Source organism: Pelodiscus sinensis, chromosome 3, assembly GCF_049634645.1.
Source record: "Pelodiscus sinensis isolate JC-2024 chromosome 3, ASM4963464v1, whole genome shotgun sequence".
Taxonomy (NCBI): domain Eukaryota; kingdom Metazoa; phylum Chordata; order Testudines; family Trionychidae; genus Pelodiscus; species Pelodiscus sinensis.
In genome coordinates, this window is record NC_134713.1 from 98,999,771 (window position 1) to 99,226,574 (window position 226,804).

The window sequence follows — 226,804 nt, forward strand, 5'->3', positions numbered from 1 at the left end:
GCAGCATTATGCTTTTATACAAAACACCTAGTTTTATTTATATATCCAATATACTATCCGTTCTACCATTTACTTAGCACTTTTCATCAACAGATCTCAGAGCTTTACAAGAAGTCAGCATCATCCCCATTTAGCCAACAGGGAAGCTAAGGCACAAAGAGGCAACATGACTTGCCAAAGATCTTCCAGTAGGTCAGTGACACACCCAGGAATAGAACCCAATCAGAGTCCCAGTCAGTGCTTTAGGCACTGCAATGCACTGCATCCTAAATGCATGCACTCTAGAAACGAGGGACAATATATGTGGCTATATTAAACATAAATTAGGGTGTCTCACTTCAAGAAAATCCCAAATGGCTAATTGCTGAAAACTAGAAGAATGAAGAGATCTATTCCTCCTTGTGACTGCCATCAGAAAGACTTAAAAATATTCCTGCAGACCTGTAAGAAATCCTGATTGGTGAGTGTTACAAATTCCAGTTAAAGATGAATCAACAAAATTAAAATATTGTGCTGTTTTATTGGTGTAAAAATCACACAATTGCTAGTTCTGATTCTGCTGAGATACATCCATGCAGTTTAACATCTATGATCCCACAGCCAGAAGAAGCCATTAAATAGAATATCTGCTGTTAGTCAGCAATTAATGCAAATTTACATATGAGATCAAAAGGTGTGTATCATACAATATACAACAAGTCCTAATACAGTACATCAACCCGAACAACAGATACACTCAGGGGATTTTTTGTTAATAGTGATGTCTGTCTATATGCCAGAAGAATAAGGCTTGGAGACAGGATGACAGAAGGTGTCCCGGAAGTCCTAAGAAATAAACCATTTATTTTTTGACTGGGAATTAGAAGTTCAGCAAGGTATTGACACATTACTTGACAGTACAATCTGTTACAGTAAGACGGGTGGATATGATCTGTTAATAAAAGGTAATGTGTGAAGCATGCATTTACAGGTAGTGCTCAGGAAATGTGCAATCAATACATTGGGAATTAACACCCAATTCTTTTCACAGAAGGGATGACCGAGGAAGGTCTGTTACAATTAGTATCAGTTGTACCATAGGTCATTTATATGCATGCGACTGAATCAAGATCATGAGTGGAAAAGTGTGAACATCTGGCAGTCTAGCCACATACTGCACAAAGTATGAAACAAACATGATAGAATCAATTTTAGATGATATGGCAAGGTAGCCTGCAAGAAACTGTCGCAGCTGGAGGGAGCTACCTTATTGCAAAAAATGCAGGCTTTCTGGAATTGTGAATTCCTTGCTAAATTGTGAAAGGTGGTTTGGGAGATCAGTTTTGGTTCACATACCAGATTAGTTTTGTTTTACACAATAAAACAAATAAGAGGCATTTATGTTATATCTGAGTGCTTGAATGTTAAAAATTAACTGACTAGCTGTCCTTGGCTTTGACATGAAATATAAAAACCTATATGTAACTAATTCCAGTTTGAAGTTTTGGCCACTGAAACTGTGCAAACTCAACTCCAGCAGAAAGACCATGCACCCAAGGAATTGGCAGGAGAGGCAGCGCCAAGATATATAACATTTAAGGAGAAAAGTTTTCCTAATTTTTTTTGGATTGAAGGTAAAATACTTAAATGCAAAGATGGACAAACTTGACAGAACAGAACCACTAAATGTAATGCTGAATAGAGTGCACTGAGCTGAATGAATGGGTCTTTCAATAGGCTTTGAACCAATCCCCCTTTCAAAATTAATAAATTCACAGTTAACAGCAATTGGCTTATAGGTGAGAGAAAGGTCGAAGCTGTTCCAGTTGGACTTCCAGGGAGATTCTCTCTTCAAGAACATCCTGGAAAGGAAAGATTTTTAAATTTACAGTCCACAGTGAACATTGTGAAAACTTCTTACTGTCATCAAAATTAGGTAAATGTTGGAATGCCCAAACCTGAAGCTAAGTTGTTCTCTAAAGAATATGAGAACCTCTGCCCATCAGCTGAATCAGAGCTTCTGCCATTGAATTCTGCACACTATGAATGAGACCTTTGTTCAATAATAAAGCTATTTAAACAAGCTGAATTCCTTTTTGTCCTACCCAAACACTAAGCAAGGATTAGCTGACAATTTATAAATGACACAAAAAAAACCTGGGAGAGGAGAATTTCACTTAAAGTTTTATGAACATTTAAAGTTTGTTTTCAGTGAATTTCACCTATCCCAATTGCCTTTAAAGATCTGTAATACAAATTTGAATTCATACTTGTCAGTTTTTTAAAAAAAGATCCACCCATTTTAGCATATTTGGATTCAGTATGAACTTCATAACTAAGACGAGGTGATTTTTGAATAACATGCTTATGAAATGAATCAGTGTTTAGTACTTTACTTTTCATTAATATCTTTCAGGATTTGAATCTCTCCCCAGGCTGAGGAACACACACCATAAATGCACTTTCAATTGCTTTTTCTAGTTTTCCTAATACCTTCATCTCAGAATAGTGATATTAAAAGTAAAAGGTGTTGGTTATAATTTTTGCTATATTTAACTGCAAGTTAATCAGAAATATGAAGGTAATTAGAAATCAGATGGCATCTTGTAGAAACACTTCGACAAACTAATTTTATTGTCCTTTCTATTTTCAGAGTTCCACAGTGCACATTGTAAATAGCTATCTCCTGTAATCACAGACTCATAAAAATGTTGGTCTGAAAGGGATCCTGAGAGGTCAAACACTCTAGCCTCCTACACTGAAGCAGGACTATGTATACCCAGACGACCTGTCATATGTTTGTCCATCTTAAAAACTTCCAATGACAGGGATTCCATAATCTTCTTGGGAAGCCTATTCCACTATTTAACTATCTTTACTGTTTTTGCTAATTTTGAACCCAAATTGCCCCGCTGCAGATTAAGATGATTACCACTTATCCTTTCAGTGGACATGGAGCAGAAGCAATCATCTTCCTCTTTATAACATCCCTTAACATATTTGAAGACTTAGAAGGTCTCCCATCCCAATCTTCCTTTTCCAAGATTTCACACACACACACACACACACACACACACACACACACACACACACACACACACACACACACCCACCCCCACCCCTACGCATGTTTAAAGTTTCATCGTATGTTAGGCCTTCTCCTCAGGACTCACCCCAATTTCACCACATCTTTCTTTAAATGTGGTACCAAAAAGGACACAGTATTCCAGCTGAGGCCTCATCAACGTAGAGCAGAATGAGACAATTAATTACCATGTTTATGTTAAAACACTCCTGTTTTAACACCTCAGAATATTAGCCTTTTTTTGCAACTGCACCACATTGCTGGTTTATATTTAATTTGTGATCCACTGTGTTATCCACAGAGCCTTTTCAGCAGTACTAGTGCCTAGCCAGTTATTCACCTGGCCCCATTACTATACTCTCTCCAGTTACACATGTGCACACACTTTTTTCCACAAACCAATATACAAAAAGAGAATGATGGTATTACCTTTAACTGTTGCTGTAATTCACTATTCAATCTGGCCAATACAGTGTTGGTTTCCTTATTGCGTCTAATTGATGCTTGAATTGCCTTCTTGTCTTTCCCCACGGACCTGAGGTATATTAAGTATTTTTTTTTATAAGTCTTAACTGCCATACACTCCAAGAAATAACTTTGATAACCATTCCTGAGATCCTGTGTCAATTGCCCAGCAAGAGCCACACAAAGGACATTTTTACATGATTTAGTGACTCTTCCCACTTACTTTCCTTTCTACAGACTAGAACACATAGTATACTAGCCTTATTTGCACAGAAGCTTCGCATATCTGTTTCCTACAGAACAAAGACAATGCATTACACTCTTAAAGTACTATAATCTCTTTCAGTCTACCAATACCAGATAGATTTTAATTTAATTTGATTGTGTTTAGTGTAGACTTGAGGGTAAAGGAGGGTATGAAAAAAATCACACATTTACATTCAAGACCATCCATACCCACCAACTTTATTTAAAATTAATAATACCACGCTAAGATATTTAACCATTTTGTATTTTGTAAAATGCTAGTAAGTTTTTCATCCAAATAACTGGAATACCTTATTAGGTATATTTCAACATCACCAGGAATTTTTTTGGAAAATCTAATTAAAAATCTGTTAACATTTATGTTGACTCACTTAGTAGTTTGTACATGATTTATAGCCACTAATAAATCAACACTATAAAAATTGCTTGTATTTCTTCTGTAAGCTAACAGTTTTATTTGCCGTTTAAGTGTGAATTTCCCAATATTAGACATTCATACTCATCTTGGGTTACCTAGGGATAGATGGCTGTGAAGCAAGAACAGCAGCTATGACACCTGTTTTCTGTGTATGCTCCTCAACTTCAGGTCTCAGCTCATCTTCTGATTTTAACCTTCTGCGAATAGGCTTTGGTGGTGGAGCAAGAGGTGTAGTGCCTTTTCCCTGGGAAGTAAAAGACAGCCCATAAGCAAACATCACAATACATTTTATTTTTATTCAAACCAACTGGCTATGCAGAACTTTCTGTGAAACTAGTTCACATATTTAAGAGTTCTGAGAACACTGACTTATAACAGGTCTACTTTAGTTCTCTCAAGTGGCATCAGAACCACTGTGTAAGATTAACTCTTTTCAAGGAAGTTGACCTGCATATGTAATAGCCATCTGCTTCCTATGAACTAAAATCCTAAAAATAATCCCAATATGAATCCTATTTTGCAACTATTACAGATAAGCAATCTACCTTCATTAACGTGAGCTACTACTGTGATAATTTTAGATGGAACCAGTCCTGCAAACGTAGTATTTTAACCAAAAAGGTAAATATTCCAAAAAGTTCGAAGCCCTTGGAAACTGGATTCAAATGGAAGCTTCTGGAAACACAGGTATAGGCATCACTAACTGGCAACTGTTCTAATACACATTCTTCTCTGGGTTAAAACCTACACTTCTACCTTCAAGTTAATTGTACATACCGAATTAACAGGGACATTAACAGCTGCCTTGTCTTCAATCCTGCTCTCTGCTTTGGCAACTCTAAGGGAGCCTGAAGAATCAGAGGGTTTTTCAACCTGCAGAGAATTAGATAGTTTAGACACAATGTATCATTCAAATATTTAATTCTGCAATAATTAGCCTGATGGCCAGTTCATCATGCTGTTCTTTGGTTATACAAACAGAATTTTACATTCTCAAGACTCTTATAGTAATAGAGAAGACTCTTATGTGAGCCTAAGTCCTCTTTAAAGGCCCAAGATGAAGAGAGGGGACTGAAGCCAATTACCAACTTCATCTAGTAAATCCCGTAGCCATTCTACTATCACTATTTCTGATCAGCAACAAGATCATATCACCAGAGACATGTTGGAAAGTTATGTTTCATGAGAGGCAGCAACAAGACAGGATTGTTCAATCTTAAATTAGAACCTCTCTCTACTGGTCCTAACCTTAGTATAAAGAGATGCCCTAATAATAGAAACTCATTTGAACGTCTTCTGATCCAAATCAGATGTTAAATATAATTTATACTATAGCAGCTACACATGATACGTCACACACACACACACACACACACACAAAAAATAAGACTGTATATGTCCAAACAAACCGACTAGCAAAGTGGTCAGGGCAGGCTTAAAGTGATTTATGCAAGGTCTACTGGGAGTAACTAATAGGGTACACCAATGTGCTCTACAATATATCTATTTTCATTGACCTGCAAGACTTCTGAGTGGGTTTCAATTTCCTCCTCCTCCTCTTCATTTACACCTGATGCAACGAGTGCCTCAAACTGGCTAAAATCTGCAAAATTTGGCTGTTCCGGTATTTGTTGAGGTGAGGTACTGGTATGAGCTATTAGGCCTTCAGCATCAACTGGGCGATGCACATGAGGACCTGCACCCTATAGCAAAAAAAAAGATAACAATAACCAATACTGTGTTCTTGAAATAACTGACCTAATATATATGAGCAAAATCTTGTCCAAACAAGAGTTTATGAAAGAATGCTGCTAACCAAGGACAATTATTTAATTAATGCATTACTGCAGACATTACTGCCTTTGTTTAGACTTGTACTAACACACAGAAGTTTCTATCCTGCCATTAGAACAAATATGCTTTTCGCCATACAAGTACAAAATGACTATATTTATAACAAAGGGCAGAACATTCTGGTAACCCATGATCAAAAGTACCAACATTGGTAAAGTTAAATTTCTTTACTTTCATCTAAACTATTTTGTTTTCCATTTTTCCAAGTGTACATCTCTTTGAGAATGGATACAACGTAACCTCCCTGCAAGCTGTCTTTTGGGACAACTCAAATACCAGGAAAGTAAAAGACAAAGGGGCAGATGGAATAATGGATCCTAAAGGTTCCACAACAATCCAGATTTGAAAAGTGTAAGGAAGAACCATCCAGCAATAGCAGGGTGCACCTGAGCAAAATGCTGATTCATTGCTTGTGGTGACTGATATAAATGGAAGAATGCCTTCAAGCACAAAAATAGCACACCAATCATTTTTTAAAAAGACTCATGGATATATCTTGTGGCTTTTTTAAAACTGCATAGCTTGTTAATTTTAAATGGTTTGAGAACAATATGACATCTGAGAAATATAAATATGAAAGATATAAAAAATAATTAAAAGTATAACATTTATATTTCCCATGATTTTGAACATACATTTATATGAATAACTTGTCTTAGTGCAAAACCTTTTTGACCCCTTTCCTCCATCATCTTTAAGTTAAACATTCTTTTAGAATTACAGGCAGTCCCCGAGTTACGCGGATCCGACTTATGTCGGATCCACAGTTACGAACAGGATTTGCTGCCCGTCTCCCTGGTCTGCTGGAGACCAGGGAGACGGGGAGCAAAGCCGCGGAGCACGCGGGCAGCGGACAGCCCAGACACGCCGCGGCTGTCCCGCTACCGGCGTCCTCAGAGGCTTTGGGAGACGGGGAGCAAAGCCGCGGAGCACGCGGGCAGCAGGACAGCCGCCGCGCGTCTGGGCTGTCCCGCTGTCCCCGTGCTCCGCGGCTTTGCTCCGGACGCCTGTGGTACAGCAGCTGGGGCGCTGCTGGTTGGTCCCGTAGCGCCGCTCTGGGCGCTACTGGACCAACCCGGCAGCACCCCAGCTGCTCTGCCCCAGGCGTCCTGATTCAGCCGCTGCTGGTCAGTTTCAGCAGCGGCTGAATCAGGACACCTGGGGCAGAGCAGCTTGGGTGCTGCTGGGTTGGTCCAGTAGCGTCAAGGAGCGGCGCTACTGGAGCAACCCAGCAGCACCCAAGCTGCTCTGCCCCAGGCGTCCCCAAGTCAGCCGCTGCTGAAACTGACCAGCGCTGACTACAGGAAGCCCGAGGCAGAGTTTCAGCAGCAGCTGACTTGGGGATGCCTGGGGTTCTTAAGCTGAATCTGTATTTAAGAACTGGCGTCCAGATTCAGCCTGTTGAAACTGATCAGCAGCTGATTCCAAGAAGCCCGGGGCAGAGCAACTCTGCCTCGGGCTTTCTGTAATCAGCCGCTGGTCAGTTTCAGCAGCAGCTGAATCTGGATGCCAGTTCCGACTTACATACAGATTCAACTTAAGAACAAACCTACAGTCCCTATCTTGTACGTAACCCGGGGATTGCCTGTAGTTTGCAACAGCCACTGTCAAATCACTTCCTATCAGAAAACCAAAAACTATGGATAATAAATGATTCCCAGTTTATAATTACTGCTAGAATAAGTTACTGGAGGCTCACAAATTGCTATTTTTAGAAGAGTAACTTAGCACTTTGGGTAAAGGCAAACTGAGAAGTCCGTTTTTCTTCCATTATCTGTCTCACAATTCACAGTTAATGTACTTTAAATATGAAAGTAAAGTGGCTCTTAGTACAGCAGATAAAACCCTTTTCTGCTGTCACATGCTAATTAACATCATGACAAAGTGCACAAAGTTTGTAAACTGTGTTTTTAAAACTAAAGCTATGCATGAAGGCAGGGTTTTTTTGGGATAAAAATTCCAATGTGAGCTTTCATGAATTTGACAGAACCCATTTTGAATATTTAAGTTATATATGATGGTCATGCTAGCTATAATTATGGGGAAAGCTCTGGAGCTAACAACGTAAGAGGACTTTGTACTGTGTCACCAGGAAACTTCATGGGGAGCTGCTCACCTCCATATATTAGGTAGAACTCCAGGAAGAAAAATAGGCAGTATCTTAAATTTGTTAGCAAACATCTTAATTCATTTTAGACACCACTTGCACTTAGTGTAGACAAGGGTTTACTACTTTCAAAAAATGCTGTAGCTCTTCAGGGTCAACCCACAGTTTTTGGCTTTAGGCAACAATTTAGGCTTGGAAATGGTGACAGCGCAGGTCCACAGGTGATGCACTGTTTTCTGAATGGATTTCATTACTATTTAGGATAAAATATGAAGCTACACAATCTTATAAATGAAGTAAACAAATACAGAACACAGTCAAACCTGAATTAAAAATGAAAGAGGACTTCATATTACGTTCAATTTCCTTTTAGCTAAGTTATACATGATAAATCAAGGACTAACAATTTTAGAGGTTTTCAAAGACTTAAAGGTTTTGTTTCCAATTAAGAGGAGTGTTTCCAATAATATATATTCCTTTAATCTAACTTGAATTGCTCAGTATTACAAGTTCACTGAGAAGACTTGAAATATTAAAGGGACATCTTCACTTGAAATTTAATCAGTTAAAGGAAAGGAGTTAAAAGTTTTAGCTATTGCACCTTCCTCATCTCTTCCACTTGCCAATTTTGGTGGTTTTGCAGACGTTCTTTTTTCTCTCCACTGATCTGTGAAATACCCACAAAACTGAATCAGGGAGAATAACTATAAATAGTTAGAAAGCTTCAGGGGGTAGCCAAGTTAGTCTGTACAGGATAAACTTAAAAAACAACAAATGGTCTGGTACTGAAAGTGACTTTCTACAATGCTATGAAATGCACAAAATAAACCAAAAAAAGATTGATAGATTGAGAGTACTGGGCAACGTACCCTCACATGCGCCATTATCTGGCTCATGCATTGATCCAGAATAGGTATGTTAAATTTTGATTAACTAATCAAATAAATAGTCGATTGGATAGTAATTTCCCCAAAGCAAGGTACAAGTTGAAACTCTAAAATCAGGTACTCTCTGGTCTGGCAACATTTGTGGTCTTGCAGGACCAGAGAGCCTGGCTGGGAGTGGGTCGGTGAGGATCAGAAGCATCAGCCTGGACTAGCAGCAGAGGAGTGTGGCCTCAACCAGGGCTGGGGATTAAGGCAATGGGGCTGGCATGGCTGGGAGAGCAGCCCTGATTAGGGCTGAAAGAGAAGACCAGTGGCTGGGGCTGGCACCCAGAAACGGGGCTGATGGCTGGGGAGGAGAGTCTTGACCTCACCTGGTCTGGAAAACTCCCTGTTCAGGAACACACAGGTCCTCAGAGTTCCAGACCAGGGAGTTCCAACCTATACTGGTGACATGAATGTGAGGAAAAATTTCATAGAACTTAAAACTGCATGTGCTACCTATGACTGTTCTTATGGTACCCAGAGCTATGAGCCACCTTGTTAACCTTGCCTCCAATGAGGAGTCTTTTCTTGTAGCAACTGGGTGACAGCTCCGACATTCCCAGCCCTTGCTTCACCAGGCAGGTTATCAATATGTGCATCACAATCCCTGAGTCCTTTTGAACCATTCCCCTGTGATACAGCCCAATAACGGCTAATCAGAAATTCCAGATCCTCTGCAATCAATGGTGCAGTGTACCACAATTTGCCAGTTTTATCTTAAACCACTATTATTGTAAACCAGCAGTTGTGAGCACTTACTTTTAAGTTTATTTAAGAAAGAATAAAGATTTAATCAGTGAGAAAGTGATGGTGGTAACTGTTTACACACAAAATAGAATCATTAAATGCAAACCTGAGCCTACACATACCATTTTACCTTTCCTATATAATAAAGTAGGCTCCCCCTGATCCCCAAAGTTCAGCCCATGGCAGAGATAGCTACTTTCACTAGACCCAGGATAAAAGCTCTCATGGAAGCTCCCCGCTCCTTAAGAGATTTCCTCACTGATAGATCCACAATGCCCTTCTCTACACTATGGCACTTACAGCAGTGCAGCTGCACCAATTCAGTGCTTTGTGGTGTAGATGCTGTAAGCCAGGAATGGACAGCCTACAGCCCCCCACGGGCTGGGTTTGGTCTGTAGCTTGTCTTTGCCCTGAGCCTCATGGGCTGGATCTTTCCCCTACTCTACCCTACAGTGGGCCAAGACAGTGCTGGCACTCCAGCCACATGGCAAGTCTCCAAACCCGGGCTCCCCAATGTGAGGAGGGGGAACCCCAAACCTTGCAGGCTAGATCAAAGCAAGCCTAGGAGAGGGGAGGAAGTAGCCTGAAATGGAAGCGCAGGGAAGCTCTGTTCTTGCACTTGCCTGCAGGCTTCATCCACCACTACTCTCACTGGCCAGGAATCCTGTCCAATGGGAGCAGTGTATGGTACCAGCAAGTGGGTAGGGCTTCACAGAGCCATCTGTCACCTACTAGGAACTGCACCAGTTAGGTGCCCCAATCTCCTGCCCTCCCACCCCCGAGACCTAGACCAAGCACTCCTACCCCCTAGCCTTCTCCTGAAATCCTCCCTCCCACCCTGACCCCACACTATCAGCCCACTCCCCAGCAGCTACCTCCCACACGCTGAACCCCTCATTTTTGGTCCTACCCCGGAATCTACAGGGGTCCTACAAAATCTACTAGCTCTGGGCCCCCAGAAGAGTTAATCTGGCCCGGGGGAGAGAGGGAGCCCTGATTCTTGGTGCTCCTACCCACCTTTTTGAGGCTGGAGCACGAATGTGTGATGAGAACGTCTCTTGTTTTTTTCCCTGCATTTTCATTGGGGGCCTCACCTATTAGGATTTTTTCTCCTCACTTGGGAGTCAGGTTAGCAAGGCTTCCCCCCCTTCTCACTTGTGCATGGCCCCTGGCTGTGTTTTTTTCTGTGAGTCAGTGGCCCCAAACCCAAAAAAAGTTCCTCAGCCCTGTTCTAAGGTGATGGGGGAACTTAAGTTCTGCCGCCACAAGAGGTGGTAGCTATACTAGTGGGAGAAGCTTTCCTGGCAATATAGTAACACCTAAACCGGTGCTTAGGTTAATATAACATATACAGATTATTCACACCCTTGATTTATGTAAATTATATCGAATTAACCTGTACTGTAGACAAGGTCTATCATACTGAAAACTGGCATGTTGAATTCCTGCCTTGTTGCAGAGTTTGTCTTTAAATGGTTTTGTTTATCATGGTCTCTGATAGTTTTCAATTAACTGGCTTGGGATGTGGTAAGGTCAGACAACAAAACCTTGAATAACCTTGAACTGTCTTGCTAGCTAACCAGGACTGACTAGCAGCTCCCTCTTGCTTGAATGGATCATCATTGAGTGACTAATTGCTACTCTGAGTGCATACAGCATACTTTAGATAAATACATCATTCCATAAATATTACCTGTGCATAAACCTCTGTGTTTGAGTCTTGACAAGTTACATGCTTTCTGTAGATAGGATATTTATCCATGAATATGTAAGCTATCAGATGTATGCTTGATGCAGTGAATGTGTCAGATCTCAGGTGAGAAGTGTTTACAAAACAGAGGATCATTTGCCATGGGGTACGTCATACCACCTCCAACTTGTGCCACATCATTTGTGTATATTTCTGTACTGCTATCCATCAATTATTTTGGGGACAGTGCCCAATTAAGTTATGGTCTCTGCTCCCCTCCCATGTGGCTCCTGTACCAGATACTCTTCCCTTTGACCTCAGAGGGAAAAGTACATCAGAACAATGTCTCCTTTTAGTCCACTGCTTCCCCAAGAGCAGGTCCTCATCTTTCTGGGGAAGCCTTCCATGGTGACAGAAGTCTAGGCTTGAAAGCACTGGTACAAGTTCATGCCCCCAGTGTTTCCAAAAGCCAGCCCCATGTGCTAACCTGCCACCACATTTTGGAGCAGACTTAAAAATTCAGCTGACAAAGCTGGCACACATGCAAATAATTCTATACTCTTCTTAAATGTCAACTGACAGTGTAACAGAATAAGACAACTTCACCTGTGTAGGCTGTGGTCTTGGAGGCACTGCAGGGGGGTAGGCAACTCCAGCTTGTTGCTGTCCTGTGAAAAGACAACGGCTCTAAATGACAGTTTGATGACCAGGCTTTTTCCATCTGTTAGGACATGCTCATTGCGAATATGATGAACATGTGTTTAGTTTTCCACACTGCCAACATGAAAATAAGCTGCATTAGCTGTGCACAAGTTAAAAGAGCCAGGACTATCCTTCAGTGACATGGCGCAATTGTACTGTAGCCAAGGATAAAAGGTGACAGTTATAGTTAAGATATAGGGAAAATATAAGAATTTACGCTGTAAAACAGGTCCTACAGATCACACGTATAGCCAAATCAGGCCTTAGGATAAGTTAGCTATATTGTGAAGATTAGCTAGTGTAAGTAAGTTGATGAAAAGCCTGCCAAGCTTGTGTCTGTTTGAGATACTTTGATGCCCTAAATAACTGCTAGAGATTAGTTGACACTACAAGAGAACCACTGATAGCAGGGTGAAATGTTAAAAACTTCCTTAACATTACTGTTACTATGGGGTAAGGTAACAAATGTTGTTAAGTATGGGAACCAATGACTTAGGCCTGTGTAGAAGAAACACACCAAAAGCAGTGGGGAGTAGGAATGTGAACAACTAGTCAACTATCCTATAAGTAAATGCTTATTGAATAGTCACTACACTAGTCGCTTTCCCCCACTTGCTGCCTCCATCAGAAAGAGGCAGCAATGGGGGAGGAAAGGGGGGAGGAAGAGGGTGCTTCAAAGTGGCAGCACCACATGGAGCCTGGGGCCAGACCCTGGGATCCATGCAGTGCTGCCACTTTGAAATGTTGCAGGGAGCATGGAGCTACCAGGAGACTGATGCAAACTGCATAGACTATTCAATTAGCCGATTAATGTAAATTTATCATCCCTAGTGGGGAGTGGAAGTTAGAACGAAGAGGGGTAAAAAGCCTTCCTAAATAGGTAAGAATCTCAGTAACACATTGTAAAAGCTGTGTCTTGGGCTGTGTCCCTATGGGAGGGAGGTGGACAGATGATACCATGACCATCACTGGTAGTGTTGATGAAGATGACTAACACTTAGGATTTTTCACCAAGGCATTGTGAAAGTAATACAAATATTACGCATTTGAATTGGTCTCTCTTTACTAGACTGCTACTAAGAAATTATTATAGAAAGAGCACTGGATAGTCTTTGTTATATACCACAGGGTCCACCTTTTGTTGATATCTCTCTGCTGTAGTCAATTTTGTGGACTGGACTCAGATTAAAGTAGGAGTAAGCCACAACCTCAGGGTGGGTAAGAAGTTAAAGCAACCCTTATCTACAAATAAGGCTAAATTGACCACTTTGGTCAAACAAAATGGTCAAAAGGACAGTGCGAGAGACTGATAATTGGACCTGGGTTCTACTCCTTGTATCTTTAGTTTGTGTAAACTTCTCTACATTTCAGTTTTTTCCAATCAGAAAATCCTTTGTATAGTCAGTGCTTTAAGATCAGAACCTGAAATAAAGGCAGTCTGTGTCAACACACAGTAAATTACCTGTAATAATTATCTGAAGCTATACATCTATTACCACCATTTTCTTGAATCTACATTTGTCAAGAACTCCTACTGCTTTAATTCGGAGATACTGGAATGTGTAGTCTGCCTGTGGCTCCCATTATCATGTTTTTCACTTGATTACACTAGCACTCATTTCTATAGCAACTTACTTTAGGGGTTTCAAATGGCTGCCATATGAGGAGAGATTAGAAAGAGTAGGACTTTTCACCTAAGGCACATCTACACAGCAGGGTTGAAGCCAAAATAAACTATGCAATTTGAGCTGTGTCAAGTGTAACTTAACTCGAAATAGCTTATTTTGGCTTCTAGTGCTGTCTACACAGCAAAAAGTCCAAATTAGAGGACTCTTCCTCTGACTTCCCTTACTCCTTGTAAAATGATTACAGGAGTTGCAGTAAGAAGTCCTCCAGCTTGACATTATTTGGACATTATATTGAAATAAATGCTTGCTGTGTAGACACGGACTATGTTATTTCAGAATCAGTTATTCCGAAACATCAGTCATTCTGAAATAATGCTGCTATGTAGACATAGCCTTTGAAAAGAGGAGAATAGGCGGGGATATGATAGAGATCTATTAAAATCATGACTAGTGTGGAGAAAGTAGATAAGGAAAAGTTATTTACTTGTTCCCATAACACAAGAACCAGGGGTCCCAAATGAAATTAATAGGTAGCAGGTTTAAGACACAAAAAAGCAGCATTTCTTCAGCAATGCACATTAAACCTAGAATCACAGAATCACAGAGCTGAAAGATCTCAGGAGGGCAACTCCAGCCCCCTGCCCAAAGCAGGACCAATCCCAACCTGTGGAACTCCTTGCCAGATGATGAAGGCCATGACTAACAGGGTTAAAAAAAAACCTAGATAAATTCATGGAGGTTAGGTCCATCAATCAATATTAGTCAAGAAGGGTAAGAATGGTGTTCCTTGCCTTTGTACATCAGAAACTGGGAAGGGGTGACAGGGAGGGATCACCTGCTCTGTTCATTCTCTCTGGGGCACCTGGCATTGGCCACTGTCAGGAGACAGAATACTGGCTGAATAGATACATAAATATTTGGTCTGACCCAGTATGGTCATTCTTATGTACTGTTTTAAAAACACTGTTGATTAAGCCACTATTGTTCTTTAAAAAAGAGTCTACATTTTAACAAAAGCAATTTGTGTATTTAACACTTTCAGCAGTTCACTTCAAACCTAATGCTGTATTTTAAAAAATAAAGTCAACACTTTCTCCAGAAATGTTTTTTTTGTTTAAGATAAATATGTACTAAACAAATTAGCAAACACATGAATGTATTATGTACCTACCTGGGGTAACTGTAAAGGACCTGTTCATATCTAAAGATGATGAACGAGAGTGTGAAGGATGAGGCCTAGGAGGGGGTGGTGGTGGTGCAGTGTTGTCTGGAGATGTTCCTGAATGTGATCTGCAAAACAAGTAAACTTCTGTAGAGGTTCAGATAGACAGAACAGTAGACATTCAATTGCGAAGTGCAACCCAAAATGTCTCTATGAAGAAATCTTGTTTCAAGATTATAGCTACCATGAGCCTCTTTTTCCACAGCCAAATTAACTTTTTAAAGCAAGACTCCAGTGTTTCCCAATTCTGATATGACCACATTATCTTAATGCCTTTATTTCTTTGTCAAAATCCATATTATCCCTCCTTATTGCACTCTTATAACCTTCTGTAATATTTGTGGAAGCCTATAGCATCTCACAGTAGACATCGCAAGAGTTAATTTAGGAGAAGGTATGTAATATCAAACCTAGACTGGTAGTTACTACGATCAGGACTTCTGTAAAAGTAACAACTTTCTGTCAATAGCCTGAATATGAATTGTTTTCTACTGTTGAGTGGCATGGTATTAAAGAAAACTAAATTTTTGGTTGCTCTGACTCACTCACATAAAAGCCCACCTTGAGCATGATGAAGCTGAGAGTCTCAATGTATGTTTGCAGAGGTGAATACTAGCTTTGCCGTCTGAAATTTCTATTAACTAGTCCATATATTTATGGTCTTGATAAATACTATTCTTATTATTGGATGTTTTTGTTATTTGGTATAAATGTTAAGCTCTTACAAATGCAAAACATATTAGCAATGTCAAGATCCAACAACAGATGCAGATCCTGAAAAGATTTTCATCATGATGGGGAAACTGATGTAAATGCAAAATAAGCCCAAACTCAGAATGAGGTTAAAGAGAGATGGAGCTATTAGTAGTATCTGAATGGGTTTTTTTTGTCTAGAAGAGTTCTGGTGCACCCATTTAATTAAAAAAAGAAACCTGTAGGTACATCTATACTAAAGAGGCTATGCTAGTATATCCTCATACCATAGATTTTCTGTGTAGCAACATCACCCCCTCGTCAAGTGACTATGGCTATATCAACAAAAACCATCACCTCAATAATGTAGATTTATGTAAGAGGACAAAATCAGCTTTGCAATTAAACAACACAGGAAAACAATTTCTAAGCTATTGCACTACAAGTTACAGTTTTCATGTTTACTATATGAAGCCACCCTAATTATTTTAGTTTTAAGATGTAACTTAAAAACCGATCCTATGATGTTTAATGGCAAAGCAGATTTCCAGTCCTCCTCTGAGTGCCCACTCACTGGAGATTTTAGTGCTTTAAAACCCACATTTAATAAGAAATTATGTATTAAAAGGATCACAGAATTGTAGGACTTGAAGGGATCTTGGGAGGTCACCTAGTCCTGTCCCTTGAACTCAAGGCAGAACTAAGTATTACCTATAGTGAACTAGCTATACTCAACTGGCCAAATAGCCACATGTGGCTGGTGGATAGCATGTTGGGCACCATGGATCTAGACCACCTTGATAGATTTGTCTAGCCTGCTCTTAAAAAAAACCTACAGTCATGGAGATTCCACAATTTCCCTAGGTAATTTACTCTTGTGCTTACCTATCCTGATAATTAGCAAGTTTTTCCCAATGTTCAACCTAAACTGCCCTTATTGCAGTTTCAGCCCATTGCTGTTAGTCCTGTCCTCAGAGGTTAACAAGAACAATTTTTCTTCCTCCTCCTTGTAACCACTTTTTATGTACTTGAAAATTATTACCTGCCTCCCCCAAGTCTTCTCTTCTCCAGACTAAACAAATCCAATTCTTTCAATCTTTACTTGTAGCTCATATTTTCTAGACCTTCAATCATTGTTGTTTTTCTCTGGACTTTCTGCAGTTTGTCCACATCTTTCCTGAAATGTGACATCCAGAACTGGACACAATACCCCAGCTGAGGCTAGTCAGTACAGAGCAGAATTACTACTCGTGTCTTGCTGACAACACAACCCAGAATACCTCCCAAAGTGATGTTTACTTTGTTTGCAACAGTATTGACTCATATTTAGCTTGTGGTGCACCATGACTCCAGACCGCCTTCTGCAATATTCTTTCCTAAGCAGCCATTTTTCATTTTTTAATGCATGCAACTTGATTGCTCCTTAAGTGGAACATCTTGTATTATCCGTATTACATTTTACCCTGCTTACAACGTATCATTTCTCGTTTGTCCAGACCATTTTGAATTTTAATCCTGGCCTCCAAAGCACTTCAAGATGCAACCAGAGAACTATATTTAGTACTTATCTATAAATCACTGCAGACTTCAAAACCAAAGAAACTAGCTGTATCTTAGGTGACAACCAACTGACATACCTATGGTTATGCTTTCTTGTATTTTCGAAGGAATCCTATACATCAAGTAGAAGGTTCTCACGACTAAACATGGAGTAATAGCTAGCAGTCAATTCCAGCTTGCTACTTTATTAAAACAGCCACCATAAATCATTACCTGGCCTTTTACATGCTAGTTATTAAATAACCAAAGAGATGATTGGGGAAAGGAGGGAAATGTGCTACTTTACAACTTTTGACAATCCTTCTGTTACTACTCTACTGACCGTTGCCGAGTTACAGTACTTCCAATCTGCTCTGGATCTGAAGTATAGGAGTCTGAACTGCTGTAACCATCTGCTGATAGAATGAAAGTATAAAAATTAACACTGCAAAAATGAAAATGAAATTATCACAATTCAATTATGCTATAACAGCAACCGATTAAAAAAATCTTTTACACTGTATATTTAACTCCAATGTATTCTAGAGCCCTTAAAATGTTTGGTACTCACTGAAAGGAAAGTTAAAACCTTTTATGTTGCTGCTGTTACGGAGGCAGTGACCTGAGCATCCTAGATGTCAGCTGCTGACATGAAAGCTTGCTTTTAAGTGAGGCATCTCTTCCCACCCTTCTAAGATGGACCTGAAGGACAAGACAGACTAAAAACAATTAAGGGTGGCCTTTGACTTCATTGCCTTCTGTAGAAAAACATCCACTTATTCCACAGAGGTGTTGTGGTGCATCCAACAAGCTGTACTTGTGCAGTGTTGACTTAAACACTGAGACCAAACAATACTGGGAACAGTACTGGAATCCCTGGAGGAAAGATATTGACAGACACTTCAGTGATGAAGCTACCTATCTGGGACTAGAGAGGCTTGGTGGTACAGAGGCCCAGTGCTCATCCATTAAAGCTAACTCAAGCTTTTGATTTCATGATTTCTTTTGAAAGCATTCTGGGCTGGCATCAAGAGGAGCTTTAAGGAAATCCCTAGGATGCTAAAATATGCTTGGTCACATCTGTAGACTGACTACCACCCCTGCATAGCATACCTGACTCACATGCAAAGCATGCTGGGAGTGCAGCTGTCCATATTACTGCTGCACAGACATTGCTCTGAAGCCATTAAGCAACGTTCCTTTTCCAACTATCAAGCTGTGGATGACTTCCCATGAGAGAACAAAGATACATACAACTGAAATATTTTCAGAGTTGAAAACTACAAAAAGAACCACCTCCCACAGCTACACTATGCAGCAGAAGCAAGGTGGGACAAACAGTTGAAGCCAGTTGACGCTGCAGAGGTGCAACTCCTTTTGTAAGGGTGCATCTACACAGCAATTCCATTATTTTCAAATAATTCTGAAATAACGGATGGCTTATTTCGAAATCTGTAAGCCTCATTCCACGAGAATGAATGCCTATTTCGAAATGGCTGTAGTGTGGGCACTCTACTGCTGCTATTTTGAAATAGCTCCTCCCCAGGACCATTCATACAAATGACACCCCAATACCTCCTGAGGCTCTAAAATTGAGGTAGCACGTCCACATTAGGGAAGTCTACCTCAGACTAACTTTGAGGCTTCCCAGTAGTGTAGATGTGGTATTTCGAAATAAGCCATTTTGGAGTATTTCTTCCAGAACAGCTTATTTCAAAATAAGTGTGCAGTGTAGATGTACCCTGAGGTCAACTAGAAACCCAAGGGTTGACCCAAGGTTGGCAAACTTCATGTTGGTGCACAAGCAGTGGATGGGGTACGAGGTCTGTACTCAGGTACTCCTTTATGCTCTTAGAGGCCCAAAAAATTGAGCTTACATTTCCATGCATCTCACTAGTGCACTGAGACCCAAAGGTGAGAACTCACAGAGATGGCATCATCACATTAAGAAATGTTCTCACTGCTAGTTTGTTTTAAAAGATTATGGGTCCCTGTAGCCTGTGCAGTTGGACTGAGTCACTTAAAAGAGTAAGGAGGCAGCCATAATCACCACTATTTAATTTCAGTTCCAAAACCAGAAAATCTGTGCATGGCAGATTGATATCAGATATGCATAGGTGTGAAAGAAGATAGTGGAAATTATATAACGAATGAAAATGTTGATATTCAAATACATACATCCATTAAAAAACTGGGAAGGCCCCAATCAGAGGGAATTCAAGTTTCTAAGAAACAGTGACAATCTTCAGTAGCACTCCCCCTCATTCAAACAGGATGGTAACAGACCTCTAAAATACTGTTTATGGAACAGTTCAGAGTCCAACTATTTCTTGTGGAAACTTGGAGATAAGGCATTAAATAATGGTCAAATTTTCTGGACAAGAAACATGTATCACTTCAGTGAGTTACTGGAATTTTTTTAGTAATGGGATGTCTACTTGGAAATATGACTGGATAAGAATTTGGGCACTATGCAATTAACTGCAAGAGTACTTCCCTACTTTGATGTCACTGGAGGAGCATGACAAACTCCTACAAGAATGGATATGCAAAAGTCCATTCTTACACAACATACAGAACTTAAGATTCCCCTCCCCCTATAATTCTGCCTATAATGCAACATTTTTACTGGTCTGAGTAAAACCTTCTAAAAGGAAAGTACTGCAAGAGTATACCCACAGAAAGAACACCAATGTATTTTAAGGTAGGCAATAGTCAGTTGAGAGGAGTGGGAGGAGGGGGGAAAGCAGCATTCTAAAAGGTCTGTTTACTAGATCACTAGCTTATTCATAACCAACCACCCCATTCCCAGAGTATTCCAGTATATCCTGGGCTGGCCATCTGGTCTGCAAATCTTCTATGTAAGGATATTAAATTATGGTTAATTTATGAGTCAAGTAGTCAGTGGAATTTCCATCAATTACTCAACTAGTCAATAGGCACTTCCGCATTCCTCTTTGAAATGTACATGGAGCCCCTGGCTGGGGCTTTTGTACATTTCGAAGGAGGAATGTGGAACTCCGCATGCAGTCAGGGGCTACATGCAGATGCCAGCTTTGAAATGTACAAGAGTTCCCAGCAGGGGCTCTTGTGCATTTCAAAGCAGCAGCGTAACATGGAGCCCAGGGTCAGTGGGGTACTCTGAGTCCCCCAATGACACCAGCCTCCAAGCTGTGCTGCAGATTTGAAATGCCACAGGGAGCCTGGGTCAACTGAGGACTCCCCAGCTGACCCCGGGCTCCACGTTGGCATTTCAGCAATCATCTGGTGACTCCCCAGCTGACTGCAGGTTCTGCTTGGCATTTCTCCAGAACCTGGGGTCAGCTGGGGACTCCCAGGTTCCAGGGAAATGCCACACTGGAGCCTGGGATCAGTCCCTAGCTGACCCCGGGCTCCATGGGTGGCAGCACCCGCACTGCTGAGTCGCTGCCGCTTTAAAATGCTGAGGCGGCCGTTCAAAGGGGCGCGCCTCACAGCTGAGCAGGGGATCAGCTGTGTGGCTCTGCCCTTTGAAGTACCGCTTCTTCCCCCCTTTTGCTGCCTCTATCTTATAGAGGCAGCAAGGGGGAAAATCAATTAGTCAAGTAGTCAACTGACTATCCAATAAGCATTTGCTTATCAAATAGTCGACTAGTCTTTAACATCCTTACTTCTATGCCCCCTACATTTAATGGCAATATTCAACAAGACAGTTGCTGTAGAATTTTTTCCAAGGAAGATGCAAAAGTTCACAATGTAATTTAAATAAGTAATGGATTCAAAACAATTTCTTATTGAAAGGATTTTTTAGGCAATACTGCTTAACTCTTGTTTTTCCTTCTAAAAGCTGGAAAACAATGGCAATTTTCTTCATGCTCCAAATACTACTTGTGTTCACTCTCTCATGTAGTGACTGTGAAATACCAGAATTAGAAGTGGTCAAGAGGCTAGGACAACTTCAAGCCACCCTATTCTCCAGCTACCCCTTTCTAAAGTAAGGCTTTATCCTCTCTCCCAACTAAAATCGAGTAAGAGACACAGAGATTCATGCACTTATCTTTTAGGCTAGATTACTGACATTTACTGTATATGAAGCTGAATGTGAAAATGCACTGCTTTTAAGAAATGCACCAAAAAAAACCAAAAATGAGAAGGAAGCACCTGAGAGCTAAGAACAAAGCAGTCAAAGAAATCTGGCAATGAAACAAGCTTTAAGACGACAAATTCCATCTGATTGTCCATAAGAAACTGCAGGATTTTCCTCTTCGAGTAAGCCTACCAACCACAGCAAGAACACTCTTCCACCAAAATTACTCCCCCTCAACCCAAAGTCACCACACAAAGCAATGAAAAATTAAAAATAAAGTATCCCAGTAGAATTTTTCACTGAAGAGGGAGATTTGATTTCTCCTGTTTAGTGGCTTCAAGCTGCTGCCTTCTCTTTTCTATATTGTTGCTTTCATCTCACTTGTGTCTATAGTGCCAGACTGCTCTCACAAGGAGTTTGAGTCAGAAAGGGCCCTTTCTGAATTCAAGTCCTAAGTACAGCAGCAGCCTCCCACTACAAACCAATGTATCTCTGTACATTTTCTCCACCATACTGAAAGCCTTGTAAGAAAGAACTGAGCACTATGCACCAGGAAAAGGGAGGGGGGGGGAAGGCCGCCCCCCAAAAATGACCTTGGAAGAAAACAGTATCACTGGAATTAATTTAAGATAAGGGAAAGGCTGTTGCCAAAAAGGGAACCATTTACTGCCTCAGACTACTGTTGCAGAATGTTCTGCCAACTGATGCCGCATGGGGAACTGAGACAATCTTAGCTGCCTCCATACTTCGTGACAAAGAATTCAAGACTACTCATGTCAGGTATTGCCTTCTAATGAACGGAACTATACAATGTAAGAACATGATGATTGGAAAACATTTTTAGGATTAAAACCACACAGATTAGATATTCACACCGACATCTACTTGTGACATGTCTGCATGAAGGAAACACACAAGGAAATAGGCCAATTAAATCTATATGGTAATATTTTATATATAAAAAATGTGGTGTAGAGAACATTAAAAACCGAATTAATGAAGCCAGGGTAAACAGAGGGTTGACAAATTAGCTGCACCTAGAAAAATATCAAAAGTCAATCACAAGAAATTGCATTAATTTGGCTTTCACAATTTTTCAAAGGAACTGAAACAATGACAGCAGATGCCTCCCTTTGGTATAAAATTTTTTTTCTAGTCTTCAAAAAATATTGCTATTTGATTGAGATACAAGAGTGGGGTCAGTTATTATTTAAAGCGATTTGTGCTTTAATGGTGCAGCCATTTTAAATTTTTGGGATTATGTCTGAACAAGAAAATAGTCTTATTGGTTAAAATAAGTTAATTTCTTACCAGATACAGGATTTGATGCTCAAATAGCTTAACTGTCTTAGTGCCAATGAAGAAGCCAGAGAAACTACCTATTTTCATCTGCTATTATCTATCTCTTAATCTAGTGAAGGGCAACCCTAGGCTAGTGAGTGGACCTCATTTGGACCCTCCATCTCAGTGGATTGTCATAACCAAGACTGTCTCCTGGGACAGGGTAGTTTTGTAGCTTCATTTGTGTGGTGTACCAACTGAACCATAGCAGCATTTTGACTGGATGCACACAATTTTGTGTGCAATCAGTATACATCTCACTTCATGTGCCCTTGCTTTAAGTGTGTGTCACGTTTGAAATATCGATAGGAAAAAACTACATGAACCCGTGCATGGACAATGGTAAATAAAATGTCTTGTGGGCCACGCGCACAGAACCCTTGGGCCACAGGTTGCTCACCACTGCCTTAATTTTTTTTTTTTTAATGTCAAAATACTATGTTGAACACTTTGTTCTAAGAAGTTTTTTGCTTTTCAGGAGCAGTTTGTGCTCTTATTATTTGGAGACTTCAAAAGAAATAATTCAGGCTGACATTCCTTCAAAGTGTGATGAAGTTAAAACAGAGGTGCCAAACTTAGACAAGAGAAACTAAAGCACAACCTTGTGTGGGTCATACAGATTGTACATACATACCCGTGTAAATGAAAATTATGTACACACGATAACAAACACTAATGAATCAGTCATTAGTATACAGTGTTAGAGCAGGTCATGGGTCTTCTGAAATGCTCTGGTGGGCCTTGGGTCAAAAAATGCTTTGATACTTACCAACTGTGTTTCCAGCTACAAATTTTGATGTACTCATTTTATTGTCTTCTGAGAGGTCAGGTGGTTTCACAAGTAGAGGACTAGTAGGATTAGCATGATCTAGATGGAAAAAAGATTATTGCTATTCTCTTATTTAAGATTAATGTGATATACAAAACGCACTGAAAATATTCTTCTCCTTAGAGGCCAAGTTTCATTAATAAAGGCTCAGCACTAAACCACAATTTTGCACTTGATTGGAATTTTAGATGGGTAAACTACAATAATACTATTTGCAGCATCATAATTGTAACAAAAATATTGAACTTGTATATAAAATTAACTTTGAAACTTTACATGTTAATATTGGTGTATAACTGGATTAGTTAATATGCATATAGCTAATCCAAATATACACTTTTATATAACATTAAGTTCTTGTCAATGATAAAATGCCTGAAGTGTAAGCATCTTTGTATGCTTTAAGACATTTGTTTTGGACTTTTATGTAATATGGTAAAATTTAGGGATGTAACAGTAGTAAGGGTTTATAAGTTAAAGCTAAAGACTCTACTCCATGCATTTCACCCCCTCGCCCCTGCCAGTAAATATTGCAGTTTTAGGATTTATTAAATTAACAATGTAGGTCCCCTTGTGCTAAGAAGTATACAAACATGACAAACAAGTCCATGTAACAGAGCGCCTGCCTTGATTGTAAACTGTTCAGCGCAGGGGCTATTTGTTATATATCTGTGCACTGCCTAGCAAAATGGGGCCATGTTCTCTCTGAACTATCATAATAATGCACATGTGTATAAGACATGATATCGGACACGTATGCCTTTAATAAAAACAATTTTCATTTTTTATAATGCATTTATCTAAAGCTCTAAACTAATTTATAAAAAGGTCAGGCTAAAAGGATCTTCCCTTATCAGGGCTGGCCCACAACATTTTGGCACCTGAGGCGGGGAGCTCAAATGACCCCTCGCTTGGGCAAAACTTTGAAAGGTCTCAATTCTGCCTTCTTCCTGTTCTACTCCTCTCATGGTACTGCTCTGCTACTTACATGCACCAGCAGCAGACAATTTTCTACATTCTGGGTCCTACTGGTGCCCCCCCACAGTCTGGCACCCGAGGCTGCCGCTTCAGTTCATCTCATGGTAAGGCCAGCCCTGTCCCTTATAGACTATTAAGTCAAACACCTCATATGATCACAAACCCCAGACTGCAGCAAAAAGCGGTGATCTCAGATACACAAGTTCAAAACCACAATGGGTTTTTACAATTAAAATCTAATAACCTGAACTGCATTGGAAAACAAATAAGATGTCAGTTTGATTCATCAGTGAAATGCACTCCATATAAAGAATACTGGTAACACTGGTACTAAATGAAGTTTCCAAATGACGTGCAAGTGAAGCCCTATGTAGAGTGCTTCTAGATTAATTTACTGCAGTATGAATAGGCATGAGTAAGTGTACCAAAACCTGCATCCTAGAGCCGTGATGTCCAACCAGTTCTGAAGCAGTAGCCACTATATTGCCTATAGCGAACTAGCCACACTCAAGCAGCCAAATAGCCACATGTGGCTAGTATGTTGGACACCAAAGTCATAGAGACATACTTTAGCTCCCCTGATACAAATGGAGCATGCTCTTGGCTACTGCAGCTATCTGAAAATCTCAAGAATTTACAATGTTGGCACGTTATAGCAGACCACTCCTCCCCAGCCAAAAAAAAAGCTTAGAAACTGGGTAATAATATGCAAGATTGAGAATCAAGAGATGTTAGGATTTAAAACAGGGTGGGCAGTAATTTGACCGGGGGGGGGAGGGGGCAATTCAAAGAATTTGGAAAGTGGTCGAGGGCCACACTCTTCCATGACATTAATGGAGGAGGCGTGGGATCTAGGATGGAGGTTGAATGCCCAAGACAGCTTGGGGTAAGGGAGGGAGTTTGGGTGAAGGAGGCAGTTGTGACCTAGGACACTGGACTGGGTGCAGGGGGTTGGAGTGTGACCTAGGGCAGGGAGTTGCAGGGGTTTTGGTTGTGAGCTAGGACAGGAGTGGACTGATCTGGGGCAGGGATCTGGGAGGGGATATGGGGGCAGAGAATTTGGGTATGTGAAGTAGGGGTAGAGGATTGGGGAAGGGAAGAGCTGGGGTGCTAGAGGCAGAGTCTGGCCAGGAGAATTACCAGCCAGCAGCTGTCCTTAAATCCTCCCTGCCAGGCAATGTTCCCTTTGAGCTGTGTGACAACACAGCTTCACAGGTTATTAATCAGCCCCACCCAGTCAGTCAGCTCCATGCAGGGAGACATGATCCTCTGACTGGATGGGGCTGATTAACCACCTGTGAAGCTGTGCTACCACACGACTTAGAGGGAACACTGATGCCTGCTCCGCCCCCACACAGATAGCTTCCATTGGCCAGAAACCTGCTCTGAAAGCTCTTTCCTTTCCCCTCCAGACTCAGTTTTTAAAGAAAAACTGATTGGCAACCACATTTGAGCAGTGTGCAGGTGGGCAAGGCAAACAAGTAGCCCGCTGACCATATTTTGCCTAGGCCTGGTCTAGAAATTGTTTGAGGAAGGCTAGCAGGTTTCAAATGGATGAGATGAACTCTCCAGCAGTAGCAGACTAAATTTTACCCATCAGATTTTTCTAAATAGAACTGGGCAGACTTAATCACAGGTCAGAGCTCAAAGCTTCCTTAAGCACCTCAAGAACTTGTATATAAATCTGGGAAAGTTCTCATTCCAGAACCAGATCTGCAGCTTGATGCTTCCAAGACAATCTACTCCAGACAATCTTATCTTAGAAGCATATAGAGAAATCCTCAAAGCAACAGTCAACCCTCTAAATTATTGTAGAATGCTCCTCTAATTCTCCATCACTTGATGTAGTTACACTGGTTACTACTGTCTAAATGCAAGGACACAAGGCAGAATTGTTATGCAAGAAAAACAAGCCCTAAAGGTCATCACTATGTAAGAAAGTATTCAATAAGATGGTACAGCCTCTCCCCGAGTTACGGACCAAACACTTGACCATAACTTGGACCCCACTGAGTTACACACAACCGCGCTGTTTGTAAGCGCGGGTCGCATTCGTAACTCGGGGACCACCTTTACTACCGCTCCATGGGAGCTTTGGTCATAAGTGCGAACGGTCATAACTTGACTGTTCGCAACTCGGGGAGCGGCTGTATTTGAACACAGCAGCTGCTTTTATCATTAGTACAAGAAAATAGCTTACCACTTCCAGATCTTTTAAGTTCCATTTCCTGCATGTGGATTTTGCTTGGAGTCATCCGAATTGGAACCGGGTGAACAATAGCAGTATCCTGCAGAGGAGGAAGAAAAGTTTTTATTTTAGTTTTAAAATATTCTATTCCGAGCTGCTTTTGACTACATTCAACGGCAGTTCCCAAGCTTATATTCATAAGCAAATACTTTTACTGCGTTCCTATGAACTTGATCCTATGATGAATGGCAGCAGTATAAAACCCTGAGATAGAACACTGTCCATAAATATCCTTAAACCCAGTACAAACAAAGGTATTTAGACTTCTCTACAGTGGTCTCTATACTTTGGTCCCTGGTTTGTAAAAGTCTGCTGACTACATTGTGCTAACTGTCTTTGTAGCAGTTAAGTTACATCAAAAGGCAGCTCAATACCTTGCATATTGTCTATTACAGGTTGAATCTCTGTGGTCCAGGACATTGCAGTCTGGCAACATCTGTGGTCCAGCAGGATGTTGCTGGACTAGAGAGAGCCCCAGCACAGAGGTTGCCAGCGGCTGGGAGCAGAGCTAGTCAGAGCGCCAGAGCCCATGGGGTGGGGAAGCAGCAGAGCTCACAGTTTGATGGACCAGTGGATGGACCAGTGGGGTTGTGAGCTCCTGCAGGGCGAAGCCAATGGAATTCCCGGGGCTGGCAGGGCTTTTGGGGTTGCTGGAGCTTGCAGGGTGACGGAGGCAACAGGGCTGCCGCAGCTAGGTAGCTGGGGCAGCAGTGGAAGGTAGCTGGGGAAGAGAAACCCAGCAGAGATGCTGGTGCCCCTAGCTCTCCCTTCCCTAAAAATCTCCCTTATCTGGGACCAGTCAGGTCCCAAAGGAACTGAACCACAGAGGTCCAATCTGTATTGCCTTTTACTGTAACCAAATGATACCATTGCCACAGATATATTGTGTGCCCATGAAACACGAGATGTTGTCCACACTATGAAATACTCAATTTATTTTTAGTCTTAAGAGTACCCCATGCCTTTCTGATGTTCCAAAAATTTAGAATTAGAATATTTGTGGGAACTTTTTATGGGCTTGATCTAAAAATTGTACTATACAGTAAAATCCATACTATTTCAAGGAAGCCATTAACATCTTATAAGAACACGATAGAAGCTTTAAGATACCCTTCAAGAGATATCGAACATATCACCTAAAGACATCTGACAAAACAGTGTCTTTAGATGTTATCTATATAAAGTACTTCTGTGGCCATTTTCAGATGAAATGGGCTAAGCCATGCTCTATAAATGGCAACCAGATTTTTCACGTCTTTCCCCATAAAGCCAAGCATTCTGCTCATAAGCATGCTCAATTGCTACTGAAGGCACTGGGGGGAAAAGCCAGTCAAATTTAAAACTGCTCTTGAAAGCCAACATGCTTTAAACTTCAGAGGGGTAGCTATGTTAGTCTGTTTCAGCAAGAACAACGGGAAGTCCCGTGGCACCTTAGACTACCAATTTATTTGGAGAGAAGCTATCCTAAGCTGGAGCCCACTTTGTCGAATGCATGAATAATTTCTTCACTGTTTAAAAAAAGACCTGTACTGGGAAGATAAAGTTAAACGTATACTGAAAGTGTGCATAAAACAATTCCTTTATTAAATACTACTATGAACATTAGAAAATCTTTAAGCATGAACATGGTTTAAAAGGACGTTTTCAACTTATATTTTTATAAACAGATCAATCTTCTATTGTATCTAGCAACTGTCCTTTGCTTCTGAATGCTCCATATGTATTCTGAAGTGTAGGTATTGAAAAAAAAGTCTTATGTGATTTAAAGAATAGGTCAGTATAATGATGCCCAACTTAGATAAGGGAGAGAGGGAAGTCAGTAACAAAACAAAGTTTTGTTTTGTACTGATATTTTTGAAAATGCAATTTCAGCTTTCCCAAAACATAACTATAAATTTAGTATTACTCCTCTCTTCATTATTCTTCACATACAAGCTCCCTAGCTTTCTTTCTCTTCCTCCCTCAGCCCTAGGGTTGCCAGATGGTTGAAACAAAAATACCGAACGTCCTCCCTCCCCCCCCCCAAAAAAAACAACACACACTGGGAAAAAATTCTGTTGAAGTTAAAAAAAAGGAAAAAAAGGGGGGGGGCAAAGTTGAAATAAAATAAAATAGCATGTCCCCTTTAAGACTGAGTGCAGGGATAGGAGCAGGAGAGAGGTTGAGCACTAAGACCCAATGCTTCCCCTTGGTCGGCAGCCAATTTGTGCCAGTAGCCTTGTGGAACGAGGTAAGCATGGGGGCTAGGGTGTTGGGAGCCGGGGAGGGGGGCAGCCGGGTGCTGAGTGTAAGGTTGTCAGGTGCCCAGCATTTTCGCCTCATGGCCAGGAGGATTGGGGGGGGGGGGGGGGGGGGGGGGGGGGAGAGGAGGGAAAAAAATCAGAAAATACCAGACATTTTAAGTGTCTTATTCTCTGAATTTTTTTTTTTTACCTGACAGGAGGAGAAAATACCGGACTGTCTGGGCGAATACTAGACACCTGGCAACCCTACTCAGCCCTAGTAAGCGGTTTCCTCCTAAACAAAAAGGGCCTTGAAGAAAGTTAATGTTGTAATTGTTCTTCAGTCAATCACTAAGGGATGTTCTAGATAATTGACTTGCTAATTCTAAAAGGCAGGAGCAAGCCTCATGAAGTTATATATTTTTAAATGCTGTGCTAGGTTTCTCTGCCCGAGATCACAAACATGGCAAAAAAACCCAACTATGTGGATTTACTGGTATTCAGCTTTCTAGTAGAAGAATATATAAATAAAACTCAATTGGTTTAATCTTGTCTCAAGATTCAAGTAGTTTGTTAGCAATAAAACTAAGCATACTAGCTGCCTAATATTCTATAACAATCTCATTTTGTAAGCATGTCAAAACTAAGACATTCAGCCAATAGTTAATATACACAATATAGGGGGAAAAATCTGTAAAGTCATCCACAGGACAGAAAAAATAAATCTCATCTTAGCTGATTTCGTGTAACTTCTGCTAATTACTGCTAAAAATAAAGTAACTGATCACAATGCAAGTTGAACAAAGCAATGCAATAGCGACAGTTCTTGATTAGTCAAGCATTTTCTATTAATAGCTATAAAGTGATTTCACATTATTTTATGAAAGAGTAATTAGATTTACATAAGTTATATTTACACTGAAGAATAGGGATAAGAATGGCCATAGTGAATCAGACCAATGGTCTATCTAGTCCAGTAATCTGTCTTCTGTAAGTGGCCAATGCCAGGAGGGAATGAAGAGAACAGGTAATCAAATGATCTGTCCCCATCACCCATGTCAGAAGCTGGGAAAACAGAGGCTAGGAACATTTCAGAGCATGCGTTTGATTCCCTGCCCATCCTGGGTAATAGCCACTGAGAGAACTATCCTTCATGAACCCTGTACCTTCACTACATCCACTATCAAAGGATTTCACACATTAACTGTATGTTATATGAAGGAATACATAGAGAAAAGGTATGAGTGTGTGTGTGTTAAAACATCTGCCTCAACTTTTATTTAAAAAAAAAAATCACACATCTAAAGGAAGCTTTTGGACTAATTTTTTTGGAACAGGGACTATTTATACAATGCCTACCACAATAGGACTGATTATGGCTGAGATCTCTAGATATTACTACAATACTAATATAGCTGCAACAATGGTGTTAACTTGGACTTCACAAAGTTATTAATTTTTTAAAATCACCTGTATAATATATTGAAGATTAAATATGACTATGAAGTACCATAATTATGGAATTAACAAAAATATGAAGTTTGATATTGATGCTCAGATTAACTAGATAAGTCAGTTATGAGTCTTTATGCTTTATTGGTTTTGTGCACATAAACAGAAGAGAGTTATACTGAAGTCAAAGTTTGGGTGATATAGCTGAAGATTTAATAAGACTACTGGTTCACTGAGGCTCTATGGATTATATTTTGTATACGATCAAAAAGTTTTAAATGAAGTGTAATAAAATGTAAATATCCATCAGTAAGTTGTCACAAATAGTTTCCTTTCACAGATTTGACAGTACTTATATCACATCAAAAATAAAGGAAAATGTTTCTGGTACTCAGCTATTAAGAGTGAATGGGGGGGGGAGGGGAGGAGGAAATTCCTCTTCCCACAATAAGCAGACAAAATTAATAAGCCTGCCACCGGTCCCAACCAAGCAAGAATCATGCATAATAGCTAAAAACCACAATGTATGGAAATTCAGTGTTAATAAAATTAATTTCAAACAAGCAAGCTAAGTGATTGACTTACAGGATCAGCTGGTGCAATGTTAGAATCAAATTGGGTCAGAGTTTGTGAGCTTGAAGAGCGTTCACTAAATGTCTCCCACTGCTGAACAGACAGAGGAGAGACAAGTCAGCATGATGAGAAAGATGAGAAAGATCACTGGAGAAGAAATTTAGCACAGTAGTTCAGAGGTTGCACTGGAAGATGTTTGTGTATCATATTGGCTTGACTTGGAACAAAACATACATTAAGGGAATATTTCACAGTTTCAAAAGGACATTGTTATGCAACCAAAAGCATTACTTTTCTCTAAAGTTCTGATCAAAACTATGTGCACCACACTGAAAATGTAGATAAACTTCTAAATCATATGTATATGTGAAAGAAATATGCAAACTGTTGCTATACGTACAAGATCAAGAAATGGTTAAAATCAGATCTGTAAGAACAGAAGTGGTGCCACATCCTTGTACATATTTATAGCTATAAACCCTGTGCTGAGGCATCTTCTATTTTTATAGTGGCAAAATCAAGAAAATTTTTATAACTTAGTATGTATGGTTCTCACAAAAGTCAGATAAAACTCTACATTGAGCATAGACTATTCTAATTAAAAACAATCCAGTTTGACTTGCCAGTGAAACCCCTGAGAAATTACTCTATTCTGAATGAGCACTTATTTTTACATAACTGTGTAAGTTTCAAAATGATAATAATGTAAGGCATTTTTGAGTTCACACACATTTGAGTTTATCAACCAACATCAAGTCAACCTCTGATCACCTCTACAAGATATGAGCCATGCTAAATTATAGTACATAATTGCCAAACAAAGTCCTCATGCTTGGAAAAAAATATATAGCCACAATCAGAGCAAATGAGAATCAAAGATCAAACTACTCGTTGCAAGAATACTGAATGTGTTACATGTCTTGTAATTAGTAGAATGATGAATAAATATTAGTCAAACTTCATTTCAAAGTTGGATCAGAAGCTTTTGAGGATAAAAGTACAATAAATATTTCTTACAAAATGGTGTTAGCATCAGTATTGAAATCATATTCCATTGTCCCATTCCTACAAAAATGGAACATTTCCAGAATATACAGAAAACATTTGAAGAGCTGAGCCAAATCACACTCATGCATTACCCAACACCAAACCATTTTCTAGGAATTTGTCCACACAGCTACCCAGGAACAACTCTCAAGTGTAGACAAAATTTACTGTGGAATAACCACCCTGTATAAGTTAACCCACTTTAAAAGAGCATCAAACAAAAAAGGAACAAGGCACCCTTATTCTGAAATAATGTCTAAACAGAGATATTCAGAAATGCCTGATTTTGAACAGTTATTCCTGAATAATTCCATGAGTAGACATGACCGTAGACTCCAAGCTTCAATTTAGATGAATAATCCACTTGAAATAACATTAAACCATCATTTTATGAGCAATTATGACTCAAAATGTGAGAGAAAACCTAAAGCAATGCTAGTTCTTCCATCTCTTATATGGTACAAATCAAATACTGGTATTAATACTGATAGTTGCATGGTGAACCACAAAAAAATCTATGTTAAATGCTTTCTTGAAAGACATACTGCACAACACTCATTCTTGGAACTCAGGGCCAGATAGGCAGAACTCCTTAAGGTATAATGTTTTATTTTTCTCTAAGTTGAGACAAACAAGCCATTCCCACTCCACATTGGAATAATGCTCATGTAACAACTTGTTTAAAGCACAAATTCAATGGATAATCCATCAATATAGGACATTTATAAAGAGCTTTTGGATCATATTTGAAATTGCATGCACTCCAACTAAACCTCTAAGAACCTTTTAACATCAAGAGTATGGGAAAAAAACCTCAAGGGAATAACAATGCAGCAGGAATAGGAACAATGTTGGCAGTACAATAGACTCAAAAAAGGGAGAAAGACATCTCCAAGTTTGGGTAATGGAAAAGCCCACAACCTTATGAAACATGCAGAAGACAGGCCTTTAGTGTCTGAAGTTCCTTCTACAATATGAAGTCACTATCACCAAAAAAATGCCCCTTTTAATAAGAAACCTGAGTTCATGTGTACTAATTGGTTCAAAAAGGTACTTGTATCGTTTTATCAAGAATACATGAAAATCCTGACACCAGCAGCTTCTTAATAAAGCATTGTAAAAGGGACTACCTAAGACTTGTTTATGAATGGGTAGTAAAATGAATAATAGCTGGAGCATGAAGGCCTTGTCTACATTGGGACACTCAGAAAAATGAATCCAAATAGACTAACAGTATGAACCTAAAGTAGATTAAGCTTCATTAAACTTGTGTCAAAACTCCCAGTCAGATTTAAAATGGCCTTAATTTGAGCTATTTAAACTTTTGAATAAAGACAAATCACATTAAGACCACTAATTCTGAATGCAATTTCTAACTTAGTTTTTATGAAGTTTAACTAATCAACTTTAAATTCACACCTTTAGTTAATTTGGATTAACTCCTTGGAGTGTGTTTCTGTACAGACAAATCCTTAACTACATTTTAGCCACTGAAGTATTTTGCATAGATCAATGAAGTTGTTCGTATGGACCCATATGTATATCACTGCAAGTGTTTTCCCACTTATAACTATAGTTCCTTTTTTATAGATGGCTTCTGAAACCATGAGAGGCCTTTAGTTGTTACTTTTAAGACATACCTATGGAACTCTAAACTAGGTAGGGACCAGCCTGTCCAGGAAATAGCTCCTATATTGGCATAGAATGAAGTGTCCTGACACAGAGCAGTAATCAGTCTGACAGAATTGGCTTTGGCCATATGCAATTTAGTTAAGTATCATACTGTCGAAGCAAACGCCTCACTCAGTTTACGCGGCTAAACAGACAGTTTTATTGGCCAATAAAAGCAAAGTGAGCCAAATGTGGTCACAGCAAGGCTGCTTAATACAATCAATCCTAGTATCTTTATACCCTTAACCAAACAGTCTGATGTCAGGGCATCCAATTACAGAAATAATCAATTAGACTAGGAAAAACAAAGCCTTATCAACAAGATGGCGGACAGGTACGAGGGAGTACCTCTCCTCTCTGAACCAGCCCAATTAACACATTTTAATAGCACATCTGTCTTGGCCTGGCGCATGGGGTGATAGAAAGTTCACTCTGGCCTACGTGCAAAGACAAAAAGCTGAAATGGTTTCTGTTATACAAGATGGCTTCTAGCTAAACATAAACTAGCTTCATCAATACTTGTCTGGTCAGCCTGGGACTATACAGATACAAATTTTGTACCGCCTGGATTTTGCCACGACACTTGCTTTCACAGACATTAACTTAAAGAGTATATAGGGACCTTCTTTTTCCCATGGACAGAAAAATATGCGACCTGACAACCTGGTCTCTTCTCCATACCACAAGCAGAAGAGAATTATCAATTTCTAATTCTCATAAGTGGAAGAACTTTATCTCCTGTATTTACCAATAAAGAGAGTCTGATGCACCGCTTCCTGATTCAGAAATCACTCAGGATTTACCTCACTGAGGATTTACCAGGATTGTCATCAGTCTATAAGAGCGTTCCTTTGTTACAGGATACATGGCAATGAGGAATGTCTTATGGGAGAGAACTCATGCATACCCACATCTCAGTGGTCCAGGAAATGTGACCCAATATTTTACCCACACATTTTGAGGAAAAAACGGGACTAGATGACAGGGCATGTAACACTTGATAAAATACTCAAGTATCTAGCATCAGTCACTATCAGAAGAAAGGATACTGATTTAGACAAGTCCCCGGTCTGATACAGTATGGCCATTCTTAAGCTGCATGTTCAATTGTTTAAAATAAAATAATCTTTTGATTAACAGGTTCCCAAACATCTTTGATCTCATCTCTAGAAAATATCACCTGTTTGTGGAGAGAAAAAAGTTACTGGGGCATGGAGCCACTCTATGGTCTACGAGAGCAAACACAAGGTACGTTATTTGGACACATTCTCTTAACTCTCTTCTGTTGTCATTTTAGAATTCACTAAGCTGTCTTTAGACGAAAAATATTATGGATATTATAAAGACCTAAGTGGCCAGGAGATCCAATATTCATAACATGTCTAAGTAATTGCCTACTAGCATCAAGCCATACTTAAGTGTTTGGCTCTGAGGTGTTATTTCTAAAAAAGCCAGTGTTGTTTCTCATTGTACTTTGAGCACTAAAGTTCACAAATACAGCCAGATGTGACACCACTGAACAGCATTCCCATCACACAAAAGATGCAATAATGTGCTCATCCACTAATAACTGCATCAGAATTCTTAAAGGACTGAGTTATGCAATCAAAAACCTTTAAGGAAGTCACATAAAAAAACCCTTCTGAATGAATAAGGGCTCAGTCTGGAAGGAAAATGTGGAACTTTCCAGAACACCAAATTAGATGATAAAGACCTTTAAAAGCACCAACTGAAAGAGAACCAAATAATGTGTTGAGGTAAAGAGGGAAGAAACGAAAGGGCTCAACATTCAAAGTAAAGGTCAGACCATGGAACTGAAATTCATGAGATGTGCTGGGGTCAATATCTTCCATGTATTTTCTAGAGAGCAATGGCGATTTCAGAAGAAAAAAAATAGTATAAAAACAAGGATCCAACCATAAAGCCAGAAAGAGTAGCATATAAAGAACACCCAAGTATTGTTGAAGCTGAATGCACTGAAGGCCTGGAGCAGAAGCTGAAAAGGGATAGCTTCTACAGAGAGCCACCCTCTGCATGGTCAAAAAAAAGCTGATTAGAAAGATTCAAAAAGCAAGTGAAGAGTGTCTGGGCACCAGAGAAGTCCTTACAATCCTAAACACTTTTAAAAACTTGGGAGTTCAGCACAAATTCCTAAGAGAAAAAAAATGTAGGAGTGAAAATCCCAGATAATATAATGGAACTTTATTTTTAACATCAAGGTACCGGTAATTATACTTCTTGAAAAATACTCATTTATTTTAACTATGCTGTCTAAGAAATAACTAACTGGAAGAGTAGAACAATTATTCTTTGCTACGACTCCTTTAACCTGAGTATTTTCTCAAATCTATGCAGCATGGTAAATTGATATTTTTGTTGCTGCAGACTCCCACATCAGTAGAAAGAAACTAAAGGCCACTTCCAGTGAACAAAATTATTAAGACAAGTGATTTGGATAGTGGAGCAAGTGTACTAGTGTAGTGAGGCGGTCTCCCAAAAAGCTTTACAAGTTATTTCTTAGTTATTTTCAGACCAGCAACAGTTCAAGAAATAGGTATGTTATGGAGTGACAAATTACTGTGACATGTATTTAATCACATCTTTATTGTTGTTATAGATGCTTATCTTGGGAACACAATGTTGCAACACATCATGTTATGATCATATTGCCTTCCAACTCCTAACAGAAGAATTTACCTTAGGAGGTTTATATTTTCAAAATCCAACTTACACTGAATAGAAATAACTTAACTTCAATTGGACACAGAATAGGAAAGCCAGAGAGTATTTAAGTATGAATTCTTTCTTCTGGATGCTTTATATTTAAATGCAGATAGCATTTCACTGTCAGGTGATTTCCTGGAGCAATTTTCATAAGTGTTAAAAAAGTAGGAATTGATTTTTCCTTTTTTCAGCTGGAAATAATGATCCCCTGGATCTCCAAAGGTAACATTTCAGAAGAATACAAAACATTTTTACTTGTTTTCTTCAGCCAAAATTTCACAGATGTGGAACACTGAGTTCAGACATTATTGGGTCAAAAATAGGAAAATGTTATATTTAAATTAAGATATTTTTGTTCATGGGAGAAAGTGATGCTCTTGAAGTTTTTCTTTAGTGTGATATAGAAAATAACTTAAATTTTTTAATAAAATCTTGTCCTGTATCATTTTATTCTATGTTCTATAAAGTGCTACTCTTCAAGTTGATGAAATGCTTACAACCTTTAAAGATAACTTGGGTTGCCAAAGTTTTTAGAACAAATGTTCTGTTAAACCCCGATACATGTTAATGTTTCACAAAGGTATCGTTAGTTTAGGGAGCTGATTTCAGTCAACTAATTTGTTACTGCTCTGAATTGTGTCTCAAAGCTTTTCAGGCAATGCTTTCCACTGATGCCACCATACATTTTTGTGGGATAGACATTTTTGTGGGATCGACACCATTTTGCTGGGTCGATTACTCATTTCAGAAGTATTAAAGCGTCTGCACTAAAAATGGCTTTCCATTTAAGATTTCTCAAGTGTCAGGTGCAGCAATTCTATTGTATAATGCAGGGGTCTCCAAACTACGGCCCATGGGCCGGATGTGGCCTGCGAGGCCCTCTCATCCGGCCCGTGGAGACTGTGACGGGGAAGAAACTCCCCGCACTAACAGCCCCTCCCCTGGAGAAGCGCCGAGCGGCGCAGCGCCGCGGAGCTGGGGCGGGGAAGAAACTCCCCACACTGACAGCCCCTCCCCCGGAGAAGCGCCGAGCGGCGCAGCGCAGCGGAGCCCAGGGGAAAGCCCACGGGGAAGGGAGCGAGGGCGCACAGCCGCAGGCGCGGCAGGCGAGGAAGGCGGCAGGACCCAGGAGGAGAAGGGGCAGGGACGCCAGGGTGAGTGGCACGCCCCGTGCGTGCCGGCTCAAAAGGGGGAGGGGCCGGAAGGACAGGGGCGGCCGGCACTCACTTTCTTTTGGGCAGGCAGCCAGGAGAGGGAAGCCGGAGGAGCCAGCGGGACGGAGGAGAGACTCTGGACCCGCGCAGCCCTTGCCCTGGGCAGCAAGACTCCCCGGCCGGGGGTGCGGGGGATCGGAGCCGCCAACGGACGGCCACACGCCCTGCGGACCGACGGCCGAGCCCGGGCTCTGCGCGTCCCTCACAGCAAGAGGGGTTGGGACTTGGCGTGGACAATTGCTCCCTATTGGCCAGTGCGTTCTTATCCTATTGGCTAGCTCTCTCATGAGGTCACTAGTGGGCTGGGCTCTATTTTGGCATCCAGGAAACAATTTCACCATTCACACTTATACAGGTGTTCATGTGTAGTGTATCAATGTGTTATTAAATAATAACTGAATAAAATAATATTAAATAAATAATTAAAAACAACATCCATGTTTTGATTGTTTTTTATTTGGACCTCAAGTGTGTAGTCGGCCCCCGAACTGCTGTTTGATAGTTAATGCGGCCCTCGGGCAGAAAAGTTTGGAGACCCCTGGTATAATGGATTGCAAGCCACTGTACAACTAATTTACTAAAGGAACCTCTCTCCAAGTCTGTGATACTGAACCCTAACTTCACGTTTTTAAAATGAAGGTAATAAGCAAACACTACATTCTGGTCTCAGAACAGACTACTCAAGCAGAGCTCTCCCACTCTTCCTCCTATTCAGTTTGTAAAACTATTCCCTACTGAAATCAGATTTCCTGCAGTTAAAAGTTCATGGACACTGAATAAAGAAGGTATCATGGGCAAACAGTGCTAGAGAATTAGGTAATTAAATACCCCAGAGCCTTGGACATATGAAGCAGCAATCTTGGACAACTTCATGACTATTCCATTGCAAATAGCCTACATTCAATGAAACATGTGGCCAGCTGAAAGAGCTTCACTTGCATATTGGACCATTTCTCTGAGCGAGGGATATTAAATTTCGATTAATTAACTAATCAAATGGTCAATGGGATTTCCATCAACTAATTGATTAGTCAACAAGGACTAGCATGGTGTTCCGCCTTGGAAATGTACAATAGCTCCAATAGGGGCTTGTACATTTCAAAGAAACTCCATGGGGCGCCCAGGGCCAGCTCAGAGCCAGTAGGGGCTCTTGTACATTTGAAAGGTGGAATGCCGCCACTCATGGAGCTGGAGGGAACCAGCTTTTAAGCCAGTCCCCCCAGCTGGTACTCCTTTTTCTCCCCCCTCTTGCTGCCTCTTTCTGTGTTTCTTAAACTGTGTTCTGTGGCACACTGATATGCCGCAAGGCAGTCGGAGGTGTGCTCCAGAGGACAGAGTTCAAAATGGCCTTAAAGGGGCAGGCGACCTTTTTTTTGGGCTCAACAAAAAAATCCCCCCGACCTTTCCCTCCGCCCCTTTCCCTCAACAAAAAAAATCCTTGGTGTTCCTCCCCTCCTTCCCCCCAAAAAAAGTTTGGTGTTCCTCAGTCTTAAAAAGTTTAAGAAACACTGATAGAGGCAGCAAGGTGGGGGAAGCAACTAGTTGACTAGTGTGTCAACTATCCGATAAGCTTTTGCTTATCGGATAGTCAACTAGTCGATTAGTTGCTTACATCCCTACCCTGAGCTTCCTTTATAGTATCTCTAGCACCTACTTTTCCCCCTTTCAGAACAGGCATTTAAACACTGCCCCTCATTCCCAACATCTCAACCTTTAACTAGAGACCCTCTAGCTGCTAAAAATCAACCCCAAAATCCCAGCTTCTTATTGTTTGTCTGCTGCTTTCACACCCGACATGCCTTTATAAACTCAACTTCCCCTGAATGATGCAACTTTTCTTCTTTATGTTATCACCCCTACTCCTAGAAGACAAAAGGATAAGGAAGTTCCAGTAGACCTTTTTCTTTTTTGATCCAAAGTTCATGAAGAGTGAAAGAAGCATCAACGAAAAGCTTACTCTACAAGAGCCACATGCAGCGCTTTGTGGCTGTACTGCAGTGAGCTATTCGTCTGCATCAGTATCTCTTTAAAGGCTAGACTACAGCTCCCTCTTTTAACCCTTTTGGAATAACCTGTATTTCCAATACTCTTCTTGAAAGGTAGCTCTGTTTCAGCAAAAAACAACAAGGAGTCCAGTGACACTTTAAATTCTAATATTCTCTTATACCCTAATAAATTTTTTATATTGCTATAGCACCTAGGAACACCAGTTTCAGAGCATATGGACCCGCACTGTGTGAGGCACTGCACAATACATATATTTCCCTGACCCAAAGAGTTTAAAATGTAATAGAGTATAATATAGCTCCACAAATTAGTTGTTTTACATGCTGCATCTTAGGTCATATTATGAGATCTGTAGAAGAAGGATGACTTCAACTCAGAGATATGATGATAATGAAGTATGCAGTCTTTTGGAGTAAATTGCTACCACTGCTGACATGTCAAAAATTGAAATCTAAATAGTTGCATAAGACATGGCTTAACCAGAAGTTCTTTAAATTCTGTTTTGTTGTCCTGCTAAGTACAATAGATATACAATATAAAAATGGCTTTTAGAAAAAACAAAACATTAGCAGCATGATTCAAAGGTAATATATGATTCTGAATGACTCCCCCACCCCAAAAAAAGAAACAATATGAATTGTTTATTCTGCTGTTCAAGTTTGTTGCCAGACCAAATATCCTGGTTTTAAGGAGGTCTAACCTTTACTCAACTACAGTTTGTTAAATCATCATGTAAAATACCTAATGATCTTTAAGAGAAATTATAGAAAGCATCACACACTTGCAGTCTCATGTTCATAAAGTAACATTCTGTATATAATGCAACATGGATTTACCCACAGACGGTGGCCACTAAATACCTCTCAAATGAAAGGAAATTTACAAACCTCACTACTTTGATTCAGTTCTGGCCAGGTTTGGTTTAGCGATGGCATTGATGGAGACTTGCTTGGAGGTGCTTCTGCTGGGGAGCTAGAGTAACCTACCTCACCAGACTGATCTCCAACTTCTGAAATGACAGGAACCACTATAAATCAAAATAAAACATTTAATCAATCTCTATTTGTTGAAAAGCTGCTGGTAACTCATGAAATACATAGGCTATGTCTACACTACAGACTGCATAACAGTACAGTTGTACTGCTGCAGCTGTGCCACTGTAATGTCTCCTGTGTATTGCTCTATGCCAATAGAAAAAAGCTCTCTCGCTATCACAATTAAACCTTACTCAAATGGTGGCTATGTTGGCTAGAGTGCATCTCTCACAGACATAGTGCTGTCCACACTGGTACTTCTGATTGTGGAACAGTTGCTCAGAAGTGTGTTTTTTCACATTTCTGACAGAACTTGAGACAACGAAAGTACTAGTGTAGTCAAAGCCAGTTATCTTTCACTTTGCAACCTAGCACTCCATTTTTGCCTTTTAGACACCAACAGGAAACCATCTCCAATCTGCTCATTCAATTGGTTCTTGTAGAAATAAATAGTTGTCACAGAGGACAAGCAGCTAAAAATGCTTAACACATCTGAACCTCAAACTTTATGCCACTTGGAGGGTAGAGACAACGGCAGATTACTGGAGGGCCCCCAAACTGGCTGGAGAAATCTCTTTACACCATGGTGCCGGAGGACCTTTCGCTCCTCACCATAGTCTCAGGGCCACAGTGGGATGGGGAAAAGGAGCAAGAAGAGGATAAGTTCATAGGGGGAAGAGGTAGAGTGGGGGTGTAGCTGCAAGAAAAAGGGCTACATTGGGTGGGGCCATGGACAAGGCCATAGGTGGAATGTGGGAAGGACTTCCAACTCAGTTCTGGCCAATGCCGAGAGTTCTCAGCACCCCTCTGTAGCACCAACTGCGCTCAGCCCCGCTTCATTCATCCCAGCTGATCCCATGGGAGGTGGGTCTTGAGAGCAGTAAAGACAGGCATGACTTTGGCAGAAAGAGGCAGACCCCCAGCAAGAAGAGGTGGGGGAAGCTTCATCTGCTGCCCTTGTTAATATCCCAAACAGGAAGGGCAATTCTGATAAGTTGGGTAAAATAAAAATTATGCCATTTTCCAGTCTTTGATGAGGCATAAGCTGCTTTAACTTCATATAATCTCAGAAGTCAGGATTTATGGATATTATGTTAACACAGTGATTGCAGAGGCTGGCCACTAGGGATTTGGGTTTCCTGGTGGTATAACTTTATGGGCAATCTAGTTGCTAGTTTAGTTAATGTGCAGTACAATATTATGAAACATTTTAAATGAAAAGTGTTATAGCATTTCACCTAAAATCAAGACCTTACTAAATATCAACCTTACAATATGAACAGAAATAACTTCTTTACTTGAAAGATTCAAAGCAACAGTCATCAATATTGAGAGATTAATATACATCAATACAAAGTGTAACCTGAATATCAAGACAAGACAATACAAACCAGACACGGAAAAGATCTATTAAACCACCTTTGATCAAAGAATTGTTCGCTACAATACGTTCTTCGGCATTTGGCTTAGCCTTCTTTTAAACAACTCAAGCACTTGGGCTTCCCTTCACTACTTTTTGGAGATTATTCCACTAACAAGTGTCACATTTATATTTATTCTGTTTTCCCCCTTAATTTCACCAAGTACGACTAAATAATCCATCTCCTTTATGGCATTAGCGTATCCAACAAGTTTTTGAAGCATTTTCTCCCCTCCATTTTCTTCTGAGCATACTATACTACAGAGTAGTTGGACTGTATGCTCTTCCCACACCCCACCCCTAAAAATCATGCAACATCAACATTTTGAAGTTCCAACTTTTGTGCACATTTGGACTTCAAACTGAGTAGAACTATGCTGCAGCTGAGAATGAGTCTCCCAGAATAAGCAGACAGACTCATGCTATTTTAGCTTTAGTTACATAGTTAAAACAGTACTGTGAATGCTGCAGTTCAGGTGGCTAAGCCAAGTCTCAGTTGGAGCTGCAAACTCTACACTGCTATTTTATTGTGGTAGCAGAAGCGAAGCTAGAGAGTCCGTTATCCAGGTTGAGAAGCTCGCACCCAGAACAGTATAGACATATCCTTAAACTCAGACTCGCCATAAACTGATAATTTGATCAGAATGGACTTCAATTCGTGTCTGGAACCATTCCCTCTTTGGGAAACCAACATTTAAAGTATTACTTAGGGTAAAAATTAGACCTACAGTGGCCAAATTCATGGGGCTAATGACGTCCTTCACATATATATGAAGGGAGTGAAGTTTTTCTTTAGATGACAGTGTTTACAGGTAACATGTAAAGCAAGTGTTTCAGGTGATATATTATGGTTATTGAACTGCAGAGTACCCTGAAAGTTTATATCCTGCCTCAGAAGCTTTCTAAGAACATGTGCACTTCAGTTGCCTCATCTGAATTTTGCAATGGTTCTTTCTGGAATTTTACCCTTATAGCAATATTTTGGTTCAAGTGCCAATACTTCACAGTGCACTAAAATCTGCACACACATCCAGATCTTATTTCAGAAGTACTACCAACAAAATTAGCATTTAAGAGGAAAGAATGTAAGCGTCCAGTAAAAAGCAAAGATAGGTAATATAATCTTAGGGAACCATCTACACTACAAAATTATGTTGAATTAAACTAGGTTAACTTAGAGACTGTTCAATTACTGCAGTAGCTGTGAGTCTACACTATGCTTCTTCTGTTGCCTGTGCATGTCCTCTCTAGGAGTGCTTGCATTGACTTAAATAGGGCCCTAGGGTGGCAGAACACCAGGTGTCAAAGGTGGCAACAAGCAATGGAAGCAATGCAGTGTCTATACAGAAACGGTGTTGACCTAACTACATTAAACCTAAGCACTATGCCTTTCACACAGGTAGATTTATTAGTGATAGAAATGTAGCCGTGTTAGTCTGGGGTAGCTGAAGCTGACAAATGAATTAAGATGCTTAGACTTTATCTGTGCTATGCAGATTTTAGCTACACTGTTGTAGCAACACATCTGTGTGTGTGTAAAAGTCTGGCAACGTAGCCACTGTTTGTTGGCTCTTTTGCTGACAAAAATACTTCCACCCCCCAATGAGTGGTGTTAGCTTTGTTGGCAGGAGATTGCTCCTGCCAACAAAGTGCTATTTACACCAGCACTTGTCAGCAAAACTTGCATTTTAGGGAATGTCATTAACACCTCTGAAGAAAAAAAAGTTGTCATTTAGTTTCCAATGTAGACACAGTCAGGTGGATGTAAGCTGCCTTACGCTGACCTATTTTTGTAGTGTAGATCAGGCCTTACTGCATGCTTATTTCCTGAATATAACTGAGTGATCAAAGAAAAGCAATTAGCTATGACTAAATGTCAGCATGTTCAATGGGTTTGCTGAGCATCAAGGAACAAACCTACAGCAGCGAAGTCTATTTTAAAATACCAGGTAAGGTCCACAATGGCCAATGCAGCATCAGAATACTGACAAACAGTAACATTTATAATGAAAAATATAAAGAATTGAACTATTTTCTGTTTAAGAATTCTTTTAATCAACATATCAGTTATATTTCTCCTACAAACTGCTATGGGAAGCACCAAGCAGTGAACTATTATATGCATTTTAAAATGATACTCTATCACCAACTATTGTCACAGAAAACTTTCATTTTTGTTAAAATGAAGATTCCTGTGCAACTTTAATTGTGGCAATACTACTGCCCCTCTATAATATTGCTGGGCCAGAGTAATGTGAACAGTGTAAGCTGTCAACTATTTTTTTTGATGGTCTCAGTGTGGCTACTAATTTTGCTGATTGCCATTCTTACAAGTTTTCCTAAAATACTTAATTAACTTTAGGAAAAACAAATAAATATGCACATTTACATACATCCAAATAATTGCTTTATTTATGTAGGGATTTTTTTTAAGACTCAACAAAAAAATAAATGTACAGTTTTATTCTTGTTCTCTCTGCTCCTGCTGCCTCTTCTGGCTGTTCACATATCACCTCTGCCCCCATCCCCACAGTCTCCTTTCACCCTCCATAGACTTTACTGGCCTCCACCATCCCCATGGATTCCCCTGGCCTCCATGCCACTCCACCGAAGGCTTCCCTGCCTTTTGACCAGTGACCCTTAAAGGCTGGCCCTGCTGAAACCCTGCCATCCTGGACTGGAACCCCATAGCTGGACCAGGTAACAGATCTCTCAAGCTGAGTGTCTCTCATAGCGCACATATGCACAATCCTATTCATACTGCTCTTGCACAACTGGTTGAAAGAATAAAGAGTCATTATCAATAGCTCTCTATCATACTGAGAGGTACATTGGGGTGGGGAGGTTGACAGTCCTGGGTCTGGCATGATTCAACATTTGAATTAATGACAGACAATGGAGTGAAGTGTATGCTTAGAAAAATCTGCGGAGGACACCAAGCTTTTAGGGAGGTTTGGAGATGAGGGGGGGAGGAGGGAGATTGCAAACAGTTTGGAAGATAGGATTAGAATTCAATGCAACACTGAAACTGCGGACACTGTCTAAATACTACGGATGTAAAATTTTGATTAATTGGCTGATCGAAAAATCATTGCAATTTGCATTGATAGTTAATAAGGGGTGCCTCCACCTTTGAAGTGTACAGCCTCAGGGCTGTTGCTACACTTCAAAGGAGAAAGAGCTGCAAGGAGCATGGGGCCAGCAGGAGACTCAAGCCGTCCCCCTGCTGGTCCCATGCTCCCCGTGGCATTTCAAAGCAGCAGCGCCACAGGGAGCCCAGGGAGAGTCCCAAACTGGCCCTGGGCTGCACGCAGCGTTTCAAAGCAGCAGACCCCAAGCTCCATGCAGCATTGCTGCTTTGAAGCACCCCGTTTTTCCCCCACCCTTTGCTACCTCTCTTATAGTCGTTCACATATCTACTAAATATCAAGTTGAGAATGAGTAAATGTGATGCAGTTATGAAAAAAGTTAACATTCTAGGGTGCATTAACAGGAGTGTTATATTTAAACCACTGGAGGTAATTGTCCAGTTCTACTTGGAAGTGGGGAGGTCTCAGCCACAGTGATGTGTCCAATTCTGGATGCAACACTTTTGGAAAGGCATGGACAAATTTTAGACAGTCCAGCAAAGATCAAAACGATAAAAGGGTTAGAAAACCTGACCTATGTGCAAGTATAAAAAACTGGACATGTTTAATCTTGAAGACAAGACAACTGGAAGGTGGGGAGACAGTCCTGATAACTGCTTTCAAATATATGATGGGCTTTTATAAAGATGACCAAATTCAATTGTCCTCCATGTCCACTGAAGGAAGCACAAGCCTTAACAGATTAGTCTACAGAAAGGAAGATTTAGGTTAGCTATTTGGAAGTCTTTTAGTTCTACCTTTAGTTTCTACCTGTTGCATGAGACTGCCCATTCATTATAAGCCTCTTTTCAAATGGAGCTGGACAACAGAGAGTATGTCTACATTACACACACTCACCCAGTGCTGGACTATGACAGCTGATATGGGCTCATGTGGCTGTTCAATTACAGTGTAGATACTGGAGATGTGGGGTCCTAGAGCATGGGCTCCAGCCTGAGCCCAAATATATATATAATGCAACTGAACAGGCCTCTTAATTGCAGTGTAGACACACCATCAGTAGCTGAAGCAGCAAGAAACTAAGATTGTTTAAGAGTAAAATGTGTGACAAAGCAAGAGCAGAAAAAAATTAGAATAAAATTATAGTACATTCTGATGCTGAATACACAAGCTTTCAGAGCTTCAGATGGATGCTGGTCTGCTGAAAAATCTCTTTATTTAAATAAACCTAGTAAACCTAACTAGGTTACTTGGGCCACAAGGAGCCTTCCAGCTTACTAATGTCACCATGTGTCAAAATATAAATGTAGAGTTTCAACACAGATGGCATGCTACATATTAACTCTTCCACACTGGGGTGCTCAAGTATGTAAAGTATTTGGCTGCTATTTATGAACAGCATGAGGTACAGGCAAGGCACACAGAAAAATAATTTTGTGCAAAAAGTGAAAGAAAAATAAGCCTATTGATTAGCCCCGTTTTACCAAATCTGTGTGTTGGGATTAGAGGTATGCATCATGCACTGGGATCAGAGGTATGTGTAACAGTCCCAAACACCATTTACTTCCTCCTTTTTGAGACCAGCATCCACTTTTGTTGAGGCAGCACCTATTTTTAAGAAACATTAAAGTACAGATCGAACCTCTCTACTCCAGAATTCTCTGGCCCAGAAACATCCATTATCCGGCATGATTTCAGATAGCTGGATGTCCACTTTTCATAGGTGTGGTCAAGGTTCCTGCAGTCCCATCAAGTTTGTTTACAGCCACCAGTCATAGCTCTGAGTGTTCCGTACTGTTATTTAGCTCTAAATGTCCTCTAACAGTCCAGTAAGCAGTGGAAGTGTTGGTAATGCTGCTAGACAATATTGACCTCCCGTGGTCTGGAAAATTCTCTGATTCAGTGCCAGACAATTCACTCTGACACCTTGTAAATTATATAAGACTTTCCCCTGAAAAACTGCACAGCCCCCAGAATAGTGAGGTCCTAATCCTGATTGAAGCTTCTCAGAGCTACTGTAATGCAAACAGTAATCCTCCAGCTTTTGTTGTGTATATGAAAACAAAACAAACAAAAAACCTGTTGACATGATCCCATTTAAGTATTCAACATATCAAAGGAGAGTAATACAGAATAATGTTATAGAATTGTTACACACCTCGAGGCTTTTAGATGACCTGGTTATCCTTTCAGGCCTTAAATTCGAGGACTATAATGTGTGAAATTCTAAGTGGCATCAAGATGTTGTAGATCGTATTTTTCTCCAAATGTAGCAGTTCACGAAAAGCTTACTTTTACTTGACAATTGATCACCTTCTTCCTCTAGCTTTTGCAATTCATCATGCTTGATGCAGTACCAAATACAGGAAAGTCCTCTTTTCCCCAAAGACTATATAATCTCGTCTAAGGTAGAAGCACAGTTTATACACTTCGTGATCAGGCAATAGTTTAATCAAATTGTTGAAGGTATCAGTTTTAATATGATTTGTTATAAAATATTCTTTGTGATTAGACCAGGCTGGGCAAGAGGTGGCTACTGGGGTGGATCCAGCATGCCAAGCTACGGGATCTGACCCATGGCTACCTCACCAGCACCCTCACTACACAGCAGCTCACATTGTTTTAAACAGCTAGCTGCTGATTGCTCTGCAAGCTGGGGAGGGATGGGAAAATTCACATGCTGACCTTGCCCCCAGCAAAATCCCTCAGCTCCTATTGGCCAGTTTCTGGCCAGTAGGAGCTTAGAAATGTTGCTGGAGGCAGGAGCAGAGCAAAGCCTCCTTCCTTCTTCCCAACTCAATCAGCGCTGGAGCAGAGCCACAGAGTAGCCCACCCAGCAGACAGGCATGGAGCTCTTTTTCAAGTTCCTGCTAGGCTGCTGGATGGGAGCCACTTAGGTAAGAGTACCCTAGCTACAGCCTGCCTCTGGCACCTACCCTCTCCTCCTCTCTCCCTCTGCCCCTCCCAACCCCAGCTAATCACCCAAACCATATGTATCCACTCTTCCCACCTCCTCCAGGTCACAACTCCTTCCTAGATCCTGCACCCACTCTCAGAGCAGAATACTCTCCTGCACCCATACCCCTCCTGGACCCTGCACTCCCAAGCCCCTGCTTCAGATCATTACCCCTTCCTTCACCCAAATTCCTTCTCAGACCCCACACCACCTCCTGCACCCCAGTCATCTATCCCAAGCTCCCTTCCGCACCCCACCTGCCATCTCAGACCTGGCGCCTTCTCCATAAATGTGTGGCCCTTGACAACTTACCAAAAATCTTGGAGTTCCCTCCCATTAAAATTGACCACCCCTGAATTAACCAGTATGTGGTTAGACGATGTTTAGAGGAAGAATTTGTCCAAAATATTTAACAGTAGACAGCACAGCAATATGGGATATAAGGAGAAGGTAAAAGGAAGTAATTAAGAACCTTGAAACAGGATGAAAAACTTGAATTTGATACAAGAAAGAAAAGCCAGCAATGTTACCCAAACAGTTCTGCTCTTCACTTTTCATAGTCCATTGTTATTTATATTTTGGCAGCAACTAGAGGTATCAGTCAAATCAGGTTTCACTTTGTTTGATACTCTGTATGGAGTATAAAACTCTCCCTAGCCTAGAAAGCATATCTGAGAAAAAATGCATCTCATTTTGACCAGCCCAAAGTACACATGGCAAGGTATGCTCAAATACTATAAACTGAAAAAAAAAATCTTACATTTTTGTGAAGGCTGTTGGAAGCAAGTTTTAATGGAGTGTGGCTTTTATAGAATCTCAATTTATTTGTCTCTAAGCTGGTATGCAGTAGAAAAGTTGAATCCATATAATTTGATCTGTCAACTGAACTAAATTTACTCTTAATCTAAATCAATATAAACAAAGACTAACAGATTTTAATGCACCTATAACTAGGGGTTTGCATGATGTAGCTATAACTCCCCTAGTAATCTCTGCTAAAGTAATCCTAATAAAAAAATCTTTAGAGAATTAACTGAGCATTTTACTATGAATGCACTTGTGGCTCCATTTAGAATATTCTCAAAGCAAAACACAGGGACATCACAAGTACTGTAAGGACTAGTGAACTGGGTCAGAGAATCCCTCTCATCTAGAACACACGTTCCTACAGCCTTGTCACAAGAGCTATCACTTTTCATAACAGAGATAAGTGCCATTGTGATTTTTATTTTAGAAAAGCCTTCCCCCAATTTGGAAGGCTACTTCAAACCTTGTTTGTGGAGTGAGTTCATTATAGTATTTTTTACTAGGAAATTTTCACATTTTAGATAAAGCTGCAGCTAGCTACAAAATTTTCTGATTTAAGGCCTGGTCTAAACTTCAAAGAAAGAGTTGATTACTACTAAAACAGTAATACAGGAAGAAGCCTCAGTGCAAATGAAATTATACAGATATAAAGATGACAGACTAACATGGCTATCCCTCTGAGACTTCATACCAGTGTATCTGCAAAAACAATGAGGAGTCCCTTAGAGACCAACAATGTGGTCCCTTAGAGACCAACAGGTTTATTAGGGCATAAGCTTTTGCCCTAATAAACCTGTTAGTCTCTAAGAGGCCATAGGATGACTCATTTTTACACTGGTATGGTTATTCTTCCTATTTGAGAATAGTTATACCAGTAAAAAGCACCTTTATATTGAGTCCACACTTGGGTAGTTGCTCCACTTAAAACAGTACAACTGTGTAGGCAACCCAAATAAACATTCAATGCTCTTAAACTGCTACATGTGTGAAAAGGAGTAAACAAAAGTTTCAAATTAAAACTGGAATCTCAAATACAGCTTTTATCTTTAAAAATGGGCATTAGTAAACTAACGTGTCAGAGAGATAGCCGTGTTACTCTAACTTTAAAAACAAGTAATCCTGTAGCACCTTTAGAGACTAACAAAAATGGTGTGTGGGGGCATGGTGGTGGTGGTATATATATACACACATATATACATCCCATGTGCTTTCATGGGCAAAATCCACTTCCACTAAAACACTTTCAAAGTGTTATTGTGCTTAGGCAGAAATTTAGCACAAATGAAAGCCAAAAGTGAAATTCTTAACTTGGAAGCAGAGGGAAGAAGGCTGTCTGAATGACTTTTAGAGCTATCATAAATATCTAAATAATTTAACAAAGATTTAAATATTTCAGCTATTGAGGGGAAAACACTAAAGAATGACCACTAAAAATAAACAATATATACCTGTACAGTGGCCACAGTACCATGTATGCCCATAGAAGGAAAAAGTTGTGCTCCCCGATTTAAAATGTAAAAACCACTGATTTTGTGTGTGCGCGCACCCAAAATACTATGTAAATCTAATTGTTAAAGCTGAGGTTAATCTAAGCATCCATTGTATATGTTGCTATATATTTGTCATTTTAAAAAAATCAAAAATTGACATAACTGCTTTAGAAAGAGCAGATTCTCTTTGGTAAACTGCTGAAAATATGCAGTAAGAAGATTTTAATGGCTTTATAAGACTGTTAAACTAATACCAAAGTAAAGGTGGTCAAAATGTAATTTGCTACTGTCCTTCAAAGTGAAATAAAAGGAAATAATTAAGTTTGTATCCTTTTTGCCTCTTTATGACTTGTCATGGGCCAACAGATTTTTCTTGATTGCTAAATCATGTCTAATTTTTTCCTCTCTAGAAGACTATCAATAACTGGTAAACTAGGCTGATAAGTCACCAGTAACAAGGAAGTAATACTTAAAAACACTTCCTAAGAATTTAATTCATTTTCTCGTCATAGTTACAATAGCTGTAAGGTAATCACTGTTAAGGCTTCAGTTACTCAGTATCTTTACATAGGGTACCAAAAAAGTTAATTCTTTAATTTCTGTGGCCTTTTTATGGTAGGAAACATCATGATCCAATGGAGATGGCATATTGTGTGGGACGGGAGCCTGGTTTCTATTTTCTTCTATTCCAAAGGCTGTGCACACTTTAGTTTCCTCATCAGTAAAAAGAGACTAATATTTTCCCACCTTAATATGCATTTTGAGAGAGAACATGTGATTTTTGTATTAAACAGGTATTCAATGTAGGGAGTGTTACAATAACTGGCATAAAAATTTAAGTCTTCCATGGATAGTAGACTGACACGGTTGTTGAAGGGTATCAATGATAATACAGAGGCAGCGGTGAGAACATGAGGAGAGGTGAGAAGTTGGTTTAGAATGAGTAGAGCTACAAGACAAGGAGATCCGATCTCTCTAGGGGTGTGATGAAGATACTTGGAGATAGCGATGGACAAGATCAAGGAGGAGGTAGAAGGGATATCGATGCACAGGATAAGAATAAACAACTTGAGGTTTGTGGATGATCGTTATTGAGGAAGATGAAGAGAAGTTAGTGAGAATGGTACAGGTGCTAAATGAGGAAGGGAAGTGGTACGGACTGATTATGAATATTGATAAAACGAAGACAATGGTATTTGGAGATAAGGAAATAGGAAGGAAGATCAGTGTAGATGGGATCAAAATAGAGAACACAGAGAAGTTCACATATTTGGGGAGCAACATGACGTATGATCTAGACCAGGGGTCTCCAAACTACGGTCCGCGGGCCGAATGCGGCCCGCGAGGCCCTCTCATCCGGCCCGTGGAGACCTTTTTGTCTACGGAAAAAAATTACGGAAATTTACGTGAAGAACAATTTGAGAACAAACTTGTCCGATGATAATCTCAGGTCACTGTTGATGTTAGGGACAACAAATCTAAAGCCAGAAATGTCTGCTATTTTGGCATCCAGGAAACAATTTCACCATTCACACTAATACAGGTGTTCATGTGTAGTGTATCAATGTGTTATTAAATAATAACGGAATAAAATAATATTAAATAAATAATTAAAAACAACATCCATGTTTTGATTGTTTTTTATTTGGACCTCAAGTGTGTAGTTGGCCCCCGAACTGCTGTTTGATAGTTAATGCGGCCCTCGAGCTGAAAAGTTTGGAGACCCCTGATCTAGACTAAGAAGGAAATAGCAACTAGAATAGCAAAAGCAAGAGCGAGTTTGAAGACGATGCTTAAGATCCGGAAAAGCAAAGTGATTAGCTTAGGAACGAAGCTAAGTGTCTTGAAAACGTGTGTATTCAGCAGCATATTGTATGGATGAGACACATGGATGATAACGAAAGATTCGAAGAGAAGGATATTGGCATTTGAGAAGAGTTGTTATACAAAGATCCTGAGAATATGATGGATGCAGAAGGTCATCAATGAGGAATTATATAGGAAGATACAGCCAAGAGAACCTACTGCAGAAGGTTATACAGCGGAAGCTACAGCTATTCGGGCATATCTGCAGAATGAATAATGGGCAAAAAGTCAAGACTGTGATCTTTGGCATAATGGATGGTTTGAATAGAAGAGGCAGGCACCACACAGAATGGGTAGATAATATAGCTCCACACCAATCTACTAGTCTACAGAAACTAAGCCACTCTGCACTGGGCAGGGAAAGATGGAAGGAAATAGTGAGAGGCATCGGACACCAACAGGCCCATCGTTGTTGATGATGATGATCAAAAGAGAAAAGATTCAAATTTCAAAGCAAGTTTGGTATTTATGAAGTAAAATTTGAAAATAAAATTCAGGCCTTCTTTATCTACTATGTATTTCAGAGTGTGTGTGTCCATCCATCTATTTGTACCAGAACTACTCAAATGGAAAGTTTGTGATTGGTCCTGCCAGGGTTGGACTCAATGGCCTTCTAAGGTCTCTTCCAGCTCTATGGTTCTATGAAAGAGATAGGATCACCAAATTTGGTACGCAGCTTCCTCTTAGCATAACTTAAAGCAATGTCAGGGTTTGGCTGTCAGGACAATGGGATCTACATGGAATGTGATTGTTTCTTATCGAATAGATAGCAGGGACAGTTATACCCCAGAATAACCACCACTCCTGTGGAGAAGTTGGCCGTCACCTCCACCCACTGCCCCACCCTCCCTACTCCCTGCTCTGACTCCTGCTCTTAGTCCATCCTCACCTCCAACCTGGACTTCTGCACCCCCCACACCTCCAACCCCCTGTCCTGACACACCTGAGCAACACCCGGTAAATCTTCTAGTGCACTACAAAGAAGCAAAAGATGAGCACAAAACAATTTACTTTATATATACACACCTTTACATTTTCCATTCAAGAAAATCAAAGTAGTTTACAAATATTAATGAACAGGACTGATTATATCCTTGTCTGGTAGGAAGTCTACTCTACAGGTCAGAAAACAGGCACAAAAAGATTAAATGGCTTATGCAAAGGCACAGAAGTCTGGGGCAGAGCCAGACACAGTATTCAGATTTACTGCACTTTGACTACAAAGCCATCTTGCAGGCAATGAATAAAATTTTCAACAACACTGATGACTTAGGAGCTTATGTCCCATTTTCAAAAGTGATTTTGGCGTTTAAGCACTAAGTATTAAAACTTTCAAGTCAAGCAGGCACTTTTGAAAGTTTTACCCTCAAGTAATACATGACTCAGGAGAGTTGACCATTTCATGTGCTATCACAAAATAAGTTTAAACTTCTAAAGTTATTTGCAATTCTGCAAATACCAACTATTTGATAGTAACCTTAACTGGATTTTCACCTGGACGTACAATAAAGGTTCTTTACAATACACATCTTACCTGTTGTGTCTTCCAAATCAATCAATTTGGGCATTAAACTTTCAGGCAGTTTTTCAGGTAAGTCATAGCCATTCTTCCTAGCAACTACCAGATGAAAAGCAGCACAGAACTCATCCAGTGTCAAAGCGCCATCTTTATCAAAATCAGAAAGCTCCCTAAAAGGAAAACTTACTATAAATAAAATTAAATTCCTCTCTAAACCATTTTATTTTCAAAGTATATACTTTTGTTGCCCAATCTGGAAGATTGTTGGATGTGTATTATATGTAATTCCATTTCCCATGTTAGTATTTAGGACCCATAGTGCTATACATTTTGAGTTCTTTAATAGAGAAGAGTCCTCATTAATGACAGGTTCTAAAATAAATTATGGAATCATACAATTGGGAGGGCCATCATGAAGCCATCTAGTTGAGTCCCCAGCACTCATAGCAGGACTAAATATTATCTAGACCCGTGGTTACCAACCAGTAGATCTCAGGGGCTCCAAGAGTAGCTCTTGTGCCCTCTCTGAACTGCGCACCTGCACAGTGCATTTACATTAGATTTCCTCATGTAATGTAGGCGGGGCTTCAAGGAAGGGGCGGGGCAGTAGATCTTTGCCTGTTCTGAGACTTAAAAAGTGATCTTGGGTGTAAAAAGGTTGGAGACCACTGATTTAGACCATTCCTGACAGGTGTTTGTCTAATGTGCCAATGATGGAGATTCCACAATCTTCCTAGAAGACAATTTATTCCCGTGCCTAACTTTCCTGACAGTTAGGAAGTTTTTTCTAATGTCCAACCAAAACTTCCCTTGCTGCAATTTAAGCCAGCTGAGTATTAACTGATTTAATAACACATTGCTAAGTCTTCAGTTTACTATCCTTATTTCCTGCATTTTTAAGCACTGCCTGCATCAAGTAATCTAGCGACAGATTTTTATAAAGCAGGTTTTCAGCATGTACATATTATAGTTATCTTATTTAACTTAAATGTTTGAATTCTAATTTATTTGAATAGCTATGAAGGAGACCAAATCTGTTGTTGGGCAAGTTATTCTATGAGCATGTCTGACATTGCAGCACTCATTCTACAATGAAATGACAAGTGAGTTTTGTGTTTAAGTCATAGAAGGACTTAAATTTATCCAGAAGCATATGCGATTAAATGAAACTTGCATACCAAAAATGCATCTTATTCCATACAATTTCAACACATTTTGGTTGTGTGAAGTACCTGACATTGTTGTTTGGACTCTAGCTCCCTGGAAAGTAGGGGCCCAGTCCTGATCCCACTGAAGTCCGTGAAAAATGTAATATTTGGCTTAAATGGGAACAGGATTAATATTAGAATAGCACTGACATTTTGTGCAGGTGACATTTTCTAGGAAGGAAGGTGAAAAAAGTGCTGACTGATTGTCAGACAGCTCTAATATGAAATAGCTATCCCAAACTTTGACACTTCACACTTACCAAATGTGAGAAAGCTCAAGAATAGGTAGTTTTGATTTGGTAAAAAATTCTTTAGCTGCAGACCCTGAAATATTAAAACAATAATGCTTAATATTTATTGCAAGCTTATGAATCTAAGGCTTTTAAAGTTTATGGTAAAAACAAACAATTTAGCAATGGGTCTAAGGGAATGATGCCAATTAGAAGCTTAAGAGTGACAAAGCTGATTATAGAGACAAATTTGCTTCAAAGCTTCACTATGTTTTTATCACAGAGAAGATGTACTGTACCGTACTGTAATTTACTAAATATATACAAAACCAAGTTCACCAGCACGCTGCCTTTGAAAATGAAAAATTGCTGTTCCTACAGTATCTTGTGTTTAAAGAACTCACCTGGAATAAATCCGTTTAGATCAGGTTGAATGGTTTTAAACTGATTTACATAATACTGTCTTTGTTCATCAGTTATTTTCCAAGGATCATCATAACTACTCGATTGCCTACGAATTTCATTTGCAGTTGTAGCTGATGCTACAGTTCGTACTGTTGTCTGGTCCTGCAATGAAACATTTTTCCTCAGTATTATCTATCTAAAACAATCACATGGACTGCCATTGCATCACATGGACTACTTGCCTTCAATGCTTAATTATTTCTTGTAGAAGTTTAAGTGTTGCAGGAAGCGGTCAGCAGATTTGCATATTTTGGGCTATCAAGCTACAGGAAATATTTCTGCACATTAAAATAAATGATGTAGAAGTGACTGCAATTATGTAAGCAACAAAAAGGCATGGATTGTATGCAGAAAAAGCCATGTACAAATATTCAATTACTTTTAAATTTGGCTCTTCAAATGTTTTCAAAATTGAAAATTTGCTAAGCCTTCCTACATAAAAAGGTAACAGCATTTAACAACTCAATGATACAGAAGTATCTATCAAGTAAGCAAGCACAGAACAGATTTCTGACCTCCACAGCATAATAAATTTGGACCTACATCATGAGTCTGCAGTGAAAATATGAAAAAGATGATTGCAACATTAATTTGAATGAAGCAAATCAAATGTATACCAATAAAATGTCACACCTGGACAGAAGCAGGATGCATGGCTAAAAGAGCACTGGTTGGTGGTGTATCTGCAAAACTGACCCAGTTTTCTTGATGTGGTGGAGGGGAATGGCCAGACCATATGGGATCACCAGTAGTAGATGCGCCTGAAAACAGAAGAAAGAGTTCCCTTTCAAAATAGAACCACTTGAGAAAAAGTTAAAAACTTTTGTTGGATACAGTCCATGGAAAACTATTAAACAAATGTGCTACATAGAGAAACATACTAAAATTGTGAAAAGAATCAAACCAGACCATAGTAGGATGAAAAAATATCAAAGCTATTCTCTAATACTTAACTGTAATATTAGTATTCTATTCTGACTAGTACTCCTTTAAATGTTAACTGTAGAGAAAAGGGACTGCTTACTGTCACTAGTATTTATAAATATTAAGAGATCTGGGTTATGAACATGTGCTCAGTCAAGAATAATTAAAATTCATCTTCATATTTTTCTCTTCAAAGAACTGATAAAAGAAACCAAATATTGCGTGGAGAAGCCAAGAAACTGATTCAGTAATTTAAAGTTGTCATATGCTGTTCCTGCAATTTATATTGTGCTATTTCTATTTTTTCCTTTAATGTTTTGATTTGTAATTCTAGCAACAACTCCATTGGAGAGCAACAGTTTTCTTGGCATCTATAATTTTTCTCTGTTGCTAAGGCAGTGACACACTTATTCAACACTTAAATCTCAAGTCCACAAAATGACGTAACAATAGCTGGGAGTCTTACCAAGAACCTTACAGACTTGTTTTTCATAAATGTCTTCTGCTCAGTGAACTTACTTTGATTATGCAGTGTTGACTGTTCAGTGCTTTAATAACTTAATTTTACTGATGTTCAAATGTCTATGGCAAGTCTCCCTCCCCTGCATATGAGTCACCCAGTGCTTGGGTTACAAAAGTCTCAAGCATCTCCAAAGCTGCGATTTGATGAAAAAAATTTGAGAAAATCTTGGGACAGAACAGGACAATCAGGAAACCTTTAAAAATTCAGAATCACCACAAGACTCAGACCTATTTCCTACTGCAAGTAGAAAATATTACACCGCTAGAAGATCAGAGAGCAGTTGTGAAATTGGTTCTTTTGAAGATTTTTAACAGAAAGTTGTACTGTACGTTTGTACAATTAAATGCAATACTGAGGTTATGTTAAATTCTCACAAGCATATTTCTATTTCAAGCATTCAATGCTGTATAACGCAAAAAGTGGACACTACACATTCAAAAAAAAGACAGAACATTCAGCTATCAACTCTTCAACTTGTATCCAAGTTCATGCATCAAGAACAATTAAGCTGTTCCTATGAGGAGGGTCCCTAAATAAATTACCAAGACAGAACTTTGTATATACAAGTAGTTCTTTTACATAAGTGGAGTATTATCAATAAATCAAGGTTAATGGAAGTTATGGATAAGAGAGCATGAGATCAATAGTAAACAGAATGGGCAAGACATCAAAAAATCAGGGTAATAGGACAATTAAAATGTTAAGAAAAAGTTGTTACTGGGACAATTCCAGAACTACCCTATGTTTATATGTATTAAGATTAAGTGTAATGAAATTAGCCTTTAGTCTAGGGACATGATTAAAGAAGAGATTACTCACCTCAATAGTAACTGACCTTCGAGATGAATGTCCCCATGGGTGCTCCATATTATGTCAGTGCGCCGCCACTGAGCTTCAGATCGGAGATTTCATAGCAGCGTCCCTGGGGCTGCACAGACATGCACCAGCAGTCGGGCGCTGTTAAGCTGCAGGCATCACGCATGCACGATTCCCTTTTCCCCACTCCTCAGCTCCTTCTCTACCCTGAAACCATGGCTTAGGAAGGCCAGGATCCTGAAGTAGAGAGGAAGAAGGGAGAGTTGTGGCACATCCACGGGGACACTCATCTCGAAGAACATCAGTTACTGTTGAGGGAAATAACCTCCTCTTCGAGAAAGAGAGAGGGGGGGGGTGTCCCTGTGGGTGCTCCACGTTAGGTAACTACAAAGCAATTCCCCTTTAGGGAGATAGGGATTTCGGATCTGGAAAAAAAGCAGTGGAAAGAACCGTCTTAGATAGTTTCAAGTTGGAAACAGGTCCCTGCGTAAGTGCATAGTGCTTTGCAAAAGTGATCAGAGGAACATGTGGCAGGTGTGCAGATGTCTCTTACGGGTACTTTAAAAGGAAAGCTATCCAGGTAGCCATGGCCTCTCTGGAGGCAGCACATGTGACTGTGCATAGCAGAGCTTGATGTAATCCGAGATCCAGTGGGAGAGTCTCTGTGGTGAGACAGCCTGGCCCCTACTGTGGTTTGCTACTGAGTGGTTTGCTATTGAAACAAATTGTCAGGGAGATGCTCGGAACGGTCTCGGTCGCTGCAGGTCAAAGGAGAGAGCTCTGTGCAGGTCAAGAATGCATTTTCATCTCAAAAGAGTTGCTGTGTGGTTTGGGGGAAGAAGGTGGGAAGATGTATTGTCTGGTTGATATGGAAGGATGAATGTACTTTGAAGAAAACAACTGGTGATGAGCACACCATATCGAGAAGTTTCCATTTCTGAAAGTAAGTCTTACAGATGCTCTGCGCCCTACTTTGTAGAAGGACCGTTTATACTTGCTGTGAGCAGGTCAACTCTAGGTCAGAGAACCATCCAGGAGCCATGCCTTCAGGTGTAGTGAGTGGCAGTTCAGGTGGGTGTTTTGGGAGCCCGGGTGAAAGAGGAGATCCCTGATGCAAGGTAAGTGGATCAGTGGGGGTGGGACATCACTGCTAGGAAGGAAAACCATGGCTGGCGTGGCCATGCTAGTGCTGTAAGTGTGAGACAGGCCCTGTCCCTCATCTTGGGAACTACCTGTTCAATAAGGGAATCTGAGGAAACACATAGAATAGGTGGGACGTCCGTGTGATGAGCAAGGCATTCCCCATTGATCCCTTGCCTACTCCTGCCCTGGAACAGAACAGGGGGCATTGACTGTAGGAGTGCGTGGCAAACAGATCTATGGTAGGATGACCCCATCGGTGGAAGATGTTCACCAATATGTGCGGGTTCATCTGCCACTCGTGTGTGAAGGGGAGGGCTCTACTGAGTGCATCTGCCATTGTATTCAGGGCACCTGGAGGATGCACTGCAGTGATAACACTGTTGTATTTCAGAAACTAGTTCCAAAGTGCTATGGCCTCTGTGCAGAGTGCTTGAAATTGGGCTCTGCCCTGACAATTTATGTAAAACATTGCTACAACGTTGTCTATGTAGAGTCTGACATGTCTGTTGATGAAGAATGGGATGACTTTGGCACATGAATTCCTGACTGCCCGCAGTTCTAAGATGTTTATGTGCAGAGTCTTGTCAGTGCTGGACCACAGGCCCTGGGAGGTATGATGGCGCACATGGGCACCTCATCCTGTACGAGATGCATCTGTCGTCATGGAGACGGATGGTTCTAGTGGGTGAAAGGAGACTCCAGACCACAGGTTCCTTGGGCTCAGCCACCAGCCTAAGGATTCCTTTACTACCCCTGGAAAAGCAAGGGATTTGGATAGCGGATGGACACTGGGTTTTACACCTGTTCCAGCTAGCTCTGTAAGCATCTCATGTGCAGACAGGAATTGCCAACTATGAAGTTTCATGCTGCCATGTGCCCCAACAGCTGAAGGTATTCAAGTACTGCTGTGCGGGGAATGGATCATGAGGTATTTACCGAGGTAACTATTTTTGGAAAACGGTCTGTAGGTAGGGATGCAGTGGCCATTGTTGAATCAAGGCATGCTCCTATGAACTGTATCTTTTGTGTAGGATAGTGTGTTGATTTGGCTGCATTCACCTGAAGGCCCAGATGTCAGAATAGGTGTCTTGTGACCGACAGAGCGGCAGGAATCGTAGTGCAAGTGTGACTTGAGGAGGCAGTCGTCTAGGTAAGGAAATATGATAACACTGTTTCCTCAGGTACGCTGTGACAACCGACCATCTGCACTTTTGAGAAAACCTTTGGGGCTGTAGAGAGTCTAAAAGGAAGCACTTTGTATTGCTAGTGTTGAGAATCTACCACAAAACTAAGAAAATACCCATGGGCAGTGTGGATGGCAAATGTGAAAGTATGCATTCTGTAAGTCGATGGACGAGAATCAATCATCCTTTTCCAATGCCAGTAGTATGGTAGTAAGCGTTACCATCTTGAATTTTTGTTTTTGTACGAATTTATTGAATGCTCGAAGGTCCAGTATGGGACTCAAACCCCCCGATCTCTTTTCTGTCAAGCAGTGGTAGGAGTAGAATCCCTTGTCTCTAAATTGTGTGGGGACTGGTTCAATCGGCCCAGTGTGTAAGAGGTGCTCTACTTCTTGTTTAAGGAGAGTCTCGTGAAAGTGGTCCCTGAAGAGGGATAGGGAAGGGGGGTGGACAGGGTGTATGGACACAAAGGGGATAAGGTGGCCTCTCTCAATTATCTGCAGGACCCATCTATCAGAGTTTATACGTTGCCGATTGTTGAGGAAAAGCAACAAATCACTGATGGAAAAGATTTGCTTGTGTCGACAACACTGGAATAGGTGAGAGGCTCTCCAACCTCAACCTGATGATCAAATTTTCTTGTTGGACTGCTGTGACTGTTGAGAATTAGTAGAGGAAGGGCGACATCTTTGGTTTCTGCCTCTGTTCTGCTGCTGGTGGTCTAATCTATTGTAGTGTTGTGTATATTGGGGGGAGGGGTAATTGAGGAGTCAGACAAAGCTGATACCTATATTTTCTTCTAGGTGCTTGGTTGTGGATCCCAAGAGATCGCAATGTTACTCTGGAATCCTTCATGGAGTGGAGAGTTTCGTTGGTGTTAGCTGCAAACAGTTTCTGAGCCTGTCTAAGGGCAGATCTTCTACTGTAGCTTGAATCTCCTTGGGGAATGGAATGGAATGGAGTGAAACCACAATGTCCTTCTTATTACTACCAATGTTGCTGTAGAATGTGCAGCCATGTCAGCGGCATCTAAGACAGCCTGTAATGCTGTTCTTGAAATTGTGTGACCGTAGGATATCAATGCCATGTACTGTTGCCTCAGACTCAGGAATGTCTGCAATAAAGTCATTCAGTTTGGTGTAATATCTAAAATCACATTTGCTCAATGAAGCCGCGTAATTTGAAATGCGAAATTGTAAAGTAGAAGACGTATATATTTTGTGCCCAAATGCCTTGAGTCTCTTGTTATCACAGTCTGACAGAGTACACTGGTATTGTTGCTTGGATTTTTGTTGCGCAGCCTCCACCACAAAGAGAATTAGGTTTGTGGGACATAATATTTCTTATCAGTTCTCTTTGCAGTAGAAGAGATTGGCGCCGGAGTTTGCCACAGCATCTTTGCTGGTTTCATTATTGCCGTATTGATTGGCAATGCTACCTGATGGTGTTACTGAGTGAAGTATGTCTGTTAGGTTGTGCTGATTTTCCACAATCTCCTGGAGAGGAATGTTCAATTCCACAGCTACACACTTAAAACGGTCTTGGAAATGTGTAGTGTTGTCTGAACTCGTTATAGCTGGAGCCATAGACCGCTCACCCGCTGGAGGGGGGTCCTTTGGGTCAGGAGGAATCACAACCTCCTGTGAGACCGGTTCTCCCAGTATTTGTTTGGAGGGGGAATATAACACTCCATCTCTTCCAGCCCAGCTAGTGTTTCTGGTAATATTGCCTTTTGTCCCAGTATTGCCAATATAAGAAAGGCTGAGGTGAAGATGCCCAGGGACTGCCATAATACCAAGGCATATTCCCAAATCTGGGGAGTAGATACTCTGGACTGTGTAAGAATTCTCTGGTGAAAGACCCCTAAAAATGTCATCGTCAGAGTCAGATGAAAATTTTTCCTGAGAGAGCAATTCCTGTGATGTTAACATGGGAGGAGAACTCTCAGGTTGTAAAAATGGTGAGTTAAATGTGGATGAGATTAATAAGTCTGTGCTAAGTGTAGTGCCCAATAGGTGTTGCCAGTGCTGTAGTGGGAGGCACAGAGGCTGAGGCAGTAGTGGCGCATCGGATGCCTCTGTGGTGGAAGCTGAGGTGCCTGTAACATAATCAGTGCCGCGCTCTCATCCTGCGTGGCCAAGCATGTATCATTGCTGGATGATGCAGCAGGCAACTTGAAGCCTGTCGCCTCAGAGCACGATTTAGCGCATGTGCACTGTCTGCCTCCGCTGGGGGCTCCAGAGATGCAGCGGCATCATAGGTGCTGTGCCACCGCTGCTCTTGGCACCAGCCATGAGGGGGATGGTCATTTCGGTGCCATAGCCTCTTGAAGCAAAATGCAGGACAATGTAGCACTTTAAAGACTAACAAGATGGTTTATTAGATGATGAGCTTTCGTGGGCCAGACCCACTTCCTCAGATCAAATAGTGGAAGAAAGTAGTCACAACCATATATACCAAAGGATACAATTAAAAAAAAAAAGAACAAATATGAAAAGGACATATCACATTGCAGAACAGGAGGGGGATGCGGAGGGGGGGGGAAGGAACGAAGGTAAGTGTCTGTGAATTGATGATATTAGAGGTAGGGAGAGTGGGATGTTTGTGAGTTAATGGTATTAGAGGTGATAATTGGGGAAACTGTCTTGGTAATGGGTGAGATAGTTCAAATGTTTGTTAAGTCCTTGTTGGAAAGTGTTGAATTTTAACATGAATGACAGTTCAGAGGATTCCCTTTCAAGTGCAGATGTAAAAGGTCTTTGTAGCAGAATGCAGGTGGTTAAGTCATTGAGAGAGTGTCCTTTAGTGTGGTATGTCCTGTGGTGGTTGTCCTACATGCATCCAGCTCCCATCCAGAACACACCACGCGATCCATCGTCTATAGCCAAGCCCTTCGATACAACCGCATCTGCTCTAATCCCACTGACAGAGACCAGAAGCTTCAGGATCTCTACCAAGCATTTATAAATCTCAACTACCCACCCAGAGAAATAAAAAAGCAAATTGAAAGAGCCAGACGAATAACTAGAAACCATCTACTTCAAGACAGACCCAAGAAAACCAACAATAGAACACCACTTGTCATCACCTACAACCCCCAACTTAAACCTGTCCAACACATTATCAATAAACTACAGCCTATACTGGAACAGGATACCATACTCCAAGAGGCTCTGGGAGACAGACCCATAGTCTCCTATAGACAACCACCTAACCTCAAGATGATTCTTACCAACCACCACAGGACATACCACACTAATACCAACCCTGGTACCTTCCCTTGCAACAAACCCCGTTGCCAGCTTTGTCCACATATTCATTCTGCTGATACCATTATTGGACCTAACCAAGTGAGTTATAAGATCAAGAACACATATTCCTGCGCATCCAGAAATATAATTTATGCTATCATGTGCCGAAAGTGTCCGTCTGCTATGTACATTGGACAAACATCTCAGACACTTCGCCAAAGGATTAATGCCCACAAAACAGATATCAGACAAGATCACAAAGAGAAAACAGTTTCTTGCCATTTTCACCAGAAAGGACACTCTCTCAATGACTTAACCACCTGCATTCTGCTACAAAGACCTTTTACATCTGCACTTGAAAGGGAATCCTCTGAACTGTCATTCATGTTAAAATTCGACACTTGCCAACAAGGACTTAAACATTTGAACTATCTCACCCATTACCAAGACAGTTTCCCCATTTATCACCTCTAATACCATTAACTCACAAACATCCCACTCTCCCTACCTCTAATATCAATTCACAGACACTTACCTTCCTTCCTTCCCCCCCCCCCCCCCCCGCATCCCCCTCCTGTTCTGCAATGTGATTTGTCCTTTTCATATTTGTTCATTTTTTTTTAATTGTATCCTTTGGTATATATGGTTGTGACTACTTTCTTCCACTATTTGATCTGAGGAAGTGGGTCTGGCCCACGAAAGCTCATCATCTAATAAACCATCTTGTTAGTCTTTAAAGTGCTACATTGTCCTGCATTTTGCTTCAACTACCCCAGACTAACACGGCTACATTTCTATCACTATAGCCTCTTGAGGCACTAAGGACGCTCACTTTTTCGCAGGCCTTTTGGATCCCCGCTATTTGGGTTCCTCGGGCTGGTGGCCCAGATCAGAAGTTGGTAGAAGCAAGTTTTCTAATAAAAATAATTTGAGTCAGATCTCGGTCTTTCCATGCCCATGATTTTAGCTTTGCTCAGTAAGGACATTTCTGAGAGATATGCTGCTCTCCAAAGCAACGGACGCATTGAGAGAGACCATCCAAGTGTGGAATATGGTCTTTACATGAAGTGCAGCTTTTAAAGCCCGTGATCCAGGCATGTCCGTGTAAGCAGTCAGACTGCAAGGAAGGATTAGCTGGGAGAAAAGAAAAATAAAGTCCCTTGTACTAATTAATATCTCTTTCCTTCTTTTCTTCTCTCCCTATATAAATATAACTCACAAAGTAACTAACTATTTAAAACTAATTAAAAATTATAATGAATATATATTAACTGGTTTTAAAAAGTATAATCATGTAGACACGAAGAGGCAAAGGAGCACTGCTGAATCCATCTGTAGCTAGAGGTGGTAGAGAAGGAACTAAAGGGGGTGCCTGCAGCCGAACAGTGCACAAGTGCTGGTGCACGCCTGTGCAGCCCCAGGGACACTTCTATGAAATCTCCAATCTGAGGCTCGGTGGTAGCGCACTGACCTAATGTGGAGCATTCATGGGGGCACCTCTTGAAGAATTTTAAGTTGTTTTAAAAATTATGATCAGAAAAAACAAAACCTGTTCACTCAATTACTGGTAGGTGCACTGAAGATTGTTAGAGCTTACTATATTTTACACACTATATAAGAAAAATAGAGGTCAAGCTGTGTTAATGGAGAGCTCTGCACCCCTGGTAAATGGAGTAAGTCCAATGTAACAGGAGATGTTAGATTTCTGAGTTTCTTCTGGCTTTCACTGTAATTAATAGTTTTAACTATATTAATAGGCAAAAGGTGACTACCATCCACAACCTAAACATTAAACTACATTTGAAATTCCTATCCAGGACTATTATTTTAGCTTTCTAAGGTGCACACTGTTTCACACCCATTCCTTCTGTGCCATGAGCAATAGCAGCTTTTACTCAACAGTGCTCAGGGGAAAATGGGTAGGGATTTGTCAAATTGTTCTCTGCCTTCACACTCTTACCCAACAGCTAGCCTAATTAGTCAAATAGTTAAGTAGGAGCCGCTCAGCTAACCCAGCTCAACAGGATTTCTCTTCAAGTTTCTGCACCTGTGATAGTTCCACAGATAGTGAGCTAAATCTTCATTCAGTTCTTCATCTCACCTCTGAGATGCTCTGAGCAGTCACCTCAGAAATACTGGGGGAACAGGTATGATTTGAAATTGTGCTCATTCCCAGAAGTTGTGTTAAAGGCTGCAGTTGGGCAAAGCTCAGGACAGAGCAAAGCTTAGTCCCCATCCTGAACATGAAGCTCAGCTGCAGGGCAGGATTCACCTGCCTAAATAGAAGCAGAACTGCGAGAGCACCTTTAAAGTAGTACAAAACCTGAAAATGCAAAACAAATTCAAAAACATGTATTGCAAATACTATAGTACAGGTAGTTTTTACATAGCTTTCCCAAACAAGTTTTAATTTAGTTTGCTTGCCAGGGATGTCTAGTTTGACTATGGAGATGAGGGGTAGTTGTACTTCAAGTCAGTCTTATTGGGTTTGGATGTTTGGGAGAAACTGACACCTCCCCCTCACCTACCAGCTCATCTCTTGGATCCTGCAAGCCTGAAACAAAAAGTCACTAAACTCAGCAGAAGGTTTATGAGAGATACAGTTCCTTGATATCTTAAATTGTCTTTCTACTTCCAATGCTCCTGCATTATGGTTTAATAAATCTTACCTGTTTGCTTTGCTTTTGCTGTGCATGGTCAGCCAGGTGCTAATGAGAAGACAGCTTCCTTCATGAGGAGTTTTTACAAGTTTCAGTTTTACACAATAAAACTAGAACTGATTCTGTGGTGATCATACTATTGCATGTAGTATTTCTACTCATTTGAGAATAATGGTTCAGCATTTTTATACCATCTGTGCTGGACTATAACATCAAAGATCTAACAGCAATTATTGCTTTTTCATGAGTAGGCTTGGAAGGATTCTATTTTTATTTTTTAAAATTTGAACAGATAGTTGGTTTTTAAAGAAGTACAGGGTTTTTGTATTCTTTTTATAAAACACTAAACAGGAAATACAAATCCTCAGTGATACTGACTTACTAAATTTACACTGAAATAAGAGTAACTTATTATGGATGAGTTTTTATGTGAACAGATGGATTAAAGTGATACATATTACAGTGAGCCAGAGGCTTCACACTAATGCATTAAATCATAAGATTTTTTTGCTGATAACTAATAAAGAAATAAAACATGTAAAACATATTATACATGCAAACATATCTGGTTATTAAAAGTTACTGACTGCCAAAGAGGATAAATTGAGAAATTAAGACTTACATTTTATTGACTATCAGACGAAGTTAATAGCACAAAAAAAGTAGAAGTTATCTGAAAATTGTACATATAGAAGTGTGTAACTGACAAAGTCCCATTACTTTCAAGTGGACTCAATTTCTGAAAATGGGATTCTGGATGCCTAATTTCAATTAAGATTGTTTTAGTAGTTACCCAGTTAAACATGATGTTTAACTGGTTAAAAGATTAAACCAAGTGAGAGGCAGGCAGGAAGCCACTCCAGCCCAGTTCTAACTCCTGCTGGTTAACCATAACTAGTAAGCATCACTCATGATGCTTACCGGTTAGCCAGTCACATCCCTACTTGAGACTGAATTCTTCCACAAAGTTTTTAGGTGAAGAGAAAAAACCCAACAGTTACTCACATTTATCAGATTTTAACTGACATCTATCCTTCCAAGCCTAATCATGGTATACTTGCCATATACTTCCAAAACTCTGGCTTCACCTGAAACAGTAAATAGTTACAATTAATCAATTTGAATTGTGGCACTAGAATTCCTGAGGGGAAACCTGGTAGCACTAAATCAGTAACTACATCTCTTATATAATTGTAAGGTTATCAGCAGAATTGTCTTTTTTGCTGCAGTAACCTTTCCAAACTAGGGATACAAGTTTAACCGGTTAACTGATAAGCATCAGCTTATTGGTTTCTCTTACTGTTAAATTCTTCTGCTCTACAGGTGCGCACCACCTCCAGATGCTGATCCCATTTCCAGGGAGCTGGCTGCTGTCCTATGCTGCATGCTCTATAGTACAGTAGACTTCCGATAATCCGGAACCTATGGGACTTAGGTGGTGCCGGATTATCAGATATGCCAGTATGCCAGACTATCAGGAGGTACTATAAGCAGGTTTTTTTTATATATATATATATATATATATATATATATATATATATATATATATATATATATATATATATATATATATACACACACACACACACACACACACAGTATACATTATATACTGTATATAAAGTGTTCTTAACCCTTTTTATTGTACATATTGTATACAGTATACTGTAATGTTTTAGTTTTTTTAAGCCTTTTTTACCCTTTTTGCTCAGTTCAGCTGCTGCCGCTGTTACCTTGTGACTCTTTTGCCGAAGCTCACTCTTGCAATTTTGATGCCAGACTATGAGGAGTGCCGGACTATTGGATGCCGGACTATTGGAGTTTTACTGTATATAGCTTATAGTATAAGTTGGTCCCCAGTGCCCACTGTCTCTGGCTCCTGGGGAGCCAGCTGCATTGCAGGATCTGAGGTATAAGTATTACACTGCGGAGCCCACAGCGTGAGGTGGCAGCCAGCTCCCCGAGAGCCACGGAGCACCATTCTTCCCATTCTAGTCTCACCAAGCCAAAAATGGTTAACCATGTATCTGCTAGATTTTTAATGGTTACATGGTTCCTGTTTTTAAACCTTTTTTACATCTCTATTCCAAACAGTCTCTCAGTTCTTCTCTTTGCTTTTCATTCACTATTGTTGGTGTGTGGATTTTTGGGGAGCTATGAACAAGCGTTACTTAACTTTTGGAGAATCACTTCTGTATCTACACAAGTAGGTTGATGAACTCTATGCCAGGGAGCAAGAAACTATCAAAGCCATGTCTATATGAAATGCACAAATGTCTTGTATGATGGTTGAGCGCAGCTTCTAACCACATCAACTTCTTCTCCTAAACTGCTGAGAACACTCTTAAAGAAAGGGATCAGTAAAGTACTCTCTCTTTACTAGCCTCTAGACCAGGGGTCTCCAAACTTTTCAGCCCGAGGGCCGCATTAACTATCAAACAGCAGTTCGGGGGCCGACTACACACTTGAGGTCCAAATAAAAAACAATCAAAACATGGATGTTGTTTTTAATTATTTATTTAATATTATTTTATTCAGTTATTATTTAATAACACATTCATACACTACACATGAACACCTGTATTAGTGTGAATGGTGAAATTGTTTCCTGGATGCCAAAATAGCAGACATTTCTGGCTTTAGATTTGTTGTCCCTAACATCAACAGTGACCTGAGATTATCATCGGACAAGTTTGTTCTCAAATTGTTCTTCACGTATTTCATTCTTGAAAATGTTTGTTCACACAGGTATGTTGTTCCAAAGATTGAAAGGTACCTTGATGCAAAAGTTTTGACATTAGGAAAGTTCCTTGGGCAAAAACTGGTAAAAACCCACCAGTCCTATTTTGAACTTGTCCCTAAGGAGGTCATTTGCTTGCAACTCAATGACTTCCAGCTGCAGTTCATCTGGGCAACTGGCCACATCTGCTTCAAATGGGTTTTGAAACAATCTCACTTCTTCTGCCTTTGAATCCAAAAAGGTCTCCACGGGCCGGATGAGAGGGCCTCGCGGGCCGCATCCGGCCCCCGGGCCGTAGTTTGGAGACCCCTGCTCTAGACCATTGAAAAAGAAACCCTTCAAGGTCCTCCGTGCATGCATGCTTGTGGGAGAATAAAGAGCAACACACCTCTTAGAACCGATGGAAGGCTGAGGAGCTCAAGTTTTGCATCTGACTCAGAGGATAACTTTAACGCACCGTAAAAGAGTGAATTGAATACATGTCACTGTGCTATATATTTCTCCTATGGGTATTTGTCTTTCAAAGCACCACTGAAATAGCAGTAGTTTACATGGAACAGCCCTTAATTCAACTTTGGAAGAGCACCTTAACTTTGCTATTTTTAAACAGAGTAGATAGCCTCTGACTAAAATTATATTGTCCTCAGCATCTCAGCCCATATGCCACAAATAATCTGTTACAACTAAAACCTTCAATAATTTTCTGAAGTCAAGAGAGCTTTCTTCACCATCCAATTAGTGAAAGTAGGCTCACTGGGGATGGGAGGCAAAGTTTGGGATTCAAAAGTCTGTCACCACTTCATGAGGTGGCTAGGCATGAACAGGGGCTCTGGAACAATTTGAACAGTAGGAGTGCTGAGCGTCAATAAACCAAACTGTAAATCCTGGATACAATAGAAACCACTTTAAACTAGAGCAGGGGGAAGGCAATAATTTTTGATGGGGAGCCACTCCAAGATTTTGGAAAGTGGTCAAGGACCACACTTTTCCACAGAGGAGATGTGGGGTCTAGCATGGAGGTTGAATGCAGAAGGGCGCACAGGGTAAGTACTGGGGTGCAGGAGACAGTGCAGGTCTGAGAGGGAATTTGGGTGAAGGAGAGGGGTTGTGACTTGGGTCAGGAGATTGGGGGGTAAGGTCAGGGAGGAAGTATGGGTGCAGGAGAGACTGTCCTCAGGAAGGGGCTCTAGGAGAAGATGAAAAGTCGGGGAGGGAACTGTGACCTGCGAAAAGGGGAAAGCCCTCTGTGACTGCACAGGGTTTGGGTGGTGACCTGGGGCAGAGGATTAGGGTGAGGGTCTGTAAGAGTGTTTCAGTGCGGGAGAGGATTCTGGCCCCAGGGAGAAGTGTAGGACAGGGTACAGGGTCTGTGACCTGGGGTAGGAGGTGCAGAGGATGGTGTCCTGGGGGCAGGGGAGGTGGAGCTGGGATGTAGGAGGGGCATGGGTGCCAGAGGCGCTTACTCTGACTGGGAGACGCTTACCTAAGATGCTTACCTAAGCCAGGCTGGGGTCCCTGCCTGCTGCAGTCCCAGATCACTTTAAACTGCAGGCTTGTTACCTCCACATGGCTCTCAGCTCTGGGAAAGGAAAGAGGCTTGTGCTTCCCCCCCAGCTCCCAAGCCAATCTCTCAGCTCCTATTGGCTGGTTTCTTCCTACCAATAGGAGCTGAGGATTGGGCTGGGGGCCAGGAGATCACAGGAAGCCTCCCCCTCCCTTCAGAGCAGAAAAAGACACAGGACTGAGCTTTAAACTGTGACAGCTGAATGCCTGAAGGTCCCAGCAGGGTGGTCTGCGGGCCGGATCTGAACCCCGTGCCGTATTTTGCCGAGCCTGGAAATAGAGGGAGCTGGAGCATCCCAAGTTCCAGAACTCCTAATTGCTGTGTAACAATATAGGAATTGTAACTCAATTCTTTCTAGCTATTGAAGTAACTATGAGAATACAACTGCCAGGCTTATGCAAATATAGCAAGTAGTTTAAGACCACAGAAATATGGATGGATTTTAGGATAAGCCCTTTACCAAGGAGGCAAAATGCTTCTAAATTTGCCCATATTTTCAGGACAAGAAAGTCCTCCTCTTCACCATGGAGGTGAAGAGGAGGTGGTTTGGGGTTTCATTCCCAAATACTTACACGCCAGTGATTCAATTCCAAACTATTTTGGAAACCATTCTGTTTCTAGCTCTATTATATTATGAAGTAACAGACCTTATTTGATTACCATCTTATTCTGCCATGCCACTTCAGCCATCATTTCATTTATAAAAATATTTTTAGCAGCCAAACTTTCTAAATGCTAGATCTGGAGTTTAAACTGCCATGCTAAAGAAAAAAGTTTGTGCTGTTTCCCCCCTCCTTGATAAAGGCATTTTTTTTTGGAGAGAGGAGTAGAGAATCTGTTTCATTTTGTTAGTATCTATTTAATTCAAGTACCTGAGAAATACTCAAGGGAACTTAATATAAACTCTCCACAATTCTTTTGCAGGGTGTGCATGGGGGGGGGGGGGGGGAGAGAATCCACATGGGCCTCCAAAAACTATTCCAGCAAAACCAAGACAAGATTTTACATTCTGTGACTTTAAAGAAAAAGTTTGCATTCAGCTTTCAGGTCTTTTTATAACAAACAAAAAAAGCACAAATACAAGATCCTCTAAGACTATACAAAAATCTAAGCTTCTAACAAACTATGAGATCTCACTAAAATGGTGTCTCAACTGAAGTACCAGGCAACACGATGATAATTATGATTGTAAGAGCCAATCTCACCCTGCAGAGGAAACAGTTATCAGTTGTGTCTTCAGAAAGTTATGAACCACAACTTTCAAATAACTATAGGTATGCAATTCAAACCCTGACAGAAAAAGGAATATTGGACTCTAAAATTATCACTGGCTCCTTGATCGAGTCATCTAATTCTGGCACAGTTTCAAAAAATAATATAGAAAAATATCCAATTCCTTAAAGGGGGACAAGCAGTGTTCCCTCTAATCTGCGTGGCAACACAGGTTCACAGGTGATTAATCAGCCATGCCCAGTCAGACAGCTCCATGCATGAGCCCTGAGCCACTGGACAGGGCTGATTAATTCTTTCCTGGTGCTACAAACCTTGCAGTAGTTGGACACCAGTAACCAAAGTACATTGGGGGGGGGGGGGGGAGAGAGAAGATTCAGACACTGCTCCCACACCCCCAACACAATCCCATTGGCCAGTTTCTGGACAGACAATGGTCAATGGGAGCTGCCTGTTTGAACAACAGGCAGCCACAAAGCACAACCCTCCTGCTCACTCAAGCGCATGGCTGATCAAGCAGAAACATTTTAAGCTCTGTAAGTAGGCAGGCAAGTCTCCTGGCAAGAACCTGCCTCTGTGACCTCAGCCCATCTCTTCCCCAACCCTTTGCTCCACACTTCTACCCTGATACTCCACATACATCCATATCCCCTCCCAAATCTGGCACCCCAATCACCTGCTTGAGATCACTATCCTACCCTAGGTCACATCTCCTGCTTGAGATCACTAACCCATCCTACCCTAGGTCACATTGCAAAAAACCTGCACCCCAGTTCCCTGCCTAGGTCACAACTACCTCCTTTACCCAAATTCCCTCCTGGACTCCATTCTTCCTCCTGCACCCCAATCCTTTACCCCAAGCTCCACTCTGCACCCAACCTCCATCCAAGACCCTGTACCTTCTTCATTAATACCATGGAAAAGTGCAGCCCTAAACCACTTTCCAAAATCTTGTGAGTGTCCCCCCCCACCCCCCCAAAAAAAATTATTGCCCACCCCTAAGAGAGAGAGACCTGTGATGGTCTTATCTGAATCACAAGCGAAAGGACGTTGTGGTCTCATCTGTAAACCCTCTTGAAACACAACAGAAGAGTGACTCAATATGATAAGTTATTGATTATTCAAGAAAGGCTCAAGAACTGAACTCAGCAGGAAGGCAATATCCAAGATCAGGACTGAAATGTACTGGCAGAGTACTATTTTAAGCTATGTTATTGAACTCCCACTTGAATAAGAATACTACTACTACCACCACTTCTCTCTTGCTCTTCCCCACACATACACAACTTGTGTGTGGGTAAAAGGCAGCTAGGATTCATCCCAAAGCATGGTTAAGAATTTGAAAGTGGAAGACAGATTGGGTGAAAGCGATTGTGAAATCACAGCATTAATGATTCTAAGGCAGGGATGGGGAACCTAAAGCCCAGGGGGCCAGAACCAGCTTCCATGGATCCAGCCACTGAGGCTCAGGGCTTCCTCCTGTATTGGGGAGCCCAGGCTGGTGAGGGGAGTTTGTTTTTTCTTGTTTCTCACGTGTGTGCAACCCCCAACAGATTTTTCTATGGATTAGTAGCCCTGACCTAAAAAAGGTTCCGCACCCCAGTGCTAAGCAATGAAGCAGAGAGAACAGCAAAATAAAGACAACAGATTTCAAGAAGGCAGACTTCAGTAAACTAAGGGAGCTGGTAGTTAGGGTTCCATGAGAAGCAAGAGTAAAAAGGACAAAAACTGAAGACAGCTGGCAGTTTTTCAAAAGGGCATTATTAAGGACGCAAAATCGCACTATTCCAGTGTGTAGAAAAGATAAGTGTGGCAAGAGACCACCCTGACTTACCAAAGAGATCTTGAATTTAAAAATAAAAAAGGATTCATAAAAAGTGGGAACTAGGACAAAGTACAAAGGATGAATATAACAAACACCACAAGTATGTAGGGGCAAAATTAGAAAGGCGAAGGCACAAAACGAGCTCAATCTAGCTAGAAACATAAAAGGGTAACAAGAAAACATACTACAAATATATTAGAAGCAAGAGGAAGACCAAGGACAGGGTATGCCCACTGCTCAATGAAGAGGAAGGAAAAAAAAGTAACAGAAAACATGCAAAATGGTAGAGGTGCTTAATGACTTCTTTGCTTTGGTTTTCACCAACGTGGTTGGTGGGGACTGAATACCTAACAGTGAATGATAGTGAAAATGGGGTAGGTTCAGAAGTTAAACTAGGAAAAGAACAATATAAGCATTATTAAAGTCACCAGGACATGATGAAATTCATCCTAGAATACTCAAGGAGCTAATTGGGAAGGTATCTGAGCCATTAGCTATTATCTTTGAAAACTCATGAAAGATGGAAGAGATTCCAGAAGAATATAAAAGGGCAAACATATAGTGACCATCTATAAAAAGGGAAGTAAGGACAACTCAGGAAAATAGACCAGTCACCTTAACTTCAGTGGCAGGAAAGATAATGGAGCAAATCATAGGATCAGAGATTACTAGGACTGGAAGGGGACCTCAAGATGTCATTGAGTCCAGTCCCCTGCCCTCATGGCAGGACCAAATACTGTCTAGACCATCCCTGATAGACATTTATCTAACCTACTCTTAAATATCTCCAGAGATGGGGATTCGACAACCTCCCTGGGCAATTTATTCCAGTGTTTGACCACCCTGACAGGAACTTTTTCCTAATGACCAACCAAAACCTCCCTTGATGCAGTTTAAGCCCATTGTTTCTTGTTCTATCCCCAGAGGCCAAGATGAACAAGTTTTCTCCCTCCTCCTTATGACACCCTTTTAGATACCTGAAAACTGCTATCATCCCCCCTCAATCTTCTCTTTTCTAAACTAAACAAACCCAGTTCCTTCAGCCTTCCCTCATAGATCATGTTCTCTAGACCTTTAATTGTTCTCGTTGGTCTTCTCTGGACCCTCTCCAATTTCTCCACATCTTTCTTGAAATGTGGTGCCTAGAACTGGACACAATACTCCAACTGAGGCCTAACCAGCACAGAGTAGAGCGGAAGAATGACTTCTCGTGTCTTGCTCACAACACACCTGTTAATGCATCCCAGAATCCTGTTTGCTTTCTTTGCAACAGCATCACACTGCTGACTCATATTGAGCTTGTGGTCCACTATAACCCATAGATCCCTTTCTGCCGTATTCCTTCCCAGACCGTCACTTCCCATTCTGTATGTGTGAAACTGATTGTTCCTTCTTAAGTGGAGCACTTTGCATTTGTCTTTATTAAACCTCATCCTGTTTCCTCAGACCATTTCTCCAATTTGTCCAGATCATTTTGAATTATGACGCTATTCTCCAGAGCAGTTGCAACCCCTCCCAGGTTGGTGGTATCTGCAAACTTAATAAGCGTACTTTCTATGCCAAGATCTAAATCATTGATGAAGATATTTTACAGAGCCAGTCCCAAAACAGACCCTTGCGGAACCCCACTTTTTATACCTTTCCAGCAGGATTGTGAACCATTAATAACTACTCTGAGTACGGTTATCCAGCCAGTTATGCATCCACCTTATAGTAGCCCTGTCTAAGTTGTATTGCCTAGTTTATTGATAAGTATCATGCGAGACAGTATCAAACACCTTACTAAAGTCTAGCTATACCACATCCACCGCTTCTCCCTTATCCACAAGGCTCGTTATCCTATCAAAGAAAGCTATCAGATTGGTTTGACATGATTTGTTCTTTACAAATCCATGCTGGCTGTTCCCTATCACCTTGCCACCTTCCAAGTGTTTACAGATGATTTCCTTAATTACTTGCTCCATTATCATTAAGGAATCCATCTGCAAAAATAAGGAAGATAAGGTCATAAGTGAAAATCAGCATGGATTTGTAAAGAACAAATCATGCCAAACCACTGATAGCTTTCTTTGACAAGGTAACAAGCCTTAGGGATAAGGCAGAAGTGATAGATGTAGTAAACCTAGAGTTTAGTAAAGCATTTGATACAGTCTTACATGACCTTATCAATAAACTAGGGAAATGCAACCTGGCTGGGGCTACAATAAGGTGGGTGCATAATAGGTTAGATAACTACTCTCTGAGAACACTTATCAGTGGTTCACAGTCACACAGGAAGGGCATAACAAGGGGGGTTCCACAGGGGATCAGTTTTGGGACCGGTTCTGTTCAATATTTTCATCCAACAATTTAGAAGATGTATAGAGAGTATTCTTATTAAGTTGTGAGTGCGCTGGAGGACAGAGTCATAATTCAAAATCCTCTGTCCGAACTGAAAAAAGGGTCTGAGGTAAACAGGACAAAGTTCAATAAAGAAAAATGCAAAGGTCTTCACTTAGGAAGAAACAATCAGTTTCACATATACTGAATGGGAAGTGACTGTCTAGGAAGGAGTACTGCAGAAAGGCATCTAGGGGTCACAGTGGATCACAAGCTAAATGTGAGTCAGTGTGACACTGTTAAAAAAAGCAAACATTCTGGGGTGCATTACCAGGAGTGTTAGGAGCAAGACACAATTAGTAATTCTTCCATTCTATTCTGATTAGGCCTCAATTGGAGTCGTGTCCAGTTCTGGGCACAACATTTCAAGAAAGACATGGACAAATTGGATCGAGTCCAGAGAAGAGCAACAAAAGTGATTCAAGGTCTAGAAAACATGACCTATGATGGAAGACCGAAAGAACTGGGTTTGTTTAATTTGGAAAAGAGAAGACTGAGAGGAGACATGATAGCAGCTTTTAAGTACCTAAAAGGGTATTACAAGGAGAGAGAAAAATTGTTGTTCTTAACATATGATAAGACAAGAAGCAATGAACTTAAATTGCAGCAAGGGAGATATGAGGAAAAACTTCCTGTCAGGTTGGTTAAGCATTGGAAGAAATTGCTTAGGGAAGTTGTGGAATCTTCATCATTGGAGACATTTAAAAGCAGGTTAGATAAACTTCTATCAGATGGTGCTTAGTCTTGCCGTGAGGGGAGGGGACTGGACTTGATGACTTCGAGGTCCCTGCCAATTCTAGTATTCCATGATTACTCTGGCCAGGAAAAGTCTTTCTTCTGAATCAGAATGCACATGTTTTTCCTGAGCTAACACAGAATATTAAAACCTATTCTAAAGAAGAGCTAGAGATGGGCAGATAGCATTTGCAATGCATATAATCTAACTGAAATGAACTATTTTGAATACAGTAAACAGTGTGTTCAGTATAGGAAATATCTGGAGGAAATGAAAAAAAGAATTTAAGAGGGTTGAGTTGCTCTAATTCTGAGAGCTTTTTAGAATCAGTAAGTTAATGACTAAATAGGCATCACCTGAATATTTTTTGCCAGAACTAAACAATATGGAATTCTGCAGCAAACTACTGTAGTTATGAAAAACTGATGAAGAGTAAGTGCTGACAAATGCCTGGAGTCCACTGGCAGACAGCAGAAATAGCTCATCTGTATTTGAGCCTATAAGATTTGGGTCCTCAAGCTGTTTACTATATGCAGGGCAAAGAGAGAAGTCAATTTATCCATTAAAAATTGAAGATTTCAACTCTGGCTGTTAAATCTATTTGGACTAAACATTCTGAGGCAGCCAATAAATGTGTGGCATCTGCACAGTGAAGAAATGGGACGATCTTTATTTTAGATAATTTATACGCCTATCCTCAACCAATTTTCACAGTAAGAAGCTCCCTGGTCCGAAAGTATGGTCAAAATAAAGGAAGTACCGGGGGAAAAAAAAAGAATGGGCCAATTATTAGAGACAACTAATCATGAGTATTCCAATTAAATATAAAAATAAGTCAAATGCTAATCTGAAATATACTGTAACAAGAAACAAAACTAAAAAGCACAACTGTAACCTGAATTACGATTCACTTGGAAGTAGAAAACCTGGGAAATTTGAGAGGCGAAAAGAAAATGGAACTTGCAGAAACACTGGGAGAATTCTGCACCATAGCCAACACAGAATTCACATCTCCCCACCTCTCCCAGATTTTTTTTCTTCTGCAGAAAACAGTACTGCTGGAGAGGTACTACAATTACACCTTTTGCCCCAGAGGGGCTGCTTTGGAACCAGAAAAGAGGGCAATCAGCTGAGAGGGAGAACTGTGTTTCTCATAATGGGACCAGGTAAGGAGGCATGGGGCAGAGAGCAGGACATATGGGACTGCTGGGAGGAAAAGTAAAAAAGGCAATGGGGGGGGGGGCAGACAGGCGTGGGCTCAGAAACTGCATTAATTAGGGGCTGAATGCAAGAGAGGCTACGGAGCCACACCAGGACAGGAGTGGGATGCAGGGCCACAAGGTGATTGGATGTGTCAAGGTCTGACAGTAGTAAGGCTCCTGAACTTCCTAGGTAACTATAATCCCTGTTTCATATTTATCTGACCTCCATGCAACAGCCCTCCAGGTTCACTTTCACGGTCTTTCCCTCTCCTGCCACTCCTCTGTTATCCCTGACTGCCCCCAAGCCTTTGCACTGCTTCTGAGAAGTGCAGAAAATAAGAATTCCTCCAGGAGTAGAGCGGGTCAGTTTTATATTGCCATAAATTTCTTTTAGGGACACATGCAACCATTCCATCCTCTCATACTTACCATTTTTGGCATGTTCCATATTACACGTGTGTGATAAGTCTACCACAATCATGTTGTAGATTATGCAATTTTGGCAGGCACCAGTTTAACAGCATAAAGTTCAACTGAACCATGCAGAAAAATACTGAGCTTCCTTGCCTTTTTTGGCAACTTATTCTGTCCATAGTGAAAATGTAAATCTACGATGACCTAAACTTAAAGCTTTTTTTTTTTTAATTTCCACTACATCAGGCAACATTTGAAAGCTAACGTAAGACATTTATACCTGGTTGTGCTTCACTAAATGGAGTCCACAAAGGCCCAGGTCCAGCTATAGGTCGTTCATTATTTCCTCCACTGGAATGGCGGTGATGCTTCCTCCATATGTGTGGAGAGGTTGGTGGGGATTGCTGTGGTGAAACTACTGGTGATGTGGATTCCTAATAAAACAAAGGAACTTTAAAAAAATTCTAATAGTATATCACTTAAAAAAAACCCTACCTAAAACCATTATTTCTAAAAAAAACCACCCAATTTATTCCTCTTTGGAACAGGAAAGATTTTAATATTTATAACAAAAGTGAACAGCAGGAATTAGGCATTTTTCCCAATGTGCAGAAGTGCTAATTGATCATGAGCTGAACCCATAGCATTTGAGGGACATTGATGGGTCCAAATTACACTAAGACTCAGTGACAGAAGCTTTATTTGAACCCAAATCTCAAAAAGGTAAAAGATTACTAATTGCATAACCCACTATCCCACGTAGCCCAGACCAAATGCGTTATATTCATGCAATTATCTCCATTGATATCATACCATATAGTATAGTGCAGTGGTCTCCAACCTTTTTACACCCAAGATGACTTTTTAAATGTCAGAAGCAGCCAAAATTTACCACCCCAGCCTTTGCCCAAGACCCCACGCCTTCCCTGAAGCCCCGCACTCTCTGTTCTCCTCTCCATCACTTGCTATTCCCAGCCCTTATACACTCTCAGGGTACGGCTACACTGACCCATTTTTTTCGATTCTTCTGTAGGAAGAGGTTTTTCCAACATTTGGCCTGTCTAGACTGGCCAAGACTTTTGGAAGTCTCCTTATTTCTCATGGAACGAGAAATACGGGGGTTGCTGAAAGAGCATGTTTGCTCTTCTGATTAAAAAAACGGAAGCACACACATGTCCCTGGACGTGGAAGAGTTTTTCCAGGATACCTCTGGAATCTTGGAAAAACTCCTGCAGTCTAGCCATACACTTACTGGGTTGAGTCAGCATGTATGGACTCTGGGGTGGGAATGAGGGATTTGGGTGAGAGAGGTGCTAGCTCTGGGAGGGAATTTGGATGCAGGAAGAGGTGAAGAAAAGGATGCTGGCTCAGAGAGAGCGCTCCAGGCTGGGGAGTGTTGGGGTCAGGTGGGAGGGTTGGGGTGCTGAGCAAGCCACTGGCTTGTGGATATCAGGGTGCAGGAGTTTGGGTTGGGGTACATGAAGGCCTCAGAGCAGGGAGTATGATGGGCTCAGAACACAGATTTGCGGTGCGTGGATGGTGCAGAAATGTTGTAGCAGAAGACTGAGGATTTGGGGGTGCAGGAGTTTGGGGATGTGAGAGGCTCAGGACAGGGGGTTTCAGTGTATGATAGGCTCAGATCTAGGGTCTGGGTGTCTGTACAGGAGTGTTATGATGCTGCGGTCAGATGGGGGGGTTTGTTGACCAGCCTTCATTTTTAAACAAAAAGTTTCAGCACTGTCTTTATTTATGAGAAGGGCAGGGAACCTGTTTTGAGTCAGGGGTCACTGATCCCCAGAGAAGTCAGTTGGGGCCACACAAGTGAGATGCAAAAAAGTAACTCCTCCAAAACCCCCTCAAGCCTCACTAATGTGGCCCCAACTGTGCTGGTGGCAGCAGGGGAACATGATACTGAGGAAGGGTGCTATTGAGTACTGGGGCAGAGGACAGGGTATCCCAGAGCACGCCTCCTCCCCCAACAAGGAGGGAAGCCCTGGCGCACGCCTCCCCCCAGGGACTCCTGCACATTCCCCACAGAGGAGGGAAGCCCTGGCATGTGCCTGCTCCCGGGACTCCTCCACCCTCTCTTCCCTCCCCCCCCCCCCCCCCACAGAGGAGGGAAGTCCGTGTACACCTCCTCTGGGGATTCCTATCCACCCCCCGTCCCATATGCAGCAAGTCCCCAGCACGCCACAGACCTTAGTTGTGGTACTGCGCCGGCTGTTTGGAGGAGGGAGAGCAGCCGGCACACTTCCTGAAACCCCAGAAGTGGTGCGCAGTTGCCAGACTTCCTTCCACCCCGCAGGAAGCCAGCACTACCTCCATTGTCACTGGAGGTAGGTAGTAGGGCTTCTTGGGAGTGGGGAAAAACGGGGGGGGGGGGAGGGGGGCCGCAAATGCCTCGCGATTGACTGGTCGAGCCCTCCCAATCAACGAGTTGGTGACCACAGGTATAGTGGTTCCCAACAGCTGGTCTGTAAACAGCAGCCTGCCATGGCCCAGCAGCCAGCGAAGCTATGCCAATACTGGCTGTTCTGAGACCAGGGCTGGGATAGACCCTGGGCGCATGACCAGTGGTTGCCAGAGCTGAAGTAGGCAGTTTGCGATGGCTCTGAGGCCGGGGTTCATCCCAGTCCCGAGCTACCGCACAGCAGCCGCCTTCAGTTCCGGCAGCCACCATGTGACAGGCAGCTGCCACAGCTGAAGCCAACTGTTCACGAAGGCAATGGAGGCCAGGTCTAGGGTACACATTTTGGTGGACAGGTAACACTTTATTTGTATATTCATTGTTTGCATAATGAATATGTAAATAAATTGTTACTGGTCCACCAAAAGTTTGTGGATTGGTTTTCCAGTGTGTGGTATAAAAAGATGGGAAACTAGGGATGTTAAGGACTAGTTGACTGATAAACAAATGCTTATCGAATAGTCAACTAGCCACTACCGACCCCTCTCTTGGTGCCTCTACCAAATAGCGGAAGCAAGGAGAGGGAAAAAGGAGGGTGGAACTTCAAAGCAGCAGTGCCGCAAGGAGCCCGGGATCAGCTGGGGAGTCCCAGCAATGGCATTTCAAAGGGGCGGCGCCACTCTATTGACTAATCAAATAGTCGATGCAAAAAATGCATCAACTATTCAATTAGTCAATTACACAATATTTAACACCCTTATTAGGAACCACTAATATACAGGCGACCCTCGACTTATGTCCCTCTGCATTTACAACCTTTTTTCCCCCATTCAAGATAGCTCCTAAAACCTCCCAATTTACATCTGCAGCTCGCATTTATGACAGTAACACGCAGCCTCCACGCATCGTCCCAAAAACAGAAAACGTAGAAGGTCAGACTCGCCAGTCTGCAGTTGCTGCTTGAACTGCACATCTTCGCCACATTGATCTTCACTTTATTTTTGTGCATTTGAACTATTTAGTTTTCCTCAATTTCTGTGTCAATTTTGGCATTTTTAGGGTATGAAATAGGTTTCTAGGAACGGAACCGCCACTTATAACATTGTGCCTACGGAAAATAAGGTTTTGACTTACGATGGCTTGCCTTACGATGGTTCTCCAGGAACCAATTAGGTCACAAGTGCAGGGGGGTCACCTGTAGTGGTTCTAGCATCAGAATGTTTGTAAAAGAGTTTTATCCTGCTCAGAACACAAGTGTGTTCATAGCTCAGTTATAGAGGATCATGTGTAATCCCTATGTGAAGTCTTCTAAACAGATACCTTTTGCACCTCTCTAGTTCAGCACCTTTGGGACCAGACGAGTGCTAAAACCAGAGAATTTGCCAATCCATGGGAGGTCAATATTGTCTAGCAGCATTATCTACTCTTCCACTGCTGTCTGGGATCTTCGAAGACATTTAGGGGTAAATCAGAACTAAAAACAGCACAGAATACTACAGCCATGAGTCCTGGCTCTCAAACAAACTTTAGGGGACCACTGGGAACTTGGCCACCCCTGTGATAAGTTGACATCCAGCAAACCATGGATGCTGCCAGACTAGAGTGCACTGGATTAGAGAGGTTCAACTCGTAATTCATCAGTTGTCACTGGTAATATTTCCTAACTTAGATTGAAGTAAACCTGCCTCAGACACCATACATTTACAACACCGCATAAATGAAATAATTACGTTTTCATACATTTAATAACATTTGCATGAATTGGTTTTAAAGAAGCTAAACCAAAACAACAGTTAAGAGTTTAGTAACACTAGTGGCCACTCCGATGACACGTTACCTCAAATTTAAAAAAAACAAACTTAAATTTTAGTTACCTGTTGATCTGTTGATGTACGTTGTTGAACTGCATCATGGCTCACAGAGCCTTTTTTTACTTGAACCCGGCCAGGAGGGGGAGGAATTACACCTGAATATGAAGTGGAGTTATCAGCATCTGAAGAATACAAGGCTGTGTGTCTCAATTCCTGTTCATTCTTTGGACCAACAAATCTTGGTAGAGGAAGGTCCTTTACTGTCAAAACAATAATAAATATTTATAGTCTTAAAATGACTCTTAAAATTAGTTCTTTTCTGAGACACACTATGGCATTTCATCTCTATTCTCTCTCCATATTGGTGCAATTTACAAGCAAATACGTCCTGAGATATTTTTTTTCCTCTCTTGCAACACCACTGTAAAATTCTATACTGTTTATAGAAAATTGTGGTGTTGTATAGGTACAATAGAGTTCCATGTTAGATGCCTTATACAAATGCAAGAAGTATGGGGAACAAGCAAGAAAAACTTGAAGGGCTAGTAAATAAACACAACTATGACCAAGTTGGTATCACAGAGACTTAGTGAGATAATACACACAACTGGAATATTGGTATAGAAGAGTACAGCTTGCTCAGGAAGGATAGGCAAGGAAAAAAGGGAGGAGGTGTTGCCTTGTATATTAAAAATGAATACACTTGGACTGAGGTGGAAATGGACATAGAAGACAGACTCTGTGAGAGTCTCTGGGATAAATTAAAAGAGATAAAAAATAAGGTTGATGTCATGCTAGGGGTCTACTACAGACCATTTACCCAGGCAGAAGAGGTAGATGAGGCTTTTTTAAAACAACAAAATCATCCAAAGCGTAGGATCTGGTGGTGATGGGGGACTTCATCTATCCAGACATATGTCGGGAAACTAACAGTGGGCACCGACTATCCAACAAGTTCATGGACTGAATTGGAGACAATTTTTTTATTTCAGAAGATTGAGAAAGCTAGTAGGGAGGAAGCTGTTCTACATTTGATTTTAACAAAGGAACTGGTTAAAAATTTGGAAGTGGAAGGCATCTTGGAAGAAAGTGATCATGAAATCAGAGTTAATGATTCTAAGGAATGGTAGAAGGAAGAACAGCAAAACAGAGAATCAATTTCAGGATGGCAGATTTTAGTAAACAGAGAACTGGTAGGTAAGGTCCCATGGGAAGCAAGATTAGGAGAAAAAACAACTGAAGAGAGTTGACAGTTTTTTAAAGGGACATTGTTAAGGTCCCAAAAGCAAACTATTCCACTGCATAGGAAAGTTAAAAAGAATGGCAGAAGACCACCTTGGATCAACCGGGTGATCTTGCATTATCTAAAAATCAAAAAGGAGTCTCATAAAAAGTGGAAACTAGTTCAAATCACAAAGGATGAATATAAGCAAACACCATAGGTGTGCAGGGAAAAGATTAGGTAGGCAAAGGCACAGAGTTAAATCTAGCTAGAGGCATAAAGGGTAACAAGATGATGTTCTGCAAGTATATTAGGAGCAAGAGGAAGACCAAGGGGTCTTCCAAGGATAGGCCTACTGCTCAGTGAAGAGGGAGAAACAACAACAGGAAACTTGGAAATGTCAGAGGTGCTTAATGACTTCTTTGTTTTGGTTTTTCCATCAAGAAGATGGATGGTGACGGAATGCCGAACACAATTAATGCTTGTGGAAATGGGGTAAGTTTAGAAGTTAAAATAAAAGAACAAGTTAAAAATTACTTAGAAAAGTTAGATGTCTGCAAGTCACCAGGGCCTGATGAAATGCACCCTAGAATACTCAAGGAGGAGGTATCTGAGCCTTTACCTATCATCTTTGAAAAATCATGGAAGATAGGAGAGATTCCAGAGGACTGGAAAAGGGCAAATATAGTGCCCATCTATAAAAATGGAAATAAGAACAAACAAGAAAACTACAGGTCAGTCAGTTTAACTTTTGTGCCAAGGAAGATAATGGAGCAAGTAATTAAGGAATTCATCTGCAAACATCTGGAAGAAAATAAGGTGAAAGATAACAGTCAGCATGGATTTGTAAAGAATAAATCAAGTCAGACTAATCTGATAGCTTTCTTTGATAAAACAACAAATCTTGTGGATAAGGAAGAAGCAGTGGACATGGTATACTTAGACTTTAGTAAGGCATTTGACACTGTCTCGCATGATCTTATCAATCAACTAGGGAAATATAACCTAGATGGGGCTATTATAAGGTGGGTGCATAACTGGCTGGATAATAACTACTCTGTGAGAAGTTAACGGTTCACAATCATGTTGTAAGAGCATAATAAGTGGGGTTTCGCAGGGGTCTGTTTTGAGGCCAGTTCTGTTCAATATCTTCATCAATAATTTAGATGGTATAGAGAGTATGATTATTAAGTTTGCAGGGGATACCAAGCTAGGAGGGATTGCAAGTGCTTTTGGAGGATAGGGTCAAAATTATCTGTACGAACTAGAGAAATGGTCTGAGGTAAACAGGATGAAGTTTAATAAGGACAAATATAAAGTACAGTAGACTTCCGATAATCTGGAACCTAGGGGACCTAGGTGGTGCCGGATTATCAGATATGCCGGAGTATCAGGAGGTACTATAAGCTGGTTATGTATATACTGTATATAAAGTGTTCTTACCCCTTTTTATTGTACATACTGTATACAGTATACTATAATGTTTTAGTTTTTTTAACCCTTTTTTACCCTTTTCATTCAGTTCAGCTGCTGCTGCTGCTACCTTGCGACTCATTTTTTGCTGGACTATTGGAGTTTTACTGTACTCCACTTAGGAAGGCACAATCAGTTTCATACATACAGAATGGGAGGTGATGGTCTAGGAAGGAGTACTGCTGAAAGGGATTTGGAGGTTATAGTGGACAACAAGTTAAACATGAGTCAACAGTATGACACTGCTACAAAAAAAAGCAAACATGATTCTCGGATGCATTAACCGGAGTGTTGTGAGCAAGACACAAGAAGTCATTCTTCCACTCCCCTCTATGCTGAATAGGCCTCAATTGGAGTAGTGTGTCCAGTTCTGGGCACCATGTTTCAAGATGTGGAGAAATTGGAGAAGGTCTAGAGCAGAACAATAAAAACGATTAAAGGTCTAGAAAACATGAACTATGAAGGAAGACTGAAAGAACGGGGCTTGTTTAGTTAAGGAAAGAAAAAACAGAGAGAACGATAGCAGTTTTCAGGTATCTAAAAGGGTGTTGAGGAGGAGGGAGAAAAATTATTCTCCTTGGCCTCTGAGGACAGGACAAGAAGCAACGGGCCTAAATTGCAGCAAGGGAGGTTTAGGTTGGACATTAGGAAAAACTTCCCACTTGTCAGGGTGGTTAAACACTGGAATAAATTGCCTAGAGGGGTTGTGGAATCTCTGTCACTTGAGATATTTAAGAGCAGGTTAGACAGATACCTAGTCAGGGAGGATCTAGACAGTACCTGATCCTGCTTTGAAGGCAGGGGACTGTATTCAATGACTTCTGAAGGTCCCTTCCAGTTATAGTGTTCTATGATTCTATCTTTACAAGATGACAGTTTGGTTTTTCAGTTCTGACTTAATTTATTGTGCTGGTATGCAAGAAAGAAATCAACTCGTTCTTGTATACTTACATATACTTGTTAATGATACTGTATTACAGTTTTCTTTACTGTATAAGTTCAATGCTTCACAAGTGGCAAGCAACTTACAGTTCTTAAAAGTCTTTGCACTTAAGGTGCTTCATCTAGATATCTAGGAGTTAAAAACATTTAGCTATAATAATGTATACAGGAAGTAAAGTGGTGCCATTTTTATGTTCACAATAAAAGATAATTCAAACTTTGTTTCTGAAGACTTAAGTATTACTTAAACATTTATTACTCAGCCACTTTAACCTTGTTTAATCTTTTCTACAGAAGTAGCTAATAAACTATTGTACTAGGATACTGTCAAGGGATGTTCAGTGACAGTCAGACTTCACAGTAATTTCATTACAGGCAGTCCCCGGGGTTATGTCAATCCGACTTAAGTTGGAACCCTAGTTATGAACGGGGGGTGGGGGGGAGAGGCGCAGCTAGTGCAGGGTGCCTCCCCCACTGTCGCCGCCTCCAGCGGCGCAGGGGGCACTTCCCCCCAGCAGACCAGGGAGATGCAGAGCTAGCGCCCCCCACCCTCCAGCAGACCAGGGAGAGGCGGAGCGGCTTTTCTCGCCGCGGAGGACGTGGGCAGCGGGACCGCTGAGACATGACGCGGTCCCGCTGCCCACATCCTCCGCAGCGAGAAAAGCCGCTCCGCATCTCCCTGGTCTGCTGGGGGGGGGGGGGGCGCGCAGCTAGCGCCCCCCCCGCCCCACAGCAGACCAGGCTTTTCTCACCGCTGGTCAGTTTCAGCAGCGGCTTAATCAGGACTCCTGGGGTAGAGCAGCTGGGGGGGCTGCCGCCGGGTTGGTCCCATAGCACGGAAGTGCGGCGCTACTGGACCAACCCAGCAGCACCCCAGCTGCTCTGCCCCAGGTGTCCCCAAGTCAGCCGCTGCTGAAACTGACCAGCGACTGACTACAGGAAGCCCAAGGCAGAGCTGCTCTGCTCTGGGCTTCCTGTAGTCAGCCGCTGGTCAGTTTCAGCAGCGGCTGAATCGGGGACACCTGGGGTACAATATGTACCAGTTCCGACTTACGTACAAATTCAACTTAAGAACAAACCTACAGTCCCTATCTTGTACGTAACCCAGGGACTGCCTGTATTAACCCATTTTTTAAGTCTACACATGCTGACTTACCAAAGAGGTGCACAGTTTTACTGTGTTTTCCCCTGAACAAAATTTGTTACAAGTCAGACATCTTTTTCTCAAATACATCTGCCATCCTTCTGAACGACCTTCTTCGTCCACTGACAGTGAAGTCAAATCATTCTATTTACTGTATAGCAGGAGTGGCCAACCCGTTAGAGACAGAGCAAAAATAGTGGTGGATAGAGTGCAAAGAGCCATGTACGAAGGGGAGGGAGAAGGGAGTTGAGGAAAAAAATAGCCACACCACACCAGAGAAAAATAGGTGCTGGTACACTGTCCCAGGGCATGCCATGACAAAAAAAGCACCAGGAAGGGGTGAGGTGCAAGCTCTGGGAGGGAATTTGGGTGGAGGAGGAAGTCGAGAAAAGAATGCTGGCTCAGGGAAGGGGTTCCAGGCTGGACAGGGTTGGTGCTGAGCAAGCTGCAGACTTGTAGCTCTGAGTGTAGGAGTTTGGGCTAAGGTGTATGAGGGGCTCAGGGCAGGGAGGCTGGGAGTATGATGGGCTCAGGACACAGATTTGCAGTGTGTGGATGATGCAGGAGTGTTGTGGCACTGGGGATGTGGGAGTGCAGGAGGAGTTTGGGTATGTGAGCAGCTCAGGACAGGAGGTTCTAGTGTATGATAAGCTCAGGTTTGGAGTCTGGGGGGGAGGGTACAGGACTGTTATGATGATGCAGCCAGATCGGGGCTTGGCCCCAATTGGGGGCTTGTGGGCCAGGCTTCATTTTTAAATAAAATATTATCTCAAACACAAAATCATAGAATCAGAGAGAGGTCATCGAGTCCAGTCCCCTGCCCTCAAGGCAGGACCCAGTACTGTCTAGACCATCCCTGATAGACATTCATCTAACCTACTCTTAAATATCTCCAGAGATGGAGATTCCATAACCTTTCTAGGCAATTTATTTCAGTGTTTAACCACCCTGACAGTTAGGAACTTTTTCCTAATGTCCAACCTAAACCTCCCCTTTGCTGCAGTTTAAGCCCATTGCTTCTAAGTTCTATCCTCAGAGGCCAGGAAGCATGATACCCTCCTCCTCGTGACACACTTTTAGATACCTGAAAACTGCTATCATGTCACCTCTCAATCTTCTCTTTTCCAAATTGAACAAGCCCAATTCTTTCAGTCTTCCTTCATAGGTCATGTTCTCTCGACCTTTAATCATTCTTGTTGCTCTTCTCTGGATCTTCTCCAATTTCTCCACATCTTTCTTGAAATGTGATACCCAGAACTGGACACAATACTCCAACTGAGGCCTAATCAGCACAGAGTAGAGCAGAACCCAACCCAATCCCCCTCCCCTTCCCCGAAGCCAGGCACACACACCCCAACCCAATCCCCCTCCTCAGAGCCAGGCACACACCCCAACCCAATCCCCTCCTCAACCTAATTCTCGGGTTGCAGAGTCTCAACCCATCCTAATTCTTGGTTCACGGAGCTGCCGCTACAGCCACGCGTGTCTCCCTCCAGGTGCTAGGGCATGTACGCTGAGCAGCCGGCCTTGAAACGTGCTGCTTAAGACACTGTGCGCAAACCTTCCCCCACCTTGAACTCAATACCCCTCCCTTCCCCCAGACTAGAGCCAGGGCACACACCCCACTCCGCCCCCTGCCCTACCCCATTCTAACCTAATTCTCGGGTCCAGGAGCCGCGGCTACAGACATGCGACTCCCTCGAGGTGACACGCCTGCGCTGAGCAGCCGGCACTCCATGGCACCCTCCCCACCAACTTTATGCTTGGGTCCCGGGAGCCAGAGCCATGCCACCACTGCTACCACCACGCGCATCCGGGACACCATGCGCACCACCCACCTGATCCTCCTCCCTTTTCCTCCCCTTCTCCAGAGCCAGGCATTTCCCCACATTCTAACCCAATTCTCCTCCACCACTAATCTTATGTCCAGGTCCCAGAGCCACTGGCGCCGCCCCTGGAGCCCTTGCCCCTGCCTGCGGTCAGCAGCCGGCTGCTAGCACGTGCAGGCGGGGACGCTGTGTGTGACCCAGCCTGCATGTGCAGGATAGGACACAGCCCGCTGAGGGCCATGAGCACGCATACAGCTTACAGCGGCCCAGCCATGAGAGCGGCTGACCTGAGCAGTTCTGGGTTCTGTCCAAGTTCTGTCAGGAGCCGCAATTTTTTTCTTGGCCACCCCTGCTGTATAGCTTACTTTTAAAATATTTAAGAGTGCACATACATCAATCAACCAACTTCTTTATGAGGTAATTATTGGTTTTATCGGTTCTTGTTTTTAATTACATAAAATTAAAAATACAGCTGTTGTATATTTAATTCTACTATTGTCAGGTAAAGTTCTTCATATAATTTGTTAATTACTGTGTAGAATCATTTGTTTTACTAAATTCTGATAATTAAACATTCAAACAATCTATTCTGGAATATTCCCCTTTGAGTACATAATTATTTAATAATTTTTAAATATAACCTAGGACCAGACAGTTAAGTCACATAAGGTAACAGGGACACCAGAGTTCAAGCAAGACCTTTCACATTTTCACCTAAGCATGGACAACGTTCTCAAACCAGCAGATTTATCTCAGAACTAAGGTGGGGAGTAACCCAAACTGAAATATACCCTTAAGTGTCACATCCTTCTCTTCACATTTCCACCTACCTGACTTCGTCTTCAAAGAGTTAGTGTAAGATGACTATCCTTTTATGTTGGAATACTTAGGATTTGCATGCTCATTCAGAAGCTCCATCATTACATGCCTAATTAATTTTTATTTTTGCAGGAGACCGTTTCCCACAAGGTAACAGAACAAACAAGTGTCAAATTCACAGTGAATATCTGCTCATTTTATAATCCCCAATTAGGCTGTTATCCATGAAAAGGTTTACATCTTGTTCTTGGTCCCCACTGCTTGATTTTGGTCTGCAGATTAAATTATAACACTCTCACCAACTTGATTCAAACTGCAGTCTCAGTGAGTCAGTCACATCTAATTTTATTTAGACACAGCACCAGGGACATGGAAGTGACTATCAATTCAGAGTCTTGATCTCTATCTTTTATATCAGTTTTTGTAGCAAGAAGGGAGATCTTCTCTTTGCTTTCAAGGAATCTGTTTTCGTCTGGAAGCTAAGATGAATCCTCCTGAAGTATCAGATTGTGATTTTAATTTATGAAATATGTAACAAAATACAGGACTATGTAGCACTTTAAAGACTAACAAGATGGTTTATTAGATGATGAGCTTTCGTGGGCCAGACCCACTTCCTCAGATCAAATAGTGGAAGAAAATAGTCACAACCATATATACCAAAGGATACAATTTAAAAAAAATGAACACACATGAAAAGGACAAATCACATTACAGAACAGAGGAGGGATGCGGGGGGGGGGGGGCGGGGAAGGAAGATAAATGCCTGTGAGTTAATGATATTAGAGGCGGGGAAGGGGAGATGTCTGTGAGTTAATGGTATTAGAGGTGATAATTGGGGAAACTTCAGGATCTCTACCAAGCATTTATAAACCTCAACTACCCACCCGGAGAAATAAAAAAGCAAATTGAAAGAGCCAAACGAATACCTAGAAACCATCTACTACAAGACAGACCCAAGAAAACCAACAACAGAACACCACTTATCACCTACAGCTCCCAACTTAAACCTGTCCAACACATTATCAATAAATTACAGCCTATACTGGAACAGAACACTAAACTCCAAGAAGCTCTGGGAGACAGACCCATAGTCTCCTATAGACAACCACCTAATCTCAAGATGATTCTTACCAACAACCACAGGACATACCACACTAATACCAACCTTGGTACTTTCCCTTGTAACAAACCCCGTTGCCAGCTTTGTCCACATATTCATTCTGCTGACACCATTATTGGTCCTAACCAAGTGAGTTATAAGATCAAGAATACATATTCCTGCACATCCAGAAATATAATCTATGCTATCATGTGCCGAAAGTGTCCGTCTGCTATGTACATTGGACAAACGTCTCAGACACTTCGCCAAAGAATCAATGCCCACAAAACAGACATCAGACAGGATCACAAAGAAAAAACAGTTTCTTGCCATTTCAACCAGAAAGGACACTGTCTCAATGACCTAATCACATGCATCCTACTTCAGAAGACATTCAAATCTGCGCTTGAAAGGGAATCCTCTGAACAGGCATTCATGCTAAAATTCGACACTCTCCGCAGGGGGCTGAACAAAGACCCCAACTACCTTACCCATTACGAAGATAGCTTCCCCAATTATCACCTCTAATACCATTAACTCACAGACATCTCCCCTTCCCCACCTCTAATATAATTAACTCAGGCATTTACCTTCCTTCCCCCCTCCCCCCCCCCCGCATCCCCCTTCTGTTCTGTAATGTGATTTGTCCTTTTCATATGTGTTTATTTTTTTAAATTGGTATATATGGTTGTGACTGTTTTCTTCCACTATTTGATCTGAGGAAGTGGGTCTGGCCCACGAAAGCTCATCATCTAATAAAACCATCTTGTTAGTCTTTAAAGTGCGACATAGGCCTGTATTTTGTTTCAGTTACACCAGACTAACACGGCTACATTTCTATCACTGAAATATGTAAGACTGACTTCTTCTGGGACAGTAGCTGAATTTTTGCTGGATGATTTGTAAATTCAGGTGAAGAGTCCAGAGACCTGATAGAAATGAATTATGTAGCTACCTACTTGGAGTTGGAAGTTGAAGGTGTCATCCCCACTCTGTGACCCTACAAATAATTGTGACTACAGTATTAGCATTGATGCAGCCAGCTAATGGAATTGAAATGAAGTTCATCTGCTACTTTTACAACTCAACCTTCAAAAACAGAAGATAGATCACCTAGACCAGGAGTTTTCAAAATTGGGATGCCAGGGTAAGCCACTGCTCCCTTTGACTGGAAATGGTGAACTACAGCCAATGAGAGCTGCAAAGCTCTGTGCTTATGGAGGCTTAAACATAGTGCATCATGGTCCACCAGTGGCCCACAACCCAACTTTGAAAACCCCTGACCTAGACCACTGTGGGAACTGGCATATATAAAAAGCCTTTCTTTCACTCTGCATGCCTTGCAGTAACACTAAGTTATTTTAATATTTTTCATAGTTGAATGGTTTTGAGGACTTCATGTCCCTAGATTAACTTAATCCCTTTTAGTAGTTAAGGTACTGTAGTATTTTATAAAGATACTTTAAATTTTGGTTTGGCCCAAACTCCCCTTCACTTTTTTCAGTATGTATAATTTAGCAATACACTAGAGAAACTGAGACCATACCACAATAGTCCACCAGATTCATCTATTAGAATCTGAGATACAACTGCAATACATGTCACTAACCTGCTCAGTACTATTTAAGAATTAATTTCCAGATTTACCTGTATTTAAACTTTCCACTCTTAGAGGGAGACCTGACTGGGCCACAGCAACAAGTTTCAAAGCAATATAGAACTGACTTCTTCCAAAATATCCAAGTCTCGTTGCACCACAAAGTTCCATAATCTGCAAGAGAACAGATATAAGTATTTATAAATTGAATAAAATAATGCCAGACACTCTGCCAGAACCACTAGTCACTTTGTTAAATACAGACATAACAGCACTCTTAAGTTGGTACATGTGTAAATGGCAATGCTTTGCATTAACTAGTCTTGTCTTAATTTTTTTGTATAAATGTTTTTGGAAATTAGCGAGTCATGAGCGGGGCCCTACCAAATTCATGGCCATGAAAAATGCATCAAAAACTATGAAATCTGGTGTGTGTGTGATTTTACATTATACTACAAGATTTCATAGAGACACCAGCATTTCTCTAATTGGGATCCTGACCCTAAAGGGAATTGCAGGGAGGAGGGAGGTGCAAGGTTATTTCAGGGGGGTTTATGGTATTGCCATCCTCATTTTTTGCACAGCCTTCAGAGCTGGTAAGCCAGAGAATGGTGACTGCTAATCAAGGGCCCAGCTCTGCAAGCAGCAACGTAGATGTAAACGTGACACTGCTAATATTGGCGGTGGCTCTGCCTTCATATCTGGGCTTCTGGTCAGCAGCCACCAATCTCCAGCTGCCCAGTTCTGAAGGCAGTGCTGCCAAGAACAGCACAGAAGTAAGGATAGCTGTGCTGCAACCCCCCTACAATTACCTTGTGAGCCGCCCTTCCCAGTTCTTTTTTTGGGTCAGGACCCCTACATTTACAACATCTACATCTGAGATTTAAATAGCTGAAATCATAAAATGTATCTTTTAAAAAATCCTGTGACAGTGACATTGACCACAATGGACCATGAATTTGGTAGGGCCTTAGACATCATCAGCATGGTAGCAGTTTTCTGGAAATTGCTGCTATCACCACATTTTTTTCATCCAAAATGACTTTTTATTTGCAAAAAAACACCACTCACGGGGGAGGATGACTACATGGGCAGAAAACTGTCACATTCCCAGATTTCTGCCAGGGGACACTAAGATCCCTTCCAAGGATACAGGACAGAAACCGGGGGTGGCTGCTGTTGAGACTCACAGTACTGACAATCTATCCAAAACAGAAATAGCTCTGAAATGGCTGGAAAAAAAAAAGAAAAATACTAGGAATGTGTCAAGGACACTTTGGTCTCAAATGTACCTACATTCCAAATAAATGTGGCATCCCCTCACTTTATTTCTGATGTAAACCATTCTAAACATTTAAAGACTTTTAAGATTACAGTAAAACCTGTGTTATCCGGCACACTTGGGGATTAGGGCATTCCGGTTATCTAAAAACTCCAATTATGTGAGGGTCCCATCAACCTAGGAAAAACCAATGGACAATAATAATAAAACTTAAGTTTTTAATATTGGTAGCTTTGTAGCATGAGGCAGTTTGTCTCATTTCTATTTTGAATTAAAGAGGATCAGTACTACTTAAATAAAAAATTGTTAAGCCTATCTTGGTAAACCAAGCCAGGCCTGTGCTCCTGAAGATGTGACAGTATTGTGGCTGGGGAAAACACCAGTTAGTTTTCTGGTTAACAGAGTGCCAGATAACAAAGGTTTCACTAATTCCTTTTAGCATAAATAATTCTAATCACAGCATTTTAAGTCTCTTTCAGCAATGATATTTCTGATTCCCTCATTTTGCGCACACAGCATGCCCAATGCTAAGACACTGACAGAATGAAGCATGCTCCCACCCAAAGATCTTATGATATAAAGACAGAAAACACATAGGAAACACCATGCAGCTTTTCAATCTGAAAGTTAGCGGGCTCTTGCTACATTTCAAAGCAGAAGCACCCTTATCGACTAATCAAATAGTTGATGGAAGTTCCACTGACTATTCAATTAGTTGATTAATCTAATTTTAACATCCCTATGCTCCACAAATACAGCCACTCCCTGCGTTGCGAACGGTCAAGTTACGACCGTTCGCACTTACGACCAAAGCTCCCATGGAGCAGTCATAAAGGCGGTCCCCGAGTTACCAACGCGACCTGCGCTTACGAACAGTGTGGTTGCGTGTAACTCAATGGGGTCTGAGTTACAAACAGTTCAAGTTACGGGCCAAGTGTTGGTCTATAACTTGTTTGTAACTTGGAGAGTGGCTGTAGGCAATCATGCTAATGAATAGCCATGAACCATTACACTACAGCTGAGCCATTTCATTATGACAGCAGGAAGCTAGCTCAAGCTCAGACAGCTACCTTCCTAGAAGAGGTTAAACACCTGATCTTTGCATTCAATCAGGAATGGAAATGTTTATAAAACCAAGCAGGGATGGGAAGAATTGACAGCTACAGAGTTCTGGAACCTTTAAAGAGGCTCAGCTAGATATCAGGAAGACTAGTAAGGATAGTTTGCTTTTAGCACAAAACAAGTTAAGAGACTACTTCAGGAGCAGAGAATCACTGCCTTGTTTTGGTAATGGGAAGCTTCTCAAGAACTTCCTTGGTTTCTCTTCGGGCACTAAGTAATTAAACAGGGGCACATTGTTTAGTCTCTCTTCTTTGCCCAGCTTTGAGTCAAGTCAATTGTCAAAGACTAGTTTAATTCTGAAAAGCCCAGCAATAGTTTTCCATAAAGACAATAAAACCTTTAAAAGCCAGGTTTTCTTAGTACCAACTGCTGCAGCAATATTATGAAGATACAGTAGTGGCTCATTTTTGCGCTTGATAAACTTAAGCCTTATTGCAACTTAGCCTGGTTGTCATTTCCAAGAATCACAGAAGTGGGAAACCAAGGTACATTTTACATCGGGAGTATTGACATCACTAATAAATGCTCCCAAATTATTAACACTCAAAAACTCACTATCCAGAAGTTGAAGTCAGGGTGCCATCTTTTTCAAATTCTTGTATTTAGCATATCACAGTTTCTATAAACCTTATACTGGCTGCACAGAAAGAACTCTCCTGCGCTCTACAATGCAAAGGGCATATTTAAAAGTTACATATTTTATACAGACAGCTCTAAGGACCAGCCCTGTTCCTTGGATAGCTTCCTAAGCCAGCAAAACACTGGTGGAATACTAGCATAAATGCTGTTCCAGCAGATCTATAGTGCAATTAGATACCCAAGCTGGACCATGCAAGCTGACTTGGGCATACGGTGCCTGGACTAAAGATCTGCTTAACTGATGTACAGATGTTTAAGCAATGGCTGGGACTCTTCTACCTTACAGGGTCCAATAGCCTGGTGTGCAGTCCAAGTAAAACGTCTTCAGGTTGGACATCCTGGTCCAGCACCGTCAGTCCTGCACTCCAGATCCAGCACCTGATCGGTCTTGGATGAGGGATTTGCCAGACAACGGGAGGTCCCGACACCACCCCCTCACCCTGATGTCTCTCCCTGCTGCTGGCTCCTTTAGCCTGGCTAAGCTGCCTGCTGGCCAGCCTCAGTCCCAGTTCTACTGCTGGCTGGGTGGCATGTGGTCCCAGCCCTGTTGCCAGGTGGCAAGCTGTCCAATTGGGCTGCCACAGCCCTATCCCTGTTGCTGCACAGCACATGGCCCCAGCTGTGCTGCTTCTGCTGAGCTGCTGCTGGCTTCCCCTCCCAGGCTACGGCAGCCACAGCCCTGGCTTTGCTGCCACAGCCCTTGCCAGGCTTCCTCTTCTGGGCTGCTGTGATCTTGGCCCCACTGCCAGGCAGCCCTGATCACACTCCGCTGCTACCACACTTGCCAGGCTCCCAACTGCTGGCCCTCTTGCTCTGGGGCACTCTTATCCAGGAACATTCATGATTATGCCAGACCATGGATGTTGCTGGATCAGAGAATTTCAGATTTGGGAGGTGCAACCTGTATATCACAATTAAAGAGCCCCTGAGTTCAAGCTGGTTTGGGCTTTTAATTGCAGTGTAGATGTATCCCCAGTGGAGCAGAATCAGACAAGCACTGCTTATTTCAAAAGTAAGGATACCCCTTTAATCCTCAGAGACAGTGAAGGGAACAGAATGAGTGGGAAATTTGTCTGGATGCAATTCCCATTAAAGGAAACATGCCTGTTGTTTACAGTGAATCTGTATAGAGAGAGGGGTTCCTTGTGTTTTGACTCAATTGTGAATTTAAGCAAAGGAAGAGGAGCACAAGACTTTGTGAGATCGACTAAGGATCCCTACACTTCAGGTTGAAGATGTGCTTTTAAGTTGGTAACTTTATGGTGGAGTGCTCTAAATATCTGATACAAAAAGGAATTTTCTTGCAGGCTTAGAGAAAATAAAAAACAAAGGGGAGACAACGCTTTTGAAAATTAAAAAAGACAAGATACACTTATTTTATTATGTTGTGTGTTTTCTTGTGTGATAAAGTACTTCAAAAACTAATGAACTGTCCACAGTAGGATATTTCCGACGTTCACACAAGTAGAATTGAGCTTGTTTGCCATAGTTCTAAAGATCAGAATCAGAACTCTGCTTTCAGGTTATAAAGCATAAGATCCAGCTATGGTACTAGTCAAAATGAGACTGCGTCCATATTGTTTCAGATATAAGAAACAAGTCTGTCAGTCAACTGAAGGAGAGAAGTTAAAAGAAACAAGAAAAATTTCCTCATAATGTCTTTTATACAAATTCATGACTTTATATATCTTCTGCAAGTTGGGAGTTGCTAACTGTATATCTTATGACAACATTTTCTGTACTTATAAACAAGCTTGTGACACATTTACCTCTTGCCACTTCCTATTAAGGAATGTGGTAGAGCACAAAGCGCAAACAATCACATGCCTCATGCAGGCCTATGACAAATATAAAATAGCCAAAGTTAAGGATTTGTGGGTTTGGGTTGCCTACCTTATATTACATTTCTAAAGGTTAAATGAAAAGAAAAACCAAACTACAGATTTTTATACTGAATGAATGCCCTCACTTATCACACCATTGTGAATCTTTAGAAGTACAGCTGGACCTCTCTGGTCCAGTACTGCTGGGACCTGACCAGTCCAGAAAGAGAGAATTTGCCACCGGCCTTCAAATGCACTGAATGCTGCAGCAGGCACCCTGCCTTGCCCCCACATCCTCCAACCTAACTGGCTGCTGTTGGCTCCCTGGGCAGACCAGCCTCTGGCTCCTACCGCAGGCTCCAGCCTTGCACTCCCAGGGGTTGCTGCAGGGCCTTGGCCCCAGCCTTGTGCTCCAGGGGACTTCTGCGGGGCCTTGGCCCTGCACTCTTAAAGGCTGCTAGGAGAGTCTGGCCCTGTGCTGCTAGGGGATTCTGGCCATGCAGGGCTGTCACAGGACTTCTGCTTTGCTTGCCATGGGGCTCTAGCCCCATACTTTTGGGACTCTGGCCTTGGCCCTACACTCTTGGGCTCTGCCAGGATACTCCAGCCCCACGCTTCTGCTGGGCTCTAATCCCAGCTCCACGCTCCCGGGGACTGCCCCTTTCCTGGGGCTCCAGCCCTGAGCTGCTGGGAAACTCCGGACCTGGCCGAGTGCTACTGAGGGCTGCCACAGGGCTCCAGCTCCATGATGCCAGGCTACCCCCAACTGTGCTGCAGACCCTGTTGCCCCTACCCCCGGCTGGCCATCCTACTCTAGGTGCTCTGGACCAGAAGCATCTATTGTACGGAGTGTGCCAGTTTTTGGAAGTGCAACCTGTAGTACAACTTAAACAACTTCATCTGAAGTTGGGCTACAAAGAAAAATAATGGGTTTATCTTTTATAAACTAGGGGATGCATAAAGGAAGCCTAAAAAGCTAAGATTCTAATTTTAAAAAATCCAGTCTTATTTTATAGAAATAGTAGAGGTGTAAAAATACATATGAGAGAATCCTGTTTAAATTCAGGGGGTACATTCTCTGATTTTTCAGACTATGTAAGTAACTGTGTTAAAAAGACAGACAAACAAGAACCTGACAAATAGCTGGAAAATCCTGGACTTTGGAGGAGAGGAGTGCAGAGAAAAGGGAAAAAGGATTCTACGTGCCTCTCAGAAAGAAAGCTATGAAAGGCGACTTCTAGCATAACAAGGGGAAAAAAACAGAGAAAGTGCCCAGATAGTATAATGATGGAACCTATTAGCCTGATTCTGCTCTTACTGACAGCTCCCAATAGCTTTAATGGAAGTAGGATCACGCTCTGATAGATGTGCATTCCCAATATTTTCAAGATTTTTTTTTAAAATGTTCAGACATTTTACTGTAAATCAATCACTAAAATGAGACAGCCACTTGTCTCCCATCTCCAGGTTACCCTTTTAAAAGTTACTTAAAACTAGCGATGTTAAAATGTGTTTATTTCTGTAAATGTGTACCCATTGAAATTTTCAGGATGTACATGTTTACATATGAGGGGGAAGGGGCAGGAATAGTGAGACCTGGTGCTTGCAGTGAGCTAGCTCCCACTCTATTCCCACACGCTGCTTTGTGGAAGGCAGCAGCCCAGAGAAAGGGGGGAGGACAGGTGGCTCCACAGAAGCTGGCAGGTGCCAGGGGGAGGGGAAGGCAGTACCACAGGAGCCGGCACATGTAGGAAGCTGGCTGAAAGGCTGGCACCCCATGTGCACCAGCTCCTGCCTCCCTCTCCTCCCTCTCCCATATAGGGTACTTCACCTAGTAAAGGGTACTTTTCCTAGTATAGATGAAACTTTTAAAAAAAAAAAAAAAAAAGGACAGATCTGGGAACTCAACTTTGACAGTGTCAGATTTTGAAGATTTTACTCATAGTTAATGCCAATGTTTAAACCTACAACAAATTTTCACTATCAGCTTAAATTGAAATCTAAATCAGAACTGTAATAACTGAAACGAAGGTTACCACAACAATAGATGCTTTGGTTTTCTCAATTTGTTCCCCACATGCATGCCCAATCTATAATCTACTGGGAAAACTACTCTGCATTTTTAAATTGGTTTATGACTGTGTTTTAATGGAAAAGTTTCACAACCAGAGCACACTAATTCCTCGATTAATTAATTTCAAGATAATTTAACCATGAAAAATATTCTATAACTATAATAGATAATAGCAAATAAGAAAAGAAAACAAAGGGGCAGACAAAGCTTTTGAAAATTAAAAGACTAGAGACACTAAGTTTAGACTGGCAACACTATTTATAATCATTTAGCTGAATAAGAGACTAACAATACAGTACTGTCACATATCAAGTTAAAACATTAAAATGAGACTCAATGGAAAATGAAAAAAGGTTCTCCATTCTAGCTACCAAGAGACAGCCTTTAGCAAAATATCAGTTATTTTGATCACTTGTTTAAAGGTTTTCCAGTACTGCTATTTATAAATGGAACCTCAAGTATTTGTAGAATTTTCTCATTTTTTAGATAGTCTCCACTGTCAAAGTTATTTACTTCAGTCTGATTTTTATTAAATGACAAGTCTCCTGAGGAGGGAAGTAGGCAAGCAAAATGTTTACTTCATTCTTCCCCTCCTACCACCATAAGATTATTTTGCAACATGGGACCCTGCACTGGTAACACATTAATTTCAGAAGAATGTCCAGCAAAGTAACGATTTCACAGATCATTTAAGTAAATTGTTACAAGAACGTTCTAGGGCTCATACAAGATAAGAGCAAAATAGAGCACAAGTGCATAAAATGTTCTGTGATTATGCAAGTTTAGCATAAGTCAGAAATCCAGTACTAAAGTCTTCGAAAACATTTACTTCCATGTCCTTGGGATATTTTGTATGAAAAATATATTTGCTGTCAAATATAAACCCTAAACCAATGCAACAGTAACAGATAAGCCAATCAAAAAACATTAAAAATGGAGAAAAAAAAATCAGAGACCTAATTTACTGAATAATTTCAATACTAATAAGAGTCACCAAGAACTGATTTTAAATTACTCTTGGAGGGAAAAAAAAAATCTCTTATTTCATGTTTTAATGTATTACACAAGCTAAAACTTACATATGCTTCAGTACTTTTCCAATTTAATCAGTGTTCTTTTATTCCAAAAATTAGAATGTCATGTTCTGTCAACAGGGCTTCACTTGAGACTTCAATGCCAATGTACTACCATAACTATTCTAAAGGCATTTAAAAATATAGCCTGTTTTACATACATTAAGTGAAAGTACAAATTTTTATTCCGTTGAATAGGTTTTCCTTCTACACTTGATTTTTTTTTATGTTTAGACTGAAACCTTTAATTCGAAGAAAAATATTGTGTGTTTTAAAAGGCAATTGTGATTGAGAAACAAAGTACTCTGAGTACTAATGAAAGTAGATATCCATAACATTTCTGCACAGTCAATAGATCTGGGAAGTCTCCATTAATTTTTGGCATCTAACGTATTCAGAGTTTAATTTGTCATCAATTGAGAAACCTATTTCTAGTTTTTAGAGTTTCAAACCTAGGATTGCAAATGCAAGTAAATATAGCATTGTTTAAAACTGCAGATTGATTTTAAAGAGTGGCAAAATCCCCATCTACACAAAATCAAGAAGTTCATTTCCAAAAAAGCCATACCATGCAGAGAAAGAAAGGGTATCAAGGTCTCCAACCGGTAAAGTCACTACAAGTGCACAGTATACTGTGTACAGGGCAGCTGTAGCTTTCTTGCGTAAATCTCATGCAAATGAAACACGGCATGGAATACTGTTGCCACGCTTCATTTTCATAATTAGCAGCCGCTTTGGCACAAGAGGCTTTTGCGCAAAAAGGAGTGTGTAGACTGCTCCTTTTTGCTCAAAAGCTGTTCTTCCTGAAAAAAATTAGGAAGAAAGGTTCTTGCACAAGAGGGGGGTTTTGCGCAAAAAGGAGCCGTCTACACAGCTCTTTTTTGCACAAAAGCCTCTTGCGCAAAAACAGCTGCTCACTTATTATGCAAATGAAGCGCGGCAACATTCCACACCATGCTTCATTTGCATAAGCTTTTCTTCAAGAAGACTACAGTGTAGCCATAGCCTGATAGTGCAGAGGAAAAGTATGTGAATCTTCTCCCCCCATGTGCCCCAGACAATGAGCTGCTACATTTTGAACACTATTTACATGCATGTGGCCTGGAAAGGCATCAACTACTCAATTCAACTGTTTGATTTTGAATCCTAATTTAAAAATACACACAAGAGTTCATTATGAAAGAGCTGAGGCTATCACACCTTTTCCCCTTTTGCACTTCTATATGAACACCCTTTAATCAGATTCTTTTTGTATCAATGCACAACAGCAGTTAAGCAGAGTAATGAATGGCTGACACTGGCAGAATTAAGGTTTCGATGCATGAACTGTCAGTTGTGGTAATAGTAAGATGTGTGTTTTTGTGGGTGGAGGAGCAAAAGGTTAACACCTTACGTGGCTCATCTTTTCATTGCCTTGCTTTTATGGGTCTATCAAGCATGTGTGTACAGCAACTGTAACTGCTTCACTACATTTTTTGTATATTGGTTTCCTTGGTTTATGTAATACTTCATTGGAAGTAAGACTGAGAAGCAGACATGAAGTTTTTGTTTGGTACATGGACAGCTGTGCAAACTCTTCTCGGTTGTAGAACAAAATTCAACAGACATGACTAGCTCCTCAGAGACAATATTGTGTGACCCTTGCTTTCAACCATACAGCTTATGGCACAATGCAAAACTTGTAGGTCTGAGGAAGGACACAGACAACACAAAAATTCAAACAGAGTCAGAGATTGATTTTTGATCAAACCTGTGCTGATTTCAACAGAAGATGCCTTAAGATTTCTACTGCCTCTGATTAGGAACCTGTGCAGCGAAAAGGTTAGCTTGGAAATCCACATTTCCATACATATACATATGCCCCAGAATTCGGGACAATCTGACAAGGCTAAATAAACTGAAAATCTATAAAATGTACTCACATTTTGGTTGTCAAGTACTAAATATTATATTCTACAGGAAGAATGGAAATGCCCTGGGTCTGACCTCAGAGGATCCACCTACTCTATTATACTGTTTACTTCCTCAGTAAGGACCATCAGGTGTCTCAGAGGAAAGTAGAAGAATCCCAGCAGTAGGCAGATGTGGGACAACATCCCATGCATATTAGGCCTCATCCTGATTTCCAATAGTTACAGACTGATTTATAACCTGAAGAATGAGGTTTAATAACCTTTAAACAAATTTGTGTAGTTAACTCTGGTTATTTTTGATACCATATAAATGTACATTTCTGTCAATCTCATTAAGTTCATTGCCTCAATGGTTTCCTGTGGTATGAATTCCACAGCTGAGTTATACCGTGTTAACAAATTTACATTTGGTTTTGAATGTTCTCTTCTTGGATTATAAAGTAATAGACATTCCCACTCTTTATTTTGTATACTTTCCTAAACTACACCTTAGACTTTCCAATCTTCATTGAGAGTCCCCCCTCTTCCCAAGCATTGATCATTCATTGCTCTCTTCTGAACTTCCTCTAGTTTAGTATTTGAGAGAGAGGATACCAGCACCACACACAGCATTCTAGATGAAGCCACATTAGTGATTTATAAGTGCATTTTATATCCTTTGTATTATTCATCATCTCTTTCCTTACACACCCAAACATCTTTTGGTTTTTAACTGCAGCTGCCCATTGACAAGATATCTTCATTGAGCTGTCAACAATGAAACCCAGGTTTATCCAGTTCATTTACAATCATGTAATTTACATTTTCCCCACCAAACATTCATTACTCTGCAAGAGAATATCAATCTGCAAGAGAATATTTACCTCCCTTGAGACAGGCTAAGTAGGACTGGAATCCGTTAGGGATGTAAAAATCCTGTTTAACCAATTAAATGTTGTGATTGAACACTTAACCAAGGTCATGTGGGCAGGTGACCTGGAAAGGGGTCTCCAGCCAGGCCACAATACAGGCAGTCCCCAGATTACATCAATCCGACTTATGTCGGATCCCTAGTTACAAACGGGGGGGAGGGGCGCAGCTAGTGCGTGGTGCCTCCCCCACTGTCGCCACCTCCGGCGGCACAGGGGGCACTTCTCCTCAGCAGACCAGGTAGACGCAGAGCTAGCGCCCCTCCCCCTCCCCCAGCAGACCAGGGAGACACGGAGCGGCTTTTCTCACCGCAGAGGATGCAGGTCTGCTGGGGGGGAACAAGACACCAGCCAAAAGGGGGCACCCCAGAGCGGAAAAATTAATTTCCTAGGGAACAGCAGGAGCAGCAGGCAGTGAGACCCATTGTGTTACAGTCCCCACCTTGGGAGCAACAGCTCTTTCCCTCTTCAGCACTAGAGCTGCAAGTATCTTATTAGCGTCACGTGAAATTAACAAGTCCCTTCCAGCCTGGCAGAGGTGAAGCTGAAAAATTACCTAGTGGTGTGGGTGGGCAAGAATGGGGAGGTGCAGGACAGAAGGGAAGAGGGGATAAGCCCCAACCCCACACCCTGGCTGGAGCGGAGCAGGGTAAGCCCCGAGGGGATGGGTCTGGTTGCAAAGTGGGTGAGTGGACAATGAGGACCCACCTGTGGCTAAACTCCTGTTCCCAACACAGAATTTTTCTTTAAAATTAATCCTGTGGATAAATTCACACACACACACACACACACACACACACACACACACTTACTTCACAGGAAGGGATTTCCATTTTCTGCTCAGCAGAATACAACAGCTTTGATTGTATCAATATTTCACTGTGCTCTCCAATGACTATTGATTACACTTAATACCCATTTCACTGAACCATCTGTAGCAAATTCTATTTGAAACAGTAATATGCATTGAATAAACTTTTTTTAGATATAAAAAACAAAGATTCTGACTATTAAATGAATAACTGGGATCTTTCAGGTACCCCAAAAGGAAGATTTGGATATAGCATGAAACACTGAAACTTATGATCAATTTTTAATTAAAATATCAACCAAAAAAACCTTCATATCAAAACAGTATGTGTTTTTCTTAGAATAAGGAAGTTGTATGAGAATCAGGGTCTTTTCCACCTAACTCCAGCTCCCCGTCCCCCCCCAAAATATGTACCAGTTCCAACTTACATACAAATTCAACTTAAGAACAAGCCTACAGTCCCTATCTTGTACGTAACCCGGGGACTGCCTGTACCATGCCATGCTGCGCTCACTGGTAAGCATCAGCCAGTAATGGTGATGCTTACCAGTTAACTGGTTACATTCCTAGAACCTGGGACTAGTGATATACAAAGCACAAGATTACACTATTCCACTAAGCTACTGCATCAAGTAAAGCATGCCAACACTGTACTAGTTTATATACACACAACATTTCAAGATTTATGTAGAAGAGACACTAAACAATACACATCCAGCTGTGTTCATATGATGAGCGTAAAGACTGTGGGTATTGTGTAATTCAGAACACAAATACTAATATTTGGGTGGCCCTTGAGATCTCATTAATAAAATATTGAAAAACAAGTTTTCATTTAGAGATTTAAACAGTGTAGATCATGAACACAATAAGGACAAATAAATTACTAGGAAACATGATTATTTAAGTTAATTTTAGTGCTTGCCATATTTTTATACTACCCACAACTTATCAACTGATTCAGCTAAATAGAATAAAGAGATCTGGTTCATTTTAAACTCCTCTCACCTAATCAAATCTCTTGCTTTTAAGTGACTAAAAAGCAACACCAATGCTCCCTGATAAAGTGTGTACACACTCCTGAAATTAAACCCTCTTCTGAGTTGAAAGAAGCTGATGGATACATGTTTGTTGGTCTTGGATAACAGTAAGCAACTCTGACTCTTCACTGAGGCAACAGTGTACCTATGAGATGGTATGGCTTTCTAGAAATAACACTTTATTCTGCTTATAGCCTCTTTCAGGGAACTACACTTCACAAACATATCACAGCCATGAACATATTATGGTGGATGCACACACAAGCTATTGCCTCTATAGTTCCCCTGTGGATACTTTTCTAGGAACTATATTAGACAAACGATGCTAAATTATCCCTTAGCTACACTGGTAGCACAATTTGTAACTCAGTAATGTAGCTTTCACATAAGTCCCAGTTCCCACTGGTTACAGTAGTAGTGCTGGAACTTTGCTTCCACACATTACTAGTGGGAGTCTACTGCTTTAGCACAACCTGCCTGTATTATCCAATTTTAAAACTGCATTTTTCACTGATGTCAAGGCACTTTATAAGATCTGCAGGTACTCTACTTTTTCAAATTAGAAAAAAAGTAGAGAGTTATTTATCTGAACAAGGTCACTGAGCCAGAAACACAAACAGGAATAAAAGTACAGATTTCCCGTATCCTGCTATCAGTACTTCCCAGCAGTGCTCAAATTCCTATGCTTCGGATGGACTTTCCCATAGTTTTTGCAAGTGACATACTTCTCAGCCTAAGATTAATAGGACCACAGGAACTCATTCAGGTAGCCTCTGCAACCCAGCAAGTTAAGACTTCAATATTAGTAAGATCTGAAGGACAACATGCTCTGAGCCTCCACTTTGCTCCAACTCGGATAAACACAAAAATTACCCCATTCCCAGTACAGCTGGGGCAACAGCCCAAGCACAGCAAGAGTCACAGCACTGAAGTTGTCATACCTCAGCACAGCGTTTCTCGGGAGAGGAACACCTGACTGTCCCTCAGGCAGGTCACATACACCAACCCCTAACCTGTAGTTAACCCCAGTGCCTGCCCTCAGCACAGAGCCCCCACTGCAGAGGCAGAACAGGGATAGACTTTGAGAGACGCCCCCTCCCCCGCCTCTGGTTCAGCAGCAATGGCCGGGGTGCGGGAAACGTGGGCGCTGACAGCCACTAAAGCCAGCTGTAACCCCTGCGCAGAACGGAGACCGCTGCAAGCCATAACCCCCCCTTCGCCCCAGCACCTGTGGCAGCCACCGGGCCGGGCCAGGCTCCCCCGGGAGGGATGACAAGGCCGTAGGGGGGCGCGACTCCCGCTGCACCCAGGGGGGCTGAGGGGCGGCTCAGCGCCGGGAAGCGGGCGGGGCCCACGAGGGGGCGGGGGGAAGGCGAGAAGCGGCCGGTACCTGCAGGACCACCTCGCTGGGCAGCTGCGCGGCGCGGAACAGCTCCAGCACCCGCCCGTTGGGCGCCACCTTCTTGGTGCTCTCGGTGTCGCAGTAGGCGAAGAGGTCGCAGTAATAGCGCTGCTCCGCCTCGCTCAGCGTCAGGCCTTCCATCGCGCCCGGCCGCGAGACGAGCTGGGGGGGGGCGGGCCAGGGGCGAATCCCGCGCGCGCCGCTTCCCTCTCGGGCCCCGCCCGCGCCGCGGTCCCTCGCGAGGCCCGGCCGCTGCGCTCGCGCTGTGAGGGCGCCGCACCGGAAGCGCGGGGGGTGGGCGGGGCTATAAAAGTTTCGGCCCCGCCCCCTTCTCTTTGCCCAGCGAAGCCGCCGCCGTTTACGAAGCCCCAGAGAGGGGGCGGGGAGGCTGCGGAGCAAAACAGGCCCCTCCCTCCCGGCCCGGATGTGAGGCCTTCGCTGGGCCGGAGTCGGCGGGGAGGGGCGCCCGGCAGCGCCCCCTGCTGGCGTGGCGGGCGGGCGGCAGCCTGGTGCCGGCTCCCCCGCCCTTGCGGCTGCTCCCCGCCGTGGTGCCTCCCGCGCTGGGTGGTGCGGCTTTAGGCACCTGAGTTACAGGTGCCCGCCCGGCCGCCCCGGCTTGTATGGAGCGATCCCTGGACGGAGCCGCCTCCCGTATTGGTGTCAGAGACGTGCCCCAGGAGTCAGGGCGGGCGGGGCTAGATCTCACCGCTGCAGCCCTAGGCGCGGGGACGAGGGATCACCGTGGGTGCTGGAACAGGGGGTGCCCGGCCATCTAGTGGTCTCCCTTCTCTGGGGCTGGCAGGTTGAATGGCTCTCAGCCCCCGCCCTGCACACCTTGTTCCAGCTTCCTGTTACTGATTAAACCCCATGGTCCCATTGCAACCAGGGTGCCTGCCAGCTCTTTAAATAGCTCCCTGCTGGCTTTTGGTGTAGCAATCCAGCTCTTGCCGGAGCTGCACATCAAAGTGCACCGGATTTCACCTCTGATTAAACCTTATGTTGGGTGAATTCAGCCTGAAGAGCGCTTGCCTGTTAATCAAAGCTAACCACAAAACTTTAACAAAAAAAAGATCAAAGTCAGAAAATCATCATGGGATGAACAAATCTAGGGACCATTGACAGAAGGAAGGAGGTGCAGCATTCTTTTCCTGTCCCACCTCCTTAGCAGCCTACAGACAAAATATTCATCTATAAAACACAATTTTCTTAGAAAAGGAGTACAGTATTGGACAACTTAATGGGAAACTAGAAATGCATTTGTCCACTGATGCCAAATATAGCAAGTATGTTATAATGTTTTATTCGTTTAAAGGAGTTGTCAGTTAAAATCTTGCATGCTCTCAAGTACCTTCCCATAGCTCTGAAGAGGTAAATGAATGTGGGTTTTAAAAAGCTGATTGTACATGCTGAGGCTTACTTCTGAAAATATAATTGACATATACTAAAAAGGTTATTTATAATTAACTTGCTAAATTCCTTTTGCATACATAAAGCATGGAACAGATTTTGTCAAATGCACCTGTCTGCTATAACTCCTCAGGGCTATAGAAACTTTCATTGTCCTTACAGACCAAGTGAGCTAAGACTAGAGATGAGCAGGAAAGATTTGGAAAAATTCCAGTAACTCTGAATGAAGAGCTGGACTTTTGCTACTACTGATCCTTCCAAAAAGAAGAAACAGTAAGTGGCGGAAATTTTTCACTCCCAGATGCAAAAGCATTGTGATCATGCTATCAAGTTTTCTGGATCAAAGGAGCCCTTTTCTTAATTTTCAAAAAATCCTGGACTCTTGTCAGAAGCATTTGTGTAAAATAAAAGTGTTTAAAATCCAGTCACTTTTCAGATATTTGCAGTCCTTACATGTGTAAAATTCTTCATATATCCTTTATGTATTATCCTACATAATTTCTTTCCATCTTTACTATTTACATCCTTCAGATCTTTGTAAATCCCATCTTTTTCATCCTCCTGTCTTCATGATCACTTTACTAAATTATATCCACTTACCACTTAATTTTTCCTCATATGTAACTGTTTATCAAAGGGAAAATCAATAGAGCTGTATGCATAGACTTATTGGGGAAGATCTTGCATTCCTGACATACAAACATCAAGATACTCAATGGCTGTTTATAAATGGCCACTGTATTTTAAAATATTCTAGCATCCAAAACCCTAAGTAATTAAAGCCCTAATCTTACAACTCTGAAGCACATGTACATCAATATGATCAATTTTAAGTACATCACTATGATCACTGAAGTTAATGAGAATACTGACAAACTTAGGCAGATATAAGAAGTAGTCCCATGGCACCAGATGGTGCATCTACACAGCATTATTTTGGAATAACTGACATTTTTCCAAAATAACATAGTCCACGTCGACACAAGTAGTTATTTCAACATAATGTCGAAATAACGTCAAGCTGAAGGACTTCTTACGCCAACTCCTGTTACCCTCCTTTTATGAGACATAAGGGAAGTTGGAGGAAGAGTTCTCTACCTCGGACTCCCCGCTGCGTAGACAGTGCCAAAAGCCGAAATAAGCTATTTCAACTTAAGTTACACAATTGATGTAGCTCAAATTGCATAGCTTATTCTGGCTTTAGCTCTGCTCTGTAGACATGTCCTTAGAGACTTAGAGAGAGAGAGAATCATGAGCTTTCATAGGCAAAACCCAATTCTTCAGAGGAGATGATCTTGAGTGGAGGCATGATAAGAAAGGGAACATATTATATAAACCTCTATTTTCCTCTCACAACACAGAAAGAAAGATCTGCTGGTGGGTCTACATAGAGGGGGCCTTGGAAGTGACTGTAGCTAAAGGTATCCTACAGAGAACTGAGAGATGAGAAAGGGGAAGCCCTGGGTAAGGGTATTTCAGTTACATTGGAGGAACTTTGTGTGGATGGGCAAGAAAGCAGAGCTTGCTGAAAGACTGGGTGACCATCTGTTTCCTTTTCAAACCCAAGGGCTGGAGATTCTGGCAGAGAAAAGACAGAGCTCCCTGTAGTTTGTGGTAAGACTGGCAAAAAGTCTAAAACCAGAGTAGCCAAAGAACAGGCCAGATACTCTTTGTAGCTCAGAAACTTTTGTTGCTTAAGTTTGGTCCTTGGACCACTATCAGGATAGGTTGGTTTTCTTGGAATACAACTAGAAAGAAGATCCACAAGAAGTTTGTTTATTTTGTTGAATTTTTGTGGACAGAATTACCCTGGAAATGGTGGAGCTCATTTTAGGCTGAGAGCCATCTTTATTTGAATGGGATACTGAGGCAACAGCTACCTTGACACATGACCAGATAAGAGGTCTACAATATTACAGTATTGTATAGTTTTCAATCAACTGTAGGTTTGTTGTGATGTGCAGCCTTTGTACTGTTAGTGCTACAGATTTCTACAGATAGATATCCAAATACATTAACCTAATTAGATACATTTGTCATGTAATCAAATTTATTCAGAGTGGCAAGGCCATGCTTTTCCAAATGAGACATTGTAAAAAGGAGCCAGGATGCCCTAAAAACAAAAGGTCTAGAATTTAGACTTTATTTTCCTTTCTGTTTTATAACAGGGTTTTGATGGAAGTGGAATTGTTTTGTTTCCTCATATCCAACCTGCTGGAAGAACAGTCAGTGCTAGTTATTGTATGAATTTCAGCTCCCAGGAATGAAGCATATATGTTTCTTCAGCCAAGGCCAGCCTTAAGGAAAATGGCATCCTCAGCAAAATTGTTTTTTGTAGCCTGTGGATTTAAGTATGTAGTAGCATTAGTGAAAGTTTCAGAAATAAATCAGTAATCTCAATACCTGTAGTTTTCATAAATGTACTAAAAAAATTGACACAAATTTGATTCAGTTTTATTAAAATAATAAAGTGTCAAACTAAAACTAAACACTAAACTAATGAATAAGAACAAATAACAAGTGTTATTCATTAAGATTCAGAAAGCAGCCCTACATGCCTTTGCTGCTGCAAACTGTGACAATCCTTGCGACTGGAGAGATTGTGAGCCACAGCATTTTCCACATACGGGGTGGAACTGGATTCTCAGCAGATTAAGGGACAAGGCACATCCTTGGGGCACAGGAAGGAAGCTACTCAGTCCTTTGCTCCCTTGGATGCAGGGCCTGCTAGTCTCTCTTGCCCCTTGCAAAGAGAATTGTCATTATCAGTGCTTCTTGGCCAAGCTCTTCTTTTAAGAGCTATATGGGAATGGATTATTTTAGATTAAAATATGAGGCACAGAAGGAAGGCTGCTATTTTTGAATGGCATCAGATTGTGAAATGAAAAAGTGGGTGAAAAATCGGAATGTGTCACACTCATTTGCCCTTCAGTGTGTACTTCCTCCACAGTTTGAGCTGCTCTGCAGAAGCCCTGGCAGCTCCCTTGCTGCAGCTGCACTTGTCCCTTTTGCCTGGCCTGCAGCTCAAGGTGAGTTCCATGCTAACAGATGGGGGCTGCATTTTGCCTAAGCCCATGGCCCTTCTGAAGCCCTCAGGCCACTCTGGACTCATCAGGGGTGCCATTATAGATTTTTTTTGGGGGGGGGGGAGAAGGAAGAGGAGGAGGCAGCTTTAACTGTGATTCCAGAGGATACTTAGGCACCTGAAATCAATAGGATATTTTTTTTGCAAATAACTTAGAAATTAGCTCTTAGATTTCACAAATCCTGACATTTCTATCAGTAATAATTAAATTATTTACAAAAAAAGCAAGAAAAATGCTTCTTGAGAACTTGTTAGAGTTAAAAATTAAGTGATACAAACTTCTGAACTGGGTGTGTTACAAATTGATGATTGACTGAAAAGTCAACAAATTATGTCTGGTGTTAGGATATTTATTGTGTATACCGTGACATGAGATATTGACAGTTAGTGTTTTTTTCTGCTTTGTTGTAATCACATTGGTACAAGGATGAGAGTCACAAGGTGAATGAAGTAATATTTTCAATTGGACCAAATATGGTTGGTTAAAGAGACAATCTTTGGAACTCCAGAGAGCTCTTCTCCAGCTCTGTGGAGTTCAAAAGGGCTAATGTCTCACCAACTAAAGCTGTTCCAAAACTTTTTTAACAAAAAGGTATTACCTCACCTACCTTGTCTCTCGGTTTGTATTTTAACAGCTGTAAATCTTGAACTCTTTGAATCTTAACTTCTGTTATCATTAAAATATTATTAGCCCCCCCATCATTTCCCACAACTGTGAAAATTATAAAAAGACAAAAAGCTTAAAACATATATTACACAAAGTTATAAAAAATAAGTGTATTCTACCAAGCCTATTTATAAGCTAGAGCAGTAGGGATGAAGCATTGTAGAAGGGGTGCGGGAAAATGAGACAAAGCCTATATTCCTACTGAGTTCCCTCTCAGTTTAAGGGCCTTATTGAAACTGCAAGTCACAACGATCACACATTATCCTCTGATTCTCACACTAGGAAGCCCAGTGACTTCCAGAGCACAAAAAGGGTTTGCAGGTGGGGCAAAGAAAATTTCCTTATTCTTAATCTTGATGTAAGAACAACATTGTACCCAACAATAGCTTTGACAAGGTCCTCTGCCTTGAGAAATTTCAGCATACCGATAAGTACAACTTGTAGTAAAAACATGAAGAAAACCTAAGGGTGTGGATAGCCAGGCAGACACCTTCCACTGTGACCCATTTCCCTTTCCTGTAAGTAGGGGACACATGGCAGAGCTGATTTCAGTAACACTCACTTATCTCTTCTGCACTCACCCCACCTGCATCACATTGGGGAAGTACAGCAGCATTTCCCTCCCCACCCTTCCTCTGGCCACACACACACACACACCCCTCCCCAGCTGGTAGCCCAGCACTCCCAGTCAGTTCCCCAATGGGAAAGCAACTGTTCCTTCCTCCCTTACCTAACCTCTCCCTGCACAGCTAAAACAGCAGTCTTCCCTCCTCCCTACTATTCCAGTCTCAGCTATTTGGTGCACATGCTACTTGTTTCTCTCTCTCCTCTCCTGAGCCCAGGGTGCCTCCAGCAAGCAGGAGAGGGAGGGGGAGAGAGCTGGGCAGGCAGACCCTAACAGAAAATTGGGTGGAGGTAATGTGAGCCAGTGTAGTGCATGCCCCCCATGTGTCACCTCTCTGCAGGGAAGGGATGGGATGGGAACACAAATGTGTGCATAGTGCACTAGTCCTGCCGGCAGAGCCAGGGGAAAGCCCTTTCCTGGACAAGTGGGGCTCTTAGAGGGGAAGGGGAAAAAAGGGCTGTGTGTGGACCCAGACCTACTCCACACTAACACACACCCAGATAGCAGGGCAGCTCTAAACCCCAGCCTGTGCGTGCGCATGCACCCACCCACTCCCACACACTCACTCACTCCTTCAGTCCCCACCAAACTCAGCCACCCAGAGCCTCTTTCAGCACAGCCTGCCCTGCCCACTCCTCACATGGCTTCTACATAGGGTTGCCAGATAGTTTCAACAAAAATGCCAGATACACTTGGCATTACATCACAATCTACATTACATCTTATTTAGAAAATATCGGACAGTTATATTTTCTCAATTTGTTTCCCAAACAGAAAGCTCAAATACTGGACTGTCCAGTTCAAAATGGGACACCTGGCAACTCTACTTCTACAGGGAGCCCTCCATCCCAGGGAGAATGGGGAGGGCCCCCCGAGGTACCCACCTTGCTGCTGCTCCCGCAAGACCAGAGGAGTTACCTGAGACAAGTAAGTGCCTCTATCTTTCCTGACCTTGGCTGAGCTGGCTGCTGTGTTCCTCTCCTGCTCAGCTGACTGGCCCTGGGTAAGGTCACATGGGACTATTATATGTGCTCCCATCAGCACACCATCCTAGGAAGCAGCCCTTGTCAGCCATGTCTAAGGCGGCCAGTACCTTCAGTAACAAACGAGTGGAATGGAATCTGTATTTGTCGTGGTGAGGTAGTCTGCTTGCAATTGTGATGGAAAAGATGAACAGCAGTCATTATGGAGAGAGAGAACATCTTCCCCACAAAAGATTTGTAAACGTACCAGTTAGAAATCCAGTGGAAGGATCCATTACTATTGAAGCTTACTAATTTACTTGCCTAAAGAATCATTGGTTAACCAGTGGAATGGGTGGAAAGTGTAGACAGTTCAACCTAAGTATTAACACCTCCATTTCCTCTTTTACCATTGGATGAGAAAAGGAGGAGGAGTTTGTCATCAGGACAGGCTCACTGATGGGGTGGAGGCAAAGTGAACAGTGACGGCAACAGCGGTGGCCACCAGAGCCCTATGCCCTTTAAACTGCAACCCGAGCACAGGGTGGCGCAGTCTGGGCAGCGCTGTGGGCTAGGGGGATGCAGTGCTGAAGGCTGGCTGCCTGGCCCTGCCCCTTCCACTTGAGGCCCCGCACCTTCTGGCGCATGGTGCAGGCCTCGTCTGCCCACGTTGCCCTGGAGCCCAGCGAGGCTGTTAGCCCTGCTTCATCACGATAAAACACAGAGGCTCAGAGAGATATGTTTGAATTGGATGATGCAGTAGTGTGACTGTTATGACAGCAATTATAACACAGTTGTGGAATCAAAGCTCAATTCTGGAGCGGGTCAGCATCGTAACTTCAGTGGGAGTCATGGGTATCTGGCATTTCTCCGTGCGCTGAACAGTAACCAACTTCAATAAATGCAGTGACAGAAATCGTCCTATGTCTCCTTCCACTGATAGGTCTGCTGGATGGCTATGAAGCATGGTCCCATGGACAGTAGCTGGGCTTGACATTTTGTGACAAAAAATGAAATGTAATGATTTTTCCCATAACAAGGTTTCACATGTTAAACAAACCAATCTTGATGATCATCCAGCCATAGTTCTGTTGTACTTCAATAACATTTCCTTCAGACAAAGATTTGAGGCACTTCTGTCATGAGTCATAATTAATGCTTGAACACTAAAAAGGCAATTTATGCAAAAACAATAAATACCAATATTAAATTCAGAGCAGAGTTTGAAGTTAAATAGCAACATTAATGTAAGTGTCTTCATTATTACCAGTACTTGACAACTGTATGCAGAGCCAGCCTGTCAATTTTCTGAAAAACATACAAGTGATATATAGGTGGAGGAGGCACTTTTCTAACCATCCTCTTCCTTAAAACACCCTTGTGCAACACTTATTACAATTACTTATTACAATTGGCACCCTGAACACTAGCATTTCCTGAACAACATATAGAATCTTAGAAACCTAGGGTTAGAAGAGACCTCAGGAGATCTTTAGTCTTGGTCCAGAACTCTAAAAATGTCTTTAGCTTGGGTCCAGTTTTGTCTTTGTTCCCTAGGTGTTTCCACAGTCTTCTTAGGTAGGAAGTCAGTGAAGAACCAAGATTATGTGACACCTCTGACTTTTATAGCTTTTGCAAAAGGCAGGAACCCTTTGTTTCAAAGCTTGGTTTCCATGCCAGTCAATAGAAAAATATTGACATCCAAAATGGAATCCAGCACCAGATGAAGTGTATCCACAGCAATTACATCAGGGGCGGGCAATACTTTTTGGTGGGGGGCCACTCCAAGACTTTGGAAAGTGGTCAAGGGCCGCACTTTTCTGTGGAGGGGGCGCAGGGTCAAGGATGGAGGCTGGGTACAAAAGGGCACATGGGGTAAGAGGCTGGGTGCAAGAGATGGTGTGAGGTCTGAGTGGGAGTTTGGGTGAAGGACATAGGTCAGGGGAATTCGGGTGCATGGTCTGGGAGGGTGTTTGGGTGCAGGAGAGGATTCTGGCCTGGAGAAGGGGTGTGGGAGGAGATCCAGGGTCTGGGATGGAATTTTGACCAGAGGCCACAAACAGAGGTTTGGATGGTGACCTGGGGGAAGGAGTTGAGGGGCAGGAGTGCCAGAGGCAGGCTCTGGCTGGAAGGCGCTTACCTAAGTGTCACCTAGCCAGCAACCCCAATGCAGGCTGAGCTCCCTGCCTGCCACAGCCCCAGATCACTTAGAGCTGCAGGCTTATTCCCTCTATATGGCTCTCAGCTCCAGGAGGGGGAAGAGGCTTGTGTTGCTCCCATTCTCCAGGCCAATCTCTCAGCTCCTATTTGCTGGTTGTTTCCTGTCATGGCTCCTTCCCCACTCTGGCATGATAAATGCAGAAGTGGGGGCCAGCAAGTGTACCCCAAAGCCTTATCTACCAGGCTTTGGTATCAAACTCCCCCCAAAATCTTAAAAACCTAGATCTTGGGAATAAAACTTCCGCTGCCACCACCCAAATGTTGATAAAGAAACCAGGGGAAAGATCATTTGGGAAATCTTACCCCTAAAATAAAAATCAGGGCACACAATTAACCACTGCCAGGTTAATAAAAGAAAAGAAAGAACTTTTATTATTACAACAATATTCCTGTTGCAAACATAATGACTAGATAGGGAGGTAACAAAATATACTCATGGAGAAACTCCATGGGCCTAGAACTTAGTTACAAAGAAAAGCCAAAACATCTTTTAAACAGTGCCAGATCTCAGATCCCATACCCAATCCATAAAACAATAGAACCTAACGAAACTACCTAAACTTTACCCTACTTACAGAAAATGAAGAATGGTGTCTTGGAGAGAGAGAGACATGCTTGTCCCTCTCTGTAGCTGCAGAGAGCTCTCTCAGAGACAAAAGGGAGAAAAAAAAACCCAAATTCCTTTGTCCCAGTTTGAAAAGTCCCACCTACATTCCTATTGGTCACTCCACCTGGCTAGGTGTAGTTAACCCCTTAATCCCCAGGCTGCTGGCTAACCCTCATAATCATGACATTTCCAATCAACAGATGCTGAGAGACTGGTTGGGATTAATTCCTATTGGCTGATTGTTTCTGGCCAATAGGAGCTGAGGATTGGGTTGAGGATCGGAGAGATTACACAAAGCCTCCCTTTCCCTTCAGAGCAGAGTGCTGCCAGAAACCCATGGCAGCTGTGTGTCTGAGGGTGCTGGCAGGGTGGTTTGCGGGCCTGGTGGCTTTGCAGGCTGGATCCGTCCCCCAAACCGCATTTTGCCCAGCCCTGCATTACATAGAGGCTGTCTGTTGCATCCTCAAAAAGGCTCCCCAGGTAGGAGATTAACTTCTTCTAAGACCTATTGTTTTCCTAATGATCCATTTCCCACCCACTGTCTAGAATAAAAACATATTATTTAGTAGACACTACCCAGGTGTAAACACATATGAAATACCGATACAAAGTTAATATTCCTAACTTCAGATACAAAAATGATACATGCATACAAAGAAAATAATCATATTCAGCAAGTGACCTTTCCAATGACATTTTACATGATTTATCTTGCATAAAATACTTCAGAACTATGTTATAATCTCACTGTGAAGCATATGGGGTGCAGTGCCACACATATAATGAGATGTGGATATGGGCAAGGGTAGGGCTGCACTGAAACAACTTTCTAAAGAGAAAACAACTGTATAAAATAATCCTGCAAACATACAAGTAACTGTGTATATGGGTAATCCCATGCAACTCAGCGGGATTACCCATGTAAATGTCTGAAGAAGACAGGGTCCAAGATGGTGGACAGTAGCTAGTAGCTAGCTTTTCTATTTCTGCTTTTTCTGTTTTCCTGAGGTTGGTCAGCCATAATAGCCAAGACATCCAGTAAATGCCTGTGAAAGATCTTCAGAATTAGTTGGAAAGAGTTTCTTTCAACATCAGAAATTGTAAGGAGAGGAAATCTTAAAGCATCAGTAAGAAGTCAATGGACCTATTTAGGACACATTTTAAGAATGCCATAGCAAGTGATAATAGGTTGCCAGTGCTCTCGCTAATTATTTCCATCCATGAGTGAAATAAATTTTATATGCACTGAGGCATGTGTGGATATGCATCACCAACAGAAACACATGCTGGCAACTATGAGTGCTCTGGGTAGCACCTGAATTAGGGATGTAAAGGACTAGTCAACTAGTCACTCCCCTCCTCCCCCGCTGTCTCTATCAAATAGAGGCACGGGGAGGGGGGAATGAGGGTACTTCAAAGTGACAGCATCATGCAGAACCTGGGGTCAGCTGAGGAGTCCCCAGCTGATCCCAGACTCCATGCAGCACTGCCACTTTGAAATGCCATATGGAGGCTGGGATCCCATTTGACCCTGGGCTCCTTGTGGCATTTCAAAGTGCAGAAATGCTCCAATGGGGCTCTTCTACATTTCAAAGTAGGAATGCAGAAGTGCCTATCGACTAGTAAATTAATCAATATTTAAGATCTTTAACCTGAATCTCTCCTGGGTGGCTGCCCAAGCATACAGCTTACAGAAAACGCTGGTCACCACCTGAAAAAAGACAAAGTAGGTGACCTACAGTAACATTATGCAGCACAACACAGAAAGAAGCCAAATCCATCAATAAGACAATCAGAAGCCTTACAGATACTATAGGACTAAAATAAATGGTGGAAATTGTTGGTTGTCCTATGAACCAGCAGGTGCAGGAGCATAAAGAAAGAAGAAGATGACCTTCTGGAACTAGTATAAAGCCAGAGTAATTGGCTTTTGTGCCAATTTCCTGCACAGTATAAGAGTGGGAGAAAATCCAACCCTCAACCTATGGTCAGGCTATTGGGTTGCAGTCCAGGCTAAGTAGCAGTGACAGAGAAGCAATCATATGACATTTTAAAAGCTCATATGACATTTCTATTTCAAGGTGCTGCTGCATCTTCAGAATATTCTTGATCTGATTTTTCTGATGAAAAATCTTGTATAAATCCTATTTTACTGACAGATTGGCATGGCTCAACAAACAAATTTATTCCTCTATTTCCAACTGCAGTAGTGTCTAGATTTTTGCTTGCCTTATCACATCCCTGAGACATCACTGATTTGCTGCCAGTCTGTTTCCCAGATCTGCCACAAGTAATGCTTTTGTTCTCGGTGGAAATGATGCTCTACTGTCCCATTAAGTTAGAGACCTAGGTTAGGGATGTGGAAGGTTCTCTGTTACTTGAAACCTTGAAAGCAAGTCTGGTCATCTGTTTAAAAGATGTTACAGCTCTAACAGAATTATGAGCTTTCTGCAGAAATTGTTAGGTGAGATTTTTAGATGATGACATTGGTGCCTACTGGCCCTAAAATCTATGAATTACACCCATTTTTCATATCTAGTGGAACTGAGAGGTAAGCAGAGGCACTGATGACCACCTGTGACATTTGGTCAAAATGCAATATTTTTTATGTTGTAGGACTACACACAAAACAAATCTTTATTTTTCCAAGTACTGTATATGAAGGCAAAGGAAAAAGTTATGTTTTCTATAGCACCCTATAGTAAAGAGAGGAAATCTTGCATTGTATCCTTTTTCCTTTTCCTGCAGATTGCTTAAGTTAACTGTACATTCTTTGGGGGTATTGCCTTGGGTTCTTATGTCTGTAAAGCACAGCACAGTTTGGTGTGGTATATAAATGATAATATTATGTTTTGTTCAGGCTTATCTATCAGCTGATATTATTTTCCTGATTGGTTCTAGTAAATATTTGCCTCTCCTGTTACAAAAATACTAGATGGTGACTTAATAAAAATATCAACATAAAAATCCCTACAGAATTGGAGATCTTAGAGGCTCTAGTTATATTATCCTGGAGTAGATGTTTCTGATATCCTTTTCAATAGCTGAGTTAATTCACCTAGCAGCCTCAAGTGTTCTGTGGGTCCCTAAGATGATGCAAGTGTAGTGGTGAGGTAAAGGAAATCTTGCACCAAAGCAACATAGAAAAATATATTATAGAATGAATGCAGCTCAAGAAAGGGGAAAAAGATTTAAGTCATCCTATCTCTTTTGTGCCACATTGTAAGGGCTGCAAGAAGGGTGGGGCAAGTGGGTTGCTAGTCCTGGGCATATCATAATTAAGAGCGCAAAGATGCAATAAGAAAAAATAATAAGCTGCAAAAGTGAAGAGTGAGACACGTGCTAACCTAAGGAAAGGGGGCACATAATTACAGGCAACCCCCGACTGATGACCACCTGACTTACGACCCCTCTGCATTTACAACCTTTTTTTCATGCAGGATAGCTCCTAAAACCCCGCAATTTACGTCCGCAGCTTGCATTTATGACAGTGTACAATACATACTCTGCGCATCATCCCAAAAACAGGAATTGCATAAGGTCAGTCAGACTCTCCAGTTAGCAGCCGCTGCTTGAACTGCGTGTGCATCTCCATCACATCGGTCTTCGCTTTTTCGTTATTTTCGTGCATTATTTGAACTATTTAGTGTCATTTTCATCCATTTCTGTCATCAGTTTTGGCATTTGTAGGGTATGAAATGGGTTTCCAGGAACGGAAACACCATTTATAACATTGTGCCTATGGGAAATAAGGGTTTGACTTATGATGGTTTTCCAGGAACCAATTAGGTCGTAAATGTGGGGGTCACCCATAATATTTTGCCCTGGGTGCAAAAATACCTAGTTATGGCACTGCAGGTTGTTTTCTGGCCCTCACCTCCACTTGCTTTTGTATCTGCTGCAGGTCTTGAAAGTCTGATGTTATTAAATAGGCATGGGGATGAATGATTTAATTTGTCCTGCAAGTGCCTCACCTGGCCTCCTGGCAGCACTGTGCTTAAACCTCCCAGAAGTCACGTTCAGAGAGATTGTGTGTGTGTTGGGGGGGAATTTGCAACAGGCAACACAAAGATCGGGGGGAGAGGCTGGTGGGGGAAGGGAAGCTTTAGCCCCTGCATGAACTCTTGCGCTGGGGCTGCACAAAGGCAGACGCTAAGTTGAATTCACCCACGCCCCTCCCGCGCCACCACTCTCCCCGCACCATCCTCATAGGCGTCTCTCCATTCGTGTGGGCGGCACTTTCTCCCGGCACTTGAAATATACTTGTTGCAGCGCCTTGTCTCTGCCGCCCTCCCCCCCCAGCCACCACTTCCTCCTGCATTCGGCATTTCGGGCTGCTCTAAGGGGGCTGTCTTCTGATTCCGGCAAGAAAGCCGCCGGGCGGGCAGTTAGCGGGGTGAGTACCTGCCGGGCTCCCGGCGCCGCGGGGGGCAGCAAGCCGGGGAGGAGGGGAAGGGACTGACTGCACGCGGTCGTTGACTGGCCGCAAAGCAGCAGCAGCAGCAAGGGAACTGGGCGCCCGCCCGCGGGGCAGGGGCTGAGAGAGGCGGGCTGGGGTCTTTGCTCCCCCGGGGTTGGGCGGGAGGAGCCCGCGCGGCAGTAAAAGGCGCCGGGGCTGGACCCTGCGGGATCCATGCGACACGCCACTGCACAAGGTGGGTGCGGGGTGGCCCCACCCTAGGGAAGTGCCTGGCTCCCGCTCAGTCGAAGCGCCAGGGAGGCCAAATGCCTCTGCCCTCCCGCCCCGGCCAGTGGCAGGCCCCGGGAGGGCTGGAGGAGAGGGACTGCGGGGCAGATCCAGTCCACAGCGTTGGCTCTTTCCAGAAGAGAGCAAAGGAGTGTCTCCCGCGCGCTGGGCGCTCCGGGGCTCTACCTTAGGCTCCGCTGTGCATTGGGTTCTCAAACCATCCCCCCTCCCCCCGCCCCAGGGCCTGGCACAAGCTCCTTTGTTGCATGTTATTGCGTGTCTGGGACATGCTGCTTTGCTGGGCAGGAGACAAGCGCGGTTTGTTGTTAATTATGCATAGAGGGACTATGGAGTAGAGAGATGGAGGCAACAGGAAGGAAAAGCGCACGGGATGAAGCGCGGCTAGAGGCTATCAAAACTTGATGTACCGTGACCCTGTGCTACTCCAGGAGAGGCCCCATGACCAAATAGGGTGTGTAAGATCAGGAAGGAAGTTAGTCATGCCCCACATACAGATCTTTTATTTACTGTGCACTAAGTTACTACAAAGGAATGTGCTTAAACACACACAGGGTCCAAATGCAGGGGTTTGTTTAAAACTAAATTGACAAATTTGCAAAACGATCAGAGTTCTCTTCCTCTGACCTCCCAAGTCTCACTCAGTTGAAGTGAAGCAAAATGCAGGACAATGTAGCACTTTAAAGACTAACAAGATGGTTTATTAGATGATGAGCTTTCGTGGGCCAGACCCACTTATTTGATCTGAGGAAGTGGGTCTGGCCCACGAAAGCTCATCATCTAATAAACCATCTTGTTAGTCTTTAAAGTGCTACATTGTCCTGCATTTTGCTTCAACTACCCCAGACTAACACGGCTACATTTCTATCACTATTCAGTTGAAGTGAGTTTGTAGCAATTGTTTGAAGCGTCTCTTTTGAGGAAGAGCTTTTTCTTCTTGTGTTTCAATAAGCCATTAACAACATTACCTGAAATCTCTCCCTATGCAAGTTGTCAGATCTGAACAGCATTGGGTGCAAAGGTCAGCAGACAGGCTGGTCAGCAAAAAAGAAATAGTTGTATTGCATTCTCATGCATTACGCCTTCTTTGAAAAGTTTGCTCAAAAGGATAGCCTCTTGAAATGGACATCTTATACTCTAACCCTGTAACAGACTCTTCTAGCAGAGTCCCTTGCTCTGATGTAGAGTCATGGGCTGTCAGTAATGTGGGCAAGGGAAGGCAGAGCCTTCCCAAAATTGCCTGCACAACTGACCACCTAAGGCGGGAGCTGCTACCAGGAAAGGCTGAGGCTGCGGTTCAGCAGCCTGGCTTCAGCCGCCAAGGAAGGCAGCCTGGTTTTTTCCACCTGCCGCTGCCTAGAAGCCCACTTGGAGGCATCGGGCCACTGTGCAGCAGCCTGGCTTTCCCCACCCAGTACAGCATGGGAGCCCAGCTTTCCCTGACTGCTGGCAAGGCATTGGGCTGCTGTGCAGCAGCTTGACTTTCCCCGGCCACCAAAGGGAACCAGGCTGGGGCCACAGCATGGCAGCTGCAGCTCTATACAGGCCTGGAAAGATCAGGCTGGGAGTAGGCATGTCCTAGGCAGAAGGGGCGGGGTTGGGGCATGCCTTCCCCATCTGGCCTTTCACCTGATGCCTGTGTGTAGAGTTCTGTTGACTTCACCAGTATACAGTGAGGAAATGTGGGTCATGCTAGCAAATCTTCATGTGTCATTGGGACTCTGGAATTATGGTAGGGCTGTGCCACTATAGTTAAGGTTGCATCATTATTTCTGTTTAAAGACAGAGTTTTCTAAGTCCTTTGTAACTGAATGTATTGTTTGATTCCTTTGAAATTTAGTATGCCTCAAGAAGGTTAATGAGCCAAATTTGTAGAGCCCTGCAAGGATACAAAGTTTTACATCCACATCTGTATCCCCAAAAATGAGCTATCTGTGGATGCGGATACTAGGGATGTAAGCGAGTAGTCAAGTTGAGTACTTGACTACTCGCTTACTCTCCTCCCCCCCCCCCCACTGTTTCCTGACCCTCCCCCCTACTGCCTCATACAGAACCAATGTTGGGGGGAGCTGACATAAAAGCCAGTTCTCCCCAGCACTGTCTCCATGGTGTTACCTCTATTAGAGGTGGGGTGGAGGGGAAGAGGGAGGAGGCTGGAAGCAGCCCCTGCCTGTGGCCAGCCCTGGCTGCCACAAATGGGCTGCTGAACTGAGCAGTCCCAGCGTGTGCTGGCTCTGGACCACTGTGGCTCTGCATTTTAAATGTAGTAAGAGCTACCATGCTCTAACTACATTTAAAATGCAGAGCCACAGTGGTCCCAGACTGGCACAAGCTGGGACTGCTTGGTCTCAGCTTGCGCCGGGTCCAGCAGGCCCTGTTTGTGGTGGCTAGCCTGGGCTGGTGTGGACAGGCTCTGGGAGCTGCCCCCGCTGCAGCTCTGCAGAGCGGCTTCTCTTATTGACTAAGCATGTAGTCAATACAAGTTGTATCAACTACACAAGTAGCCAAGTAACTGCTTCTTAATATCCTTAGTGGATACCTGAAGATAAAAAGCCAATAACAGCAAATTTGCAGGGTTCTAGATACAAAATTTGTATCTGCATCCACATCCATGTCTGCAAAAACGAGCTGTGGATATCTGCATCTACATTTGCGGATGCAGATAATAACCATGGATATGAAGCAGGTGTCCATGGACTTTCAGAGTTCTACAAATTTGGGATCATTTGAGCCATGGGTCCCAAAGATATAGACCTTGAAATAAATAGCAATGTTTCGTGTGTGTGTGTGTGTGTGTGTGTGTGTGTGGATTGCTTTCACAGTGCTAGGAAACAAATTGTTGATACAATGTGGGTCAAGGTGGTCTCAGTAAATGTTTGGGGACCTACACTGAGAATGTTCATTTAATTTTTTTACAGTAGAACTGCACCAATAAGAAAAATAATTGGACTGTTTTCCTTACCTGCTATTGTTTATGCTTTAAAGCTTGAGGGGCTCAAAAAGCTGATTAACCAATCAGATTTTATGGAAATTTGGTGCCCCTCAGGTTGCACTAATGGGTATCATTAGTGATGCAAATGTAGGGTCATTTGACTGAGGTTTCTTAGTTACAAGTCCTCTACACCTCCTCAAAAACCCAGTTTCCTTCTGCTGCCTTGTACTGCTAACCTGAGAGCTATTAATGACTGGATGAATCACACACCTCATTGAGATTGATGGTGGTGAACTCACCATTTAATTAATATAACTAGTATTAATTAATGATAAGCCCCACCTAAGACAAAAGGAGTCTTGCACTGAATGGCTACTGCATTTATCAGTCATGGGTAACAATTTTATTTGGTGTGGGGAAAATATAATGAGTATTTTTTGGGGGGGAGGAAATGAGAAGAAAGGAGTGGTATAGAGGGGAGAATTGGGCTGTGTCTAGACTGGCCAGTTTTTCAGGAAAATCAGCCGCTTTTCCGGAAAAACTTGCCAGCAGTCTACACTGGCCACTTGAATTTCCGCAAAAGCACTGACGATCTCATGTAAGATTTTCAGTGTTCTTGCAGAAATACTATGCTGCTCCCGTTTGGGAAAAAGTCCTTTTGCGCAAAACTTTTGCGCGAAAGGGCCAGTGTAGACAGCTCAGATTTGTTTTCCGCAAAAATGGCGATCGGGGCTTTTCTGCGGAAAAGCACATCTAGATTGGCACGGGCGCTTTTCCGCAAAAAGTGCTTTTGTGGAAAAGCGTCCGTGACAATCTAGACACTCTGTTCCGAAAATGATTTTAATGGAAAACTTTTCCATTAAAAGCATTTCCGGAAAATCATGCCAGTCTAGACGTAGCCTTGGAGAAATATTGGGAGAATGGGTTGGGGCTGCAGCAAAAGGAGTGGGCTTAGAGGAATGTGTGGTAAGAGAGGTAAGGGAGTCCTGGCCAATGTTTCCTCTAATCTTTTCCATCCATGTGCGAATTTTTTTCCATCTGTGTGTGGAATAGATTTTTGTGTGCACGAAGGCATGTGTGAATGTGAAACGCAAATAGAAACACAGCCTGGCTGTGTGCGCTCTGGTAATCAGCTGGATGGGATCTGTATTTTTCCTGAATGGCCGCACAAGCCCACAGCTTACAGGGAACACTCCAGTTCTGGCTGTGCGCCCCATCCCTGCAGCTCTGCCAATGCATCCCAATTCCCCTGTACCCTACAGCTTGCCACTGTACCCAACCTTCCTGTACCCCACAGCTCTGCCAGTGCACCCCAAAGTTTCTGCTTCCCCTAGCTCTGCCAGTGCATCCCAATTCACTATACCCCATAGTTTGACCAGTGCACCTCAACCCTTCACCCCTCCACCAATTTAGTTGACTATAAGTTCCTTGGGACAGGGACTTCACTGTTGTTTTAGTGCTGTGGTAGTGCCACTATAATTGAGGTTGCATCATGATTTTTGTTTAACAGGTGACCTTTCTAAGTCCTCTTAAAAACTGACCCAATCATTTGTGATTCTTTGAAATTTGGTGCCTGAACAGGGTGCAAGGTAGATTAGTGACTCAAATTTGGAGTCATTTAAGCTATTGGTTGCAAAGATATAAGCCCTGAAAAAATAGCTATTTTTCAGAAAAGTTTCCAGATGAGGTTTCTTTGCTCAGAACTAGAGGTCAAATTATTGGTGTGATGCAGGTCAAAAATATTTCAGTATGTTGAGTTTTACCCAAGGCAAGTCTGGGTAAAATTTTACCCAACGCAGTGTCTGATCCTTCAGATATGTGTGCTCTTCATAATGTAATGCAGGTATGGGGAACTTTTTTTGGGTCACTGGCCACTGACGTACAGAAAAATCAGTCAGGGGCTTTAGATCTGCAATTGTGTGTCCAGGGAGATTGAAGTGTTCCCCTGCAGGTTTTTGTATGTTGCCATTCCTAATATCTGATTTGTGTCCATTGATTCTTTTACGCAGGGACTGTCCAGTTTGGCCGATGTATTCAGCAGTGGGGCATTGTTGGCACATCGGCCAAACTGGACAGTCCCTGCATAAAAGAATCAATGGACACAAATCAGATATTAGGAATGGAAACATACAAAAACCTGCAGGGGAACACTTCAATCTCCCTGGACACACAATTGCAGATCTAAAGGTAGCCATCCTGCAGCAAAAAAACTTCAGGACCAGACTTCAAAGAGAAACTGCTGAACTACAGTTCATCTTCCAGTTTGACACAATCAACTCAGGATTAAACAAAGACTGTGAATGGCTAGCTAACTACAAAAGCAGCTTCTCCTCTCTTGGAATTCACACCTCCAGATCAGCTACTAGAAGTGGGCCTCATCCTCCCTGATTGGATCCAACCCTTCCTGATTGGATCCACCTGGTCATCTCTAGCCTGATTCTGGCCTGCATATTTATACCTGCCTCTGGAAATTTCCACTACATGCATCTGATGAAGTGGGTCTTTGCCCATGAAAGCTTATGCTACAACATTTCGGTTAGTATAAGGTGCCACAGGACTCTTTGCCGCTTCTGTTGGAAAAGGTTCTCTCAAACCTATAACTATCAGTATTTTGGAACAGAAACCCCACCAGTGATTTCTCTCACATTCCACTGTTCATCCATTCAACCAGGAACACCATTCCATTGTAACTTAGTTGTCCTTCACTTGGTAGCAGGTTGTCCTCTTGCAGAATACTGAGTTGTGCAAATCACATACATTTATGGGGCTAGCAGAATAAAGGCATGGATATTAACAGGCATACTAGGGCAATGCATAGAGGTTAACTTTGCATTGGCAATCTTTACTGTGCATTTCCTTGTTTACAGAAGTTTCAGTTTGCCAATTGAGCCTTGTGCCAGAGGAGGACCTGTTACTAAGCAACCTTAACTCTGAATTAACATACATTTATGCCAGTAATAAAGCCTGACCATGTAAGTCCAATCCTGATTCTACTAAAGTTAATGGAAAGTTTAGTGGGTTCAGGCTTTTAACCTAACGTATCATTATACTGAAGTATCTGTACCATCAGACACTTTAGACATATTTTAGGTCATAAGAAGTACATTAATAAAACCTTATCCTTCTATGCTATGGCATTTTTCATTAGTAGATCTCAAAGCCTTATATTAAGTATGTGTCGTTATCCCATTTTACAAATGGGGACACTAAGGCACAGAGTGGCAATGATAACATATTTCTAGGTATACCAGCAAAATAATACAACACTCTTCTGCTAGGCAAATTTCCAGGATGCAAACTGAAGGTTTGTTTTCCTGATAACTGGTGAAAATCATGTAGGAGGTCACAAACAGTACTAGTATAACTAATGTTAGAGTTAACATTTGTTTTGATATTTGGCATGGAAGATTTGTTCCGAAGTAAAGTGATATCTAATATCTAAGTACTGCTTCAAATAATAATTTTGTATCCATTCTTCCAATCATGCATACCTTAACAATCTCTTTTGACTTTTAGTGGAAATTTTGAAAAAAGGACTAGTTCATGCTCAGACTCCAAGATGTTCTTTCCTAAACTGATGGTGGGGGGGGGGGGGGACTTAAATTAATTTTATTTTCAAATATAAGTCAATGATGCTACTCCTATATATTAGACTGTAAGCTACTTGGGACATGTTGTCTTCTATGTATCATATAATGCAAAGGTCTTTGCCATCCCTTTAAATTTAAACAAAAAAGGAACACCAAATTTGAAGGATTAATTTGCTACACTAGCTAATATAATTAGAATTTCAATATCGTGTTGCCATTTAATTTTAAACACGTTTTGAAGAGGTGGCAGCACTGCAGCATCTGCTGTTAGGATATTGTTCAGTACTTGACAACATCCACTTGCATGTTCATGATCAATCATATTATCATGCTTTAGGGAAGAAATGTAGATTGGATGAGGTTGTGTGTGCCAAATCCCCTTAACCCATGCACATGTGAGGTCTTCCTGTAAAGCCACATAGGTGGTGGAGCTGGCTTTTTAAATAAACTTTAACACAGTAAGAAGGAGGTGTATAACACTGGAAAAACTAGCCTCCCATGTTTATTATTTCAATGCCTCCATGACAAACTTGCTCACTTTAGATAAACAGCGATTATTCTTTTTTTTTTTTAGATCCCAAGTTTGCAAACTGAATCTTGTATCTGAAAGTCAAATTTTGTCCTTTGCTCTGTCATGTGTAGTAAAGGATCTGAAAGTGGGACCAAGCTAAAGATTCTTTTGATGAATGAGTGCAGGAGAGAAGAACCCAGCCCACACTTCCATAGTCAAATTTGTTTTGCTGGGCTAACAGGCAATTAAAAGTAGCAAACTTATTGTTGTCATGTCAAAAGAGATCAGTCCTCACTTTTAGTACACACAAGGAACAAATATGTTAAATAATAACAATAAAAAAATTATTCTGACCATTACTGCCCTCTCGCTGTTCTATAAGACCCAGTCAAAAGTGCTAAGTATTAGGGATGTTAAAATGTGTTTATTTGTGTAAATGTGTAACTGCTAAAAATTTCAGCAGTTCCACGTTTACACGTTGGGGAAAATGGGGGAGGTAGGAGCCAGTGTTTGCGGGGAGCCAGCTTTGAAGCCAGCTCCCCACAGCACTGGCTCCCGTTCCCCATTCCCCTTCCCCACACTGTTGCCTCTGTATCAGAGGCAGCAGCACGGGGGGCAGGAGCAGATGGCTCCATGGGAGGCAGGGCTCACGGGGAGCTTAAAAGCCAGCTCCCCACGTGCATCTTCTTGCATCTCCCCACGATTCAGAGGCTGCAGTGCGGGCTGAGTGGGCATGTGTAATCATGAGGGTTAACTGATGAGCCCAGGCTCATGGGTTAATTGTCTAGTCAAATACACGTTCACATCCCTACTAAGTATTTCACATAAAAGTTCTGGGATTTTAGAATATAAAGTACTTCTGTGCCATTATTGGCAGAGAGGCAGTGATCCCTATCCATCTTTCAAGAATTGATGATGGGGACTAATTTAACTACTCAAGAGAGAACTCTTGGAGTCATTGTGGATAGTTCTTTTGAAAACATCAACTCAATGTACAGCGGCACTCAAAAAAGCAAATAGAATGTTAAGAATCATTATAAAAAAGGGATAGAGAATAAAACAGAAAATATGTTATTGCCTCTATATAAAACCATGGTGCACCCACATCTTGAATACAGATGTGGTCGCCTCATCTAAAAAAAAATATATTGGCGTTAGAAAAGGTTCAGAAAAGGGCAACAAAAATGATTAGGGGTTTGGAATGGGTTCCATATGAAAAGAGGTTAAAAAGACAGGGACTTTTCAGCTTAGAAAAGAGGAGAATAAGGGGGGATAGGACAGAAGTCTATAAAATCATGACTGGTATGGAAAAAGTGAATCAGGAAAAGTTATTTACTTATTCTCACAGTATAAGAACTAGGGGTCACCAAATTAAATTAATAGGCAGCAGGTTTAAAACAAACACAAGGAAGTTTTTCTTCACTCAGCGCATAGTCAACCTGTGCAACTCCTTGCCAGAAGATGTGGTAAAGTCTAGGACTTTAGCAGGGTTCGAGGAAGAGTTAGATAGATTCATGGAGGTTAGCCAATCAATGGCTATTAGCCAGAATGGGTAGGAATGGTGTTCCTAGCCTCTCTTTCTCTGGAGGTGGGTAACAGAGGAGGATTGCGTGAGGATTACCTGTTGTGTTCCTTTCCTCTGGGGCATTGGGTATTGGCTACTGTCAGCAGTCAGGATACTGGGCTGGATGTATTGTTGGTCTGACTCAGTATGGCGTTCTTATGTTCTTAATTGGTTATGTCCATTGGACCCATTCAAGGAGTCAGATTCTAATGAGAGGTGCAGTTTTGCATCTCAAAATAACTCTCGTTGAACTTGACCACTCAGGTTTCCTTGTACTTGCTTGTTGATGTACAGCACACTGCACTGCATTAATTTCTCATGGTGACTGGCTAGAAAATACTAGGTCCCTGAAGAAATGATGTTATTTTAGTAGGTGGTTAGCATCAAGTAATGTATCAGCATGGTAAAAATTCGTACTGCCACTGCCTTTAAATGAGGTGCAAGAGACCCTGAAAACTTGTACATATTGTAAATCCCATGACATTTTTCAAAAACACAAGATTATTAACCCTAGTATTTTGCCCAAATAATCATTTGGGTAATTATGGTCTTTTTACCAATAAATTATTCTTCACTTCCCGCCCTCGACTATTGTACTTGTATAGCATTGATTATTGCCATATTTCACAGCACAGGAAGTTGCATTTGTGGGCCAAGATTTTTATAATACATACACAAGGGGCAAATTCTGTGTTTTAATAGTTCTTTGGGATCACTGTGAATGAAAGTAAATATTGGTATAATTGTGTACAATAGGGCATTTTTCTAAAATTTCCTAGCACTACTAAAACCAATTCATTTTCCTGGCTATAGTGCTGGTGGGAGTCCATGGGTAGATAAAATACCAGTGATTATTGGCCTTTTAGCCCCTCAATGTTGAATAAACCTTCTCGGAAAAGGATAGGTGAGTTTGGACCAGATCTTCAATTCAAGTAAATTGGTTTAACTCTACTGACTTCCGTGGAACAAGACTAATTTATACCACTTGAGGATCTAGTGCTTGAAACACAAATGGCTGCCTGCAACCTTTTCTAGACTGCTCTGAAGGTTGCTCCTGCCAGTGAAGTTGCACTAGATATAGTAATCGTGGGGTATTTTAGGGGAAGATTCTCTTCTATGGCAGACACAGCAGTTAAGTTTTTGCCATGCATTTCACATTTAAAATGTCATGCTAATAATGTAGTTGAGGTTACAAATGCATGACTATGGGCCCAAAATCAGATGCTGAGACAAACTATGGCCACTGATGCTATACGGCAAGCAGAAAAAAGAGAGGTTGGCAAGAAGCAGAGAAGACTGACACGGTACAACAACCAGGAAAGTTTTAAGGGCTACATGCCTGGCACATTATCTAATGGGATTTAAGGAAAGGATGTGTCCTCTTCCAAGGGTAATTGGCTGAGAGGGGCAAGGGGAAAGCTTCTGGGGACTGAAGTTGGTCGGATGAATTGCTTTATGTGGTTGATGTCTGAATAATGAATTGTGCTGGAGGCAAGGGCCTAAAAAAGGACTCAGGTGTGACATTCGCTCTTTCCTGGACTGGTAAAATAGTTACCAGCTTACAAAGACTTACTGTATTGTCAAGCCCAAAAATTCCAAAATCACGAGGCATTCCCTAAAAATCCTGAGATTTAAAAAAAATTAATAGTTTGGGTTCTTTTTATCGGCGTCTAGGTTTTGAGCCTAAAGAGTGCTTTTGTGTCACATTTTCAAGCTTTCCTCTGAAACCATGAGGGCTAGAAACCTACTCTTTTTCATACTGAAACCTCTTCTTGCTTCCAAGATATGGGACTTTGAGTGAAAAATCAAATATTGTGAGACTCATAGCAAAAGTATGAGAGTTGACAACACTGGAGTAATATAAACAAGGATCAGATCAGATGAGTTAAAAGAAATTGCAGGTATTAGTCTTAAGACCTTATATCTATCTAAATGTACATTTATTTGTAGAACGTGGAACAATGAATGTGGAACATGAAATTAACCTCTTAGTTGAGGAGATTCGCCGTCTGGGGACTAAAAGTAAGTATTGTAATTTCACTGATGACACAATTCTAGCCTTTAATGAAAGTAAATACTGGTACCATTGTCAACTTGTGAACCAACTCATCAACCAAGCAGGCTTACACCCCAGTTCTGCAAAAACATAATATATATGTTTAATTTTGACGTCAGTGGCACTGCCCACATTGCATAATGGGGACTACTCTGAGAGCATGAAGATAAATACATGTATAAATCAATACAGGTTGAGGGCCTTGGAATGAAGTTCTGGCTCCATTAAAATCGATGGCAAAATTCCCACTGACTTCAGGATTTTACTCTTGGTCATTAGCTGGACGGGAGTCCTCCAGTGTCAACCCAGATTTTATACAAAGTAGCACTCATTCCTTTTAAAGTCTATACTAAAATAATGATCCAGCATGATACTGTAATAGCATACAGAGTACACTTAAAGTTTGCAGAAATTACCAAGATGGGAGAAGTTGCAATTGCTTTGGTGAATAGGATTACAATTCAAATTGTGTCTGGTCAAACTGGGGAAATGGTCTGTTGGAGTGATATATGTGACTAGTCGAGTATCAGAGGCAGCAAGGCAGCAGGAACTGATGCTGGAGGAGCTGGCTTAAAAGCTGGTTCCCCCCAGCACTTTCTCCATGGTGATGCCTGCCTACCTCTCATGGGCCCAGGCTCACCATGGGCAGAGGCTGATCTGCATCCCGCAGAGCAGCCTCTGTTTGCGGCGGCTAGGGCTGGCTGCAAACAGAAGTTGATCTGGCAGCAGTCCCAGTTCGTAGCCAGCCCTGGCTGCCGTGGACCGAGGCTGCTCCAGCAGCCTGGGTTCGTGGCTAGCCCTGGCTACTGTGAACAGAGGATGCTCCAGTAGCAGTCTCTGTTCACGGCCAGCTCCAACTGCTGCAAACAGAGGCTTCTCCAGTAACAGCCCATGAACAGGGGCTGCTGCTGGAGCAGCCTCTGTCCACGGAGGGTCCCAGCTCCCCGCTGGGACCTCCCATGGACAATGGCTGCTGAAGCTGGCACGAGCCATGACTGAGCAAGCATGGCTCAGACCCAGCTTGCGCCGGGTCCAGGAGCTACCCCTGCTGCCGCTCTGCAGTTTTAATGTAGTAAGAGCTGGATGGGCAGGCAGCCTCCCCACTCAGCTCTCATTACATTTAAACTGCAGAGCCGCAGTGGGATGTAACTCCCGGAGGCTTCGTCCTTTATTGACTAAACTTGTAGTCGAGTACTTCATTTAGGAAGGAACAATCAGTTTCACACACACAAAATGAGAAAACTGCCAAGGAAGAAGTACTATGGAAAGGGTTCTTGAGGTCGTAGTGTGGATCCCAAGCTACATGCGAGTTAACACTGTAGGAAAAAAAAGAAAACTTTATTCTGTGATATTTTAGCAAAAGTGTTGTAAGTCAGATGAGAAGTAGTTCTTCCTTCTACTCTGCACTGGTTAGACTTCAACTGGAGTGGTGCATCCAGTTATGAGCACCACATTTTAGGAAAGATGTGGACAAATTGGAGAAAGTCTAGAGAAGAGCAACAGCAATGATTAAAGGTCTAGAAAATCTTATGAGAGAAGACTGAAAAAATTGGGTTTATTCAGTCTAGAGAAGAGAAGACTGAGAGGGGGATATTATAATAGTTTTCAAGTACAGGCAGTCCCCGACTTACATGGATCCGACTTACGTCGGATCCCTAGATACGAACGGGGTGAGGCAACTCCCGCACATGCGCAGCAGCATTCCCGGGGCTCGCTCACCTGGGTCCTAGGATCCTCCTCCTCCTCGGGCCGGCTCCGACTGGGGTCCCGCAGAGCTGCCGGGCAGAGGAAAAGTGCCTCCCCACGCCCGCTGCCCCCCCCACCTCCCTGCCAGCAACAGGCTGCCCCCTCCCCTGAGCAACAGGCTGCCGAACAGACAAAAGCAGCCTCTCTGCCCCTCCTCCCCTCTATACATGCCGGGCTCCCGGAGCGCAGCAGCGTCCCCGGGGCTCGCTCACCTGGGTCCTAGAATCCACCTCCTCCTCCTCTTCGGCCGGCTCCAACTGGCCTCTGCCTGCAGCAGCTGGCCACAGGGACAGGGATCCCACAGAGCTGCCGGGCAGAGGAAAAGTGCCTCCCCACGCCCGCTGCCCCCCCCCCCCGCGGCCTCGCACCCTGCACGCCTCCCCCCCCCCCCCCCTGCCAGCAACAGGCTGCCCCCTCCCCTGAGCAACAGGCTGCCGAACAGCAGACAAAAGCAGCCTCTCCGCCCCTCCTCCCCCTATACATGCTGGGCTCCCTGGGCAAACAAAGACTCCACCAAAACAAACAAAGTGCTGGCCTCATTGTGTTAGCAAAAAAGGGACCCTCTTCCTAGAACCCTGGGTGGTGTGTGGAAATAAAGCTATTAGCTCAAAGCATGGTGCAGAGTTGTTTGGTATTTGATGAGTTACTCCTTTAGTCCTGAGTTTGTCACAGGGACAGAAATAGATGTGAAATCTTCTGAACAGGGGAACAGACAGCAAAACAAACATTAGAGGGGAGTTAACCTTTCCCTATGCTATCCAAAACTAAAAAAAATGTTTGGCTAGAGTTTCCCCTACAATATGTACCAGTTCCGACTTACATACAAATTCAACTTAAGAACAAACCTACAGTCCCTATCTTGTACGTAACCCGGGGACTGCCTGTATAGAAAAGGTTGTCACAAGGAGGAAGAAGAAAAATTGAACTTGTTAATCTCTGAGACTAGGACAAGAAGCAATGGACTTAAATTGCAGCCAGGACAGTTTAGGTTGAACATTAGGGAAAACTTCCTAATGGTCGGGGTGGGCAAGCACTGGAATAAATTGCCTAAGGAGGTTGTGGAATCTTTGTCATTGGAGATTTTTAAGAGCAACTTAGACAAACACCTGTCAGGAATGGTCTAGATAATGCTACCATGAGAACTGGGGACTGGACTAGATAACCTCTCAGTCTCTTGCAGTCTTATGATTCTATGGTGCTATTGTAGGTGGTTGCTCAACATCTTTGAAAATCAGTTCCAAATTCTACTGCAACATATCACGTCCAACATTCTTAGAACTCTACATTTTTTTTGAAAAGTGTCTATAATGATAAAATAAGAAATGTATGCAAATGGGAACTGGTTCACTAATTTGTTATTCCAGCTTGATTAAATGTAACTCTGTTTATTTCTATTTATTTTAATAAAAATCCTCTTAATTAAATTTTATTCATTACATAACGTTATCTGCTTGTTAGAGAGAATATAGATTAAGTGATTGTTTTTAAATTAATTTACTCAGCACAACCCTAAGGGAGCAATTTTTGTGAGGCAAGGAGGGACACGTTAGCTTTCCAATTTGGACTTGAAATATTAACCAGCATAAGAAATGTTTTTAAAACAAATCAATTTCTACAGCTCCTTTAATAATTTCTTATAGTGCTTTTCATCCAGAGATCTCCATTTTTAACAAAGAACTGCAAGTATAGGTTGAACCTGCCTGGTCCAGCACTCTTGGCATTTCTGGCCCCCCTGTTGCCAGCCCCACCCTGCTCTGCTGTTCCTGGCTCCAGCTGGGTTGCACTAGCTTCCTGCTCCACCTCTAATCTCCCACAGCTGGGTAGCACTCCAGGCTCCTGCCCCCCTCTCTCTCGCATCATGCTGGGCTCCGGACCCCTCTACTTCCTGCAGAAAGCTGGGACTGTCTGATCCTAGAACTTCTGAGGCCCTTCCAGACCTCGGATGTTGCTGGACCAGAGAGTTCTGGTTTATAGAAGTGCAACCTGTATTAGAGTTGTGAAGGGTCACACAAAAGATCATTGATTGAACTGGAAAAACAACCCAGGTCTCCTGTAGTGTGTTGATTGTATTTTGTATTGACCTCTCTAAATACTCTTCCAGCTGAAGGACAATCTACATGCGTTGTAACACTCTGTCTCTGATTTAGATGCTGATGGAAAGTTGAGTGTGAAGTTTGGTGTGCTCTTTGCTGATGAAAAATGTGCCAACCTCTTTGAAGCTCTGGTGGGCACTCTTAAGGCTGCAAAACGAAGGAAGATTGTTACTTACTCAGGGGAGTTACTTTTACAAGGTGTTCATGACAATGTTGATATTTTGTTACTGCAGGACTAATGCAGTTTGCACTTCTCCTATACATTAATTAATTTGTTTCAGGTGAACAATATGCAGACACTTCAGATCAAGGCAAATCATTCTAGTGTATTTTGATGTATTTTTCTATAACTTTATAGTAAAAACAAGACTTATTTTGGAAAATATTTCTTTGTGTATTCCTTCTGTAAACATTATTGTGAATGTGTGTCTTTTACCTTACAATCAATCTATCTTTTTAACTCAGGTAAAGCATTTAAAATGTATTTCTCACTTATTGTCACCATGACAGAAGAGATAGGACTGCTAACTTACTTGTATTTACCAACCAAAATCTGCTGTGAAAGTATAAAATAAGTCATACATAAATTTATATAATTGTTGTTGTTGTTTTCTTTCATTTGTAGAAAGCAAATATAGTTTCTCTAAGTAACAAGGCTACATGCTTTCACTGAAAGTGAATGGAAATAGTTTTGCAATGTAATGCCATCTTTTCATTCCAAATTCCATGGGGAGGAGGTGAGAGCAGGAGAAGCAAATGGCAGAATTTTTTTAAATCAGGAAAGGGGCTTGACTTCCTTGGTCAGAAAGATTAACAGTTCAGCCTTTTCTCCTGATCTCCTCTGTGTAACTAAAACAAGAAGCGATTGTGTCGTCATGGATCACCATGAATTTAACCGGAAATGTTGGCAGGTATGAAAAGTAAAAATAACTTGAACTGGAAAAAATAAAGGAAAGAAACTTGTGGGTTTTTTTAGTGGGTAAAATGTTCTAAATTGTCAGATGTGTATACAGGATGGCCTCAGAGTGTGTTTGTGTGAATGGACTGGGTCCTTACTCCAACAGCAAAGCACACAATAAGAATATTTACCCTGCTATTTCAGCCACACTATTTCACCATCCCCATCACACTGAATTTTAATAGCTCAGATATACCCTTCCCCAAACTCTGCCACTTTTGCACAACCTGTGTAGCCTACCACCCTCTTCTGGAGAGGAGGAGGATTGACTGAAATGGACCTACAGACCAGCAATTCCCCGTTGATTCTAACTCCATAAGAGTTCTGACAGTGGGAAGCACAATTTAAGATAGCCCCTCTACCTTTCTTAGCCTGCATTGTTGTCCCCTGCAGTAGAACAGGGGAATGATAAGCATCCTCCCCTATGTCCCTGGGCAAGAATTAGTGCTAGTAATGGTAAGAATTTGGCCCACAGAGTTACTATCCAAATGCCCTTCCTTGGTTTTGTCTTTAGTGGTAACTTGCACTTTTGTCTTGATATCTCTGATGGAGTTCAATTTATATATCTGTTCTTAAGTACGTTTAAAAAATGTTAAGAATTACGGTTTGTTCAATTAATGTGTTGCTTACAGAAAGCCAACAGTTCCATTAAGTTCACTTCATCCGTGGAGTATACTTTTAACTTTTGATCTAAGAGGGAGTAGCTACTTAAGACCCCTAAACATTTTCATTTCAAGTTAGAGGATGTGTCTAGACTACAGGGATTTTTTGAAAAAAGTGGCCTTTTTCTGAAAAATCTTTACCTGTGTCTAGACTGCAGCCGCACTCTTTTGAAAGTAAATCGAAAGAACTCAGCAGTTTTTTTTTGACCATGGAAAATCTTGTTTTACGAGGAATAACACTGTTTTTCTAAAGTACTCTTTCGAAAAAAAGATGCTATGAAATGCAAACTGCTTTTTCGAAAGTACTGGTTGTAGTCTAGACCAGTGGTTCTCAGCCGTGGGCCATATGGCTCTCCAGGGGCCATGCCCTACCTCTAGGGGGCCATATGGAAAAAACGGAACATTAGGTAAATGATGTACCTTTTTTCCCAACTAACAGCAGCTATGAGGGGGGGCCACACAGGTAAATGAGGCTCAGAAGGGGGCCATGAGCAAAAAAAGGTTGAGAAACACTGGTCTAGACGCTCTTTTTTTTTTTTTTTTTTTTTTTTTTAAAGAGGCTTGCAGTCTAGACGTAGCCAGAGTATTCAAAAAAGAAAGGACTCCAAGTCTGAGATTGTAACTAACACTTTTTCATAGTGGTCACTAGGTTCTTCTATTCGTTTGTCCTATCCCAAATCAGTAACTGCAACTATAATTTAGACCAAGAAGAAAAGGAAAGCCGTAGACAATTCTTACAAAAATTCTCCATTAATTAATACAGCTAGGAGTGATGGTGTGAGGGGGACAGGCAACAAGCAGTCCAGAAAACTATCTACTGTACTACTTTTATCCCTTGTCAGCAGATAGATGAGGCTTGTAAAAGATTGGTAAGTAACTCAGATACAAGGAAAACTGATCCAGGTTACATGTGCAAAGTGTCTGAAGAGTAGGAGGCTACTTTTATTTTAGGCACAGAAAATTCACAAGTCATTAGGGGATCTATATAAAGCTTCAAATGAGCATCATTTCCCTTGCTGACACCTTAGTATATGCAAATGTCAGTGGCTCTGCTCCTCACGACACCAGTACAATTTAGAGTGTTAAAAACACGTTCCAGTGACTCTCGAGGATGCTCCAGGAAACTCAAGTGATATTATTCAGGGATGCCTAATTTCAGGATAGGGAAGACAGTGCTGTGGAATGGCAGAGAAAGACCCTTGAAATGTCCAGTTAACCACTAGGACATTGAGAAATATCACAATAGAAATCAAGAGCATTATCTATAACAATCAGTAGAGACAGTTCTAGATGCATGTAGTGTATCTACTGATGGGGGAAGTGAGGATTTGTTTTACCACTCTGTTCCTGAAAACAGACTATATGGTATGACATTGCTGTATAACCAAAATATTGCTTTAAGTGCAAAACACATTGGCTACGTCTACACTGGCATGATTTTCCGAAAATGCTTTTAATGGAAAAATTTTCCGTTAAAAGCATTTTCGGAAAAGCACGTCTAGATTGGCAGGATGCTTTTCCACAAAAGCACTTTTTGCGGAAAAGCGTCCATGGCCAATTTAGACGTGGTTTTCCGCAAAAAAGCCCTGATCGCTATTTTTGCGATCGGGGCTTTTTTGCAGAGAACATTACTGTGCTGTCTACAGTAGCCCTTTTGCGCAAAAGTCTTTCGGAAAAAGACTTTTGCCCGAATGGGAGCAGCATAGTATTTATGGAAAAGCACTGACGATCTTACATGAGATCGTCAGTGCTTTTCTGGAAATTCAAGTGGCCAGTGTAGACAGCTGGCAAGTTTTTCTGCAAAAGCAGATGATTTTGCAGAAAAACTTGCCAGTCTAGACACAGCCATGGAGATCTCAGCAGTCAATGTTTGAATCCATTGTAGGTGTCTTTCGTCCACATCCATGAAATGAAGGTTCAAATATTGGCAGAATATTCTGCCAAATAGGACAGGAGTGGCCAACCTGTAGGAGACAAAGAGCCAAAATAGTGGTGGATAGAGTGCGAAGAACCATGTACTGGAGGGGAGGGGTTGTTCAGGGGAAAAAAAAAAGCAATGCCAGGGGAAAACAAGTGCCAGTATGCCGTCCCAGGGCATACCGTCAGGAAAAAAAGGAAGGAGTGAGAGGGGCAAGCTCTGGGAGGAAATTTGGGTGCAGGAGGAAGTAGAGAAGAGGATGCTGGCTCAGAGAGGGGGCTCCAGGCTGGAGAGTGTTGGGATCAGGTGGAGGGTTGGGGTGCTGAGCAAGCCACAGGCTTGTGGCTGTGAGGGTGCAGGGGTTTGGGCTGAGGTGCATGAGGGGCTCAGGGCTGGGAGGCTGGTAGTATGACGAGCTCAGGACACAGATTTGTGGTGTGTGGTTGGTGCAGAAATGTTGTGGCAGAAGACTGGGGATGTGGGGGTGCAGGAGTTTGGGGATGTGAAAGGCTCAGGACAGAGGGTTCCAGTGTATGATAGGCTCAGGTTTGGGGTCTGGCGGGGGTAGGGGCTGCAGGAGTGTTATGATGCTGTGGCCAGATGGGGGCTTGGCCCCAATTGGGGGCTTGTTGGCCAGGCTTCATTTTTAAATAAGATATTATGTTAAACACAACATGTTTCAGCATTGTCTTTAATTATGAGAGGGGCAGGGAACCTGTTTTGAGTCACAGGTCACTGACCCACAGAAAAATCAGTCGGGGCCACATAGGTGAGATTCAAAAAATATCCCAAGCCTAATTAATGTGGCTCCAACTGTGCTGGTGGGGGCAGGGGACAGAGTGCTGAGGCAAGGTGCTGGGGCAGGGGACAGGATGCTAGGAGGGTGGGTTGGCCAGGGGAAGGGGACAGGGACAGCTTGGCCAGTACCTGGGGATCCTGGATCTAAGGAAGTGGCGGGCTGCTCTTTCCCTCCCCCTCCTCCCTTCCCCTCCCATAAACAGCTGGAGCACTTCCTGAAACACCAGGTATGTCACTGGGCCTGAGACGTCCTCCCCCCTGCTGCCTGCCTGTGCAGGGTGTGTGTGTGTGTGTGTGTGTGTGTAGGAGTCCTGGGACTGTATGCCAGCTCCAACTTCTCAGGAAGCGCGTGCTCTTCCTCTGCTCCCCACGACAGCCACGTGCTTCCTGAGAAGTTGGAGCTGTCATGCAGTACCAGGATTCCTACTCTTTCCCCCCCTTTAACCCAATCCCCATCCTCTCCCCTCCCCCAGAGCCAGTCCCACCGCTCTAACCCAATCCCCCTCCCCTTCCCTTCCCCAAAGCCAGGCGCGCGCACACACACCCTCTAACCCAAACCCCCTCCTCTCCCAATCTAATGCCCGGATCCCAGAGCCACTGCTGCTACCGCCATGCGAGTCTCCCTTCAGGTCCTGGGGCGTGTACACTGAGTGGCTGGCTTTGAGGAGCATGTGCTGGCTGGGATACCATGCGCACCTCCTCCCAACCCAATCCTCCTCCCCCACTCCGAGCCAGGCACCCCCCTGCTCTAACCCAGGTCCCGGAGCTGGAGCCGCCGCCACTGCTACCACCACGCATCTCTCCCTGCAGGTGCGGGGCACGTGTGCTGAGTGGCTGGCCTTTATCACGCGCTGGCTGGGATGCTGAGTGCAGAGGGCTGACCATGAGCACACTCTAGCTGGGACGCCAAGAGTGAGGGATGGGAGAAGGAGGGACGTGAGTGTGAGTGTGAGCATGAGCAGAGTGGTGTCCGCGAGCATGCACTGGAATGTGACTCAGTGTGGCCCGGCTGTGAGCAACCTCGTGCGGAGTGGCCAGTCTGATGATAATTTTTTAATAAAAAAAATTAATCACGAGACAATTTTTTCATCAAAGAGTCGCATGTGGCTCACGAGCCACAGGTTGGCCACCACTCAAATAGAAGACTGATTCTGTGGATAATCTCGCCACAAGAAAATATCATCAGATCTGTGAATTAATACCCTGGGGAGTGAATCTGGCTTCAGCAGTGTCAGATGTAGTGATGGAAAACAAACCAGAGAAATGGCTATTGTGGGTAATGTTAGAATAGGTATGTTTACCTGTGTTGCAGTCTCACCTTAAATTGCTGCATAGGCATACTCTAAATGAAAACTCCATGGCTGACAATGGTACTGTAAGAAGCCTGGTGTCAAGACATTACAAATAAGCTGTACATTTCCTTGTCTAGAATAGAGTGTCATGTCCTTTCTTGAAAGTCAAGTATCTAACATGTTGGTTCTGCAATAGGTCTTTATTATAATGGTCATGTTGCACTCAGTCACAGTAAGCAACAACAGGGAAATGAAGTTGAAACAGGACAATCCGGAAATGGAAAATGTGTTGTCAGTGCTCTGACAGCCATTTGCAACACGCTTGTATGTGGTTGGCCTGGGGCAGAAATTAAGAATTCGATGATCCTGACAAAATGCTTCTAAGGCCTGCATATCTTTCGAATACAGTAATCAAGAAGGCATTTTTATTCCAGGGAAGTCTCTTGCAGAAGTAGTGTTCCACAAGGCGGTGACACTAAACGCCAAATGGTGAGGCTGAGCTGAGGCCAAGAACATTCTTAAGTTCCCTGCTGCCTAACATTGCCAGTCCAGCTTTAGTTAGAAATGTGTCCATTAAGCCTATGTTAGGCTGTCCCTTTTGAGCATTTGGTCAGAGACATCACATCTAGCATAAAGGAGGAAGACAAAACAATTAGAAGTGCCACTACTACAGAAGTCAAACCTGCTGCTAACACAGATAATATTGAAAACACTACATTTCTGATTCTGTCAAGACCTAACCATTCCTCAGCCCTCAACTTTTTAAAGGTTGTTTTTCATATGTAAGAGGTTTTCAGAAAATGTATTTAAGGATGGCCTTAAAATCAAAACAAAGGCATCATTACAACAGCAATTGAGAAAGATCTTTAGTGAATATTTCTAAGATTAGTTGTAAAAACTAGCAATGCTTTGGCTTCGAATAATTGCATAGACAGCATTTGTAGTAAGCCAATGAACTTTAAAGTCTAGTTATTTAAAGCTACCGTTAGAAAATTATTCTAATGAATTAGTCCCAAGGGTGGGAATTCTGTTTAGTTTCCCTACTTTGAGTATAATTTTAGTCACATAACAGTATAAATGCATATTTAAGCTGCTGAAACTTGTTTTCTGTCAGGTACTTGCAGTATATTTCCTGCGGGAGTGTTCTCTCACAGTGTAGCCTGCATGTCACCACAGATTATACTTATCTCCGCCAAAGCACCTGAGATAGTCTGCAAGGTTAAATATCAGGTTTATACCTGGGGAGAGGGGAGAGCTTGATTTACAAGCACACACTTAAAATCTTGTCAGATTAAATCTGTATCAAACATCCTTTCAGGGAAAGGCTTAAAATCAGACCTAAATGCTTCCCAGTACAGCATCTTCACAACACCATCATCTCATGTTCATGACCTCACTCCATCTAGTGCTGTGCTCGTGTGCTCAAGGGGGTGCACAGGCCCCCCAAGCCACACAGATTCTAGGTGGCACAAAGGAGTCTTAAAGCCAGGTTTGCCCTTCCATGCCTAGTTTATACCTCTGTGCTTTTACCTCCTGAGAGGCACAGCATGGGCTCTTACCTTGTATTTTTATTTTAGACCCCATTATAACATTTTCTTGGAAGGCTGGTTTGGCCTGAAAAGACAATGTTTTGAAGGGAATGGGAGATGAGGGCACGCAGTATATCTTAGGCGTTCACTACCAATGGCTGGGCTCCACAAGGGGACTTAGTTGTTGCAATGCAGTGTGTCATAGCACCTAATTTTTAGGCACCTAGAAACTCACAGGCACACCCCAGCAATCTTCAAAGACTGAATTCGGTGCTTCGAGACCCTATAAAATGAATGGAGAATGATAGATGTCTCAGGATGTGATCCACAAAACCCAGCGTGATAGGCAGGAAGCTGCCTGGGTTAATCAATGGGTGATAATGGCAAGAGGGATATACTAGGTACTATCCCTTTCATGGAGGTAGGCGCTTAAGTCCAGGCAGTATGGAGGTGTCTATCTCTGCTTGCAATCCATGAATGGGAACATGCCAACTGAAACCTTAGGTTCTTCAGTTCCTTCCTGAATCTCACCCAAAGTGCCTCGCTACTATGGGACTTGATGTTCTTAAGATAAATAATTAGATTGACAGAACACACAATACAAACAACTATGTCTCTAGAGTCTAGACCTCTGTGTGGTAGGTAAGTATTCCTGTATTAGAGATGGGAAAATTGAGACTCAAATGTTAAATGGCTTGCACAACCTGAATATGGTAGAACTGTGAATGGAACCTGAGAGTCCCACTAGCCCCCATCAATACAGAGCAAGGTACTGGCTATCTCCCATTTCAACCATCCTAACCAGCACTTGTTTCTAATTGCACAGTAATAACTAGATAAACAAACAGAAACCACAGTAATTGGATTTCCCAGAAATGTTTTGTTACAGATACAAAACAGTTTTAACAGCAGACGTTCGGTTTCTGATCAAATGCTGTGGTATTACAATTGCATCAACATGAAAAAGTTTTTAAACACCGTTATGATCCCCATTAACAGACATGTGCTCTAATGAAGTCATTTTACCTTTGTTTAGCCAATACTTAGTAAACATCTGTTTATGATTTTATTGAGACCACAGCTAAAATTTAGTTTTAAAGTTATGGGTGTATGCAAGTTAGGAAAGAGAATGATTAAAAAGGATTTCAATACCATAGTCCCACTGACTTCTGTGAGGCCAAGATTTCACTCAATATGCTTTCATTCCATTTTTTCAAAAATCAGTAAAAGCACATTTTAAATTTGGATTTAAATATTCCCTGTAAGCTAGCATTGCCTAATGCATGAAATCCAGAGAGCGAAATGGACCTCACAATTCTCTAGAAATTAAAGTAAAACTGATCTATTTTAAGCACAGTGAAGAAGGGCAGAAAGTAAATAGTATAAATAGTACAAAATAGATTAGACTATTTGTTTTTGTTGTTTTATTCTAATCTAAGGTATTACTTCAAATGTAGACAGCGAAGTTAGTCTTCTAAAATATTTGTACCCTGACCATGTCCCTTTTAAATGAAGAAATAAATTTAATTTAGACTCAGAGTTTAAGGCCAGAAGGACCACTTGATCATCTGGACTGACCTGCATAGCACAGGCCATCAACACCACCCCTGGCACTTGAATATTAATGCAGAAAAAAAGAGACCAAAATATTACAACTCAAAGGACCAGACTATTATGTGCCACAGGCAGAGAACAGGAAGAACTAAGATACACCAACACTCAAGACCTCCCAGAATGAGAGGGAAATGATTAAGTGAGATATATGCAGATAACCCCAGCAAGTGACCCTGCACCTACCTATTGCAGAGGAAGGCAGCCTCCTTGTCCTTCACCACCCCCAGCTGCAAGGTCCCTACCAAGCTGGTGTTGGGAAAATTCCTACTGAACTCCATATTTAGTGATCAGTTAGACCCTGAGCATATGTGCAAGAACCAGCCAGCCAAGCACCTGATAACAGAATAGTCTTTGCCACCTCAGAGCCCTGGCCTACCCCCACCAGTGTGGCTATCCCTGATGCTTCAGAGGACGGAGATTAAAAAAAAACCCCTCCAAGAATACATTGGGGGAGAAGGAGAAATCCTGAAGCATGAGTCCAAATTTAGGAACATAAGAAATAAACTGGAAATGAGTCCCAGGGTTGTTGAGCTCTGGCCCCTACATCATGAACAAGCCCGTTACACAATTGTACTCACAAATATGTCCAGCTCTCTTTTAAAATTAACAAAATTGTTTGTCCTCACAATTGACAAAAATGGTAGAACGTAGGAATAAGGGATCCTCCGGAAAAGGGCTTATTTTCCAGAGAATCGCGTCTACACTGGCGCTTTTCTCCGGCAAAAACCCTGAGCCGGAAAAAAGCGGCAGCCATGTAAATGCAAATGCCGCGGGGGATATTTAAATCCCCCGTGGATTTGCAATTCCGAAGTGTCTCGTTAGCATCCCTTTTCCGGAAAGGGATGCCAATGTAGACACAGCCCAAGAGAATGCAGGGTCATATGACCTCTCCCCAGATTTCTGCCATGGTTCTCAACAGAATGTGACCAGTAGCAGCCTTTTCCGGACTGTGCAGGAGGAAGGAATGGGTGATGCTTTGAGCTCCAGGAAAGGAGGGGGTGGGGGAGAGGGGCAGACTTTTAAGGCCAGGCAAAGCTCATCTCTTCCCTCCACCTCTGCCACTGCTCTAATGTGGCTGCATGCAACTTGTCCCTTTCTGCGTGCACATTGTTAAAAGGCAGCTAACTCTCCAGGCTGCTGCTGACTACCAAGATAACCCATCTGCCTCCTGTTCCCTGGCTACAGTGTGTGCAGGAAGGGGTTGAGTTCTAAGAATGCCTTGTGAACTAGTGCCCAAGGAACATACTAAAAGGGCTTCAGTGACTTCAGCAGAGGTGACTCAGCAGAGAAAAAATACCCTAAAGGACAGAGGAAGGCATCCTTGGGGACACAGCAGGACCTAGGGCTGGGGGTAGGGGTAGGTGAAGAGAGTGCTAAGCCTCTGCTGTGGAGGTTGCTGTGGAGACCGCTGATTCAGGGAGTGAAGCCAGATGTGCCTACTGAGGGGGGATATAGAGGAGAAGCAGGGCTGGGGGGTGGGGTGTTAAAGGAGCAACACAGGGAGAGGACAGTGAGAAAGAGAGCACACAAAGGGTGGACAGCAGAGGTGGCATGTAACTGGCTGCCACCAAGTACCTGCCTGCACTCACCAATTACTGCAGTCAGTGACAGCTAGAAATGGGTGAGGGGCAGGGTTCTGCTGGCTGAGAGTTGACATGCAGCAGGGGGAGCAGCTGGCCTCATGCACTGCATTTTCACCCCGTCCTTGAACACCTAACCCCATCAATTGGTCATTGGAGCTCCCCCTACACACCGCTAGTGGGTGGGCAGCTGGCAAGCAGGGATTCAGCAGGATGTGCCAGTACTGATGGGGAGAAGGCAGAAAATACAGGACAAACTGCCAAATTTTAAGAAAAAATTGGGACACTTGCAGGAGACCTTAAATATAGGACTGTTTAAAAATGGGGCATCTGGTCACCCTTGCTCTGATCCCAAGGTGGACACTGGAACCAACTACTGAATCTGGGAGGCTTATGCTGGAATCGTGGTCTCTTGTTCTCCCTTCCCCCCCCCCTCCACCCTAGGAGTTGGTAGGAACTTCTTTCCCTGTAGTGCCCCCAGAAGAGGGGGAATGGGTCACTAGGGTTTTTTACTGGATCCAAGGTGAGTTGTCAGCCAACTTTCTCTTTCTTCCTTACAGTCTGCCTGATCCTGAGATTCCCTGTACAGTGCCTGCTGCTGCTGACTTAGGAGTGACTTGGGTCCGGCTTGTTAGAATGTTTGATGTTCATTTATTTTGGCAGGCTGCCAAAATGTTGCTGCCAATGCAAACAGCAGGGAAATGGCATTTTTCAAAAGTTTATATTTCATCCAAACCTGAATAGAATTTCTTGGGACAGAGAAAGGGATTTCTCTTTTGCCAGGGCTTTTTCTTCTGCCAAGTTTCAAAGGCCTGCTGCAAATAATGGAGGAGTTGGAATTTCTAAAAAACAAATAAGTAAAATCTAAATACAGGAGGCCCCCACTTTACACCTGCCCAATTTACGACCGCCCACACTTACAACCTTTTCCGTAAGCACAGAAGGGGCCGAAATCCCCTGACTTACGTCCTTGGCCCTGGATTTACAATGGCCTATGATGCCTGTCGTAAATGCGGGCTCAAGTTGCGATGCCTCCAACTTGTGACGCTATTCCCAGAACCGATTGCGTCACAAGTTGGGGGCAGCCTGTACAAAACCTTGCAATAATTGTTTATGATAGCAAATGTTAGGCAACTTAAATAGAGGCATCATCACCAGCTCCCCTTATTATTTTTTTTCCAGTTTACTCTTTTAACTAAGCATTAGTCTTTACCCAGATCATGGGAAAGGCTCAGGAAAATTTTTCAGAAATGAACCAATTTTGGTGTATCCGGTAGAGCTAATGCATGTTTTTCCTTCCATAACTGAAGCAAATGGCTACTGATTGAGAGAGGAATGGTCAAGTGCTAGAATTCTGATCCAGGCTTAAGAGAGATAATCTAATAGTAACTAGGAAGGAAGTAACTCCTGGTCTCTACAGAGAACTTTTCTTAATATTTCCTGCCAATAGCTTACAACCATTGGTAGCTCCAGCATAGCTAATGTTCACACAGCATTTTTTTACCCTCGTGTCTAGACAGGCTCTGAACAGGATCAGTAAAGATGCCAATGTTTAATCTGTCCTAAAGGTCCACTGTTGCTGCCCTGGGTGGAGCTCCATGAGGCTAGTACTGGGGTGAGATATATTAAGGAAAATTCAATGTTGATTCAGCCTCCGAGTTAGGTTTCATTTTTTGTTGATGGTTCAAGTCCATCTTGGTTCTTTGTTTTTTTGGTTTGGTCAGTTTTTATTTATGTGACGAACCACCATTTTTACCATGAAGGCTGGCTTTTCTAGGCATTTTCTTCAAATACGACATCTCTTCACACTCACACACACCACTCCTGCACACTGTAACGGTTCCTTTCTCATTTCCGGTTTGTCCCCAAATCCACTGCTTTATGGAACCAATCAATCTGCCACTTTGTGCACTTCCAAAAGCCTGACTGGTTGGCAAAATCAAGGACAGCTCGGGTTCTCCACTGCATTGCACAATGCATAATCACTTATATCTATACAAAATGGATGTGAAATGCTAGCTGCCAAGAGTGTTTTATACCCACTTTGCACAGGTACAGAGCAAAAAGTGTGCTATACTTTGAAGCTTGTGGAGGGTCTAGAAAGAGAGGCAAGCCACTACACAGATTTCAAGATGCTTAGTTAGTAAAGTCAGCTTATAGATGGAGCAAAGGGTTGCGAAGCAGACTGGATCAAGCTTTGTGATGACTGGCTTCGGAGAAGAAAATAATCTGCTTTTCTGTGGATGAGACTGTCACTCACATGTTGGACTCAGCAGCTATCAACAAACTCATTTCCAGCAGTGCCATGGATTTATTGCAAAGGTGCAAGTGCCTACATGAGGTACAAGCCAGTGAAGAGTCAGGCGCAGTGTATATGCAGATCCAAAGAGGTTTGGTTTTGTAGGAAGTTTTCCAATACAAAGGGTTCAATCCTGCACATTGCACTTGGGCAAAACTGTCATCAGTGTTTGTTGTATACAGTCAACGGGCTCTGCTTCTGTGAGTACTACAGGATTGGGCCAAATACAGTCAAGGGGGTTTGCATTTTCCATTTCTAAATCTGATTTTTTTCAAATCACTACTTTCTTCAGTAGTTGGAGTGATGTATGTTTTTAGCAGCCCTGCAAACTGCAACTGCAACTTAGAACTCTTCTGTGGAAATATGACTGCTCCCCAATGACCCTGTGTAAAATAACATATGATGCCTCTTCCTCTAAGGGAAAAGGGGGACTTTTAGTGGCTTCCCATCCCCAGCCTAGCTAAAACTTGGGAAATAATTCTCTCTCCTCTCCTGGCTGCTGGCTGGAAGTCTTCCCCCTATCTCCTAGCTGCAAACCCTGTGCATATAAACACTTTCTCATATACACTTTGGTTTGACATGCTGTGGGCCTGCTTGGGGTGGGCAGATGCATTTAATTCCTCTCTGTCTTCCTGTTTCTATGTCCTATCTTATCATATAAGCTGATGCAATGCCACTTTATCACATGGCAACAATTCTCATGGAGTCATACAACCACCAGAATTGGTGAGCTCCCCTTCTCGTATTGATCTTTAATCACTCATGCTTAGCCAGCTTAACTCTGTACCAGCCTCCTTTGGATTCAGTCCAGCATTCTAAAGCAGTTGACCTAGTGATCTCACATTCTTGGCATCAGATTAGCTCGCCATGGCTGCTGAACTAGTAACTTTCATCACAGAGACCTATGCCCTGATGCAAGCCCAACAAGCAGCAAGAACAAAGGCATCACAAAAACCTAACAAGCTTAATTTTGCTTCTGGTTACACCACTGTAATAGCACTGAAGTCCATCAAATTGCACAGGCGTACAAACAGAATCTGAAGGAATGCTTCCATTACAGCTAGCTGGAATGGGAGAGACACCCATAGAGAGAGGCATCTATGTAAATACTGTTTGTTCCTGCTTTGCTAGATTTGTTAGAAATTCAGCAGATGGAGTGGTATTTTGCTCACTGTAATCAATTTAATGTAAGACCCAACACCAGCTCTGTTTGTATTAAATGCAGGGATAGCTAAATATGGTTGACGATATTTGTAATTTTGTGGAAATACAGAAAAGTAGGATTGTGCTAAATTATTCCAAATGAAAGGGTGCACAGTTAGCAGAAAGCATCTTGCAAATGTAGGGGCTCAACTTTCAGAGCTCTATGAGAGGGAAGGGATGAGGGAAGGTTATTTTAGTCAGGAGGCTTCATGGCTTCCTCTACCTGGACTATCTGACCTGTTTCTCCCCATCATTCAAAGAACAGAGCTAAATAGGCATTATTAGGAGCCTCTTTTTTATATCAATGGTGTTGTAGTTGAGTTTCTTCTAGCCTGCTTGCTAAGAGTAGAAATCACTGGGAGCTCATCTGAGACTGATGGGCAGAAGAACCAGCCAAGAAGTGGATGGAGAACCAGCCAGATGGTGGTGGAAACATGTGTTGAGGGGCCAGCAGAGTGGCAGCGGCATGACAATTGGCCACCAGAGTGGTGGCAGAGAGGTGAGACAAATGGTCAGCAGGACAGCATCAAAGAGCAGTGAGTGACTAGCAGAGTAAGTAAGATGCCTCTTTACCTCACCCACACTCAGGATGGGAGGTAAAACCTATAGATGCATGTCTGAACTCTGGATCTGCCCTGACTAATGGCAGCAGCTGTGAGTAGGGTACAGAGAAGGGCTGGGCATGTGAAGGGGACACTTACATTGCTAGACTTAAGAACCTGAGAGGAAAAGGACATTGCCCAACAAGCTTGGGGTGGGACTTTACTCATAGTTTTGTTTATGAACACTAGTATTGTCCCAAATTAATGCCAAATTACTTCTCCCCCCTGTATTTTCTACACTCAGACTCTGTGCTTGTGAGTGGGGAAGCATTGCCTCCCAGGACATGTCTACACAGGAGAGTGAGTAAGATGCCCCTTTACTTATTTTGAAATAACAGAGTGAGCATCTACATAGCAAGCCCATTATTCTGAAATTATTTCAAAATAACAGGCTTCTTACTCTGACTTCTGTAGCCCTAATTTCATGAGTAAGGGAAGTCAAAAGAAGAGTGTTCTTCCTTCAAGTTTCTGCAGTGCAGACAGCACCTAAAGCCAAGTCAAACAACTTAGACTTCAGCTACTCAATTAACATAGCTGAAGTTGCATATCTTAATTTGACTTTAGTCCTGCTGTGCAGACGCGCCCTTAGAGGCACCAAGGAGTCGTGTGTGAATTTCCCACGTTACTGGGTGGAAGCTTGAGCCCGTTCTGTGTTGGATGGATGGAGACAAACCCCATAGATATTGAATCTGGCCTTGGCTGCTACTGTCTCCAGATGTCAGAAGGGTTACAGATGTCACAGAAGGAAAAATTGGTTATAGATGTCTTTAGCAGTGTTTCTCAACCAGTGGTATGAGTACCTTTAGAGGTACTCAAGAGAAGTCTGGAGGGTACGTCAACACAACTGAAATTTGAAGAAAACTGAATTTTTTATTAATCTCAGACAGCTTTATTATTTTTGTACATTTTACACCCAAAAATGTCATCGCCCTCCCGGCTACGATTAAGTTGTTTAAACAAATGTGTTGCAACAATAGAAAAAAATTAAGTGTGTCTGAAAACTGTAAGTACTGGGGGTACTCATAATTTTTTTTTAAAAGGGGTACTTTATAAAAAAGGGTTGAGAAACACTGGTCTATACCATAGTCGTAACTGTTTGAAGAGCTAGCCTTGCTTAATAGGAGTATTTCCACCTGCACAAAGAGCCAAAACCAGACAGACTTCAGTTCCAGCTGCTCACAGAAGGTAACCCCCTGGGAGAGAAGTAGCAGAACCTGGTAGGTTTTTTGAAAGTCAGCACAGAGAACTTCTGATGTGTAGATAGTGTAGGGTAAATCCACTGCAATTTCCCCGGAGCACTGAACATCTTGTTTTTCTCTGACATGTTTGATATTTATTTTTTATGTTTTATTTCTTACATGATGGAAGGGAAGCTCTATGTAAGCCGAACAACACTTATTTGTTTCAAGACTTGCAGTCTCATGGGTCCACAAGCAGTGAATCCTACAGAAAGCTGTCTGAGATTAATACATTATAATAACTATGGGAAGCTTTTATATTTGCCTGCTCCTAACAAGGGCTGAGCCTCATTTCCTTGTGGCCATGACATCCCTGAGTAGACAGCGTTAATTGCAGCTTTATTTGTTTGGATTTTTAAAGGAAGTGTCTAGTCATTTTTCTTGAAAGAATATCCCTGAAAATGTAACTGAAGCAAAGATGTTGCTGGTACCTGTGATTGGTTGGGTCATAGAGATCCCCTAAAGACTATAACCTGATGCGCTGATCACACCACTAACCCTGCCCGCCTGCCCTCTGGGGAAACCTACTACCCTGTCCAGCTGAGCCAGAACCTCGGGTCTCCCTCAGCAAAGGCACAGAGTTGAGGTAATAGCCCTCCCAGCAGAGTAACACAGAGACTGGTAACAACTCATTTCTGGGAAGGCTCAGTCACAGGAACTTGACCCAGGAACACCACGCAAATGGGACCAGAATCCCAGATAAATCTGTCTTGCTCTGCATGAAAGTTTTATACAAATATGTTCATTCCTTTTATCACTGAAAGAGAGAGATGCACAGCTGTTGTTCACTTCCCCAGTTAACAATTATTTACATCAGGTTTAATAACAATAAAAAATGTTTTTATTAAATATTAAAAGTAATATTTAAGTGGTTACAAGTGATAACAGACAGATCAAAGTAAGAAAACATTGCAGCTAAGATTAGTACTCTAAGAAACTGGTAACATGTAATTCCTTACCCTACAGCAGTTCTGTCATCTTTTCTCCCAAGCTAGTCAACCACCCTGCTTGGGCTTCTTCTTTCCCCCTGTTCAGTCTTAGCTATTTCCAGCAGTCATCTCAGTGCTAGCAGGGTGTGTCTTGGTGTCCCACAATTGCTAACTCCTCCTATTGTCTGTTTTCATGCCTATAAATAGAATTCACATCCTTTGTGTTCTGCTTCAACCCTTTTACCCTCTCATGGAAAAGTACCACATTCAAAATGGGATCCAGTATTTAGTGACCTGGCCACATGTTTTGTCAGGAGCAACAATAGTTCAGACTCACAGGAAAAACAAGACTATTCATAGATCATTGTCTTGAGTACTGGGCCATTAAGTTCCTTGAGTATTGCTAATAGCCTTCACTAGTACATCTAGAAACAAGTTTATTACTTCGTATTTCTAACTTCAAATACAGGAATGATACAATCATACAAATAGAATATACACTTGCAGGGGATTACAAGCAATGACAGGTCACATGGCACATTTTGAATAAAGCATATTTGAATTCAGCATATTCAGATTCAAAAACATATTTTCGTAAAAAATATGGAAGTGCAACATCACAGCACCAAATGATTATCAGTGAGCTTTTCTTAAAAAGAAAATCAGATTCCCTGAAAGCCGCCCATCTGAGAACTGTGGAAACAGCCTCAAACCCCTCAAAATTTGTGAGGAGCCCAGATTAGCTTATAAATTGGAGAATCATTACTGCTCAGGACATCACCTGTAGCACTTAGCAAAAGTCCCTTCCATCTTCTTCCACTACTGAGGACAGTGTAATTCTCAGCACAAGGAAGAACTGCTCTATATCATGAGAAGTTCCACGGTCAAAGCATGAGTTTGACAGCAAGGAATTCCTCTGTCCTTTTCCTGGCTCTGTCACTGATACTCTCCGTGTCACTTTTCCCATACATAAACCAGAGATAACAGTACTGACAGAGAAGCGGGGGTGATAATCATTGTTTACAGAGCGCTGGATAAAGGCTAACACTCAGTGGCATGCATGCACAACCCTCCAGTTGCTCCCAGGTCTGTCATATTTGCATCATTGTTGGCAACTAATCCTGAACATCAGCAAACAAGTTGGAATCAGTTTCCCTTGAATCACAAGAATGAAGTGAGGGAACCTGAATTTCTTCCCTACACATGTAAAGGCAGTTGCTTGTCTTTTAATTTAATGTTTAGTGCAGTTTGTGGGTGTCCCAAAATCATCTTTCTCTGAATCCTCATGCTGGACCTGTGACAATGAAATGATCGGGGTCATATAAGTTGGTGGGAGCTAGAAGATTATGTTGTAGGCTGGTAGGAAATACAAATATTAGTGTAGGACAGATGCGTATGTCTCTGCTTATGCTGTTCACTCCAGCTCAGGAAGACACATTCCAATAAAATTGCAACATATTCTTTAACTATAGCAAAGCATAATGCAGAAATATTTTGATTGCAAAGCATAAATCAATGGAGGTTCTAACGATTTGCCTGAGAATACAATTAATTTACCTTCCTTCATGACAAAATCCTACAAGCTATGCAATGTGTGATACTCGCATTGGCTTGATTTCATTATAAGTACCAATTGTTTCCATCCATGCAGAAGGTTTGGTTTTTGTAACAGAATAGCATTTAACTTTATAATAGGAGGTGGACTTGCCTGTGGCTTCCTGGCAAACTATTACTGAGGATTGGGGAACTTGAAAAAGTCTGAGGTTTCATGAAACCTCAATTGCTATTAATATTTTTAAAAGTGAGCATATACTCTATTTTCTCTGAACCACATACATATGATAATACCTTATAAATTCTCTATGACTTAGAATCCTAGAGCCCATGAAATTCTAAAAAGTTCCAAATATGTTTTCTTTTTCTAGCGATGATCCTACGAACTGAAAGGGGAGTAAGAACCTTGGTTATTTACAGTTAAGGTCCCAGATTACTGGCAAGAATCAGAGAATCTTCAGAAATTAGAGACGTATTAGGTCACCCAGTTCATTTTTTCAGCCAATGCAGTATTTTTCCCTACTGGAAATACATTTCAATTTCATTTTTATTGTTTGACAATTAAAATAGGGGGCATAAGTGTCTCCTAGGATAAGAAATATTTATCGTTCAGGAGCAGTCAAAGGGTTCTTCCTCTTGAAAGAAGCAGTGAGCTCTCACCCACTGACAGGGATGGGGAGACAGTGCAGTGACTGTTGGCCTGCCGGGTAGAATTAAGGCTTTGGTGATAAGTGTTTACCCTTACTTCCGGGTACCTAAACTATGTGGCACATTATTCTTGAATTATTATTATTCACCTCATTTTAAGGTGCCCTCAATTATTAGGCAATGTTGACTATGAAATCCAGAATTGCCTGTCTCAACTGCTCAAAAATCATGAATCAGGCCCCAAAATATCATAATAAAATATATGGGATTTAAAATACTTCTCCTACTAAGTTTTGGATCCTGTTGATTTGCTTTCTTGTTTTCAAACTTTTGTCTACACTCATGAGCTCTAGAATCTTTTTATTTGTAATGGAAGCTTGTACTCTCCCATAATCACATGTTAAGCAAGTGCAGGGGCTTTAAAACATCAAGGCTAAATGGGACTAGATTCAATGGAAGCAGGATTGCTTCCCGAATACTGAAAGACTAGTGATGAAATCATGAGATGGCAACATTGTTATTTGTAGAACTTAATGCTTATGGCAAAAAGCCAAAGTGATAACAGACAGATCAAAGTAAAGTGAACACAGAACATGTTGAATTTACATGAAAGGAAAAATATAAGAAGAGTTTTGTCCAAGAAATTATATCTGCTCTAGCACTCTGGCCAGATACCAATAAAGATAACTCTACTAGGCAAGATTGTGTGCTAGTCCCATGTAGTTGCTCAGGAGAGTAAACCCCTTTCCTTTTCCATAGCATCACCTCTCTCAGCTGGAGGGAAGCAAACAGAATTCCCAATGAGAAATAATTTATCAAGGTAGGAATTGTCACTGATATTGTAATAGCTTGAGTTGGGGCAGAGAAAAAAAAAGTAGTCACATCAGAACTGATATATGTCAAGTCTGGGTAGTGTAAGCCCAGGCCAACAAATTTTGTTTCCATTTAAAACTAATAATGCAAAATGTTTTGAGGGGGTCAAAGTTTGTAAGGAAAGGCTATTAGAACATAAGAACAGCCATACTGGGTCAGACTAAAGGTCTATCGAGCCCAGTATATTGTCTTCTGACAGTGGCTCATGCTTCAGAGGTAATGAATAGAACAATAATCATCAAGTGATCCATAGGCATCTGCTATGTTAGGTGGGGGGAAGGCTTTGCTTTCCCAAACTACCATACACAGCCATGCCCACACTCCAATCTCAGAATGTAAGCATTCTGGGGGCAGAGTTTTGCTGCTCCTAGTGCCCACTCTCTTGATGTTCCTGGCTGGGAAAGTTGTAACCATTGACCTTCTCTCCTCCCCTCCCCTGGTGCTCGGAGAGCTGTGCTGCGTGCACGTACCTCCTTACTTCTCTTCCTTTCCCGGGTGCACCAGGGAGGCTGCCCTGCCTCTCTTTCTCTCCCCAGTGCTCAGCTGTAGGTGGGACTGTGGGTTTGCTTCCCCCATCCCCAGCTAGATCCCAGCTGGATCCAGTGTAGTTCTGTGAACGACATGGACAAGGATAAGCATACCCAAAAGATATCCTCATTTTCCATTATTTGCATTTGTCTTAAAATGGATTTTTTGGTTCCAAAAGTACCAGTTCATGGTGAGTAATGATTGTTTTAAAATGTATTTTTCTTTAAAAAATATTATGAACAATACACTCTAAACTCAGAATGAGAATTTACTTTGATTTTTTTCTATTCTTATTTGCTTTTTAAAATAGAAGTTTGTGGGTTTAGTGCTCGTGATGGCAAAGAACTAATAGTTCTCTGGCAACAATCACTGTGAAAACTTATTGTAAGATAGCCTTGCTGTACAGCTCTGCTAATGCATGTGACTGTTACAGCAGTGTAGGGAAATTTCCCTGACAGGCCACATTGCCGTTTTGGATTGCCTCAGGTTGTTGTTGGCATCCACATTAGGTGGGCCCCCTTCTTTATCCAAGTTTAGTGCCTTTTTGTTGCCATGATAGGAAAAGATTGGCTATTTAAGGCCACTTCTCCGGTCACTTGCTGTCCTGGAGGCAGTAGTAGGAGCCATGTGTACCTAGAGACAAAAGCAAGTGCTACTGATCTCTGCTGATAGCCATTGCATATGCAAGGGTAGTTGTTCTTTTGGTAAGGTAATCTACAGCCTGCTATTTCATTAATTTAGCATCTATATTGTGTTTAAGATGGGTTTCTCACACAGACTCATAGGATAGCAGACCACCGATTATCCATCTTCTCTCAGTTCCACAGCCAGGAAGACACAGGAAAGGAGAGGAATGCACAGACACAGAACAATTTACGAGAGGACATCAATCCAGGATCCGGTCCTTCACCTGCGATATCCGGCCCATCAGAGGGTATCCGTATCTGGCTGACACCTGCCGACGGGAATGGTACAGTTGTGACTTTAACATCTCTATCAGGCCTCTAAGGGACATTAGCAACTCAAGAGTTATTTGTTCACCTGTCATTTGTGTTGTTTTTTAACCTGTTTAGTTGGGGGGTCCTGGTTTATTTTACATTTTTAATTCTTGGTAATAAACTTAAATTTGTTTACCCCATTCATTTGTAAGTGTTTTTGCTAAAGGTACAAACTCCCAATGGTAGGTGTGGGCTGGGGAAAAAGAGCCTGAGTTTCCGTAAGCTTAAAACAATGATTGGAGGCTTAATACCTGCCCTTTTCCAATGTGGGTGCTCTAGTGAGCCCAGATAGTCAATCGTGGGCAGTCATGGCCTACAAGCAGCTCTGTGCTCATGTTCAACCCCAACAAAATGGAGTTCCTCACAGGCTGAAGATCTGCCTGTGCAGAAAAACCGAAAGTTTTTTTTAAATATGGACCTGTTTCTGATGCAGGAATAAGCACACGAGCTTCTCTGTGATGGATTTAAAGCCTGGTCTATGTTTTTTTTAATAATACATTCTGAGTGGATACACTTCACTATCAGATTGAGCAGCCTGGATTAGCTCTTAAAATAAAATTCACAACCCGGCAGCAGTCATCACAGGACCCAGACTTTGTGCATGCTGAGGGTAACAGCTGGTGCAAAGAAATTAATAGACAGCCATTGTCCTTGCACCTGGCCAGCAGTCTTACAGTCTGAGACTACCAACAGGGCAACCACAGAGAAGACTGGCAATTTTTCTGAAAAGGCATAAATTAAGCAATAATTGTAGTACTAATATATAACACATAAATATAAAGGATGAATAAAGAATATAATGAGAGATGACGAACTTTTTTTTCAATTAACAAAAAGCTTTTTAGTCCTCTTGTCTTATGAAAGAAATGGAAAAAAGACGCTCTTATAAATCAAAAAGTGAAAAGCAGTTGATGAAAGAATGCAAATCAATATCCCAGCACAATGGACATTAATCCTTATTAATCTATGTAGATACTACAGCAGTAGTGATTTGATGGTTGCTTTTTGCTATCTATAAAAGCAACAGACACCTAATTTGCACATCTGGCCCATTTGTTTGTAAAAGAAGGGAAGGTGGAAGAACAGCAAATGATGAAGGTGGGTGAAGCTGTCCTAGATGTATAATGTGGCAGCTGCACCTTATGCAAAATCATTTTTGTTTAGCATAGATATCTTCAAGACTCTGGATTTGTAACCAGATTAGTAACAATGAGGGGGAAACAAGCCCTGACTCAGCAAAGCACTTAGGCACATGTGGAAATTTAAGCCATACTTTAGTGAACTGGGATAATTATACACATCTGATCATCACTTCTCAAGCTTATTTGGGCACTGTTAATGATGGATAGCAACTGTTTTGCTGGACTGTTTTTGTTGTTGATAATATAACTGTTAAGTGGCTTTTTACAATTCTCCTATAACAGATGTGTAAACTGATACTACTGTTGACATAAGTAATAGCCATTGGTTATAACAAACCTGTGCAGCTCTCTGGAACTAATTTAACAAATGGAAGATTGAACAAACATCTACTAAACCAGAGGCTCAGATATATAGTTACTAGCAGATACAGCTGACATTGCTCAAGTATTTAACCTTCATCATTTGCTGTTTCCAGAACAGAAAGCTCAAATACTGGACAGTCCAGTTAAAAACTGGACACCTGGCAACGCTATTGTCAGGAGGGTGCAGGGATCTCCAGGGCTGCCCCAGGCTCCAGCTGGCCCTATCCTCCATCCTCTAACCTGTCTTGGTGGGCAGTGCTCTTGGGGCAGCCCCTAGCCTGCATCGGGGCAGCACTCCCTATCCTGCAGGCTCTTTTGGGGAAAGCTCTGGGTGCTGGCTATGTTCCATGGCTGCCCCTGGCCTCTAGCGCCCTTCCCCCATAGTCTTCATTCTGTCTGGTGCCAGGCTCCAGGAGCTTCTACCCCTTCCAGTGTCCCTTCCCCCACACAGGCTGCAGGCTGTTGAGGTCAGGGTGAGGCTCTGTGGGCTGAACCCAGCTTCCACCTGCCCCTCATGGCCTACAGGCTGTCTGGGGTGGAACCAGACTCCCAGAGCTATCCCTTCCTCCAACTACCCTGCCTAGGCCTGCAGGCTCTAGCAGCAATTTAAAGGACCTAGGGCTCTGGCTCCTGCTGCTATGGCCAGGAGACTCAGGCCACTTTAATCCCCAAGCCCTAGGACAACTGTCTCCCCACTCCCCCTCCCCCTCCACCCCTCGCCATTGGCAGGCCGGTTGAGTGCTAATTTCATTAGTCTAATGCCTTAGATGCATATATTTTGCATTTATATAACAAGACTGTCATTTTAGACTCTTCCCTGTGTGTAGCTGTGCAAACATAATTAGAGAAAACAGAATTTTCAAATTAAATCTTCTTTGCTCCTAAGGCTGAATATTTTATTTTACTTGTTATTTATAGGGGTTTTTTTTTAGCTTAAACTTGGTCTTTCACCATGCCTTTCGAGTGGTTCAATAAAACTGTAGGGTTTGTACCTCTCTGATACTTAACAGTGTTCTAGTTAATTTATTAAAGACAGAGAACATTTTCAGAACATCACCCCTGCATTGATTTTCTAGTCTCTGTTATTAGGGTAGCAGTGTGTGCCCCAAATTCCTACACTATCTAATTGCTTCGATATATTTTGTTAGTGAGACACTACACTGTTTTTTTTGTTTTGATATATTTTTGTTTTATTTTAATATATTACATAATGCAACATGGGGGAAGAATATGAGCCAATATCTTTAAATACAGACTAAATTTCTTATGTGAATCTGTTTTCTCCTTAGAAAACCATGTTAGAAGACTTTCTTTACTGACTGTCTTTCAAGTATGTACACGTACCAATATTTTTGGTTAGTTTAGCTAGCTATGAATGATTTTCTAAAACATCCACTTTAAGTTTCAGGCTGAAACTTGCAAAGATTCAGAGTAGGAGTGAATTGTTTGGGAACACTTGTTTAAACAAACAAAAAATAATTGCAAACAAAAAAGAAATTCTATACCAGCGAAAGTCAAATCCAAGTTTTTAGACAATATTTTTAGGATTTACCAGCATTTGCAGCAGAGGAATAGGCAACACAGGCTGCATGTGATGAACTGTTTTACTATCCTCTTCACCTTTAAAGAATCAAAGCAGGAAATCAATAATGTGAACATGTCAATTTCTGATTTTAAAAACGTTCTGTCTCATCAACCAAAGTATAAAGAAATGGGAAGAATCATATGGCAGATGGGTTTCCAACTGACTTCAAAATTTTCAGATAACTCCTTATTTTAAAGAGGGAATTTTTAAATAGCTCCTATGGGAGTAGAATGCTCTGACCTACCCTACATATGGATGTGTGGCGGCTGTAATCTTGAAGAATGAGTTTGCTGGGGTAGTAGGTTAAAACAGCATTTCTTAACCAGTGGTACAAAGCACCTTAGGGGTACTCGAGAGAAGTCTGGGGGAAATTTGGAGAAAACTGAATTTTTGTTTTAAGTGTGACAGTGTTTTATTATTTTTGTACTTTTTACACCCAAAAAGTTCATCGACCACCTGGCTATGATTAAGTTGTTTAAACAAATGTGTTGCAATGGTAGAAAAAAATGTTGTGTGTCTGAAAACTGTAGGTTTTGGAGATACAGTACTTTTAATTTTTTAAAGGGGTACTTTATAAAAAAAGGTTGAGAAACACTGGGTTAAAGTAATGTACAGTAAAAAAGTACAATAGAATGTCTGGCTTCTTAAATCAACTTTAGAACGATTTAATATGAACTATTCATTGGTTAGAATTAAGAAAATGTTATTTTAGATTTAGAAGGAGCGATGCCCATGATCAAAATTTTGCATGTAAAGAAAACTGCCAAGAGTTTTGCAGACATTTGTGGGATTGTGCAAGAGTGCATTCCTTTCAAAATGGAAACTTGCAAGTTCCTACTAATGCCCTGTGAGTCATCTCCTCTTTCGCTTCATATTCAATTACAAACATAACACCATGCGTTGAAAGATATCCATGTGTTAGAGGTAAGGAAAAATGTTAAGTTTTCTTGTTGAATTTTCATTTTGAAGACAAAACATCAAAATCCTATACCCATTAAATAAATCTACAGGAAAACCTGTGTTCTCTGGGAGATGGCTTGAGCCCTAATGTAGATTAAATAAATAAATGTTAGAAGAAAACATTTTAAGACAAACAGGGAGGCTAAGCATACCAAAAGATGCAAAAGAAACGTAACAGAAATAAACTGGAGTGACCAATAAATTGCAGCTAGGCAAAACCAGGAATGTTTTAAAACTGGTTATGTGATACCCCAGCCCAGTGAAATGGCCAAATGAGCAATATGGACTGTGAAGTTGTTGTTCAAGAAAACAGGGAATTAGGGACAGACACACATTTGGGCTTGATCGAACACTTGGAATTCATAACTGACTGGGAATGCCATGGCACAAATGCTAAAGGGAAGAACACTCAGAGAGAAACTCCCTGGGGTGACAACCCTTTTGAGACCTAGAATCCCAAGCAAAGTTAAAAATGGTCTGTAGAGGATAAGGACAAACAAGTAGTTCTTTAACCATACAGAGAAGATGGCTTAAAAAATTCAGGCCGGGAGATCTTGTTAAAAAAAATTACAACAGCTGAATGGCTGTTTTCTCTTGTGCAAAGAATCTGTGAACATCCCAGTTCATGCAAGGAATCACCACCATCAGAACATGCCCCACCTGAAGACCTGCAGTATGACACCCGCAGAACCGAAGCAGGACCAATTCAGGGTCACACTGGACCCAAAATCTAGGAACCAGGAAGGACCTCTGAAGGAGGGGTCACTGGAGATACTGAACAGTCATGACAGAGAGTGTGATGAACCAAACAACATCCCATGGTTTGTTGTTTGCTATCATGACAGTGGGATAAAGTGTTGTAAGGAGGTTGTAGTTCAGATTGCTTTCCACCATGGGTCATGCACTGTTTACGTCTGACTCCAGTCTGTGTTATTAGTTAAGTTATAGGGACATATGGAATTGATTTAGTATTGTACGGTTCACTGATTTCCAGGATGCCTTTAAGAGACATGTAGTGGCACATGGAAGAAACCGAGCAGACAGGATCCAGTTGAAGTGAAAGCAGTGTGATCCCTGAGTGGCTTACAATAAAAGTTTATTAGCTTTCATGTTGATAGCAATATATATATATATATATATATATGTAAGTGTTTGTGTCCCTAAAGGCTAGCTGTCGGCAAAGACAACAAACTACAGCTAAATCAACACGGCAGCTATCAATGTAGCAGCATGGATTTAGTAGGTCTGGTGAAAACCCACTAAGTTGCTGTCTTCAGTACTCCACAGAAACTATTAGGGTTGCCAGATGGTTGAAACAAAAATACCGAACCGCCCCCCCCCCCAAAAAAAACAGGACAAAATTCTGTTGAAGAAAGAAAAAAAAGGGGGGGGAGACCAAAGTTGTTGAGAAAAAAATTAACATAAAACAGCATTAAAAGAGCATGTCCCCTTTAAGAGTGAGTGCAGGGATAGGAGGGGAGCGGTTGAGCACTAAGACTCAGGGGAGTCATTGCTTCTCCTTTGTCTTTTTGCTGGCAGCCATTTTGTGCCAGCAGCCTTGCGGAACCAGGTAAAGCTCTCCTTTCAAAAGTGAGATCGGAACAAGATATGCAAATTCCTGCAGAATTTGCATATCCTCTTTAGACACTTTAGCGTGGTATAGATGAGCCCCAAAAGGCATGTTTTCTCATCCTCTAATCATTCTCATTGCTCTTCTCTAATCTCTTTCCAGTTTATCCACATCCTGTGGACCCTAGAACTGGACACAATATTCCAACAGGAGTTGCACCAGTGCCAAACACAGAGGTATTTTAACCTTTATACTCCTATTCAGTGCTTTTTTTGTTAAAAAAAAGGGGGGGGGGGTTGCTGGTACTAGGATTCCAATGGTTTTGTCGAGCAAAAAAAAAAAAAAAAAGAAAGCCGTGTCCATACAGAGTGAGTACTCCCAGGGCCAGCTGGGGCCTGTGCTGGAGAAAATCTATTTGAGATTCCTCTGTTTATGCATCCAAGGACAGTGTTAGTCCTTTTGGCCAGTGTGGTGCACTAGGACCTCATGTTCACCTGATGATCCACTCTCCCCTCAAATCTTTGTAGTCACTCTTTCCTTGGACAGAGTCCTTCAACCTATGTAAGACCTACAATCTTTGTTCCTAGTTGCATGCATTTACACTTACCCATGGTCAAATGCATATTGTTTGCTTGTGTGCAGTTTATCAAGCAATACAGAATGCTCGGTACAAGAGACCTGTCCACTACATCATTTACCCCAATTTCTCTATCATCTGCCAACTTCATCAGTGATTACATTTGTTTTTTTCCCAGGTTATTAATAAAAATGTTAAATAGTATAGGGCCAAGAACCATTCCTGGCAGGACCTCACTCACAACCATCTCCTTGATGATGATACCTTATTTACAATTATATTTTCAGACACATTAGTTAGTAAGTTTTTCATTCATATAATGTGTGCCATGTGCATATCATTCTTATTATATAATCAAAATGTTGTGCAGTGGTAGCAGTACCAAAGCAAATGCCTTGCAGAAGTCTAACCATGTTACGTCAAAACTACTAACTTTATCAACCAAACTTTGAAACTCCTAAAAAAAATTAAGTTAGTTTGACAAAATCTACTTCCATAAACCTATGATTAGCATGAATTATATTATCCTCCTTGAATTCTTTATGAATAAAGTCCCATGTTGTCTGCTTTGTTATCTGGCTTGAGATTGATGCCAGGCTGATAGGCCTATAATTATTGGGTCATCATGTTTACTATCTTTATATATTAGTATAATACGTGGCCATTATTTGTGCTGTTACTTATGATATTTTTTCTTCCCCCCCCCCCCCCCGAATATTGAGATATCTTCTCTGAGTTGTCCACAACAACTTTTTCTGTAGCTATTACCACCAATTCAAAAACACATCGGTTTAGAAAGAGATTTTCAAGTGTCCCTACCAGCGCATTTATCTATGTCAAATATCATTTGTGCCAGTTACCTACCTCTGTTGAGTCCTGCTTGTCATACACTACATAGTTTTTGTGTTCAACAAATTTTGCTACTTAACTATTTATCCTTTCTTGGAAGTCATTAGATAACAACAAATCCTATTCCTTGGGTATCTACTCTTAATGATAAGTGCTTTACATATATGTAGTACTTGTCTTTGTGAAGTGTTTCATAAACTACATCTTAGCAAACACCACCAAAATGCAGATATTTCTGAAGTGATAGCCAATTGGTTCACTGCATATTAGTGGTGGAAGATAAAATGTTGTCTAATAGGGCAAATCTCTAAGGTTACAAAATGCGCCATGGATTACTTAGTTCCATACAAGGGATTGAGGAATACATTTCCTATGATCTCATACACAAAAGCCTTACCCTGTAAACTGAATGGAATTCCATTTTCTACCACAGGAGGATGAAAAGCTGAACAGACCTTGCCAGGATTTAAGCTTGCAAACCAGCGTGTTTGCAAAACTGATGTTTAAACCATTATACCTATTGCATCAGGAGTAAGGCCTTTGCCAGGCGTGCCGTTTCAGATTTTGGTTTGGGAGGAAAACTATAACCATTATCCCAGGGGCACTTAAGTTTTCTGGCAGATTATTTAGCAGTTGGCTTACAGGAGCCCTGTATCTAATTCCTGTATAAAAGAAAGACAAATAAATATTAGACCCACTTAGCTTTAATAACACATTCTGACATCTTATGACAGGTTACTTAAGGGACACTGTTAGGTTTAGAATTTTATTATATATTCCTACTTTGTTACTAACTCTGTGGAGAGAGAGAGACCGTAACAGAAGTCCTGGAGTCTCTCTCAGCTGTGGAAAGGGAGTGAGGTTTAGTAGGTTATAGCTGGGGCAGATATGGGTGGCTGGTGCAGATGGGGCTGGGGGGAGGCAGGCCTCCAGCCCCACCCCCTCTGCTAAGGGCCCTGCACCCACTGGGAGGGCTGGAGTCAGGGCAGTGCGCTGGGCATACCCTCCTTAGGAGGGAAATAGAGGTGGAACAACGCTCTGAGTGCGCCCCAGCCTGTCTGGAGCACTGGGAAGAGGAAGAGAGGTGAAGGGGTGTGTGCACGTTGCACGGCTCCCCCACCTCCACATAGCTCTGGGGAAGCAACACTCCACCCCTAGAATGGCTACAGCAGGCGTTCTGGGGGGCGGAGTGTGGGCGTGGCCGTGCCTAGCAGCTGCGACCCTTCCTGAACAAGCATGACTTGGCTACAGTGATCCATGCTCTTGTTACATCCCAGCTGGATTACTGTAATGTGCTTTATGTGGGGCTGTCTCTAAAGAGCCTTTGGAGCCCCTCCTCCCCCCTCCCCCGGGGCCAGAATGCAGCTGCTTAAGTTTTGACTAATACCTGTTATATGGAGCACATTATGCCAGTGCTCCGGCAACTGCACTGGCTTCCTGTATGTGTCTGGGCACAATGTGAGGTTTCGGTTATGACTTATAAAGCCCTAAATGGGTTGGGTCCGGGTATCTGAAGGACTGTCTTCTCCCATGTGAACCTGCCCAGGGATTGAGATCAGGTCGGGAGGCTCTACTCAGTGTTCCCCCACTTATGGAGATAAGATTAACATCAACGCGGAACAGGGACTTCTCAGCTTTTGCTCCCAGGCTGTAGAAGACTCTTCTTCGGGATATTCACAGGGCGCCAACGCTAGCATTGTTTTAGCGTCAGGCTAAAGCCACCCTTTTTACTCCATGCTTTTATTGGTGTTTGAGTCTGTATGTGTAGTTCTCTTCTCGATATTTTTTAGCAGGTTTTATGTCCCTCTGGAGTCTTGTATTTTAAATTTGTATATATATTTGTATTGTGTTTAAAAAATTTTGTAAGCCACCTTGAATATTTTAAATAACAAGGCGGAGTTAAAAAAAAAATTCAAATAAATAAATGCCTTCCCTTGCCTACTACTGGATGCCTATGGGGGCAGATGCATCTGTGTTCTATGTAAGAACATCAGAAGGACCATACTAGATCAAACAGAATGTCCATCTAGCTCTGTATATTGTCTTCCAACAGTATCTAATGACAGGTGCTTCAGAGGGAGTGAACACAGCAGCCATTCACTGAGTAATTCATCCCATCACCCGTTCTCAGCTTCTGGCAAACAGAGGAGAGGGACATGCAACATGGTGTTGGATCCCTGCCCACACTGGCTAATAGCCACTGAGGCACCTATTCTCCACGAACTCTAGTTCTTTTTTGAATCCTATTATAGTCTTGGCCTTCACAACATCCTCTGTCAAAGAGTTCCATAGATTGACTGTGAAGAAATATTTTCTTCTGTTTGTTTTAAATCTGCTATTAATTTATTGAGGGACTCCTAAGCTATGTCTACACTCACGGCTTCTTGCGCAAGTATGGCCGTTCTTGCGCAAGAATCCACAGAGCATCCACACTGCCCGACTGCTCTTGCACAAGGAAATTTACAGTACTGCGTGGTAAGAGAGGGCTTCTTGCACAAGAGCTATGCTCTTTTTTAACAGGTGTAAGCCCTCTTGTGCAGGTGCTCTTACGCAAGAGGGCAGTGTGGATGCTCAGCAGGGATTTCTTGCATAAGAAAGCCCTATGGCTAAAATGGCCATCAGAGTTTTCTTGCACAAGAGAGCATCCACACTGCCATGGGTGCTCTTGCGCAAAAGCACAGCTGGCACATGGCAGTGTGAATGTTTTCTTGTGTGGGACTTCTTGCACAAGAACCCTTGCACAAGATGTTCTTGTGCAAGAAGCTGCCAGTGTAGACATAGCCCTAGTTCTTGTGTTATTTGAAGGTATAAGTACCACTTCTTTAATTTTTCCACACCATTCATGATTTTATAGATCTCTGTCATATCTCCCCCTCAATCATTTCTTTTGCAAACTGAAAAGTCCCAGTCTTTTTAATCTCTCCTTATTTAGAATGTGTTCAATACTCCTAATAATTGCTGTTGCACTTCTCTGTACCTTTACTAAACCCAATATATCTTTTTTCAAATGGGGTGACCAAATCTGCACACAGTATTCATTCAGTATGTGGGCATACCATGCATTTATTATAGAAGTAATATGATATCTTCTGTCTTATTATCGATCCCTTTCCTAATGAGTCCCAATATTCTGTTAGTTTTTTTTTATTGCCACTAGACATGGAGCAGATATTTTCAGACAACTATCCATGATGACTCTCTTTATTGATGGGTTCAGCTAATTTAGCTCTCATAATTGTGGATGTATATTTGGGATTATATTTTGCCACGTGTATTACTTTGCATTTATCAACATTGCATTTCATTTGCTATAGTATTGCCCAGTCATGTGAAATCCCTTAGTTAAGTCCAAAGCAGGCCGCAAAGAGTTACAATCTTGAATAAATTTTGCATCATCCGCAAATTTTGCCTGCTCACTGTTTAATCTTTTTTTCTAAATAATTTTTTAATGTATTCAACAGCACTAGTCCCAGTACAGATGGTTTTGGGGGCTTGTTATTTACTTCTCACCCAGCATTCCCACCCTTTATTTCCTATATTTTAAACTGGAGTGCCTGACAATGCTTTCAGGCTCATCTAGTTTACTTTAATGATAAGTCTTTTGTTATCTTAATCACCCTGCCTCTGTTTATAAACAAACTCCCTGCCTGAAAGGCAGCCCTGCCCTCAGCTTCCAAATTTATCACATATCATGTTCAGGCTGTGTTGCAGTTAAGAGCTCAGTCTGGGGCTAGGATGAGTAGATCCCTGGTACAAGTCACCCCTGACCTTTACACCATGTCATTCTTTCCTTAGTTCACCACTGAAGCAAGATGGGAGGCATGCTTCTGGGGACAGATTTTTGAAGTCAGAATAGCATCTTTACCCTGAAATATCATTTCTGTGGGTTAACCCAAATCAATCCCTTAATCTCTTAACAGGTAGCACTGGTTTACTGATGTAGTCTGTACCAGTGATGAGAAATATACGTTTTCCTGCCCTTGATCGCCTTTCAGACTAGACTCAGTTCACTCTCCTGAGAAATCACTCAAAGACATAAGGGCCAAATTCAGGTCCCATTCATGTAACGTTGGATCATGATTTGGCTCTCCTGGTATTGCTCTTATTCTCTCAGGTTGGTGATACTTTCTCTGCCCACAATAATTTCTTTATGAAATTCTTGGAGACAGGAAAGAGTGTAATTCGGAAATTTCAAAGCTGTGGACTAATGTAGATAGTGCCAGTTGGAAAATAACAGCACAAGTTATTGAAAAATAGATACTAGGAAAAGTGTTCCCCTGAAAATTGAGGAACAGCTAACGCGTCTAAAATGTGGGTGTCTATGGGACAAGCAACCAACCTAGTTAGCCCTTTAAACCCTTTTGTAATAGGCCATTCTAAGAGTGTAATATACTAAAGGAGGCAACCAATTAACTGGAACATTGAGGTACAGGCTAAATGTATAGGGTGATTTGGAATATGTTAAGGAATTGTACACAAGATCTTATTTAGGAAACTGTTTTAGGTAACTCAGGTTAGCCAAGGAACATAGAAAAGGTATTTATAATATTATTTTTAAATGGTACTTTCAAATCACTCTAGGGTATCTCAGACAGACAATACATTAATTATTATGATTTCTTATGAACAGGTTGCAGGATCTGGACCTTAAAGAAATAAGTAGGCAGTTTTGTGCCAAAGGAGGTTTGCAGGTCGCTCTGATCAAGTTTTAAAAGGTCCCCCTACTCCATTTGTTTGCTGCTCAGCATCCCACCATTCATATTCAGATTGGCAACTTCAAGCATTCAAAAGTCATAAACCAGGCCTCAAAAAAATAAAGAAATTGGTTTAAAAAAATCTCAATTTTCAGCTCATTTTAGCTCATTTGGTTTCTGAGTCTTTAGGGTGCACTTGGTTCACCTTTTAAAGCCTTTCCCTGAACCCAGGAGGACAAAAAACTTGCTCCTTATTGTAAATAACAGCTTATGTGGAGGTGGGGAATCTCAGGCCCAGATGCGCCCCCCCCAGCTTGCCTGGATCTGGCCCCCAAGGCTCAGGGCTCCCCCCAGCATTGGGGAGCCTGCACTGGTGCTCCAGACCCCCTGCTGACCCACCACGGGGCTGGAGCACAAAAAAATCTACTAGGCTGGGTCCCCCTAGGCTCTGGCATGTGAGGATAGTGCAAGGAGTGTCTTTCTGCTTCTCAGTTGGGGGCCACATTAGTGAGGTTTTTTTCTTCTTCTGTAAGTCAGCAGCCCCCTGATCCAAAAACGGTTCCCCACCTCTGGCTTAGATCCTCACCTTTAAAGGAAAATAAGTCTTGTGTTTTTATGGTGAGTCCCAGAGTGGACAATGGCTGCCTTCATGTGGCCCCAGTGTGAAATCACAGATTCTCTGTTAAGTGAGAAATATCATCAACTTGGTAACTGCACATCGATTAACAATGTCCTGGACTTCAGAGCAACAACTCAAGCCACCATAATGGCCCTCTGTAGGGCTAAGTAGCATGCCAGACAGGGTCTGGAAGAAGGATCCTCCAACTTAACATTAGGAGATTTTCCTGAGCAAAGTGTGACCATCTTTCAAACATGTTGAAGACATAACATTGACATCCCTATACTCCAAGAAACCCATGTCTCCAATGACCTATAAGCCAGCAGCTACCATATCTATAGCTACAACCTCATAACTAGCTATGATCATCTGAAATAGGGATGGGCCATATATATGAAGAACACCATAATGGATTTTGACATCTTCTACTCAGTTAAAGAGGAAGTCACCTACACCAGCACCATTAAAACAGGAGAGCTGCAAGGTACGAATATGTATGAAGCCCTAATTCCAAATGACTGAAACCAGCACTCCTAAGTGCACCAATCCCAGCCCTATATGTTGATGTCTTTAACAGCCGCCATACTATACAAGGCTATGAAATAATGAAGTCAATGGGGAAGACTTCATGGATTGGATGTTCATGGAAAATCTCTAACAGGACTTCAATCCCAAAAAGTGAGCAGCTTTCCACTCTGCTCACTGGCAATGCAATTATAACCCAGCTCTGAGGATTGTACCCAAAGAAGAAAGCAGGAGTATACTTCACGCATCCCACAGAATACTTCACAATTTCCTCAACACTCAACACAGTCAATTACCCACCTTAGCACTGAAATCCCCATGATTCTGTCAAAATGAATCCCATAGTGGAGCCTGGCCAAAGGCAACTGAAACTGCTATAGGGAAGCTGTCAAAAAAGTTGTGATCTGAATCAACTGCAACACCAGAATGTTATCACCAGTTTGTTGGCCTATTTACTACTAACGACAGGAAAAGAATTGGAAGAATATATTCCCTGCTGGACAAAAGAGACCCAGAATCTGCACTGGTAGTACAACCCGTCAGCAGACCACAGTCTATGAAGAATCTGCTAGAATATCTAGACTTAGCCAGATGCCGGCAGGGTGCATCAAAAGTTTGAGCTTCACACATTCTAGTTGCCATACTGGGCCTTATTATGTCTCAGAGCTGTTAATCAGATGGAATATCATACTTCAAAAGTTTTGCCCAACTCAATACTCTCCAAATTGGAGAGCACAAAAGGACCATTCAACAAAAATACCAAATAAGAGATTCATCATTAACTACATTGAACCATGACCTCAAACCCTCCACAAGATCCCATCAGCATCAGCACAAATTAAGTGAAAGAAGATTTAGTCAAAATGCAGAAAGGGAAGGTGGTCAGTGGAAATGGTATCCCTTCAACATTTCTCCATCACTGGGACCCAGGTAACTTCAATTGCTGGCAAAACTGTACACCAATAACATGGAAACTGGAAGCATCTCAAAAGCCTGATGGCAGGCAACTGTCATTCCCATACTCAAATCAGGCAAGCCAATCGACGATCCAGAAAGGTATAGGCCAATATCACTCCTGTGCACTACGTACAAACTCCTGGAACATATGATCCTCCAGAATCCAACTGGAACGGAAACCTAAACACCATGAAGGACTATTTCCAGAAATGGAGGCTCAAGCCAAATCCTGAACTAGGAACATTAAGTGCACCCTGAAAGTGACCCTCTGAGGCAACACTATGAGATATAACCACACGCTGACCCTATCTCAGAGGGATGGCATGCTAATCTTCCTCAACCATCTGAAGAAAGTAGCTGCCAAGAAGACAAGGGTTAACCTGATCCAGAAACTGGCAAGCACAAGCTGTGGAACATCAGCATCAGTGTTAGACATCAGTGATGGCCCTTGTATACTCCGTAGCCAAGTTCTATGCAATGGATTGGACCAGAAGTAACCACACTCAACTTGATGTCCAGTTGAATACTGCAATGCGGTGCATCACTGGAATCCTCGCATCAACTTCAACACAGTGGCTACTGGTGCTGTTGCACCCTGTTCCCCATCTATTTTGCTGTGTTGCTGCAGCACTTCAGGAATATCAGTGGATTATGGAAAATAAATATCTGCCCACCCTTCAGGACCTTATCAATGTCTCTCACCACTGCTTGAAGTGTTTAAGCCCTTTTGGACCCATGAGTTTAACCTTCAACAATTCAACTTCAACCCAGTGAAACTTGGAAAGTCAAATGGAGTACACAAGAAGTCACAAAAAAAAAAAAAATAAATAAAAAAACCCCACCAAACCCAACACCCCACCTTGCAAAAGACATGATGCAGAAGATCCCTGTCTTGAATCTCCCACAAAGCTCAGGAGCAACCCTAAACTGCATCTGCATGAACTATGGCAGATGAGGGGATTTGGTGCACAAACAGAAAATTAAAGACTCTTCTGTCTTGCTGTGATCACCCAGAAAAGATCATGGAATATATAACAACGCAATACCGGATTCCCCAAAGCAAAGGAGACATTACAGCATATACTCTGCTATATATTATGGCAATATAGTCTGCTACTTTAGATGCAATAATCTGGTTTAACCACGTAGATGTTATAAAATATAAAATTATAAATTATAATTGTGATGTTTTTCATATGGCAGATGTAAATGTAAAGAAGACCTTGAGTCCCACAATAGTTGGCAACACTTAGTCAATCAAGGAGCAAATAAGCTTATCTGCTTACATGTCAGTTTTCAGACACTGTAATAGGAACATTTTATAAACTAAACATTATGAAGTGGTGCCTCAAACTTTGCCCTGTGTTCTTCATGCAATTGACCTTTATTTCCTTGAAATGGTTTTCCAAATGACACAACCTGAAGGCTTTGCAAGACTACCAACAGGGTAGCCAACAGTTCCTTCATACATGGGATGTCCCTTGTTTTTTCATCTCTGTACAAAATCGGGAACACTGCAAAAGGCAGCAAGAAATGAATATAGGTGAGTACCTACTTCTTAATAACAACAATGATGATAAAAACAATATGAGGAGGAGGAGTGTGCAGTAGTGCTAAGAAAAGTCCTTTATTTTTGAAATACCGTATTGACAACCCCACCAATGGCATGCCAGCTATTTTCCAGGGAGCCCACCAGAGGTACTTCCTGTGAAGTACACTTAACACAAGTTTGCAGCTGCCTCCCGCCTTGCATTTTGGGGGGGGTTGTTCCTTTTCGAAAAAGAGGCAGATCTCCCAAGGAGTTGCTCTCTTCTGCTGTGAGCACGTGAAGCTTCTCCTAGGCCAAAGGGAGGAGCCTTATACAGCAACCCCCTTCGACAGCACAGGCAGCCACCAGGCCCTGGGGCGGAAAGTGGGGGTGGGGAGGGCCCGCTTCCAGCGGAGCCCCTCCTGCTTTCTTTGCTGCCTGTTAGAGCTCAGCCCCGTAGCTCCCCCACCCTCCCTACTTTAACTTGCGCTGCTTCCCTCTGTCACCAGCCAGCGCTAGTGCGTGTGAAAGGAGGAAGCGGAGAGGGGCGGGCGGAGAGCGGTAGTAGGGGAAGCAGAATCAAAACAAGCGGGACACGCCTTTTCCCGTGGCGCTGCTTCCCCCTGGCCAGGCGGCTGGGTGTGAGTGTGTGTGCGCGCAGGGGGGCTGGGCTGGCCGTGGGTGCCCGCCCGGGAGGGCAGGGAGCGCTCGGCCTGGGAGAGCCGCCGCCAGCTCCTCTCTTCCTGGGCGCCCTGTTTGTAATGGAGCCGCAATGATCCGGGGTTAGCGCAGCAGCCGCCGCCGCCGCCTCCTCCCCCCCCCACCAGCAGCCGCTTCAGCCTCCTACTCCAGCTCCGTGATGCCGAACCAGAAGAGCAGCAAGGGCAAGAAGAACAAGCGCGCCAACAGCAGCGGGGACGAGCAGGAAAATGGAGCCCTGGCCCTGGCGGCGGCGGGCGCTGCGATGGGAGCGGCAGCCACCGCGGCCGGGGCGGCTGGAGGAGCGGGCGGAGCGGCGGCGGCCACGGCGGCGGCGGCCGGAGGCGGCGGGGGAGCGGTGGCTACAGCCGGCGCGGCTCCCAGCGACAGCAGGAGCGGTGAGAGGGGGCGGCGGGGCGGGGCGGCGCTGGAGGGTCCCTGGTTTGTGCAGCGGCGGCGGCGGCGTGATGAGCAACTTGTGCCCGCTCGGGCTGAGCGCGGGGCCCGCGAGAGGCGAGCGAGAGGCGGTCCCCGCGCTCAGCCCCGGCTCTGGCCGGCTGCTGCGCCCGAAGAGAGACGCAAGCGCCCGCTGCAGCCCGAAGGGCCACGCCGCCCGCCAGGAAACAACATGTCATCTGGGGAGCTGCCTGGTCTCCCCGCCCGGCAGCCACTGGGGCGGGAGGGGGGGGCTGGCAGACTCCTTGTCTTTTCCATCCCCCCCCCCATTTTATTTTTCTTCCTGGAGCGGCTGTGTGGGCGCCCGGCGCGTGTTATGCGCGCACACCAGGCGGTGGGGAGGGGAATAAGAAGGAAAAAGAACCAAGAGGAAAAGTTACCTCGGGAAAAATATTCGCCTCTCCTTTGTGTCGGCTGGCATTGAAGGGGGGGGGGTGTGTGTGTGCGGGGGTGGGAACGATCATCTCCCCACTCTGATCTCAGTGTTGAGCACTGTGATGGAGGTTAACCTGTAAGTGACCGCCCCCTTGCTTGCAAGGGTGCGTGCATGAGAGTCAAACAGGTGGAGAGCACTTTGCATGCTGCCCAGGCATTGGGGTCTGAAAGCTTACACACTCTGGTAAAGGTACATTAGTGAAGAAAAAATAACCATCTAAGAGTTGGCTGGTACTAAGGTTAGGACATAGATGTCTATGCTCAGCACATTCTGATGAAGGTGGCTATTCTTACTGCTACATATATAGAAATGTGCTCCTATCGGAGGCCTTAGGGCACACTCACAACTGAAACATGTAGGTAATTTATTTTTATTTCTTCAGATTTCTAAAATAGAACTGTAGACATCCATCCAGTATTAATGAACTGTCAGTCAGCGACCCCTATGTTATTTTACCATTTGCAGTTCTCTTTGTAGAGTGGCCAGCTTTAGTTGCTTTAAGTGACCATTCAGAGTTATACAAACCCCAAGGTAAGCTAGGGGATTTGGGAATTTTTTTTGACAGACAAATACATTGGAATCAGTGCTTGAACTTTTTCCATTATCAGTAAGTTGGCAAGGCTAGGAGAATAGATGCAATTGGTTTTATACTTTGTCATGTCAGTTTTGCACACTGCAGTTAATTAGCAATAAGAATTTTACAAGTGTTATCACTTCATTTTGGGAGGGAGGGGAGGAGAGCTCTTGTTGCATATATTTAATGGGCATGAATATTTAACAGTTAATTACAACCCTTTTTTTTATTTCACTGGGCTTCTGTCAGATTGGTTTTATAAGAATATAATTATACTTTTTATATTTCTGTGATAAGGTTCTGGTTTTTGGTTTAAATGCCTGAATGAGAAAAACTGAAATTAGAGAATAATTAGGGTCTTTTACCTTGATTGTTGTGCTGTGTTACAACAGAGGCTTTTATTATTATTTTTATTTTGTTCTATTTTTATTTTAAATCAGAAAATAAGTATTAGGCCAGCTCAGGTGATTTTCGTTGAGACACCGCGGGCACCGTGTTGGGGACCACGGATCTAGCTTCTCTTTAATCTCTATTATAGTCCTAGCCTTCACAGCCTCCTCTGACAAGGAGTTCCACAGGTTGACTATACGCTGTGTGAAGAAGAACTTTCTTTTATTCGTTTTAAACCTGCTACCCATTAATTTTATTTGGTGACCTCTAGTTCTTCTATTTAGGGAACTAATAAATAACTTTTCTTTATCGGCCCTCTCCACACCACTCATGATTTTATAGACCTCTATCATATCCCCCCTCAGTCTCCTTTTTTCTAAACTGAAAAGTCCCAGTCGCTGGAGCTCCATGGGAGCTTTTAGGACTCCCAGGGCTCCATGGCTGCTGCAGGCCCCCCCACTACCACCTGGCAGCAGGGGCCAGAGTCCTGCAGTCCGACCTCCTTATGCCTGGAGTCTGTGGTCCAGAACATCAGTGGTCTTGCTGGATCATGGAAGTTGCCGGACCACAGAGTCCTGGTTAATGGAGGTGTGACTTATGCCATAGAGTACCATTACCTTCTTATTCCTTACCCCCCTCACTTTTGTATAATATCATAATTTATGTGTTACTACACAAAACTTATGTTGAAAGAACATTTGGGTTGTGGAGTCAAGCATTCAAAAAGCTAGGAAGTGCCAGAATTAAGGTTCCCAGTCAAAACTTAATTCTTCCCTCTTGTGCATATGCATTGTACCACTGTCTGTGATTCCATAATGAAGACTATTTTTTAATACAGTCTCATTTTCAGATGGATTTCCTAACAGTGAAGTTTCCTCTTACACTGCTAAGGCATTGTTTTAGTGCTGTCTTTGTAGATGGAACTATTTCCCCTGAATCACTGCAATCACTTCCTGCAGTACTTATGTGTTTGTTAGGTCTTCTATACGGGTAGTGACCTACTCTGACTGTGCTTAATTTGAGAGATCTGAATTGGACCATAGCTCAGTGTGGTAAAGCTTGAAATATAATGCCACATTATATGAAGTGACCTCATCTTTTAGATCTGTCTCAAAGGTAGTTAAAATGAGAATCATACCCATGGTGTATTGTAATGCACAATTGCGAGTGACACAACTTCTTCTATTTTTTTTACTGGTGTCTTAAAATGTGCCTGCTTTGACTCTGTTGTGATTACTGTGTGGCTAATTTAAAATAAATAACTTTAAATATAGGTATCATTCTTTAGTATTTTCTTAGAGGAAACAGTAATTTGAAATATTTGGTAAAGCACTAGCATGTGCTGAATATTAATGTCACTATTCTAAGTTTTGAAAAAAAAAAAGTCAAAGAAAAGTGCTTCACAGTTGATTGGAGTTTTCACATGTGAAGCCAGTCAGATTGAAAACTGACTTAGTTTTTTTATAAAAACCTCCAAAACGTCTTCCCTCCCTCCCCCCGCCCACTTAAGATAACCAACTGTATCTTTCTATACTGTTTAACTGTGACTATACAAGTTCTTAACTACTTTATTTACTTTCAATTTGAAATGCCAGCTGGAAGAAATATATAAAATACTCTTACTTTAAAATAGCAAATGGAAAAGGTAGGCACAGTGGTAGCTAAGAAATACTGAAAGCTGTGACTGGCCATCAATTACAATTTAAAAACTGATTACATTGTGGAACTAGGGTATCTAAAGAGGACCAGAGAATTTGTGTAAGAATTATATGTCAGTGGTTTAGTTTTCAAAATGAAATATTCTAATATATATATTTATGAAGGGCAAATGACAGTGGTTAAGCACTGATATATATTCTCTGTCAAGCATTCTCTGCTGTGTATAACAAATCAAATTGCATCTTGGCATTTTGATGATACTAGGTATCAGAATCTACTTGTTGAGTGATTTTAAATGGAACTACTTGTGGAGAATAGGTACTGCTAAGTGTGAGTAGGGTCATAAAAATGACCTATAAGAAGATACTAAAACATAACTTGTGCTTCATAATTCTATTTATTTCAGTTTCAATTGAACATAACTGTTTTATGGTCTGCACCAGTGCACTTTATTTTTTTAAAAGAACCTTCATCCTGTATTTGTAGTACCTACTTGTAGGATTCTAGAAACTGTGCAAATACTTGCTTTTGTGAAGAAAATAGTTAATGAAATTACAAATTTGTGCAGACGGAAGCAATTTTATAGTATATAGAAACAATCTTTATCAGTATGGGTGAGGTAAGCATATACACATGCAGATGTCAGGAAAATTTAAGAATTATATGCTCTCAGAATGGTTAACTGTGGGCTGGATTCCATGTTCAAGGCCCTATATTTATTATTAGGCTGTGCTTTAGGAGGTATTTTTAAAACAGACTTCTTTGAAACTGGTGAGAGACTATTGTAAGAATTAAGAGGGGAGTTTGCTTTGCATTTAATCATTCCAGAGCTCCCTCCCATATGTCTGTAAACTGCAGCAACAAAACAATTTCTGGGCATGGGAGAGGTCTGTAAGCTCTTTTTCAACCCTCCCTTACATTATCACACAGATACACACTTTTGTCTGTTTTATGGTTGTGGATCCTGAACCTATGCTTGCTTCTCTACTTTTCTGCCTACAATACATTAAGCAAAAGTTATTGGCTGTAAGGCTGTTCATAGTTAAACAGATTCAGCCTACAGCTTAGATCACTGAGGGTACGTCTACACAGCAACATTATTTTGAAATAACTAGCATTATTTTGAAATAACTTAGTTTGCATCTACACAGCAGGTAGTTAGTTCGGAATAGAAATAGTGTCAAAATACTGTCAAGCTGGAGGACTTCTTACTCCCAACTCCTGTAACCGTCATTGTATGAGGAGCAAAGGAAGTCGGAGGGAGAGTGCTCTATTTCGAAATTAGTGCTGTGTAGATGCTTCCAATTTTGAAATAAGCAATTTTGAAAAAAGGTACACAGTTGACGAAGCTCAATTTGCATAGCTTATTTCTAGTTAAGCACTGCTGTGTAGACTCACCCTGAAATTCCAAGTGTTAGCTTCTGTTGATCCTCAGGGGTACAGACATTGGGCGTTCTGGGTATTCAGCGTGTTGCAAGGTTGGACCTAATTACAGGAAATAAATCCAAATGGTTTGTGACCTTAGAAGGTACCTGAATTACAATAACACAAAATAATGAAAAAAAGTTACAGCCTTTTAATAAGAGTCCCTTTCATGGAAATTCAGGATTGTGGAAATGCAGAAGTTTTGAAGGAAACATCTTAGTTCACAGAAGTGAAAGTTTGGCAGCAGAAGCACTGGTAGTCGTGGTAGAGAGCAGACTGTGAAGATGGGACACATCTAAACTGCTGTTGTAACATGTCAAAGAATGTTTATTCCATTAGGAAGGAGGGAAAGAGAGAAAGAGGATATGATTCTACTCTATTTAAGGCTACAGCTGCACTACAGCTTAAATCAACATAAGTTGTTGCTCTGTAGTGTTTTCTGGAGAATAGTGTGGCTAATAAACATAATTTATCCTGATTTAAGCAGCAGTGTGAACAGCATTATGTTGGCAGGAGAAATATCTAGTCCTGCTTGCAGGATCTGGAATAATTAAGCTCACACGAGAACTCTCTCCCTTCCATTTAGGCTACGTCTACATTGGCAAAATTTTGCGCAAATACTTTTAACGCAAGAGTTTTTGCGTTAAAGTATTTGCACAAGAGAGCATCTACACTGGCATGTGCTTTTGCGCAAGAGATGTGCTTTTGTGCAAAAGCATCCGCGCCAGTGTAGATGCTCTCTTGCGCAAGAAAGCTCCGATGGCCATTTTAGCCATTGGGCTTTCTTGCACAAGAAATTCATGTTGCCTGTCTACACCGGCCTCTTGCTCAAGAACAGTTGCGCAAGAGGGCTTTTTCCTGAGCGGGAGCATCATAGTTCTTGCGCAAGAAGCACTGATTTCACACATTAGAACGTCAGTGTTCTTACGCAAGAACTCCCCGCCAGTGTAGACAGGCAGCATGTGTTTGCGCAAAATCATGCCAATGTAGACACAGCCTTAGAGTAGCTACATGATAGAGCTTACAGCGCTGCTGAAAGCTCTTTAGTATAGGCATAGCCTAAGACTCAGAGCAAGTCTATAAAATTAAGTTAACCTGTTATGTTGACACACAGCCACCGCAATCACTGAATTGTTTTTTTGTGTCCACGCTACGCTCCTTGAGTTGGCAGTGCTCATCTTCACCAGGAGCGCTTTCACCAATTTAACTGCCAGCGTGTGGCACTGTGGGATGGTTTCTGAAAGTGAAGGGCAGTAACAGACAATGTAAGCAATAGGGATGTAAGCGACTAGTCAGTAGTCCAGTGGTTCCCAATTTTTTTTTTTTTTTTTAAATGGGACTGGCAAACCCATTCATAAACTTTTGGTGTATTGGTAATATTTTATTTGCATATTCACTATAAAGGTGGTTCCCTCTAGCACTGTCTCTGTGAAGGTAGGAGGCAGAGGTACAGTGGGGGACCTGGCATGAGCTCCTGGCTTGTTTCGTGTCCCAGATTGCTGCAGCTCTGCTTTTTAAATGACGTAAGAGCAAGGCTTTTACTACGTTTAAAAAGCAGAGCCACAGCATGGGGTGCCTCCCCTATCACCTCCTCCCCGAGTCTGCTCTTAGTACATTTAAAAAGCAGAGGTCCCGGGCTCATGCCACCCCCTGGAGCTACCCCCCTTATTGACTAGTCTATGGAAGTTTAATCGACTACTCAATTAGCTTATTAATCTCTACTTAACATCCCTAGTAAGCAACACAGTGTCTCGACTGACATTGTGTCAACCCAGCTACATAGATTTAGGTGCTATGGCTTTTGCAGAAGGAGAGTTATAAAGTGTATTGGGCAAGCAAGGTCAGTGGGAGCTCTATAGTAAGATACAGTAATCTCAGTGCAATGACCCCTTTATTCATCTCACAAGTTGGAATTTCACACTAGTAGCCTACTAGGATTGCAGAACTGGAAACCTACTTTAATTATTAGGTGGCTCTTTGCTTCCTGAAATACAGGGATTCATTTTCTGAAATACTTTAAAGACTTAAAGCCCCTAGGGAAGGCTACATAGAGGGGAATTTAAAACATCTTTACATCATGAAGTTGTGTGTGTGGGGGGTTCTTATATGTGTTTGTCATTTTATTTTTCTCCGTCAGTAGAAACAGGTTAACATGTCTTACATCTGGGACGACTAATTTTAAGTTGCCTGTTTTAATCACCAATTTTTATACTGGCTAAATTCTGTAGTCTGGATCTCAGTAGGAAGCAGTCTTCAATTGCGTTTTTCATTCTTAAGGAAAAGTTCATTCTTAATCGATTCATATGAAAGCCAAAATATCTCTTATTTAAATAAGGATATATCTTGGCTCTCTGCACATTTATTCCAAATATTAATGTTTGTGAATATTATTCAATATAAAAGTATTTGTTCAACGGTCACAAAACAAAACCAATATATGAAAACACTTGCATGGAATCAAGGCTTGTTTAAACAATCATACCTTTGATGAATCAGTTGACATTCATGTCTCTGAAATGTAGCCATGTCTGGGCATAAACCTAGAAGCCATTCTGTTACAGCAATACATGTTCATTTCCCTTCCTTAAAAGAATTACAGAACAAAAGAGAACAGCAGCAACTTTAGCTAAAATTATAGGTGAGCAGAACAGAACTACTTAAGTTGGCATTTAGCCAAGACTCCTAAATGTCACAAAGTTTTACTAAATGAATGCTTTTATGACACAGACATCTATAATTCGTTAGTTTTGACAACTATTCAATACCAGGACTGAAAGAGACCCATTCTGAAGTGCATATTGACTTTCAGAACTGGAAAGTTGAACCATTGAATGACAAGTGGTCAGACAGCCACCTGGAAGCAGATTATGTTTAAATGGTAAATCAGCTTTAGGTACAAGGCCAGTATTTTCTTTTTGACTACAGTAGTCATATTTGCTAAACAGAGTGAGAGAAAATAAACAGTCATGTTTAATGAAGAAAATGAAGCTGAATGTGGTGAAGTGGGATTTGTCTGTCATGTTTAAGAAGTCTTGGCATGCCTTTGTGCTTTGCATCGCTGCCCAATGGGTGTAAAAGGGTTAAAGCTGCTCTTGGAGCAGAGTAAGAGAAATAAGGAGTTTGTGTGTTACAGCTGTCAGGGGTGAAATGAAGGGTCTGAAACTGGCCAATATCAATTGAAAATCTGAAAAGACAAGAGGAACCCCAATGGCCAGGATATTTGCAGCACCTCTAGGGAAGGTGATTCCGCCCCTCCCCAATCAGGGAAGCAGAGCATAGGCGGCAGCTTGAGAACAATGGGGAAAGTTGTCAGGTGGCTAGGTTAAGGGCTGCCCTTTCTGAGAGGCAGAGTTCCATCTTAAGACCAGTGGTCTCCAACCTTTTAAAGTATGAGATTACTTTTTGAATTTAAGTGCAATCCAGGATCAGCCTCAAACCCAAATACCTTTGCTCCACGTCCTCCGTGCCCCTTCTCCAAGACCCCACTGCTGCTTACTCCGACCTTCTTCCCTCCCCCATCCTTCCTCCCTTTCATCAGGTGGGTCAGGGTTGGAGTGCAGGCTCTGGTTTTAGGGCTAAGGGATTTGGAGTGTGAGAGGGGCTCTGAGCTGAGCCTGGGGCAAGGGTTGGGATGCAGGAGGGGGTTCAGGGTAAGGCTCTGTAAGGGAATTTGGGTCTAGTGGGGGACTCAGGGCTAGAGCAAGGGCTTGGGGTGCAGGACGGGGTACATGACTGGGACAAGGATTCAGAATGCAGGCTTCAGCTGGACACTGCTTACCAATGGTGGCTCCTGTGGGGTGGTGCAGTGTGGCTAAGGCAGGGTCACCCCTGCCCAGGCCCTGTACCACTCTCAAAAGCAGCCAGCAAACTCCCTCCATTCCAAACCCTGTGGTGCCCCACACCCCTGTTCTGTGACGATAGGATATAGGATGCTCCAACGCAAAGGGTAAGAGATGCGCTGCAGTGGGAGGAGGGGCAGTTGAAGTGCTGCACTTGATAGTCTCTTGGCCAAACCAGTCAGAGGCTCCAAGATCTACCAGTAGATCCTGATCTACTGCTTGATGACCACTGCCTTAGACTGACAAGAGAGCTAAAGCCAGCAAGGAATTCCATGGGAGCTTGGCTAGGTGGAAGGCTTTCTTGGTCAGAATGCACTAGGTCTTAACCTTTATTTCTGTATGCTAACCTAACCATGTCCAGATACTGTCTTTCAATTGGCTAATAAATTCTGTGTTTTGAAGAAAGCTCCCTAGTGTGTCTGCAAATACTTCCTGTGGTACGTGAGTACGTGTACAGCAAGAGTTTTATTTAAGTTGGACTTGGTGGGTGGAGCTCATGATGTAATGCAAGAGTGCTCAAGCCCAGAGGCTCGTTCTAAGAGGCTGTGAGGTCACATGGCCTGCACTTTAGGTAGGGTGGAACCTCTTGGATAGGATTTCCCCAAGGGACTATTTAAAAGCTGGAGGATAACACAGTTCCTGTGGATCCGTGACAGCAGGATAAAGCTCTGCTCTTTTCTCGTTCATTCAACTCAAATATTGAGATTTTGAAAAAAGCTCAGTCACTTTCATAATACTGGCTATAATATTCCTTAAAACAATTGCTTGGTGTTTTGGAAAACAAGCCGTATTGCTGCACGTGTGAAGTATTCTGTTGGGATAATAGCATAGACATGCAGTGCCTTTAATACTGATTCAATATACTAAACTAACAAGGTTTCACAGTTGGTTTAATTTCAATAGATTTTTGTTTTTGTTTTAGTGAGCTGAGTTCTGGAGATGGAGGTTGGTAATTCAAAGGTAAATTTAGAACTTGTTTAAATTAAATTAAACCATCCATTCAAAGCAACCATTGATATTTTAAGCCACCATGACTTATGTAGCTTCAATGTGTAGAAAGGGAACACAAAATAAACAAAATCTAATTTTTCCCTCTTGTTGTGAAGTTCATATGTGAGACAACTATTAAAATATTGAAATTCTTACATTACTAACCCCTTGAAAAAGGGACTTGTCAGGCTTATGGTGGGTGTCAAACTATACACTGACAATAAACCATTCTGTTTGAGGAAACTGTCTCTTTAAAAATAGCTCAGAGAACTAAAATCGAAACTTGAATTGTTTAAGCCAGAAAATGCAAATATGTGGTTGCTATATCAGTAATAACTGTGTGTATATATATATGTGTGTGTGTGTGTGTGTGTATATATATATATATATATATAAATAATCATTACATGTACTTAAATAATAGTACATATGCACATATAGTATTTTGTTGTACTGTAAATAGTAATGTAGACTTTACATATAAAAACAATCAAATTTAGGGTGAGTCACTCACGCTGTTGCAATGGTTCTCAAACTTTTTGGCCTGTGGCCCACCCTGCTCAATGCAAACCTTTCTGTGGCCCACCAGCCACCTACTCCAAATTGGTGCAGGAGGAGGTAGGGATGGGGAGTCTAGGAGGGAGGGTACAGGAGTGGGCTGAGTGTGGGGAAGTCTGCACAGAAAGGGGCGTAGCGGAGTGGAAGTGGGGATATGGGCTTGAGAGGGATGGCGGTTTGCTTTCATGGCTCTGTACCCCTTCACTGCTCCTAAAGGGGGAGGGGAGAGAGGACAGCAGAAACGGCATTGCGCTGAGTTGCTTCCTGCCCCTGTGAGCCAGATCTGGCCCAAGAGGCTCTGGCCTTCCTCCCCCCCCCCCCCCCCCGAATCAGGAAGCCAGCACTGAAGCTCCAAACTCACGACGGGTGCAAGGCTGATGAGCCAGTGCAAGCTTTCCACTGTGGTGGGAAAGGATAAGCCCCAAGCCCTTGGGCCCCCCCCCACAAGACAGTCATGAACCACTAGTGGTCCATGGACCTCACTTTGAGAACCACTGACCGCAGGCTACTTAGGGTATGTCTACACTACCCCGCTAGTTCGAACTAGCGGGGTAATGTAGGCATACCGCACTTGCAAATGAAGCCCGGGATTTGAATTTCCCGGGCTTCATTTGCATAAGCGGGGAGCCGCCATTTTTAAATCCCCGCTTGTTCGAACCCCGTGTAGCGCGGCTACACGGGGCTCGAAGTAGATAGTTCGGACTAGGATTCCTATTCTGAACTACCGGTACACCTCGATTAGCTGATTAATCGAAATTTAACGTCCCTAGTCTTGATTGTCCAGTTCTCTGAGTGGTTGTAGAGCAGGGTTTCTGCTTCTGATGTACTTGAAACTTATTTTGCTATTACTTTTTGAGTCTTTGGCTATCTGTTCTTCAAATTCTTTTGTGGCCTTCTTAATTATCTTTGTATACTTCATTTGCCACAGTTTATGTTCCTTTCTATTTTATTCACTAGGATTTAACTTCTACTTTTTAAAGTATGCCCTTGGGTCTCTTGCTGCTTCCTTTATTTTGTTGTTTAGCTACGGTGGCACTTTTTAGGTTCTCTTATTATATTTATTTAATTTGGGATATACATTTAAGTTTAGCCTCTTGTGATGTTTTTAAAAAGTTTTCATGCAGATTGCAGGTGTTTCACCTTTGGCACTGTACCTTTTAATTTCTGTTTAACTAATTTCCTCATTTTTGTGTAGTCCCCCTTTCTGAAATTAAGTGCTTCAGTGGTGGGCTGCTGTTTTCCCTGCCACAGAGTTGTTAAAATTTAATTACATTGTGATTACGTTACCTCTGCTATATTTACCTTGTTGACCAGATCCTGTGCTCCATTTAGGACTAAATCAAGAATTGCCTCACCTCTTGGGTTCCAGGACTAACTGCCCAAGAAGTAGTCATTTAAGATGTCAAGAAATTTTATTTCTGCATACGGTCCTGAGATGATATGTACACAGTCAATATGTGGTAGTTGAAATTCAAAGTTGAAATTCAAGTGCTTGTCACTACAATCCCCTGTCTCAGTTGCCTTTCATACTCTGGATAATTACAGGCCCACCATTCTGACATTGATCCTGGATAAGATAATGGGGCAGCTGGTATGAGACTTAAGTAAAATTAGAAGGCAAAATAATTAATGGCAATCAATTTGGGCTTATGGAAATAGAACTTGTCAAACAAACTGGATGTTTACAAATATGGTTTTAGATGTTAATGCAATATAGTTAATATTTCTGTAATGTGTTTGACTTAGTATTGTACCTACCTTTCGATTTAAAAAAAAAATCTATGCATATAAAATGAACATGGCACACATGAAATAGATTTAGTTAATACATTTCAAAATGCAGAAGTAAATAACTCCTCATTGAGCGGGTTTGTTTCTAATGAGGGGTCTCACAGTGCTCAGTTCTTGGACCTACTTTATTTAATAATTTTATCAAATTACCTGGAAGAAAACCTATATCATCATAACGTTTGTGGATGACAAAAAGATTGGGAGAGTGGTAAATGACGAAGAGGATGGGTCAGTGATAGAGCAAACTGGAGTGCTTGTTAAACTGGGCACAAGCAAACAATGTGTATACATTTAAGAACAAAGATTGTAATATGTAATTACAGGATGGTGAAAAGCAATGACTGGAAAAAAAGTTTGGGGAGAAGGTGGATAAACAGTGGAACATGAGTCTCTAGAGCAGCACTGTGCCCAAAAGGGCTAATGCTGTCATTGGAGGCATACGTGTAATCTCAAGTAGCAGTAGAGAGAATTTTTATTTCTGTATTTGACAGCAGTGTGATCACTGCTGGAATATTATGTCCAGTTCTAGTGTCCACAGTTGAAGAAGGATGTTGTTAAATTGGAGCAGGTTCAGAGAAGAACTATGAGAATGAGTAAAGGATTATGAAATATGGCTGATAGTAGTAGACTCAAGGAGCTTAGTTTGTTTAGCTTCACAAAGAGAAGATTAAGGAGTGACTTGGATAGAGTCCAGTGTTTCTCAAAGTGAGCCATAGGCCCACTCTGAGGGAGCTGCTAATGGGCTGCTCTAGTTTGTTTACTTAACGGCTCCGCAGCCAAGGAGCTTTGCTACTCCCATTGACTGCAAATGACAGAACTTCCCTTCTGGCCTAGAAATGTATAGATCCATTCTCACCCTAATGTTCTGGAGAACAATCTTCCTTCCTTCTGGGATCAGATTAGCCATAATCCAGTTCCCAAAAGAGATACCTATTCATCTGCTGTGGGGTTGGGGGGACTCCCTAACCTTCTTTATGGAACTGTGCATTTCATCCTGATCTCCTATGCCTGCAGATGCAACCAGCTAGTTCAAGGTCTCTTCAGCCCTCCTGGAAGAGGTTCGCGGTAGAATTCTCCTCCTCCTTTGAGAGTCACCCATCACAGTCATCCAGCCATACCCTTGAAACTTGCTAGGTGGATTAATTACCCCAGACTCTTGTGTTGGCTGAGTAGAAGAGAGGGGAGGGGAGCCTTGCCCTACCCACCAATCAAGGCTCCAGTAGATTCTTCAGAAAACTAAGGAAGACCACGTTTCACGGGGGGGGGGGGGGGGGGTAGGGAATAAAACCAAACTCCTTTCAAAGAACTATATCCATCCTGAAAAAGTGCATCCCCCCCCCCCCCCCCCAAAAAAAAGGTCATGGAGGAGGGGAGACAAGCTTAATTTAAGAAAAATAATCCCTCTTTCTACTTTGCAATCGCCTTTAAAATATCCACTAAATATAAAAATAAATTACAAACAATGAAAAATGGCTGTGTATGCCTCCCCCCCCACCCAAAAAGCATGGAAGTACCCTTTTTTTTATGTCTAGCACTTACCTTATTAATGCCATTTTTTGTTTGCAAGCTCATGCAGCTAAGGCACTAGTCTTGTCAAATGTTTATGGATAATTTATTTTTGTGTTTGTTTTGCATTCAGCAAACTGAACTATAGAATGTTTTATGAAGCTGGGACAAAGGGAATTTTTTTATCGGCTTTAATGATGATAAGGACTCTGTTCCAAAGGCTGTTCTAATTTAAAAAAATAGAGAACTCTGGACATAAAATTAAAACCATCATTATATTATTGGCCATCTCAGTTGTATTTGTGTACACAAATATTAGAGAGCACTTTCATTTTTAGGAGGTTTTTGTACTTTTGGTTTCTTTCCTTCAAAATGATATAAAAGACTGAATACAAAGTAGATGAATTCTGAAGGATGTATGAAAGAGATATTTTCACAGTAGTGCTTAAACCCCCCCCCCCCCCCCCATTTCAGTATTGGGTTTATGATTATGTGCCTTTTATGGTTTAACTTCAGTTAGATCCTTTGAGATAAATAGAATATTATTGCCTAATATGTTATACAGTAATTCGAAGCTACACTTTTCAAATCTTAAATAACATAAAAGTATTACTATCTGCTAGAGCAAAAGAAAAAATCCTGCACAAGCATTACTTGATGTGGTATGAGGTCTGTTGAATTGAAGGGGGCAGTATCGGATGAGTAGTTGGTTGGGAAACTCTTGAGTTTTTTGGGTCCAAAAAGATTAGTTGCTATTGATTGATCATCTTAGTCCAAGTTGGCATACTCAGCAATACACAGGAGCACTTGAAGTTTTAACAGCGACGGTAACCAGCAAAACAATTTGAAGACTAGAAATATAAAATCCAACAAAAGCCCACCATAGTTTCTGTGAGCTTTGTAAGTAGTAGGTAAACAAATCTTGTATTGATGGGATACACTTCATAAATGATGCCAGAGAGATACCTTAGCTGTATCTACTGATGCTATCTATCCAACTTTGTACTTGTCTTTTCCTCTTGGAATTGGATATGTTTATACCCAGGTAATGCATTCTGACATGGAATGTATACTCTTCACACTTTGTGAGAAAAGGTATCTACATCTCAAACTGCCATTGCAGTGGATACCATTTTTGACATTAGGAATAGAGAGGTCAATGATGTAATACAAGATTACAGAGACTTGATTGACCTCTTACGCTAAGAGGTGGGTTTCTTGAGAGGAGAGTTGAGGCACATTGGTGGAGCAGCAGGGGTAGATTCCCCCCACCCCTGCACATAATCTGCATATGTGTTTTGGATAAAGAGGGCTCTAGAGAATTCAGTTTTGTACTTTTAATAAATGTGTTGAAGTTTTTATGGGTTTTATTTACCCTTTTAATGGAACAAAATAGGAACGGGAAACAATGGCACTAGAATTGATTGATTAAAATGAACTGTGTGTGTCTATGCATGGCCACTGTGTAAGAGTTCTTAAAGTGGAGATGGCTATTTAAGAGTAATATAAAATAGTCTTAGCATAATGTTTTTAGTGACGGCCGGAAGCAGCTGAAGCTGAGCTTTTTCCAAATTTTTTCTGAATGCGCTGAACAGCACAGATCCCCGTAGAAATCCTTAGGAAGCCCTGCTATTTACTGCTCTCCATTGTGAAAACTTGTTTACCTATCTTTTAATCAGATACTGATCCATGGGAGGCCCTTCCTTCTTATCCCATGACTGCTTACTTTGCTTAAGAGCCTGTGGTGAGGGATCTTGTTGAAGACTTTCTGAAAGTCCAGGTACACTATATCAACTGGATCACCTGTGTCGGCATGCCTGTTGATCTCCTGAAAGAATACTGATAGACAAGTTGGGAGGCATGATATTTTTTTTACAATACCCATGTTGACTCTCTGACATAGTGTTAAAGTGTGTGTGTGTGTCTGATAATTTTGTTCTTTATTTTGGTTTCAATCGGTTTTCTTGGTACTGTATTATTGGGGAACGTCAAGGAGACACAAGTTTCTACAATGCCTATTATATCAATATCCTCATTAAATACCAGGTACTCCAGTTCACCCCTCTCAGTATTTAGACTCCTAATATTCGTATATAAGCACTTTTGCATTTGGTCAATATTCAGTGGCATGCCTTCACGTATTATACATAAATGGGACTCTTATACATTTGACTGTACCTCGCTAGTTCCTACCGTGCACTTTTCCTATTTTTTTCCCCTGTCTTCTTTATGAGGCTGTTGAGTTTTCCCTTTAATTAATTGATCCCTGAGGGATGTCTTTGCCTGAACCCGTGGGCACCTGTTGGCTTTCCACCAGTTTGGGATGAAATTCCCTCCCCACCAGGCCTGCCCACTTGGATAGAATTCTACTACAGAGTCCAGAAGTTCTAGCAGCTCACCTGCTGAGCTCTCTGATCCTTGATCTGTGCTTTCTTTTGCTCTGAAGAAGGGTGCTTTTATCTGAATGCAGTACAGGTTTGAACCTCTCTAGTCCAAACAAGAGAATTTTCTGGACCATGGGAGGTCTATGTTGCCTAGTGGTATTACCAACACTTCCACTGCTTACTGGGCTCTTAGAAGACATTTAGGGGTACATTAGAGCTAAATATCAGCACAGAACACTGAGAGCTGGGACTGGTGGCTGTTAACAAACTTTATGGGACCACAGGAAACTTGGCCATACCCATGAAAAGTGGACATTTGGCTAACTAAAGTAATTCTGGATGACGGATGTTTCTGGACAAGAGAGTTCTGAATTAGGGAGGTTCAACTTGTAGTACCTAGGGACCAGTGAGACATCAGCCTGATCTGCTGAAATTCTGAATGATTTCTGGGAACGGAAGCAGAGTGATGAAGTGTAGAGTAAGAACAATTATGGGCAGTGAAAGAATATCCTATATAGTATGTTCAGTGCCTACAGTTGTTGATGCTTATACAGCTGAATCTCAGAGGCTGTGTCTAGACTGGCTGGTTTTTCCAGAAAATCAGCCGCTTTTCCGGAAAAACTTGCCAGCTGTCTACACTAGCCACTTGAATTTCCGCAAAAGCACTGACTTCCTACTGTAAGAAATAAGTGCTTCTTGCAGAAATACTATGCTGCTCCCGTTCAGGCAAAAGTCCCTTTTGCGCAAAAGGGCCAGTGTAGAGAGCTCAGATTTGTTTTCCACAAAAAAGCCCCGATCGCGAAAATGGCGATCGGGGCTTTTTTTGCGGAAAAGCGTGTCTAGATTGGCACGGACGCTTTTCCACAAAAAGTGCTTTTGCGGAAAAGCATCCATGCCACTCTAGACGCTCTGTTCCGAAAATGCTTTTAACGGAAAACTTTTCCATTAAAAGCATTTCTGGAAAATCATGCCAATCTAGACGCAGCCAGAAGGTTTGCCCAAGGTTTATCATACTGCAGAAATCCTAAATGTTAGAAGTTGCAAAAAAATAAATAATCACATTCAGCAATCCAGAAGGCAGCAGCAGTGCCACTTCTAGCCTTTTGCATCTTCAGTTACAAGGCCAAAAAACAGCCAAATGATTTTTCCATGTATTACAACAGGCATTTAGATTAGGGGGAAAATACATAAGCCGTAAAAATGCAAAGCATGTGTACAGGAGCAGGTATTTTCATATGAGAGGGAATTTCAAATGGACTGTTCTTGCTTGAGAATGTAGCAAAGGCTGCCAGTCGAACTGATTTGAGATTCACATAAAGGTAAATCAGGTCTTGAATCAGTAGTAATCTCTGAAAGCCTTTAGTGTGGCTGAACTGATGTAGTGGGGGTGGGGAGGAGGAAGCAGGCTGCCTTCAGGAAGCCCATGCAGGAGTGGTGGCTGTGCCAGAGCTCTCTGCATCCTGGCCAAAGATGGGTAAGGTGAATGTGCAGATCTGCAGCCACCCTGTCAAGGAAGCATCTGCAATCAAGCACTAAGGCTGTTCTAGGCTTCAGAGTGTAGTCATGGCTATGGATTTTCAGATAAGGTCTTTTTTTTTTTTCCTTTTGATTCCCATGGTGCAGCCTATGTAGACCCTGTGTACACTTGCTGTGTATAGGCGTTAGGACTGGTGCAACACTTAGAAACAACAAAAGAAAAACTGTTAATAATAACCAGAGTTACAATAAGGCCCTCAGCCTTGCAAAGCCTTACTGGGTGTCACTTTACGTCCCTGAACAGTGCCATTTGAGTGGAACCATTCATGAACATAAAGTTATGCAGGTGTTTAAGTCTCTGTAGGCTCAGAGCCTAATGTGGTATTATTTTCTAATCCTGGTTATGTTGCAAAAGTCTTTCAGTTTGTAAAACTGACTATAGATAAATCAGCAGTTGTGGTAGTAGATTGCTTATACACCTGAGTACGCAAACCTAGAAGGAGAACTTGCTGTGCAAGATAGTGCAAGCCTAAAATAAGTATTGCGGATATATTACATTCAGTATAAGTTACTAATGTCTCTATTTTGTGTCCCACAGAAGCACCTTGTGCTACTCCACTGATCTGTAGCTTTGGAAGGCCTGTTGATCTAGAAAAAGATGACTACCAGAAAGTTGTATGCAACAATGAACATTGTCCTCACAGCACCTGGATGCACCTTCAATGTTTTTATGAGTGGGAAAGCAGCATTCTTGTTCAGTTTAACTGCATTGGCAGAGCAAGGAGTTGGAATGAAAAACAGTGTCGTCAGAATATGTGGACAAAGAAGGGATATGATCTTGCTTTTCGCTTTTGCTCCTGCCGATGTGGGCAGGGTCACTTAAAGAAAGACACAGATTGGTACCAAGTGAAACGGATGCAGGATGAGAGGAAGAAAAAGTCTGTGTCAGAGAAGAGCACAGGAAGGTCCATGGCAGAGTCTATGGAAGATGCTAAAAAGTGCAGGCCTGTCAACAAACCACAAAAAGGCCTAAATCATGACATCCAGCGAAGGCATTCAATGGACAGGCAGAACTCTCAAGAGAAAGGCATAATTAGTGGGAGCTATGCAGTTCGTTCTCCCTGTGGCTCTCCTGGCCAGTCCCCTCCTACAGGTTATTCTATACTTGCCCCTGCACATTTTAGTGGCCCCCGTTCTTCACGATACTTAGGAGAATTTCTAAAGAATGCAATTCACTTAGAACCTCATAAAAAGAACATGACTGGTGGTGGCATGTTCAGGAATGCCCATTTTGATTATGGGGCATCTGGTTTGCAAGTGCATAGGTCAGGACATTTTGATGCTCCTGTACAATTTTTGAGAAGGCTTGACCTATCTGAATTACTTACTCATATACCTAGACATAAATTGAATACTTTCCACGTACGGATGGAAGATGATGCCCAAGTAGGTCAAGGGGAGGACCTACGGAAATTTATTCTTGCAGCACTTAGTGCCAGCCACCGGAATGTTGTAAACTGTGCGCTGTGCCATAGGGCACTGCCAGTATTTGAACAGTTTCCGCTAGTGGATGGCACCCTGTTTCTTAGTCCATCAAGACATGATGAAATTGAATATGATGTTCCCTGTCACCTTCAAGGTACAGGTTGTCTGTCAGTTGTGTTGGGTGTCTTATAAAATGTTGACATGCTTTTTGTGTATATCATTTTAGATTTATATCTAAAATGTAAACAGCAAATGTTTTTGTAATTCCTCAGTTCATTTCCATTCTATCATTGGGTCAAATCTGAAGTAACAATGTTTGATACAAGTAAGCTTATCAGAAATGGACGTGTTATATATTCTGGAAGGCATAAATGTGTATATACCTTGCTATTAGTTCTACAGGTGAGGGGTTTTTCCTTCAGGGTTCCAGGTATAATGGGTAACTGTCAGCCACACTGTATAGCACTGTACCTACACTACCTTATTTGCTGTGAGTCTTACAGTAAGGCATTGTAAGTCACTATAATATAGTCTCAAACCTAAATGTCCTGTTGCAACCTGGATTAAGGGCTGAAATTAGACATATACCGGAGGAGTTGGCCATGCCATTTAATGGTTAGATTATTTGTAGTGGCTTCTGATTCAGAAATCTTTGGATACCACGGTAATACAGAATTAAGGCTACTCCTTGGTACCTCTAATTAGGGACACACACAGGCAATCTAGGGAATTGACCAAAGAAGGTGGACAACGATCTGTGCAAGGCAAATGTCAACAGAAATATTAGTACTTTGGTTGAAACAGCAGTGATTATTTTGAGAGTTTAATGGAAAAAGCAAGAAAGTGGGACTAAGACAATCCCCCAAAGCAGGTTTTAATATGAATTTTTCCCATTTATAACATTTTTTGTATCCCACTCATAGTCATAATGCCCATTATATGTGCTTACTTTATATAGGCTAACAGTATTGTTTCCATAATACCTAATATACTTCAAAGGAAAAAAGTGGCAAACAAAACGCAAGTAAAATGTTGCTTTTTTGTAAGAAATATGCATAATGTGCTCGTGGTTTTGCCAAATTTTAATCAGTTTTTACAACAATTAATATATCACATGTCAATTTAATACTTGCAAAAAAAAAAATCTGAAATTCTTCATGTGATCATGACTTACATGTATTTCGGTAATTGTTTCCTTAGTAGATGTAGTACTCTACTCCTAGTAAATTTATGTACACCAGTGGAAATACTAGATCCAAGGAGATTACCTAAATTTTTGAAATTTACTTTCCTTTGTCTTAAGCAGAATGATTTTTTTATAATAAAAATAACTTTTAAACTTCTTAGTGCACATTTTGACACACATAATTGAACTGTGAGTCTCTGTTCCAGGACATTGTTTCCCTCCTGAGTTAAACAAGTAATTTCTTTTTCAGTGAGTGACTTAGCAGTCAAACCATTTAACTAGGAATCTCAAAATTAATGAGGGAGGAGGTGAAATATTTCTGTGCACAAAAACTATGAATTCTGTGAAGTACACTTAAAGCTGTCTTCTATAAATGTTACTAATTTTGTTACACAGTAAAAGATTTCAATTGCATGGAATGATGTCATAGTTTGAATATCCAGATATTCATTTGAGCAAGAGATCTTGATGTATTTGCACTCCAGGAGCCTTGCAAGGAAAGATCTGAGTAAATAGCACTCCCATCATAAACTACTTTTTGAAGATTGTAAAATGAAGCTATAAAAACTCAGACATTTTCTCAGTTGGGAATACTTTTTTTTAAACCAGTTTATATTTAAAGCAATGATGCAAAAATAACTGGAAGCTTTATCAGTTTTGTTCAATGGCTTTACTCTCCTTTCTATTTCTCTAAAATATTTGCTTTAAAAATTGTTTAAAATCTCTGACACAGACTAATTTTACTTCTTGGCTTCCAGACACTGTGTATATTTTGAGACTTTTCCAAAGCAGCTGCTAGATTCATGAATTCATTACTTATGTTAAGAAATTGTACATTCAACTGTTGGATTCATAAGAGTACAGCCTGTGTCCTGAAAAGCACAAAATTACATCGCATAGCTTTTTTGTAGATGGTATTTGTAGTTAAGTTTTGGATCATAACTTTCTTGCGTACCAGTAATGCAAAATATAGGGTGATATTTTATTGTAATATGAATATACACATTTAAATAGCCAGGGATCAGTTCAATAACATGCTATGAGCCCAGATTAAAATACTGGATCCCCAAAACTCATGGCCTGCGTCTACAATGGCACGATCTTGCACAAATACTTTTTAACACAAGAATTCTTGCGTTAAAGTATTTGCGCAAGAGAGCGTCTACACTGGCACGTGCCTTTGCGCAAAAGATGTGCCATTTTAACCATCGGGCTTTCTTGCGCAAGAAATTCATGTTGCGTGTCTACACTGGCCTCTTGTGCAAGAACAGTTGCGCAAGAGGGCTTATTCCTGAGCGGGAGCATCATAGTTCTTGTGCAAGAAATACTGATTTCACACATTAGAATGTCAGTGTTCTTGCGCAAGAACTCCCCGTCAGTGTAGACAGGCAGCATGTTTTTGCGCAAAAGCGGCTGCTTTGGTGCAAGATTGCGCCAATGTAGACACAGCCATGTAGAGCTTTTTATATTCTCATCTGAATTTTGTATCTTCATTAAGTCTCCACTGAGAAGTCTGTTAATGTTTTTATAAAGTAAACATTCAGTCTTTAAGTCTGAACTGCTTGACTGCTATGGAAGTAAGTGATATTTATTCAACTCTTGAAAATTCACCCCTGTGTGGGGAGTGTATGATTAAAATATGATGGGAAGAGAGTTACTTTAACACGTCAAACTGGAATAGAGGATATCTAAAATACTATATGGTATGTTGAAGTTTGTATAGCTATCTGAAAAAGTAATGTGCATTAAAGCAAAATTTGCTCATGTCTGAAATACACACACCTTAAAGTGTACTGCCAACCAAAACCAAAAAGAGTTACAATTTTGCTCTCTTCTGCTTTGTGTGTGTGTGTGTGTGTGTGTGTGTGTGTGTGTGTGTGTGTGTGTGTGTGTGGTTTCTTGCGCTAGGAGTGACACATCTTTTTTGCTGGAAAATCTTGTCAATATATTTGGCAGACTTGAATAGAATTGTTAAACTACACTGGCAAGTAAGCTGCAAGTCTTCCTCTAGAGGTGGGAACAGAGAGTGGGTGAATTACTGGAGTTGGAGAGTCATCTCGATGACGACTTTCTAGGTCACCACAGTATTTTGCCAACGTCCTGCTGCAAAGAGAAAATTAAGGGTCTGCCTTTTGTTTATTAAAAAGTGGGCCTTTTTGCCCCTTGAGAATATACTTTTTGGCCCAGTCTGTATCATATTTAATGAATTATGTACTCTGTCATTCTTCTTAAAAAATGTATATAACGACAAAATGGTACATTATAGGAAATGTCTGCTTTAACCTTTCGGATAATGTCTCTTTTCCTTAAGAAATGTGTTTCCTGTTCACAGGAAGGCTTATGCACCTCTATGCTGTTTGTGTTGACTGCTTAGAAGGGGTTCACAAAATTATCTGCATTAAGTGCAAATCCCGATGGGATGGAAGCTGGCATCAACTGGGAACCATGTATACTTATGATATTCTGGCAGCCTCTCCCTGTTGTCAGGTTAGTATTCTGCATGATAACATGAAGCTCCAACTGAAGATAAACAAAGCAATAGCCTGTGCCTGTTTCCCCTCCTTCCTCCTCCTCCCCTTCTCCCCCCTGAAATCCACTAGTTTAACAGCAAAAACCAGCATCATACAGGATGCCAGACTAGATGATCTAATGATGTTTCTTGCTTTATAATCCTGTGGAATTATTATGTGTTGGGGTGTTCAGGAATAGGAGATTTAAAAAAAGACACAAACCAATATAAACCTTTTGTGCAGGGGATAGAACTAAGATACATTTAAAAATAATTTAAAATGCTTAGATTGGATTGATGCTCCAAAATATCACGCACTTCAAGCTTTTCCATCATAGGTTCATTTTGGGATAAAAACAATATAGTATCAAAACTGTAATTACTGTTTAAATAGCACTTTTATTCAAGGCCTGGTCAGTTTGAACGATGGCTATGAACTATCAAGGGGTAGTCCTGGTGAAAAGGCAAAAGTAATGGAAACTCTTAGGAGAAATTCTTTGAGCACAGAATAGCTTTTTAAATATTCACTATGAGTGTAGTGATTTTATTCTTCCAAATTTTGAAGAAACTTGGTTTTGACTTGACTGTTCTCCAGTTTTCACCTTAGATGGAGAAAATCTCGGGTAAGGGACAGAATGCTTGGAATATTCTTGCATGGTGCTGCAGTCATTGCAGATTAATGTGGGGATCAGTGATTTGATGGATTGGGGATGCTCAACACCTTGCAGTAGCTCATAAGATGTTACTTTCTGGCGCAATGCTTACATGGTGATCTAGTAGACATATCAGTGATACTCCATTGATTAATTATAGGACCTACTCTAAGGAAGTGCTAAGAGAATGATTCATTGGATTAGTCAGATAGGACAAAGGAACAGGTTGAGTCAGTTCAGTAAATGTTTGTATTGCATCAGATGCATTCCTTGAAAATAGGGGATATATCTTCATTCATTGTTTACTCCATTATGTACCTGGATTTCTGCTGCTGGAGAACATGAGTACTCAACATCAAGCTCTGTAGTTAATTGGCTTCCATAGTAGTAGGTACAGTGAAGAATGATACTTCAAATTTTGTGCACTTAATTTGTGAGCCTCTCTTTAAGTAGGTAGTTTTAAATGCAGTATTAAGATTGACATTTTGATTTTGCAAGTCAGTCAATTTAGATTATTTTTAACATTAATCTTAATTCTTTTTCCTTGTGTATGTGTATTACAAGAGTATTAAGTTGTGATCAGTGGGCAGTGTGAAAGTACTTGGTAAGCAATTCAATATAATATAATAGAATACAATTACTAGTTTTCAGTCACCTAAATTATTAGATATGCTCATTTTTGCTAGTGCACCCACAAGTGTGGTGCATGCTTTCAAAGGAACAGAAGTAAGATACATTATGTAGACTAAATCTGAATTAGCCTTACATTATTTTAACGGAAAAATAATATTTGGTACCTTATTCCAAAACATCTCGGAGCATTTCACAACAGCGCTGGGCAAGGCAAAACTTTGGCCAAGGAGATTATTAACAGACACGCATTCCATCAAAGATTGCTTTGGAATTTTCAGCTTCCAAGCAAATCAGACACTAGGTTTTAATGCTTTCTCAACCTGAGTTGTACATGAATGTTTTTTTTTTTGCATCCAAAACATCACTGAAGATCTCTTATTGAAGAAGATAATTTCTTTATTTTGAGATGTAGTTTATGTTCAGAAGCATCCTTTAGGCTCTGTGCAACTCAGACCCTGACTCCGTACTTACCAGCCCTAGTTTCCTCCTACACTCCACCGTGGACTCTGTTCTCTGCTTATCTTCTCTCCTCCCACTCTTGAGTCTGTCTTTTGCACATTGCCTGCTGTGATTGCAACAGCCTGCTGCTTTATTTTCCTCAAGTGGCCTGCATTTTTTTACACCCAAATCTTTCCTTAAGACTCTTGTATTTTACTCATCCCTCTGTGTAATCAGTGATGTTTCTGTCTATTCTCCGACTTGCATTTACACTTTGGTTCTCATCTATCCAAATAAGATTGACTTTAAGGCCCATCTAATTGGAATTTGTAAAATACTTTTTATACTATATTGCTGAATTATAGTAATGTCTAGCTCTTACATATAGTAATGTCTAGCTCCTGCATAGGTTATCAGAGTAAATATATTTAAGGTATGGTGCATGATGTAAATGATTCTGAATACCGTAACCTATATATCTATTAAGACATAAGAATTAGAATGCATCGTCCGCATAGTCAGGTTATGTTTGAATAGAAAAAATCAAATAGCATCACAATAATAGATTTTAACTATGTAGATTAAGAATTGTATGGCACAGACTTAATTCCTTTTCTTTTTACTTTAGCATTTAAGTTAACATGCTATGGCACTTAACAGTGATGATATTGTGAAGGATTTTATTTAGAGAATAATAACCATAAAGCCAACATATGTACATGTAAATTTGGAAATGCTGCATGTATGACCAGTTGGAACTGAATTCCTCTCAGTGTTAGGAGTCAGCGCTATATTTCATTTTTATATGTGGAAAAACTCTCAGTTTGTACTAATGTCTCAGAGGGATGGCTGTGTTAGTCTGTAATCTTTAAAAAGAGTAGTCCTCTAGCACCTTACATACTAACAAATATATATCATGAGCTGTTGTAGGCAAAACCCATCTGAAGAAATGTGTTTTGCCCACAAAAGCTCATGATATTAATATATAATGTTAGTCGTTAAGGTGCTACAGGACTACTTGTTTTCTACTAATGTGTCAAGCATGATTTCAGAAGTTCATTAGTGACCATCCATACAGGTAAATACATACAGACAGAATGTAGTCTTTAATTTACGAAAACTCAGTTAGCAGAACATGCTTATTCCTGTACTTTAACTAGTTTACTCTAACTATAGCTACTGTAGGTAGAGGGAAATCACCACCATCCGTAGAAGTAACATGGCTTGTGCTGTCTTGGGATGCCCTTCTAGATGGCCTCTTTCCAAATTAATCATAATGCTATGATATCTGAAATGTTTCTTGCTTTTCTCATTGCTGTGATGTACTTACTAAAGAGTTAAGGTACACACTAGGGATGTTAAAGACCAGTTGACTACCCGATAAGCAAATGCTTACGATAGTCAGTCGATTAGTCAATTCCCCTCCCCCCTGCTGCCTCTATCAGATAGAGGCAGCAAAACGGGGGGAAAGAGGATACTTGAAAGCGGCAGCGCTGCACAGCTGAGCCCGGGCTTATCTGTGCAGTGCTGTGCGCTTGGAGCCCGGGGGCAGCTGGGGAGTCCCCAGGTGATCCCAGGCTCCAGCACGGCATTTCCGTGGAACCTGCGTTCAGTTGAGGAGTCCCCTGCTGACCCTGACTCAGTATGGCATTTCAAAGCGGCAGCACAGCATTGTCCCCCCCAGTGCAGCATGGTACATGGAAGCTGGGGACTCGTGTGCATTTCAAAGCTGGCATCTGTATGCGGCCTGAAGTCAGAGGGACTTCCCGCTGGCCCCGGGCTGCACACAAAATTCCGCATTCCTTCTTTGAAATGAGCAAAAGCCCCAGCTCCTGCTGAGGCTCTCGTACATTTCAAAGGAGGAATGTGGAATGCCTATTGACTAGTTGAATAGTCTATGGAAATTCCATCAACTACTCGACTAGTCAGTTAACCGCTAGTTGACATTCTTAGTACACGCATCATGCCTCATCAGTTCTCTCTTGTGCCTCTTCCCTCAACTAAACTGAAATACAAACTGGGTACAATTTTCAAAAGTGCTTATGTAATTTAGGCACCGCTGTTACTTTTGAAAATGGCAGTTAGGCACTCTTGTTAATTTTACTCTTCAATTAATCCACCAAAAGTCTGGAAAGTCATGATAATACTAGCTTGCTGAAAAAAAACTTGAAACACATGTAGAAAAATCTGGCTTGGAAGGAGGAATTGAAGCAACATTTGAAGGTTTATCTGCAGAGTCAGGTTACTATCAGCATGACAGATGAGTTACTTATTTGATTATCAGTTAGAGTTCAATATTGCAAGGGGTTTCAGTGGGAGTTGAGGTTGTTCAGAACTTAGCCAAATCCCCCAGAGGCATTCCAGTTAAAGAAGTTGCCATTCCAATTAAGTAGTGGGCTTTGCATCCAATCTCATAAGCTATATACTTTCTTAATCAAGCCTGTCCTTAGGAAAGAGAAATGGACTGTGAAACATACATTCTCTTTTTCTGGGGCAAGGGTGGAAACAAATTGGAATGTTTGACAGTGTTTCTGTCTACTTTTTGACAGGCTCGACTGAACTGTAAGCACTGTGGAAAGCCAGTAATAGATGTACGGATCGGGATGCAGTATTTCTCTGAATACAGCAACGTCCAGCAGTGCCCGCATTGTGGAAATCTAGACTACCACTTTGTGAAGCCATTCTCTTCATTTAAAGTTCTGGAAGCTTATTGACGAAAGCTTTGCTTTAGTAATAGCTATTTTATGGGTATTACTACTTTATTAGACACCTTTTTATAGGATCCGTTCTGTGACAAAATTAATTTCTTTTCTAACTGAAAGAGCAGCTTCTTTGTGTGTCTGTGTACATATGTATTAATATGTATATGCGTGTTACTAAGACCTGGTCCTCCTGACAAGATTTCAGCAAAAGGTGGAGGCAAGTCGGTTAATGCCAAGAGTGGGGGAAATTTCATCTTAAATGGTTTGATTTTAATTTTTGTATCATCACAGAAGAGTTTAGAGGGGTGCAAAGGTTTTTAGAAGAGGAGCCCAGTTGGAATATGGAAGATTTTGTTGACTCACCACACTTAGGGTTGGGTTAAAGGGGAAATCTTCAAGAAGATTCCAATCTTGCTACCACTGATTTCTGTAGGATCTTTGCCATTGGCTTCAATGGGAGCAGGATTAGACCTTAAAAAACAGTTACTCTAGCTGGTCTGCTTCCCAGAATTGGGTAAACTAAAATATTGTGACGAGTGAATGTAAATCTGTGCCAGAAAATGCAACCTTAAAAATTTTTGGCATGGTGTCTTCCTGCAATATGTATTTGATATGAGTTACCCTTGCTGACAGATTGACAGAGATAGTACTGTTGTATGGAGATACACTGGTGGAAACAGAACTTGTAATTTTAGCAGTCAGGTCAATTCTTTATACCAAAACAAGCTTGAGATTTTAATACACTTCATTTAAAGTTATTTGCTTTGCAGATATTTTTAGAACTTTGTTGTGATGAACAGAAGGAACATATAGGAAGATGTGGTCCGTTGAAAACTAATTATGAAGGGGTAGGTGTATGCACATGTGTGGTGGGATTGGAACTTTACAGACAGCATATATGAGGCTGGTATGACTGACCTGTAAAAAGGATCTTGAAAAGTATGATCTCAGCAGAGTCAGATCTGTGAGCACTGTGAGAAATTTGTGCCATCTTAATATAAGAATTTGTCATGACTTTATTTCAAAGTTCAGTACATTTTCCGAAATAGCCTTTGCACCTTAGTCTTACAAAGGTAAGCAAATCTAGAGATTGCCCAGTCGATTTTGAGGACTTGGAAACAATGTGTATTTTTAAAAATTTAGTATAATTCTTTACATTCCCGTATGTAATAAACTATACCAGACAATGAACTGGTATGAGAAGAGTTGCCTCCATAGAGTTTGCCAATGTTCTTTTATCGTTTCCCTTTCTTCTTTGCAAGAATTTTTAAAAGTTCATGAGTCTGATCTTAAAGAGTCAAGTAATAATCTAAATATTTTGATACCATGTTCATCACTATGGTATCTCTTGTCACGTGACTGCCTATTGAGATGGCATAATTATTACATAAAAAAACCTAGCAGTATTTAAGTGGTCAGACACTGTTTATAGAACAAAATATAGATTTCTCCAGATTAATTGTTCATAATATTTATTGCAAGTATGAATTTAAAATGGCTTTGATATCCTGCATATCCTTTAAAACAACAAAAAAAGAAAAAAAACCCAAAATGGGAAACAAAACGGTTAAATATTGACTGTTTTCTAACTTTTTAGAAAGTTCTTGAACTATGTGCCCAGGTTATTTAGTAACTGATATTGTATTCACAAAGAAATTCTTGCCTATTTTTCCTTTCATGTGGCTATGGCTTCTACAGATATACTACAAATTTTTTTTGGCATAGCTGTGTTGGCTAGGAATATTTTTTGGGGGGAGGCAAACACAAAAACCCACATACACAGACCCTGTAGCTGCTATAGCAACTGAAGCAGCCTTCAGGGAGTTTGGGAGATGGTGTAGCTACCTGTCAGGATATGTTCTTTTGTACTGATGTGCTGCATCTCCAATAGGTTTCTTTGATAAAGGCTCTGTAGTTTAGACAATATCAGTGTCTTCACTTCAGAGTGAACACCTCTTAATTTAACCTCACTCAAGTGAGAGAGGCCACTCTGCAAAATATAACTTGAGCTGCAGAAGGATTGTGTGAGCAGCTGATGTGTTGTGCTAAATTGAGCTGTTGCCTGAATCCCCCGACAGGCCAGCCAGCTTGAGCTAAAAGCATTTGAGTTAAGGGTTTGTGGGTGGACTGGTCTAGAGCTTGAATTCAAATTAACTCTGCAGTGAAGCTCTCAGACATGGACACCTTGTTTTGATACATAGGAATCACCTATGCACTGTGACTAAATGATCTAGCATGCGTGCCTGGAAACATTATCAAAATCACTTTAGCTGATTTGATTATAAATATAGTCTACCGCACCTGTGCTAGCATGTTGCTGGTCTAAAATTATGTCGAAATGAGAAATGGCTTTAAACAAAGGAAAGGAACAGAGGGCACTTGCATTGCTGTATTATTCAGTAGTTGGGCCAGATTCTTCTCTGCCCTGATTCTCGTGTAGTCATGTACACCCGTGGAAAATGGGTATCAAAGACGATGAAATGGTAGCAAGCAAAACCTGCTTTGCACTCACTTTGCAAAGGTGTAAATAACTATGTGAGGGAGTGGAGAATCAGGGTCTTGGTTTCTTTGGGACTTTCCTAAATATTCCAGTTAATGCCTTTCATTCAATGACTTAATTTATGCTTCTAGTGTTTATATAATCAGTTAGATGCCTATCCATACATGCACGTTTTACAATCTATAGTATGACTACAGGCATAATACGACTTTGCCATTTAAAGGATAAATGTATGACCAGACTGTACAGTATCTTCAAAGCAGTGCCTAGAATTTAGCAATCTGTGATGGAATAAAACATGTTTAAGGGAGCCTTGAAAGAAACTGTACAGAGGACTGTAAATGCAACATTGTCTCAAATAGTGGCATCAATGCATTCAATAGCAAAATAAAAAGTTTCTCAAGACTTAAATTGTTTTTCTTGGACAATGTCTATTTTCTTATAAAACTACAACTTTCAAGCAGATGTTAGAATCACATGGTAACAAGTATTCCTATTGGATGCCAACTGAACTATGAAAATATTCCTTTTACCCTGCTCTGCAAAGAAAATTGTCCCTAATTTAGAGAACATGCTTTTTGTGCTTCTTGATGATAGTGAGAACATCCAGTTCTCAAGTTACATTACCTAAAGATGTATTTAGCATAACATACCAACAAAGACCTCAGTCCTGCAATCTAATCTGCACAAGCAGACCCTTTTCCCCCGTGCAGACTTCAACTGGGCTGTGCACATATGCAAGGATCCAATTACAGGGTTGGGGCCCAATGGTAGCTTTTAATATATACATTAGGAGTTAAATCAGATATTTAAATTGATTTGCTTTTCATCTTAGTGAGGGGTGGAAAATATCTTGAGCTTTTAGGAGTTTCAACCAGGAAACAATTTTCTGGGGCTTAAAAAAATTGGTTGCAGTGTCTGGCTCAACTCCTCCTTGCTTTTCCCCTTTCCATCCACTGTGGTCTGCTTAACATGGTGCAAGTAAACTTGCTTTTGTAAGCCATAATATTGTCCATTTAAATTTAAGGGTTCATTCTATAGGCATGTCATTCCTATGCATAACAAGGACATGGCCTTTCTAAAGGAGATGCTTGCATTCAGATAAACTTTACATTGCATATATGCAAATATTTTTTTCCATCAATAGGTCCTTTAAAACCAAATTTTGATACATGTAATTAACAAAATAGATAATTTTAAATATTGAAATATCTCTTCCAACATGAACTGGGTGAAATTATTCTATCTGCTGCTACAAAGCCATTTTAAAACAATCCAATATTTTTACCTTATTGAGCTAAAAGCACAGAGTTTGTTTTTCAAGATGCAATTAATCTATAAAAAAGTAAATTTCTAAGGTTGTTTAATTGGAGGAATAAGTAAATGTCAGTAAATGTATCAAGAGGGAGACATCTAACCCAGTTTCTTCAGTTTCATTCTGCTCACTTTACTGTATCAGGTAACCATGGGCAAATACATTGTGATGTCACCATTTAAAAAAAACTTGTCAGTAAAGGTTTCTTGTAAAGACATTTTTAGAATGCACTTTTACAGAGGGAAGAATATGTACATAGCAAACAAATGAATGTTGATGACATTAAAACAATTGGTTATGATACCGTTTGTGTGTGGTGTTATAATTTTTTGTTGCAATTTCTCTGTATTAAAAAAATAAATTCCAGAAAGCTAACCGTGTGGGGCTTTTTTAATGGTTGAAATGAAAGTTCATGGTAGAGTGCATTTTGGTCCACTTAGGGAATTATTTAAACTTGCTTTTTTCTCAGTCTATTATTCCTGGACAGTCACTTTTGAGGACTGAGCACTGGTGGGGAAGGGGGGGAGCTGGTTCTTATTCTGTTTTTTTTTTTCCTTTAAAAAAAAAAAACCCTGAAGTATTCAAGGACATGGTGACATTGTCAGAAATTAACACCAATAACTGCATAGGGACTAGAAAGGAAGGTCTATTAAGTGAAAAGCAGGGCATGGAATAGGACTCCCACTTTTCTCCTAGGTCAGCTCTATGGATCCGGATGCTTTTTTGTGTTATATGTGCCTTTATTTGCAAGTGAGAATAAATAGCATACAGCCTACTAAATTCTTTCTTGTTCCTCCATATTGTGACAGACCACAGCCTGAAAACTGCAAAACTCTTATAGAAGGCAGCCATATTGGGAGGTGGATTAATGCTTTCTTGTTTCCAAATTAGCCTCACCTGAACACAGGTAGAAAATAGAGGCCTAATTAGGAGGCAGCTGGGGTTAATTAAGCACCTGCTGCCAATTAAGGCCCCAAGGTTCCTATAAAAGGATTCCTCCCAGGCAGCAGGGGGAGTTTTTGGAAGGTGCACAGAAGAGCTGAGCCCAGCCCAGCCCCAAGGCCTATGATGAGAATGACTTGGTAAGCAGGGACCCTTACCTCTCGGGAAATCCCAAGGCAACAAAGGCGCCTCTGAGTCTCTGAGGCGCTCAAGGAAGATCTACCATATCAACCTCTTGAAACCTTGGCAGGAGGGGGATGCCTATGTGGTTACCCGGAGGGAGGAGCTTGATCCCCAACCAAACCCTCAGTACCAGTGAAAGAGGGCCCCGAGTTAACGCCAGTCCAAAGAAAAGAGGTTTCTAACATCATTGCTGAACAGAGATGTGTTTTTGGAGAAGCCTGGCTGAACATCAGAGGCCACCCACCAAATTATTACCAATCTGGGAGCCCGAGTGACGATGAGACCCTATCAGGTCCTCGCAGCTGAAAGACAGGAGATAAGTGCGGAGGTACACAAGATGCTAAAGATGGGTATCATCGAAGAATCCCATAGCCAGGGGTCCAGTCCCATAGTACTGGTGCCAAAACCTGATGGCACCACCCGTTTTTGTAACCATTTCCAACGGTTGCATGAGATCTCCCAGTTCGATGCATATCCCATACTAAGCATCGACGAACTGGTAGACCGCCTGGGCCGAGCACAATACCTAACAACCCTGGACATAACAAGGCTACTGGAAGATCCCATTGGCCAAGGACGCCAAGGAGAAGATGGCCTTTGCTACCCCAGAGGGGCTGTTTCAGTACATAGTCCTCCCGTTCAGCTTCCATGGGACACAGCCACTTTCCAGTGCCTCATGGACAAGCTGCTGCGGCCCCATACTGCCTATGCTGCTGCTTACTTAGATGACATCATCCACACAGTGGATTGGGAGACCCACCTGAAGAGGGTAGAGGCTGTTTTAGACTCCTTTAGGCCGGCCAGCCTCATGGCAAATTCAGCCAAATGTGCTGTGGGGTTCGGAGAGGCTAAACACCTCGGATATGCGGTAGGAAAAGGGATGGTAAAACCCCAGTTAAATAAATTAGAGGCCATTCAGCAGTGGCTCTGGCCTAAACGAAAGAAACAAGTTCGAACTTTTTTTAGGAGTAGTGGGCTATTAATGATTTATTTCCCATTTTGCAACACGGGCCACCTCCCTGCCAGAGTTGGTGAAAGCCCGGGGGCCTGACCCGGTTAAATGGTCCGAGGCAGCAGAGAATGCATTTGAGGACCTACAGACTGCTCTCTGTAGCAACCCAGTATTGATATCACCAGACTTTTCTCAAGAGTTTATCCTACAAACTGACATCAGATGTGGGGTTGGGGACAGTACTATCATGAACAATTGGGGAGAAAAACTCGCAGTGTTGTATCTTAGCAGGAAACTGCTCCCAAGGGAATGCAAGTATGCAGTAGTTGAGAGGGAGTGCCTCACCATAAAATGGGCCATGGAGGCACTACGCTATTACCTCTTTGGGTGACATTTTGTATTGGTAACGTACCACGCCCCACTGCAGTGGATTCAGAGGAATAGGGAAAAGAATTCTAGGGTCACCCGGTGGTTCGTATCCCTACAACCTTTCCAATTGAAGGTGCAGCACAGGGCTGGAACCCAACACGGGAATGCGGATGGGCTATCCCACATGCATTGTTTGGTGTCCCAAGTTGCCCAACCCCCTAGTGCTGAGCAGCGGGGAAGGCTGTGTGACAGACCACAGCCTGCAAACTACAAAACTCTTATAGAAGGCAGCCATATTGGGAGGTGGGTTAATGCTTTCTTGTTTCCAAATTAGCCTCACCTGAACACAGCCCTGCAGCCAGGATAGAAAATAGAGGCCTAATTAGGAGGCAGTTTGCAGCTGGAGTTAAGCACCTGCTACAATTAAGGCCTCTGAGGTTCCTATAAAAGGATTCCTCCCAGGCAGCAGGGGGGTAGTTCTTGGAAGGCGCACAGAAGAGAGCTGGAGAGCAGAACAGAGCAAGGAAATACTGAGCCCCAAGGTCTGGCCTATGTTGAGACTGACTTGGTAAGCGGGTCCCTTGCCTCTAGGGAAATCCCAGGGCAACAAAGGAGGCTCTGTGAGTCTTTGAGGCGCTCAAGTAACTGCCAAGAAGTGCAGAACCCCCAGGGAGCTACCAAGGGACTTGGTCACAATATATTGATGGAACTACTCCTCCAGTGCTGATCATGGGGAAAAGAGGAAAATCCTATCCTGCTATATCATTGCCAGCTAGAAAGAGTTCTCTAGACTGGGACTGAGCACTTTATTTCTGAAAGCAAGTTGGGTCATCTTGGCTGCCATATGAGATTGGCTGCCTCTTGCGTTTTAGCCGTGGCTTTTGTAATGAGAAATTTTCACCATTGTATGCCACAAATGGGAATTTCAAAATAGTGATGCCTGAAAAACTACAAGGCTTGAGGGTTAGTCTGGTTGCTATAGGAGGGAACAAAGGCCTTGCGGGGCTGACAAAAAAAGTCAGAAGGGAAGATAAGTCATGTCCGCCCCAGAGGGGTCATAAGCTTATGTTATGTTGCTCAGCTGAATGTAATGAGAATTTGAAGCAAGAAAGATTGTGTAGTGGGCCAACAATAAAGTTGTCCAGACTAAGATATGGAGGTACATATTGCAAATAGTTCTGATAGCCAGATTACTGAGGCTACGTCTACACTACAGACTTCTTGCATAAAAGAAGCTTTTTGCACAAGAGCGTGTCCACACTACAAGAGTGCTTTGCAAAAGCGATGTGCTTTTGTGCAAGAGAGCATCCAGGTTGCATGGATGCTCTTTTGAAAGAAAGCTCTGATTGCTATTCACAGAATAGCCACCAAAGCACCTGTGCTTTTTTCGATTTGCTCTTTTTGTGTAAACCTCCCCCCATTGCATGTCCCCACACACCTTTTTGTGCAAGAGCTCTTGTGCAAAAAGGAGTTATTCTTCATAGAAAGAGGAATACCTACACTGCAAAAAACCCTCTGTTCTTTTAATTTACTGTACATTTACTTGTGCAAAAACACCTTTGAGGTATGGACGCTCTGCGGGTTTTTATGCAAAAATGGCTGTTTTTGTGCAAAAACCCTATAGTGCAGATGTAGCCTGAGGTGAGTAAGCACTATGAGAAAAACCCTCTACATCTTCTGCCTCTTGAGTAAGTGAGAGTATAATGTAGCTGGAATTATGTCAAATTTTAGGGTATTAAACCTCATATGTGGGGATTCAATCCACCCCTTTACCTGTAAAGACCATTGTGGGAGCAGATTATCTCATATCTGCATGCTGTAGAGTTCTTATTCCTTCCTCTACATCACCTGTTGCTGATCACTGATAGAGACAAGATGGTAAATAGATAAACCTCAGGTCTAATTCAGCAATTCCTATTTTCCTAAGGAAAAATTAGGAGAAGGAAAAGAAAGGCTAGAGTGATGCGAGGTGAGTGGGTGGGGTATGCATGTGTGGGGGCACAATCCAACTAATGCATTATAGAGTATGTTGTGTGGGTGTACATAGGTAAATTGGGCTAGAAATGTGCCTCTTCTTGCGTTCCTGCTGAAGTGGATCAGAGGAGAGGAATAAGCCAGTACCACTGCATATGCATGTGGGCGTGTATCTAAAAATACAAATCCAAATTTCACACCACTATATTGGGATTTGATTTCTGTTCTGACAGCACTCTATGAAACATCTTCTGTTTATTCTGATGCTTGTACAACCTAGCTATATAAATTAAAAAATGGTTTCTTATCAAGATGCAGCCAATATACTTCATATTGACTTACTGCATTTAATTTAGAATTTTTTTGTTCTTATGTATGAGTCATAGATTTTGCTGTGCAGGTTGAGCCTCTCCAGTCTGGCACCCTGGAGACCTGACTGGTGCTGAACCAGAGAATTTGCCAGATCATGGGATATCAATATGGACTAGCAGCATTACCAACACTTCCATTGCTTACTGTGCTTTTAGAAGATGTTTAGGGGTAAATTAGAACTAAGTAACAACACAGAGCACTGAAAACTAGGACTCGTGCCTGTGAATAATCTCTATGGGACTGCAGAAAACTTGGCCACACACATGATAAATGGACATCAGGCTAACTAAAATCATGCTGGATGATGGATGTTGCCAGATCAGAGAGTGTAGGATTGGAGCGGTTCAACCTGTATATTACTTCAGTCAGCAATGCCCAATTTTTATTCAATAGGACATGCAGGGTAAACTGCATTTGCTGGACATAGCCTGATGCTTTAGCTCTTACCTGTCCAAGTAGTCCTTTGGTAGCCCTGGTCACGTAATTAAGGCTTGCAGGATTAGGCCCCAACATTGGAAACTTTTCCCTATCTAAGTTAGTCTTTCAAGGAGAAATTCATCTACCTTACCCTCACTCCACTTTTGTGGCATTCTGATTTTCTGTGGTCCTGCCTGGAGTGCATGTATTCAGGGGTTTCTACCTGGGATCATTTGCATATCCTGAAGCCACAGCCTTTTGTTATATATATCCTGCATTGGTTTTGTTTTGAAAAAAGATGTAAGTAATAACAACCCTACTGCTTTTGCATCTCATTTTTGCTATGTACCAATATAGCAAACATTTGTAAATGTCCTGCTGGACTTTTTTTCTTTTTAAAATAATCCATCGTTCACTGGCTAAGAAGACATTGCTGCCCTATGTAACTGCACCAATACAAGAATCATAGCCACGAAACTGAGTTCTGGGAGATGCAAGTTAATCCAGCCATAAAATCGAGGAGACCTAAAACAGTAATAGCAAATTGCTAAATAACACAGTCATGCTTGCTTTCGCTGTCTGAATTTTTAGGCAAGTTGGACTGAAAGAGCATAGAGAGTACACTATGTCCCCTTTGTGTGGAATTTGATTAAAAGTAGACTCAAGTTAATTGCTGAAGACTGGTTCTAGGAAACATCACCCTGCTATTGAAAGCAAGAAGCCTGTTCACAAACAGCAGAATCCTCTACGGTCCTTTCATTTCCATGTGTTTTGAAAGGAAAAGCACGTTAGTCTCACACATGATAATTGAGGGCACTTCACAAGTCTCTCTGCAGGATCCTAGTCTCTAAGGGTATGTCTACACTACAGTATTTCAAAATATCTTATAGCTTATTTTGAAATAACGCATCTACGCACAAAATGCATTTCGAAATAGTGCATCCACACTGAGTGTACTCTGAATCGCATTTAAGGCTGGCTGGAACCAGTTCCAGCAGGGCACCAGATCAGGACTTATTGTGTGGGGCTCCTGCCTGAGGCTATCTGAGGTCTGTGTTTAAAGGCCCCCCGCCTCCCCAGTCAGACAGTTCTTAGGTTTCCCTGCTTGCTTGTATACCTTGATGAGGAACAGCAAAGCATTTTGTCTCTGTGTGCTCTAGTTGCCCTCACTCGGGACACCACAGCAACATGGAGCCAGAGCTGCCCCTGGGCACTCTGGTGCTTTTCTTGGACACGTTGCTGCGAGTCTGCCTGCACTTTCTGAAGGCTGCCATCCAGGAGGTCCATAGTGGGGCTGTCAGTATCCAGGAGGCCCTGCAGGAGAGCTTCCACCCTGAGGAGCACTAAGAGCCTCACTGGTCTGCCCCACTGAGGGCTTGTGCCTCATTCCTCCCCCACGTCTTTCCACTTACCCTTCTTAGCCCTCCTTCCTGATGTCAAATAAAATGCATGAATTTTCATGAACACAAACTCTCTTTATTTAACAAAACTGGGGGTGGGGGAATGAAACTCTGGTGAGACTGGGGAAAGGAGGCGGGAGATGGGAGGAAAGAAGTTGGGAAAGGGGAGGGGGAAACCTGGGAGGAGGGAGCTGGAAGGGGGAGGCAAGGGGAAAAAGGGGGAGGGGGAGCTCAGGGTTGATTGTCATGAAAAACTTCTCCTGGGTTCATATGTAGCCTTTGGGGGCCAGGCTGGCAGCTATCCTGCCATAAATGGCTGCGTTCTTCCGTCTAGTGCGGAGACCATGGATGTTGGGGGCATTCCCCCCCCCCCAAACCTGAATAAGGTCCATGATCTCCACCCTGGACCTTCTCTGGGCCCTGGCAGACTCCTGGGAGCTGGCAGACTGCTCCTGGGGAGCGGTGGAGAGCTGGCTGCCAGTAGCTTGCTGGCTCATGTTTTGGGGTCACTGGGTCAGAGGCAGTGACAGCTGGCTCTGGGCTGGCACGCTTGGAGCTGGCACAGGCACAGTTGCCAGAGTCTACCCCTTTTAAGGGCTCCGGAGACAGGGGGAGGGAGAGAAGTGTTTTTGGTTGAGGCTGGAGTGGCCACCAGGGTACCCTGGGAAGGCTGGAGCCCCCCTATTTCAAAATAAGTGTCTACACAGCACTTATTTCGAAATAGCTATTTTGAATTTGGCATTATTCCTTGTAGAATGAGGTTTACCAAATTTGAATTTGTTTTGAAATAGCTGTTTGGCTGTGTAGATGATAGGAAAGCTATTTCAAAATAACTTCGCTGTGTAGACATACCCTAATATATCTTTCACAGGAACTGTAGGTTTTTGCCCCATACTGACTATACAAAAGGTATGGACCAGTTACAAAGTTCTGTCAGCATAGCTATGTCAGTCAGGGATGTGAAAAAAACCACCACCCACCTCACTGAGGGCATTTCTACACAGCAGCGTTATTTCAAAGTAACAAAGTGAGTGTTTACACAGCAAGCCTGTTATTTTGAAATAATGGGCTTCCTATTCCACATTCTATAACCCTCATTTTATTAGGAATAACACCTATTTCAAAATAGTTGTTTCACAATAAGATGTGTGTTAAGGATGTTAAGTGTAATTCACTAATGGATTAGTTGATCATTTTGGGGACTCCCCAGCTGACCCCGGGCTCCATGCGGTGCTGCCACTTTGAAACACCATGGCAGCATTTCAAAGAAGCAGCATCACACAGCTGATCCTGGGCTCCATGCGGTGCTGCCCCTTTGAAACACTGCGGTTGCCCCTTTGAAATGCTCTGTGTGGCACTGCTGCTTTGAAGTACCCCCCCTTCTTGTCCCTCTATACTGCCTCTTTTTGATAGAGGCAGCAAGGGGGGGAAGCGACTAGGTGACTATCCTGCCGACTATCTGATAAACATTTGCTTATCAGATAGTTGACTAGTCCTTCATAACTCTAGCAGCACTGTCTACACACACTAGGGATATTTCAAAATAAGTGTGTGGTCACCCAGGTACGCCGGTGACCACTCTGTCCCCACTCATGAGAACTCTATAGTTGCCCTTTCTTTGAAGCCTTTAAAACTGCAGCCACAGGAGAAAGGGCTTGTGGCACACAGCAGGCCCAGCTTGCAACGTACCACACCGCAGAGCCCTGGCAGCTATTACTGCTGCCATGGCAGATCCCCACGTGCTTCCTCTGAGTCCCCCACAGCTGCAAGGGAGTAGTCAGCCACCTCCCAATCCCTTGCCCAAGGCTGAAAGAGGAGTGATGTGGAGATCCTGGATCTCATTGAGATCTGGGGTGAACACTCCCACATCCAGGATCTCCACATCAGACAGCAAAATGCAGACGCCTACGGCCACATGGCCGACAGCCTGGTCCAAAGGGGGCACAGCCACACTCTGTACCAGGTGCAAATGAAAATAAAGGAACTCCGGTAGGCTTATGACAAGACTAGGGAAATAAGTTCCCGATCAGGAGCGGCACCCCAGACTTGCCACTTCTTCACTCACAAGATACGGACCTCGGGTGGACAAAATGCAGAAAATACCAATATCCATCAATCTAGGACAGGGCTACTCAACTTTGGAAGCCCCAGGGGCCATAATGATATTCACAGCACATGCCAAAGGCTGCAACTTAAGTGTGGTTGTATATACAGGCAGTTCCTGAGTTACGCAGATCCGACTTATGTCGGATCCGTAGTTACGAACGGGGCCTGTCTCCCTGGTCTCCAGCAGACGAGGGAGAGGAAGCAAAGCGGCGGAGCATGCGGGCAGTGGACAGCCCAGACGAGTCTGGGCTATCCGCTGCCCGCGTGCTCCTTGGCTTTGCTCTGCTTTGCTCCCCGTCTCCCTGGTCTGCAGACCAGGGGAACGGGGAGCAAAGCCGTGGAACACGCGGGCAGCGGACAGCCCAGATGCGTCTGGGCTGTCCGTTGCCCGCGTGCTCTGCGGCTTTGCTCTGCTTTGCTCCCCCTCTCCCTGGCCTGCAGACCAGGGAGAGGGGGAGCAAAGCAGAGCAAAGCCGCGGAGCCCGAGGGCAGCAGGATAGCCCAGACGCGTCTGGGCTGTCCCGCTGTCCCCGTGCTCTGCGGCTTTGCTCCGGACGCCTGTGGTACAGCAGCTGGGGCACTGCCAGTTGGTCCCATAGCGCTGCTCTGGGCGCTACTGGACCAACCTGGCAGCACCCCAGCTGCTCTGCCCCAGGAGTCCTGATTCAGCCACTGCTGGTCAGTTTCAACAGCGGCTGAATCAGGATGCCTGGGGCAGAGCAGCTTGGGTGCTGCTGGGTTGCTTCAGTAGCGCCAAGGAGCGGCGGCGCTACTGGACCAACCCAGCAGCACCCCAGCTGCTCTGCCCCAGGCGTCCCCAAGTCAGCCGCTGCTGAAACTGATCAGTGGCTGACTACAGGAAGCCCCTGCCCCGGGCTTCCTGGAATCAGCCGCTGATCAGTTTCAGCAGCAGCTGACTTGGGGATTCAACTTAAGAACAAACCTACAGTCCCTATCTTGTACGTAACCCGGAGACTGCCTGTGCATGCAAATAGCTTCTTTCACACTGATGGACATGAATACAAAGATTAAGGCAAGACTATACAACACACAGGCCCCATTTAAGTCAGTTCTGCTGGTATATATAAAATGCAATATTTACCTGATTTCCACCCATATGACAGTCCAGGGTTTTAACTACTAAAATATATATCAACAGAAGACCATTATATTGACTACTTTATTGTTTTGGCTCCCATCCAGGGCTGCGTGTTAAGCCCCACATAAACCCAAACCGCACCGCGGGCTGCAAATAAATGGGCTGTGGGCAACGTGTTGAGTAGCCCCAATCTAGAATATGTATCTAGTATTGTTGCTAGCGAGGTGCAGACCAAACTGTATTGTAGCAGACAGGCATATTTGTGGTGCCATTGGGAGTACATAGTAAGGACCACATGAAAAGTGTGGGGAATAAACAGCAAGAAATAAAATGGTTGTGAATAAAAACAACATTGTTGGCATCACGGAGACTTGCTGGGATAAAAGGCCAAGGCACGAAACAAGATTAAAGTAGCTAGAAATATAAAGAGTAACCAGTAAACATTCTACAAATCCACCAGAAGAAAGAGGAAGACCCAGGACAGGAAAGGTCAGTTATTCAATGAGGGGACAAAGACACCAATAGAAAATGACAAAAGTGCTAAATGACTTTTGTTTAAATTTTCAACAAAAAGGTTAGCAGCAATTGAACATCTCTCATAATGAAAGCCAGTGAAAATGAGGTAGGATCTAAGGCTAAAATAGGGAAAGAAAAGTTACAAATTACCAAGACCTATTAGATGTCTTTGCCTGATGAAAAACATCCTAGAATACTCAAGAAGCTGACTGAGGATATAGTTGAGCTATTAGTGATTATCACTAAAAACTTATGGAAGACAGGAGAGATTCCAGATGAGATACTACTGAACCCACCTGTTCTTCCAGGCTGTACACCCTATAACCCTGTCATGCTGAGCCAGGCTCTTAAGGCTTGTCCTGTCAAGCACAAACCACACCCAACTTCAGAACAATACAGACACTGAGATCAGCTCAGGGAATGCTCATTTTAATGGATTTGGCACAGAACCAGGTATTTCCTGTTCTTGGAGTGCAAATCCCAAATAATATGAAATTTTACTTCCTCCCTCAATGTAGAAAGAGATAAGCAAAACACCTCACCACATTAGAAATTACATAAATTGAGTTATATTATAAACAAGAATACATTTATTTGCTATTAAAAACATATTTTAAGTGGTTAAAGAAATAGCAAACAGAACAAAGCAGATTAATACAAAGAACATAAACAAACCTAGATTCACTAAAGAAATTAGTTACCCTAGAGATAGGTTTAAGTAAATTCCTCCACAGGCCAGGACTATCTTTTTAGCCTGGGTCCAATAATTCTCTCCCTTTCACTTCCACTCTTTTTGTTTTGGGATGTGATCAAGTATCTCTGTGGGTGGGGAGGAGAAGCAAACTGAAAACCTTGATTGTTTCCCTCCCCCTCATTTAGGATTTCCATAAGGCAGGAATCCTTTGTTTGAATCCCCGCCTCCCAATAGAAAAGATCAGCAGATGCAGATTATTTTCAGGTGACCAGGTCACCTGACATTATGTTGTTATAAAATTCGTAAGTCAGTGGCAGTAAGTCAACGGGAATGCCAAGTCCTTTCACATTGAGGGGCCATCACCCCTGTTTTGTATTTTCATTATAGTACCTGAAGTGCTAGTAGAGGGCATCACCCAAAAGAGCATTGTTGAGATACAGATACTTGAGTAAACAATCCTAACTTCAGATATAAAAATGATACATGCCTATAAATAGGATAATCAAATCAAAACCTTTCCAATCATACCTTACATTAGTTATCTCGACTAAAGTACATCTCAGTTATGTCATATTCATATCATAAGCATATTTTCATAAATAATAAGTATAAGGTCACATACTACTATTAGTTTGCTAGCTCAGTTGGGAGATAGCACAAGTAGGTCTATGGCAAACTGGGATCACATCCCAAGTTTATAGTAAAAAGATGTAAACAGTTATGACCACTTGCAGTCATTGAAGATCCCCTTTTTGGCACTTTTCCCCCAAATAGGAACATTTAACAGCGTGTCCTGACTGAATTCTCCTTTGAGTAACTGAACATCTAAATGTCCTCTGCAATTTCAACTAGGTAAAATATTCACTTCTTAGGGACAACGGAGGTGCCTATGGTTCATGCACTTCAGTATGTTGGGCCAGATTCGTAGATGATGTAAATCAGTGTGGCTCAGTTGACTTGAAAGAAGCTAGATGAATTTGCACCAGCTGAAAATTTGACTCTGTGTCAGGCTGTGGCCATACCTATGTTTTTCAGGGGAAACTGCAATACAGTCTCATAAGAGGCAATCAGGGAATAGTCTGAACATTGGGAAAGCTTGTTCCTAACCCCAGGAAGTTAATTAGTAGCTGGGCTATGCTGTGAAGTGTGAGAAATTTGTATTCCTCATCTATCTAATGAAACAAGTGTCTTAAACTCATGTATTGTTACTATGAACTGTGAAAAAATTACTGCAGTCCACTGCAGAACTAGCTGCTTTTCAGCAGTGGGGGAAGTGATTCCTGTATGTCTATGTCTTGTAAATCATGTTGGAATCCTACGAGATTAAAGATGCTCTTTGTAATATATTATTTATAAGGCTGTGATTTAGTCATGGATATTTTTAATAAAAGTCATAGACAGGTCCTGGATAAAAATTCACAGCCTAGTGTGACCTGTCCATGACTTGTACTATAAATACCCCTGCTGCTGCTGGGCCACTAGTAGGTGGGGAGCCTTGTGCTAGCAGCACCAGCTAATGGGGACTGCCAACAGTAGCTACTCTGGTCACCCCTAGGACCACAGCTCAGTTCATCCCTGTATCCAGCTGCTTGGGTAGAACTGGGGTCAGCCACACTGGCCACTACATAAGTCATGAAGGTCGCGGAAAGTCCAAGGTTTTAATAAAGTCAGTTAGAATTAGATGATTCTCACCCCTTATTTGTCCCATACCTGCAGCTGTCTGGTGGGAAATCTTTGCCAAGATTTCAAAATATCTGTGACTGAGTGTGATGTGATAGCTAAAGCTGCCTTTCATTCCCATTGCATTTTCAGGGGTGTGGTAGGTGAATCACAAATATGGATAGTAATTGCTTACTCAGGCATAGACTTGCACTGTAGCTTTTTTATTTGATTTGATTTTGGTAAGGGTTATCAGACAGACTATTGCATGGAAATAATATTTCAGTGGTCTGTTAAGAGAAATTAGTCTCAAAGCACATGAATGACTAGTGATGTATGGGGGGAAAAGCAACAGCTGCCCCTATGCAAATGTACAAACTCCTCAGCCTATACAGACCTCCAAAACTGGTAGCATAACCTCAGTCACTATGTAAGGTGTGACTGTGCTCTGTGAGCACTCTGAATGTATTAGAGAGTATCAAGGGGACATTTCTGCTACTTCAAGAAGCATTAACTTTAATCATCCAGCTATGTGATGCAGATTTGGTCAGGGACTCAACATACATCAATTATTTCCTGATTCTGTGCTCTTCTGGCTCTTCAAACTCTTCTAGCACAGCCTCTCATCAACCGTCCCTCTAATTTTTTCCTTCCATGTGTAAGTGGGGGAATGGTCCTACTATTGTGGGTAACTTTCCTGGCTTCTGTACCACCCCGGTGAAATGGACCAACGAAAGGATCTGAGTCCCTGCTCCGACTTCCTTTACTCCACGGCCTCCCTGATCCTGAGGGCTCCCCCTCCACTCTCCTTAGTAGGAGTCCTCGAAAACCCAACAAGACTGGGCCCAGGTTTCCTTGGGCTTAATCCCCGACATTGTAGTCACTTAGGGTAGGGGCTAGAGTGTCCCCATTCCAGGGTGCTCTCATCACACTGCATGCTTTCTTGGCCCAGTGATCATTCCATAAAGTTCAAAGCAAATACAATTTATTAAACATCAACTGATTAGAGAGAAAAGAATAAGAAAAAATGAGAAAGGTTAAATGAGAACACACAGCCCTGCTCTGTAGCATGGGAACATCACAAATAGCAGTCTGCAGAGTGTAAGGACAGTCCACAGTCTCTTCCTTATAGGCCCCTTAGAGGCCCCAGATCTGCTGCAGGGGGGCTGCAGGCTGGACACGCTTGCTCTGGCAGTGACCACACAGCCTCAGGCTCTAGGTGGCCAGACCCCTCTCCCAGTCTGGCTTGCTGGGCCTCTTGGCTGGTGATATCTCCCTGCCCAGAGCCTCTCCCCCCACTTTGCTGGTCCCAGCTGCTCACCACACCCAGCTGCAGACTGTGCTGCTTTGTCAGTCTCCGGCTCCTTGCGTTGCTTCTCTGTCCCTTTTGGCTCTCTGAGCACTGCCAGTCTGCTGCTCAACACAGGATCTGCATTCCTTGGGCTGTGTGTGCCTGGCTCTGTTGCTGCAGGACTGCCTCCCCACACAGCTTGCTCCTCTAAGCTCTCTCTCCTTGCTCAGAGAGACCCAAAAAAATCCCAGCTCACAGGGAGGACGGGGCCTGGCCTCTTACTTTCCTCACTGGCCCGTCCAACCTGTCAATCAGGCCGAGTTGGAGTGTTGGCTGCTTTCCATTGTCTCTGGGGTCTGTCAGTCTCAGGGCCTTGATTTCTCATGGACTCTTCCCCTTTTGATACTGGGAGCTGGCGAACCAAAAACTCCCACAGAGTTTTAGTAAGGGGCTAACAGTCCCCTTACACATGTGTGGAATACATTTTGCTATGTGCACTAAGGCAGGTGTGGATGTAGAAATACATGCTGCTGGCTGTGGAAGCGCTGCTAATCAGTTGAGTGGCATTTGAATTTCTCCTGGGTGGCCACCCAAGCGCACAGCTTACAGGGAACACTACCTCTCATCTATGTGAAGAGGGAGTGCATTGGATGGGGTAGCACGCATACTCCTCTATAGTTGCCTTTTCCCCTTACATAACACTTTTATTTTTGTGATTTTTAAGATTCACATGCCATTTGTAACACTGAAACAAACATGCAAAAGTATAGGCACACCCCTCAACTCATTTCATAATTCATGGACAGGCCCTTCAGCACAAAGCCAAAACCTTCTTCTATCTTCCCACTCATGATGTAGAAACAGGGAGCACGGAGCCTGTGCAACGTCAATGTTCTCTGAAAGTGTTCCTTGTGCTGCTGGCAAGAAGGTAATTTTCTTTATCAGGGAGGGAAACTCTAAATTAGGATGTGCCTCTTTTGCTGTGCATCATGGGAAGGCAGTTATTTAAAGTGTTGTGAATCAAACATACACCAGTAAAAATAAAGGACAACATGGGGGGATAGATAGGGCATAAATACCATGCTTCAGTTTCCTAAACAAACTTTCAAAATAAACACTAAGGGCCAAACTGAGCACCGATGCATTTCCTGAGGAATGCTATTCATTTCAAAGGCTAAATCGGCATTGAATTTGGTCTTATGAGAGCATATGCAATGCTCACTAAGTGCAGTATAACAGGAGCGTGCATATTTATCCCAGGGAAGAATCTGGCCTAGAGATAAAGTTGATGTATTTATAAGGTGGTTGGGGAGGGGAGGGAAAAGGGAGAGAAAATTGAGAGAGATTTTGTGTGTGTGGAGAGAAAGGCTGTGTCCAGACTCAGGGTTTTTTTGGGGAAAAGTAGCCTTTTCCCGAAAAAACTTCCCCTGCGTCCAGACTCAAGCCGTGTTCTTTTGAAATTAATTCGAAAGAACGCGGCTTTTCTTTCGATGGCGGTAAACCTCAATTTACGAGGAAGAACGCCTTCTTTCGAAAGTTCCTCTTTCGAAAGAAGGCGTTCTTCAATGTAAATAGGGCTTCTTCAAAAGAGAGCATCCAGACTCACTGGATGCTTTCTTTCGAAAAAGCAAGCCGCTTTTTCAAAATTTCTCCGTGCAGTCTAGACGCTCTCTTTCGAAAGAGGCTCTTTCGAAAGATGCTTTCGAAAGAGCCTCTTTCGAAAGAAGCCTGCAGTCTAGACATAGCCAAAGAGAGAGAGAGACTAATGCCTCTTAGGTCTGCCATCTTTGAAGTATAAAGCCTGGGACATCTGCGATGATCCTGAGCTCATGAAACCAGACACCTGGCAGTATGTTCTCAGCTCTTTCGGGGTACATCTACACAGCAGGGCTAAACTCGAAATAAGCTACACAACTTGAGCAATGCTAATTGCGTAGATTAAGTTGAAATCGTTTATTTTGAATTTGGGAACTTCTACACAGCACTTATTTTGAAATAGAGCACTCTTCCTCCAACTTCACTTCTTGTATAATGAGGGTTATGGGAATAGGAGTAAGCAGTCCTCTAGCTCAACAATATTTCAACATTATGTGAATGTTGAATGCTGTGCTGTGCTTGTGTGCAGATGAGGACTATGTTATTTTGGAATAACATCCGCTATTCTAGAATAACACTGCTATGTAGGGTACGTCTAGACTACATGCCTCTGTAGCCAGAGGCATGTAGATTAGGCTACCAGACATAGGAAAATGAAGCGGCAATTTAAATAATCGCCGCTTCATTTAAATTTACATGGCTGCCGTGCTGAGCCGACAAACAGCTGATCAGCTGTTTGTTGGCTCAGCGCGATAGTCTGGACGCGCGGGTGTTGACATCAAAGGTATTTGTCGACCACCCAGGTATACCTCCTGGGATGAGGTATACCTGGGTGGTCGACAAATGCCTTTGATGTCAACACCCGCACGTCCAGACTGTTTGTCAGCTCAGATCAGCTGTTTGTCGGCTCAGCGCGGCAGCCATGTAAATTTAAATGAAGCGGCGATTATTTAAATCGTCGCTTCATTTTCCTATGTCTGGTAGCCTAATCTACATGCCTCTGGCGACAGAGGCATGTAGTCTAGACGTACCCGTAGACATACCCTTAGGATACGTCTACACTGCAACGCTATTTTGGGATACCGGAGTAGCTATCCTGCGTCTTAACAATAAGCCTGTTATTTTGGGCTCGCTATTCTGATGTCCCTGTAAACCTCATTCCACGAGGAGTAAGGAATGTTTCGAAATAGCGGGTTATTTTGAAATAAAATTGAAATAAGATACGCAATTTGCATAGCTCAAATTGTGTATCTTATCTCCAACTACAGTGCAGATGTAGCTTTATAGATTTCCTGGGACAGCTACCTCAAAAAAGGGAAGATTCTGGAAAAAGCTAGACCGGTGGTCACACTAGAGAGTATTATAAACAGTGCTGATAGTGACACCAATAATTAGTTACCCAACACTTGCTGTTATAAGATCTGCCTCCCACTGACTTTCTATGGGAAGTTTCAGATAAAATGGTTCAACTTCTTCAGAGAACAAAATTAGGGGAAAAATATATTAGTTTATTCATGTTAAAAACCCTACCTTTAGTTTCCTGAAGATGTAGCATCTCTATAGAGCAAGGACTTGAAGTTTGGGAGGGGTATTGTGAGCATCAGGAATGTGTCTTTTGCCAGCCCTGTGGAAAATCTGCCCAAATTTGGCCAAGGTATAAGCCTCTGAAAAATTTCAGCTTACAAATGCTTAGGAAAGGCTTGCTTGTTAGTTTGTCAACTTAGTTTGCTGAAGATTTCATCTTCACTCAGATTGTTCTGTTCATGGTTCTTATCAGAGCCTGGATTGTGCATGTGACCATCCCCACAGAGTGACTCAGCATGCCCCATCCTGAAGCAGCAGGGGCTAAGCCAAGGCTTGCATGGGTGTTCCTCCTCCCATTTAGACCACTGTGGTGATGGCTGCCTTAACTGAGAAAGGGTGATTGCCTCTTCTGTGTTCTCAGAGCTCCCCTCTGTGGACTCTTCAGCAGTGTGGAGGAGAAAAAAGGAAGCAGACTGACTGAAACACAGGGCATGTCTACACTACCTTATTTTGAAATAACAAGGTGAGCATTCACATTACCAAGCCATTATTTTGAAATAAAGGGCTTGTTATTTTGAAAAAATAACTCCTGTTTGTGAAGAGGAATAAGCAGGAGTGGCCCGAGGCTGGCTGCAGCAGCTGGCGCCCTAGGTAGGGCGGCGCAATTGGCACCCCTGGCTGCACGGCCGTCAATGGCCGTGATGTAATCACAGGGCGCCCCGGGACCCTGTGACGTCATCAGCGGGCACCTGGGCCAGCTGCACCCTAGGCAGCTGCCTAGCTCGCCTAGGCTCACGGGCTGCCCCTGGGAATAAGCTTGTTTTGAAATGATTATTTCGGAAGTTGTTATTGCGAAAAACTCCCTAGTGTAGACATAGGCATAGAGAGATGAGTAACTATGGTAGGCCATATGGTGAACTCTTTATTATTGTGATGTTCTATTCTAGCAAGGGGGGCACTATAGAGTCTAAGCAATTTGATGTAGCCAATAACCTGACAGCTCTTGTATTAAAAGTTCTCTGCAAGAAACGCTTAAGTTTTTGTTATGGCACATCTAAAGTTACCTCGCTTGCAATGGTTTTTGATACCAACATTTTAAAAAGTGGTGCCTATAATTTCCCAAATATTTGCCTACTCTGGGCCCAAATTGGTTCAAAATAATTGAAGTATATTAGAAATATCTTAAAATGATTAGTGACAGAATAGTACAACTGAAAGATGATACATAGGTGAAAATGTGTTTAAAATGCTCAAAAACCCCTCAGTCCCAGACCTCTGTATTTTATCTTCGCATTATGCGTGAAATTGTTTATAAGGCCCAGAAGTCTGGTCCATCTAGTGTATAATATACACCAACATTTTTCTTATTTATCATGCAGATTATATGCAATAATCAGCCATATCTCTATTTTGGTAAAACTAGTGGGGCAAAACATTACCCTACCCCCAATTTGGCTATCATCTGTACTACAGGCAGTCCTCGGGTTACGTACAAGATAGGGACTGTAGGTTTGTTCTTAAGTTGAATCTGTATGTAAGTCGGAACTGGCATCCAGATTCAGCCACTGCTGAAACTGATCAGTTTCAACCGTGGCTGAATCTGGACGCCAGTTCTGACTTACATACAGATTCAACTTAAGAAACCCAGGCGTCCCCAAGTCAGCTGCTGCTGAAACTGATCAGCGGCTGATTCCAGGAAGCCTGGGGCAGAGCAACTCTGCCTTGGGCTTCCTGTAGTCAGCCGCTGGTCAGTTTCAGCAGCAGCTGACTTGGGGACGCCTGGGGCAGAGCAGCTGGGGTGCTGCCGGGTTGGTCCGGAGCAGCGCTGCGGGACCAACCCAGCAGCCCCCAGCTGCTCTAGCCCAGGGGTAGGCAAGAAAAGCCTGGTCTGCTGGGGGGGGCACTAGCTTATAGATGCCATTTTAAAGTACATAATTAAGCTTGCAAGAAAATGCAAGTGTATTTTCTTTGGACTTTGTCACAGATCAAGAACCCAATGTGAGCCTCAAAAATGTGGAACAGTTATGCTAAGCAGCAGATGGCTCCCAAATGGTACAAATCTATGGAAAGGACCAGAAAACCCCCAGTCAGTCAGTTGAAGAAAATTCTTTCTTATGGCAACACTAGGGTAGCACTTCAGATAGTCTTGCACATGAAGTGAAGAGATGCAAATTTGCAAGGTGTAGCAAATGACATCATGCTCTACCTAGCTCAGGAGGGAAGTGTTACTGCCTGGCTGTGCAGAAGGGTTCAGTGGCAGTCACAGCTGTTGATGAATGAAGTTGTGTCCACAAAGAAGGTGACTCGTATATTTATTCATGTGAAACAGGCTCCAAGGACTATGGGATTGTGATGATAACCTGGATACAGATGTTCCTAGAGTAGGCATCAGTCTTAAGTCACAACAGCCAGTCAATTTGCATTTCTTCACTTGTGCTGGGACTCAAAGCCACACTACACTACTGATTTGGAGAAAATCACTTCAACTCTAGGCCTGAAGGTAAATGCCCCCTTTACTGGACTCTGCATATTCACAAGATGTGATTCTACAAGTGCATTCTATAACAAGGGAAAAGAGAAAGGCACTGTTGTGGCTTCTCAGAGTGAAGAGTTCCTGGATGCTTTCCCGTATCTTGGGAAAGACTTTTCACTTCAAAACTCAACTTTCCTGGTGTTTGAGAAATGTGTGTCATCTGTATAGCTAAGATTTACTTTAGGATGTCAGTGATGCCTGATACAAGGTGTTTCATCTTCACTGCCTGAAGTGAGCGTCCCACAAGCATGTAATGCTCTAAACCAGGCTGGGGCAAAATACCCTCCACAGGCCGGATCTGGCTTGCCAAGCCGCCAGATCTGGCCTGTGGATGCAGCGGGGAGCCTCAGGAAGACTCCTTCTCTGCTCCCTCTCTTCCCCCATTGCGGTGCTCTGTTTGAACAGCTGTGAACTGCGAGGAGGGGAAAGAGGCTTTGTGTGTTACCCCCAACCCCAGCACAATCCCATTGGCCAGTTACCAGCCAATGGGAGCTGCCTTTTGTCAACAGCCAGCTTGCGAAGAACCCTCTCTCTCTTTCCTCAGGCTCATAGCTGTTCAAAAACCACATGGCCCTTGCAACTAGTGTAAGGGTGGGGCAGGCAGGGAGTCTGAGAAAGTCGTAGGTTGGCTGGGAGTCAAGCAGGTAAGTCTCCCAGCCAGAGCCTGCCTCTGGCACCCCAACCCTCTGCCCCCCCCACCTCACAATACCCAAAACCTCTGCTCCCCTCCTGCCACCATATCTGCTCCCAGATTCTGCACCCTAATCCCCTGCCCCAGGTCACAGCCCCCTTCTGTCCTAGGTCACAACCCAAACCCATATAGATGACACACACATTTCTCAAACACCAGGAAATCTGAGTCTTGAAGTGTAAAGTATTTCCCAAGATATGTGAAAGCATCCAGAAACTCTTCACTCTGAGAAGCCACAACAGTGTCTTTCTCTTTTCCCCACTCATAGGGTATGTCTACACTACCCCGCTAGTTTGAACTAGCGGGGTAATGTATGCATACCGCACTTGCTAATGAAGCCCGGGATTTGAATTTCCCGGGCTTCATTAGCATAAGCGGGGAGCCGCCATTTTTAAATCCCCGCTGCTTCGAACCCCGTGCAGCACGGCTACACGGGGCTCGAACTAGGTAGTTCGGACTAGGGTGCCTATTCCGAACTACCGGTACACCTCATTTCATGAGGAGTAACGGTAGTTCGGAATAGGAACCTAGTCCGAACTACCTAGTTCGAGCCCCGTGTAGCCGCGCTGCACGGGGTTCGAAGCAGCGGGGATTTAAAAATGGCGGCTCCCCGCTTATGCTAATGAAGCCCGGGAAATTTAAATCCCGGGCTTCATTAGCAAGTGCGGTATGCATACATTACCCCGCTAGTTCGAACTAGCGGGGTAGTGTAGACATACCCATAGAAAACACTTGGAGAATCACATCCTGTGAATATGCAGAGTCCAATAAAGGGGGCATTTACCTCCTGTACCCCTACCCCACATAACCCAAACCCTCCATCCCCCACCTGCACCCATATCCCCTTCCAGATCCTGCACCCCAAACCCCTGCCCCAGATCACAATCAGTGTTCACTGTAAACTCAGTGCTTGTGCAGGCACCAGGAGACATTCAAATGCTGCTCAGGTGATTAGCAGAGTGCTCACAGTGCCCAGAGCCAGCAGCATGTATTTCTACTGGTGGTGCATATCTGCACACGTCTTGGTGCACATAACGAAAATTATTCCACCCACGGATGGAAAAGCTTAGAGGGTTATAACCCAAACCCTTGTTCTCTAACCCTGGTCACAACTGTCTTTCACCCAAACTCCCTCCCAGACCCCACACCCTCTCTAGCATCCCAATCCCTTACTGAAAGCTTTCTTCTGCACTCAACCTCCATCCCAGACCCCACAATTCCTCCATTAATATGAAAGAGTGTGACCCCTGACCACTTCCCAAATTCTTGGCATGGCCCCCTGTCAAAAATTATTGCCCACCCCTGCTCTATACTAACACAGCAAGCAGGCAAATTGCCAGAAGAAACACTCTCTTGTTGACAGGATGAATGCCCCATTCCCCTGCTGCTAATGGAGAGCATTAACAGCGCCAGATCCTATTTTGCAGTGTCTCACGCCTACAAGCATGTGATATGTCAAACAGGGTGATGTTCCTGTCTTGCTGCTGGGCTTTCCTGCCCAGACTCGTGTTAGAAGAAGTGTGAGAACACCAACAAAAAATCTGCTGAACGTGCTTTTCACAATGGTGACATGTCTGGCTATAGAGATTGTGGTGAGTAGGTTACCAGACTGGCAAATAAAAATGTATTTTATTCAGGAATAACCATTACAGGGCCAACAGCAATACATATGATTCATAACAAACACTGGACTTGAAACAGAAATTACAATTTTGACTTATGTTAACAATTATATCATACCAATCTGGATAAACTATCACTTATAAATATTTGAGTAAGAAATAAAGAGGACTTCAGTGTTTTATCTGGTTCAGTGCTGTGGTTGAGGAAAACAGTAAAATTTTAGGTATTTTCATAAATTTAATATATCTGATGCATTTTTCTATCATTTCACGTAGCTAAGCTGGTGCAGAAACACTTCTCTTGAGGGTAAATTCTAACATAATTCTGCCTACAGTGAAAGGTGAGTATTGCTAAGAAACAAATTATAGGGATGGGGTAATAACTTTAATTTATACTTACTAGCAAAAAAGAGTCATGGTAATTTATTGCACATTATCTGTTAGACTGATTATAGAAAATATTAATACATAAACACCCCAGTAGGGCAAGAATTTTTAATTCTTTAGCACATTTTATTATCCATAACTACTAAAAAAATGTATTTTCACCCAAATTAGGTATTTACAATGTTTTGTCTTATGTATGACTTCTAAGTTCCTCAGTCCATTACACTTGTCTATAATGTACTTCCATATTCATTCAATGATTTGCAGCTTATTTGGGCCTTTACAGGCCAAATATTAATGAAATTATGGAGAAGAACTCTTTTATATTATATCAAAACTGCTAACTTTAGATGTGCCATGACGGTAGAATTAAGGGTTTCTTGCAGAGAACTTTTAACACAGGATCTCCGGTTATTGACTGAGAATAAATCTGCAGAGAATAAGTAGTGTCTGGTGAAGGAATAAAACTCATTTTCTAAGTACAACAACGGGCCTCACTGTATGGTCTATGGGGTGGTAGAGGAAGAGATGCAGGGTTGGAAGACAGGTGAGAGACATTGAGGAAGAGGAGGGAATTGGGAGACCTGGGCAGCAGAAAAGGATTTAAGAGCTAGAGCTGGGTTGGGGAAAGAGGCATGAGCGCAAGTGGCAAGATTATATACTAATTTTCTACAGGACTCCTGCCTCATTCCTTACATCACCCTGA

The 226,804-nt window shown here is 42.2% G+C and overlaps 3 protein-coding genes and 2 long non-coding RNA genes across 12 annotated transcripts; 3 read left to right on the forward strand and 2 right to left on the reverse strand.

Annotated features, from left to right (window-relative positions):
* Positions 1-823: 823 nt before the first annotated feature.
* On the reverse strand, positions 824-107,649 carry REPS1 (RALBP1 associated Eps domain containing 1). Of its 8 annotated transcripts, none has more exons than XM_075924301.1 (20): positions 107,512-107,649; positions 92,769-92,892; positions 82,654-82,850; positions 78,653-78,806; positions 56,415-56,542; positions 55,721-55,883; positions 55,347-55,410; positions 53,894-54,048; positions 40,585-40,724; positions 31,047-31,127; positions 26,740-26,827; positions 23,502-23,600; positions 17,669-17,741; positions 15,043-15,161; positions 12,148-12,209; positions 5,732-5,917; positions 4,992-5,087; positions 4,310-4,458; positions 3,494-3,599; positions 824-1,841 (listed from the first exon to the last, which is right to left on the reverse strand). In XM_075924301.1, exons 2-20 carry the CDS (start codon positions 92,887-92,889, stop codon positions 1,773-1,775), a joined length of 2,250 nt encoding a protein of 749 aa, XP_075780416.1. In that variant the 5' UTR covers positions 92,890-92,892; positions 107,512-107,649; the 3' UTR covers positions 824-1,772. The 8 variants fall into 8 exon arrangements, with proteins under 8 accessions (XP_075780416.1, XP_075780411.1, XP_075780410.1 ...); XM_075924296.1 differs by lacking the exon at positions 107,512-107,649 and adding an exon at positions 106,794-107,093 and having other exon boundaries at positions 17,669-17,738; positions 40,585-40,706; XM_075924295.1 differs by lacking the exon at positions 107,512-107,649 and adding an exon at positions 106,794-107,093 and having other exon boundaries at positions 40,585-40,706.
* A 152-nt stretch (positions 107,650-107,801) lies between these two features.
* LOC142827895 (uncharacterized) lies at positions 107,802-113,500 on the forward strand. Its single transcript, XR_012902691.1, has 3 exons — positions 107,802-108,485; positions 111,163-111,241; positions 113,364-113,500. It is a non-coding gene; the product is annotated as an uncharacterized LOC142827895 (long non-coding RNA).
* Positions 110,342-113,611, reverse strand: LOC142827894 (uncharacterized). The gene is made up of 2 exons (XR_012902690.1): positions 113,474-113,611; positions 110,342-110,551 (listed from the first exon to the last, which is right to left on the reverse strand). It is a non-coding gene; the product is annotated as an uncharacterized LOC142827894 (long non-coding RNA).
* Positions 113,612-120,478: 6,867 nt separating this feature from the next.
* On the forward strand, positions 120,479-136,176 carry ABRACL (ABRA C-terminal like). Its single transcript, XM_006112705.4, has 3 exons — positions 120,479-120,774; positions 131,631-131,702; positions 135,630-136,176. The coding sequence occupies exons 2-3, from the start codon at positions 131,642-131,644 to the stop codon at positions 135,812-135,814; spliced, it is 246 nt and encodes an 81-aa protein (XP_006112767.1). The 5' UTR covers positions 120,479-120,774; positions 131,631-131,641; the 3' UTR covers positions 135,815-136,176.
* A 36,333-nt stretch (positions 136,177-172,509) lies between these two features.
* Positions 172,510-202,804, forward strand: HECA (hdc homolog, cell cycle regulator). The gene is made up of 4 exons (XM_075924306.1): positions 172,510-173,264; positions 190,949-191,989; positions 195,354-195,508; positions 199,804-202,804. Exons 1-4 carry the CDS (start codon positions 173,027-173,029, stop codon positions 199,966-199,968), a joined length of 1,599 nt encoding a protein of 532 aa, XP_075780421.1. The 5' UTR covers positions 172,510-173,026; the 3' UTR covers positions 199,969-202,804.
* The last annotated feature ends 24,000 nt before the right edge of the window (positions 202,805-226,804 follow it).

Coding starts and splice junctions, on each gene's coding strand:
- ABRACL (XM_006112705.4), top strand. CDS start 131,642: ATGAATGTGGAACATGAAATTAACCTCTTAGTTGAGGAGATTCGCCGT. Junction 131,703..135,629: donor TCGCCGTCTGGGGACTAAAA/GTAAGTATTGTA, acceptor TCTCTGATTTAG/ATGCTGATGGAAAGTTGAGT.
- HECA (XM_075924306.1), top strand. CDS start 173,027: ATGCCGAACCAGAAGAGCAGCAAGGGCAAGAAGAACAAGCGCGCCAAC. Junction 173,265..190,948: donor TCCCAGCGACAGCAGGAGCG/GTGAGAGGGGGC, acceptor TGTGTCCCACAG/AAGCACCTTGTGCTACTCCA. Junction 195,509..199,803: donor CAGCCTCTCCCTGTTGTCAG/GTTAGTATTCTG, acceptor ACTTTTTGACAG/GCTCGACTGAACTGTAAGCA.
- REPS1 (XM_075924293.1), bottom strand. CDS start 106,946: ATGGAAGGCCTGACGCTGAGCGAGGCGGAGCAGCGCTATTACTGCGAC. Junction 82,851..92,768: donor AGTGGAAAGTTTAAATACAG/GTAAATCTGGAA, acceptor TTGTTTTGACAG/TAAAGGACCTTCCTCTACCA. Junction 26,828..31,046: donor ACATTGCACCAGCTGATCCT/GTAAGTCAATCA, acceptor CCTCCTCTGCAG/GATACTGCTATTGTTCACCC.